The sequence below is a fragment of the Coffea arabica genome, chromosome 9c (genome assembly GCF_036785885.1).
Source record: "Coffea arabica cultivar ET-39 chromosome 9c, Coffea Arabica ET-39 HiFi, whole genome shotgun sequence".
Classification (NCBI taxonomy): domain Eukaryota; kingdom Viridiplantae; phylum Streptophyta; class Magnoliopsida; order Gentianales; family Rubiaceae; genus Coffea; species Coffea arabica.
The window spans coordinates 39,928,495-40,209,698 of NC_092326.1; the positions used below are offsets into that span (position 1 = coordinate 39,928,495).

Below are 281,204 nucleotides of genomic sequence, written 5' to 3' on the forward strand. Positions count from 1 at the left end.
CCTGACCATGGTCACCCAACATTTGCTATTCAAGACCTAAACATTCTCCAGCCACAGGAACGCCATGAACTATCTTATTGGGCTCTTAACGGAAATTAGCACAACAAACCTGATAGCAGATGAAATGATAATAGCACAATCCAAAATCTTAAAACTTCTTATTAAGATTTTATCTCGAAACAACTCTTCTCCCTAAGAAAACGAGCTGCAAATATAGCAAGAACCTAGTCGAAAAGCAAAATTTATTGGGACACAGATCAATTACCAGGATATAATAATTAAGTTAACTAAAAAAAAAAAGAAAAGAAAAAGCAAACTTGCATAAGATTGTCTAAAGGTATAAAGCAAGAGTATTTATTTGTTAACAATCAGGAAAAACAAGAATATAAATGACATTAGGGACGTTCAATATCCTTTATAGAAATAGTAAGCCACGAGTCAACATTCGAGACAACAGTGAGTTCTCAGGGCCAGGTTCAATTCCATCACCGGAGTTTTATTCCTCTTCATTGCCCAACTCAACAGATGAACTGTCTCCACAAACTCACTCCTCTTCTTCCGCCTCCTCCAGCCATTTCACAAATGGCTCCAATGCCTTGACAAAGGTTTGCCTGCATTCAAGAGCAAAAATTAGCTCCAACAACTTTGACCTGAAAAATCAAATGATCAAAAGTAGCGATCTCACAAATTTTCCCTAGTCTACCCCAGCATTCGGTAGTGAAAATGCAGAAGTTACTAGTTAGATCATGCATCCAAAGTGTTCATAGATAAGTAAACGGACAATTTCTAAGAAACACTAAACTATACATTTCACAACTCATGTTATTATTGATTTTCCAAAAAACAATGAAAAAATCAAAGCTCATTCAGAAAAGATAGGAACCAGTTAGTAACAAGGATGTCAGATAAATTGTTTAATCCCAGAAGATGAATAATAAACTGGATAGGCTGTAAGAGCTGATACTTTCCCTTTGGGACACCGCTACCACCACACTACACCCGCCAAAAGAATAATAACAATATGCTAAAACAACAAACCTGTTCAGATTGCTTGTTAAATATTTATGCTCAATAACTTCTAAAGCTCATCACAGTTTCAGGCACATTTTGCAGTACATCAAATATGTCGAATAGTGCCTCTGTCAAACTATAGCATGTTTACAAATAAATATATTTGTACCACCTGTGGAAAGCACGAGGTAACTACACCCTATGAGCAGTAAGCTGGGAAGATAAAACAAATTAAGGCAAATAGGTGAGAGGTCAAAGGCAGACGGTAACTGATTTCCATACTAATAATGAAGCGGAAATTACAGTTCTGAAGAGGTTTCCATCTAGAATGTGCATCTCTAGGGGAGAAAAGAAAAAGAAGATAATCAAAGTGTAAAATGACAAATATTAAGCTCTTTGATGGACTAAAGGTGACATTCCCCTGGAGGATTCTAGAAAATAGAAAAATAACAGGAGAAATTTACATGATATCTGCCTAAAAACAGTATCAAATGCCAATTAAATATAATACCTGCCCTTAGGATTGGTTCCCTTTCGGCACCAGTGAAGAATGGTATCTTCAGCTAGAACATCCTCGTCATAAAGGGACTTCACAATTTCAGGGAATAGTTTCATCAGTTTTGTATCCTCATAGCACTGGACTTGGATTTTGTATATAAGTTCCAGCTCCAGCTTTCCACTAGTGCAGAAGGTATTCAATAACTTTGCCCATGTTTTGACCTAAACATAGAAAAACATTCAAAAAATATATTCAGAAACTATTATGTAAACATTACAGCCAGTGCAAACAGTAGCGAAGCTTTTCCTTCTCTTTAAAACATGAAGAGCAGGGTAAATCAGGAACAGAATCACCATGCAAAACTCCATAAGTCAAAATAGTTCAAAACTCTATCTGTGATTTAGCAAGTTGTAGCTAAATACATACAATGCTTATGCAGGGTCCCCATACATAAATCAAACGTCATACCTGACGAAGAGCTGAATTTGCATTCTGCTGTTGGTTCTTGCCTGACCACTGAACAGCATCCATCAGAACATCCCACAGAATCCGAACAACCTCAATGTCAGGAAATTTAGCATCTTTTACATGTTGCTTCACTGTTTCTATGACTTCAGATATGTCTGCTTCTTCTGCTATCTGGCTTGTTAGAGCAGATTTCATTTCCTTCAGCTTCACCTCAAATATCTTCTTGTCATTGTACTCAACCAACGGCAGAAGCCCCTCTTTGCTGAAACATTCATTTAATTCAGTACAGTTGACTAAACTCTGGAAACAGACGATAATAAAGAATTACAATGTTTAGGACTTACTATCAACTAAATAAGACCTAGAGACAAATTGAGTTTCAGATCACCACCAATGAATAAAACAATAGAAATATAACTACTATTAGCAACATGTACATAGAACCAGACAATATAATGATTGAAAATTGCCCCTTAATGCATATACATGCACATTCAAGTAAAATTGATGCATACTGTTGAGAATTGAGAGACGTGTTTATTAAGTGACTGTTTTTCCAAGTAGATGAGAAAAAGGAAGGGAACTAGGCAACAGGCATTAAGAAAAGAGAATCAACATTATATCACAAAACCAAAAAAAAATGTGTGTGTGTGTGTGCGAGAGAGAGAGAGAGAGAGGGCACATTTGGGAAGGGGAAAGAGTAAAAACCAAAGCAGGCCTACGCTTTTTGCCTGCTTAAACATCATCATTCTTACATATGGGTTCTTGTATTATTTTTGGAACTTCGAAGATAAGCAATATAATCCTATTCAACTCGCCAAAGCTAACCAACAAAAAATAAAAATAAAAAAACTACCTAAGTCTTTCCTCCATTTCTTTGGAGGGAAGAAAAATATCATGTTTGATGTGGATTGCGTATTACTACTAATTTACTTTCTTTTCTTGCTTGGCTGAATTCCAAACAATCTTGCTTATAAACTTTTCAATGCCCTCATTTCATTCCTCTCAGACCAGTTAACAAATTAATTAGAAAGGAGGCCCAACTTAAAGCATAGGAAAGTTCAAAGCAAAAAGTGACAAAACTTAATATATGGAAAGAAATGAAACATGACAGAGTTCAAGAAGCACAGATGGCAGTGACAACAATAAAGATATTACTTGAAACTAAAGACCAAAATTCTCTTCAAAGAAGAAAAGAGAGAAGAAATTGACGTCAACACACACACACACACATATCATGGTCATCACAAATACATACTGCTCTCATCTTAAATAGTGATCGTAAGAAGAGTTGACGGCGTCTCTCAATTTCTCTATACTCCCCCTGTATACTGAAGGATATAATAAAAAAAAACACTAAGACAGCTTTTGCTATCTGTCAGTTACTTCTTTCAGAAACTTCTTTCTTCCCAAGAATAATGTACTGAGTAAGAACTTTTTTCTACATTAGTAAACCATACACAACCACACAAACACTAAAAAGTAAAACAAGCAGCTTAAACCTTTCTCAGAAAATCTACGGAGTAACTCTTCATTTGTTCATAGGACACAGTACAAACATGGCATTTGCTTAAGGCCAAATATTTTCTTGACGTTATCAAATTACTCGAACAGAGTATATCCAATGGTAAGAAAAGACGGTTTATCTTCATGACTTAACACAATGGCACTTGCATATCCAATAACAGCTAGGTCACATAAAAAGGATGGTAGAATCATACGATTCAAATTCCATAATACTGTAAACATGAAACCGCTCTGTAAGCAATCTCAAAATAGAACGAACAAAAAGACAAAAGCCAATCAATTCAGATCTTTTCTATCACGAATTTTTACAGGAGCACCTAAAATATTTAAATTTGATCTTACAAAAGCAAAAAGGAAAACTGAACTGCCACTGAAGGCCATTCCAAATTTAAAAAGGGAAAGAGAAAACTTACGTGAAATGCTCTGAGAAAGCTTCAGGAGTTCTCTTTGCAGGGGGGAAGAACTCAAGAAGATTTTCCTCCATCTTACCCCGCTTCAAGATTGAAATTAAATCATCAAGGCTGTTATCAATCAGATATTCCTTAAAGAAGTCTGTGATAAATGACAGAACTAGCCCTTTGCCAACAAGGTTATCCTTAAGTAGGGGTTGGAACACAGTCTCAGGTGGGAGACCTGACAACTTCTGTGAAAAAGCAAGAGCAGTGAAAATAGCAAGCTTCTTCCTTTCATTTTCCTCGAAAAGCTCCAACGATTGCAAAAATCTTCGCATAACATTTTCAAGGTTTTTTATAAGGAAAGGTTTCCTTCGCAATATCTTCTGTATGTATACTACAGATGGTAAAATGACATCACGCTTAGGCTCACACTCAATTATAGAGTAAGGATGGCGGTCCCCCTCATCAGGTTTAGTCGTTCCAGGTTGTGTACGGCCCCCTGTGAAGACGACCTGAAAATTTACAAGGAGTAAGATCAAAGAGCACAGCAGCCTCAAAGTCCTCAGACAATATAAAATGGTAAGTAATCCTCATCAGGTGCCATTGGAAGATTTGTTTTTACCAACCCTCTTTCCATTCCAGCACTACTTCCCAAAGAGAAATGGAGAAAGAAGTAACCCAAGAGAGAAAAAGAAGAGCTTGCCTATGTAAACCCCCGCAAGTACTTTAATATCCACACACTTTGAACTACCAAAGAACAAGATCTTCAGACAACCTTTTTACTGCTCAAGTTAAAAGGAACCAACCAGAAAAGCACTTAAAAAAATGGTCTTCACATACTCATACAGCACCACTATCAAAATTTAGGATGCCCCAAAATTTGTGCTAGGTGAACATATCTAGCAACTGGATGCATCCATTGGCATTAAATAGGCAATCCACAAAAAGGAAAGCCAACTACACTTGTGGAGCATATAATTGACATCTCAGAGTCTGAAAACAGTCATGTTTCCAGTGGGTAGAGTACAAAATGATAATAATACAATTAAATGATGATAGGAGCTTCATTCGTTTTTCTTCAAGCACAATGGTAAACAAGACTCATTCACAATGCTAACAACATCACCATCCAATTAAAGCACAAGAAAGTCTCAATTATCCTTAGCTGTACAATCTCATTTAAAAAAGTTCATGGCTAGCAGGAACAGTTCTTTCCACTCAAAATTCATAAATTTTATCAAACCTTACAGACATTCTTGTTTACTTCCCACTGACAATGTTTGCAGTCATAGTGAGATGGAAATTGAAATATTAAAAACTAATGGCAATACACGCATCAAGTATATAAAGAGCTTTACAAAAATCCTGAGATACTTGCCTCAAAAAAGGTGTCACCGTATCTTGAGAAGTTAAGGTCTGAGGACTCAATGCTCTTAGCAATAAGTTCCTGCATGAAGTGTAAAATTTATTATGGAACCTCTTTGACCCCTTCACCAGCCAAACATGCGTACAAACTTGTAAGAATGCACAACCAGGTAGAATATAAACAAAGAAAAACAGAAGAAAAAGGGAGAAAATGAAGTTAGTATGGATCAAAAAAATATTTACCAGATCACCAGCATTATCCAGATAAATCTGGACCACTGCATCCGCAAATGCTGCAGGGTCCAGCGGTGCCGCAATATTCCGTTTGCGGGTCTTAATCCGCGTGCCACTGTACGGCAGACCAAATTGTCAACTAATTCTAAACAGGGTAAGTGTTTAAAACAAACACAACAGGCCATAATATTCAGGATTAACACATTTTATTTGTACTACCTATGTATATAATCATATTAATTGCCAAACAAATATACAACTGCAAAAGAAAATCAGGTCAATTAAGCAACTAAGCTTCTGATTTAGTTGACAACATATAAGAGAGAACAAATCACGATAGTTCTGATTGAGTTGTCCACAGGATAAATGAAAAATAGTTGATGGGGGTAACCTCAGTCTTGACAGGCTAAAATCAACAACCTGACAGAGCAATTTTTACATGCATGAAAGAAAACTTATAGCATCACACTCTCTATGGAGCATGACCCATCACTTTGGCAATGATGCAACAACATATAGAACCCAAAAGTGCAAATAAAACAAGAAAAGACCATAAATTTCAGAACCAAAATAGCATCATCTTGATGAAACAAAACCATAGGCGTTTTGAAGTCTAAAGAAACTGCAGAAAACCAGCAAAGCAGTGTGTAACTGTTGTGTTTTAAGGATAAATTCCCAGTTGGAACATGTCTTTGGTTCTTTCATTCTTCCTTCCTTTTTTGTGTTCTTTTCGGGCTAAAGTCACATATTCTGCTGTCAATTACTAGCTCTCTTGCATTTAAAACTGCAGAACTCAGTTCTCCAAACTCTTAAAATTAATATCCACGAAACCAATAACTATCCACCAGAATATTCCAATTTGACGTCAAATCATAATAAAACATAATCAATAGCTAGTACTAGCAAATGAACATCCTATTTACAGATTTATGCATGAAAACCTAAAAATTAAAGGAAACTTACCCAAGAGTGGGTCTCTCCTTCGAGCTGCAAAATCACACCAGATCAATAAGTTCAATACTCCATCGTGATTCGTGAACAAAATTTTTAAACAATAAAATCAGCTATCTTCTAGATCTATATATATATATAACTTAACCATAAAACGTCTTCTCAGCTAAATCTACAGCAAGAAATCATAGGGGAAAAAAAACAAAGGCTAGCTTTTGTTAAATCAATTCCAATCTTTTCCTGCTTTGGAAGACGATTAGTCACCTAACACATCAGAATGAACGAATCATTCGATCTTGAAAGAACGATTAACACCGAATGTTCAATTGACATTTTTAGAAAAAACAAAAAGCAGATTTTCCATTTCAGCAATTTCTTAAAGAGTAAAATCAGATCTATCTGCAAATATCTCATCAAAGCTAACTCAAAATCAATTCATTATTACCTCATAAACCAAGATGTCGAAAAATCGAGGAATTGGAGTCTTATGAGAGACTCTTTGCTTTGTGCGATGATAGAAACGTAGAGAGAGAAAGGGAAGAAGAGAGAGAGGGAGAGGGAGCACCAATATGGTTAGTTTTAACGCGCAGGAAATTATTTATAGCCTGAGACTTTCTTACAATTACCCAAAAAGGTCGGGGTATTTTATATACTAACTTTCTCCAACTTTTAGCAAGGTTATAGAAATTTCCCTCATTAACTTTTGGTTATTACTTTGACATCCTCTCTCTCTCTCCGTTTTGTTTTTTTTTTTTTTTCCTTGAAAAAACTTTAACCTCCTTATGAGGTTGGCTATTAGGGCTGTAAATGAGTGTAATGAAACCGAACATCTTAATATTCAAATTTGTTTGATTATTTTAACAAGTTTAAAATTTTATTTAAATTTAACTTTTTTTATCTGAAATAAATCGGATTTGAACGAGTTTTTTTATCGAATTTAAAAGTTATTGAATATAAGACGCTAGTCAAACTCCACTTAATTAGTTGGCAAACCAAAATCAAACGAACTTTTATCAAATCAAACTCGAATCGGGTATCGAATAACTCGATTCATCATTCAGTCCTATGTGGTATATCTTATTTTGACCTCTTATATAATGGATAACTTAGGTGATTTAGATTTACAAATTATTTGGTTTTATATGAGACCCTAGCCAGTGGAAGTGGTTTAATGACAAGAAAAAAAAAAGGGATCAGTGATTTGTAAGCCTAATCAAGTCGCTTAAAAAGGCATGATAAACTATTCTTGTCTGGTTGCTTACAAATTTGAATCAATAATTAACAGCATGAAATAGTGTATTCAATGATTTACAACCAAAAAATAAAATTCATTGCTTTGCATGTCAGTACAATAATCATCTAATCTCGTAAGATATTACTAATAATTAAAACGGTCAATTAATCTCTTTGAGAAAAAAAGGTTACAATTCCAAGATAGAAAGGTTATACAATTGATAAAAAGATGGGTCACATGCGTTTGGATAGGAGATTATTTGAAATAACTACTATAACACTTTTTGTGATATAATATATGCGAGATAAAAAAATGATTGGAAAGATAAATAGATGTGTTAAAAATTGTGTTTGTAATACAAGCAAATAAAAAATTTTTTTTTTTCCAAATCATGGTTAACCAAACACACTTGTCTAAAATTTTAAAGTTGATTCGTGCAATTATGAATTCTATGAGGGCATTCAACATAATTAATATGTTCCTTTATCCCCCAAAAAAAAATATTTCTAGTTTCCATGGTCCAATCATTGGTCCTAAAATTACTACAATAGACACCAGGCGAGTAAGGATGAAGCTCCGTCCGTACGTGAGACTCTCACCTCCTCATGCAAGTGACTCTTGACTAGTTCTTTAACATGCAAGCCTGTTTGCTTTTATAGAAAATTGTTTTATATATATGAAATAAAAAAAGCGGTGGTTGACCAATACGTAAACGGCAATCCAAACAACACTTTTGTCATTCCATAATTCTCGAATTTTGGTGACATTTTTTTGTGGAGCTGGGATAGGATTATGGGGGGATAGTTAGTGGGGGATAGGAAAAGTGAATCTCCGACGGAAGCGGTTGCTTTGCAGAGGCACCCAGGGCCAGGAGCGGCTTACGCGTTCCGCTGCTAATGGGTTCCGCGTTTGGCATCCACAGTAGCGTCATGCATGTGAGCCACTGAAAAAGTAGTGCAATGTCGTTATCGTCCATTGCTTTTCAATCTTCAAGTCCGGATTGAGTCAGCAGTCAATTGCCTTTGTCTAAATCTCCGCCGCCCTGCCGGGGGGTAAAATTCCGGGCGAGTTCATCGCATGCACTTGTGACTAGCTTCTTAATTACTACTACTACTAGCAAGTAAATAACAAAACTAGTCACTAAATTATTAAAAAAATATTAGTTTGATAAGTAAATTTCTCTCTTGAACCAAAAATTTTTTTTTTGTAGTTTCAAGAAATATATATTTGTATAATGAAAAAAGAGAAAAAAAAATAAAGATTGCATTGTAAAAGAAAATATTTTCAAACATTTTACAAGGGGTTTAAGAATATTTACTAATTTAAAATTCAATCAGCAATCCAAAATTTTCAATTACTAATAAACATGTAAAAATTTTCTAAAATTACTTTGGGTTATAGAAATAATTTTTACCAGATATGAGCTCCATAGCTAATTCTTTTTTCTTTGACCTCAAAGAATACACTCGAAGTAGGTGCAATAGCAGAAAACAAGTGTGAGGACTTGACCAATAGTAGAAAGACAACAAGTGCGAGCAGTCTTTTCCAGTTTTGATGTACAATGAAGGCAAGCAAAGCGGGGTGCGGATCATGAATTGGCTCGTTTTGCCAAGTTGTCCGACTTTGTTGACTCTTGTGGGATTTTTGCTTGTCTGTTTCCAAGCAATTGCTCCGCCAATTAGTGATTGGAATTTCCCTTTTGCCTATCGTTAAGCAAGTGGTGTTGGTGGTGGACGGTTTCAACCATCTAGTTGACGAGACTTTCGTTTTTATCAGACAAAAAACAAACAAGAAATGGTGAAATCATCCCAGATTTTGAGGCTCAGTATTTGCCATTTGATGCACAACCGAAATGATTGACTAGTTCTGCTACCTGGCCTTGTTCATTCTTGGGAGTTGCATAAACCAGAATCAAGTATGATAATAAAGAGTGTAAAGCCTAATGCCTTCATTCTTGGGAGTCACCAAAACCAATCAATTCCTGTGATTCCGAACATAGACACGCATGTTGATAGTTAAACGAAAATGAAAGAGGAACGACAACTGTGTAAAAACCACTCTCGCTCTGGCAAGTTGGATGGTAAAATAGAAGAGATTGCGAGCAGGAAGTCATGAATTCAAAAAGTCGCTACTGTCACCCCATCGCGCCTGCAAGATATTTGAGCTTGAAATGGTTGGAAGGAGCAAGACAAGCAAAGCATTCAACATATGGATTTTGAAAGAGGTAGTAGACATCTCAGTCAGGCAATTCATCAAACACCTAGTATTATCCTAGGCGGGAAAGCAACACTAGCAGGTTCACAAAAAACTTTCTAGTCAAAAGCTACGATTTCTCTTCTCGAATGGCTTCAAAAGCAGGATCAGATGGCTGGTCAGTTATAACAGAGTCGATGATATGTGGGTTTTGTTGCTGCTGCTCTTGTTCTTGGGATTGGGAGTTGATGAGCTGCTCCATGTCCCTCATCCTAGTCCTAGCAACATTTGTCACCAAAACTGCAACAAAACAAAGCAAAAACAGGAACCCGTTTTAGCAGCAGAAATGCGGAATTTCATGGAGGGGCAGAAGTGGTGGACAAAGGAGAGACGAGAGACGGTAGCAATCAGTACCGGCGGCAGTTCCGATGGTCCAGATCCAGAGGATCTTTACTCCGGGACTCTTGTCTCTCCACATCTCTCTCTTTCTCGATTTACGGTTTAGACTTTGCTAGCTTCAATTGCAGTTTAACAAGTCGTACCTCTTTGATTGGTATTCGGCGCCCTTTTCAATCCAATTTGTTGGGCCTGCGAGGGTATCAGTCCAAACTCCAAACAAGACAAGATTGGTGAAGGAAGCAAAACAATTGTGAATATCTAAATGGGCTTAGGCCTCGTTTATGATCGGTTAAAAAAAAGGTCTTCCTTTTTCTCCATTTTAATTTCTTGGAGTATGAAAAGTTTGAATCTAATAACTCCATTAACATGGTTCGACACAAGAACAATGTTCAATTGAATAATTGAGTATTATCATGTTGGGCAAAAAACCTCAGCGGCCATTAAACTATTGTCAAGATCATATTTTGGCCATCGAACTATTTTTTGTCAATAATTGGTCACTAAACAACTTAATCAGTAGATTCGTGGCCATTTCGTCGGTAATGACTCTTAATTTCTGAAATTAGTATGACATGTGGCAAAGCACAGGGGCAAATTTGTCCTGGCAAGAAATATATGCTGAAGACCATCAATGCTGCACTTAATGAAGAGTTATTCTTCAAGATTGCCAGCCACAGCCTCACGGTTGTTGAGGTTACGCCAGGACAGACCACAAATGCCATTTTAGAGGCTGATCTTGGTATGGGCAAGTACTTGATGGCAGCCTCACCATTCATGGCGGAGCCCGTTCCTATCGACTACACGCTACCACTGCCACCGTGCATTATTCCGGCACCCAATCATCTGCAGCCACCACATTAACAGACCTTCTACCTAGAAATGCAACTCCTTTGGCTACAACATTCGTCGACTCCCTGAAAAAGCCTCAACTCACAAAGACACCACGTCAGAGTCCCCTTGACCGTTGATCACTCTCCTTTTCACAATGGGCCTAGGCTTCAACCCCTGTGCTACTTGCATCCATGGATCGCGAAAAGCTGCGTACTTCAACAACATCTCATTTATCAAGCCAGAGATCTCGCTCCTTAATGCACATTTCTTTAACATCAGCGGTGTCTTCACCGATGATTCCCTGGGGAATCCGCCAATCCGGTATAACTATATCGGCGAACAGCCCACGAACCTTAGGACAATGGAGGGTACAAGGCTTTACAGACTCGCCTTTAACTCGACAGTTCAACTGGTCTTGCACGACACGATATGGGTTTAGGAGAGCATCTCGACATTCACTGGCTTCTTCGATTTCTGACATCTAATTTAGGGCTCCCAATTGAGGCCCTATTTTTTACTCCACAAAAGACCAAACACACTAAACCAAGATTTTCCCTTCCCTCCTCTTCGATGGTTTAATGAAAACTAAAGTAAACGGTCAGTAAATTGTTGGACAAATTTGCCCCTGTATTTTGCCACGTGTCATGCTAATTTCAGAAATTAAAAGTCATTACCGACGAAATGGTCACGAGTCTACTGATTAAGTTGTTTAGTGGCTAATTATTGACAAAAAATAGTTCGATGGCCAAAACATGATCCTGACAATAGTTTAATGGCCGCTGAGGTTTTTTGCCCTATCATGTTTGACCATATTCATTTTTCCAATCACAAGCTCTCAAGTTTCACCAATTTTTTTTTCTTTTTTGATTACCATATTCTAGTTCTAAATAGGGGTTAAATCAAAATTGAAACTAATGTATGTTGCAAATATGAAATGAATTAGAGCAAGGGACTAATGTGCAAGAGTTTTTTTTTTTGTTTTTGTCGCAACTATAACATTTTTTTAGTCTAATATATTTTAAAGAGGTTGTATAAGGGTTAGTGGGTCTACAGATTCGAATAGATCAAAAAATTTTGGATTTTTTGTTTACTGTAGGCGAGTTCGAAACCCCGACTTATAGTTCAAAGAAGGATTTAATCTCTTTTTAATGATCACCGAACCAAAACACGGTGGTTTAATTTGCGTCAGTGCATCTTCCCATTGCATTTTTTTTCCCTATTTGGTTTGGTATAACTCGGATACAAATTAACACATAATTAATTGGTCTAAATGTAAGGGGGATTTTCAATCTCACGTTCTCAACCTTCATTAATTCTAACTCTAACAGCTCTCGGCGGCGAACCCGAATGGTTTAATCACTAATCGTTTGTACGCTGATAACTTGGTACATATGGCTTGTTCTCTTTTTTCCAAAGCCCAAAGGACTTTTGATAGCTTTGTCAAACGAAGCTCCCTTGTGGAGGTTGATATCCCACATCGGAGAGTAGAGGGTTTGGGGTAGTGTAGTTAAGTGCCCTGTGAGGACTCAAGAGTTGCCGGCTTTTGGATTTCTCACGGGAATTTCGTTTGACAAAGCTATCAAAAGTCCTTTGGGCTTTGGAAAAAAGACATCAGCCTCATTCACGGGGGGTAACGGGTCTCTTTAGGTTCAGCCCACCGCAGGGCAGGCTTCCTTGTGGAGGTTGATATCCCACATCGGAGAGTAGAGGGTTTGGGGTAGTGTAGTTAAGTGCCCACATCGGAGAGTAGAGGGTTTGGGGTAGTGTAGTTAAGTGCCCTGTAAGGACTCAAGAGTTGCCGGCTTTTGGCTTTCTCACATATGGCTTGTTCTCGTTCCACCAGAAATCAACTTTTCTAAACACTGATCGACCTTATTATTGGTGCAGGCAATTGTTGCTTTTCCAGTTGTAGACATATGTCAGTCAGTTCTAGGAAGCTTTCCAGTTTTAATCCATCATACCAAATACTACTCAAAATATCATTTCATGTGATCGTCCAACCGAATTCTTTAGATACAACCTGAGAAGTGCTATGAAATAATTTGTCCCAACTTCTAATTGTTTTATATACAACTTGAGAATGTACAGTGAATCTATAAAATTGATTATTTATAGCCAATCCAGACGGGGGCACTCAATTGTTAACGTGAACAATAACACTAGAATAACCTTAGGATGCGTTTAATAAGATTGAAGTACGAAAAATTAAAATCTAAAATATAAATTCATTAAATTACTGAATTATTAAGTATTAAAATCCCATCATTCGAGTATATCTGTATTAAATGATAAGTGAATAGGTTATCACTTATTTTTTAGAATAAATTTGGTCTAGAAAATTGAGTGACATCTGAGATGTTTTATTTTTTATCATCAAATACGTGTGAATAGATTAAAATCTGAACCCAACCATTAGGTTTAAATACTGAATTGGATTATGAAACAGTACCTTAGTTTTCTGGGACTAATGATGGTGTGCAGCTGCAACCATATTATGTTTTCACCAAATTCTGCTCCATAGCCTGAATATCTACGTTGTACACTTGATGCTATAGTATTTACAAACCTATCGCAAAAGCATCCCATTTACTCACTTTTTTCCTTGACGAGTTGAGAAAAAATATTCGGGTATGTCCAGCATAATGCCCTTCCTTTGTATTGTTTCAAAGGGTCTTAGATCATTAATTGGATGCTATTGATCATTGATTCACTAGAATACTGTGTATTTTGGTCAATTCCAGTTATATAAAAAATGCACAAAATTAACCATGCAAAGTTTGGAGACGGAGAAAATTTCTTCGCCTGCAAGTATGACTCAAGCCAAAGTTGCTTTTGTATAACTGGATGCACACATCAGGTAAAAAATTGAAGAACGTAATCAGGAGAACGTGATGATTGAAGAACGTAAAAACTAAAAAATGAAGAGAAAAGGGAAACTAATGAAGATGTAAAATATGTTTTAAGGGCGTTTGGATGGGAGAGAGCACAGGTAAATGTTTAATGGGAAGGCGGCAGAAAACAGTGCAAAGTCAGAAGCCTGAAGAAAACTTCAAAACTCTCGCATCATTGGTTCTCAACAACTACGCACGCCTTGCATTTCCAAGCAGTATAATATAATCATGCATGCAGGCGACCTTCTAAAATCTCTCTGCCTATAAATCTCCAATAATCTACTCGAACTGCATGTATCCAACACTTAGCTCAATCTTTCATTGTTAAAGGTCTCTGGACATTACAATCTCTCCCTGTCTCAAAAAGACAAACATACATAACCACAAAGTGACTAGCAAGCACAATGAGTTCTTCGACTTCCAAATCTGCTCTACTTTTGATGCTCTCGTGTTTGATTTTCATCGAGTTTGAGTTCAGTCTGGCTTCCCCACTACTTAAAGTCGGGTTTTACAACAAATATTGCCCTCCTGCTGAGGCAATAGTCAGAAAAGCTGTTTACGAGGCTGTGGCTAGCAATCCAAGAACGGCTGCTGGGCTCATTCGGATGCATTTTCATGATTGCTTCGTCAGGGTATCCTATACTTTCAACCCTAAATAATATCAGCATTACACTATTTATAATTTTATCGTGCAAATGCCATGTCAACGTGTTGTAACGGATGAAAATTACCCAAACCATTTATATGGAACTAATTGTCAATCTTATTTCACATTCAGCAATTGTTCAGGCTATATATATGTTAAAGTTGTTAACAATGATCTGGAAAAATTAATGAATGAAGTTACTCAACTCACTTGACTTGTTATTGTACCGTAATTCTAGCCAAGATATATTCACCAAATCTAAGTCTTTGATTGTTTTAAATCTTCAATTGTTAAGCTCTGTCATGACAATTCAGGGTTGCGATGGTTCTGTGCTGCTAGACACAGCTCCTGGGGGCCCTGCAGCTGAGAAAGATAGTATTGTCAATAACCCAAGCCTTCATGGGTTCGAGGTAATTGATGCAGCCAAAGCCGAAATCGAAGCTACATGCCCCAAAACTGTCTCGTGTGCGGACATAATAGCATTCGCTGCTCGAGACAGCGCCCTAATTGCTGGAGGGATAAGCTATCAAGTGCCTGCTGGACGTCGCGATGGCAGTGTTTCTTTGAGTGATGAAGTTATACAAAATCTTCCTGCTCCTTTCTTCAACGTCACGCAACTCGAAGAAAATTTCGAAGCAAAGGGATTGTCCCTGGATGAAATGGTTACGCTTTCCGGTGCTCACTCCATTGGTGTTGCACATTGTTCTTCCTTCTCAAACAGGCTTTACAACTTTAGTGCTACTCATCCTCAAGATCCTGCGCTGGATCCCGAATACGCAGCATTCTTGAAAACAACTTGCCCTCCTCCAAGTAACAGTGGCACCAGTAACCCAACTGCTAATCTTGATGTTTCAACCCCTTTTCGCCTGGACAACAAATATTATGTGAACTTGAAATATCATCGTGGGTTATTGACATCTGATCAAACATTATTGAGTAGTCCCTCGACTGCTAAGCAGGTTTGGTACAATGCAGTATATGGATCTGCCTGGGCTGCCAAATATGCTGCTGCAATGGTGCATATGGGTTCCATTGATGTGCTGACTGGTAAAGTGGGGGAGATCAGGAGAAATTGCCATTTCGTGAACTGAGTTACCACTTGGCTTTGCTCAAAATGGAATTGGCCCGAAGCTCGAATTTGTGTGTGTGTGTGTGTGTTTTGGCTTATTTGTTAAGTGATTTCTCAATAAATTCAACTGTGATTCATCTTCTTTTTTATTTTTTTTGGGCAATTTCATGAAAATCCTGAATTGATGTTTCTTGTAAAGAACAATTGTACCGAATTCAAGTTCGACCAAATTCACAATGAACGTGTCTTTTGTTTCAGTTTTCCTCTTTTTGGGGTTTCTTGGTTTATTTGATTGGATTAATTAGCTCACAAACTCTTACACTTGAACCAAGACATGGATGAGTACCAATTCACAGACATTTCTTGTTTCTCTCTCTTGAACAATATCTTTATATGCTATTAGGTCCAAAAGATATCTCATACAAAAAATTTTTTTTTAAAGCTATAAACATATGATAACCAGCATACATGCATTTGGTTCCAAAATCATGTCAAAAAATATATCTCAATTTACAAAGACTATATAACTGGTCAAATCTTTGAAATCCATGGCTTCTTGACTTGGATTTTAGAAATTTCTTGAAGGAACTGGCTGTATGAGATTAAAGTTAAAGATTTGGGATTCAAAACCTCTTTGTTCTATAACTGGGTCCAAAAAGGTTAAATAATAGATCAAGGGACCTGATTCACCTGAACGTCCATTTAACTAATGAAGTTCGAGGACTTGAGGATGAGGTTTTGAATACGAACCAGATGGAGTAGGTTTAGGACCAGAGGAGTAATTTATCCTGATTAATAATTATCGTTGTGATGATTAATTGAACATGACATCCAGATTGCTTGTCCTTTACCCTTGGTTTTTCCTGCTACTTCGTTTACCTTTGTCTGGCTTGGGAGATGCAGAGAGGCTGCAAGTCCGGGAGCTTTCTCTGGTTTTGTATTAGATAGACAAATGTTCCTTGATAGGACAATAAATATATCGATCACAGATACTGTTTTATATACCTAAAATAAAATGTGCCAAATTAATAAGTTTCTTATGACTGTTTTACTCATTGATTATATGATAAAGTTTCTTGAATCAATAAAGTTGATAAGCTTTTTGGAGTCCATTTTCCATTTGGCTTAGACTCGAATGTGGAATCTATTCCTTAAGACTTTCATCATTTCATCATTTAATGCAAAGTTATTGTAATTGGCTGGTATTATAATATTGAGAAAGTAGCAAAAATGGTCATTAAAGTATTAAAAATTTTCTTGTTTCATTAGCTATAAAAGATTTTTTTTTTTGTCAAAATAGTCAATAAATTAATATAAAAATGGGTAAATAATAAAAAAGTCCCTTGTTGTAAATCTAATATATAGAAAAACCCCCCGTGATTTCAAAACGTACAAAACGACACTTCATACTTCGAACTAAATTATAACGGTGACGGAATCCGTTAAAATTAACGGAAATGGCTTATTGGAACCTAAAAAAAAATTTTTATACCTAATTTTTAACAAACATACATGTTCTTCTCTTTAGCCCCCAATTCTCTCTCTCTCTCTCTCTCTCTCTCTCTCTCTCTCTCTCATGAAATAAATGATTTTGTTGAGTTGTCTTTTGCTTAGTTATATCAAGGCATTTTTGTCATTTCGTCCGTCCCCGTTAAGTTTAACGGATTCCGTCACCTTTATAATTTAGTTCAAAGTATGAGATGTCGTTTCATATATTTTAAAACTACGGGAGCTTTTTTGTATATTAAATTTATCACATAGGGGTTTTTTTTTTTTTTTTGTTTTTTACCATATAAACATACATTTTTTTGTCATTCAACTAATAAAACATACATTTTTGGTAATTCAACTGACAAAAACATACACTTGAGGTAAAAAAATGCAAATTTTAGTAGGTTAGCACTGAAGGGGAGAAGCTCGGGAATCCAGCTCATAGATGAGACATTAGTCTTAAAGCTGGCTATGAGCAAAGCTGTAATAGTACATTAATGGAAGAAGATGGGGGTGAAAGTACAAGACAGGCAGCTTCTCAAGCACATTTTTTTCTCAGAAGGCTCAGGATATTAGATTAGCAACATTGGTGGAAACATTCGTCATTTAAATTTATTGTTTCAAATGTGCTCTTTTTGTTTAGTAACTACGAATAAGAATCACATGAGTTATAAGATTAGCTGTTATGCGTTGAGCATAATACAAAATGAGGAACTATTGATTCCTCAATGCTCAAGTACACTAAATAATTGTATAGCCTGATCAAACCTTTACTCGCAGTTGCACAGCTTTTGAAATCAATAGAATTAAGTTATCGGATGCAATAAAAAAAAATAAAAAAGATTAGCTCAGTTTCGGTAAAAAAAAAAAAATGAAAAAGATTAAGATATGGTTTCGCAATTGCACTTATTTTCAAACCAATCTTCAGGCTCTTTCTTTTCTTCTAATACTATTTGTCAAACGATGACTATAGTCCTAAGAAAGCCCATTTCGTGAAATCATCCAGAAATTTCACTGGAGGCTGCAGGCCGAGGACCAAGGCCGAAAAGGGGCCCTAGACACGCACTAGCAAGCCTTTCCACTCAACTGGACATGCAGAATCTGCGATCGCTTTGGCAATTAAAACTCAATTTATAATCAAACCAGTGGTAACCATTAATCTGCAAACTTAATTTGTTGGGCTACAACCTCAGGCACATCATTCCTTTTTAAGGACCTGGAAAGCATTTGTCATCCTGAATGGAACTCCAAGCCTGGATATGTTTCTTGACTAATTATCTTTGATTAATTCCTAATTTTGGATGATTGCCAATTGGAGAGTGGACCAAGTGGTTCTCAACCAACCAAATAGTTCTCAACCATCTTGCACTTGCTCACTAAAATTTTGTAGCAGTATCGTGCAGGACGCACCAGTAAAATCTGTTGGGAATATTACAACGAACCGGCAAATATTGTGACAAGAATTGGCTTCAAATCGTGATAGAATATTACTTTCCTTTAGGCTTTATTTGTTTGATATAACGTGCAATAACCTTAGACAAATATCCTTTAGGATAAAATGAAATTTATTTATTTTAAACTCTTGCACAAAGTAAGACAAACCCTTTTGAACTAAAGAGTATTTTTTGAGAGAATTAAAAATAGTAGGAAAGTGATATGCTGCACTCTACTTGACCTCTTTATATAGAAGAGATTGTTTAAGAAACAAAAGAATTCATTAAATATTTGTATGAATAGATTTAAAGTATAGTGTACAAATTTGTACACTTTAATTCATGCATCTCATGATCCTATGATCAAAGACATGAATCTATCCTTACATTCAAGAATCTCCACATACATGAATATATATATATACATTCAAATTCATGAATGAATATACATTTATTATAATATATGTACATTTTAGAATCATTCATAATACGCTACATGAATGTACATCAAAGACATGAATGAATATACATTGATTATAATGTATGTACAATTTAGAATCATTCATAATACAATACATGTATGCACATCATACAAATTTTGAGAATTGTCCAACAAAATCAAGAGATTGACTATTGCAAGTTTGCAACCCCTTAAATCAAGAGTCAATATGAGTTGGTAAAAACGGACTATTTCTTCGTAAAATGTCATGTATACGAATCTCGTTATCAATGTGGCGACTGTATTGATGAGCGGTGTATGGTTCTGGATGCATTCCCTGATTCATGATGGTAACAAAAATTGAGTCTATTCAAATTTTTTTGTTACCAACAAAAGAAGAAAAATAAAAGAGAGTCATTACACAATTCCATTGTAAATGACTTACGTGTAAATTTAAAAAGGCCAACAACAATACTTATAGAGAAAAAGAGAATCTATGTGTAAAAGTTAAACGAGCCAGTGATATATGGAACCACATCCGCTGAGGAATGCGAAAAAAAAAAAAAAAAGAAGAAAAAGAACCATGAGAGCGAGTTAGAAGAGATGTTGAAAAAGAGTTTAAAACGGTAACAAAATGAGAAATGGTAAAAACTAGGGATGGCAACGGGGCAGAGTTGGGGCGGGGGAGCCTATTAGTTCCCCCCGTCCCCCGCCCCACCCCCGCCCCGCCCCCGCCTCCCGCTCCCCCTGCCCCGCCCTGCCTTGCCCCGCTTCCCCCGCGGGGGCACCCGCGGAGTTAATAAAATTTTATTATATAATTTTATTATAATTAAATTTTAATTAATAATCAAGTACTAAAATATCAACACATCACCAAATTATTATTCATTGTAATTTTACAATTGAAACTCATAAAAACAATCAAACAGAAGTTATTTAAATATAATCTAATATGATGAAATAAATATAACTAAAATAGTCAAGTTTCACTTTTAGTACAAATACAATCACTAATTCATTATTGTGTTTGTGCTTTTTTTTGAGAAAAAAGTGTTATTCTATTAAGTGTAATTAGAAATTTAGTATAAATGTATTAGTAAATTTAGTATAACTAATTAATAAATTCTATTAATAGATATGTATAATTATTCATATAATTGATAATATCAATTATATTACATAAACTAATATACATTATATAATACATCTAACTAATTATATCATTATCATAAGTTTATAACTAATTAACTTACATATTATATATAATTATATATATATTTTTGTTTTGCGGGTGCCGGGGCGGGGGATGGGGTGGGGGTATACTCCCCCGCCCCCCGCCCCCCGCCCCCCGCCCCCCGCCCCGTTTTTAAGTGGGGGAAAAAAATTCCCCCCGCCCTGAGAGCCCCCCGCGGGATGGGCACCCGCGGGCACCCGCCCCCGTTACCATCCCCAGTAAAAACTTGCTTTGCCCTTCTTGTATATGCCAAATACATCTAAAGCCATCTACCTCACCGAATCTTGCTTACAATCCAGTACACTTTATCTAATTGTGTGCAAGTGTTGTTCCAGCTCCATGTTTTTGAGGGTAAAAAAAACGACAACGTTTTTGAAAAGGACGATAGGTTCTCATTAGATGCAGTTAATCCCCAAAGCAGGGAGTGGGCTCTACAGGCACCAGTACCACTCCAATTTTCAATCTCTTCACAAGCACAGGAGGACCAGCAAATAAAGAACAAAAACTCTTGAATACAAGCCAGTGCGAGCTGATAATACTGACATCAACCAAAAGCAAAATTACCATATCAGTATATTACTACAATGCAGCACAACCATGCAGAAACGTCCATAATCACCATGTCGGCTGCCCAAAAAGGATTCACAAAAATGGAAGCAGTAATCCTGTAATAATATCTAAAAGGGCCTACAAAATTTGTGGATGATAAGGGAAGATTTGTGCAGCAAGAATATGTAGAGGGTCCACAATCTTTTTTCTTTAGCATAGAGTAGATGATATGGTGCAGACGGACAGAAAGATCCGTGGACTGTTAAGGGTTGATATTTCCAGCTTTCCTTTTCGTGTTAGCTACTTTTGTACACGAAGAAAGCTGATGAATTTCATGTTTTACCGACAGAATTCTAGATCCCAAGTTTCCCTAGAGATCGAGCAATTATTTGCAGTACACTGTCGAGATGTTTAGCTTGAAGGATCATACCAGCACACGAGAGGAATATGTAATTCAAAGACTCATTGGGATTCTCCAATCTATTAGCTATATAATTAAGAAATGCATGCATGAGGAGAAGCTTTGTATAGTTTAGATGAGGATAGAAAGAGAGCCCCACCCCATTTCTCTATTCTCTTGATGAATGCTCACCATTTTCGAAGAATTCACAAATGTATTGCACCTAATGGGTATTTTCTTGGAAAAAAAAAAATTAAACATTCATCACTTAATTTGAACCTAATGAAACCTGCATTACACCTACTGAAGACGAGATCTTAAAGGCTTTCTAAAAATTGATAAAAGATGACTATACCACCAAATTCAGATTATTATGAGGCAAGCAAGATTCATCTTCGTTTCATCCTCCTAAAAGCTTTAAATCTCGCAGAGACGAGGCAAAAGTATTTTGTCATGTGAAGTATCACTTTTGACCAGTTTAGAATGACTACGTGCTTCCCCCCCTACTTCTGGCTAGCAGCTCCCTCTCCGTATTCTTAATAGTAGGTATTTCAAAAATTACATTAACTTCTTTGAGATTTATTATCTTATAACATTTAAGTCTAACCAGTAATTAAAAAATGATACTAGGGGAGAGAATATAATTTGATTCCTCCATTGTCCCTCATCTACTATATTATTTAGTTAATCTAATACCAACATATATATTAAAGAAAAACGCTAGAATTTGCTACTTTATCATCAGGGATCAAGATACATATAGCTAGCATCACAAAATAGTATATTATTCTATGTATTTTATTTAATGTAAGATCCAAATTATTCTTTTTAGTTATAGATTCATTGTCAAATATGATCAATAGTAAATAATTAAAAAATCCAAAACCAAAACATTACAAAAAGCAAACTTTAATACCATAAAAATCTCAACAACTAATCTGAATATGTTGATAAGAATATTTGTGATGCTAAAGTTCTTCACACCCTGTAATTAATATTTTGGTTGCAAATTTTTTTGATGATTTATTGTTATTTATGGTTGGTAATAGGTATGCAACTAAAAAAGTAAATTGGATCTTGCATTAATTGAAAAATATAGAATAATATACTATTTTTGGATGCTGTATGTGATTTGACCCCCTAATAATAAATACCAAGTTTTAGAATTTTTCTTTAGTGCGTGAATTGGTATTAAACTAACTAAATAATGTAGTAAATGAGAGACAATAATGGAATCATGTTATTTTTCTTTTCATAATATCATTTTTAATTACTAAATTGGGCCAAAATGTTACAAGATCAAGAGAAATCATTTTGAATTTGTTTGGACAAAAATAATTTGGTTTGCAAAATTTATTCTCACAAATTCCAATTACCTTTTTATCTTTCCAATTACCTTTTTATCTCACATACATCACATCACAAAAAATGTTACAGTAAATATCTCAAATAAATCATCCAAATAAACTCTTATCCAAACAAACTCATTATAATCTTCGAAACTTGAAGGGTGGCTAGTAAAATAGTCGCTCTAAAATTACCACCCCCATTTCCTTTTTTTTTTTTTTTTTGAGAAAAATGCAATTTTGGTACCTGAACTTTAACGCACGAGCGATTTTAGTTCCCAAATTTTGGACGAAAACAAATTTAGTACCCAAACTTTTAAATTTTGAACATATTAAGTATCCTTGATAATTTTTTCTCAAATTATTATCGGAAAAAGCCACGTGACAGTCACCCCCATTTCTTTCCTTTTTTTTTTTTTAATCAACCATCAATCAACTTCTACGACCTGTTCCTATGTATGACGTGATTCATTGATTACAATCTAACGGACCATTAGCTGCGGCGTTCTCTGATTGGGTAGTCCAACTATCCCCTATTTCCAAATTATCGCCAACAAAAATGTCAGCCTCAATTGCTCGCCTACCAGAAAAATTCGGCTCACTCTTAAAGGCTGGAAACAAGAAATTGACCAGGTTAGGTAAGACCCATATAATGTCAAAACGATTCGGCTCACTCTTAAAAGGCCGGAAACAAGAAATTGACCAGGTCAGGTTGATCCATAAAATGTCAGAACGATCCTGCCAAAGTGGACGAATAGCCTGAGTGATTAGACCAGGTTAAGCCCATCATTTCCATTATTTTCTTCCTGCAAGTGACTGGCCGGTTTGAACTTTGAATAATTCCAAGCGCAACGTTTCTGGCATTATCATTGTCAAACCCGAAATACACAAGCATTTCTTATGACTATAGGTTTCGTGACAAAAATGACTTAGATTACTTATTTTGAAATTGCTACGGCCGCCGCCAAAGTTGTTAAGAGTAGGACTTTTTTTTTTTTTTTCTCCCTTTTATCCACATAATAATTTATACTATACACCTATTCCTACTTTTCGCTAAGTAAAAGGGATAGATCCAAATAGATTAATAGAGAATTTGAAAGATACTGAATCGCCATTGAACCAAACGAATGTCATAGCCAGTGAAAATCCAAAAAATCCTGAATATAAATACAAGTTAAGAGATTTGATTTCTTGATAGCCAATTACTCCGGAGGTAGTTGGTTATGAAGGAAGGAATAGGACTAGGGAGTGCACTTTAGTCGGCTCATTATTGTCAAACTGCAACTCGACGGACAAGCAAATATGGTGGTACATTGACCTTCATAAAATGGAAATGTGAAGTTAGTCCAAATAAGAGTTAGGTAACCACCGACCCGAAACTCGGTAGCCACTCTTTGAACCGAAAGTTGTTGGTTCGAATTTCACTTACAGTAAAAAAAATTCAAATGTGGTGCCAGGGCATTTTTTTAATCAAGTTAAATTTATATGCCTGCTAATTTTTTATATAGCCCTTTTAGACTTTCATTCCTATAAAATAGGATAAATTAAGATATAAAAATATTATTGTTACAGTAAAAAAAAAAAAAGATAAAGAGTTAGGTGTCAATTTTATTATCAGCGTTATAACTTTCTTTAGAGAACGTGTCAATTTTTTTGTGATTATGCCCACATCTAAGTGTGTTGCATTAATTTGTTTGCTGAGCGAACGTTTAGTTCATCTCTGCATTCTCTTCTTTGTGAATTTCTGCCGTTGTCCTCTCTTGAAAAAGCAAACAAAATATGCTGCTTTTTACCTAGTGATGTTGAGCATCAATTAGGAATTTTACCTCGTTTCATAGGAACTTTGATAGTGGGAAAATATATATAGCTCCTTCAAACAAATTCATTATTGTCAATCGCAAAAAAATTGTGATTAAATGTTAAGTGCAGTACGTGATGAAGAATAGCAAAAATAAATAAATAAATATTATTTTACTTATATCATAAAAAAAAATTTCGCTTATCTTTTAACCTGACATGTATCACATGATAGTTAGTACTTCAATATATATATATATATTTTTTGAAATAATCTCCTGTCCAAATACACTATCAATTGTTTTTTAGATATTTTTCATATTACATTTGTAGATAAACAAAAAAAAAATGTTGTAGATTTCTATTTGGATCACAGTTTTTGAAAATACTCTTTTGAATTTTATTATTAGGTAACAATTCTTTCATAAAAAGCTATCTAAATGGTTAATAGCAAAAAAAAAAAAACAAAATATGCAGTAATTATTGATTAAGCCAATCATTTAAAAGAAATTACCATGTACTACTCATATTTTCATCATAAATTAATTAAAAAATAGTTATTCTTGCCTTACGCAAACTAATATTTATGTAAAACTTATATTTCAACCAGCTCAAGCAAAATCCCTCATTAATTAGTCAAACCAACAGTAACAGTTATAATTGTCTCTTCTTATAGCAACTGTGTTTTAGTCTCTGAAAATGTGTAGAAAACGTTGATCATAAAAATTTGCAAATGCATGCGTCTCGTGTTCAGTACTGTAACACGCAGAGACAAAAGCCCCCTCCCCACTTGTGTCACGATCCATCCTCATTTTTCAACAGCCAAAATAGATCCTCGTTTTTTGTTTATTCCTATGATCTCTAATATCCCTCCAGATTGGATCAATTTCATGGTTTCTAATGTTCCTCGTTATTCACGAGGCATTGGGCACAAGAAAATGAGCCGCATAAGTCTCAACGTTCCTTCCATCATTACTCATTCCTTCCATCAACGAGGCATTGGATGAATGTCACATTATTTGAATTTGAATTTAAACACCAAATTATATATATATATGATATGCATCTAAACTCGCTAGTGTATACACTGTCAGTATATAAAAGATTTACTCGTAGATTTATGCATTCTAGCCTCTCGAGTTTAACTTCACATTAGAAACATACCCTTTTGTCACTCACTTTTTATGTTACTAATGTACCCTAATGGAGATAACAATCGCATGTATGTCATTAGAACATATAACTGCAGCCCACATCGGAAAATGATTGTATTTAGCACTCTAAAATTAGTCTCTAGCTCTCCATCCCCTTCCATGCTTTTAAAGAGAGGACGGAGTTGCTAATAACATCGCCCCACATATCCTATTGTGATTATCGAATTTTAGGTTGCAATTACAATGTCACTTTATGTTATACCCAAATTGCTTCGAACTTTTAGTTTTTTATTTCGTGATTTGTCTATGTGAACTTCCTTTCAAGATTCTCTTTATTTCATCTTGTCGTGAAAGTTCTATGCCTTAAATTGTGTGGTTTTTGTAATGTTTCATTTATATTTTCCGTACTAAAATACAATTCGACCAGCTCATATATTACTTATACACATATACAAGATAAAAGCTAAATTTGTCATTTATGAGTTTACATCGGATGCCCCCACGGGTTTAGCCACATGGTAGCAGCGTTTTCTTGGGACATTCAAGTCTCGGGTTCGAAATGCCCCCACAGGTTTAGCCACATGGTAGCAGCGTTTTCTTGGGACATTCAAGTCTCGGATTTGAAACTGCACTATGGGGACGCTTGTGCACTTACCGTGTCTTGTCAACAAAAAAAAAAAAAAGAGTTTACATCGGATAGAAGAAATTGCATGCAGAGCCCTGTGGGACTTGGTAAATTTTGTTGCCCTCTTGGTGTCTTGAACGGTTTGATGCGTGCTTCAATCGTGGAATAGTGCAAATTACCTGCATGCCAACGATTGGAATTGAAATGGGGATAAAACCAAACTCATAGAACAATATACCCATCATTTTTCTTTGGACAAAAAAGAGAGAGAGAGAGAAGGAAAAGGAGCAAGGATGAAATAAAGAACCATTTTTCTCGCCGACCTACGTAGTGATCTAATCTACCAAACGCCAATCAGAGGCTACACAATTCTGGTGCTCCCCGGCCCACTTGCTTATTAAGTGCATCGGCTGTTTTTTGCTGGTGATGTGATTTCCAAAATCCCCCCCCCCCCCCCCCCCCCGGGTTCGATTAATTTCGTGGTGTCCTCTTTTTTTTTTTTTGGAGTGAATATGGTGCCTAATTCTCCTCGTGGCGCACGAGGCATTGGCAGAAGCAAATATTTCAATAAACATTTCAGTCAATCATGATATTTTTTAACGATAGAGACGAATACGAGAAATCTTAAAATTAAGAATCTTAACACTCATTTAATTTAGTTTGTTTTTTTTTTGATAATGTAATTTAGTTTGTTTGTATCCCTTAAATCGCATATCGCTTAGAATAGACAATTAATACTTATAACCCGTCACATATAGGTGGTATTCATAAAATATGACGTACACGACCATATATTAGTTAGATGTTCTTTGAAAAAAAAAATTGAGATATCTAAATAAGAAACATACCTATACATTTGCTCTTTCACTACTCTTGTTTCTTTTGGTAATTGTATCTTTGAGGAGATAAGTGAGTTTTATTATTACGTCCTTAAAAAAGAGAATAGCCTTAATCCTTTCTCGTGTCACGCTAAACTCCCTAATTTAGGCCTTGTTTGGATTGCTGTTTTTCGTCGAAAAATTACGTTGTTTTCCGTGGTGACATTTCTCTGTTACTTTTTTCCCTCACATACATCAAATCGCTACAGTATTTTTTTCATAAAAAATCATAAAAAATATAATTCAAACACAACCTTAACCTTTTTTTCCAAGAACAAGAAACGTGTACGTCTTACACGATCCACAGGATCAAAAATAGGATGGAGGATTTAAAGGAGCTCCTCTCTAGCCAGCGGTCCAGTTGTTGGTTGGCTCACGCAATTGGACGTACGTATCTCGTCCATTTCTTGTCATTAAAAATTGGGCACCTGCTGACGCAGAATCGGGCGCCTGTTCCTGTTGGGACAAACATCCCAATTGATGTCTTCTTCAATCAACTCAGAAACAGGTTTAGATACAGATAAATTTCGCAGTTAGTCTGAAAAAATTCACATGCACATGATGCCCTTGTGAAAAAAACAAATAGTTTCCCGTTGCAGTCCGAAATTGACATCCACCCATCATGTATGTCGTTGGGAACAATACAAGGGGCATAGGATCCTCTGAAATTGAACACAATAAAAAAAAGAAATAAGGTTGTGTTTGGATTGCATTTTTTATGATTTTTCATGGAAAAATTACTGTAGCGATTTGATGTATGTGAGAAATAACGGTAATAGAGAAATGTGATTACGGAAAACAACGTAATTTTCCGACGGAAAGTTGCAATCCAAACAAGGCATAACATTTCTAATTATAAAATGAGGAGTACGAATATCAATTCCCTTCATTTCCGCTTAAGTGTTAAAACGTGTTAAACTTAGATAATTGTCTGAAATTATGACCGAAACCTAAATATGATTCTTATGAAGCATTTGATCATAACATAGAAATTAAACAATCCATATGTAATGATATTCAAAGTGGTAATTTTGTTTTTTTTTAAACTTTAATTCACGTTGTGTATTTATATACATCTTTGAAAAAGTGTTAGTGAAGATAAAATAAAATTCATAAAAATGAATATATTCCCACCATTTTCTTTTGACGAACTGAGGCGGCGGGGGAATAAGCTAGGATGAGAGAAAAAGATTCCCCATTTATAATTGTTCCCCCTTTGACAAAAAAAAAAAAAAAATTATAATTGTTCCCTCTTGACAAAAATAAATTTATAATTGTTCCAACCTATACATTTATTTATAATTGTCCCCACCTACGCCTTTAAACTATCAAAGGTCTACCTACAGCTTTTCCTACTTTCTCATCTCTATCTATGTTATCTATGTAGGAGGGGGGCAGGAACGCTTGCAAGATGCAGCTACCATGGCTAAAATTTGAAAAAATATATATATATATATATATAAGATTCAAATTATATCTTGTACATATTTTTTATCTTATGTGTAAAGTATAAAATTTTATTTTATAATTAAACGTTATTAAAAATAAATTACATCATATACATATAAAGTTACATCTTATACATTTTGTATAAAATCAGGTCGTACGATTCTCTGGTCAACCGTTCGGGCTCGGTGTACATCTCTGTACGAGTATTATTGACCAGGATAATTCAGAAACATTCCTTGAGGTTTCTAATAATTTCATCTAATACCTTTAAATTTTTTAATATTGCGCATAACTCCCTTAATCTTATCATAATAACCTTAGAATATCAATATTTTTCATGCAATAAAATAATATGACTCCTAATCTTGCGCGCATGAATGCGCATTTCACACAATTAGACATGAAACGGAAACAAAGACTATGTTCACTCATGGAATAATCAATTATGTCATAAACATATTTTTAAACATATTAAAAATTAAGTTTTGCTTAGAGGATCTAAAATTGAATAAAAGAAGATGTGGCCGAAAGGTGTTTAAGAGGGATAAGGCTGATGTTGGTACTCCAATATTTGAAAGATAAGGCGTCGTATTAATGCAGTTGGTGAGATTTTTTTGAACCTAATGGTGCCAATTTTCTTTTTATTTTCACTTAGATTGAGGTTTTAGAATTCAGGAATTGATGATGGTGATGGTAATGGAGATAGTGATATTATGATTTAGGACGCGAGAATATGCAAGGTTTAGAATAGTAGAGATGAGTATTGAAAATGAATTTGTGATGTCGTACGGTTAATTCATTCAAAAATTTTGACCATTGAATAATTTTTGTCATTAAAATAAGAACCTAAAAAGAGGTATGCATAATTTTCAAAATCTCAAAGGAGCCAAAAGTGAAATTGTCAAAAAACTCGAGGGAGGCTTCTGAAATTGCCCCTCATTTATATTCTGACGAACGGCCAGGTAGGCGCCGAGCCACCTCCAACCTCCCACCCAACAGACTTTGGCCTTTTTCTTCGCTACAAAAGCCATTCAGAAAGAGAGAAATCAGAAAATGTCTTCCACATTCACCACTCCTCGTTTTCAAACCATCCTCAAGAGGATCTCACTCTCCTCCTCTTCCTCCTCGACATTTCCAGTCCTCAGATCTCATTCCCCATTTTCTACCTCCTTCCTCAAACAAACTCTCCCCGCTGCCGCATCACCTCTCTGTCGGAGCTCGCTGTCTTCTTCTTCCTCCTCCTCGTTCTCGCGCATGTCCGCAGTTACAGCATCCACCAGCAGCTCCACAGTCATGGGTGATGCAATTGCTGATGCGGCAATGGACGTCGTCCAGAGACGCCTCATGTTCGAAGACGAGTTAATAACCTTCTTCTTATTTCTTTACGCCTGTTCCCTTTAACATTTTGCCTTTTATGTGGTCTCCGGTTTGCCTGCGAGCGCGGAAGTTGCTTCGGATGCTTTTTTTTTTTTTTTTTGGGTTCTAATATAGCTTCTCGAATTTTTTAAGATCATATATTCGTGCTGTGTGGACGTAAGTCTTACGATTTTCATATGGCTTAGTTAGGTCAGTTTTGAGATTTTTGATTTGAATCCGTGTAAAGAGGAGAGGAATGGCATCATCCGTTCATTTTGTTGTCATTGTTGTTTTGGTTGTGATTTTATTAGAGTGTTTTGAATTTTAATTAGAATCTCCAACAAGTCTTTTGAAAAAAAATTTAAATTTCTTGTCTTTCACGAATAAAAGTTAATGAACAGTCTAATCTGTGTTTGGGTTGAAAGTGGTGAATTAGGTTCGCAGAGATTTTGTCGTTTGAAATTTCTTTGTCAAGGGGAAAAAAAAGGATACACGGATCCGTGTTGATGGGACAAATCTGAATTGACATATGCTACTTTGAAGACGGGCCAAAAAAGTAAAGAAGGAAATGAAGCCCTTCTTTGATTTCTTTTCTTGACCTATAAACCAAATGGAGCTAAAACTTTACTAATTTCACTCGAGCAGTTTTTTTCCTCTAGGAGGAAGTTCTTTTCTTTACATTATTGCTGTTCTTCATGATTTATGTACAACGGAAGAAATATCAAATTTGTTTGGGTGAAATTGGTTTTATGAGCTCTTCCTGACTCGTGAATATTCCCAATCTGAAGTTTGTTAGGTGATTTGTCCCAGTATATAGAAATCAGCGGTTTGAGCTAGACACTTTTAGAGTGCGTAAGGTTATTATACCATTTTATGGGTTAATATGATGAAATATCAAGTATCCAGCATTTTATCTTTGGAAAAGAACTCTTGCAAATCTGACTGTAAAGTCTCTGCAGATTTCTGTTGTTCTTTTTTGTTTTTCTCACTCTTTGGAAATCTGAATATGGTTAAGTGGACAGAACGATACTGGGCATATTGATCATTCCTGATGGTTTTGTTTGTATTGTGTACGATAGCTGTTTACTGCTTACTTTTCCTCTACTGCAGTCGGCTGATATTTTTCCCCTAATCGTTGCTTTTATTTTGTTTGAGCTTTAAGAAGGACCTCTTGTTTTGCTTTTTAAGTATTCTCAGACAAAAGTAGCCTTTTGTCTTTCTAAAATTGCTTTTTCAAGAAATATTTTCATTGTAACGCTACTTTAAATCGTTAAAGCAAATGAGAAAAGGCATGTTGTGAGATAGAAGTTCTTATTAACATATTTGGTGCTCTGATTTGATGAAATGCCTCATCAACATGATGGCATGATGTGGACTAGTTGTGTTGAAATTTTTAATTTAAAAAATGAAAAATTTTCCCAGTTTATGTCAAAATTTTGAATGTGGATGAGTTTCATTAACTTTCAATTCCCATGCATCCCATTTCTTTCTGTCTCAGTGTTTTGACCCAATCGTATGATTCTTGATCCTGCAGATGCATTTTGGTAGATGAGAATGATCGTGTTGTTGGTCATGATACCAAATATAATTGTAAGTTGGTGCTTTTCTTCATTTTACTCTCTCTCTCTCTCTCTCCGCCCTCTCTCCCTGTATCACATTCACCTGCTAAATCTAGATATTTATGTATATTTGGATGGTTCCAATTCACTGGCTAACAATAGATTTCCGGTCTTGCCAAGTTGATTCTGTGTCATTGTTTGTAACCATGGTTTCATATGCTTCAGAAATAGTGCTATGTTCTCATCACTTTGTGGCAAGTATGGCTTACCGTCAAAGCATTAGCATTATTTTGGTTTGTTTTGAGTTCCAGCTTCTTTAACATTGATCCTAATTCCCTCTTATGTTCACTTTCTTGCTAATATCTCATCACATGGATAATTAGTAGTTACTCGAGATCTGGCAGTCCAACAAAATCTGAGATGTCATCTCAGTCATATGCATTGTACAAAATTTAATTGCACATGATGGGCTTCTGAAGTCACAGAAACTTACAAAGCCTTGTGTGGAGTAGTTTGAGTCTGTATGATTAAGATTTTGTTAGTTTCACATACTATGGTGTAGGTTAAGGATGCTTTTACGTTATCTGGACAATTAAAATATGGTAGTTTTTTGATATGCAGGCCACTTGATGGAAAAAATTGAATCTGAAAATTTGCTGCACAGAGCTTTTAGTGTATTCTTATTCAACTCAAAGTTTGAGTTACTTCTTCAGGTATGCACTGCAAATGATGTTTGCTGGTTCATGTGATGTAAGAGTCAATTGGGACTTGTTTTCCCTCTCCATTTTCAGAACATCTTTGACATTGCATTTTAAAAAATTTAGATTCCATTTAATGTCCCTGTTCTCTCCTGAATCCTGACTTTTAGAGACAATGTGCCTAGTGCCTCCTTAACAATGTCTCAATGGTTATAGTGGGTCGTTGTTATCACTCATTTCATGAGTATTCAGGGACCAGCATACATATTACATTTATCAATTGTAATTTACAAAATGACGACATATGCTGCCAAGAGGTGAAATCCTATATGCACTTGCCTCCTTACTGATTGTACCTGAGACTCTCACAGACAATAAGCAATAATTCTATTCATGTGTTCGATCCATGTGTAAGTTAAGAATCTTGCCAGATTGCAAGGCGGGCTACAAATGATTATAAAATTTCCATGGAAATAGGACTTTTTTCTCCTCATAGTGGAAGTAGGATACATACTTGCATGTGTTGTCAGTTATTTTCATGCAGAAAATAACTTCTAAGATACTCAACTTCATGCTCATATTATCTGAAAGTTTTTACGTGCTTAAAGAAAGAACAAAATTTGTTATTTGCTATGTGTAATCATGGAGTAGTTGAGCTTTGACTCGCATTTAAATGAAAAGAGAGAAGCATGCAATGAAGTTAGAGCTCAAATGTTACTTCCCAGATCCTGGGATCAGGTTTCTTACCTGTGGTCATCCATCAAGAATGCATTGTATAATGCGAAAATTCACATAATCTTAAAAATCTAAAGGTGGTGATAGCAGGTGAAACTATACAAGCTTTTGGTAACATAACACCATTTCAGGCATTTTAGTTAAAATCTTGCCAAATATTTTAATCAGTAAAGATGGGCTTCCTCAACTGGCAGCCTTGATTGGAAGTATTGAGAGATCTTGGAAATCTGATAAGGATGACGTTTATAACCAACCAAGAGCTGGCCATTGTGAAAACTCTAGTCCTCAAACAGTATCTATGCATCATTAACAATTCAGGTGCTTTAATTCTGTTCTACCATTTCTTTGGAACATCTTTTGGGGTTGCAATCCTCTCTTATAAGGGATACAGTTATATCTTAATGTGGTGTAAACAAAGGTGCTTACGTTCAGCATGTTCTAGGACTTTGATCTTGTGCAAGTATTAATCCATTTCATGACTATACCTAAGTATGCTGACTAGCATTCCAGTTCTTTGCTTGCTCCATTTGTCCATTTTCGTCTTCACTAGGCCTTGGACTAAATATCTTATTTTTGCAGCAACGATCTGCAACCAAGGTAACTTTTCCTCTAGTATGGACAAACACCTGCTGCAGCCATCCACTGTACCGTGAATCAGAACTTATTGAAGAGAATGTTCTTGGTACATCTATTGTTTATTTCTAATTGAGATGTGAATTTGGCAATTCAGCTTTTTTCTCAATCTTATGTATGTAGTAACTTCTTAGGAGTGAGGAATGCTGCACAAAGGAAGCTTTTGGATGAGCTGGGTATTCCAGCTGAAGATTTGCCAGTCGATAAGTTTACCCCTTTGGGTCGTATGCTTTACAAAGCCCCATCTGACGGGAAGTGGGGAGAGCACGAACGTAAGAATGTTTTTATAATAACGCTTAGCATGTTTGATCAGTCATTCACTCTGTGAGTACATGTAGTATGTTTTGTCTACATTCCACAGTGATTTTCTCTGTCCAAGTTCACCATTTTTATTGCATCTGAAGTGTCGCATCAAAATATCCTAATGCAGTAGATTAACTGGTGACAAGCTTGATTCAGAGGTCTATGTTCTCTTTCTTAGAACCATCTCCTTTTATTGGGGAAGTTTGGCTCGTGTAACTATTCGAGATTTTTTTACCTGATTTTCTGCTTCCTCAGATTTTGCCTCGTGTCAATCTGTTATTCAACCAGCCACTGCATCCTTTTGTTTCTTACAATTGTGTACTTTTAGTAATACATCTCCGGTAACTTGCAGTTGATTACCTTCTCTTCATTGTTCGGGATGTCAAGGTGAATCCCAACCCAGATGAAGTTGCTGATGTGAAGTACATCAATCGGGAGCAGTTGAAAGAGCTTTTGAGAAAAGCAGATGCTGGTGAGGAGGGTCTCAAGCTGTCCCCTTGGTTCAGACTGGTGGTTGACAATTTCTTGTTCAAGTGGTGGGAACATGTTGAGAAAGGGACACTCTTGGATGCAGTTGATATGAAAACCATTCACAAGCTGACTTGAGCTGTTAGCTCTGGTTCGTGACTAATAAGTTTGAAGGTGTGATAACTGTAGGAAGATGCACAAGGCTTTACATTGCTAGTTTATATCTTTTTCCTGTTTCAGGCTTTGAGTAAGTTTAATAACTGTACGAACTGTATTATATATGTTTCTTGATTTTGTATGAAACAAAAAAAATCACTGAAGTTTCTGTTGGCTTTTCGCAATTTCGAGCGGTTTTGAAAAGTTGGAACTCGTTTGATTTGTTATCCTGAAGCAACTTGGTTGCTCTACACGCAGATATGTTGAATTAGACTTTTGTGTTTTTCAACAATTGAGGTGTGGCATAAGCTTTTGTGGGGAAAACACTGGACGAATTGGGGCTTTTGAACAGATTCCCACTCGTTACTCGTTGAGTTTTGACACTTAGAAAAAGCATCTTAATCTGGCATCTATTCTATTACAGACTAGGAAAGGCCAACACCCAAATTGGGGCTTTTGATACCTTTCAAAGCGAGAGCTACTTCAGAGCATACGTGAATTCTTCATCATTTCTTTACCACCAGCACATCTTCGATAAAGCGTCCAGCTGAGAGGAAGGAAGAGCCTCCATCCTTCAACGCCTTCCTACCAGTCTCCCCAACCTCCTTGACTCTGTTTCTTACAGGGTTTCCAGAATCCATCAGAAGTCTTATTGCCTTCTCAATTGCATCCGCCATTACAAGCTTATCAGAACTCGTAATTCGGTAATCTAGTGTCAATTCCACTGCTAATTCCAATTCCTTTACCAGCTCGAATGCATTAGATTGTTGCTCAGCATATATAGGCCATGTAGCAATTGGTACACCATTCCACAAGCTTTCCAGTATGGAATTCCACCCGCAATGAGACACAAAGCCTCCAACTGCTTCATGGGCTAACACCTCCACTTGTGGTGCCCAACCACACACCAATCCTCTGTTCTGCGTCCTTTCCAGGAACCCTTCTGGGAGGATCTCCGAAAAATTGGTATACTCAGCCGGTTTTACTCTCAAGTCCTTCAGCGGAGGTGCCTGGATAGACCATAAGAATCGATGCCCGCTTCGCTCGAGTGCAGTTGCCATCTCTGCAAGCTGGGGTGGCTCAAAACCGCCCAGGCTTCCAAAGCAGAGAAACACCACAGTTGAAGAGGGCTGGTCATCAAGCCATTTCATAACCTTTTGATCAGACTGGGAATGCTCTTGAAGCTCAAGGTTGAGCAGAGGTCCAACTGTGTAAATTGCAGCTGATTCCTTGCGGGATTCCAGTGACTCAATCGCATGAGGTTCTAACTCTGCAAAGGTGTTTATGATGAAACCCCTCGTCTCTTTGAACCGTGTGCCATGATGTAGCATTGATGAATAACCACCATTTTGTTTATCAAACAGAAAAGATGGTAAAACCCTTGAGGGTACCGGGTTGGCATAGACTGGAATAGTCGAATCAGGATTGGAAATGCTAAATTCAGTCCCAAGTTGGGCATGCCGAGTTGGGAGATAAAGCAAAAGTCCAAGAAAAGCAGCGCTAGAGGGGAAGAAAACGTAGGAAGGAACGCCAAGCTCATTTGCCACATCTATCATTGGGGTGGAAAACAAATCAACGACTAGCCCGGCAAGTTTAGTGCTTGGACCTGACACAACATGGTTGCTTATAGCATCTTTGACGAGGGATTTGTGCTTCTCTATGTGAATGGACAGGAAATTCTCAGCTGACTTCAACAACTCTGGAGGTGGTGGATCGACGTGACAGAGATGAACGAATCGAATATTAGAATTGGAGGCTGCGAATTCTTCAATGTATGAATCAAGGTTCGGAGGATGTGGGCGCTTTATGACCAGAACGGTTATTGAAATTCTTTCATCTCTTTCAAGAAGCAGCTTTGCGAACTGGATGGTGGATACCATATGACCTCTTGCTGGTGCAGGGACAAAAACTAACTCTGATTTCTTCATCTCTGGAGGATTCATTAATCCTCTTTAGCTCTATGGAAATTGGAAACACTTCAGAGTCTTAGAAGCGCTTTGCATCCTGCGGCGATGATAACACGACACACTTCCACAGATTTTGGACGCAAGCAAAGCAATCATGGTCTGTAAAAACTTACCATGGCTTTCTGGCTAAGCAAATCTTATCTTCTGTACACATGGCCTGTTAGAAATCTTATCTTCTTGGTGTGATATCAACTTTTTTTGACTTTCCAAATGCGCCGTCTTCGCACTCAAGAGGGCATCATCATGACATGATTTGTCCCGGAAAATTTAGATATGCGTTTCATTGGTGGCTTTGTTTTTACTCAAATTAAAAAACCAACCAAACATGGACTCAGGGAGGAATAAATAAGTAGTTTGATGTAAAAGCATACACTGAAGTCAAACAAAAGCTACGTGTATATGTAGAAGTCCTTCTGTAATAATGACCGTTGTTGTCGAGTAGTAGGTGTGTGTGTGTGTTCTTGTCGTGGTGGTGGTTGTATACTTCCTACGGTGAATATTTGTAGATGGAAGCAATTGCATATTTTCCAGCACTTTGACATACGCAAGAAAATATTCACCGTAAGAAGTAAGTAATTAATTTAGTCGACATAAGAAATCTTGTGTTTTAGTTCGCAATGGATCTTCTGTTCCATATCCTGTGCCACTCTCTGTCCTACTTTTTATTATATTACTATTTCTCTTTCATAAATATCATATTTTAATTTTTTTTTTGTTTTCTTAAGATCTAATAACTATTAATTGAGATTAGAGATTTTAGTGTATATTATTCAGGAAGAGAAATATTCTACATATTCATTCTGTGTAAAGACAATAATTCATTGCATTATTTTCTTCCTCTTCTTGTTATCTATCTTGTCGTTTGTTGAACTATTTTATAGCAATTTTCTACTGTTATGGAAGCAATGTTTCATTGAACTCATAGTTGATTCATCCATAGTTTTCTCCATTTTTCAACCTAGTGTTAGGTTCTACTTTTGTTATTTAGTTATTTTTTTTTCCTTGCTCATTACCTTAACTTGATACTTTTTAGAAGTAGCTACAATCATATTTTCAACAATAGAAGAAAAATGTATTATTATATAGGTTCATGCCTTAGTTTAAAAAGCTTGCCAGCAATATCCTTAATTTTATGATTTACCAAATTTTATTAAATTTTGATCAATTGGCACTTAAGACATATTTATTGGAGACATTAAATCGATAAAGCAAAAAAAAAAAAAAAAAAAGAAGAAGAAGAAGAAGAAAGATTTCATTGAGTTTTATGTGCTACCATGGATAGTGTTCTTGATATGGTAAGCCATAGCATAGTAATTGATTAGCTAATTATGTGGATTGTTTTCGCAATCTAATTGACAAATTTCTTGAGTTTGAATTCATCCATACTTTGTAACCAAATAGTTCTTGTGCCGTCAAATGAAATGGCTTCTTAATGTTATATTATATTTACCTCAGAAAAATTGCTTGCTAATATTTGCTTAATCATAATCCTATTCAAGAGCCCTAATCCCTTATTTATTTATTTTTTCCTTTCCTACATGAGAAGATCTATATATATTTCAGTTCCTCTTTGCTAATGGATATGCTTTTCATTTTACTTGCCTCATTGCACAATTATTCACATATTTCTTCTCCATGGAAGATTATTGCAGCAAAAGATTATTACAGGTGCTGAGTTTTACTTAGTATTTCTTTCTAGAATTGCTGCTAAAGGAAAAAAAAAATGCTGGTAATTTCTTTGTAAGGTTATATATGAGTCATTGCCAGAAGTAGAACCAAATTATTCTTGTATATATTTGCTATGAAAAAATAAAATTACATTTACTCTTTCTAGAAAAATGTAAAAAGTAGTTCAATGAAAGGGTTTTTTCGTAGAGTGTCTAACTCCAATTTTTGTTAAGTTTTACGAATAAAAGACAGCTAATTAAACAAAAAAAAAAAAGAAGAGAAGTACTTCATAAACTCTTTAAAGTACTAAGATTGCAGATTGATTTTCACTTATTTAACATACAAAAATTCTTAAAATATGGAAACAACAAATTGTTGGTTTTTCAAAAATATTTTAGTAACACATAAGACAAATAAAGAGATCTACACTGTGTTTTAAAACTCGGACCGGATCGGACTGGTCGGTTTGACCGGTCGAATCGAGAATCGACCAAGTGTTCGGTCCGAGTCATGTTTAAAAACCGGATAAGTAAAAATTCGGTCAAAAACCGGATTTTCCGGTTCAAACAAATTTTTTTAAAAAAATAAAATTCAAACTTTTTCAATATTATGTTTTGACCCCTAGATTGTTCAAAATTATTAATATACCTCAAATATTTCATACTTTATCAATATTTTCTTAAATTTTGGTATTATATTTCAATTAAGTCCATAATTTTAATTCTAAACTTGTTAATGCTCATTAAATAATATAAATTGTTACTTGATTGTTCTAATTTCTTTATACTTTCTTGTTAAATATATTTAAAACATCAAATATATATGAATATACCTTTATTAATATTAACATGTTATTAGGTATTTTACATATAATATTTTAATTTTTGAATAATTTTTATTTATAACATCATCCGATTCAACCCCTATCGAACCCGATTGAACTCATTGACCCCTGAGTTTGACCGAGTCGATACCTGGTCCGGTTCTGAAAACATAGGATCTAGACACTATCTTGTCAATCTCTCTTGTAGATGTGTAAAAGTTTAATGTTGCTATGCTATTAAAATGTTTAGCCCAATATGTTCTAAGATTTTAAAAAGTTTAGAAAAGCTCAAGATTCAAGCAAAAGGTCATGTAGATTAATTTTTTTAGTTGCAAATGGGTTAATTAAATACAAAAATATTCAAATGCATATGTTTCAAAAGTTTACAAAATGAAGCACTCAAACATTTTTGGAAGAAATTTGTTCTCATAGTTTTGACCTTTCTGTCCTTTTACTATTTCTTATTCTTTCATATTTTAGGATTTTTAGCTATCTTTTTTGCCTTCGAGAAAAATCTAAAGACACAGAGCCTGAAACCCATCCTTAGGCGTACGTCTAACTTCAATTAGGAAACTACACAGTCCAACGTACCACTAACTCCATATCTTTTCATATTTCTCTTTGACTTTCATCTTATTTCTATCCATGCACGACTAACTTTACTACTCTCACCAGCCATCACAAATCTTCTCAATTTGTCTTCCTCTTTTGATTTGCCTTGTGTTTTCAGTAATTTTTTTTTTTTTCTAAATTTTCTATAGGCATGTGACTTAAAGAGTTCATATCGCCATAATGCTTCAGGAATATACCTTTGATTCCCAGAGCTGCTTCTTGGTTGAAGAGATGCCTCAAGATATATAGCAAGTTCGACTAATACGATCTCCTGGAGAATAGAATTTGGATTACACATTGCAGTAGCGCGAAGACTCTCAATTCTATACCTCTTGTATTTATTCTTATAGATCACCAACACCACACTGATTCTGAATCCTCTGTATCATCTTCATCATCATCTTCCAATGTTGCACCTGTATCCTCTCTGGTTAATTTAGTGCTTGAAGCAGATGATACTACTGTTTCCGCCATGTCTTGGTGGAGAAGCATTGCTTTCCTCTTGCTTCTGTTTTCCCGCCATCTTCTAAGTGTAACCGACGCATACCTTTCATCTCTTGACGACTTTTCCTCTGTTTGTTCCGAAGATGCCTTGACTTCTGACTCCTGCTTAATATCAGTACTGCTGGGAGTTTTCCTCATCACCGGTAAAATGAGAGGTCTAGAGCAACGGAGGAGAATCGCAAGCAGCAAGACATATATATGCATGGAAGTCCACACGTAAAATGTCCACTTCCATCTATGAACCAGCTCTTTAGCCCAGGGAAGCTCAGATTTCAGAAGGATTTCGGCCTCGTATAACTGTGGAAGAAAATCAGTTCCAGCTCTGGGAATCAAAGTTACTTTTATGGCCTCAGTTCTGGGAAAATCTTCCTTGTGCTTTAACATTGGGACTGTTACTTTTTGAATTTCGGCCCTGATTCCCAACAATAAGGGTAAGCCCATAAGAAATGTTTGCATCGTCCGGATTGGCCAGCTTCTGAACCGCAACATGCAAGGATGGCTTGATCTTGCCATTATGTTTCCATTCCTCGATATGACTTCTGCAGTGACCTGAGTGAATTAAGAAAGTCATTCACTCACTGCATGTTTAGTTTCAAATTTCATTCGATAATGCACCTAAGAAGTGACTAACAAACAAATATGTTTAGTTCAAGATGACAGCAATTGCATAATGTATGCCCCATACATGTCCTTGATAATGCACCCTGAACTTCTATGTATTGTAATTCAACAACACATGCACACTCGCAGGGTTTCGCAGCATAAAGAACAAATACGTACTAATCCTTGGGACAAAACAAATAGAAAGCCACAAGAAATATATTGAGTTAATCGGGAAAACTTGAAAGAGGTGGATATATGTACACGCACCTGGAACAACCCAATCTCTCTGTTGTAATCAGATTCAGGCATCAAGAATACCAAAGAAACATAAAAGGTATGCCCAACGGGCACACCCACATTCTTCTTGTAGTTAATCTGATGCGTATATCCTTGACACCAGCTATCGCAGTGAAAAGAGAAGGCTGCCACCGGATGGGCTTTGGTGTAGTCGAAATGCAATCTTTCCCCAATAAAAACAGGCTCTTCCGCCCAAAATCGCACCAACCCAACTCCCAAAATCACAGCCACGACTAATAGAAGCATCAGAATCTTGCAAACATGAACTGCACCAAGAAAGCCAAGAAACAGCTTCTTCAGCAAGACACCGCATCCGCGGAACAGCTTGGAAGGGACTCCAGCGGCCGCATGCACGGCTGATTCTGCTGTTAATTTACTTTCTTTACTTTCTTGGTAGTGGGACTGGGAGGTCTCAGAAATTAGGGATAGCAGAAAGAGGAAGGGTGAGAACAGAACAACCAAGCAGTTGTAGAATACGTCTGCCTGCAAGATTACCAGCTTTGTGAACCAGTACAGCGTAGGATTAGGGATGGGGAAACAATTCTTCACCAATACCTCCTCTTCTTCCTCTTCCATCATTATTATTGGAGAATAGCAATCCAATTCCAAGCTGTTTGGGATTGCTTACATTGATATATAAGGTTCAGTGATCAAGACGATCCCACAGTTACTCCGTTTGAACGCCAGAGGGAAATTTTATTTTATTTTTTTTTCCCCTTCCTTTTTTGAGCAAGAAGGAACACTAGACTGACTTAGCCCCCTCGGGTTGACACTTGACACCACTTGTACAACATGCAAGAGAACAGCTGATACGTGTAATGAAAGAGAAAGTCATCGGTTAGTCGGATCGGGTGTGTTTGGATTGTCATTTTTCATTGAAAAATTATTACGTTTTTCATGTACATATTTTCTAATCATTTTTTGTATCTGACATATATCAAATCGCTATAGTAATTTTTCTATAAAAAAATTCAGAAAAATGCAATCCAAACAAAGAAATCTCTGGCTTTCTTCATTGTTTGAAGAGGGATTGGGAAGCTAGGTACATTTGGGTATATGGTTATCATGCTTCAATTACAATTTAGTGTACGTTTATATATAGACGCGATTGTATTTATGCATGGTGTACACAAATAAAATTTATAAGTATAATATATAATTTTTGCATGATGTACACAAAATAAAATTTACATGAAGCGCAATGAAATTATATAAATATACGCTCTATCATGTAAAAAGTACAATTGTATCCATCCCTGATCCGTTTGAATGGATTTTGATGCGAAAGTGTTATGTATGGAGCTGTTAGTAATTAAATGAGCTGTTAGTAATTAGAGAATTTTTCAACACATTAATGCATTGAAGAAATACTACTAAAAAGTAAAAGTGACTCCAAGAAGAACTGTCACAAGTCAAAAACTAATGCACAAAAAAGTAATTAATACTCATCCCAATTCCAACACGTCCACGTAAGATTAATGTCCCATTATTGCACATTCACTTTGGATTATGACCAAATGAAAAGGATAAAGTTCCATTATTTAATCTATGAAAGGTTACAATATATTGCTAATCAAAGTTATAGTTTTCTTAAAATGAAAAGTCTTAATTTCAAAACTTATCATAGAGTTCCATATTAGCTTTTTTTTTTTTTTTTTTATAGGGGTGTCCAAAGGAAGTGGACCCCATAGACTATTCTCCTACCCTCCACAACTTGCTCGTAGCAAGATTCGAACGAACCAGGGACCTAAGCCCCATCTTCAGCAACCCTAGCTACTAGACCAAGCCCCGGAGGGCCCATATTAGCTATTTCTTATTATGTGTTTTCTGTCATTAGTGCAGTTTTTTTTTAATTAAAAAAATCATGCTAAACGATTTTCAACTAGTTTATTAATAATATTGGCTTATATTTTATTAAAAGAAAAAGAGATTCCCTATAATCCTATTGACAATCATATATTCTGTAGATTATGTATTGCTCATCCTTCTTTTTCCTTTTCTGTTTTTTTTTTTTGGGGTATATATGCATCTTCCTGCCTATTGTCTTTAGATTTTCATTAGTGCAACAAAATCCTCGAATTCAAGGTTTACATTTGTGCAACAAAACCCGAAATTTAGGAGGCTAATATTTTACATGTGGGCTGGATTCTACAGATGCCAACAAGTCCGGAACCTACATTTGTGTATCTAAACCTCCCCTCATCAGTATCCCGGGTGGCCATACAATCTCCATATCACTCGGTCATCCCTAACTAAATCCATGATAAAGAAGCACAGATGTATCTGCAACAGGGAAAAAAGCAGCTCACGACCTCTCTAATTCCTTGCCAATATCACATAAATGTGAAGTCATGAGAAACAGGCACCTTTCTTTCCTTTTTTTTTTTTTTTTTGCTTCTAGAAAAAGAACAACAAAAATGATTGTCAATGCGTAAAAATGGGGCTAAGCTAAGAGTTTTTTTAAGGCCAACCATTTGTTATAGAATTTTGTTTTCTTGACTTGAGGAAACTAATTTACAGTTCGTGATTGATTAGTAGTGTGCCTGTTACGACCTTTTCAGCACACAGGGACACCATACGTTGCCATCGCCAATCATAGAAACCCCTAGCTAGCTAGCTAGCTAGCTAGCAAGGAATCGCATTACACAGTATCAATCGGATTTTTGAAACCCTCCGAGCTGGGGTTTCTTGATTGATACTGTGTTTTTGTTTTCTTTCTGTTTTGCCCTGCAGAAAGACTTCTGGCGTACAGGGATGTGGTAGAAGTATAGGCCATTATTTTCTGTTGGAAATGGAAGTGAATGGGGAAACTTTTAATGACTGGGGAGCTCTGGTGGTTGTCGATGAATTCGAGTCCAAGCCCGGAGAGGATTATGGTGAGACAGAAAGGAATAATATTGGTGATATTTGCACTAATGGTGTAAATGGCGCTTCAGATAACAGTAGTATCAATATTAACAATAATGAAAATGGTAATAATGACGTGCATTTGGATGATCAGTCCAAGAAATCATCTTCTTCATCTTCACCAGAGGTGGAATTCAGAGGAAGTATTGCAGAAAGAAGGGCTGCGAAGTTTGGTTTTGATGCTTCAAGAATCAATGTGGCTAAGTTTGAAGTTTCCACTTCTCCATCTTCGCCTCTTGTTCGATCACCCTATCTTACTATACCATCTGGGCTCAGCCCTGCAGCATTGCTAGACTCACCAGTCATGCTCCCCAATTCTCAGGTGCATATCTCCAGCCCTCCCTTCCTTTTATCAGGGCCTGAAAGGAACAAATGAATACATTCTTCAATGTTGATCACAGATTACAGTTTATGAATTGTTATTTGGATGTGCGTTGTGGATGCTTGTGATATATGCTTGGCGTTGCGTTTATTTATTCTTCATTTGTATGTAAACAGCCATCTCCCACTACTGGAACCCTTCAATTACTTCATTCCAACCATGACAGCTCTGTGCTTAACTCAGACAGTCCTGCTGCTGATAGGGATAAGGGCAGTGCCATTCATACTTCGAACCCTTTCAAGCCTCCTGCTGATCCAACTCCTATTATATCAGGTCCCCTGAGTTCAGAAAATCAGGTATGTCTATTAAACTGCACCAATTTGATGCACTTCCGGAAGGTTTTCTGTTCCTCCATAGACTAAATTGAATTCATGGTTAGAGCTGACGAAAAAAGTATTTCTTGTATCCAGCTACCAATGACTTCAAAATCTCCACCAGAGTCTAGAATTGAAGCTTCTGTAAAGAGCTGTGCCTTAGAAAGATCAATTAAAACAAACATTTTCAAGACTATGCCTCAGAAGGCTAACCATGTGAACTCGCAAACACCAAATATAAGCGTCGTGAATAATCAATTACCTCATCTCAGGGAAGGTATCAAATCAGAAACGGGAATACAAGAATTACACCGGGAGGACCAAAAAGGGACATATCCAGGTGCTGCCGAAATGTCCAGAAATGCAGAAGATGGCTACAGTTGGAGGAAGTATGGGCAGAAACATGTTAAAGGAAGTGAATATCCAAGGAGCTACTACAAATGTAATAACTCAAATTGCCCCGTGAAGAAGAAGGTTGAGCGTTCCCACGATGGCGAGATAACAGAAATCATTTATAAGGGTGCTCATAATCATCCGAAACCTCACCCTCGCATAAGCCTAGGTCCTCCATCTCAATCGAGTGAAATGTTGGAGACAAGTGAAGGAAGTGAACCTGGTCTAAAAGCTGAAAACAGGACAGGTTGGAGATTCAATAATCAACTAATCAGGAGTAAGGATTTTAGAATTACTTCAGATTGGAGACCAAATGGCATGGAACGAACATCTTCAACTTCTGTTTTGACGGAGATTTTGGATCCTTTAGCAACCACTCAAGGAAAATCTGCCAAGGCATTTGGATCGACTGAAACTCCAGAGATTGCATTAACTGCTGCTTACCAAGATGGGGAAGATGACGATCGGGCAACCCAAGGGAGCACATCTCAGGGTGATGAAGCTGATGCAGATGAATCTGAGCCTAAAAGGAGGCAAGTTATCTTCTACTTTTGTACTCTCCAATGTCAGCCCTGTTTTACAACCTTTAACGTGTAGTAGTTGGAAACTCAGAATTCGCATGTTAGTGTACTGACATTTATTTATTGAAGCAACAAAAATAAGCACATTTTGTTGTTCAATCTTTTGTTTATATCAGGAAGAAAGAAGTCTTCTCAACAGAAGCATATCTGCCATCGAGGTCTACCCGTGAACCCAGAGTCATAGTCCAGATAGAAAGTGAAATTGATGTCCTGGATGATGGATACCGCTGGAGAAAATATGGACAAAAGGTTGTAAAAGGAAATCCAAACCCAAGGTAAGTGAAGTTTCATTAGAAGAAGTACGTAGGGACATGCAAAAGAAAATTACTGAACTCGAAGGCATTTCAGTTGTTGGACATGTTCGTTCTTTTCGTACGCTTAAATGAGCTTTTGATAACATTTTACTGCAATGTAACGAATGTGCAACTCTCCGACTTCTGTCCACATCATTTCTTTCTCTCTTTTTTTTTTTTTTTGCCAGTTTACTGGAAAATTTGAAGTTCTTGTTTCCATTTCAGACTGATAATACAAGTGGTATTGTTGCTTTTTAACTCGGTATTTACATGTAACACGAATTGCATTGCTGCAAACAGGAGCTACTATAAATGCACGAGTGCAGGATGCCCTGTAAGGAAGCATGTTGAAAGGGCCTCTGACGATATAAAATCAGTACTAACAACATATGAGGGGAAACACAACCATGAAGTCCCCACAAACAAAACTAGCGGACTCCCAAGTGCTTCTAATTCGCCCCCTGATGTCTCTGATCCTAACTCTTCCCTGATAGTGCCCAGAAATCCTAGCATCTCCAACAGGGAATTGCAAGTTCAGGATCTTCCTCTTCATTATGAAATGAAACCAGCACTAGGAAATCATGACTTTCTGAGGTCTAACTTGCTAGGTGATTTTGTGACTGATCATATGCAGATTGGAGCTTCGTCCATCTACCAAATGAAGTTCCCTCCTACTCCCCTGCAGAATCCTTTATCATATAGTACATTTCTGATGAACTCCAGCGGCAGTGATAGTCGCGTATCATGCCAGAAGTTTCCTCCAGTTGTGCCCGATTTCCCTATGTCAATACCCATCAATGTGCCAAGATCATCCCCAAACATGGCCCTGAATAATGCTTTTCATTCTTTCAACCATAACCAGACAATTCCTAATGCCACTGCAGTCCGATGCCAGCACATTACAGAGGGTGATTTGAGGTTCCTCAGGCCTAAAGAGGAGAAGGAGGATAACTTGTATGAAACCTGCCTGGCAACCCCTGATAATTCAAATGTGACATCTTCAACAGAATTTTGCCGGTCCAATGGAAATTTTCCATCTTAATCGACTTCCCCAGAGTCTTGATATATGTACATTGGTGGTGAGCCATCTGCTCTCCTTATTTAGTGTGAAATCACCTATTTGATTTCAGTTTATTGCACTAAATGATAACTTTGTACCACATGAGGACAGCATTCCCCAGATGCCAGTAATTCAATTTAAGTGAAGTGCTTCTGTAGCTAGCAGATAGGAGTTCAAGATAGATGCTAATCTTGTAGGCTCTAATCAAGGTGTCGTTGCCAGTTATGTAATTACCAGTTAGATCAATCTTTTCAGTTTTGGTTTCTAATTTTCTGCCTTCTAATCTTGTTGCAGAATTGGCCTCCCACATCTTCAAACACTCCCAATCTTTACCTCCAAAAGTGGGATGAAATGGAAGGAAAACTTAAACACACTTGCAACCAAAGATAACATATCACTTTTCTACTTTAAGCATGGTTCAAAAAGAGAAGAAGATGGACATAAATGTTCTTTTTTTTTTTTTTTTGGCCCTTTTCTACCCTTTCCTTTCTTTCTTTTTTTCCCCTTTCCAAAACTCCCAAACTAGCCACTAGGGATTCGGGGCGAGACAATGGTCAAGCACAATTGATCTAGACGATTTACACCATATTAGTAAGTTGTACATCATCAAATAAAAATTTTAAGCCTTTTTTTTTTTTTTTTTTTTTTTTGCAAATTTGTGTACAATTTGAATAAACCGACATACATGTGGATCCACGTAGATTCAGATCAAGAAATCTAGACCACACATTTTCCAATTTGTCTTGACGGGCCAAATCATGACCACAAGTTTCCAAATTTGGGTATGATGCTAAGAACTTAATTAATTTTCGTCACATTTCTAAAAATTTAGCCGACGAAGGCCGTTTGCTTGTGATTTCCTATTTGGGTCATCCCTCCGAAAAATCAATATCTTTTTTAGCTTTTTGGTATGTAACTCTTTATGGAAACAATTTCTGAATAGGCAAGCAAAGAAATTTTCCTTCAATTTTGTAATTGACTCGATTCTGTTCCCATTAATGAAAATTCTTACCATAATTTTGGGTTCCATAGAAAGATACCAAAATCTCTCTCTCTCTCTCTCTCTCGCACAAATACACACGCCTATATAAGTATCAATCATGACTAACCAAAAGCCAACATCCATACGAGGAACAAAGAAAGAAAGGAGTTAAGGTAATCAAGACTTCTCCCTTTATACATTCCTGTCTATTCATAAGAAACTAGTCATTATTCGCCCTGGTTTTCTTCTTCTTGCATAAGTTCTTAGATTCTGAGTTCCACAAATTCTTAGATTCTGTGTTGCGCTGGTACATTGGTGCCCACAACAACGTGTAGAAAAGTTTCTGCAGGTTAATATGGCCAGTCAACTGCTGTCTTCTGTTAATGCATCCTGTACTAATTATGCAAGTGGGATTTTGTTTCTCAAGATTAATTTTTGTTTCTAGACTAAAAAACTTCTTTCTTATTGTCTTTGTGCCTGTTTAATTGTGTATTTATACTATGACTAGTTCTCTTGAGTGGAAAGCAATAAAAAAAGCAACTAAAGTTTCCAATAATTTGTAGCAGTTGTTATTCATCAATCTTGCACTGATGTCTTCTTCTCTTAATCTTATGTTATAGTAGGAGGAAGGGTGTTAATGTTTTCTAAGGTTCTTAAATCGTTATAGTCTCTACACTTTCCTAATATCATGATCCTCCTCCTCTTCCTTTCTGCCTTGCCTAGACGCCATATTCCCTTTCCCAGTTTCTGGAGGCTGAAAAAATTGTAAATCCTTAAATATAACTAGTGACTCTTGAATTTTGATGCCTTGCTTTACACAGGCTCTATCAATTATAATCTCTGCAGATTTCTCTATCTTCGTTCTACTGTGGAGCCTATATATCGTCTTCTTTTAAATGTTCAATCTGAGTACTTCCAAAATCCCAATTCAGGAATCTTACCAATAAAGAGTTTCCAACTTGAGAATTCTCACTGAGAAAAGAAAGCCCAGAGCAAATTAGGAACAAATGCCAGCCTGGGTGCTTTTCTGGCACATTCAAGTATGCATAAACTATAAAGATTAACTTCTGCTAATGAATGATTCCAGGGATGGGACGAGCAAAGGCACGGATGGAGATGATAACTAACAAGAAAGCACGTCGAGTAGCGTTTGAGAAGAGGAGAAAAGGTTTGGAGAAGAAAGCTCGTGAATTATCAACTCTCTGTGGTGTTAGGATTTGCTTGATCGTTTTTGGCCCCGTAGACGATGACCAGACAATTGAACCAAGAGTGTGGCCTCAAAATCCTCAGGAGATTGATAGCCTCGTTGACTCCTTTAAGAAAGCAAATCTTGATGATTGCAGGGGCAGAACCACTGATTTTTCTTTCTTTTACCAGAACAGAAAGAGGAGTGCTGAAGAAGAACTTGCCAGATTGAGAAAAAAGAATCTTGAAACCAAGCACCCCACCTGGGACGAAAAATATGACTTTTTATCTTTGGAAGAATTGGGACAATTTGATGACCTATTGAAGGAAAAGGTTGATATTATGAAGGCTAGAGTTGATTTCATGAAGGGCACTCAAACTTATTTTGCTGGAACAAGTGGCAACCTGCAGTACTTGTACAGAAGCAGAGACAGCAGCACACGATTCGAAATCCCTCAGCCACAGCCCTTGTCTTCCTTTGATCAAAATAGGCATAGCTTAGATTCAGCCTTTCAAGATTCATACAATTATAACTCAATGGCGAATCCACAGATGATGATGTGGATGAATAATGGCGCCTCCAGCAGCATTAATGCTCCTCTGATAAGCTACGATAACTGTGATCATAGGAGCCTTGTTCAGTTTAATATGGATCCTACAGCAGCAGCAACAGCAGAACGTATTACTTCAAGTTTAGGCAATAATGCTGTTGGGAATCAATTTTGCTATTACGTTCCCAAAATGCAGCCGATGCCGCTCTACCTGCAATATTCCTTGCAACAATCCAGAGCTCCCACACAGATGTATGCTTCTCAAAGGGATGAAAATTATGGGTTCAGTGATTTTGAGCTCATGAATCCAAAATAGAGAAGATCTGCCATGATAGTTTTCAGCTGTTAGTTTTATGGTCTAGTATTAGTAGATTTTGGTTTTCGGTTGATTTATTTGAATCATCCAAAATTCAATTTTTTGTGCTTTGACTTCTTGAGATGTTATAATCTAATATACTTTTGGTTAGTGGCTGTTTTGTGCATATTTTCTGATGGTGAGAATTTTGTCATCATAGTCAACTACTGCAAGCCACTGAAAACGGCATGTCTCACCCTAGAATGTGTAACCTGTCCTTCTCCAAATTTGCTTTCACTTGAAAAAATGATTGCCTCAAAATACCTAATCAAAATGATCTTATCAATATTTCCATTTTTTTTTCTAGGGCAATTTAATGATTTGGGTTTCAATTTATTTGCGATAATTTTGACACGCAAAAGGTTGTCTAGTTAGGCATTTGCTAAGAAGCAACAAGTGTTAGTTCTATTTTTTTTTTTTTTTTTTTTTTTGGAAGTAGAAGTTAAACTGAGAATACAATGGAATTATTTAGGTGTTTTTGAACAATAAGGGGGTCGTGTCCTTTTGATAAATCAAAGGAAGGATTTACTATATTTTACCCTAAAAATAAACCATATTCTAGCACTACATCCTCAAATTCAAAGTGCCAATTCTCAAAAGTTTAAAATAGTTTTTTGAAAAGACATCAAACAGTGAGAAAATCGGAATCCAAAAATTACCACTTGTACTTGTAATAAATTTGGTTTCGACTTATGAAATTCCTTACTAGTCCTGACACATTAGTAGTTAATCGCAAACTTGCAAAATAGGCAGCTCTTTTTTTTATTTGTTAGTTTCCTTGTTTTCTAATTTCTCGGGAAAAAAGTTTTCCTTGTACATATCGGATTCGGGAACGATGCCGACTTGAAATTCGCTTAGCAAATATACATACATATATATATATATATATACACACACACACACACACAATAACACAATAACGCATACACATCCTGGCCTCCATACTAAAGAGTTGGAGAGAAAACAATAATGTCAGCCATAGAAAAAGAAGGGCAAAATACAACAGCCAAAACAGCATTAATGGGGTCTAAATCAGAAGAGATAACAGCAGCGAAGAAGAATGGTTCAAGGGAATGGGCACCCGAAGACATCGAGTTTGAGAAGAACAGACAAGAAATATTTTGGGGTATGAAAAGTTGGACAAAGTGGGTGCGCAATGAGGTGGAGTTGCAGAACTGGCAATACCAGAACAGCAAGAAGTTGGACGAAATCCACCACCATATTCTCAACTATGGAGATGGAGAAGAGATTGTTTGGCAAGATGATGTCTGGGGTTTGCAGAACTACACCCAAATCCCACCACCGCAGTGCAAGAATACGAATGCATCCATGCATGCACGAGGGAACGCGAAGGGGTCTTAAGAGATTAACGAGTCTTGTCTCTTTTGATTTCATCTACGTAGTAGTAGCAGTAGTTTTTTTACGAGTAAGCAGACTAGATTATGTTAGTATATATGCCTTCTTCTTTTAAGAATTATATGATTTTTTGTAAGGATTGTACGGTTCATAATTTACAATAATGGAGACGGAGAAGTATTTCTTGATAAATTTACTCACCCTTTGGTATTGGATGATTATATGGCGCAAAAGCACTCTATGATGTGCTCTGCTTTTGTTCTCTCTCTCTCTCTTTTTTTTTTTTTTTTTTTTTTCTCTCTCTCTTTGGGGTAAGAAAAGGGGAAACTGCTTTTGTTTTCGAGTACACGGAGGGCTGCAGGAATTGGTTCTCTTAGGTTTTGCAAGTAATAAGAACCCTAATATACTGCTTCTGCAGTGTATCACCTGTTAGGGGGCTTTTATTCTTGTTTTTGCTCACGCAATTCTTTTTTAAGTTTCAGGCCACAAATGGGCTTAAAATCTAAAAATATTTAACGCCTAAATAATTAGTGATAGACTCTAGGGGAAAAAAGCAAAGAAGTAATCTCATATTTCTGTCTACGGGCTTGGTGGGGGTGGGAGGTCAGGGTTCAAACCCTGCGTCCTACCATTTGCCATTAAATGTGGCAGGCTATTTCAAGTGGCTACCAGGCGACTGCGTCGCGCACTCGTTTGGGCCGGTAAGTGATTTAGTTCCCCCAATTTTTCTCTGGATCTCTTCAAATCCCTCTTCCCTATAATATAAAATAAAATAAATATAGGGTCTATCGTTACAGGTAAAAATATATATATATATATATATATATATTTCTGTCCACGGCCTAGTTTATCTGAGTCGGGACCTAAACATTAGGGGCTGCTGAGATTGGTTCATTCTTAGATTAGCCCGAAAAATACACAATGCCAGGACCTATATTTATCTATGTTAGATGTCCCATCTCTCTATTTGCTAGTATTTACTTTAAAGAAATAGAAAATGTTTAATATACGTTTATACAAGTTTCAACCTCTATGCTACCATTAATTAATATTCAGTCAAATTTCATTTAACTGCCTCTTTTTTTTTATAAAAAAAAAAAAAGAATTAAAGTCTAAAGTTTGTGAACAGACTTCCCCGCTGAATCTGACGTTTGTGAAGCAAAGATGGGTACTCTTGACCTGAGTAAACTGAAACACGTATAATATAGGCTAAGCTTGGGCTTTTCACAGCCCCAAGCACGAATAGCACTACAGGTCTCATTGCTTTTCGGGAGAAATTTGCTTTCTGGCACTCTCAATTGAATGGAACCAATCCAAGTCCTTCCTCGAATACAAACTTCGTAATTCCACTGTTTGATGTACCAATTCACATATTGTCAGACAATTTATAAATTAAAAAAATTTTAATGTATAACTGATTTGGTGATTTGATACCCTTTTCGTTCCTCCAGTACACATTTTCGCTTATATCTTTCTTTCTCATCTTCTCTCAACGAAAACACATTACAAATTTTTATTAAAGTACATCTTATACACACTAACAGTATATACACTTTCACGGTTAGATGCACTATGCAAAATTTGGATTTCAAATTCAAATTCGATTTTTAATATTTCACATGTTGTGGAAGCATACAGTATTACACGCACTTTCGCTTGTATCATTCATTCATCAAGATAGATATGGCCTTCAGGATGTGCACTATAAAGAAGGCGCATAACTCTATAACCGGTTTCCACTGCTGCCCATTATCATATTTGTCTGTACCATTACGGAACCTTGTAGCACTAATCAAGCAAAACTGGGAAATATAGCATGGCCAAGTAAATAATGCTCAACTCCAGAAAGAAGAGATGCAACAAGATGGCTGAGGACACAAACAATAAGAACTGTCATAAAGCTTTCCAAATAAATAGCCCAATCCATGCAGCACCCCGAAGAGAAAGCAATGGAGAATACAATCAAAGTGTTAGCTGAACCTGATTAAGCAAATGTTCTAACAAACTGACAAGAAGTTCAGTTGCCCGTCCAGTCGTACTAATGCCAATTAGTGTATAATCATCACAACAGACAAAAAATAAACGAGATACCCCGACTACCACATGCGCTTTCCATTGACATGTATGTCAAATTAAGACTTCCTAGTAATCACTACTTCCCATCACACTCAGAGAACAAAAAATTGTGGAGTTAAAATATTTCGTGGCATAAACAATTAACTACCAGTACAACAGAGATTTGACATTGCAAAAAATAAAAAGGGGTAGCAGAGTTGGATTGAATAATCTAGAAATCTATGATGGTTTTCAATATCCACAAACGGGAAACAAACAATCCAGCCACAGTACCTACTAATTTATCAAGCAATGAATTGTGAATAAAGGGCCCAAGGATTTAAGAATCATCTATAAACAATACCAAAACAAAGGTATAAACTAAGATTAGTTGGACACAAAAGCAAATAAGTTAAAAAAATACAAAAGCTGTGCTGCGATTCAGCAACCTTGACTGATTATTTCAGAAATATGAGAGGAAGGCAAAAGGAAAACAGGTAGTGAACCACATGTACAGGGCAATGCTCGGAAGGCATGTAAAAAACACCAACCAAGCTAGTTACATAAGACGAGCATGTGAAGGCATAACGAGCATGTGAAGGCATAACTTCATCCATAGCATTCAGCTACTATTAGTTGACAAAGTAAACACAAGCAATCCAACCAATCGCTACACATATTTGGTCCAGTTTGTGACTCATGGACCACACACAGTATGAACAAGATATCATTATTCTGCATGCAAAAAATTTTTGACATGTCTTCGTATGAGATCCAAGTAAAAACCAACAGTATCAACAAATTTTCATCGGCAGAAACTACAATTTTATCGGAATGAGGAACTCAACTACTCCCCCCAAAAAACAAAGTTGCTCGAAATCACAACAGAGACAGATTACTACTTCAAATTAGAAATCTCAAGAAAGGATAGATGGAGAAGCATTGACCTATGAAATTAGATACTGACGTGTCATATACATACCATGAAAAGCTTTACAAGGATCTACAACTCACAGCAAGAAAAGCATAAAATGACAAGATGCACAAATAACCGTGAGTCTGACACATGCATCCCATCTAACAGACAACCTAAAAACTAAGACAGAATGTGCCAAGTCTAGGTTCATAACCATCATAGACTGACAAGGCCCCTCCTCCTCCTCTGCCCATTCCCAAAGAACACAATCACAGAACTAACAGTGGCCAATTACATCAGTATTACTTGGGATACTAGCATCCCTGGCAACACAACTTATTCAAAGACAGAAAAATGGAGAAAGCTTCACAACCACCCAAATTCATCAACACACTACTTGAAAGTAGAAACCTTCCACATTAAGACTTTGACTTTAACCTAGAACACAACAATGTTGACACTTTGCCCAAAATTATGATCCTTAGACTTGTACGACACCACACTAAGACACAATTCTGAATGATGAATTTGGACAAAATCAATGTCCTTATATAACATAATGGGGCAAAACTAAATTAAGACCAAGCAAGTCAGCAAACACACAATAGAGGAAGCAGTAAAATAATCGTCAATAATTACATGGCACATATTGATTACCATTGATATCCATCATCATCATCATCATAACAACAACGCTACACCAACAAGAAACACCATTAAAAACAACAACTGATTGGAAAAACATCATCATCATAACACTAAAATCATTATTCATATTGATGTCATCACAAACATAACTACTGCCAGTAGTAGTAGTATTACTACCGCCATAACCAGACTCCTCGATGATCAAGCTGCTGCTGCTGCTGATGATGCGATCAAAGTTCACTTCTTGAAGCTGCCGCGGACGCCGGGTTTAGGCTTGTTAGGCTCAGCAGCAGCAGCACCAGCACCAGAATTGCTAGCGTGAAGATTATTGAGCTTAGATTCATCAAAAGGGATCTTGGGATGCCGGGCATCGTGGTGAATCTGCATAGACTTGAGATCGGGAGCTGTGGTCTTACAGTGAGGGCATTCGAGCTTGGCGTGCCCGCCCTTTTCCACGCCGGACCTGTCGGCCTGACCAGCCTTCCCTCCGCCCCTGTTGGTGGTTGCTGCATCGATCTTCGCCGCTATTTCCTTGGCCGTGTGCTTCTTTGGCTTGGCTTTCCCCGTCATGATTGATTGGCGGAAATTTGCCTGAGCCTTTGGCTTTTGGCGTGTGAGAGAAAAGGGTGCGTTTTTGGGTGGCTGGTGGAATTGGGGAGAAATAATAATGGAATCCGACGGGACGGAAGAACCCTAGATTATATATATGATACTACTACTAATAATTAATAAACTAGTGGAGTACTATTTTAAAGCAGATTAAATATCCAATCTATATCTATATGTATTATATAAGGGTATTCTTTTCGTCCCTCACTTTTAAAAATGAAGCAATATCGTCATTGACATTTAAAAACTGAAATTATTACATCCTTAAACCCAAATTTCAATCTGAATCAACCACCAATCAACCTGATTACAAATTTTGGGGGTGTAATTGATAGATTATTTGGTTAACTCAACTTGGTATTCATGTGAAATTTAATGCACCTAAAAATAAAAAATAAAAAATTATAACATAAAAAAAAATTAATCTTTTCTACATTATCATTGTATACACTGACGGTTTTATGTACCGTCATATCATTTTAATTTACATTTAAACACCAAATTTTATATTTATAATACACATCTAAATTCGCAAGCGGATATACTAACGGTGCATGAAAAAATTTATCAAAAAAAAAATTCTACTATTCCAAGACAAAGAATGGCCTTTTATGTTATAATTTTTATTTTTTTGGTTTAATAAATGTCATGTGAATATGATGAAATTGACCGAATGATCTATCAATTCTATTTTTGAAATTTTATTACTGGGTTATTGGATAATTTGATTCAGATTGAAAATTAGGTTCAGAGATGTAATAACTTTAATTTTTAAATGTTATGGATGAATTTGCTTCATTTTAAAAGTAAGGGACAAAAAAAATATTTTTTCGAAATGTGAGAGATGAAACAGGTCATTTTCCCTATAACTAACCCTATCACCAATCAAATTTAAAATTTAAAATATTCCCACTATCTACTTCATAAATTGTTTACAGTTTGTTATTTATATTTTAAATCCTTTTTACTCCTTAATTAAAGACAAATGCTCATTCGTATGCTATTTTAATACAATATTACATTTTTATAAATAAGAAATATTTGTCACCACACTAACCTTATAATCACCCCTACAAATGAGTTTTGTAAATTACAATCACGATTCAAAAAAATCACAAATGTGCAGTTAAATATAAAGTTGAGGGAGTAAAGTGCAGTTAAAAGTAAAGTTAAGGGATTTACTATATTTAACCCTAAAAAAATCTCAAGAACGTAACAGGTAGTGGGTTATAGATTTTTGTATTTATTTTAATACATAAAAAGTAGTGGGTTATAACCAACCTTATCACCAGTCAAATTTAAAATTTAAAACTTTCCCATAATCTATTTCATAAACCGTTTATAGTTTATTACTTATACTTTAAATTCTTTTTACTCCTTCATTAAAGACAAATGTTCATTCACATGCTATTTTAATACAATTTTAATTCGCAAGCATACAACATGATCAAGAAACAATAGAACCAATTAGGACTAAATTTTGACCCAAAAAAAATTAGGCGTAGATGCCACTGACACGTTTCCGTAACTTACGATGCCAATTAGGACTATTTGGTGCTCTTTTTTTTTTTTTTTGCAAGGAGTTAGAACACTGTAAAGTTTATTGAGACAAACTTTGCCTCATCGATGATTTGAGTATCAAGTTATTGAATATACTACAAATCCTATAACATCAGTCTGTCACAAAAAAATAATATTTTACTAACATATGGTATTTGCGTACGAAATTTCAGAGGTAAATCAAATGCTTTTACTTATACTCTATATAATTTGAATAGTTTTTTAACAAATATAACCATACTATGCAGGATCATCACTTTGTACAATTGGAACTAGTAAATTGTATATCAATTACAATTTAGATTTTGCTCGATACCTGCGCAGTTGGTGAGTTCCATCAGTAGCACTACATCAAACTTTTAATATTGTTTCATACTCTTATCAACGTGTATTTCAAAAAATTGTAGGTTTGAAAATGATACATGTGCTCGAAAGTTAGTTACGTGATTGAAGTCAAGCAATTTTACAACATCACAAGTATTGTTAATAGCAAATTCAAAGAGAATATGAATATCCAAATATACAATCATGCGTAGGGTAAACTTACTCTATTTAATTTAATTACTGCACAAATTTTTTAAATTTATAATCATAACATATACTTTCTTTCGTTCTTACTAGGTTAAATATTTTCGATTACTTACTTACATTCAGAGCATTAACATAGAAAACATGTTCTATGAGCTATACAAAAATTGTGGATAACTATGTGAAGGTCATTTTTCAAAAACAGCGTGTATGCATTGTAATGACGTGGTCCACACTGTTGTTAGGTAATTAATTTCATGTACCTTTAATTTCAACAAATTTTTTTGTATTGTATATAACATTTTATTTGTCAAATAGGTACAATGTTAACATATAAATCAAAGATTCCAATGGTAACATGCATCTTAATCAACAGGACAGACATGCACGATTCATATTTGATTGTAATGCTTCTTATTTCAGAGAATTACAAAGAAAAGTAGAATTTCTTGATATATGTTTATTTTTTATAATGCTATTTATAAACTATGTAAAAAAATACACTAATTTTGAATTTCGCACGTACTTAATTCTCAGGACAATGGTGATAAGTTGTTCAACCAACGAATCAATTCATGCAAAGATCGTGCATTTTCATTTGTAGTACTCATTTCACAAAATTTAACAGAATTAATTAAATCACCAATTTTGGTTTTCGTACTAAAAGTTGATTGGTGTGAAGAGTGTTCGCACCTTCATACAAGATTATCAAATCAAATGCATAATATTTGTAAATATTTTATTTTAACAATATTTAATTACATTCATTTTTATTCATATATCATTCATTTTCTAATATAAATTTCTATTTTTTTTCAAGATCTATCTTCCGAAAAAAGGTAATTTTTGAATAATATACACATTCTATCATATTTCAAACTATTGTTAGACAGATATTATATTTTAATTGTGTTGGTACAATTTTTTAACCTTTTTTAATTCACCATTTTATTTTCATTTTTTCAATAATGTCAGCACCATGCGTAGCACGGGTATTCACACTAGTAAAGTTGTATTATTAGTACTAGTTTTTTTTTTGTTATTATTAGTAATAGTTGAATGTACTTTAATTAGTATTTATGGCGACGCCAGTATTAATTCTGCCCGTGTAAATGTGTAATTATTGGTACTAATATCGTGTTAAGTTTGTTTAATAGGTGCCCAATAAGGAATAGGGTAAAGAGGTTTCAAATAGTATACTAATAGTGTTTTGGACAATTAAAGTTGCATGGGAAAAGAATTCAAATGTAATTATGCAAGGGAAATATAATCGATTCGAGTTTAGCCCGAGTATCATCACACTCTAGCTCGACTTGATTTTCAGAAAAGACGCTCGAGTTCGAGCCCGAGCGAGTAGTATTACTTAGGGGTGTTTCGAGAATCGAACCGTTCGCGAGCGACTCGAATACAAGTTCGACTCGAGCTCGAGCTAATTAAGTCGATCTCGAGCTCGAACTCGATCTCAAAAACATTAAACTCGTTGGCTCGCGTTGCGGCTCGCGAGCTCAATTATATATTTATTTTTTATTTTAATAGTAAAATTACATATATATCCCTAATATTTTATTATTTGTTAAAAAATTATTATTTTATTAATTTTAAAAAATAAATAATTATTTTTTATTTTTTAAAAATAAAATAATAATAATTATTTTTTTATTTTTTAAACTCGAGCTCGAGTTCGAGTTTCACAAAATTAACTCAAGCTCGGCTCGATTAGCCAAAACTCGACTCGAGCTCGACTCGTTTGCACCCCTAATATTACTGGCTGGAGCTTGAACTTGAGTTCGATACATTGCTCGTAGAACTCGAGCTTAACTCGCATGGGTTTGAATCAAAGCGAGACTTATCGAGATCGTGTTAGAATATTTGGGAATTTCATTTTTCTAAAGAAAAAAAGATTACAATTAGTAGTAGTACATTTCTTTAAAATTTTTGTCATGAGTAATTTTTCTTTCTCTTTTTCTTTTGCCATGTAATATGGAATTGATGGCATAATTTTTTTAGTTTTGTTTCTAAATTCTAGTATTGTTGCTTTAATATTGGATTTGAGATAACAATAAAATAAATACCTGTGTGTGTGTGTGTGACAATTCTGAGTGATCGTTTGGACTCGCGTATATCTACAATAAAAATCAATTTAACAAATTAATTGACGAGATTCTGAGTTTTTATCTTTCTACTCTCTTTCCTTTACTTTTTAAAATCCTACTCTTTCCTTGTTAAAAAAAAAAAAAAAACAGTTGAATAACTTGAATTAACATCTTTTGAACCTTGAAACTATTACTACCCTCTCCCACTTTCATATTTTGTGACATTAATAACCCATTTTCCCCATATAAAATCAAAAAACATTTGAAAGAGAGATCATAATTTCATTTCAAATTTGTCCTTTCCTTGTAGACACTTGATTGTCATAGCAAACAAACTTGAGTCCTCTACCTCATGAAAACTTGACTAATGTTAAGCCAATCTCTTATTACAATATTTACGTGTCGGTCTCGATGAGAGATATTTAAAAAAAAAAAATTAAAATGCAACTAATTTACAAAACTTTGGAAAAGTATCCAAGTAGAAGCCTCGTCGTATTGTCATTAAAACATCAGATATACAAATAAGATATACAAATACCGTGAGCAAATGAGCGTACAAGTTCACCAGTACACAAGACAAATTAGGTGTATGTATATATGCTAATCCTACAAAACAAAATAAGTTTTGCGACTCTGCAAATCACCAATGAAGAAAAACATTCCTTCCACCTATTTCTGAAATAGGCAATTTCAGTGAACTTAAAAGAGTCTGAAGCTCTTATACTTGTGCAAGACAGAGACGAAAGACACTGAAAATCTAATTCCAGATTTCTTCATAGAATTTTTATAGATGAAATCCAACAGCAATTCCTCTTATCCAAATTGCGGGAAAAAAAAAAATTACAAATGAAGTAATCAAAGCTGTCTGATGCTTTTCACAGAAAAGCACCCTGACTAAAATGTATGTGCAAAAGAATCAGCAAAAAGGAGAAACGGATAAGGAATCTCGAGGTGGTGCTAATTCTTGGAAGAAAATCATCCTCTATCCAAATAAAACCAGGACGGGAGTATCACCACTAAGCAGAAGTTATCCGGGGCTTCTGTACTAAATCTTCTTTGTAAAGCAGACGCCTTTTCCTTGAACCGTACCCTTGATACTGGCATATGAGGTTCTGAAGACAATGCCTCAGAAATGAGGCATCATACTTCTCCAGAAATAGCAAGTCAGTTGGCCTTGACTTTGTGCCAGCATAATGCTTGTACTCTTCCAAAACAGATGACAGACACCAGTTCTGCAATATCCTAAGGCAACCAACAAGACAACCTGTTCGATGCTGCAGAACAAACAAGAAATGTGAGATGCTATAACTACATTAGAAGGATCATAAAACGAATTAAAAAAAGCATCAAGAGTTCAATCACACAGAGCTGAGTGGCGCAAAAGACATGGATGAGAGACAACCAAGAGAGAGAGAGATAAAAACATATAGTTTTATGCCTCTTCTTAAGGCTAGCTTAAGCAAAGCCATTCTAAAACCACTTTGGAATCATCGCATTTCACTTTACTAACAAGGGAAATTAATGTGAAGAAACAAAATATCTAGATATCATAGTACAACTTTACTTCAGAGTACCAAAACATTACGATCTCGATGATCTAGTCCAGAAAGAAATAACATCAACGTTTAACTTCAAAATGTGTAACAACCACTGACAACACCATCAACTTTAACTCCAAAACAGGCACAGGCAGCCCATGTGCTACAACAGGAGAGAATTTCAAGAAAAACATGATTCCAAAAGGACAATGCCTGAAGAATGCTAGCACTTATTCTTTAACAATTGCAAAAGAACCAATCAAGCAAACAACAAACATGAAACCGGAAAATGGTAAAATCATTTGAAGAAATAAATCCCAAAACAATTATTTTCAGGCATCAATAGCCAAAAAGCAGAAGGCGACAGACAGTAATCTTCTTGTCCTAAATGCATTAAAAGAAAAACATACCTTTCCACGTCTGCAGTGAATCAGTACTGGGTGATTCCGTACATCTGAAATCCAAATCAATAAAGTCAGTACATTGGATACATAGCAAAGGCTAAATGAGTGTTATCAACTAAAAGTTGCAGCCAATTAAACATGGCCTCATCCTGTCAAGAATCATACCAATTAGAACTTTCAAAGCCTCTGTTATGGTACTCCTGGGAATGGCTGTTGGTTCCTGCAAGCACAAGAAATATGTAATTTAACATTTGGAGTGAAGAAACCAGAAAGTATTAAGCTGTACCCTCAGACATTACAACATAGGCTGCTGATAATTAAAAATCAATTCAGAACATATAAAACTCATTTAACAAGTTACCACGATACTCAACTATTGTTATTTAGGGGGAAAAAAGAAAGCAGCTATTAACTTTCCCGTGAATGTATTGCAGAATGAAAAGCCACTCAAAAGATCCCCAATGGTAATATTCCTCACTATATCAAGTCCAGTATCGGCTCCATCGAAGCCACTCCACATACAACACAATTCCACTAGTCATAATAACAACAGTAGTCATGGTATGCCTAATAATATGGACAATCCTAGGAGATATTCAACTTTAGAAAATTACACGTACATAGTCTTAACAATTATACAGTGTGAAGAATCCATCCTTGCCCAATATATTACCCGTAATGATTAGCATTAGCCCTTCAGATATTGAACTAGAATTAATAGCATCAGATTAATCACCAATTCATAGGCATCCTAAATAAAAGAGAACCCCAAAAAGAATCAGCACCATAACCCTTAAAGATTGCTCCTTTATGCGGCCAAAAAAAAAAGTGAATATTCTTAAAGAGTCCTTAATTAAGAACACAATCTACACATTCAGTCAAATATTCTTCAAGTGCAAGAATAAGGTTCCTCCACTTAAAATTGCAAATGGTGGTTAAGATATGACAGAATCAAACAAAAAATTATATATCTAGAAACAGAAAAAGAGGTAACAAAATAGAGCACCTTAGTGCCATCAATTCCAAATTTAAAAAGCTTGACGTTGTTGGCTTTGAGAAACTCTAAATTCTCTTCTGGATACGGCTCAGTACACAAGCACCTGCCCATAAATTTCAACAGTTAATAAGAAACCTCGAAAGCCCACAGATAAAATTTAACAATAAACCAAACCCGTCAATTAAAGTACAGGAATTAACGAAAAATTACGCAGAAAAAGAAAAGAAACGACAATTACAGTATGGACTTGAGCTGGAGGGATTGCAGAAAGGGAAAATTGGAAGGCTGAGGAAACCCAGAGCGATAAATGCTGTTATCTTCCACCGTTGCAAAGTTTGGGGGTGGAACCATGACGACGTCGTTGTCGAATTCGGATTCCTCTTCTTCCAGAATCACGCCCATCTCAATTTGTTAGGGTGGACGTAGCTCTCCTTTGCTTCTTTTTTTTTTTTTTTTTTTGGCCCACTGGGAAGAATTGATACAAAATTCAGTATCTACTGATCTTCTGATGACGAATCTAGAAGATGGGTGTTATGGATTTGAGGAATATCTTGAAAGAGTTTGGAAAGAACAACTCTAATATACTAGAAGAAGAAACCGATTCCAATGAAAGGTACGAGTTACGATGCCCGCGGAATTGCCCACCTTTTTCACTTCTTATGTCATGGGCTTTTTTAATATTTTTTTTTTTGGGCGAAAATTCTTCTTCTTCATTTTTAATGCATTTTTGGTTGTAGTCTTGTTTCTTTTACCACGTTTTGGATTTTTCCTATATTATAACTTTGGTAGAATATTGACTATTGACCAAGTGGAGAGAAAAAATGATCAATCCTTTTAAGGGTTGTTTTGCTTGAAAAATCAAGAGGCATTTTGCATCTAAATTTCGATATTATGTAATTTCAAAACTCATTTTCCGTTTGAATAGCTATTTTTAAGAGTTTTATAGAAAATATACTGTACCGACTTAATGTACGTGAAATAAAAAATGATTCGAAAATGTATTTATGAAAAATTACAATTCGAGTGTGTATGATATATATATATATATATATATATATATATTAAACTTTTAGATTTTCAAACATTTTACTTGAAGAGAAATAGAGTAGTAATCGTATACTAGGGAAAGATATTAAAAGTCAATTTTTATGGTTTTTTCACATTTCATTTACATTCAAAGTTGTTCAAAGAAAGAGCAAGAATAACACAAAAGCTCTCATTCATCAAATAAAATTCTTCTGAAGTCTCATCTCCGCCTGCACACACTAGTGTTAGTACTTGTCATGATGTCTACTAGTATAGTAAACTTTTGCAATAATAAAATGTAAAAAAAAAATAAAATAAAATTTAACTAAGAAATAAAACATCCATTTTAAACTAGACTAGAAACTTTAGAAAATTTGGAAGACGAAGAAATAAACTTTTGCAATAATAAAATGTATTTTTATTGGCTTGTAAAGAATAAAGCCACCTTTCATGCATCCAAGAGGTGGTCAAAGGTTTTTCAATAAAAAAAAAGGGAAAAAAACAAGTGGTCAAAGGGACGAAGGAGGCTGTGACTTTCCACTTCAGTCATGGCCCAACGCATGCTTGCGCCCGACGGAATCAGGTTGATGCAAGGGGTGACTCTGGGGGCGGTTATTGACTTCACTTTCCACGTTGGATTTGGTCCTACCCCTACATGGTCGAACCTTCCACCACGCACTTTTTCGAATCCACTTGCCTTTCTTTGTCAATCAATCCACGCAAAACTTCTTTTTTTTTTTTTTCCGCCTTTTACGATAAAATCTATTCTAGACCTACTTCTACTCTGTATAAGAAGAGGAGGACTTAAAAGAGCCTCGAAAGAGGTGGACGCAAAAGAGATCTAAAAGGAGGAGGACTTAAAAGAGCCTCGAGAGGGGAGGATGCAAAAGAGATTTAAGGACTCGGAACGGACTAAACCACCATCAACTCAAATGAATGTCTACACACCCGCTAGCAAAAATTTTCAAGAAAGTCTGAACTTTTTAGAATCCATCCAAAGGATTTGATCACTTGAACTACACCCAAATAAAGTTTTAAATCTCTTTTGATGGCCAACAACTCTAATTTTTTCATAGAAAAATTTTTAGTACTTTTTTTCTCTCGTGATCATATTTTTTCAAATATTTACATCAAATAATTACAATATAATTCCTCCGTCTCAATATTAGAGTCATTTTTTAGGAATTCAAATTTTTTTAAAAATTTTATGAAGATGTGGTAATCATTATATTTAGATTAGTTGACATTTATAAATTTACATATGTATTTATTGAATTCAAAATATTCTCGTATTGAGATTTTAAAAATTTATTTTTTTCAAACGTCGATATTGAAAATTATCTTTTAAATTTGAAACAATGACTTTTGTTTTGGAACATCAATAAAGTGCAAACATTACAATAACAATGGAATAGAGAGAATATTTTTTTCATAGAAAATTCAAAGGGTAGCAATCCAAACGAGATCTAATAGGATTTTGGTTCCTTCCTTTTCTTTTTCCCCTCTTCCAACCAATGGGTGCAATTAACGAGTTAAAGTAAAAAAGGATAATTTGATGGGGCTTACCTAGCCTTAACTAGTAATCTTGGGGCTATGCTTGTTGGTAATGAACAAACTTTTGAAACTCACAAAACTGGACCAATAGCTCCATTGTGCCTGCTCAGCCCAAACTAAGTTCTAGTCCGGCCCAATACGCCAGTCCAGCATTTTTGTTCACAAGAATTTGTGGATAAGATAAAGTACCATCTATTTTTTGGCACAACTAATTGGCCTCCTTAACGAGAAACTATCGGACGGCACTAAACTTTTGTAATCATCGAATTTTTGTCATTGAATTATAAAAAGTCTGATTTTGATCACTAAAATATCTAAAGTTAAAACTCGAGACCATTTCGTTAGATCTAGTCGTTAAGTATGTCAGATCTAAGTGCATGCACAATTCCCAAGGCATAAAAATGTCGAATTTACTGCCCTTTCAATCTGCTCTTTCCAATTATCCCGTTTCTCAAATCCAATGGCACCAGAATTTTCCTCTCCTTCTTATAAAAATGCTTCCGTAAAACATTTGGAAACAACGAAACGACCCTTTTATCTGCAAAAAAACATGTCTAATGATTGATACAGCTTTCGCCTTTCCTCCAGAGTCTTACAATGTAATTTCAACTTGGATAGCTTGACAACCATATCAATGGGAATATCCTTGGACTTCACCTTCTTTTGAGCAAATTTTGCGGTATTTTTATATGGGGATTTGATGGGCTGGTCGTCTATAATCAAGCAAAGGTTAAGGTTGTCGTCAACCAGAGAGCGAAGCGGTAATTCAGAATTTGACACTGAAATAGAAAATTTCGATTTTGAATTAAGCAAATCGGTAATGCTTTGGGAATTGTGCAGGCAATTAGATCTGGTATACTTAACGACTAAATCTAACGAAATGGTTTCGAGTATTAACTTTAGATATTTCAGTGGCCAAAACCGGGCTTTTAATAGTTGAGTAACCAAGACGATTGCAAAAGTTTAGTGGTTATCCAGATAATTTACTCTTTATTTCATTGTCCCTTCTAAATATTAATTAATATTTTCAGATTTAACCCTTTTTTTTGGCAAAATAAAAATCCCTTCTTAACTATCGCCCATTGACATCTTTCAATACACTTCACATTATTTTTATTATCAACTTTAGACTTCAATTCAACAACACCTTAGCTAGGAGTGTTAATCTTTTTTTTTTTTTTTTTTGGGTAGAAATTAATTTTTGTGGGGAGAGTGTCTGAATTTTTGTCGAGATAATGTGTACTTGCGAGAATGCAATAAATATGATTGTACATATTAACACAGTAAGTTGAGTTTAATTTAAGTATGACAACTATTAATCGGGGCAATGGTGGGTGGTTGGACTATAAGTATCTGCAAAAAAAAAAATTGTTTTTGAAATATTTCTTGATATATTTTTCAATCAATTTTTTTTAATCTCACCGGCACAACAACATCATTATGGCGTAGTTTTCTATAAAGAAAAATCCAAATGGAATAATCAATAATAGTACTTGATAAAAGCTCATCCAAGATTTGGGAGGGTTGAATTCATTAATTTTTATCAAAAATAAATAAATAATTAGCTGAATTTGAGAGTAAATACAAGTTTAGTTTAATCCTTCCCCAATCTCTTCTCCCATGCACTGTTTTCTACACCCTGCCGATTTCGACTCCATCATCAGTTCTCACCCTCGCACCTTCACTCATTCTCTTCCTCAGCTATACTCTCCCTGTAGAGCTGCAATAATGGCTTCCAATTCTGCAAACCGAGATTTACTAAGCCCTCACAACAACAACAACAACGCCACCACCATCAGCAGGACCAGGCTCATCTTTACTTATGGCACGCTAAAGCGTGGATTCTACAACCACAGGCTCATGGAAAGCCTGATTTCCACGGGCGACGCTTCTTTTATCGGGGAATGCACGACGAAGGAGTCTTTTCCGCTCGTCATTGGACCCTACGGGATCCCTTTTCTGATTAATCTTCTGGGTTCCGGTCACAGGATCCCGGGCGAACTGTATGCTGTGTCGGATCGTGGGCTGGCCCGGCTGGATGAGTTAGAAGGAATTGAAACGGGTCATTACGAGAGGCTGCCGGTGGATGTAGTGTCTGGCGATGGACAAGTGCTGGCGGTGGAGGGGTATTTTGGTCACCGGAGTTTTGGGGAGGAGTTGTGGAGGAAGAATGGGGAGAAGGGGTTGAGGGAGTTTGGCAAGGAGATGGCGGAAAAGTACGTAGTTAGGGCTAATAGGCCTTTGGGTTCTAATTTTGTTGATGATGTTTGGAAATTTATTTCTGCCTAGTCTAAAATCATCTTGATTGACATTATTATTTATCTGATGCTTTCTTATACTAGAACAGAATAAAGAAGGAAGTCGTCCCATTTATTTCTCATCTGGGCTGTTGAAGGCCAATCATTTCTACTTGTACTAGCATCATCTAAATTACCTTCTTATTTTTGGTTTTCTAGTTCAAAGGTTAAATTGCTTTCTCATAGATGGATGTGCTTTTCGTCTACTTTTAGCTGCATTACGCAGAAGACGCCAGCGTAGCGTTTAAACCACTGCTAATTGTTATATGGGTACTGTTTCAAGCAAATCCCTGTTTTTGGACTGGGTACTGCATTTTCCCTGTTTTGGGACTGGATTGATAGCTGATGTTGTTTGGATTACTCAGACGTATTGAACACCAGAAATCCCTTGCAATACTGTGGGCAACGTTATAACTATGCAAGCTATGTTTTTGGCTGCCAAATCTTCAATATTTTGCAGTCTTGATTCCCCAATGGGTGTTCTTTTCTTAGTTACCAACTTGAAGTATAGATAGTCAAAGCTTCAGATAAATAACATCTGAAAAGGGGATAACAGAAGAGCCATTTTGACCCTAGCGGCCTGAGAATGCTGATCATCCATCCTAACATCAGTGGAGGTAACTGTTTCTTTTCTTGAGTACTGAATAAGCAGTATAATTTCACTGAAGTAATGAGTCTACACCAAATTTAAGAGAGTCTTATTGGTACACAAACAATCCATATATGCCAAATGTACATTTGATTTCTAAAATCACAATATTAGGCATACAAATCATCTCAGTGCAGTAATTTTGAGAATGAAGAGTTCACACAAGGAACAGGTATTTTTTCAAGTTCATGGTTCTGTCTGGTAGATCATAAATGTATCTTGGCCTGTTTTTGCTTCCTCATTGGCCTTTGATATCTAATGCCAGCACCATATTCATCTTGATTTGCCTTTCATGGACCACTGACTTTAGCTTTATCAGCCTGTGCTGGCATGGCAAATGCAAAGGCAGATGGTGGGCAATTAGCAGATGGCAAGCCAGGTGATTTTGGATTACCCCAGCCCTTTGACAGAATAGAAGTTGCAGAACCATCTATTCCTATGTGAGTGACGTGTTTGACATCTGTTGGTAATCCAATTTCCATGCCCGTGCCTTCTTCTTCTATTTCATCATCCTTGTATGCTGAAGCACCAGATAGGGAGTTATGGAAATATTATCAGAAAAAACTTCCTTTTCTCAGACATCAATAATTGCCATTTAAAATGCTAGTTTGTTAATATATATATTAAGCATTAATCACATTCGGACATGATTTTGGCATTGATATCCAGATATTGCTGAAAACTTACCAAATAGTTGAGACAAATTCTTAAAATTCTTGAACAGCTTTTGGATTTTGGGAGCTGCGAGGAGGCGTGATGGGCTCTTCAAGTTATCATCTGACAAGCTCTCTTCGTCATCTTCAGATTCCTCTTCTCCCTCCTTGTCATCTTCTGGAGTTCCTTCATAATCCAAATTAAAGAAGAGAGTAAGCCTTTGTCGAATGTGATAGCTGAAAACACTTTCTAAATGTAACTTATGTGCATCAGGCATGGTGCTCCAGTGTGTGCATCATGCTTTATGATAGAGGGAGAGAGAGACTTGTTGGAGTTGAGTTTGCATTAATGTTCTTTGGTCTATCAGGAAACCGTGGTCCAACTGCAATGCTGGATTCAGAAACACAACCCATTGAGAAGGGAAGAAGAACAAGTCTTTCTATTCGATCCCTCATATCTCCAAGCTATGGAGAACTCAGAAATGCATGCACAAGCAGAATGCCAGGTGATGGGGGTGCCAAGCAGGGAAGAGAAAGGTGGATGGTTGTTGAGGAAATGAAATAGAAGAGATTAATTTGGTGGTGTGTTATACAGCTTCAGCCTTTGTCGCTAAGTTAACATGATACTACGTATAGAGAGTCAAAATATCTACTTTGAGTTGTATGAAAATGACAAGGAACGTGGATATTTCATTAACAAGAAAATGTTAGTTTGGGCAGTGATGTATGCTATAACGCTCAAAAAAACTTTTGTGACTGTTTTCTTCTGTATTTAGCTATCAATGGTGGGCTCTTGCTGTCACCTGCCTCTCTTAGAAGAGAAGCGACCAATTTTTCTTTGACACCAAATAGTGCTGGTTTGACGAATGTTTCTCCTTCATTTCAGTGTCTTTCTATTGTCTTTCAGCCTCGTCTTCTCATAGTCCACGAAATCTTAAATTTAACTCCATCTCAAACGAGTGTATTACAAGCAAAATTTTTTAGGACAAGTTAGCATTTGAAAATACACGAACTCCAATGTGGACGTTTCTTGATTTTGAAGGCGTGTAGCTGATGGAAGGTTTCATTCGACACGGAGGATAACGAACTGATGACTACAATCATTCCCAGCTAGGCAATGAACACACTTTCAATCTTAGGGGAATGGTTTTGGATGCAATCGATCATCGATTTGGTATATATTCATTTAAGGTTGTTATATTTCATGATCTGGTGTACACTTACGTAACTTTTAGTGTATGCCAAGAAACACAGCAAAGTTATGTGATTGTAGTTGTACACCAAATCATGAAAAAAAAAAAAAAGTACAATAATCGTACTGCACCTGAATCCAACAGTAACTGTCTCATACCCCAAATTTTAATTCGTAATTACGTGACTCTTGGTGGTGTATTCCAACAGGAGTACATCTAATTGACAGCTAACTCGAAGTTGTCACGCACCACAATCCACCTGATGCTTTAGATCAAAAGAGTGCTATGACACTATCTTTAAGAATTTTTTTTTTCTGCAGGTGAGGTCTGAACCCTCACCTACAGTCCATCCCTGATGGCCACTGAGCTTAATTTGGCTGTGACTATTACTTAGCTCATTTTTGCTGGCTGGTGTTATTGCCACATACCAAATTTTAATAATGTTATAATAGCAATTGTACTTTTAAGAGGCATAATATCCTTGCACCTTGCTAGTTGCCATGTCCCACAGCAACAAGTGCTATAAGTTGTGGCGTGGGTACCATTATTATGTACAGTTAAATGGTTGTGATGCCAAAAATTCGGATTGGGGGAATCAATGGCCACCTTTGTTAGGTGATGATCGCAGGATGGAAAAGGGCTGCCAATTACGTGTCTCCTCGTACCATTCTTAGCTCTTGCCATCCTCTGTCCTTCGGCTTTGGATGCAACAGTTGTGGACTCAAATTTTATTTAAAGTAAAGCTACAGAAATGGTCGCAGATAACGTAGAGCTGTTAAACGAACCGAGTTGTTCGTTAGCTCGGTTCGTTTCAGCTCGTTCGTGTTCGTGAAAGGCTCGTTCGAAATTTTAAACGAACCGAGTTCGAACGAATTTTTTTGTTCGATTAATAATCGAGCGAACACGAGCATGTTCGCGAGTTTTAACGAACGTTCGCGAGCATGCTAAACGAAACGTTTGCGAACACGAGTATGTTCGCGAGTTTTAACGAACGTTCGTGAATATAGACATAATCATCATTTGATTTATGGCTGGACTTTTATATTTGGAGGGCAAATTTCTTTGTTTTATTTGTTGTTTTTATGTTAATGTTAGTTATATAGTTAATGAATAATAGAATTTAGTCACTTAGTGTTTTAATTATTTTTTAGAATGATTAATAATTTGCACGGCATATTTAAAGCATAAAATAATTTGGATTCGAGCATTTCGAACATGTTCGCGAACGGCTCGTTTATGTTAAACTAGCCGAACACGAACTCGAACTCGAACACGAATTTTACTTGACGAACCGAATACGAACACAGGTTTGGAGTTCGAAAATTAACGAACGAACACGAACGTTGTTCGAACTGCTTAACGAACAGAGCTCAAACATGAGATACTCGGTTCGATTCGATTCGTTTACAGCTCTATGAGATAAGGTCTCACCAACCAGCGACCAGACTGATCCCATAATATGGTATTAAGCCCTTGACAATTGCCTTAAACTCTACCGCAATCAGTTGGGATCATCTGTGCTACTATTCGATGTCAAATTTGATGTCAATCTCATTTATCATGTGAGGATAGAATAGAAGAAATTTAGATAAACAGCGCATGATAAATTAAATGAACAGGACAATTGGCATAAAATATAGAAGCAGCAATGAGTTGTCACAGGAAAAGTGACATCGAGGATTCCATGTGGGTCTATTTGGGATCATTTTGGTGGAGTTTGCAGGATGGAAATATGAATTGGGTTACAAATTGAAGTCATATATTAGCATTTAGTTTCACCAGTTCAATATATTTCTTCCCATGTGTAATGTCTTTTTAAGTTTGCAGTTACTTTGAGCATCTTTAATCAACTAACATGAGTTCGATTTTGATATTATACCAAAAGAATTCAGCCTTATCTAAGGGAAAAAAAATAAGAATTCAGTCTTATTTCTTCAACTGAATAACAACTATTCATTGGACAACGGTCTAATTTTTAACTTTTTTCACCTTCAAAACTTTATACACATAGTAAAGATGTGACATTTTAGGAGAACTGATTTCATTGGAAGTCATGAAGAGCATCCGATGATTAGGATGATCTTGGCCCAAAAAAAAAAAAAAAAAAAAAAAGGTTAAGAAGTGAGACAAGATTGAGCTTCGAAAACTCGATTACTTGACCCATAAAAGTACAAATACAATGGGAAGAAAGAAGCTTTATTGTGGCCTCTCTGTATGAATTAAGTGTTTCAGAGGGTATTTTTTTTTAAAAAAAAAAAATTAGTGTAACTGTGTATGCGAAAAATTTTTACTGTAGATGATTAGATATTTTTTTAGAGGTGTTTTTGAGGATATTTTTAAATGTGTATTTTGGGATATTTTTATAATTTAAAATTTAAATGTGTATTAAGTGTTTTTCAAGATGTATTTTGAAATATTTTTAAAATTTAAAATTATACGAGGATACTAATAAAAAATTTGAAAATTTTTCACCACCCACCCACCCACCACCACCCCTCCTCCCTCATTCCTCCCTTTCCCCCCACTTGAGATTCTCGGTGACATGTTTTCTATGCCAATCCAATGCCACCAATAGTATTGTACCAAGTGTCATATTATTATTTACACTTGTGTTAAACTAAGCCAAATTAAATTATTAAAAAATTAAAGTGTAAATAATAACATGACACTTGGCACAATACTATTAGTGGCATTGAATTGGCATAGAAAACATGTCACCGAGTATCCCAAGTGCTTTCCCCCCTCACATCCCATCAATTAACCTTGCTAAAGCCCAACTCAAAAAACTCTCAATTGATACCTCTAGATTTAGACTATCTCAAATTTTCAACTTGGTCATTGGCAATTTTTAACTCAAAAAACTCAATTGGTCAAAAATGAATCTCTGCAGCTCAACTCCCACAGAACACCGAGTCCCTAAAATTTCTTTTTCACAAAGGATGACCACATATTTAAGAGCACGCTAGACAAGTCAATTCCTTGTGCTACAAATTCCGTGGAAAGACCTTTGGAGCAAAAACAAGAAAAAGAAACAGCGAACATTCATTTCCACGCAGATTGACTCAATAGGGGCATTGGAAGCAGTCCAAAAAAAGTTACATTCTAGACATCATCGATGTGACAACTTCAGTCCCACATTATTGCTATTTACCTAATTATTTGAGCGCTATATCAGCTGATTACCCTTTACCAGTTGATTATGTGACTTGCAATTTCGGGGCAATGATTAAACATTGAACACATCTATTTATTTACAAGGGTTTCAGTTAATCTTAACCAGTCCTCCCTCGTTTTCCCTGTCTATTGGAATGGTTTTGATCCACCGGTGCCAAAGCTCTGAGTTCCCTGATCAGAATGAGACGACACCTGATGATTTTGCTTTTGCATATTCCTCAAGTTTTCTCTGAGGTTGTCTGTTAGGCCTCCAAGCCCAATGGAGGTGAAGAAGTTGATTGAGAAACGCAAGTTTCTTGTATTATTATTATTATTCTTGGGGAATATTGAATCAAGCGATCCCTGTAGAGTTGGATCATTCAGCCTCTTCTTGAGCAAGGGAACACCAAGCTCCTCCGCCAACTCCTGGAATAAGATTTTGATGAACATCCCTAATGATGAAGAAGTAGTAGCAGCAGTATTCTCCCCTGTGAGGCGAATGCAGGCCAATATATGCCATGCCAGAGAATCACTGGACAGCAGATGGGCAAAAAATTTGGCAACATTGTGCAACTTGTGTGTCTTGAGGCTGTCAACAATGGAGTACTGCAGGAGAAAGCAGCTCTCAAAAGTCTCACGATATACCTCTTTGAGCAGGCAAAGTTGCTGTGCCAGCAGTGTGAAGTATCTGTTGTACGTCTTCTGGTGTGAGCAGCAGTCTAGCAGCATGTTGCAGATTACCATCTCCTGATTTTGGCGCAATGGAATGGCAAGGAGCTTGTGTCCAGCATCCTCAAAATCAATACCTGACATCATAGTGAGAAAGATGGTCTTTTTAAGGTTCTCAACATCAGTCTCAGTCTTGTCTTCAATGCTTGAATCCTCCTCAGATATACCTTGGTTGGATTTAGCTGCTCCATCATCCGCATGCTTCTCATAGTCCTCTTCTCCAAGCACAATTGCTTTGAGCATTTTATACCTCTCTTCATCGCTCATCAGAACCTGAGGATCAAGGTGAAACACGTCAAGGTACATCTCTGGATCCAAGTCATTGCAAAGAGAGATTTCATGGATGACTTGATCAGCCGATTCAGCAATATCCAGCTCAGGGCGCATGGCAGGGTAACTAGAAAACCTGGAACTTCTGATAGCAAACAAGCTCTCAATTAAGGATTCAGCACGCTTATCCGTATCCCCATCCTGAAGTATTTCTCTGAACCTCTCGAAAACAGCAGCGAGCCCTCTTGGATTGGATTCAAGGATTGTAGAACCGCACTGTCGAACCAAGATAGCAGCAACTTCTATATTATCCTCTGTAGCGTCTTGTAAAAGAACAAACAGAAACTCAACTGCCAGCAATTCATGTACAACTCCTTGGTTGACTAAATGGGCCAAGAGCTTCACAAGCGGCACTAATTGGTGCTTATCGTTTTGCTTGCAACCTATCTTGAACTGTTCCGCAATTCTTTTGATCAGAAGGTACCCAACATCAGGGTATCTTGAGTTGATCGCTGCAACCAAGGCCGCGAAAACAGGCGCGAAAGTATGGGATGCTATGGAGGTCTTGAGAATTGCAGAGCAAAACAAACCTCTACCCCATATCAAGTTTTCGGACAACAATTCTTTTGCAACATTCCTAACGTTGGATACCGTGACTTTGTTCACGAGCCTGTTGATGGTTTTCTTCAAGGCATCCCACAACGGACGCTGCAGGCTTGCCAAAATTCTTGGATCAAAGGCCATCTCCTCTTCAGTCCAACCTTCTCTACTTCGATCAACATTGGATACGATGAAATTATCCATCCTTGTTCTCTTGATGGCGGTTTCTTGAATCCTATCTTTCTTCTTGTTGAAACGAGAATGTCAAATGCAGTGCCGCTGAATGATGAACCATAACAAACATAGATAATTGTGCGAACGCGAATATGGAAACCGGAGAAAACGTGGTTGCTTCCATCGTATATATAATTGCGGGTTAGGCTTCTCCTAATCCCTACAGGATTCAGGAAGACAAGTACCCAGTATAGTATAATAATTGTGTTTTGTGCGGTTCCGTTCAGTCTTGTATATGTTTAAATTTTTTTTTTTACTCAAAATATATATGAAATATTTGTATTTTATTCTTGTGCATTATTTTTACCCCCCAATAAATACAATAATATAAATGTAATAATATCCCAAATAATGTAAAAAGTATAATAACCGAAGTCCCAACCGCATTGACCCATGAATAAGGAGGGTGCTGAAACTTAGGAGTGGGGTCTAAGTTCCTTGCTCCCCAGTTCACCTTAACGGCTTAGTCAGCAATTCAACAACATATCTTGGACAAGTCGTACACAATTTTTTTGTGTTTCCTACCATTTGATTTAAAAGATTTTCATGCTCGGAATTGGTAAATTTCGTACCATATTTGTTTCTTTTACATAGTCACCAGAATTCTAACCAGTCAGACCGTGTACTTACAGGCGAAGATGTCATTCATTCTTTAAAACTTGTTAAAATTCAATAGAAAATTCCGGGCAAGAGCATGTCTTGGCCAAGTGTTATTATGGGGATATTAGCTATTGTGTACCCTGCCACAAGAAAAAGTTTTTGCGCCCCACGTACTTTAGGAGGGAAAATTGTTCAAAATATTTCTCACAATTCTACGAGATGACTTTTTTCGTCCATCACTTTTAAAAGTATAATTTTACGTCCCTTACAAATTCACATTGACCAAATTTGATCCTTACCTAGATCTCTGACTAGTTTTTGGGCGGAATTCACCACGTGACTTGCATGTGATCATTTTTTAAGGGTAAAATTATCAAATCAAATTTTTATATAATGTGATTCATAGTCCCTCACATTTCATAAAATGAATATTTGTATCCATAACATTTTACAAAATGAATTTTTCCATCCCTCATTGATCATGTGTATGAATAGCTTTTTTTTCTATAAACCCACGTATATGTCTATTTGATTTTACCCGAACAGTACGAATAACATGTAATTTATCTCTATTGGATTTCATCTAAACATGCTAATCGTAGTTATACACATGCTATTCAACAGATATACATAGGGGTTTAAAACTAATAATTTTATTTGAAACCGATGTATATATTTATATGATTTCACCATTTGAACCTATTCAATATTTGTGACATTTCTCTTTTGGTAATAATTTGTTTATTGAATTGTATAATAAGGTCATCTAATTAATGGGTCCAAATTCGAATTCTATAATTGTACTAACAAGTTTCACTTTAAATATGAAATTTCTACTCGACAATTTTAAGACCAACAGTTGAATTACTTGCCTTATAATTGTCTTAAAATTTGAAAATGCCAATCACTTATTTCTTTTGTTTATTTTTTCTGTCCAAATTTAATTCGATATAAACACTCGATAATATTTAGGATTAAATGTCTTTTTAGTTTCAAATTTCGAGTAAAAGAAAATGAATATAAGTGAAAAACTAACAATTTTTTTAAACCCATGTACATATCTATTTGATTTCGCTTGAGCAGAACGAATAGTATGTAATCAATCTTCTTCTTTTAGGGAGGGAATTTCTTTAACATAAGCTGAATCTGCTAATAAAGTCTGCATACATTAGCTACTCGAAATATTTAATAACGAAATTCTTTTTTTCTGATAATTTCAAGGTTAGAGCAAAAACCTCCGATCCTCATTCTCTCGCAAGAGAGCAAATTAGTGAATTCGGTTGAATCAACTATCAACCCCACAAGATTCAGATAGTGTTTCCTTGGGCGGACAAGGGGAACAACATACTACAGCATCCGGTGAAGTCTAGAATGAGGATCACATCAGCTCAAAATGACCAACTGGCCCGGATTCAATTTGAAGTCCAACCAATTTAACTTCCACACTCTTCGTCTAGGACCCAGGAAGATGGAAAACCAGTCCAATTGCTGTACACAGTTATTAGGGGTGTCAAAGGATAACCAAGTTGTAGCTGTTTGGACTTTGGATCAGTGACCAGCCCTAGCTGATTTATGTATCAAATGCAAAGTCCAGCAGATTGAGAAGCCAAACTTTATCAGTGTGCATGGCCTGATCCATTTGTTAGCCAGAGCAGCTTCCTGTGCAAATCATTTAGGGGCATGTGTTAGTAAAGCAGCCAAAGTTTCAGTGCATGTTACAGCAACACTCGTCCATAACCTCCTAGCTGCAATCATTTGATGCACCCCAACCAACCAAGTTTAATCGTTTCATCTCCCAACTCCCAGGATTTTGACAGAAAAACACAAACCCAAATGTTTCAGGCTGAAATGCCCAAGGACCTAGTAAAGTTGTCCAATACAACCTTAGGTTGTATGCGTGCTCTCAGTCCTCAATGACAGAAGCTAGAAGCCTGACAGTTTTGACAGAAGAACTGCAACATAGAAGGAATGCACACAAAAATGCTCATGGAATGGTATTTATTAGCTTACGCTGCTGCATCTTTTGTGTCCATCTGTAAAAAAGAGTGATGGCTCCCCCTTTTCACTTTCCATCTGTGACACTCACATAACAAAGAATACCTAAACATATACAGTTTATTTTACGGAAGCAATACCTAAACATATACATTTTGACTTTGACATCTCAACTGAGACACTTGTGAAGTCTCTTGTCCTTGCACACGAGGTGCCCGAACAAGCCATCAGTGACTGGTTTCCAGATAATGCATCAAATTTCAGAGCAAACAATGGTGTGTCCCCGTCATGAATGGTTTTGTTACTAGCTGACATACTCAAGGATCTGATATTTTGCATTGGCTTGGAGGAGATGCACTGCACAAGGTCTTTAGGAGTCAACCATTGCGGGCGTGCAAAAACAAAACAACATACCTTCCTTGCTCTTCTTCTTCTGCAAATAGCAGCAGCTGGTCATTTGCTATATTCACAATGTGCTTACAATCGTCAACGTGCTTGTCAAATAAAACTTAATCTTGATTTCTCCTGGCACATAATTCTTGCTAATGGAAAACTGTGCTGTTCATTCTTTACTTAAATCCAAGATTGACCAGGGAGTTTCTCAATTTCCCTCTTCTGCATCAAACCCCTTAATGCAGATGCCTTGTCCCACATGTAATTGTCTGAACATGTGTTTGACAAGAGAACGTAAGGACCAGGTTCAGAGGGCTGAAGTTCAAGCAGTTTATCGTGAACCCATTTTGCCATCTCAACATTCTTGTGAAGATGGCAGGCCGATAAAAATGCATTCCAAACTGTACCAATGTGAGAGATGTCATTCTTAAAAATAAAATCCTTGATCTCATTCAGCTTACCAGCTCGACCATAAATATCCACCATAGAAGTGCAGTGTTCATCTCCAGGCTTGATACCATAAACTTCTTTCATCATTCTAAAATACTTGCAGCCTTCTTGTATCAAACCCGCATGACTACAACCAGTTAGAACTCCAACAAACGTCACTTCATTTGGTGTTATACCGTCATTTCTCATTAAGTCAAAAAGCTGAACAGCCTTTTCTCCATACCCATGGACTGCATAAGCAAATATCATAGTAGTCCAGAGCACAACATTGCGAGTTTCAGCTTGAATGAAAAATGACCACGCATCATCTAACTTTCCACACTTTGCATACATGTCAACCATTGACGAACTGAAGAAAACATCTGGTTTATGTCCAGATTTCAGAATACGGGAATGGATTTGCTGACCAACCTCCAGAAGTCCAGCATCGGCTGAAGCAGTAACAATGCTCGTTAAAGTTACCATGTTAACTGAAATTTTTTCATGAATCATGAATCTTAAACTCTGAAAAGCCTCTATCAGCATCCCATATTTAACATAACCCGCAAGCACTGTACTCCACAAAATCGATAGTGCTCTATGATCATGAGAAGAAATTGTTAGAAATTGACTTTTCATAATATCTTGATGCGAAATTTGAACAATTAGCTTAGCTTTCTCCATCTGCCCGCATTTACAATACATATCAACAAGTGAAGTCCTAGCAAATGCATCTCCGCTGATTCCGACCCTCAAAAGTTGACCATGAACTTGCCTCCCTAGTTCCACATTTTTCAGAGAAGCCAACAGTGCCAGTGATATAGAGAAAGTATATTCGTCGAAAGCATGTCCAGAGTTAACCATCTCATAAAGCAGCTCCAATGCAACTCCCTCATACCCATGCCGCAAAAATCCATCAATTACAGTGTTCCAACTGGAGACTACTTTATCGGGTAACTTCTTGAAATAATCTAGACACTTACCCACGTCTCCTTTACTTAAACTAGAGGCCATCATTATATTCCAAGAAAAGTTATCCTTATCATCCATAGTCTCAAAGAACCTTTCTGCATAACCAAAAGCTCCACATTTCACATAAAGGTCAAGAATTGCATTCGCCAAGGCAACATCTAAATTCATTCCATTAATTATTATCAACCCATGAATGGCCTTTCCCAGCCAAAACCCATTAGAAACACCAGAACAGCACCTCAAAACCGAAGACAAGGTGAACCGATTTGGAGCAACAATGCCTTCGCTAATCATCTTGCCAAAGTAATCCAACCCAGTTCTGTAATCGCCAAATCGAGAAAACCCCGATATTAAAATGGTCCAAGATCGAACATCCTTTTGAAGAATTTCATCGAACAGCTTCTGGGCATTGCGCAAGTAGTGATTTTTCACATAGAGATCCATGATTGTATTACCCACATTCAAGTACTGGGAAGTACCATTCTTCATTGCTTTAGCATGAACAAGATCAGCCCGGGGTAATTGAAGGCATTGTTGGGTAGAGTAGCTGCAACTTAGATGACATTGGTGAAGACTTAGCAGCGTTGGATTTGTAATACTAATACACTTGCTTAAGGAGCAATTGGAGGCTGCGTTGAGATTCTTTTTCAAACACACACAGCAGCCAGTGGCTGCATGATTTTTCCATCTCATTATACAAGTACTAGATTTTGCAATATTTGGTCTGCAAATGGCAAAAATCGGTAGTCGCTACTGCTCTATAAAATCTTCTAGGAATACACGAGGACGGACCCAGGAGGCCTATATCTTTTTTTTTTCCGAAACGATATTAGAACTATATTGATCATCAACTAAACTTTACATTTGGAGCAAAGGCCCCTCATTTCTTTACAAAAGTGCTCAACAGCACAGAGGATTGAACCATTCCTCATCATGAATAATGCCTAATGCATAGTCTCCAACTTTAATGCTAATATGATTATCAACTTTAGAAATTGCACAAAAAGAGCACATATGAAACAGAGCTTTTAGGCTAAGGATATCATCCACTAGAGTATACAGTTTGATATTGGAAGCTCTTCCGGAACAGATTTGCTGAATGAGTTGCTTGTTGCAGCTCTGTATGATGACTTTCCTCCAGCCTTTGACTACTAATTTACTCATAGCTAGCTTGATAGCCTCAGCTTCGTCCAATTGTGGACAATTGTAGCTTCTTTCATGCATTGCCCAAGCCGCCACCACCACATTTCCCTTTGACATAGCAGTCACCCCTATTCCCACCTCGCTACTGTTCGGTTTCCTTAGAGCTGCAATCTTCACTTGGACCACCTCTGCATCCTCCACTTCTACTCTTTGAAACTGATTTGCAGCTGTTTCTACTGTGCTCAACTGCTCTTTGTCTTTGTACACTTCACAAAACTCTATCCACTCCTCTTGAGCTTTCTGAATTGTTTTCAGAGCATGCCTTTGGTTGTTGTTGAATTCCCACTCATTCCTGCTTTTCCATACTTGCCATAAGATATTCACCGTTAGACCCAGATGTTCATCACCAGCCTGTCTAGATCTGGCTCCTGCAATTTCATTCCACCAGTCCTTGAAGCAGCCTTGTTTCTCCCTAGCCCCCTCCCATTGCACTGGAGCTATCTGCCATACTTGCTTGGCCTGTCTGCAGTTCAAGAGCGCATGGTCCACAGTTTCCACCCCCTCCCCACAGACTTTACAGATGGGATCTCCTTTTTGCGTTCTACTAAAGATTACTTCATTGACTGGGAGAGCATTGTTGATGCATTTCCACATGAAGGTCTTCAGTTTGTGCTTGATGTTTAATTTCCAAAGGCAAGACCACATCTGTTTTGATGAACTGTGTCGGCTTGTACCTGCCCCATCATAACCATTCCTTTCCTGGATTACTTTTTCTTTCATAAGAACCTTGTAGCCCGTGTTCACTGTGTAATGCCCCATTGGAGAATGTATCCAGAAATTGCTATCTTCCTTTCCTGCTAAGCTGATGGGAATGCTTAAGATCTTTTCTGCATCCCTACCATTGAACGTTCGGAGCACTACCACTTTATTCCATCTTTTATGAGTGATTAAGTCCTGAACTTTCTGCACTTTGCATTCAGGAGGTTTAGTTGTTGAGGGTCTTCCCTCTTTGTTTCCTACTATCCACTTGTCCTCCCAAATATCAGTGCTAGTACCATTTCCAATTTTCTTCCAGGTGCCTTCCTCCACCTGCTGCGTAGCTCCCAGGAGGCCTATATCAAGGCGAGGTTTTTTATGAAAGGTGAATAATCACCCCTCAATAAGAAAATGTCGGAGACCATCCTGGGCTCAATGCACGATGCGTGAGTTCAATGAAGAAGATCAACAGTCCCGCCTACAAACGAACATTATTGAAAATGCCCCCTTGGGAGTTTGGAAATGCCTTTCTGCACTTCACAATCGTTTCTTGCTTGATCTTATGATTTATTAACCTTTTGCTTGCATAGAAACAGAAACCAATAACGTTGCTTAACATTAGATCCAAAGCAGGAAGGAAACCAAGAAACCTCTAGACTAGCCGACTAAATTTAAGCCAACTAAAACTTGAAGAAACAGACATCACAAGATGTTGATAAGAGGTTCTTTTCACATTTGGATAAAATGTTGCTGCGCAATATCAAGAATGAAGAAAAATATGAACATGGTTGCGTATGCTGATATGTATACAAAAATGATTACATTTTAAAACTAGAGGCACTAGACTTTGCCGGTACTGTAATGGAAATAGATTGTCAAAGCTATTTGTGAGTTCAATGCTCCCTAAAGAGTTGAGTTAATCTACAAAATCGCGGTCATAGCGGAGGATAGAAATATGAAGACAGGGAAAAACCAAGGAACAGCAATCCACCAACTGTTGCAACTGAGCGCTGAGAGATCTTGGAAGCCAGCATGCTTCCCCCGATCACTGCCAGCGATGTACAAATTGTGTGTCCTACGGTAGCCCCTGTAGCAACCCCAAATGCATTTTTGTGCGTGGCCAGCTGCAGCAACCAAAAGAGATCTTTTCATCACCAAGCATCATGATTTAACATTACAGCTAGCTTAGATGCTGTTCCCTTCATGAAGCTTAGCGTAATTTAGAAATGGAAAAGAGCTCAAAATACCATCAGCTCAAGAAACAGGCATGCAGGGAGCTGATGAGCTTCCACAAACCAGACACAATCACAAACGCAGGAAGACCATGGCACACAATCAACATATTACAGCAAACTAAGTCACAGATGCACCTCAAGCAAGCAACAATTAGAAGCATGTGAATATGTGACAACAAACACAAACGTTATTTCAATTGCATATTATATAAGGTACTGGCCTCTGTGTGTATCTGATTGTTCGGTTTTTTTATCTAATGATGCAGAATTAATTATCTGGTCAGCTTTCACCAAAAATGATAATGAGTTAAAAATACAACATGGCAGCAAATTCAATTCCTTGATGGACAAAAACAGCATTACAATGAAGAAATCTTACAGCAATTGTTGCTATCTGACTGCGGTCTCCCCATTCAGCCAAGAAGGTCAAAATAAATGACTGCGCAAAAACAGCAGGGAAGCAGTTATTTAAAAAAATACTATGTTGTAAGAATGATGAAACCTAATTCAAAGCAAAGAACTACTCCAGAGACTGGAATCCAAATTCATTACAATTCTTCTCCATTTTTCTTTTTTGCAAGTAATCCAAGTATCCTCAGTTGCTTGATATATTAGTTTTTTTTCTCTTTAAAGAAAAACATTTTAGAAAATTTCAAAGAAAAGAGTTTTAAACAAAGCAATACTCATCTGAATCATATATTCACTTTGAACTGCTGAGATAGAATCCACTTCAGTACATCAGAAGCTAGATCAAAGACAAACCTCCAAAAATATTGGTGTACAGAATCTAGAAAAGAATCGCCGGACTGCTGTCTTGCCTTGTCCAGATTCGAGTTTCTCTTCCACCTGACATATTTTAGGTTGTCAAAAGTCATGTTGATATTTACAAGGGAACAACAGAAAATTAATGACGCAACTGGAATATCAAAGTCATGGTAGAATAATGTTTGATTTCCACTTTTCCTCTTCATTGTTATTTCCCTCAACAGTGGGAGGGGACATAGCATGTAATTCAGCTCAAAGAACTGATCTTTCATATCAAGACAACAAGGCTATTGGGTCAATTAAACACAGACTAAACACTGGACAGATAATATTGTTCACCATAGAACAAACCATTAGAAGCAGTAATAAAGCAATCTTCTGCTAACTCAGGTGATTGCTTTACTACTGAGGCATGCAGACAGCCATCGTGTTCCAGATCAAATTCCATGAATCAAAAGGGGAATCCTACTCATACTTCAATCTAGACACGCAAAAGTAGATAACTTTTTTTTTGTCACCGCAAAAGTAGGTAACTCAACAGCAAAACATTAATTCTTCTATTCAGTTCAATCTCCAAATAGATCAATTAATGCTGAAACATTGGCTTTGCTGACTTACTGTCATCTTGAATAACTAGTTTTCAAGTATGGCGGTGAGTTTACTTTGGCAGAGAATAAATAAGCAAGTGAAACAAAAGGGGGCAATTTTGAGCAAATTTACCCTGAATCTGTTGGCAAGATGAACTAAAAATCTCATGGATTTTGAGAATCCAATGAACCTAATGAAAGCAGAAGATCTTATAATTTCAACAATGTCTAACAAAACTTTAAACTGACCAAAACGGTTTAACTAATCAACAATCAGCAGGCTGATTTGAGTGTTGCATGGATCTTAAAATAAAATTTAAAAAAAGAGATGCACAGAATATTGGTCCAAAGTGAAAAAGAACGCAATCAGATATGCAGTCAATGATCAGAAAAACATACTTCCTCAAATTCCTTCTTCTGTGAAGATTTTGAATTCGACCTCCAAGCAATATAGAGTAACCGCAGCCCAAAAAATGCATAAAGAACTGAAATGCAAACATTGAAAATTCAAATTCAAAACAAGGTTACTAACTTCACATTAAAGAAGAAAAGAAGACAAGCATCCCAATAACAAAATGATCAGGTCTTGAGGTTTCTAACATTCTGATTTATCTGCTTTTATCACGAATAGACATGTAACTGCATGAAATACAGTATAAAGATTGAACAACCAAATGGCAGTTAAAAAGGAAAAGTGCCATTGCAAAGTCAAAGAAACAAGAGAACGATATCCTACCAAGTCATCGAATCATGGCCAAATTCCTTTTAACAATCATCGTGCCAGATATATCAAAAAAAGAGTTCAAGTAGAAAAACTAACATCAAAAAATGGTCCTAGAATAATGAAAAGTAATATGATAGATCCACTAGACTATTTGCATCAATATCTTGTAATTCGACCAAGCTAGAAATTAAATTTACAATAGAACTGTAGAACAGTTTAAAGCTTCATCCTTTCCATGCAATCTAATGTTTCCAATAATATTGAATGCATATGTCAAAGAAGTCGAATGAAAATTTGTCATGCAAAATGAATTATACACCCAGAAAGGGAAAATATAAAATTCCAGTTGACATAGCAACACAATCAAAAGCAGAAAACTACAAACCTGTGGCTGCACTGTTTGTATGCTTCCTTGATATCAAGTTTGGCACAATCCTACCAAGTCCAGTCGAAAGTACCTAACCATGGGCATAAAACATCCAATCTCATTATTCACTCAAAAGTAAATAAACTACTGAACATTGCACTTAACCAAGACGCCATCAAGGTGACTTTTTGCAGCACTAAATGCAGCATAATGAGAACCTAGAATGTAGGATGAAATGAACACACTGCAGAGGTAATGACCGAAAGGGTAAATAAGCAAACTTACTGTCATCACAAACAAGGCACTTAGTGCACCAGATAAAACAATGGACTTGGGATGACGCATCGCCATTAGAGCTGCTATTATGAAAGTCTCATCTCCAATCTAGTGAGAAGTTAATAAAAAATTGTAAGGGCAAAGAGAATTGCCGTTAAGGGAAAACAAGAAAGAATGAAGTTTGTTAAGTGAAATCACTAACCTCACTGACAAGAATCATGGAAAAACTTGCAAAAAATGCATCAAAAATCCCAAGACCGGATTCCAATTCAACACCAAGACCAACAGAACCAGAATTGTACCCATCCCTTGTAATACCAGTCTTGAGTTTGTCCACAAAAATCTGTCAACAAAGTTTTAAAAAACCATCAAAGCCTGTTTTTTAAGTGAAACAAAAAGAACACTGAAGATAAATATGATTTGCTGATTGAACTCCAGAGAAACCTGTAATCACAATCCCACCATTTAATATCGATAATGCATTAACGCTCTCTCCTGACACATTATATCTCCTAACACATAAAACAAGTAAATAAACAAACAAACCAAAAAAAAAACCCCAATTTCAAACTTAATCACCTTGCTCCCATTCTAGGCAATGAATCCATGGTAAATAGTCACATAGAAACCTGTACAAACACCTCTGATAACTCTCAGTTTTACAACACTAACAGCCCAGATATACCTAAAGCTGCAGTTTGTTGAATCAATGACATGGAAATACAATAGGAGTAAAGGATGGCACAGAGAAGCAAGAAAATTCCCAATCTTCTTTTTTTCCTCCATGAGTAGTGGGCAGATAAATCATTGTACGATCTGAAATGGTTAAGTTTGTTGCAAACACCAGGCAGCAGAGCTAATAACAAAGTTCCTCTCTTCCTTTCAAAACGTGCAAATCTCTAATCCTACTTGTGATCTCATGGTGTTAACAATGGCACAGTTTAGCTGCTGACACACAAAAATATAGGAAAAGGAGGGTCAAAGCTTCAGTTTTATGAACCCCTACAATAAAATTTTTCCTTTCTCCCTTCAATTTAGTTCATTCTCTTTGTGAATTTCAATTTCCATTTACCTTTTTTTTTCCTGCCCATCTGTATAACTAAATCAACTAAAGCACAAGAACTATTCAAGAAGGCAATTCTCCACGAATCATTGAAACCCAGAAGCATAGATAAAAGACCAGTACATATACTCACTTTACTTTTCCGGCCTAGATCTCGAATAGCCCGTGTTGCCTCCTCTCTTTCAGATTCCTAAATCCAGACAAGTAATAACATCATTACACAAAAAAAATACAGTACTTAAGCAAGCAATCTACTCTGCCGTCCTGTAAAAGTATGTATTTACACTTACCTGAGCAGAAATTGGAGTGAATAAAACAAAGAGCACAATGAAGAGCAATGGCAGACAAACAAATTGAATTCTTTTTCGGGTGTTTGATAACAAACCCATGACTTTTTTCATCTTTCTTGAAGAGGGTAGGATTCAGAAGCTGAGAATCTGGGATTCCAAAGTCCTGCTGTGACTAATGAGGAGGAAAAAGGACGGTCTGCTTGCTCTTTTGGGGTCCCTTTTGTCGAAGCGATAAAAGGAGTTAAATATTAATAACAATCAAGAAGGGAAATGGGATCCACGAGGAATCTTCATAAAGATCTAAACCAGCACTAATCACCAAGGCAGAAGGAAGAGGAGGAGAGGAGACCCTGGGAACTCTGGCATCCAGCAAGATCTCCCCTAAGCCTGGCTTGAATATGAGAGCTCATGTTTATTTATTAACCAGCTTTTTCTTTTTAATTCATAAATCTTGTGCTAGTTTTTGCTTCTTAACAGGATTAAAAAGTACGGGTAACAAACAAACAAAAGAATAGTTTAGTGAAAGTTTCGGAAGTAGTTGAAAATTGGAGAGGCCGGCGGCCACTCGCAAATTACAATAATGGTCCGCGTGAGGGGGTAAAAGAGGAATTGGAGACGTATAAGTGCAATTTTTGCAGAAATGGTTGAGAGTGGCGGTTGGTTTGGACGGTGAGTTTCTTAGGCGTTTCGTGTTAACATACTGTAACACTAGTGTGAATATCCGTACTACGCATGATGCTGATATTATTAAAAAAAAAAAAATGGTGAACAAATAAAGGTAAAAAAATTGAACCAACAAAATTTAAATGTAATATCTGTTTAACAATAGTTTGAAATATAATAGAATGTGTATATCATTCAAGAACTGTCTTTTTTCGAAAGATGGATCCTGAAAAAAAAATTTAAAATTTATATTAAAAAAAGGAATGATATATTTCTACAAATGAATGTAATTGAATGTTGTTAAAATGAAATACTTATAAATACTAAGCATTCGATTTGATAATCTTTCTTGAAGGTGCGAACACTCTTCACACCAATCCACTTTTAGTACGAAAGCCAAAATTAATGATTTAATTAACTATGTTGAATTTTGTGGAGTGTGTACTACAAATGAAAATCCACGATCTTTGACGATATAAAAAACTGTATATTTACCATGATCACGCAAAAGTATTGGTGATGCGAATGGCTGTCAAACTTAAAGAGAGGCAATATTTTCATTTCTTTGATCTAGAAAAAATATATATATTAAATAAAAAATAAATAGTTTTTGTATTTATTTTATTTGTAGTAAGTGATACATTGTATGAGAATTGTTAACAAAAAAATACAATAGTTATATAGAAGTAGTATCAATAAAATTTAATATAATTGTGTTGTAATCAAATGAAAATTACGCACCAATAGAATTGTTATTAGCACCCATAGTTAATGAAATAATCCCTATATAAATATATTTTGGTACATGTAGACCCCCCAAACCCCGCAAAACCAACCACCACTTATTGAAAATAAACCAATAAATGCACTAAAATGCCTTCCATCTATACCTCAAATTGCACTTTAACCCACGAATTTTGTGCGAAATTATTCCTCTAATTGCTTTTGTCCTTTTCGATTTTTTCACATGTCGCTAACTGCTTCATTCCCTCTGCTATCACTTGTATATTAAAATCAAATTTTAATATTAAATAAAAAGGAATGTATTAGTTTATAATATGTTCATAATGTAGATAAATTATTAAATTTGGAAAAGGGCGTATGTTCTTATAGGCTTCTTTTCTTTTCTTTTTTTTTTGGAAAATGAGTTTGTTCTTGTAGGTTTTTTTTTTATTTTTTGGATACAGAATTATTTTTCAAAGATTTTGGTTCGTAGTCCCTACTATGTTTAAACTATCTTTTAATATCCAATTCAATATTGTCTTTTAATTTGACAGCCTCTATAATTTTTAATTTATTCTTTTGGTTTAAGTTCAGTTAGAATTCGGAATTTTTCAAATACCAAGAAAAATCAGATTTTTTTTTAAAAATCACCGTCTTAAGTCAGGTAGAGCGCCGAAATATGAGTCAGGATTATTTCCTTTATGCAGTTAGTTTCCTGATATCTAGTATGATATATAATTATGTCCCTTGGATATTTTTTTTTTCATATAAATATCGTTAGGTCTTTGGCATCACTACTGAACATAATCCAAGCTTAGAAGGACGTGTTTTTTCTAATCCAATGGATGCAAAAATACAAAAAATACAAAAAATGAAGGTAATATTGTGATTCAAACTCTAAAAAGTAGGATACCATCTTTCAAGAAGTTTCATGCCTTATTTAGCATCTCAAAAAGATGCAACACAGAACAGTTATTTGAATGCTAATAAACTCTCTTTCTACCAATTTTGAAAGCCCACCCATTAAAAGTGGAGTGAAAATTATTGCAGTCAATGCAGAGAGAAAATGATAGAAAAAAGAAAGGCTAGAATGCAATTTTGCCAAAAGGATTTCTGACGAAATTAAAAATTAATCCAATTTTAATAATGGACGTATAGTGCATTTGTTATTAGTAATATCTGAATTATTTTTCTCTAATTATAAACCATTTTTAATTATTTTTTATTATCAAAAAATATTTTTTTATTTCATGCACGATCATTTTTGGAATAAAATTATGAAAATAACTATCGTAACACCTTTTTTATGTGATAAATGTGTAATAAAAAATAATTAAAAAAATTTCAGTAATACAAACAAATAAATTTTTATAATATTCAATTTATGTTAGAAATAGTAAAACCTTAATCATGAACCTATACAATCCGCAATTATATAAGCAAGCAATACCTTTATGTTAGAAATGTGATTGTGATTTTGTGTTTATACTTTATTCTACTATTGACTATCTTTGCTTTACAGTGTAACAATAAGCAAACAACCGTTCATAGGATTTTGTAAAAAAATTTTAGAAATAATGGATGATCAAAAAATCAATGCAATATCATTCATGACAAAAAGCAAAGCAAAAGCAAAACATACTTAAAAGGCAGAGGGGACCGACCTGAAAAATTAAGCTGGCAAGAATATACTTCCAATTCTCCACAAGAAGGTTGAGTTCTGCTGAAATCTCTGCACATAATATCTTCCACTATTGCTCATAAAAGAAACAAAATTAATACATTTACAAAATGAATAGAGAACAAAAAACAAATAAGAAACAGAGAGAGAGTAGGAGTGAGATAGTGGGATAGTAGGAATAGAGAATTTGTAAGAGTGGTTGTAGGATGAATTAAGATAGTGGGAGTGAGATAGTGGGAATATTGATGGGTGATAAGGTAGGTTATAACCCACTACATTTTATGTATTAAAATAAATACAAAAATCTAGAAAAAAGAATGAGAAATTTAGAAGTCATTGAAAGGGTTTCTGTTAAAAACCCCTTCCTGAATACATATAGATATAAACTTGTAGGAAAATTGTATGGAGTAGAGTTTTTGTGGAGAACTTGAAATGTTTTATTTCTTTTGTTTTCTTTTCTTCTTTTTTCCTCTTCTTTTTCTTCGTTGCTATCACCGCTACTCCTACCATCTCTACTTCCGGTGCTGGCGACAAGTTCACGAGCGCCATCGCCAATGCCTCCATTATTTTTCCTTTCTTTCTCTCCCCCCCTCTCTCTCTCTCTCCCTATCTCTCTTCTCTCTCATCCTTCTCCTTGCTTCCTCCCTCCTCATTTCTTGACTCCTACTTTTCCTATTCCTTCCTTCTCGTTGCTCTCCTCTCTTCCTACATTGAGTGTGTTTGGATTGTAAGTTATTTGAGATATTTTTACTGTAACACTTTTTGTAATGTGATGTATGTGAGATAAAAAGGTAATTAGAAAGATAAAAAGGTGTATTGGAAATTGTAATGGTGATGTAAGCAAATATATTTGGCCAAATAACTCACAATCCAAACACACTCATTGTTTGTGATACAAATATTGAGGTAAATAATAAGAGAAGCAAAGGACAAATGTTTATTTTTTTGTAAAACTCACACAACTTATAACATGAAATTACTCTATTTATAGAGTTTAAACTAACTCCACTAACTATCCCACTAACTCCACTAACAATTCCACTAACTCTACTAATTAGGTAGCAAAAACAAATATGATTAATTAACAACGGTAAATATTTTTAACAATCCCTCCCTTAAACTGAAAGCTTATCAAACATTCAGTTTAATATGATTTATTAATTGCACAGACTCCAAGCAGCCTCCTTTATTTCTAAAATGTGGATAACTTCAATGGCTTGGTCATTATATCAGCAATCTAATCTTCACTTTTGCAGTAGAGAAAATCAATTATTCCATCCCTTATGAGTTCCGTTAGAAAATGAAACCTCACATCTATGTGTTTGGCTCTTCCATGTAAAACTGGATTTTTAGAGAGTTTGATTGCAGAACTGTTGTCACAATAAATTGTAGTAGCTCTTTCTTGCTGAAAATGCAACTCTTCAAGAATATTCCTTAACCAAATTGTTTGACAGGCACAGGCGGTTGCAGCTACATACTCTGTTTCAGTTGTTGATAACGTAACAATTGGTTGCTTTTTGGAACATCATGAAATAGTTGTTGAACCCATCATGAACACATATCCAGACGTACTCTTTCTATCATCAGAATCGCCTACATAGTCATTGTCAGTAAAATCAAACAAATCTAATTTTTCACCATTCTTGTAAAATAATCCATACTCAATGGTTCCCTGCAAGTATCGAAGAATCCTCTTGGCAGTTAGAAGATGTGTCTCCCTTGGACTTTCCATGTATCTACTAATAAGACTTACAACATGCATAATATCAGGCTTAGTTGCTGTCAAATAAATCAAACTTTCCACAATTTGCTTGTAAAGGGTGCTATCAACCCTCTTTCCTGGTTCTTTGATGAGTTTTAAACCCACTTCAACTGGCGTACTAACAGAATTACAATTCGATATTTGAAATTTGTTCAGAATTTCTTGCACATATTTTCTTTGAGAGACAAAAATTCCATCAGCAGATTGCACCACTTCAATACCCAAAAAATAATGCATCTTTTCAAGATTAGACATATCAAATTCAACCATCATAAATTTCTTGAATTTCTCAAACATGGCATTATCATTCCCAGTAAAAATAAGATCATCAACATATAAGCAAACAATCAACAATTTATCTCCATCTCCAATCTTTATGAAAAGTGTATGCTCATATGGACATTTTTTAAATCCCTCCTTAGAAAAATAAGCATCTATATGACTATACCAAGCACGTGGGGCTTGTTTTAACCCGTATAATACTTTCTTGAATTTGTATACCTTATGTTCACTTCCAACCTTCACATAATCAGGAGGTTGATCAATAAATACCTGTTTCTGTAAATCACCATGTAAAAATGCTAATTTCATATCCAATTGGAAGATAGGCCATGAATTTTGTGCTGCCAATGCTATCACCATTCTAATCGTGTCATGCCTTGCGACTGGAGTAAAGACTTCTCCATAATTCACTCCAAACTCTTGCTTATAGCCTTTAACTACCAGACGTGCCTAGTACTTGTCAACTTCTCCATTCTCCTTTAATTTCGTCTTGTGCACCCACTTGACACCTATAGATTTTTGTCCTTCCGGAAGATTGGTTAACTTCCAAGTGTTATTTCGTTCAATAGCTGTAATTTCTTCATCCATTGCCTTCTGCCACTTCAAATTTTTGATAGCTTCTTCAAAAACTGTAGGATCACAATCGAAAAACAGTGCAAAATATGTAAGTGGGTCTTCAGATTGATCAATTCCAGTTACCTCATAATCAATCATCCCATGCAGGTCTTTTTCTAATACGTTGAGGCCGTCCTTCATCTTCTGCTACTATTTGGGAATTTGATACATTATCTAGACCATTTGGTGGAATTTGTTTTGTCAACTGTTGCCTATTTTCTTCATCAACTCCATCAAAATCAGCAGGTATTTGTTGTTTAATAATATTGCTGCTCCATGGCAAAAAATTTTCCTCATCAAAAATTACATCTCGACTGATAACAATTTTCTTGGTGATAGAATTATACAGCTTATAGGCTTTGGATTGATCACTAACACCAAGAAAAATGCATTTATCCCCCTTGTTATCTAGTTTTGTCCTTTTTTGCTTTGGAACATGAGCATAGGCAATGCATCCAAAAATTTTGAAGTGATTCACTGTTGGTTTTCGTTCGCTCCATGCTTTCTCAGGCGTCATATTTTTAACAGCAAGTGTGGGACTTCTGTTCAATATATGAACGCTCCAGTTGACAGTTTCAGGTCAAAAATTTTTTGGAACACCACTTTTTGTTAAAATGCTCCTCACTATATTCAATATTGTACGATTCTTCCTCTCTACAACACCATTCTGCTGTGGCGTATAAGCTGCTGTAAGTTGCTTCTGAATTCTATACTCCTCACAAAAATTTATAAATTCTTGTGAATTATACTTTCCACCACGATCACTGCGAAAAATTTTTATGGATTTGCCTGCTTCCTTTTCGACAAGAGTCATAAAATTTTTTAATGCTGAAAATGGTTCAGATTTTTCTTGCAAAAAATAGACCCAAGTTTTTCAACTATAATTATTAGTAAACATCATAAAATAACGTTTTCCACCATTAGATGACGGATATATAGGTCCGCATAAATCAGAGTGAATCACCTCCAAGACATTTTTTGCTCTCCAAGACATTTTTTGCTCTCCATGATTTTCCTCTAGGAAAGCTATCTCGATGTTGTTTGCCAACAACACACTCTTCACAAACTTCTGAAGGAGTTGTGATTTGAGGTAAACCAGCTACCATATTTTTCTGTTGCAAAGTTTTCAGTCCACCAAAATTCAAATGTCCATAACGAAAATGTCATAACCATGCCACATCTTTCGATTTTATCGAGAAACATGAATGAGTCAAGTTTTGCAAATAAAGTGGGAACATACGATTTGCCGTCATCTTAACTTGAGCAATTAAGCCCAACTTTGCATCTCGAATCTGACATACTCCATCTTTGATTGAAATCTCATACCCTTTTTCGAGCAACTGACCCACACTAAGCAAATTTGTCTTTAAGTCTGGAATAAAAAGAACATCAGTAATAGTGTGGGTAGAAGAATTTTCTTTAGCTTTAGCTTAGATAATTACCCTTCCTTTTCCTATAACAGAAATTGTAGAGTTGTCACCAAACTTGACAGTGCTACGAAATGACTCGTCCAATTCAGAGAATGCCTTCTTATCTCCACACATGTGATTGCTGAAACCAGTGTCTAAATACCACGTGTTTTATTGAGTTTCTTCACTCATGTGGCACACCATCAAAAGAGACACTTTTCCTTCTTTTTATGCAAAATTAGTCCTTTCTCCATTTTATCTATTCAAATTAGTTCGACGTTCGGACTGATAATGGCCATACCTATGACATTTGTAGCATTCAACATTGGACTTGTCTGCTGACTTTGGCCTTTGATTTGTTAATGGATAGCCTCCTCGTCCTCTTTTTCTTCCTTGAAATTGATTTTCTTGGTGCTGGTCTTGTTGTTGTTGGTTGCCACGATCATTATTTCCTCTGTTTCTGCCTCTACCTCTGCCTCCTCTCCATGTTGAGTGATTTTCTGCTGAAGCCTTTAGTGCTTGCTCCTCTTTCTCTTACTGGTTAATTTTTTGTTCATGAACCAACAAAGAACTCTGCAACTCATCAATTGAAATTGCATCAATATCTTTCGATTCCTCTATATAGCATACAATAAAATTAAATTTTATTGTCATCGATCGAAGAATCTTCTCAACAATGGTGACGTCCTCCAAATTTTCTCCATGGATCCTCATCTTGTTAGCGATTGTCATCGTTCTTGCGAAATAATCAGTGATCGATTCGCTTGACTTCATGCATAAAGTCTCAAATTCGGTCCGAAAAACTTGAAGCTACACCCGCTTCGCCTTTGCATTTCCTTGATACTTTTTCTTCATAGAGTCCTAAATTTGTTTGGAGGTATCTTTGCTAAGAATTGTCTCTAAAATGGCCCGATCAATAGCTTGAAAAAGATAATTTTTTGCTTTAAGATCTTTCAGTTTCAATGCTTCCAACTCCATTTTTTGCACTTCTAACAATATTTCTCCAACTGTTGGCTCTGCTGCTCCAAATTCTACAACCTGCCAATATTCCTTGGATCTCAAGAAGTTTTCCATTAGCATGCTCCAATGATCATAGTGACCGTCAAAATGAGGAATTGCTGGCTGCACAAAATTGTCAGTGGACATCGTAATTTACCAACACAATTCTTACAACTCACTTTTGTTTTCACTCGCAAGCCTGGCTCTGATACCACTGATACAAATATTGAGGCAAATAATAAGAGAAACAAAGGACAAATGTTTATTTCTTTGTAAAACTCACACAACTTATAACATGAAATTACTCAATTTATAGAGTTTAAACCAACTCCACTAACTATCCCACTAACTCCACTAACTATCCCAATAACTCCACTCACTCCACTAGCAACTCCACTTACTCTATTAATTAGGTAGCATAAACAAATATGATTAATTAACAACGGTAAATATTTCTAACAGTTTGTGCCTTCAGCTCTAGTGTCTGTTAGGTATTTGCAGTGTTTGTGGTGTATTTTAAGTTGTATTATTTGAAAAAATTAGTTTTTTTAAATGCAATCTATGCAAATTATTAAAAATTTTTTTTTAACAAACAAACACCCCCTTAGTCGTTTGTCCTAGTTGTATCTAATTAAATAACCTTTGCATGCATTTGGGACTAACCCATGCATCGAAAGTAGAGCATTCGCCTGTTGATGGAGGATCTATTACGAGGCATGATATTGCTCAATTTGGAGACTTCGTTGTATAATCTTTGAATCATTTTAATCTAAGTTACTTAATATACATTCAGTGTTTTTTGCTTCATGGTTAATTTTGTTAATGTATATAATGTTGTAAGAATTCAGAAGAAAGAGAATGAAAAAGAAAAACTAGTTAGCTTTGATTATATCTGCTGAAGAAAGGCAGAAAATTCAACTGAACGAGTTCTATAAATTAACTATATTTTGGGGGGGGGGTATTTTTGAAATACTACATTGTAGTATTGTACATAAAAAACTTATCGCTGTAGTTGTATTTCGGAGTATTTTTAAAATTTAATATTTTATTGAAGTATTTAAAAAAAACTTTTCCCCAATCCACCACTTATGCCACCAACCCTTCTCTCCCTCCCTTCCCTTCCCCTTCTCCTGCTTCCTGCCCATTAGACCCATCTCCCCCTTGATCAAGACCCTTCGCATAGGTCAGAGCCAGAGGAGGGGCCTAGGAGGGGGGGGAGGAAGAGATGGAAAAGAAGGAAGAAGGAAAAGGGGTGGGAGGCAAGAGGCGATAATGGCGGTGACAATGGAGGAAAGAAGAGAAGAGTGGTAGGTGGTGGGTGGAAAAAAATGGTAGTAGAAATTTCTTTTGTTTTGTGTTTTTATAAGTTGTACTTGAAATTGCATGGATTATGCGTTTTTGGTTGGAGAGGGACTAGCGCGATTGAGACGTATTCCTTGATATATAATAATTACATTATATTATTGTATTTAAAATAAAAGCGATACATATTAATAAAACATTTGAGATATATTCAGTATAATATTATGATGTAATTTTATATAAAAAATTTTATAAAAAAGGAATAAAATTGCACAAAATACAATTATACTAAAGTGTGTCATTACCGCGTTATCTATGAAGAATGAATGAAAAGTACATACTTCAGTCCAAAGAGAGCCGTTAATGTTCTTCCAAGAGGAAAATAAAACTAGCTGGTGGATGGAGCAGCGGGAAAATGGAGTACGCGCGCGAGTGGGTGACGAACACAAGCGGAAGCGTCGTCGGTTCCAGCATGATATAAGAAACGCGGGGCCTCCTGCCTCGTGTCGCGAGTCCGCACTCGCGAAAACAAAATATGAAACGGAAAAAATAAATAATAAAAATAGTAAAATACAAGAAGAAGAAAGGCAAAAAGCCAACAGCGCTGCTGCTGTATCATCAACAGGGGAATTTGATGGTTTGGTTGGTTCTGATTCGTCCCCTCCCCTTTTCCCCTCTTCCTCCTTCCTTTCTCTCTCACACACTCACACACTGCAATTGCTCCCAACTCACACCTCCTTCTCTTTCTCTTTCTCTTTCTCTTTCTCTGTCTCTCTGTCTCTCACTCACACTATTTTTTTTTTCTCTTTTTGTTTTTGTGGAGGGGAAATATCAGAAGGGCCTATTCTGTCTTTCTTTTTCTTTCTATTCTCTCATTCTCCCATTCTCTACCTTCCCTTCCCCCCGCTTTCTCTCTCTCTCTCTCTCTCTCCCCCCCTCCTCTCTGCATTTCCATTTTCTTATTCTTTTTCTATGCCATTTTCTAAATATCATAAATAAATAAGCTAGTCTAGTCAATTTGAGGTGGGGGGGAGAGAGCGGGAAGGCGGGGGTGGGGGGTTGGTAGGACTGGGACCCGAATCGAAATGGAAATTCCGGCAGCAGCAATTCTTCTTTTAGGAGGAATTGTTGATGCCAGCGTTAGCCGTTGGTGATGGAAATCATCGTCACAGCGATTCTTCTAAAATTATTAGTATTATTATTATTACTATTATTAATAAAATTAAAATCAGCAGCAGAAGCAGAATCAGCATGGATTTCGATTCCGGAATTCCCATTTCCCGAGCATCTGTCGTCGCCGAAGGTTCTTCCTCTCTCGACCAAGGTACCGTCCACCCCCTTTCTGCCCTTCCCTTGCTTCCTTTCCCAATTTCGAAGGAAAATCTTAGGAAAATTTCTGAGCTTTACGACCTCCATTTTTTGCGTGGCGCGATCATGCGTGAATTTGCTATTTTTCTGGGATTTGCTTCTTTCTTTCTTTTTCCTTTTAGGTTTATTGTCTCTGCATGATTTCAATTTAAGAATATATCTTATAATTTGTTAAATAAAATCTAGTACCAGGACTAAAGATTTTTTTTCAATGTGGCCCACGCGCAGCTAAAGGAAATTATTAATTATTTCTGCTTGGTGGAATTTTGTTTTGAATATCTTCGCCGGGTGCAGAAGGGATCAAAGTTTGCATGCACGTGATACAGTATTTCTATCATCATCAGAAATTCTTAAATATTTCTTTTCAAGTTCTCTCTTTTGATCCTTTTTAAATTTTCTTTCATCCATGTATTTAAAAAGTTGTGCTGGCTTCAACAAATAAAAGCAGGAAATTGAGATGGGTCAGCTGTTTTTTAACTTGTTATCTTAGTATTGAAACTGACATTATGATTTTATTGCATAGCTGTGTTTATTTTAGGTTAAATGTTTTGAGTGTCTCTTTGGCAGGTCGTTTTGATAAAATAACTAGTTATCTTTTACCTTTTTTTCTGGGGCGAATATAAACAGAATTGGATAAACTGATAGCAGTTGATGAAGAGTCTGCCTTGTGTAGCACATCATTGAGAAATATGGAAACTGAAAATGTTGACCTCTTGAGCATAGCAATTAGCAAGTTTAGAAGTGGGTTTTTTCAACCCACGTGATTGAGGTGTTGTATGAGCAGAAATAGATGACTGGGGACAATATATATACTAAAAGATTGGATCTTGCTGTAATTTGCTTTCTCGCACTCGTCTCTGTTGGGGAGCTCTTTTTTCAAGTTCAAAAACACTTAATCAAAAGGACGCCACAATCGAAATTTGTTGAAGAGGGGATGCGTTTAGGAGTTAGAATTAGTTTGCAGTTGGTTGGTGAATTATGCTTAAACTTTCAACTGACTGCTGATTTTGGCATCTTAGATGCTCTATGGCAAATTAACTTGAGGTCAAGGGAACCAATGGAAGCTGGGACTTATCCTGTACGTGAAGGTGAACCAGATTGTTCTTACTACATCAGAACAGGTCTATGCAGATATGGTGCAACATGCCGATTTAATCATCCTCCTAATAGAAAATTGGTAAAAAAACCTCGTGTTAGTTTTGGTTGTTTCAGTTCTTTAGATTGTTTGTGCCTTATTGAGCTTAGAGCACTTAGTCATAATCACAGGAATGCTTGCCACAGGATGCATGAATATTAGAATACAACTAGGATGTGATTGAAGTTAATTAATAATATGAAGAAATGAACTCTGAACCTTTAGAGGATTGTCATAACGTTGGCCATTTGTACATGAAATAGGTGGAGACGTGGAGTTGATGTTAAAACAATAGCTTCTTCACCTTCACCTCTGTGTGTGTCCACGCAAATCTATGTATCACTTACTATCACTGGAAATCACATTTTGACTATATTAACCGCAGGCTATTGCCACAGCAAGGATGAGAGGAGAATATCCAGAAAGAATGGGGCAACCAGAATGTCAGGTATGTTACTATGCTTCTGATACTCCATGTTTCCTCACTTTTGAACTTTCTTCATTGGACTGCGAAGTTCAATTCCTACAATCAGGAAAATATGCCATATGTCATAATGTCCAGAATTGTTGGGAATTAATTTTCGAGCGTATTTATATTTTGATATTGAGCTGTTCTCCTTCCTTTTTCTTTTGTTCACTTTCCTCTATGTATCTTTTGTGATTTATTTTCTGCATGCTTGGAGGTCCTTGTTCTTTAATTTTTTTTTTGGTCAATTCCTTCTTGTTTTCATATGGTTACTTTCATGGAAGGTGGGATTGGTTGTACTTTCTTGTATATTTATAGTGCATGATATGCATTGTCCTGAAGGGGCTCCCTTGGCAGATATTTCTGACAGAGATAAGCAGTCCATTGCTGGATGCAATGTTTATTATGTGATCAAAGGAGCTTTTCTTTTTCATACTCTTAGTGTGAACTTGCAGGACATAGCTCAAGTTAACTTTGTAAAAATAATCGCATGGTAATTTTGTTTAAGTTGGTGGAACATGTAAACCTTAGAAGCTAAGATTCATACTGCTGTTTTTGTTTTTTCCTTTTTGAGTACTTTGTTTGGAGAGGTACTGTTTTGAAATTGATGGAACATTTTCATAGTTCGTGTACAGATTTGTCCTGTAATTCCTTGATCATAATTGACATGATTAATCAACAGTTGTTAGTCCTGTAATTCCTTTATCACAAATGACATGATTCATCAACAGCTGTTCTTAGCCTTAGAATGACCTATTGATAATTGAACGTCTTCATTATCCTTCTGAATTATCAAGCTGTGATAGATACTGAGGCCTGGTCTTATATCGTTGTAAAATTTGATGCACCATCAACTCCCTGATAATGTTCTTGGGGACTTGCCTTCTGCACCTCGTAGAAATTTTAGATTTGGGTGAAGAACTTTCCAGTTTCCACATTGTGGGCTTGAAGAAAGTTTCATTAGCCAAAGTTCTAATACGTTTTGCTATTATTCTAAACAAGACCATTTATTCACCGCAACTTTTTCCACTTAGGTCTGATATTTTAAAAGTTTTTTATGATCTGGATTTCAAATAGAGTGCTAAAATTTAGTGGGTGAACATTGTCAACTTTATTTCTTTCTTTTCTGAATTGTAGTAGTAGTTGGTCAAGCTCATATTTCTTTTCAGCTTATACCTTCCAACCAGGAGTTTTGTGTTTCTATGCTGTTATGTGCTTGAAACTGCTCCATCCTCATTAGACATGTAGCACTTCTATAATTTCTTGGTTGGTTGTCAGGTGCCTTTTTGCTATTTAAATTTGTTTTATTGTTCAGATTATGTTTGTGGAGATATTATGCACTCATATGTGTTTATTGTTCTGGTTGTATTGGAATTAAAATGACTTGAAACAACTCAAAATCACATTACCAGCAAAATATGAAGCTTCCATGGAGTTAAGTTTCTTAGTGACAGATACTGCTAGTAATGCTCTTTCAATTGGTCAAAATAGTACGTTGCACTAGGTTGAAAATTGTTCTATATTAGATACTTGTTGCATATAAATTTAGCTCTACAGACACCCAAACTTACCTGAAAGTTGAAGACTTGCATCATACTTTTCTTAAATATATTCATCTGGATTATCTTTAAATATTAACTAGATTTATCAAACATTCCATGTTCATATTGTCATGTCTTGGTATTTGCGTATTATTTCATGTCTAGCTATTTTTTTTGGATGTTATGTTTCTTAGTTTGATGCTGAGCGAGATTTTGTCTTATTCTCCAGTATTACTTGAAGACAGGAACTTGCAAGTTTGGCGCCACGTGCAAGTTTCATCATCCTAGAGAAAAAGCTGGGATTGCTGGAAGAGTTACCTTAAACGCCTTGGGCTACCCACTTCGCCCGGTCTGCATTCTAGTGTTCTAGTTTACCACATAAAATTAGTTAGTTGAGTTGAAATACACACAAATAAAATCACAAACATTTGCATGTGCCTACATACACGCACTTACACGTGCGTGTATGTGTTTTAACTAGAATTTCTTCCAATTCACGTATATTAATGTCCTAATCTCTTGCTCTAATGTTTAACCAGAAATAAATCTCACAGCATTATCTAGGTTTGCCACGTAACAGCGGCCACTTAGGAACACTGGAAATTACACTGTCAGTTGTGATTCCATAACTCCACAATCATGCCATTTCCTTATATTTCTGTTCCCCTTTTCTTGTTTGTTTTGGTAGGGAGGGGAGAGTTATTTGGCCTAGTTAAAACATGAGAAGCTCTTCATGGTCATGACATGACAGGAGTAGTATTTTTGACAACCTTATCCTGTCAGGCTAAGTTTTTGACATGCACTTGTTGTCAAATTTAAAACTAGGACACACAGCTTCACTTTATTTGTGAATCAACTCTCTGGTTTATGATTTGTTGAAAATAAAGCTGTTTATGCAATTAAATTTATGTTCAGAGGTTTGATATAGTTTTTATATTATAATTTTAGTTTCTTTTGGCCTTGTACTGTAATTTCCAGAATGAGATTGAATGCGCTTATTATTTGAGAACTGGACATTGCAAGTTTGGAAGCACCTGTAAGTTTCACCATCCTCAGCCAGCTAATATGATGGTCTCTGTTCGTGGTTCTCCTGTTTATCCTTCTGTTCATTCGCCGACAAATCCTGGACAACTGTCATATCCCTTGTCAAGAGCTTCTTTTATTCCCAGTCCACGCTGGCAGGGTCCTTCAAGTTATGCTCCGGTTCTTGTTCCTCAGAGCATGGTTTCAGTCTCTGGATGGAATGCATACAGTGTAAGTTCTCCTGTGACGTTTTGTTAAAAACAATGTAGACTTTTTCTTGTTTTAATCAAATTTGCTGTTTGGAGAATTTCTTTTTCTTCCCATTGCTCTGACTGATTGCTTTTGCATGTTCGAACTGTGTCCCTGTTTTCAGCTCTTAAAATTCTATGACGGTCAAAATCTTTTACTGAATGCTATAGGGTACCTTATCATCCTGTGCACAGGTCTCTGCCTTCAGGAAATAACTTGTATGATTTATGTTGAGCAATGACTTTACTTCAAAAGGATCAAAATACAGAACATAAAAAATGAGGAACACTATGTAGAATGCAACATGTTTGCTATAAAACTGCAAGTTGAGAATGAACTAATGAAGGAATTCACCTTGGGTTGGGATCCATTCAATCTGCTGTTCTTTCTATCCACAGTTTCCGAGGTCTTTATTTGCGTATACTGGACCAAAAGATTCAGCAGAGTTTCTGCATTAAGCTAATCTTTTTTCCTAGCAATCAATTTTTTAAGAAGCTATAAATTAGATGCTGGACGTGGGTTGCATATGAAATAAACATGTTTCCTGGTGCTATCAGTTCAAATCTAGGCTAGCAAGTTGCCTCAGAACTATTAATCAATTGGTTGCTCATATTATAGGCATCTGGATTAATTTCATTCATGTGTTAAGAGGAGTCTGGTTAGAGTGCATGGGCTTTTATCATCTGTGGTTGGTTAAGGTTCATGGAATGTGATTATTACCATCTCTAATAGTTGCATTGCTAGAATGCTGGATTCCTGCAACTCCATAATGACTTTAATTAGGAAAGGTGTCTGTTAAAAATGCACCTGTTTAGCTGCAGCAAAACTTCTTGTTAAGTTTTTAGTCTTGTCTTTTGATGCATCCTAAAGATTACTATTTTAGCTGCTTTCTGTCGGCATACTTAGATTTAGTATAACTTACTTATGGCAACATTTAAAATGTGTAATCTGAACTTAGCTATCCAAACCTTTGAAGATGGTTTATTTTTCAGGGTCAGCTGGGTTCAGGTTCCTCGGCAGAGAGCCAGCAGCAAACAGCAGGAAATGACCAAACTCATGGAATGGTAGGCCAATCTGAAGCAGCAAATGTGGGATCACAAGGGATACATTCTTCTTATAGCTCTTCTTCTTTACCTATTGGGTATTATGCATTACAGTTACAGAGGGAGACGGTGTTTCCTGAGAGGCCTGGACAGCCTGAGTGCCAATTTTACATGAAGACTGGAGACTGTAAATTTGGTGCTGTCTGCAAGTTCCATCACCCAAGAGAGAGGATTCTTCCAGCTCCAGACTGTGTCTTGAGTCCAATTGGACTTCCATTGCGTCCTGTGAGTTAACATTTATGTATTTCAGATCTTGATTATCATAATCTGTGTGTAAGAACAGTTGAATCAGCTTCTCAACTGTTTCCAACTGGAGGATTGGCTTAGCTTTTCCTTTTTGATGCCCTCGTTTTTTAGGTTTGTATGGGACTTCGATTTATGTAACAGTCTATTGGCCACATAGTACGTTAATGTGAACACCTTAATATTCTAGATCACATTTTACGGCAGGGTGTTGATAAGGGGTGATGGACTATCAAGTTGTTTGCCAGAAACTCCACTTATCACATTCAAACAACTACTTATAGAAGGGAATTATGGAAAAGGAAAAGAAGAGATACTACAATACATATCATTATTCTCCATGAGTTGTAGCTGAACTAAGTTTGAGGAAATCTCAATACTGTCTTGCTTGAGATATGATTGGGTTCACTGACTCTACATACTCAACTTGGTAATTGTAATAAAACTTTCGGTCTTCCTTTTCCTTGTTCCCAGCACCAGGTCTCTAGTTATTTATATTATAACCTGGGAGAGCTGATGGGAACCAAAAAAAAAAAAAAAAGAAAGAAAGCTTCCTTACGAATTCACCAATTTTTGCTTCAATTCTTTTGAAAATAAGTTATTATTGGCTGCATTTACTCACATCAAACTTACTCTTGTTCTTTTCCTTTCTGGGACAAGCATAGGTACACATGCATGTTGAACGTGAAACACGTGGAGGAACTTTATGCAGTTCCTTCTGTCCTTATAATATTATGAGTCTCCATCCTTGTGTGAACTTCCATCTTGCTTTTTCCTTTGTTCATGTATTTTTCAAGGGATTCTGCACAGCCTAATAAGGTATTTTAGTTGGTGTTAAAGTGTCTTTTCCATCTTTATGAGATGGTTACTGAGGTCACGGTTCATAAATATGGCAATTGAGACGGAATTTTTCCAATTAAGGCATATAAATAAATCTGAGTATTTCCTGTTATATTGTCTTAAAGAAAGTTCATTTTATTTTTCCTGGGCGGAATTTGATATATTATATATCTTTGGCGTCTATAGATCTCTTAATAGAGTTGGCCTGCATTCTAAGATTACTAAAGATGTTTATGGCATGTGTGCTCTTGAGAAATTTGGATCTAGAAGAGATGCATAAAACAATAAATTGAAAATACTAAAGCTGAAGCAAAGGGCAAATAGTCAAAGAATGCCGAGAAAAGGGTAATAAGTCCCGTTTTTGGTATCTTTCTTATTGTTCTTCTCCTAACATATATTTTATGAATGAACTACAAGATTTATCTGTCTATTCTTCTCTGTTACATGCAGGGAGAACCTTTGTGCATTTTTTACTCTCGATATGGAATCTGCAAATTTGGCCCAAGTTGCAAGTTTGACCATCCGATGGGTGTCTTTACATATAATGTTTCATCATCTTCAACTGAGCCTCCTACTGTGCGGCGGTTATTGGGTTCATCATCTGGAACTGGTCCCTTAACATTGGCATCAGAAGGTCTTGTTGAAGCAAGCTCCACTAAGAGCAGGCTATTGCCATTGTCAGAGGCAAGAAAACCCTCTGGTGATACTAGCATTGATCCAGAGGAATGACTAGTTCCTCCAGATATGATCCAGTTAAAAGCATTTTCCATCTTTTAGAGGACAAGAGTGCTTCTCTGTAAATTTTCTCCATTGCTGGAGATGTACAGAAATCAGTTGAAGTCAAACTGTTCTTCTGAAATGAACTAGGTTGACTTATTTAAACTTCATTTTGCTGCATTGTATAAATCTGCAGATATGTATCACTTTTGGTGAAACCAATTGTGACAGTTAAGATAAAGTCCACCAATCCTCTTTCTGGTTTTTGTGAATCTTGTTAACCCCAGCCTCTTTTTAAACTTTTCTTTGTTGCAATGGCTTCATGTGGCTCCTGTAGTGGTCCCAGTTTTAGTTGCAGGATCATCTCTGTTCCATACAACCTATTTCGGATGGTTGTGCTTGGTTTGCCACCTTTGTTACATCTATTGTTCCTTTTGTCATGATCATAATCATCACTGACTATCTCTGAATTTACAGGACTGTTACTGTAAGTGTTGTATTCACCTCTTCCCGCACTACGGTATTATTGTCATGCTTCCTCTAATTTTCATGATATGATCGTTGGCAGACATCTTCATCTGTGTCGTAATATAGCGGTGCTTATTTTCATGACTTGAATGGTGCTATTTTGGATGTTTGGATTAAACAGACTTCTGTTCTCTATGGATGTTTGGTGCTGCATTGCTTTGGCATAAAAATGCATCATGGGAGGAATGCGTCTGCCACTTTCTCTTGATCAACAAGTCTATGAACTAGTGAAATCAAAGGACCTTATTCTTTCTTCAGTGAATTTTGCCTGTGAGATGGACTTGCATGATACGTATGTGTCACTTTAGTTGCTATCGGCTTGCCATCTTCAATTAGGATGTTATGGATATATGAAATTAGGTTGTGCAGAATAGTGTTTTTACAGAGATATATATGTGCAGTTCATTATTTTCTCCAAAATTGCTTTCCTTTTTTCCTTTTTTTTTAAGTACACTTGATTATTTTGTACTTTAGAAGATATGCATGCCGAAAATTGTTATGTAAAATGATTACCTTTTTAAGCCTTTGGCAAGGAATACTAAAATTTGTCTAGTGCTTCTTATCGTTTGAAAATTTTTCATAACTTCTGTTAGATAATCTCAAATGCTTCTGTTGCTATTCATATATGACCTAAAAAATATGGGCAACAATTTGGTAATCACTTGCCTGAAACAAGTTCTATCTTATAATTCTGAGTGATCAAACCTGATGCAATTGGATGTAAGTATTTTTTGCCAACCTCTTCTACCATTTTCTTGAGTACCCTTAAGAAGATATGAAAATTCACATTGATACTCTTTCCATTTCAGAGGATGGCTCGATCTACATTTTGCCTCTTGTTCTACCCAATCTATGGGCTGGTAAAGAGAGTGGATTAGTTCAATGGATAAGAGATCTTCATGGTGGTCATTCAATTCAGGACACAAGACAACTGATCAATATACTGGATCCTCCCTGTTTCCAGGTACAGTGGGTCTATCTTAAACAACTGTGGCATGCATAACTTGGACCTAAGTTTCTTCTCTTCTATGTACTAGTTCAAACGTGTGCACACTTTCAACTATTTAATCAGTAGTTTAAGCAAACATTGTGACTTCTTTTGAAACCTTAGATGGCTATTGTAAAATAGCGTTTGGAAATGTAATTATGTTTTACGTCATGTCATGACTCATATTGTTCCAATCATGTCCACAAACTAAAAACTATGCGATTTAGCACACTTATCATTTTAAGGATTTCTTCCAGAACTTGACTTCTGTATGTTGGGAAAACGGACGAAAGATTGAATGATAAATTTTTTTAATGGTTTCAACTATTTCTGACTCTCTCTCTCTCTCACGCGTGTGTGGGGATGCATTTTGGTTTTTGAGGAGTCTGAACATTGAAGTCTGTGTGCTGACAGAAGGTGTAAATGAAAATAACATATTCAATCTCAAATCACATATTCTGCCAGAATGTCTTATCACATTCAACAATTTAGGGTATATCCAACCATATTCTCTCTGATAGTGGACCTGGAAATTGAAGTTGTAAACGACTTTGAGAATACATATTGGACCATCCCCTACCGTAATGAGACAAGAGTATGACATAATACTGCCATAAACCTCAATATTGTAAGCTAGACCTTTTAATCTGAAGTATACTAAAACAATTAAAAAATATTCAGCAGCCTTTTAGTTTCACATGCTTACGCATTGTTCTGAATTTCTCTGTGAAGAGGTTCTGATTATCAACGTTTGCTGAACATAGTGCTATGTTATCTGACGTCACTTGTGTTCTTCTACCGCAGGTCTTCAGTCTTGTTCTGGATGTATTGATCAGCACCAAACACTTAGGCTTCTTAATCTTCTTTTTTTGAGAAGCTGGAACTGCTGGAGCTGTATTGAATGCCATTCCTTATTGGTTCCTGTTCTATTGGGTTTGATTTTCTGTATGATCTAGTTGATTGAAGTTGAATGTTTTTGTTTTACTTTTCGAAGTTTAAAGACAATTATATTCTGGTTATACCTTTGGTTGATGAGAAAACCTGAATGATGGATGCATTCATCCCGGCATATTGACTATACAGCACAGCTGACACTTTAATTTCTTGTTATCTTTTAACTATGAAGTTCAGTTTTGGTAAAGCTGGATCTTTTTGTAGTACAACGGTTTCTATCATTAATTGATTATAACGTCTTATGTCGTTGGACAATCATCATTCCAGTTTCTTGAGGTTAATCATTACTTTTCTTGAAGCTACGGATATCAGCAGATTTTGTCTCATCATTTTCCTCTACCTTCTACCATTGGCAATGTATTCTTGCTGAAGTCATGTCATGTCTTGAATGCTGCATGAACTTTTGAGCCAGACCTTCATTTTTCTAGTTAAATGAAATCAAGTTTTGGACAGCCCTTAAGGCTGAAAAAGCATTAGAGGCTGACAATGTAGTCACTCCTGTATCCGGATTACTGTTCACTTGGGTGGATTTACTTGAATTCCTAGTTTGGATAATCCAACCCAAGTGACCATTTTTTCCATTATTAATTGATTGAGGATATTCAACAAGCTTCTTCTAGATTTGGTTGTCCCCATTCTGTTATTGCTATAGGCTCCATTCATGGAAGACTATCACTGGGAAGTTTGTTCTCTCTGCCTCTTATGAGCACAAATTCAGTTGACTTTGTCTAATCGACAGGATGCTTAGCTTATTACCTGTAGCTGTTACCAGTCAAAGACTATTCTATTTGCTGTTTAGAACATTTGGGCAAACTCCTTAAATTCTGTCTGGTGAATTTGACATGCTAAGGATCAAGAGAGTGGTGGCAAGTGCTTCTTTCTATAAATTTGACATGTTAGGGGGATTGGGTTAGCTGTGACCCAGTGAGGGCAAGGTTCATGAAATTTCTTTCTATAAATTTCTGTATATAAGAGTATATGAATTGTCCTAGATTATTTACTCTTATGAATTATGGAAAAAGCTCAGAAACAAGTTCTGCTCCTACTTCTTTGAGAGGAAAAAAAAAATGTATTGCTGCATTTGGATAGTAGGTTATTTGGGATTAGTTTTTGAAAAAAAAAAAAAAATTCTATGACACTTTTTTAATGTAGCATGTGTGAGATAAAAATGTGGTTGAAAAATGTATTTATGATGCAAGCAAATAAAAATGTAAATAATTTGTTATCCAAACACTCATTCTTGGATTTTCTGTTTGGATTCAAGAGTTATTCAAAAATTAATTTTTTAAATATTATTAAAATTTTTAAAAAGTACTCTAAAAAATATTCTAAAAAGTAGTCTGAATTTTTTTAATGTTTAAAAAATATTCCAAAATATATTTTAAAAACTCCTAGAAAGAATATATTTTTTTTAATGTTTAAAAAATATTTCAAAATATATTTTGAAAACTCTTCTACTCTTAAATGTCCCAAAATTTTTTCTAAAATATACTATAAAAATTCTATTACAGTAAAATTTTTCAAAAATATCTCTAAAAGCAGCTAATCCAAACAGAGATGTATTTCAAAAAGTTGTTTTTGCTTACAAATGATAAAGGCACGCCCTCATTAGAGTTGATGGATTCGTGGAAAATTTTTTTTTTTTTTCGGATTTTATGGGAATATTTTACCATTACATTTCTCAAACACAAATTTATCTTATATACATCATATATCAAAAAAATTAAAACTTTTTGCAAACTTATTCAAGAACAGTGAATTAAAAAAAAAAAAAGAAATAACAAGCTTTTGTTTTGGCAGATTTTATATTAATATCAGATTTTTCTTGCCGGAGCAACTGCTGTATCTTATTCTTTACTACTATATATTACTATTACTTTTTCGGCCTTGAAGTGCAAATACGAGGCCGACCTCTGCAATAGCATTTCTCCAGTCCTAGAAAGAACGGAAGATGATCAAAAGATTTTGGTTTAGTCTTTTCTGATAAAAATAAATCTAAAAGTGACCAAATTACACTCTTGAAAGCTCTTCAATTATCGTTTCATGCTTTCTCAAATTCGGATATTAGAGGAGATTGCCAAGAGTTATTGTAAACGTATGACAGCCTCAAATAACGATTGCGCAAATTAGGAACACAAAAAGACACATCCAGTGTGAAACAGGTGACTCTACAACTTTCAATGCAGATTCTGCAATCAAAAGAACTTCCTCTCTCAGAACTCAAGCTTTGTCAGCTAACAGTCCTTCCCCTACTCTTCACATGTATATTAGGCATAAAATACAAAGAAGGTCCTTATCATCAGAACTGGACGCACACAGGGAGTGGGCACCCTATGAACACATTCTGCCTAGCAAGGACAGAGAAAACTCCACTGCTTGTTGCGTACTAGTAAGGCCACCAATCAGGTCCACCAGGCTTCTTCACAAGGATTTGATTGTATCCGGGTCTTGAGGTCTGTAAAAGAAAGTATCAACCATGTTTACAACTGTACAGTTAAGCAGCAATCAAGGATCAATTGGGTGGTTTTCATGTCCATGATGTACTCAGGGTGCAAAAGCAGTATGCACAATTATGTAAAGCAAAATGAGGATTAACTATCCTTTCACATACAACTATACAGGTGAGGGTTAAAGGTTGACCTCTTTCATTGGAGATAATGCAGAGTGGCAGCATAAGAAAGAGAATGTAAAATCGAACAAGACATCTCACAATTTCAACCACATAAAAAAAAAAAAAGAAAGATAAATAAGGTGCTTTCCAGAAGCAACAATTGATTCCATAAAACACTTACCACTTAATCAGGCTGAAGGTTGCAGTAACCTAAGGGTATTTACTAATAGAGAGCAATGAAATAGTCTCAATCACCTATACTTCTCAGAATGCCTAACGAAATTAGGTTGTTTTGGTATATCCATACTTTAGGCACTCTATCACTATGTTAAGGAGCAAAATTTTATAAACATACTGAACAAAGGCCAAGATGGATCCATATCACTTACGGGCATCAAAATCTTTAGTTTGTTGACAACCATATTATGTGAGGGAAGAATAACAACCATCAATATTAGATACTGGCCGCATTAAAATCTTGTTATCCAAGTTTAAAGGAAGTTCAGCTATGAAATTTCGACATGTGTAATCCATCTCATTTCCACTACCTGATTAGAAAACCCATCAGCCTAACACTTGCTTCAAAAACATTACCAGATTTAAACCCGCACAAATATCTACACAAGCAACACCTCCAAAAGTCCAATTACCGTAAACATCCAAAAAGAAAGGATCCCCCTCTCATGAAATATATAAGTGAATCAAATTGTGTAATTGTCAATGGAGCAGTAATGTTATTTGCTTCATGCTTAGTTACAAGATCACAGGTCCACTAAAAAGAATTGAGAAGGACAATATAGCGAAAACTACACTTCCCGGGCCTTAGATTGGAGGTAAAGGTGCACTATGTTTGCTCATTTGTTCCAAAAATCCCAAATAAACGGCTTAATCATCATCCCGACAAAAAAAAAAAAAAGTCCAAAAACTACTTTATCCTAAAAGAGCAAAAACTAAGTCACATCTAACATGATGGAATTCTTCATTCTTTTTCCTCTCTCTCTCTCTCTCTGTTTTGTTATCTTCCCTTTAGAAGGGACATTCTTTTGTTGGGGGAAGGTGTGTGTACAATTCATCATCTTCTTCTAAAATTGGCCAAGGTACAACATTAACAAAGCTAAAATCTATCCTATTATCCACAGAAATCACACCTTCCTAAACAACATCATAAGCATTCTAAACTAGGGAACAATCATTACCAGGCTGTTCATAATGGAGTACTACCAAGAAGCATTCCTTATTCGACCATCAGTGCAAATTTAACTCTCACCGCCCTTAACCTAATAATAATAATAAAAAAAAAAAAGCTTAAAAAACTCATCTTTCATTTACATTTCTTCGCAAAATCTCGAATTCCGAGTGTTTAATGCAAAACCCATCTCCGGCATCGAATCGAATCAAAGTATAACGTTATGATATTGAAAACCCGATATTGGCTACCTAAAAAGAAACAAAAATAGAATCGAAAAAGAGGAGGGCTTACAAGATCTTTGAAGATGAGATAAGCGATGATGAAGAATAGGACGAAGAGGATTTCGAACTCAGCTAACCGGACGAAAGCGAAGACTGAGTTCACGGCCCGAGTCAACAGCGACGGCGAGTCATTGTAATCCCGTCTTCCACCTCCCACTCGCTGTTTCGCCATCATCCAGCAGTCGGTCAAATCAAATGACTCCCCGTAATAATAAAAGAAGGAAAAACTCGACCAAGATTTAAGTATAAATATTTTGGGAAAATTGCTCTAGTGATTCTTAACTTTTTCTAAAAGTTCATTTCAGTCCTCAATGGTGCCTTTGCTTCTTTTTTTTTTTTTTTTGACTTTTGAAAGTCTACAATATCTTTAGCATGTATTATTTATTTCAAGCCTCATCAATGTCCGGTTAAACCAATTGCAATTTCATGATTCAAAAATTAAAGGATTAAAGTGACAAACTTAAAAAATTTTATGGACCAACACAGCACTTTATGAAATATTATTCATTTTACAGGAGCAATTTCTTTTGAACATAACAAAAAAAAAAACATGTAGTTCTTTGGGGTTCCCAATGTGTTTTTATTTCTATTTAGTTACTTTTGAGGTTGAAAATTTTGAAAGAGGTTAAAGTTCATAAATGAGGATTAGTACAATGGGCTTTCTTTGTAACACTTGTAGAAGAACAAGATGGTATGATCAATGTTAGTTGTTTTTTTATACACCAGTGCTATGATAGGTAATAAGGTAGAATCAAAGTCGGGAGAGGAATGAATTGAGGGGTTTAAGAGAAGGATGTGTAAGTGAAAGATTTCAAATTCGAACAGTTCCACTTACATAAAAAAAAAAGATAGGATCAAAGTATATGCAACATTGGTGAGAATAATGGATGAGATTATTGCTCTAATTTACAAATTTTGACTCATTTTATCATTCAGAAAATATATTGAACATGTCACATATATAAGTAATCTGATATCTAAAACATAACAAACAAATTACACTTTGAAATTAAAACGGATCAGATAAATCACAAGCAACCATTGAATATCTATGCATGCCAACACTGTTGAATCATAACAATTCAAACGGATCAGATAAATCACAAGCAGCCCAATAAATATCTGTGCACGCCAATACCATCAGATTTACTAACGTATAGATTTGAAAAAAATTCTTAAATTTAATAAAGAAACAACAAAAAACTAAACCAAACTCCTACTAAGATATTCCACGAGAGAAGAAAAAAAAACTTAGGAGAGAGGAAAACTCTAGTTAGTAAATATCAAGAGAAAGAAAACTCTATACCCTTGAGAGAATTTATTGAACATAAAATAGAAGTAGAAGCAACTAATATCATTCATTATTTTAGTTGCGAAAAAGGCAACTAAATAAGCAACTAAAATTGAGATTAGAGGGTGGATAATTGTACAATCAAATCTCACTAAGCCCTCATGCTTTAATCCCACTGTGTATTCATTTGATGTCCTTCAGCCAAGTCTCATTACCATGCCCATAAGCACAAAGTATACCTTATATATGATTGGATCCAAATAGGCCAAATTGTATGATTAAGATAGGCTTCACAGCATAAGTTTACGTATTTGCCTGGATACAAGAAAGCCATTATGCAGGGAGGGAAAAAAACTTATGCAGGTACAGATTAGCACACAACAGACAAGAGATTCACAAATGCTGCCTAGGATATTATTCTTTTTTCTGTATGCCCATCATATTAGTTTCACATTGAAAATTGTGTATGCTTTGGCAAACAAATGTGTTTGGATAGTAATTATTTATCAAAAAAAAAATGTTTGTATTACAACTGTATTTTTCAATACATTTTTTATTTTTTCAATCACATTTTTATCTTATATACATCACATTATAAAAAGTGTTACAATAATTATTTCAAACAGTATTTTAGATAATCTCCTACCCAATTTCAAACACATTGAAAATCCAACTCAAATCTTGCTTGCAACACTTTGGAGACAGTCCCGAGAGTAGAAAATTAGAAACAAGTCAAAAAGAGAAAAAAGTGAAAAAATACTCAAAATAAAGAAGAAGAAGAAGATGAGACAAGAAATCAAAACTTTTTAGGGTGACAAGTTTAACAAAAAGAACAATTCTAGGAGTACTGTACAAGCAATTTCATTCTTACTTCTTTTTTCATCTTGGTATCAAAAAGGCACAATGACAATAATAATAATAGTAATTATGAGCAATTAATTAGCCAGTTATCTTGAAATAGATGAGCACCTTTCTAGTTCATTATATGCCGTAGGGGTGGTTTCAAGAATTTGTTCAAGGAATATGAGCATTCCTTCGACTTTTGGTAAAGCAAATTTAGTACAAAGAAGCATCGAGATTCCTTTGTGCAAAAAATTCGGAAAATGTGACAGTACAATTATCTAATTTGGAGGTGCATTCGTACAAATTTATTTCGTAAAAATCTAATCTTTGCAGTTTGGTAGCTTTAAAAAAAAAAAAAAAAAAGATGGCAGCTTTGTATCCTATAATTGGTTTGTAATAATGAGATTCACACTCCTTCACACAGACTCAAATGAGCCTTTTGCCTGGTTGCCCTTGGAATCCTGCAAAGGGTATTTCCCACTACCCACAACAATCCCTTATTTCCTTCACTCTCCTTTCCCAGTTTCCCTCACTTTCATTTGATTTCCTCCAAAGATATGTATGAAATCACATTCAGATTCATGTCTGCTTCAAAACCCTCCCAATTTAACACCACCTAGACAGTTCAGAGCCACTAAACCCCACACCCCTATCCGCTCAAACCACTTCTATTTATGAGATAATAATACCAAATCAAGGCCTCAACAACAAACAACTCCAGCATCATAAACATACAACCCCCAGTCCCCAACCCCAAGTATCACTCCCCTCCACGGCTCCACCCATTCTTCAGTTCTTCACATGCTATTTCACCAGTAGCACTAGTAGTAGCTTGTGTCATTCATACACCTATACTCATCATTCCGCCCTGCCTTTTGCTTCCCGAATACTACTGTTTGTAACATAGCATAGCATACATCTCTGAAGACTTTAAGATTATACACATTTCTTGAAAGATGCCCTCTATTGTTAAAAGGGTTCTCTTGTCCATGTTCATTATCATTGTTTTCCTCTTCAATCTGCCCACATATTCACATGTGAGTTGCTTCAGCTCGACTTGCCTTTTTGTATTTTTTAAACCCCATTAGCCCTTTTCTTACTTTCATAGATCCAATCATTTTTCTTGCGCAAATGGATAGTTAAAGTCTTGATTTTCTCCAATTTTAGTTTCATTTTAACTTTGATTGATATCCCTTCATTTCCATGATTGAAAGATTGGAACTTTGGAGCTGAATTGGAAGAGATGTACACGTATATCAATTTCTTGGTAGTGTGTTCATATGGGACTGATTGCTCTTTTTTCTTGTTTCCTTTCTGTTCTTTCAACTGTGCAGGCAAATGGGTTGCCGGAGGCAGTGAAAAATGGGACTGTGGTCGGGGAGGAGATGGTTCCTATGATTGAGCCAGGAAAAGAAATGATGCTCATGCTAAACGAGAGCAGGAGGAAGCTTGGAAGCTTCCAGATTTGTGCATTGTGCACTTGCTGTGGGGCTAGAGGAGGCTACTGCCTGCCAACTCCTTGTTGCTATGCCATCAGCTGCAACATCCCAAACAGGCCCTTTGGTTTCTGCTCCTTCCTTCCCAAGACCTGTAATTGCTTTGGATGCCATATCTAGGACTAGTAGTAGAGGAGTATTATTAAGCTGCAAAATCAAAACTTCTCCGAAAATTTTTTATTTTTGGGTTTTGATACCAGTTGATAGTATTGGGAGTGAGAAAGGGGAAGAATATCTGTTCTACTTATTAATTGTTTATAATTATTTTGGGGGACAGCTACATCCAGCTAAGTTTTTGCTACTTGATGGCATATTTGTCTTTTTGCTGGATAATTACTCATAGCTCATGAGTAGAACTGTAGAACGAGAATTTTAATTTTAATTTTTATTTTAGTAGCAGACACTTGGCTGGAAGAAGCACTGTAGTCAGTTGTAGTCCTGTAGATTGGTACTTATGGTACATTGAGTGTGGGAGAGGAAAGTTTTGCCTCTCCAAGTGAAGCTAGTGGGCCAAAATGTTAGTACATATTAATGATGATGGTCCTGTCAATTTTAGAATTTTTATATTGTTTTTAGAACATATGTCTATCTTATGACACTTAATGGTTTGTCAGATTTAGATATGATTATTGTTATTTGAATCTTTGGGCATTAATTTTTTTTCTTCAGTTGCTTAATACTGGCAGTAACATATAGATTTCAACCATGTAGACTGTGTGTTCCATCTGTGTTCCTAATATATTCCCTTGTTACCTACCGTTATTTGGTCAATGCAGCCCAGAAAAGGGCAATGGTGATATGTTTGTTAAGAAAGTGGAAGTATGTCATCAGGAAAATGGCACTATCTTGTTGAACTTCTATAGATTCATGATCAAGACAATCTGCTGCTATATTTGTTAAATTTGTTGACTAGTTATTAATAAGGTTGCTGTAGCTAGAGCTACCTTAAGTGGGTGAGAGGGGCACTTTGAGGATTTTTTATTTTACTATGGAGGAGAAAATGATTTGCTAAAAATGCATGCAAAGTGTGAACAAACCTAATTCCTAACTCTTAGGTTGGTGGCAGTTGCCCGGGTCGATCAAAGGCAGCTACCATTTACTGCAGTAATAATCTTGTTTTTTGTAGTGGAAAATCACATCATCAATGGCTTACCTACCTACAAATTCCAAACAACGGACATGAGCAAAACTATGGACAGACAGATGATTCATTATGTTTACTTGCAAAACATGCTGCTAGTTACTCATCTAGGTGCATTTTCTTGACTTTTAAGGCTAGAATTATTTGGTATTTGGGTGGTGGTGTCTTGATTATCTATTTCTTGTTTATGTTTCTTCAGATTGTCTTTTAGTTAGAGATGATGTGAGATGAAGACTATGACTCTGTGTATTCTCCCTCCTGTCTTTCTCAGTTTAGCCCATTGGAATTGAATTTTCTTCTTGGAAAGGCTTGAAGTCAATGGTTTGCATTATGCATTTTGTGTCTGTAGTGAATATGTGCATGCTTTACATGTTAGATTAGATAACTGGACTGGACACATACTTTGGCTAAACAACCAAATCTGAAGTTGATGTGTTGAGCAGAGTGCATGGAGAATCTAAGCGTGTGATCTCCTGCTGGAATGATGTATATAATATCCAACACCCCATGTGCTTCCTGTTTACTTAGTAGTCCCAAAGATGATGCTTGACAACTTTCAACACTTTTGTGATCAGAAAAGGGGTACAACATTTGGTACTCTCAATCCTTCTATTGTCCAATAACATTTAAAATAGACTCAGCTTGAGCTCATTTTTTACTTAGAATATAGTTCTTAAAAGAAAAAAAAAATCCCATGTTGATTGAGTACTTCTTGTTCTAAGCTATCTCTTAAGAGTGAGTGGACGATCTTCCATTGTATCTTGGCATCAAGAATTCTTGAGAATTCTACAAATAAATCTGCAATTAGAAGATAGATAGTACAAGGATTGATAAGTTTGAGATCAAGCTCAAGTTTGGCTTGTAAAAAAGACTTGCTGGCCATGCTTAAACGTGATTGAAGCCAAGTTTCTCTCTCTTTTCATGATAATCTCTGTGTCTACTTTTCTTTGTCCCTTCATTCCTTCGGTCTTTTCAGATGGCAAGGAAACTTGTGAAGTCTTGTTGAAACTCTTCTATATTGATGGTAAAAAGATATTGGCAAGACTACCTTTTCTATTCCAAGCTAGACCAACTGATCAATGGTGCTATTACTGCAGATGGTATAAACTTGTAGACTTCTCTCTTGGGACTCCAATTTACTACCTTACGAGCTCCTTTTCTTTTTCACTTTTTGCCCCTTGATGTTAAGTTTTGAGCTAGTGTATATATATATATATATATATATATATATATATATATTGGTAGGAAAAGGGATATATAATAAATAAAGCTTAAACGTTTACAAGACGGGGCAAGAAAAGACCCCTACAATCAGCATTCAAAAGACTAATTAAGGGCACGGGGGAACTGGGGTACAAAACAAATTCTTCGCAAGATTCGGTGCCCAATTTTGCCAAAAGGTCCGCGCATCTGTTAGCTTCACGGAAGACGTGTCTAACGGTACAAGTTTGGAAGCTCTCCAAAATGGTCCTGCAATCAGAGAGAAGAGGGGAGGCAGAGTGAGACTCACAGTTATTAGCAAGCAGCATATCAACTACGATTTTTGCATCCAATTCTATATGTAAGTGCTGGATGTTAAGTGACTTTGCAAGGGATAATCCGTCCCTTAGTGCCCAAAGCTAGTATATTTTTAATCTGCACATTGACCACTAGATTCCATTGAAAAGGAAAAGTCTGAAATCCAAAGAAAGACATTACACTTCTGTTGTGATAGCCTAGTTGTGGCACAACTGTGTGTGCATCTTTCTGGTGTTTACACATACAACATGGCTTTGGTTGTCAACTTTTTCGATTCATTTTGTGCTATGTCATTTTTATATGATGATTTCAATGGTCTCTTCTTCAAGAACATTTTGCAAGTTTATTTAATATTAGCATTTATGTAATCAATCTATCACGCTATGAAACTTAAAAGAGATCATAGTTTTACTTCAACAAAAGCTCAAACTACGGTTTTTTTGACTGCGAAATTTCAAGATCAACCCCAAGAAGAAAGGAATACCAAATGGATTCAGAACATGTGACGAAGGAAAGCAATTTGTTTACATAGACATGGTGATCACATTCATGGTTTTGGCACTTAAACATACACAGGATGCATAAGTGAGGTCATAGATCAGATTAGGTTCACCCAAAAGTTTTTCCCTTTACAAAAGTGAACTCGGGATGAAGCCCTGAGATTGTGGTTGAAAATGATTGGATTTAATAATGTTCCTTTTGTTGCTGAAGCTGTGTGATCATGGTGGAAAACGATAGGATTTAATTAATGCTCCTTTTGTTATCAACAAGAAACAGAGCTGGAAGGGGAAAACCTGCCTTTCACAAATCACAAACTGATAACTTGTGGGCTTAAAAAGTCACGAGCTGCAAATTCAAGAGGAATTTAAGAAACAGTGCCGAGTTAGTTTTCCTTGTCGTCCTGGTTCCAGTGCTTGCTGCAGCCTCGGGATGGGCATGAAACATCATTTTATGCCAACTTAATGGGCAACAAAAGCGTCTAGCAGTTGATACCAACTGTACATTCAAGAATCTCTGAGCAACTTGTAGCTTTGGTTGCTGCAATAATTAGATGTAGTTATGAACCGTGAACTCACAAAGGTCAAAAGTCTCTGCCCGGAAAGCTTTTGCGTGTTGTGGATTAAGTAAGATTACATTTGCATCAATGCAATAAGAACAAAGAGAGAGAGAGAGAGAGTAATACATTTCAAGTTAATGTAGGTGAATAAATTCATGTTAACTTTACTTTGACGATATCAGAGTTCCTTTACAATTATATAACAGATTGTGTGCGAAAAGGAAAAACTGGGAAGGAAAATCAAGAAATTTAATGGTTCAATCTAAAATTATTTGCTCTTAACCATAGACTATACAATATATACTATGGCTTTTCTGGCTTTTTCTTGTTTTTTCACTTGTATAGATAGAAGGTGTCCAACTTGCATGTTTCCTGACTCTAGTCTCTGTACCTGTCTCTAGTTTCTGCAAATGTTGAAGTCTACTATCCAGTGGCAAGACTTAAAACTAAAGAGGGGAGTCCTATGGCCTGTTGTGGATAAGCTTGGTTTCAACTGGCCGAAATGACATCAATGAATACAACCTTGGAAGAACACACCCTCCCAAAGAAAAAAAAAAAAAGAAAAGAAAGAAGACTCCATTTAGATGGTGATCTCCTTTATTGGCTCTGTGTATGGATCAGTCCAACACCGATCCTCCTCAACAGCTTTCTTCCATCGCCTTCTGAATATCTTGTACTCGTTAAACGACTGTCTTCTTACCTGAAAAGGGATAAAAATATCCAGTAATCCAAAGCAGAATAACCTTTTATAGTTCAAAGTTTACTGCCCGCCAAGGTGTAAAAAGTAATTCTATACTAGTTGAGTAGAGATGCATCAGTTAACCCTCCTCCTGTTGATGCTATTTTTGCTGCATTTGTTAGTTAAATCTGTCAAAATGTGATACTTCTTTTGATCAACTTTACCTGTTGATGGCCAACGTGGGATTTACTTTGTTTGCTTTAAACTTATCCCCGTTTTCATTTATTAGTAGATGAATATGAAATTGCGTTTGCATACCGATCCAAAGAACCGACAATGCAGAAATGAGTAGATATACTGCAATGCTTCTAATGGATCAGCATGCACTATGCAGAAACTAGAAGCAATCAGTGAGAAAACTTCTCAGATAAAGTAAACGAAAAGTGTTATTTGACAATACACACACACACACACACACAGGAAAAGCGTAGACAATTTGTATGAAAAAGCTTATTTTGAACTTACTTCAACTCTGAAGTTGATTGGGTTAGACGGGCTCTCTACCTGCAATCCATAAGCAATAGACATTCAAACTGGGGCCAAAATTCAGTATATTATGACCACAAACAAGCACTAAAGATTCAAGTTGATTACATGTGTTTCCGAATCGGTCAAGTTTTTGGATTCAGATGTATTTGTCTGCACAATGATCACAAATTAGTATGTGAAACATAAAACCATGACATGTAATGAATATTAGTGATAACAAAAGATTAGTGACATCTAGACCAGAAAAACCAACAGCATATTCTTCTTTGCAACAGCACTGTCAACAAAAATTATTGTGAAAAGGCATATTCTGTTGGACAAGGATTAAGAATACATGCTACATCGTTTCTTTCTTTGAGGGTATTCATTCTTAAGATGTGGCTACACACCAAGTAGCTTCACCAACTTTCAAAACTTGATTCTCTTGCACTCTTTCTGCGACAGATAATCTGGATTGATTCCCTGCATGCCTTTTCTTCTTCCCCCCAAAGTTAACGTTGTTATCTCGTAGCCAAAACCAATATGTTGCGGTATTGCTGGGAATTGCATGTTATTGTACAAATTTATTTTTAGACACAAAAAAAGGAGGGGAGTACTCTTCATCGAGGTTCCCAGTAACATGGTAAAAAAGCTCATAAAGCCATTATATGCATATCTTATGTCTTTCTTGGTGCATTTTAGGTTTTGGTGCTAATGGTAGTCTTCATAGAGGGAGGATTATCTATGCAAAAATTTGCAATTGCCTCTGTTTGCAAATGTACTCAAACCAGAAGAGTATAACCTGCACTTGAACTCTGGAAAAACCAAGGCATATGCCACAGAGAGGTAGCACTCTAGTTTTGCCATACAATAAATTATGCACCTCTCTTTGGATAGGTTTATAGAAGAATAAGGAAGAAAAAAAAAATTGTTTGTTGATGAAATTTGATTAAGAAATTTTAATTATATCAGAGTACAGGTCTTTAATCCATCTGAGCGCATCTCTTCCGTTGGACTCCCTTCCAAGTTCTCTCATTCATTTTTTGTTCCTTTTTTCTTTTCCCATCAAATACCTACACATTGTTCTTTCCCTTCTGCTAGCGAGGGGAGAAAGTGTAGCAGATGAAAGAAGATTGAAATATGCATCAATTCCAGCATTAGTATGCTTCAGCAACAAGAATGACATAAAAGGGTACCTTTTTCTCATGCTCTCCGAGGGTTGGGAGGCCATAATGGACAATGTATTCAGCATCAACCACACCAATATTTTGAGTTCGATCTCCCTTTTGAAAGGAATGTTACAAAGGCATGAGAGCGAGAGAGAGAGAGAGATGCAAAAGAAATATCGATAGCTTGCCTGTGCACAGTAGCCAAGATGCATATCTAAGCCCCACGCATGGATCAAATCATTCTGTGAGGAATATCAGAAAGAAACTGTTAAAAATGAGGTTCTATGCAAATTAGCACAGTTCATATGCTATTCAAATCTTAAAGCTGTGATGTGAAAGGAAGAGAATCGAAATATTGGTATTGTTTTAACTCTTCTAAGGATCAGTTATTGCATCTTTTACTTATTCCCCACCTTTATCGTTTGCTCTTTGTGATATTGCAGGTTATGAACATACAAGAGAATCAGCAGTACTTAAATTACTGCTACAATATCACACCCAGAATTCCTAACAATTCGAATGATCGCATGATTTCAAGCCATGTTTAACAGAGTAATCGGGTAAAAAACAGATCCAATCTAAGTTGCAAATTTTAAGTGATCACAAATTGTTTCATATATTCTCTATGAGCACCATGCCTATGAATTTCTCTTGTGCCTTATTGCATTGGCAAAAGCAATCTCATCCTTTAAGAACAATCACAATGTGCTAATTAAAACAATTAACACGACCAATCCAAATGGCAATGACGAACCTGGATCAAATACCATACACAGCGCCAGGCTGCTCTTGAAAAAACTGGAGCCATTACTTCTATCCACCTATAAAACACATATATATTCCCTAATTCTTCAAATCAATTCCAAAATGAACCACAAGATATTAGAAGGCAAATTTCAGAGAACTTTGGTAGCACAACATGAAGATCATTTCAATGAAGTCGAACACTCGACATTTTTCAACTGCATAGCACATCTTATGCATGGCTGTGCAATGATGTAAGTTCAAGTAAATATCTACCCTGTACAAGGAGGAGCCGTACTATTTCCATCACATCCAATTCCCTTCCCACCAGGCTTGTATGTCCTCCTGTCACATAGCAGGATAATTTAAAGAAATAAGTCAGATTACATGTAGCAAAGTAAAGAAATCTAGGACATAGTAGAAATAATTTCAGTTTTGAGGGGAAACAACGTCAATAGCAGTTCTAGTTTACAGAGTAGTTCCCAAGCCAACTAATAGCGGTCTCCTGTTCAAGACATGCGACAAAAATACATTGAGGTTGAGAAACCAGAAAAAGTGGAGCTAATCAACTGTAAATCATTTTATGGATTACTCGAACACCATTTTAGGAGCAAAATGAGAAGACAGAAAGAAAGTTGAAGTCACATTTTGGAATATTCATATTTCATCCCTAAAGCTTGAGAAAATCAGATGTATTGTATGTGTATAGGATCCAGCAGATGCACGTTAGCGAAGAAACAACTTACAGTGTAGGAGAAGTTCAGCTAGAATTATTTTGTGTATATTGGGTACAACAGATCGAAGTATTGCCTCTGTGTCTAATACAAGTTAAAAACTGAAAAAGGAAGACCATTAAACACAGGAACAGAAGAAACCTGTGCACATTCGATTTTCTCCCACGTGCAGTAATTTGATGATGCACCTCTGATTGCCCAATATCAAGTGCTGGCTGTGATATCTCAAGTCCTTCATCCTTCACAATTGATAGATATCTACACAGATTAAAACTTGTTATATAACTAACACTACATTTGATGAAGTAATTGGTACATTGCAGACTGGAAAAAATGTAAAACTGTTGTGCATATGGCACCAACATGAGAGTATACAGCAGAGTTCATTTAAGCCCTATGAGCAATGATCGTGATGATTTTCTGATTGAGTAAAAACTGTTTCCCAACAAATGATGAAGTCACAACAAAATTGACAGAACAGTTCAACAAATAAACGAAGCATGAATAGAACTGAGCTGTTTCATGAGTATAGATATGTGTTTTCCTAGTTCTAATCTTCCCCTCCATTTTCGTGGTGCTTTCCTAGGTTGTCAAAGTAGGAGCTTTGACGTACCGCTCAGGGTTGAAGTTTTCTACTCCAAGGTCTTCATCCCATAGGAAAACATAATCATATTCTGCAATTATATCTGGATGTAGAAATCGTTTAGCGAACCACCTGGTTAACACCATGCACCGGAATGTTAAGGAGTTACCAGAAGATTTTGCAAGTTACGCAGCACCTACTTGAAAATATAAGCTCAAGTACATCTAGCTTCTAAAATTGAAAGCAGTTGAAGTACCAAATTTGAAGGTTATTATTGACAACATACCATTTTGTTTGATGCAAAGCAGATACATGTATCACACTTTCAGACCACTCTAAATCCTTCCATCCATCCACGACACCATCATAATGAAAAAGCATCACAACAAAATTACTCGACAGAAACTGCAAAGGGAATTCAATCATTTATGATTGTTAGAAGTTGGATAAATGGCCATAAGATAAAGCCTAGAACTTTAAGCTTTCACCTTTCTGACCATCTGATCTACTGCTTCTTTCTGTTTTAACCCAACAGCCATAGCGAACAAGCTCCTTGAAGAGTTCGATTTCTGCTTGGAAAAACATAAAGTTCATGATCTCTTGGCACACTTGTCAAAGAAAGAAAAGAAAATTTATGCTGCACTCCAGATTTAACTCAAGTTTTCTGATCGGATCCAAACCAGGAAGTGCTGGAAACTCTTTGCTTTTCTAACTTAATGAGTTACAGTTACTGGAATGATCCTTGTCGACTCGCAAAATAAAGTCATGAACAACACATCCCATTCTTGGATTGAAATGAAGGGACGAAAGTCCTCAATGTTAAGACTAAATGACGAGGTGCACTACTAGAAAAAAGAAAAGGATTAAAAGGTAAAGCAAATAAAACGGAAAAAACACTGGATGATTTTTGGTAACAATGAAAAGTGATAATGATATGGATTAAGAACTGCTACAGCTCGTCCAAAAAGGAAATGCCATATAGCTTCATGGAGTTCGTCCAGTTTTTTACTAAGTGGCACCAAAATTGTAGAGACATGTCTTCCATCAAAGCCAAAGGCAAGGGTGTAAAATGGGATGCTTAGATACCCAATTAGCATAGCAATCAAGTACTTATACAATGACAAGTTCAACAAGGTTATATTGACAGCTATATTCTCATCTGGTAATTAGACATAATAATTCTTTAACACTCCTAACAAGAGGGAAGTGCAGATTCTGGCAATATCTGAAGACTTTGGTACATGCAAAAACCAAGCACTTTAAAATGATAGCTATGGATGATTCCGAATATTGAATTATACAGCAGTTTGCATCAGGTTGAATTAGCATATAACACTAAAAACCATGAAGTGGACCCGAATCCATAATGGTTACAGCTTATTTAGTTAGCCGCTTCCAAAGATTATGTGGAACTAAGCATTGTTATCAAAAAAATTCTTCTGCTCACTTTGAAACCAAAATGTACGACTCTTCAAAATAAGCCATTTCATACTGGCCCCTTAACCAATTGATGACCATTTTTGAGATCAACTGTCCTCGTTTACTCCCATCTGGCAGTTATTAGTGTCTGTATTGACACTATTCAGGTCAGTCCACCTTTTCTTTTAGCTTCAAATGAATGAAACATCACAGACAGAAAAAGAAAGAGAAAGGAGAGTTGCATTGCATATTTGATAGCTAAATCTATTAATTCCTGGTAACGAACATACTTCAGGGTTCGTTGATCAACCATTAGATAATAATCCATTATTAAAAAAGAGGCAGTGTAGTAGGCAGTGATATTATCCAAGCAAAAATTTGAACTCTAGTTTCTAAAAGTCAAGGGTTTTGGATTAGGAAAATCAGTCTCGTTTCGTCTATGATTGTACCATACCTTTGGCAAACCCCATAATGGTCTTCTTTCCAGGTTAGAAGTCTTGGCAACAATACCTTTGGGCAATGGCTTACTTCCAGGAGGCCTACATTGGTTCTAAAGCATATGAAACAAATTACAACCTGAAATTGCAGAAATTACCACCTGAATGCTAACATTTGCTCACATTTCAAACAAAGAAAAACAAACCTCACACGTACGCAGAAGATTTTCCTCCAACTTCCAATTCAAAATTTTCTGCATAAAAGATATCTAAGTTATCTGCTTATACAAGATTTCAACTTCATCTTCCAAACATAAGTCTTTCATCCAAATGAATTATTCCTGGAAAGTTAATATACCAAATACAAAATAATAGATTGAATACAGAATACATAACGGAAACCTCTTTGTATTGGAGCGCCGTATATATACTTCCGACTAAGACTGTCAGAAACAACAAAGAAGCTGTAGGAAAGACGCTGCACAAGTATGATCTCCTATGTTTAGGTTCTCTCAGCATCAATCCCTATGTAAAGCAGGATATCAGAACCTAAATGATGTTTTCAAAATTTAAAGCGTTATAATGAAGTCTAAAGAAGTTCTTCAAAGTTTTCTTTTTCTTTCTTTTTAGTGTACCAAGACTCTAGCAAAGATTTATATATCTTGGAGGACTTGTCTCTTATAATTCAAGTAAACCAGTAGAAAAACAGAGACACACAGGATTAGAGTACGAGAAAAGCGAGTACATAAAGTGAAGCGAGCAAAAATCCCTACAGAAGGTAAGACGCATTAGAACAGAGAATTCTCAGCATGAAGAACAGGAATGAACTTAAGAGAAAACATATTTCAGTAGCATTAGGACAATTTTATAAGATCATGCATGTGCCATGTACAATCTAAAAATTCGAGGGTATAAATTAGCAGATAAATGAGTGGGTATTGTTGTATCAACTACCATGAGATTTAAGGGAAATAAGAAATAAATGCCTCAGATTGTCCTACGTATTCTGCAAAAGAAAACGTTATGTATGTATCAGGCATAAAGAGACATTCAGCACTAAATCTTCTCAGCCTGTCCTAATAGCTCCGCATTTCAACATGAGAGGCAAAGTTATCTTTCTGCATTTACCACACAATATGAGGGCATCTGTCCAATTGACAGTCAGGCAAAATCTGAGCATTTTAGGCAGGATAAAGCAGCAGGTAAAAGTCCATTAATTGCGCTTGCCAGTTCATGTATTACAGGCATAGGCAATTAAATGAAGCCTAGAAACTCAAAGTCTTGACATGCCAGTGAGATTTCAAAGGCGGTTTGTTTAAATTTGGGCATTAAGCAGCAGTACCATGGAAGGAAAATTTGTATCCTTAGTCCTAAAGCCTGCACACCAGTGATGCACACTTTTTATAGGAAGACAGCTCATATTTCATATGAACTCAAAGAAAATATGGTCTTAAATGTACCTATATATTTCAAACTTAGCTCATATCTGAATGCGAGGAATGATCTTCAAACTGTAACACTAACCCCAATACTAGAAGTGTAGTACACAAACGAAATGACAAACTTCATTAGGAAAGAGTTATGGCTAAAAAAGGATAGCCAGCAATTTTCTGCCTTTCACTGCTATTTCATAGCTTTGTCTTATGGCCCTCTATTGCAACACAACCTATTTGGGAGCCATACATTGTGTGGTAGAGCTATATGCTCTTCTAATGGCACTAAAAAACTTGTACTATATCATCACATATCTGTTTAAGGTACTGTTGAACAAAGGCACATGCACTGAACTGCGGCATGTTCCTCTTGGTTATAGATTGATCACTGAAATTGCTTATCATTGCAAATTTGAAGTCTGTCGAGGACAAGCACATCCTATAGATTTTATATTTTGTGGAAAGAATTCAAACAATACTTGAACAAAGCAAAATACGCCCAGTACTGTGGTAAAGTTGAATATATATGTTATAGTATCAGATACTGCAGAATAAGGTGTTTTTTCGTACACAGAAAAAACATAATCTTGAAACATGAGAACTTTCTGCAACTTTGCCACAACATTAAACAAGCATAGAGCAGCTGGTGAAAATTTATATGCTTCAAACTTTGTACTCAACACCAAAATATACTTCTGACAATTGAACTTATATAAGTCCACACACGCACACGTACATATGTGTGTGTGTATATTTTCTCATATAACAAGTAACAAACGTCTTTTTGTGATCACTATAATAGGCTGATGTGGTTTTCCCTAGTAACCAATGATCCTTGCAGATCAGGTCGTAATCACTCACCACCCACCAGCAAGCAGCTTATGGAGACATCAAGGTCAATTGATCATGCTTCTAGTAAGACAAACTTTAAGTTCATATAACCAATGAAAATTCTCAAGTCAGAAAATCCTTCTAATGGACTGACTACTAAGTGTCCGAAAACAGAGAAAGCTCCATTACCCCACATAACAAAGACAGAACTAAAATTCAACAGAAGTTGTCCTCTTCCTTTCTTTATTAGAATAAACATCAGCAGAAATTCAAATTTGAGAATGTATCATCCAATACGGCCATCCCTCGACAGCAAAAGAGAAGCTGTAAATCATAAAATGAGGAAAAAATTAAACATCTTTTACACCCCTCTTCAAATATTAAAATCTTTATTGCTTTTATGCAATCTATTTTTTTTTTTGAAAAAAGGCAACAACATCCTGGAAAACTAATAAACCAGGTATCTTCAGAAACAGGATATCAATTAGCAAGCAGTAATCAATGAATGCCTTTGAAGTTTAAACTACCCGTCAAAGGTTTACAAGTTTACACAACCATATGTGGAGAAAAAACAACAAATTACGTAGATGCTTGAGGGCTTCGTCTTTCCATGAACGACCAACATGTATGTAGACTATAAACTAACAGATACTTCAACTGCACCTGCACTTCTGGTCTTCCTATACAAAAAGTATTTGCAAGGGGAATAAATGATTAGATCACATCCATAATAACTAAGAAACGACATGAAAATTAAGGAAATGAATAACTGAAATGGAAATATGTATTCATCTCCATCACCTCTCAAGAACTTGTATATTACAGATACATATTTATATGTCTTCAAGGTAGAGCCAAAAGTAACAAACGCTGTTTAATTTTGTTTCAAGTGTTGATCAAAACGTTATTCCTCATGTGTGTGTGTGATGGAGTGTGCGCGTGAGTTTTGTCTGTCGAAGATGTGAGAAAGAAACCGACGTTTTCGGAGAATTTGTGGGGAAGGAAATGGTAGGGAAGTGCGTTTCCACAGCAGCTTGGCTTTGATTTTTAGAGTTTTTTGCCAAAATAACACTCTTACTAAAAAATATTTCCAATGTGATTTACTTTCAAATTTTATTACCATAATGATATTATTATTCCCATCTAATTATCCTGATTGCCATGTAGAATAACAAGAAAGGAAAGTTCTAATCCAGATTATAGTTTCTAACATTAACTAAAATTTTAATTTTTTTTATTATAGAGGCACAAGAAGATTGCATAACTTTTATAATTTTCTTATAATTATCTGAAATAAATTTTACCATTATTGACCTTACTATTATTGGTTTCCGAATTTTTTTAAATGTATCAAACCTATTGCATATATATTTTTTCAAAAAATAATTTTAAAAATACAAAAATTGCAACGAAAATTGTAATCAATTACAAAAATTTTAAGGTTATAATATTTGTTTATGTTATCCTTCCTACTCTTTGAAAAGACGAAAATAATCTTCATCTACCTTAAGATTATCGACTTGCGAAACATATTTTTTAGATGCTATTGATATAAAGATTGGCTTCTTAGATTATGTTTGACAAGGGAAAGATAACGAAAGAAAAAATGTGGGAAGCTTTATAGAGAAAATTGAAGAAAATATTAGATGAGAAAGAGAAATGGAGGACGTCTTTATCTCTATCCTGACACATATGCAGCCTAAGTGGCAAAAAAGGATCACAAAGGTAATAAGTTTTAAAATTAAGTGGCAAAAAAGGATCACAAAGGTAATAAGTTTTAAAATTAAGTTAGTTTGAGTATATATTCTAGAAGAAGAGTTATTTTGGCAATAAACTCTTGATTTTTAATAGTTCTAAGTCAATAACTCTCTCATTAATGTTGTCTAGAACATAAGAGGACCATTGGCTGGTTTGGATATTAATCTTTGAGAATAAGGCCATGGTTGGTTGGCATTGACACTCTGGTCTATTTCTCTTCCACTTTCAGTTTCCACTTTACTTGCTAATTGTAAACTCAGCCTCAAGAGATCATCATATTTACACATTTTTCTTGAACCCATTAAAATTTTCGCTTTTCTATGGGTATACTTTTTCCCTTCTATGTAGTCATGATGATACCAGCAAATTGTAGAGCTTTCATGGCAATTCACACTAATAGTTATCCTTTTTTATAGTTTCTCATACTTGGAAAGAACAGATTTTTTTTCATATTTGGCAAATTAAGGATGGTTGATGTGTAATTGTCATTTTCGCCCATGGAGTGTTAAATGGGGCAAAAGAAGTGGATGTAGCTTCATATCCTATCATGTACTCATCCGATTTTGACACTGCTTTAGCATCCCTTATTATTCTCATTTACATTTTCCTTTTAAACGTTTTTTTTTTCTTTTGTATCTTAATAGGGTCAAGAAGGAGGCAAACAATATTTGAAGCCAAAGTAGCATTTTCAGAATTCTAATTTATTGTTATTATTAATTTTTTGTGTAAAAAAGTGCTTGGAGGTTGATCCATCCAGGAAACAAAATCCAGCCAAGTCGTACCCCATCCAATTGGCAAATGGCGAAAAAAAATCAGATGGACGTCTTAAGCTTACCCAATAGAAAATTCATTTTTGCCATGAACTCGTGATGCATCATGCGCCTTTCAAGTGAAAAAAAGAATAATACGGTAAAGTAAAACGCTTCACTTGTAATTGACAGCACAGGTCACGGGTTCGAGTCATTTAACGGGTTGGGTGAAGAATTATTGTTGATCCTCTTCTTTTACTGAAAGAAAAAAGTGATAAAGAAAAATAATATGGTCAAAAATGATATGAAAGAAAATCTATATGTGTTTTAAGCGCAAAAAAAAAAAAAAAAAAATTTCAGTTGATCTGAGATATGAGAATTTGAGCTGACCCCATTTTATGTTACATAGGCTGTAGCTTGAAAGGGATGCAGGGAAAAGGAATCCCAAGACCAATCAACTCTTCTGACTTTTCCTGGTCTTTCACCTCATGAAGGAGGATTTTTGTGAGTTGGAAATTGGAATTAGAACTAGCAATTCTATGGATTTGCATGTGTAACATGCTTGTTAGCTCTTATTAAAGGGTTCAAAAGAACATAGACTCCTTTGCCAGCATCCTTGGGGTTGGCTTAAGCCAGTCTGCTCGACCATGATTACTTCTACGCGTTGAAGGGATTCCATATTTTCTCTGTTCAACTGGTGTGGTGTAGCCAGGACTTTTGTGGAATGTCATATCTGTTTTCATACAAAAGAACTCTTAAGCAAATTAACGTCGCAATTAGTGGAAAAACTCAACCAAGCCCATTTGAATTGCTATTTTTAGGAGTTTTTATATATAAAAAAAGTATACTGTAACGATTTGATGTATGTAAAATAAAAAGGTGATTGGAAATGTATGTTCGCAAAAGACGTAAATTTTTCTTTTTTGTTTGGCAGAAAATTACAAGCCAAACAACGCGGATATCATTTACATTAACTAGTATTTGACTTCTGATTCATCAACAATTGTAATATTTGTTGTTACAGGAAATCGTGGTAGACAAATATTCGTATGGTTGAAAATCATAGAGACTATTCTATTGTACCAAGTTGATGGCACTGCATTGCATGTATTTCTACGCGGGAATGAAGCAAAAGTGTTTACCAAACCATTTGAATCAATCAATACTCCTAATGCTTGTGTTAATATTTTATTGCATTTAACCTACCAATATATCTTGCCACATTAATTAGCATATTTAATACTCTCTCTGTCCCACTTTGATAGTCATGCTTCTTTTTTGACACAGTTTAAGAAAAAATAGTTAACTTTGTTGGAAAAGTAAATTTAGATTGCTATTTTCCTAAAATATCCTCACATTAAATATGATACAACCTTATGGGAACTTGAATTGATGGTAAAAAAAGAATTAACTCTCATTAAATGGGGTAGATTTATAGTAACAACTACTTACATTGAATAAGGGTATTTTAGGAAAATTAAAATATAACTACATTCTTAAATTGGAAAGTAGACTACAATTTGGGACAGATGAAAAAGGAATACGGACTATCAAAGTGGGACGGGGGTAGTAGTACGAGATAATAAAGTCAAGTGTCAGACCTAGTAGTTTCATTAACTTACCATCAATTGCTTTTTGCATTTAAGCCTCTGAAACCAACTTAAAATTACACACACAAAATTTAAGTGACATACAAAATTTTACGTGATTCAGGGCCCATTGATTTGACAAGTGAGTTTTTTAGCTATTTATCTAAAATTTTACCGTAGTATACTGTAAAAGCTTTAAAAAAAAAATTTTTGAATTGTGTAAATTTTTTAATATTTTCAAGTGTATAGCTTAAAATTTTTGAGAAGTTTTTTGAGATTACTGTAACTAAAGTTTTTAAAAAACTTGTAGCAGATGAACTTGACAAAAAACTCAAGTGCCAAATAGGGCCTCAATTATCAAAGCTGCATCAACATAGAAAGAATCCGTTCTTTATTATCTGATAGAAAAACCTTCATATAATAATGCAATTTGAACCTCAAATCAAATCGCGGTTATGACTCCAACATTTGAAGGTAAAGGTGCATGGAGATGGAGGAGCACGGTTATGACTCCAATGTTTAAAGGTAAAGGTGACGGAGAAACGCCGTTATAACTCTAACATTTAAAGATGATGATGTGTTATTTTTCATTCACACGACAAAAAGAAAAAAAAATATAAATTGTCTCCTTTGGACACATACCCACACAATATATAAAGGAAGAGCAACACTATATAATGTAAATATGCTGTGTCACTTTTAAAAATTTTTAATATATCCTTGATTATACGAGCAAATTGGTCCTAATATATTCTAGGAAAAAAAAAAACTCCCCATAATCAGCAAAGGGTTATCTCTTTGAGATCGAATTACAACTCCCTCACATTAATTCCCTCACATCCACACTTTTTTCTCCATGATTTTTTAATACATTAACTTCCTCTAAAGTAGTAACTAGATTTTTTTTTAAAACAAATACATATATATCTACCATAATATATAACTTAAGATGAAAAAAATAATCATATATTTTCTTAAAATAAGCACACACCTAGGGTGTGCCAAAAGCACCGGTACATGCAATGTCTAAAAGAACATTTATGTCAAAGACAAGCAGAAAAAACTTATGGGACGAAAGCCATAGTACTCTTGGAGCTTGAGAGGTTTGGTGCAATTAAATTGAAATAGATTCTTCTTGAGGGACCTCATTGTAAATGCGAGGCATTGGCTCCACCTGTTCACATCTGCTACTAATTAGCCGCCTAATTGGGTGCCGCTTCCCGCCACCGATTGTAACTAACTTTTGAAACAGACAGCAAGTCAACTTCCCGTGTCCTCCACCTTCTCATCTTCCTCAAATTGCACAAATTACAGTCCCAAAAATGGCAAAAGATAATTCTTTTTTCTATTTGGTCATTTAAACTAAATTCAAATTCCAATCGATCCAATTTGCCCTACAGGTTTTGATCTTGATCACATTGTCCGTCTAAAAGAGGTTGTAGACTAGTCGTTTGACTTTGTGCTACTGCAAAAAAGTAAGGCTTCTATATAAGTGTATGCAAATATTAAAACGACGTGAAAAACACGATAAATTTTATCATTTATTGAAAATTGAGCCTCACAGTTAATTTCATTCATTCGATTCTATATCAAACTACTTTCTACGGGTAATTACACTCTATAATCGTGATTGTAATTGTAGAATTCTGGATCCCCAAACAACTACAATAGTAAAATATTTTAAAAAAATTGTCTAATACTTTTTTCTCTCACTATTTGAAGGTTTATTTATAGTAATAATAAGTTTTGATTTCCACCACTTGTGACCAATTTGTTTATTATATATTACTCTCTCACCATTATGGGTTCTTGTAATTTTTTCCAAAATAAAAAAGAATGAAAGAAAGAAAGAAAAAGTGACTAGGGTCCAATGTTTTAGTATTTCCTTTTCACAGTCATTATTATATTCTTGAAGGAGTTCGTAAATCCATTTTCTATTTCTCGATATCTTTTCCAAAATGTCAAAACAATTGTTTTTAGAACAAGTTTTTAAATTTTTGGTCACTAGGATTGACAAAAAGTGAGAGTGACATTTGCAATCTAGTGACAAAACTGGTCCCTATCTGTAAACTAGAAAAAAAAAAATTGATAGGTCCTCTTATTCATCGGTCTAATTTGGATAATTTAATATACATGAAAACACCAATTCAGTCTATCATACTATTGAAAAAAGAATGACTTTATTTTTGCCATATATATATCTTCCACTCTATTGAAAAGTCAGAGCCAAAAAAAAAAAAACACTATTTCTTTTTACCATTTGATATTGTCAAATTTTCAAATAATTAAAAAAGACTTATCACCGTTTGCTCGATTCTGTAGCTTTCTCAGCCTCCCAATCCGAAATTCGTTGCCATTGCCCATTCCTTCCCGCCACCAATTTAACTAACTATCAATTGGGGGAAAAAAAAAAAGAAGACTCTGTAAAATTTACTTTCTCCTCTTGAGTTCTTTACAAAGATAATTCATTCTCTACTTTGAGCATCAATCTTTGTGGGATGCATTTCAACTATCTGATCTCTCACCCAGGATAAATGTCATCCGTGCATTTCCCTGTTGAGGAGACTGCACGCCAAATGTTTGACGAAATACCCAACCGAATTTGAAGTTCCTTATACCACTTTGGTAAGCAGTACCTATTAAACTAGGCTCTCAGGGTACGAGTTTTTTTTTCATATGATGTTAACTCTACCTGCACAACCTCAACCCCTGAATGACAAATCCCTTGTCTCACTTCACTCCCAATTCCTCCCGCCAATTCACATTGATCCAACATCACATCATAGTCTTTGCTATGGCAGTGTCCTTAAATGCAACCCCAGAAAAAACATTTCCTTCACTTCAATAAAGTGCACCTCAAATCCTCTTAAACTACGACGAGACCCGTCGTTGGATAAGCATGTAGTGAAGCAGAATAAAATCCGCTTCATTCAGAAGCTCAAAACTTTGCTACTCTCCAAGCCAAAACACTTCATGCCACTGCACATTTTGTACAAGTGTAGATCCTACTTATCTTTACCTAAGCCTCGGCCCATTCTTTCAATGGTCCGTCGGTACCCCACTATTTTTGAGGTCTTCACTATCCCAGCACCACCTATACCTATGAATGCTGCAAAGTGGCTCTCGCAGACCTGCATTCGCCTCACACCGGCTGCAGCTGCACTTGCACGTAAAGAAATTGACCTTAAGAGGGCAATGGCAGAGACATTGGTAATTAAGTTACAGAAACTCTTGATGCTTGCTTCACACAACAGGCTCCTGCTATCTAAGCTTGTTCACCTTGCCCCTGACCTTGGTTTGCCTCTGAACTTTCGTTCCTGGCTTTGCAACGAGTATCCAGATAGGTTTAAGATTGTGGATACTTCTTATGGCCGTGCCCTTGAGCTTGTCCAGTGGGACCCTGATTTGGCTAATGTTTTACCAAAGTCTGAGGCTAAGCTTGATTTGATAGTGGACAGGCCCTTAAAGTTTAAGCATCTGAAGCTTAGGAAGGGGCAAAATCTTAAGAGACGTCATCAGGATTATTTGATAAAGTTTCAGGAGTTAGCAGATGTGTGCCCTTATAAAACCAAAGTGGAGGACTTGCAGAAAGAATCGATTGAGGCAGAGAAGAGAGCTTGTGCTTTGGTGAGAGAGGTCTTGGGGATGACTGTTGAGAAGAGGACTTTGGTGGATCATCTGACACATTTCAGGAAGGAGTTTGGGTTGCCCAACAAGTTGAGAGGGATGCTGGTGAGGCATCCTGAGTTGTTTTATGTAAGTCTAAAGGGGCAGAGAGACTCTGTTTTTCTTGTGGAGGGATACAATGATAGGGGCTTGCTTCTGAATAAGGATGAAATATTAGTGATCAAAGATCAATTGATGGAACTAGTTAATGAAGGGAAAAGAGTGAGGAGAGACAAGAGGAGGAGTTGCATTGAGAATGATAAAATTGTTGATAAACATGATCATCATAATTGGGATGCTGAAGAGGATGATGACTATGATGATTATGGTGAGAGTTTGGATGATTTATTTGAATCTGATGATGGTTTTGTAACTGTAGATGGTTTGGGTGATGATGAGAGTACTCAGATGCTGGGGATGCAGGAGAAAATGGAGTTCTGGACAACTGAGGCTGTTTCCTTTTTGGAAAATGATAGTCGAGGACCATGGTAGAATGGATTTCTTTTGGAATTGGTACATTGAAACCCATTAGCGCATGTAGAGTATAGGTTAATGAATATGTTATTTACTCGCCAAAAGTTTCCCATAATAGTTTTCCAGGTGCTTTTGCACCTATCCTAGAGCTATTGTAAATTAATCTGACAATTTTATTGTAAACACTTGCTTCGTTTCCTTGTTTTCCTTCTTCTCTCCTGCCTCCAGCACGTCCTAGTCGACCCCTTTTGCAAAAATCTATCTGGCTGGATCTGCTTGAACAAATGGAACTACACTTCATAAGGCTTTAGATTATTATAGTGTACCATTGAGAATTATCCATGAGTAATAAAATAGAAACAGAATCTCCTAGTCATCACCGGAGTCCCTGGAAAATGGATGAGAATTGCGTATCTATTAGCTTTGCAGATAGAGATGGCAATGGGTAGCGTAAAACCCAATACACTTATACACGTGGGTATCCGACTTGATGATTAACCTGATTAGATGATCGATGGGTTATTCATTAGGGTTTGGTATTGATGAGAGATTATAGATCCTAATTTTATAGTCCAATAACATGTTTCTTAATTTTATAACTGATAACATATGACTCCAAGAAATAGAAGAATGTAGATTTAATCCTTCATTGAATGTTAGATTTTTCTCATGCAAGTTCTGCGGTTTTACTCAAGTTTGAAACTCAACATGGTTTGTTAATTAACATGATGTATGTATGGATTTTAGTTTGATAAAACTTAATTTTCCTTTTTTGAACTATTCAACATAGTGGGTAGAGGATATTTGATGGGCAATCCAAATTCACGAGTAAGAGGGTTTAGTAATGGGAATTAAACTCCGTAAGATTACTCGATAGGGTTTGGTAACAAGTTAGGATTTAGTAAAAAGGATTTTTTAAGGTACCTGATTCCCTGCCATCCTATTTGCGGATAGAAGGTGAAAAGAAGCCAATTTTTTAAACGATACTTGGAGTAATCCATTGTCCAATCCAACATTAAGAGCAAGTAGAGAACATCAATCCTTCAAAGCAGTATCCTAGGGGTTTTGTTAGGGATCTCAAAGCACCCGACGAATAGTAATTGACATTTGTCATAAACGAGAAAAGACGAAAATGAAAAGGTCCAACAAAAAATTGCATGACTGCTGCTGTGTGACAAAAGTTTTATAATTACAATACAGCAAAAATAAGAAAAAAAAAGAGAAGAAATCGACATAAATGATGGGTGGATTAATCGTGTGGCTGCTAAAAAAATGCCGTTTATGTTTATTATACTCTATGTATACATGTACAGATTACTATAAAATGAGTTGATTGCATTTGCTGCTGCAGCTTCCAAGTAAAAATTCCATGCCATAGATTTTAACGTAGGAGGTGGAGGATGGCATAACATCTTTTTCAGGAGAGGAAGGGATGCCAAAGTGGCGAAAGTAACCCTAAAATAACAAGATACGCCCTCCGAGGCTTGGTCTGGCGGTTGAGGTTGCTGAAGATAGAGCCTTAGGTTCCTGGTTCGAACCTTGCTGCCAGCAAGTTATGGAGGGTGGGGAATAGTCTGCGGGGTCCACTTCCTGCGGGACACTCAATAAAAAAAAAAAAAAGAAACAGCAGCATTGGATTAACATGTCATTCAAGGCTCTCAAATGGCAAATGCCATTTTGTCCCAATTAAGGATGGCTTTGAACATTAATCGCTTCATAGTCTTTGGGAGACAGAAAACCTCTTTGATTGTTGACCATTATGGACCCAAATAGATAAACAAATACGAAACCATGAAAAAATTTACAAGACATTGAATAATAGGCAAAAGAAATTTCTTCTTCTATGAATCAAAGAGGGCTGCGCTTCTGTGCACATCAAAAAACAAACGACTCCGAGTCCGAGGTTATTGACCTGCTGCGCTTCTGTACTTCTCAAAAAACAAACGACTCCGAGGTTACTGACCAAGGGACCAGCCTGTTGACTTTTTAATACCTATGCGGGTATATACATATTAAGCCGCATTTGAGGTTGCGGTGTTTTTGATAAAAAAAAAATATATTTTTAGGTGTTAAAAGTACTTTTAAAACGTTTGCCGAACACCATCCCTAATTAGTAGTGGCGCCTTTGATTAAAAAGAAAAACACTTTTAGGTGCTAATAGTGTATTTTTGAGGCATCCGGTGAATTTACATAATTGGACACATCAAAATGGCATCACATTGTGGATCTTGGAGGAGGATTGTGATCTGAGGATCATGGGGCGGTTTTGGTGAAGGAGAAGATTGAGTTCCCATCCAGAAAGGTTGCAACTCAATGGTTCCGTTTTGGAGTCATTAGCCCCGCCCTACTGGTGAGGTCTTTCTTGCAGATGCTCCAGATTCAAGGAATGCCTGCCTAGACTTGCAGAGAAGGACACCAAGGATCCAGCACTTAAAATATCTTCCAACCAGAAAAGATCAGGATGACCAGTGTTCACCTCGCCGGATGGCTCTTCTTAATCACATTGAAAACATAGCTAAATTTAGAAATAGTGGTTGTTGATCATGATGATAGACAGATCCTTCATTGGGGGATAATGCATGATAATGCAACTTAACCTTAGTTGCTTGTATATATGATTAGTATTCGTTTTCACTGGTTTTAACGTTGGGGGGACAATAGTTAAAAAAGATAACTCCATCCAAGAATGTTCTACTTATATACTAGCATGGTTTGCTATCGCGAGTCATGGTCGTGTCACGGTCGCATCGCGATCTCGATTGTTCCACATTTACCGCGGTATATCAGTTGAATATCGGGTGATACACACATTATAACATATAAAAATTTTCAAAACATCTGAAAAAATCACCAAAATTAGAAAATATCAAAAAAATGCACAATCTGAAAAAATATCCGAATCAACTCGGATATATCGATCGATACCATACATCTCGGATTCGAATCGGCTAATAGTGGCCGAGTCAGAGTGAGTCGTTGGGGATATGGTAATATTCGCGATCCAGAAATCGGTATCGTAACAATTTCCTTCATTCCGGTTAGACTCGGCCGATTTATATCGGAATCGGCCGATTTTGCTAACATGCTTACTAGTAAAGCAGAAAACCTGGGAGGTCTACAGCTACTGATTGGGGTGTGTGACTTATGGGACTGTAAAGCTAATAACTTTTAAGTAAGAACAGAATTATGCAACAAAACAGGGATATACCGCGTACCTGCATACATTGTTAAATCACCTATCTTGATAATCTAAAAACAGAGCAATTCTCCCAATACCTACTCAATTCTTTTTAAGTTTTCCAACTCTTCAATTGATCATTGTCATTAGCCACTGATGACCAGTCACTTCTTCTTCTTCTTCTTTTTTGATAAGAAAAAGGAAGATTTTATTAATGACAATTCGGGGGAAAAGGAAGATTGTTTTACAAAATCCAGGGGATGGCGTCAGAGAGAATGAGTGTTAACTCCTGATTTAGCAAAAGATGCTAATTTATGAGGCACCTTGTTCGATTCTTTGGGACACCAATTGATATTAGCAACATATGAAACTACCATAGCAATTCTAATATCATCAATAACTAGGCCAATACAACTAAAACCTTCTTCCTTGTTGAGCGGAAGGTCAATGACTATCCGTGAATTACCTTCAATTAAGAAAGATGGAATCTCGAGAAGCTCAGCAGGTAAAATAGCTTCTCTGGCTGCAATAGCCTCAATTAACTCAGCATCTAAAGTCCCCGAAAATTGTTTAGCCAAGCCCACAATAAATTCTCCTGTATTTTTTTTTGGGTGGAAATAAATTCTCCTGTATGGTTACGTATAACTACTCCCACATCAGAAGTATTCTTTAACTCTGAGACGAACCCGTTTGAAGACGTTCATGGGAGGAGCAGACCAGTACGAAGGTTTCTGGACAAGCATTTGCATCCCTAAAAGAATTCAAAAGAGCTATGGCAACATTTACTTGGGTCATCGATCACGATCCCCACCTTTGATCACTTTAGTATTCGTGAGCTCCAAATTGCATAGCTCAAGATTGTAAAGAGCTCGCATTCCTTGGTGGGTAGTGATCAAATCAATTCTTTGACCCAAAGAGAAGCACTAGGAGTCTGGTATCTAATAAATACGCTGTTAGGGTGAAAAGACAGTAACCAAATTTGAATAGATGAAGAACATTGAAATAGTATGTGGAGAAGGTTCTCCGGGGTTTGCGGAACATTTGGGACAGGTGTTGTCCACTTCCAAGTCTCGCCGTTGGAGATTTTCGGGTGTGGCAGAGAGTTGTAGCAAAGTCTCCATCAAAAATGCTTCACTTTTCCCGGAATGTTGAGGCCCCCAAGTGTTTTTCCAGACTTTGTCTTTACCCCCACTAGAGCCACTATGAAGATCACTACTGAACTAGAAAAAGCGAAACGGCCACTTTTTGAGTAGTGCCAAAACTTGCGATCCTTGCCACCAGTTCGGGATAAAGGGATGCGCTTAATATTTAATAATCTCAGCTTCTTCTTTCCAAAATAAGCTATCGACCAAGAGGGAATTCCAATTGTGGGAATCATCAATTAAGCCACTGTCCTTGGCATTCGGATGATGGACAGAAGGTGGAGAACAGACATAGAAAGTTTTCGTTTTGGTAACAATGGATCTCTCCATATACAAATCGAGTCACCCGTGCCCACACTGTTTGAGGACTTTCCTGCCTTCAAGAATGCTGCGCCAGGTAAATGAGGGTCTGCTGCCCAACTGTGCATGAAGAAAATCAGAATCTGGAAAATATTTAGCATGAAGGATCTTGTACAATAGAGAGTGGGGCATCAACAAGCAAGCGCCATGCTTGTTTCGCTAACACGGCATAACTTCAAGAGAGATTCTTGACATATTTTTTGTCCTGTTAATGACCACAAATACTACCAAGAAATACCACCTTATACAAGCACCATTGCTTCTGTTTCTTCATAGAAAAGTGGATTCGCTTGAATTTCTAGCTCTATGGAAACTAATTCCTATTGATATCACGGCGTTAGCAGCAACGTATTCCACATAAAACACTATATAGGATCCCTTTAAGTAAAATTGGTTGGTTTTTACACCAGTCATATGATTCAGTTCAGAAGCCCATGCTAGCAGTAAAAATAATTTTTGTGGATAGTTGATTCTGCATTAATCATGTGGTTAAAACAATTAAACGGCCAATTGCTTTTGGTTTCTGATCTGGTTTGTTCACTTTGCATGGTTCGAGCTGCTTAGAACTGAGCTAGTGCAATATACATATATATATATATATATATATATATATATATATATATATATATATATATATATATATACACACACATATATGTTTCACTCGCTAACGTGTGTTTAAAATGAAGGGCACACCTAAAATTACTAAGAATATTTGCAGTTATCCACTCCCCCATTGTTTTCTAACTTGGGACTTTTTCAACTGACCAAAAGGAACACGTGTGTTTGGATCGAAAAGATTTGAAGTAAAATAATTTATTTCACAAATTTCAATCACATTTTTATCTTTTCAATCACATTTTTATCTCACATAATACTACAGTAATAACTCAAATAAATCATCCCAATAAACTCTATCATGTGAGGTGAAATTTTCCAATTCTGAATTCGTCGTAGCTGTATGGAATGCATTTGAGTCTTCTTGTGTGACATACAATTGCGCACTAATGAAATGTGTAATATAGGAAATGGAAGATCAATATTGGATACATTAAAGTTAGGGTAAATTATTCATGATTTCCCTATATTTTTTGCATTATACTACATGACCCCTCTAAAGTTTGAAGATATCCATGTAACTCCCTATAATTTTACGTAGGATGGAAAATAAATGGAAAGCGTCTTTGCTTACTAGGATTGATTGAGATGCACTCCAAAAGTGCATGTGATAATATTATAATATTCACTTAACTCCCTTATGGTTTTTGCATAAACATCCACTTCAATTAATAGGAATGGCAATTGGGGCTGGGGCGGGGAGTGAGGACAATTTTTTCCCCCAATTTAGAAATGGGGCAGGGATGGGGCGAGGGTATTTAAAAAAATTAATAAATATATATGTGTATATAATATTTAACTTAATTAGTTACAAACTTATAATAATGATATTATTAGTTATATGTATTATATATTGTATATTAGTATGTATAATATAATTGATATTATAAATTATACTAATAATTATACATGTCTACTAATAGAAATTATTAATTAATTATAATAAATTTACTAATACATTTATACTAAATTCCTAATTACACTTGATACAATAACACTTTTTTCTCAAAAAAAATAATGATTTAGTGATTGTATTTGTATCAAAAGTAAAAACTTAACTACTTTAGTTTTTTTTTTGGTAAATAAAGATGCATTAAAATAAAGTCAAGTCAACAGAGTGCAAATTAAGGAACTACTTTAGTTGTATTAGTTTTGTCATGTTGGATTATATTCAAATAATTTGTATTTAATTATTTTTATATGTTTCAATTGTGAAATTATAATGAATAATAACTTTGTAATGTGTTGATATTTTACTACTTGATTATTTGTTAAATTTTGAATATAATAATTATATAACAAATTTTTATTAATCCCGTGGAGAAGCAAGGCGGGGCGGGAGGAGGCGGGGACGGGAGGTGGGGCGGGGGCGAGGGGAATTAATGGGCAGCGAGATGGGGTGTGGGGGCCTCTCCCCTGCCCTAATCCTGCCTCGTTGCCAACGGAGGTTATTTGTCATCAAATTCCACTTTACACGCAATTACAAAGGAATTATGTAGATATTTTGAAACTTTAGAAGATGATATGGAATTATGCAGAAGTATAAGGAGGTTATCTGTAATTTACCCGTAAAGTTGAGTAAAAAGGCCAAATGATGCATTGTTTTCTAAGGAATTGAAGGACAAAACTTTTTTGGGGCTTTGTCAACAATGGTGACTAAAGTCGAAATCATCCAAGTTTTTGGTTTCTACAAAAGAAGAAAAGAGAGTAAAACTTTCTAATTAAAATTCAACATCCATGTAACTGATAAGTGGGATAGAAAATTCTCTGAAACTATAGGAGAAAACTTCCTAAGAGAATAGTAACTGATAAGTGGGATAGAAAATTTATTAAACAAATGTCAAACAACTTTAGAAAAGCTCGCTTCGATCATTGATACAAGCTCGCTTTCCATTAACGATAAAAAATAAGCAGGTCCTACTGGTTGAAAAAGTGTACGTCAATCGGCTGTGCTCACTCCTGTTAGCTGCTACTTTTGTTTATTTTACGAATTCAATATCTGTAGTAGGAGGCAAAATTGAACCTGTCCTTTTATGTTGCCATGAATTTTTCTTTTTATTTTATTTTCCCTGTGTAAGCTCAAAATAGAAAAAAAAAAAAAAAAAAAACTAATAGCAACGTCAAAGGATTACTTCATCTTGCTATTAGCATACTTAGGACTTGAGTGACTTCTTGCATTAACAAAAATTAAAGAAGGGTCAGTTTAATGGGTGTCCGTTAAGATATATTTCAGGTGTTAGAATTTTAGAAAACGTATAAATGCAAGAGAATTAATTAGGAAAAATGTATAAATACAAAAAAAGTAGTTAATTATTGTATACAACATTTCAGTGACACAAGAAAATGGAAGAATTTCCAATTCTACACGATTTCTAAATTGGAGGAGTCCAAATAAACCCCAGATTGGCTAAGTCTCAGGGCTAATAGAATATGAAAATTTTTGTTCTCTTATGCTTCAGAAATATATATACATATATATATATATATAGACAACATTATGTAACAGCAACAGAACTCAGGCCGTCACACGAGAAAAGGTTTTATTTGGATTCTTTTCCCCTGCATCTTTGAAATTGGCCTTCATGGAAGAGGTGTTAACGTAAGATATCCAGAACCGCATAGTATCCTATCAGCAAAGGAAGTGATACAATTGTTCCAAATATTACCCTGAATAGCCAAACACAGTAACCTCTGTCAATTGGTAACTTGAAAAAAACAGGTAAGAAATACTTTGAATCCATCTAATTAACAGGCACGATTATAGAAGAAATGGTAAGACAATTCAGGAGTTTTGGAGAAAAGCTTACGCTGTGCTAAGTACGTTGGCATGCAATCCATATTCTTGGGCATAAACAAATGAGGTTATCGATTGTGGCAATGCAGCCTATCAAAAGCATGAAAAGAAAGCAGCATTAATACATTTGATTAATAAAAGCAACATGCAAAAAAAAAAAAAAGGAAAAAAAAGAGGATGTCTACCATATACAATGGAAGAGGTTTAATTAGGTGCATAGTACCTAAAAATCCCTGATTTTAGGGCATACTCCTTCAAACAGGCTGGTTGACTGGTTGAATTACCTAAATTAATCTTGTTCTTTAAAGCTCTCAAATTCTTTCTCCTAGGCTTTGCTTTACTTTTTTTTTTTTTTATTTTGTGCCATGAAGAAGACAAAAATTTCATGGTGTACAACTGGTGACCCAATACTCACAATATCTTCAAGGGAATCATGGAATGTAGTGCAGAAGTTTCAAAAGGTATCCACTAAAGAATAACAATAGATTAAAGATGACAGCAATTTATAATTGGACCCCAAAAGGGAAAAAGGAGGGGGTGGAGAATAAGCATCTTTCTTTCCAATTTAGCTTTCATGCATGTAAACAAAAAACTATTATTTGTCCTGTTCTATATTTATGAGATTGCGTGGCATCCAAGAGCAATTGCTCCATCCTTTCAATTAACCCTTCAGTAGAATGGACTTGACAAATCAAGAATTTGATGCTCTGAGAGCTGACGATGGTGGTGTTGGTGGAGTGGGTAATCTGGCAAGGAATATAAGTGATCGTGCCTGAAATCATACTCCATAGCTAAATCCCTGTTTGAATTGCCTATTTTTTGAAGCTTTTATAAAACTAATACCGTAACTATTTGATGTATATTATACGTACAAAAATAATATAAAAAAACATAGCAATTCAAACAAGGGCTAATATTTTACCTGCATCACTGCAATGCGCAGCACATCACCACGCAAACCCATGGCAAAAGAGCCAGCAGCGGTAAGTGCTGGTCCAACTACAAACCTTAAAACCATCCCATAAAAAGTTAAACCCACACCACAAGCTATAAATTTTTCTTGCCATGCGATGAAAAGCCCTGCATGGAGATCCATCCAGATAACAAGTTCGAGTACTTAGTTAGAGAGATTTTCTCCTGCATAATCTCAAGATTTCATTTCAAGGGTAACAAGGATTATACATAAATAGAATGTTTCTCACCCATGGTAAACATTGCCACACCACCCCCAGCTTTTGACATGATCAAAATTGATCCTTCAACTATTTCCGGCATCTTAATATGCCACCTAAAGAACAGTTCAAATTCATCAATAATATGTGAAGCGAACAAAATGTCGCATATATTGCGAAATCTTATTGTGCATATGTGCATACCTGTTAGAAACAAGAGCCCAGATGAGGCCGATAATGCAGGCATAAGAGTTAGGATTTTTGGCAAGTTTAGTCCGAACAGTGTTCAGTACGGACAGAAAAGAAGGTGAGTGGATCGCCACTGGTGCACTGGAACTTTCTTCCAAGTCTCTTCCCATCTCGATTTCAGCATGTGAATCTCCATTCATGGACCTTGCATCAACAGCTTCGGACCTTGCTTGTCTCCATTCCAACAGAATAAGCAAAGCAATGAACCACAGAAGAGATTGAATAACGGATGACTGAACAACAAGATTTTCTCCCAAGTCTCCGTACATGGCTTTCAACAATGGGGCACCAAGAACAAGAGTGTTGTTCAAACTGGCTAAAGAAAAGGTGGTGATACACCAATCGAAGCTTCCCTTTTTACTTAAATTCACCCACAAGGCCAAAACTATTCCAACGATAAATTTCGCGATTACATCTGCTATGAGGAAGCCACGATTCATGGTGTAAGGATTAACATGAGCTGTGAACTCGAAGGTAAAAAATGGGATGATAAAGTAACAATTGAATCTGTTTATGGCATCACATTGATCAAGTTTAAACATGTGCCACCACTTCACGGACCCGTAGCCTAAACCTAATGCTACGTAAAGTGGTGCCATGGCCGTCACCACCTTGTATATATCACCTCCGTCTATCATTTTTACGTGTGGTAATGTACCAGAAATTGATATATAGTTTTGAGGGTTTTAGATTTAGAAGCTGTTTGGTGAGAGAGATGGAGAACCAAAGGAAATGGCGAGGATTTTATATAGGAGAGTGGAATTGGCCACTTGAACAGTAGCGTCCTGGTGCCTTCGTAGGGTCATTTCGAGCTAGTTAAACGTCAAAAAGTTAAATTATCTTATTCGCCACTAAAGCTCATAAGTGTACAAAATTTAGAAGCTGGGTCACTCTCTTACTGATACTGCCTTACGGAAGATCGATCCTCTTCCAATTTGTTTGTTAATGGCATATCGGCTCACTGTGGCTTGAGAACAAAAGAACATCAATATCAAGTTCTGTTCCTTTGGTTGATTGATTGAATATCTCAGGGATGATATATCTATCCTTGGTGATTCTTTTTGAGTAAATAAAATGCCATGCATAACTAAGATAAAATGTCAACTCAATCATTCTTGCTTGGGAAACCGAAGTTAACCTTGGTGTAAAATTCAGGACCTGGAGAGTCAGAATCAAACTTTTCAAAGGCCTGTACTATTTGAGTTTGATTTGTAGGATCTGTAAAATTGTCGTCATAGTCAATAAATGCATAATTTGGTGCATTCTTGGAAAGAGAGGGAGCACAAATCAGGGTTCCTGTAAATCATGATCAATAGGGTGACATAGATTTTCCACAATGTTTGCAAGTGCTTAGTGCACTTATTCAATGAGCAGCCTCATAATCTGTGTACTAGACTCGTACTTTGTTCTCTTCCGTTTTCTGAAAAGTAAAAGAACCAGCCTTCTGAAATGTTGTATTCATGGAATCTTATACAGGTCGACTGCATTAAAATAATTTTGAAAGTGGTTCATTTATATCACATATAGAATCCAACTTTGAATGTTCCACAACTGCACAACGCAGGAATTTTGTTAATATTCTTCGAACATCATTCTTCCTTGCTTAATTCATCAGCATCGAATGCTCTTCCCGATATATAATTTCAAGGGATTCCATTTATATAATTTTAGAAATTAGACCAGACCAGAGGCACCTAGATCAATTATATATGAGAGTATTTAATGCATGCAGAATTTTGAAATCACATTTCCATAGATCATGACATTATCAATTGCGCCTAAAAATTAATATAAAGGCCTTCAAAAGTGAAATATCAACTCTTGGCAGTATTTTCGTGTTGTGGATTAAAGGGCTTTTTTTTTTTTTTTTTTTTTTCTGTTTCGTACTTCAGAAATAGAAATTAAACTTTCGATAGTATACATAATACTAGTTATTCGTATGTATTCATTATTGATCGATTAATCTTAGACTATATGAAGGATTCACCTAATCCCTTGAGGAAAGAAAAGAAATTTTACCAATAGTGAATATTAGCAATTGCTAGTTAGACTTTCAAGCAAAAGGAATTAGAGATATAACATATTTATAGGTCACAACCACAGCTCAATTACACTTGATCCGCTCAAACCCATCCATTAATAAGTAGTTTTGGGTATATAATGAACTTTGAATGGATTTAAATGTATGAAATTTAATTGATGGGTAATGGGCTGACTTGCGTTACCCGTTTAATAAATTTAAAAATAATCACACATTTAAACCCAATTTTTAGTAGATGTTAAGTGGATAAATTTGAATTTTTTACCAATCCAATAATAATAAAGCATTGTTATTTCTTTTTAAACAATATCCAAAGGAAAAAACAAAGAAAAAACAAGTAAGTCATAAATGGATTATGCAGTATATCCATACTCATTTGTTAAATGGGTATAAACGGATTATCCCATTTTGACACATTGATTAAATGTGTATAAAAGGATTGATTCATATATTAAATGAATATAAATGGATTGATCAAATTATACTCCGAACCTATTTATGACTCACCCAAATCTACCCGAATCACTGGATTTGATACCTCTAAATGTACTTAGAGAACTGCGCATGAAGACTGAAGAAGATGTTGACACCTAGATATATTGGTGAATTTTTCAGTGGAATATCCCGTGAATTTCATAGCGTGATCTCAAACTCTAAATACAATCCCTGGTTTACAATGTTTTAGTAGAACATGACTTGTGCTTATTCCATATCTTGAAATTCAACAAGATCCCAGCAGAAACAAACGTATGTTTTCTCTTCTGTTTGATATTTTATTAGCATTTTTTCTGCGGCCCTGTGTGGAGACTCAGACTACGACTGTATATTTCTTTTAGTGGATTAGATTACTTCATCCGTCAACATCCATTTTAAAAGTCGTGTCCTGTGAGAAATAAAATTCTGAGAAGTTGCACACCAGCCTCCACTAACCAGGTTACGGCCAAATCTTTGATGGAATGATACAACACCCTGTTTTGGTCACTAATTCGCTGACATCCACTTAGAATTTCTTAACATGCTTTTATACTGGACAAATTCCACCATTCATGAATGCATCAGGGTAAAAATATACAGAAACCAAATTCATGCTTTAAGTAGGTTACATTTCAGTCTTACCAAGCATCACTTTTCTTTCATTGCTACAATTTTTTGGACTATGTGATCATCTATGTACCCCACGATCCACAGGTTGCAAGCATTTGCGCCTTCTCGAGTGCTTTTGATGCATGCACGCGAAAGTTTTGCCATGGCAAACTGGCGTTGGTGGAATAAGAATAATATCAGATCTAGCTTGTTGAGGAACAAGAAACTCAACAAAATTTTCAAGGCTTAACCTAAATATCACTAGACTAGAGTGTTGCATGCCATTCAAACACAAGGCCAAAGTGTCAGGTTAGACTGATTTGAGCAAAAATTGGGCCTATGTCCAACTTAACAAGAAAGAATATGGAGTGAACATATTCCTTATTCGGATTTCCCTTTTCCTTTTTTTCAATTCTTGTTAGCTTCTTTCGAGCTAATAATAATACAACATGAAAAATGACAACTCGAGTGATTCTTGTCTTCTTTTGGAGAAAGATTGATTCAACATTTCAGTTGAGACAGAACGCCATTAGTGGTTTATGGATGCCCGATAAATGGAATACATGCATGATTTGTACTCAAAGGTGACCAAAGACAGTTTGATGCTTAATGCGTTGTTGAGCTGCGCATCCTCCACAATAATGAACAGAATGAACCTCTAGTGGAAGAGAAAGAAGGGCATACATTTGTTCATGCTTTCTTTGACTTATTCTCACTGTCTAAAATCTAAATACAGATACATTCATATACCACATTCACTAGTCACTGCCCGTGTATATTAAAACTTAAAAAGTTTAGTACTCAAATCAAATTTCTTTTGATGAATATCCAATCTGTGAGCTGTTGACACGGTTTGAGCACGGATTTAGTGGAAAGTGATCACAGATAGTGTAATTTAAGGGGAATAGTTCAAGGCACCAAAGAAAAGATGCTGGCATATAAACTGTGTGGTTGTTTAAATCCCTCGTGCTTTTCTCCATCCTACACCTTCTACGTCATTGCATAGACAAAGAAAAAGATGTGCCAAGGCATCTACTTAGAATTTGATCGGTGATGCATTAAGAACAGCTATTCTAGTACTTTCTTAAACAAAAAAAGCCTGTGCTATTCTAGTACTTTCTTAAACCTAAGGTTTTTTTTTTTGGGTTAAAAACAAAAAAACCCTTGTGGTATACCTAATACACAGAAAAATCCCCATTGGTTTCAAAACATATAAATCGACACTTCATATTTTGAACTAAATTGTAAACTAATAGAAATCGTTAAACTTAACGAAAATGACGGTCTCGGCTATTAAACTTACCGGATTCTGTTAAGTTTACCGTTAAAATTACCGGACTATGTTAAGTTTTCCGTTAAGTTTAACGAATTCTGTTAGTTTACAATTTAGTTCAAAACATGAGGGTCATTTTGTATGTTTTGAAAGCACGGAGGGCTTTTCTGTGTATTAAATATACCACATGGGACTTTTTTGTTTTTAATATCCTTTTTTTAGCCCTTTCTAGCTATGATACAATTATATATATATAAAGCTTTTCCCCACCATTGGAACTTGACGCATATTCAAAAAGACACTCTGGCCAATTGGTTCTGACGTACGACATTGTTAGTTATCTTTTTTTTTTTTTGGATTTAAATTTAAAACCTCATGGAAAGTTTTTGTATAAAACCCTGTAAATTGGCTTAAAGCAAATCTCATGGAAAGTATAACATTTTCTCCGGCTATAGTTTCATATATAGTATCAGTTGGCCAGAATAAGATCACAATTCAGGAAATCTAGTTATCTGCACGAACTACTCCTTCAACACTAGTGATAGTTTCTTTCGCTTTTCCAATCTAAGAGTGAGAATTACCTATTATTTGAGTTGATAATTGAAAAACTAAAACTGCCTTTTTTCTGCTTTTTCAAGTGTTGGCATGCTGCAAAATTTTGTATAATCAAGTCGTAGGAAACGGAAAAATTAAAGGAGATGTTTGTTTTTAGTTCCTTGTGTATTACCTTTTTTACATTTTCCTTTTTGTAAGAGGAGATTCCGAACATTATAAAAAAGAAAGAAAAAAAGTCTAAAAGTCAAACAAGTTAGAGACCTCACGATCACCTAATTAATGGTCCTACATCAGATACCGCAGATATAGTTTTTCTTTTTTTCATATGTTATATTTGTCAAGAGAGAGATAGAGGGGGAGAGGAGGGGGGGGATTGAACGCGAATTATTAATTCAAAATAGAAAAAAGATAACAAAAAAAAAAAAAAAGATCCCAAAGTATTTTGTTGGCTTAGGCATCAAACTATCATATGGTGATATGACCGCATTCACCATTCTTTTCAGCTCTTTGTTTTCTTTTTCTTTTTTCCTTGCTGGACGCGAATTATTTTCCATCAATGATGCCAATCAGGGCAATTGGTGAATTGACTCAAAACTATGCTTATTTCTCCATCCGTTTCTTAGGGGTAAAAAAGAAAAAAAAAAAAAAAAGGTTATGCGAGGGGGTGAATTACTAATTTTGAAGTGAATTTATGAAATAGTACCATTTCTTTGTCTTCGGTTTTTTTTTTTTTTTTTTAAATGGAGTTCCGGAAATAACGAATTTACAAGGCCCAACTCTATATCCACATAATTTAAGGCCAATAAATCATAAATCACCCATGGCCAATTGGACTCTAGGTGAATTGACTTGTCCATGCGGGCATGTCAGTTGGATTGTTGTACACAGGCTTTCTTAGGTCTGATCTAAGCTTCATTCTAAAAGCACACACTCCAGCCCAAATTAGTGCTTCTAGATTATTGAGCTCTATTGGAATCAATAAACGTGTCCCCCAAGTACAAATTTTTAAGAGTTTTAATCCTTTAAATTATTTTTCTAACGACAATCTAAGGCTAATAGTTAAAACTACTTTGCTTATAGTTCCAACCCTGTTTCATAGCTAACATGGAATATTCTTCGTTACAGTTGAATTCTCTTGAAAGCTTATATAAAATAAGTGATTCATAAAAGTTTAATTAGCTATTATGCTTGACTCTGAGCATATCTTTAGTGCAGATTTATTGAATAAAATGATCTCTTCTATCAAAAAAAAAAAAAAAAATCGTTGGCCAAACTGAATTGAGATTAATGCTTCTTCCTTCATTAGTGAGCTGAGCGGGTTGAATTTGAGGTTAATGAATCTGTTCCTCACATTAACTTTTGCATAAAATGCTAATTCTGCCCTTGTCAAGTTCAAATGTGATTTGGACTTAAGAGGGATGGTCTTATTATTTTAGCCTAAATTTAAGTGGCAAACGGCAATATCATTTGGCCTTTTTCTTTTTCCATTCGAGGCAAAATATCTTGTGAAAATACACTCTCATAAACTTTTGAAATTGAGAGCCCATGTCTGAGAAGGAACAAGAAAGTCCCAATGCTTATGTGTTAATGTTATTAGGGAGATAGATAGAAATGTTCAACTTAAAAACTCCATTTTAACGACACGGGTAAAAGACTCAGCCGTTGCTATCTTCTCTAGTTTTACACTTTCACTGACCACTTTTCTATCCTTCATCTTTGAAACCCCTAACTCTTTGTCTTTGATTTTTTCTTTTTTTATCCTCTCTTTTTAAGAAAAACGAGCTTGATCAATGAAATGATTTATCACTTGGTGGCATTATATCGTGGCCACCAATCATATCCTATAAATCTTGATCAATGAAATGATTTATCATACAGTTGTTCTAATTTTCATCATTGTGATAAGAACAAGCCCCGCGTGAATTGTCCAGCGGCAGTGCCTCTCACCAGTGAACCTTGAGGTCACAAGTTCGAGTCTCCGCTTCGTTGGATTCCTCCGCGCACTTAACGTGTTCGGACCGGGTTGGAGAGCCGGGCTCGGGTCGCAGGGGATTAGTCGGGTCTCGTAAGGATTGATCCGGACACCCCTGTGTCGATAAAAAAAAAAAAAAAGATAAGAACATAATTTGCCATGACTCCTTGTAGTGCCCGGTACTAACCAAACAAATATCAACTCAGGTTGACCTTATTGAAACTTGATCCAGCCACTTTATCGGTTTGAGTTTCAAAACATTGATTAAGACTCCAAAAAGGTGAATCATATTTCTACAACTTGTCTATCTTATACTGCATATGTTTGAGGCAGTAGTAAACCACTACTTGAGAGCTGATATCTTGCTGACGAATTCTAGAGACAATTTTCTACAAAACGGGATAGAGGAGCTCATGATGTCTAACACAGACTCCACCATCATTGACTTCTCCAGGGTAACTATTGTTTATTACACGTACCGGATTTGTGTTTTTGTCCACGAAATTTGTGGCTTAAGTGACCACCAATCATCACTTTTTTTTTTTTTTTTTTGGCTGTTACCTGCACTTCTTTAGATTATGGGACTATATTTACACCACACGCTATAATATTCACAGGTTAGAATGTACGTAATTCAAGTCCAGGTAAGTATTTACCTAGCTCCTCTAGATTGGTTTTGATGAATGTAGACCAAATCGAATCTGATTGAGGATTGAGAACTTTCAAGCTTGCAGCCTTTGTGGTTATACTTAACCCCAAAAAAAAAAAAATTCTGACAGGCCCAGTCTAAATATCAAAATTTTGGTTGCGCAGGTTTCATCACGTTAAGCTAGACTAGAGTTTTGTATGCAATATTAAACCTTTCTCTCTTCAATTTTCATTGAATTATTTCGAGCTAATGATCAATATGGAATCGATTATTTATCGAGAAAGATTGTTTCAACACTGTAATTGAGACTGAAAGCAATTTTCTTGATTAGTCATTTATGCGTGCCAGGTAAAATTGAATGCATGCACGCATGGTTGGCACTAAAAATGGTTATGAAAGACAGTATTGTTTTGGATGCGTTATGCTGAATGCGTTGCGTTGTTCACGGAAATGAACCTCTAGTGGAAGAGAAAGAAAAAAAAACGAACGAGCAAAGAAGGGCAGGCTTTCTTTGACTTATTCCCATTGTCTAAATACAGATATATATTGTTGATGAATATCCAGTTCTGTCAAATGAACTGTTGACACTGGAAAGTGATCAAAGATAGTACGTAGCAACTTGAAGGGCTCAGTTCTAGCCATCAAAGAAAAGATGCTGGCATGTATGGTTACTTAAATTCCATGTTGCTCATACGATATATTGTCCATCTACACATTTTACGTCATTCATGGACAAAGTAAAAATGTGCTAAGGCATCTACATAGAGTTTGATAGTTGATGCATTAGGATTTTAGGGTTGCAAATGAGTTGAGATTTGGCCTAATCGAGTCGAGTTTCAAGTAAATTTTACCAAGTTCGAATTCAACGAACTTTCAATGTTAAGCTCGAACTCCAGTTTGATTCAAATTCGAGTCGAGCTCGAGCATAAAAAAAATAAATATTTATTTTATTTTTTAAAAAATAATAAAATGATAATTTTTCTTACAAATAATAAAATATTAGAAATATATATATGTAATTTTACTATTATAGCCTGCGACCTAACGAATTGAGTATCTTTAAGGTCGAATTCGACTTGATTAGCTCAAATTGAATTTTGACTCGAGCTACTCACAAGAGGCTCGTGAGTGGCTAATCTCGTGTGTAGCCCTACTTAGAAACAGCTATTATAGTACTACTTCCCAAATTTACTCTTAGCTTTTTGCAGCCCTTTCTAGTTGTGATGAAAACATACAGTTTTTCCCAACCATTGGAAACTTAACACAAGTTCAACAAAGACACTCTGGCCAATTGTTTCTCACAACATGAAAAAGTGCAGCATGTTCTCAGGCTGGCCAGAATAAAATCATTACTCATCAAACCTTGTTTTCTATATCAACTACTCTGTGACGCCCCGAGGCAGAAGAAAAGGGAAAAATTTCTGGTGAATAGTGTTTTGTGGAGAATTCGGCCAGAAGCCGTGCAAATTCCTTATATTTTTCTTAAAAATTCCCTTTTCTTTGACAAATACCACTTTATAATGGCCCTACTACTCAATCACTCCATAATAAGTGCCAATGAACCTAGAAAGTAGGGTTTCACTTTTGGATTCAAGATTGGAGCAAAATTAGAGTTTTCGCGATTTTCGCCGGATGAATTTTCTGTACGGAGCAAGGATCAAATTTGGTGATTAAAAATGACTTTTAAGTGAGAAATAATATGTGATTAGAAGCAATAATACAAGGTTAGCGAATAGGAAGTAAAAACCCTAGTACGTGTGTTTTTAAGAAAAACGGCGCGAACCGGCGGATCCCGCGCACTACCGGTTGAACGCACCACTTGACCACCACTTTCTTACCATACAAGCTTATTGATATTTGAGCAAAATATCTTCTCAATTTCCAGCTATCTTGACCGAAATTAGAGGCTAGAAATAGCAAGGAAAGAAAGAGAAAAAAATGACAGGTGGTGGTGGCGACAAGTGTCGCCACCCTAGAGTTTCTTGGCCAAGAGAGTTACCATCCTTCTTAACCCAATTTTTGCACCTTTCCTCTTCATTATTTCAGCTCCTTGGCCGACCAAAGAGAGAGAGAAAGTGAGAGCAAGAAAACAATTTCCTTCTTCTTGATCTCAGCTATCCAAGTGGGAAAATCAACTTCCAAACCGATTAAAGTACTAGTTGTGGTCTTAAGAAGGTAGGGCAAACAAAAAATTTCCAAAGGAGGTGGAGTATCACTCTTCCAAACTTTGTTTTGAGGTATAAAATCTGATCATGGGTATTGTCCATTTAAATTTTGGTTTAAGATGATAGTTAGCTCCTGCTTTGGCTTGATTACAAGATATGCAAGTTGTTGTGATGATTTTTGGATGATATATGCAAGTTAGGGTTTAATAAATTTCTGCCTAAACATGTTGAATAGCTAGTATATGTTGTATATAAGGTTATGTAAGGGGCTTTGGTAGTGTTGGAAGTAAGAAATCAAGGAAGGTTGGATTGAAAACTGAAAATTCCAGATTTCTGGAAAATTCCCCCCCTTTCTGTCCGGTTTTGTTTCCTCATGTTAGAGACCGAATTGGCCTTAGGTCAAAACATAAAAGTTGTAGATAATGGTATTTTATAGCTGCCTACAAAATTTCAGCTCAATCGGAGCAACGTAACTTGTGAAAAGATGAAAATATCCTCGCTGATCTAGGTCACTTTCCAGAGTTCCGCGTGGACAGTTTAGTCCTTTTGGTTGAGTTTATTCACTATAACCCGTTTGGATTTAGCCTTTCACCAAAACATGAAAGTTTCAGTGCTCTGTCTTATCTTTGTAACGCCACCAAGAACGCCTTAAATGGACCTTGGTAGACTGAGATATGGTCATTTGAACGCGGTGCGGTTGATTAGCCGAATAGTTGAAACCAGGTTATGCGAGTTGGGAATTTGATCAGGTTACACTGAAAATAAGACTAAGTGCTCTTCATGAAAGTTGTAGGCCTTCGTCTTAGCTTCGATATGGTATAAGCTGTGTATCAATCCGATAAGCGTAGCCTCAGATATGTTATTTCCGCAAAGCGCGTCAAATCTGTCTTTTGTAATTGCATTTCCGCACTTGATATTAGCTTAATCTTTGTTCGTGTGTTGTTGTGAGCCTATGGAATGGCTAATGAACTGAAATTATGTTATGGATGATGTTGGGTTGGATTGAGTAAGGATTGAAGCCTAAATGGTTGGAAAATTAGGTAAACACAAGGGGCATGCTGCCAAATTTTCACGAGAAAGATAAACTAGCCTTCGAAGTTCTAGTTCTATATTTGGCAAATTTGACTTGGATACACTGAAAACTAGGTTGAGGTGTCTTCATGAAAGTTGTAACTCTTTGTCTAAGTTTCGAGACACTACCTAGTACATTTTGATCTGATAACCACAACTCCAGTTATGGGCAAAATCGTGTAACCGTTTTCTACCATTTTCATTTCCGCGCACGCCCGATGCATTCCTTTACTGTTTTTCCGCTTTGATCGTTTTAGTCATTATTTCCATTTGTGATCTAGGGCGTGGACTTGAGCAAGACAATAATAAATGATGGATGAAGTTCGTGAGTCGTGGTTGGTGAGTGATCCCTCGACTATTTCCAAAGTTACTTTTGAACTAATTCTTGCATTTATTACTCCATTGCATATCATTTGGGGTTCAGGTGTGTGCCATGACATAATTTGACTCCAATGAGTTTCTGGAAAGTCTTGTGCTTAGAACCAATGTCTCCAATATTGTTTACACATTCTTTGTGTAAGGTTAACAGGAAAGGGTATTGCAGAGGAAAGAAATAAGGTGGAAGGAATTCTCTGTCTATTGAATGAGAAATATTTAGGCTATATATAGCCGTACAAAACAAACAGAAAATACAATAAATAAGGAGTCTCCTGCTAACTAACTCCTAAACCGTAAGACCTATTCTAAAGCAAAGAATCCCAAATGGAATGGGATTTTATTTGACTAAATCTAACAATTCCTCCCTTAAACTAAATGCTGAAAGAATTTAGTTTATACTGCTCTCTGCACAAACTCCAAGCATAGTACGCAGCTTCAGAAAAGCATCCAACTTAAGAGGCTTTGTCATCACATCAGCTATTTGTTCCAAAGTATTGCAATGAACTAATTCTATCATACCTGTCTGTGCAAGTTCTCGAAGGAAATGGAAACGAACATCTATATGCTTGCTACGACCATGCATAACTGGGTTTCTTGAGAGCTCGATTGTAGAGCTATTGTCACAATGGATAGTATTTTTCTCTTGTTGAGTCTGATCCAGCGTTTTGAGCACTCTTTTTAACCAAATTGCTTGACAAGCACAAGCAGTAGCAGCAATAAACTCAGCTTCGGTGGTAGACAGACTCACAATAGGTTGTTTCTTAGAAGACCATGATACAGCTCCAGAACCAAAGAGAAAAACATAGCCTAATGTACTTCTTCTATCATCCAAGTCACCCGCATAATCACTATCAGTGTATGCTATAAGATCATCATTTCCTCCCTTCTTATAGAAAATTCCATACTCAGTTGTTCCTTGCAAATATCTCAACACTCTCTTTGCTAGTTGTAAATGAAGCTGAGTAGGATTCTCCATATATCTGCTCAAAAGACTTACTGCAAACATCACATCTGGACGAGTCGCAGTCAGATACATAAGATAGCCTACCAGTTGTTTGAAGTGAGTCTTGTCCACCTTAATTCCTTCTTCATCCTTGCAAAGCTTGAAACCAGGAACCATGGGAGTTTGAACAGATTTGCTTTGATTCATTTCAAAACGTTGCAACACCTCCTGAGCATACTTTCTTTGACCGATAAAAATTCCACCTGATTTCTGCAAGACTTCGAGACCCAAAAAATATTTCATTTTACCAAGATCAGTCATATCAAACTCATTCTTCATCAAGTTCTTAAACTCAGTGAACATCAACTCATCATTTCCTGTGAAAAGAAGATCGTCAACATATATACTTACAATAAGCATGCTGCCCTCCATGTTTCGTTTAACAAAAAGGGTATGCTCATAATCATATTTTTGAAAACCTTCCTTCTTGAAGTATGTTTCAATACGGTTGTACCAAGCACGCGGAGCCTGTTTAAGCCCATACAGAGCTTTCTTCAGCTTGTACACCTTTTCCTCCTTTCCCTCTTGAATGTAACCACACGGCTGCTCAACAAAAACATCTTCAACTAGTTCTCCATGTAAAAAGGCAGACTTCACATCTAATTGATGGATAGCCCACCCTTTTTGTGCTGCTAGAGCGATCACCAAACGAACAGTCTCCATACGGGCCACTGGAGCAAACACTTATGTGTAATCTATACCATATTGCTATGCATATCCTTTTACAACCAGTCTCGCCTTAAACTTGTCGACTTCTCCCTTCTCATTAAGTTTCGTTTTGTAAACCCACTTGACTCCAACTATTTTGACTCCTTTTGGTCGATCGATTAGTTCCCATGTGCCATTTTTCTCAATGGCTGCAATCTCGGCATCCATGGCATTTCTCCATTTTTCATTCTTCACTGCTTCTTCATAATTAAGTGGATCGGCAGCCGCTGTATATGAGGCAAAAAATGCTGCCTCTTCATCAGACAAACCTTCACCTGAAACATAGTCTTTCAACCAAGTTGGTTGCTTCCTACTCCTCCCTTCCACGGGATCTGGAGGAGTTTCTTGATTAGTGGTAAGAGACTCTTCTGACCGTGTGTTAGCAACATCTTCTTCTACAAGAGATTCTTCAGTCACCGCCTGTTCATCATCTTCCCATTCCAGCTCCCAAGTAACAGCTGAGTCATGTTGCTTATCCCATTCCCATTCTTCACATTCTTCAAAAACTACATCTCTGCTCACCACAATCCTTTGTGAGATAGGATCGTAGAGCCTGTATGCCTTTGATTCCTCGCTAACTCCCAGTAAAACACATTTCAAGCTTTTCTCATCCAGTTTAGTTCTTGAGCTGTCAGGCACGTGAGCATAGGAGACACAACCAAAAATTCTGAAATGTTGAACTGACGGCTTGATTCCGCTCCAAGCTTCTTCTGGTGTTTTGTCTTTTACAGCCAGCGTTGGACTACGATTTAAAATGTGCACAGCCCAATTTACTGCTTCTGGCTAGAAAGTTTTAGGCACTTTCTTTCCAGATAGCATGCTACGAACCAGATTCATGATAGTCCGATTCTTCCGTTCTGCAACGCCATTTTGTTGTGGTGAATATGCAGCTGTCAATTGTCTTTGCACTCCATGTTCCTTGCAGAAGTTGTTGAATTCTCGAGATGTAAACTCTCCACCACGATCCGTACGCAACATTTTTAGAGACATATCTGTTGCTTTCTCAACATGTATCTTGAAGCTCTTAAAGATGTTAAAAGCTTCTGATTTTTTTGTCAAAAAATACACCCATGTTTTTCGACTAAAATCATCAATAAAGGTAATCAAGTACCTTTTCTTGCTATTCGAGGCTGGCTTAATTGGTCCGCAAATGTCAGCATGAACTAGCTGCAGAATCTGAGATGCTCTCCAAGAACTTTTCATTGGAAATGAATCTCGATGTTGCTTCCCCACAAGACAATCTTTGCACAGCTCCGAGGGTGGCTTAAGTAATGGCAGACCTTCCACCATTTGTTTTTGCTGCAAAATTTGTAAGCCTCTGAAGCTTAAATGCCCAAACCTGCAATGCCACAGCTGCGCTACATCTTCTGTGACTGTGTTAAAACAAGTGGGTGCTATAGGCAAGGAGATGGCATGCAAGATGAACATTCGATTTGCAGACATATTAGCTTTCATGATCAAACCTTTGTCAGGATGATATATTTTGCATTGCCCTTGTTGGAATAAAAGGCTCAGCCCTTTCTCTTGCAATTGTCCCAGACTCAGCAGATTATTCTTCAATTCCGGAACATAAAAGACTCCTGAGATGATGCTAACAACTCCATCAATCTCCAACCTGATGTTGCCCTTCCCATTTACCACCATGCTTGAATTATTTCCCAGCTTCACTGAATCTGTGAATTTTTCATCCAAATCTGAAAAATATTCTCTTTTTCCACTCATGTGATTGCTGCATCCAGAGTCAAGAAACCACATGTCTGTTTTGTGTTGCTTCTTTCCTTCAACATAAGCCATCAGCAGCATGTGTTCTTCACTCTCCACTTGACTCTCTGCAAAATTGGCCACTCCTTTCTTGCATTCCCACTGAAAATGACCAAGCTTGTGACAAGCATAACACTCCACAGTTGCTTTGTCAAAGCTTTGTCTGTTTCTTCCACGGCCTCTGCCTCCAAAGCTCCCATGTCCTCTTCCTTGTCCTGCATATTGGTTTCCATGGGTCACCTTCAGTGCATGTTCTTCATGTATAGTGTTACTCATGCGTTGTTCGTGCACGAGCAAACTGCTTTGCAGCTCATCAATTGACAAAATACTTGTATCATTAGATTCTTCAATTGAACAGACGACATAATTAAACTTAGGTGTCATTGACCTCAGAATCTTTTCCACAACAGCAACATCTTTCAATTCTTCACCATTGGCTTTCATCTTGTTGGTGATGACAAGAACACGAGCAATGTACTCATTCACAGATTCTCCTTCCTTCATGTGAGCAATTTCATACTCCTTTCGCAATGCCTGTAGATGAGCACGCTTTACTCGCGTTGTTCCTTGATATTTCTGCTTCATAGAGTCCCAAATACTCTTTGACGTATCTTTGTTGACGATAGTCTCCAAAATGGAACGATCTAACGCCTGAAACAGGTAGTTCTTAGCTTTGAGATCCTTCAACGTCTGCTCTTCACAAATTTTCTTTTGTGCCTCAGTTAAAGTCACACCCTTTGCTGCTGCAAAAACTCCATTTTCTACCACATTCCAGTACTCCTTTGATCGAAGAAAATTTTCCATGAGCATTGCCCAATGATCGTAGTGACCATCGAACCTCGGTACTGCTGGTTGAATAAAGGCACTCTCTGTTGCCATTTTCGTTGCCTACACTCCCTTAGAAGACTGCTGCTTCTACGTACCGAGCCTCTTGCGAGGCTCTGATACCAGATGTAAGGTTAACAGGAAAGGGTATTGCAGAGGAAAGAAAGAAGGTGGAAGGAATTCTCTGTCTATTGAATGAGAAATATTTAGGCTATATATAGCCGTACAAAACAAACAGAAAATACAATAAATAAGGAGTCTCCTGCTAACTAACTCCTAAACCGTAAGACCTATTCTAAAGCAAAGAATCCCAAATGGAATGGGATTTTATTTGACTAAATCTAACACTTTGGAGCACGATGGCTCCTTACTTTTGTTTCACGGTTACCTGATCTAAACGAGCATTGGATATTTAAGTACAAGAACTTCACTGGCTCTCGTGAGCAATAAATGAACATTTGATTACTGCATCATGACATCATATCAATGCTTTATTGTGAAATATACTTGGCTGTTGATTTTACTGGTCACTCTCTGAGCTTCTAGCTCACCCCCTATTATCTACTTCTCCCCATAGGGATCGGAGTAAAGGAAGATCTTGTATTTGGATCTCTATGTGGCTGGATGGCGTACATCTTGTATAGTTTAGATTTGGTTTTGGTTTATGTACTTTTGGGCCTGTATAAATATTTGGAATTGAATCGGATGTATACCTACATTCTACGCTTAGAACTAGTTTCCGCTTCGCTTATGATATGTAATTTTGGAGAATTGGATGTATTATTCGAGTTGTACCTTGTAATTTACTTGAGAAATGTAGTACGTAAGTGAGTCCCGGCAAGAGTTGGGCTGGCGGTCCGCTAAACCCTTTGATTCGCCTTAGAGGGAGGTGGGACCGTCACAGTCAAAACTAGTACTAGTTTTCTTTTGCTTTTCAATCTCAGATATAGGATCAGCTATTATATTCTTCTTCTAATTTGGCTGATAATTGAAATACTAAAACTGTCTTTATTGTTTCTTCTTCTAAAGTGTTGGCATTCTGATAAACTTTGTAAAATCATATCATGCAAAATAAAATCTCAAGCCTGGCCTGATATTTCTCAACAAGTTAAAAGGGAAAAAGATAAAGTAGGGGAATGCGAATTACTCACTTAAAATTTTTTTAAAAAAAAATTAGTAGTTTTTTGGTGACTTAGGCTTAAAATTATCATATGACATTAATGCCAACATAACTAATCCATCCAGGCTTGTCATTTAATTTTTGAAATACGGGCTCTCTTAAGCCACGTCTATGCTTCTATTTCTCAGCACATTTTACAGCCCAAGGTGGCCTCTCCATCATTGGAATTAAAGTTGACCCTAACATCAAAATTTTGAAGTTCTAATTAATCCCATTGTTCTCTCTTGTTTCCCCCTTGATTATTTTAACTAATTATAAATTCTAATTTTGAATAATTAATTTTTGTGATATTCTCGATTGCTTTTATATTTTAATTATAGATTTTTTAATAACTAAAAAATTTAAAACCTATAATCATCCTTCCAAAGAGTAACTTTTATTGCTTTTGATTATTCTCTATAATCAGTTTCTATAATCAGATTTTATAAAATCCAAAGCAATCAACAACAAGGCCCATGCAAGACTCTAGTTTAAAATATATATATATATATATATATATATATATATATATATATACATATTTTTTGCTTCCCACTATTGTTTGTGTATACCACGAAAACTCTTTGTTCATTATCTAAAAAAAAATTATTTGGAAAATTCCAAGTCTTAATCACTGAGCATTAATTTTATTGACCAAAGTCAGTTCATTTTGCAATTAATCCCGATTCTGCCTTTGTTAGCAAGCTAAGAGACCCAACGCCCAAGTACTTTCTTTTAAATTGGAGGCCAATTATCTCTTTCTTTTCTTTTCTTTTCTTTTGAATACAAACATATTATTGTGTATAACCAATATATATTAGCAAAAATCTACACAAATGGAATGGTGAATGAGAGAAGTATAAATTATAAGAAAGAACAAATTAGAAAGTAGTACGAACAAACACCGTTTCTGGTTGTCATTAATTAGATTAAAGTCTCGGCCAATATTTATGTGTTAAAATTATTAGGGAGGGAGATACAACGTTGGTCAATGTAAAAACTCCAATATGGCATAATATCCAACCATCACCGGGAGGGCCACGATCATGCCAAAGATCACCCTGAAAATAATTTTGCAAATTAGAGAAGATTCAATAATATATATTACGGGATGGGCATAAATTAATTCATACTAAAACGTTTAATCTGCAAAAAGCATATATTCTTTCATCTTTTTGCGTGTTGTGTTATACTTACGCAGTGCTGAGGACGTCTGCGTGAAGACCATATTCTTTGGCAAAAATGAAGGAGGTGATCGATTGTGGCACCGCGGCCTGCAAATTGAACCATTGTTAGCTGATTCAAAAAGCAAGAAAATATGGCCGAGAAGTAACAAGAATTGTTGGACGTACAGTTACCTGAATTATGGCAACACGCAAAACATCTCCATGCAACCCTACTGCTATGGAACCGATTGCCATTGCAGCTGGTCCAGCAATGAACCTTAAAACCATTCCAAAAATAGTCAGGCTTGTACCACAGGCAACTATTTTCTCTTGCAAAGCCATGAACAACCCTACAACATATGAAAGCTGTCATTAATTGTTTCTGCATTTTATGCGCTATCAGTGTTAAAAGTTTCTTTTATATTAGTAGGTTTAGATGCATGTTACGTGCACAACAAAATAAATTTCAAATTTAAAGAAAAAAATATGTGGTATGTATTATATTTAATCCCAGTAGTATAATGAAATTCTTACACTGTTAGTGCATAAAAAGAATACTTTAACGTAACATCCTAACTATGTATGCACGTTAAAGTGGGTGATTAATGTGCAAAAAGGGGGAAAAAAAAATAAGAGCATGCTTGCACTTACCCATGCTGAACATGGCAGTTCCAGTTCCAGCTCTTGACATTATCAATATGGAATCTTCCATAATAGCTGGCATTTGAAAATGCCACCTAAAATTACGAACAAGGTAGAATGTTAGTTTGTTATTCATTGAAATTCTTGATCCGCGAGTTTGATGCATGAGGGGTAAAAGAAATAACTAAACACTCAATGTTCTGAATGAAAAAAGTCTTGCATGTCAAACATACCTGTTGGCTATTAATGCCCAAGTGATGCCAACGGTACAAGCATAAGAGTTTGGATTCATGGCAAGCTTTTGCCACACCCTCTTCACTAATGACCAAAAAGATGGTTTAGTCTCTGCTACAGCCCTTGAATTTGCTTCCAAATCTTTTACAGAATTGTCAGCCGCCTTTGAATCTCCCACAGTTTCATCACTGGAATAAAAGTCGGTTTGAGTCCGTCTAATCTCTAAAACCAGCAACAGAATTGTTAGCCATACAATAGCCTGTATGACTGATCCTTGGACAACAAGATCAACAGCAGACTGGCCATACATGCCTCTGGCAATAGGCACTCCCACAACAAGGGAATTTGTTAATGTAGATAAAGAGAAGCCTGTTATGGACCAACAATAACTTCCCTTGCTACTAAACTTTGCCCAAAATGCCAGAACCACCACAATGATCACCTTTGAAATTGCATCAGCAGCAACAAAGGGATAGTTCATCTTGAAAGGATCGACATGGGATGTGAATTCAAAGATGAAAAGGGGTAGGGTGAAATAAGCGACAAACCGATTTATAGCATCACATTGTTCTGGTGTAAACAATCGCCACCACTTCACAGAACCATACCCTAAAACCAATGCTACATAGAGTGGAAACATGGTTGCAACCACCTTGTAGACATCTCCCAACCCTATCATCTTTACGTTTTGGATACAAAACGTTAAAAAAGAAAAAGCCTTTGAAGAAAATTGCTAGACAGTACTGTTGAAGAGGTGTTCCGTATAGCATGTTCATTTCAAGAGAAATAGTAGCTATTTATATGCATGTGGCTGTTAGGAAATTTGTTTCATTCAATAATTGTATGTGTTCAAAGTTTTGGTGTACTAATACATCGCAATATAGTACTAAATATATGTTAAATATTTTATTCATAGACACCACTTTTATTTCGAATACAATAATATAATGTAATTATACACCAAATAATATAAAATAGTACAATAACCGGATTGAACCATATCAAACTCCAACCGCACTGGGTCCTCTCTCTAGGAGCACGGAATTTCCTATATTATATGAGTGTGAGAGTTAGGTAAGTTATTTCCTTTTATTATTTCGGTTTGGAGTTCAAGTTGTGCTCTTGTATATGAGTTTTATTCTTATTAGGCAGTTTAATTTTGTGCTGCAAGCAAATAGTTTATCACTATTTCCATTTATCTCGTATAGTAACAAGGAACTTTCTATTTTGTAGGTGTGGAAATTCAATAAGTTATTTCTTTCATTACTGGTACTTGGATTTGAGGCTCATGTTGTATTTTTATATAGAGATTTTTTTTTTCTCGACGTTGGTATTAGTTTGGTGATAGGGTCGAACACATTAAATTTTGTGTATTAATTTTATTTTCATATTGTGGCTTGTGTTTCATTAAAGTACCGTGTTCTTAAAATTTTCAATAATTGATTATTTCGCACTTGGATCCTAACAATATCAACAAAAAGGGACATTTATTTTGCATACAAACAATTATTTGCATGTTGAGTGTATATGATTCTATGCTGTGGATTCCGAAGAAGTGATGTAAGTTAAGGTTGAGTGCAAGAAAGGTCGAGAAATTGCTTTATTTCACCAGTTGTTTTCGGTCTTGTGGTCAGCAAAATGCAGAATAAGAATGAGGTCCCTTGGAATAAACCATCAACTTTTCCCAAATGGTGCTTCTGATTTTGTGTTATTATTGCTAGTTATTGTGATCCATACATTAGTTCTCTGTTGGTCCAGCTGAGTGATGAATCTATGTCACTTAGGCTTTTGTTATGCATGAGGAACTCTCACGTTTGAATTTGAATTAAGAGTTGTCCATTGCGATATTCTATGCATGGCAACTGTGTGTCTTCAAGATTTGTGAATGTGTTGGGGAGATTTATAATTTAATTGATTGTGAATATATTGAGTACACATGATATTTCTTGTTTCCACGGATCCTCTAGACCATCTTCAGCCTGGTGATTTGTAATATTTAATTGACTATAATCTATGCAATTAATTGATTGGTAATCTCAATTAGCAATACTCAGCATTTATATGTGTTATATATGGAATTTTTTTTAGGATTAATTTAATTTCTATACACTGACAATATATATACTTTCACCAATATTAGATGCATGACACATAATCCGAATTTGAATTTGAAACTCAAATTTTACAAATGTGTCGTATATCCAACCGTGATAGTGTATACACCATCAGTGCATATAAGATTTACTTTTTTTTTTTAAGTCTAAAAATTAATAAACCTTTTCTATCAATTATAAATGGGTTTTTCTAACAGATGCCCTTGGGGCACTCATTAATGCACCTAACATTCATCTAATCTATCATATAATATACACACACACACACACACACACTAACAATTATTATCCTCCCTTATATTTATATATTTTTCTTATTTAATCTTGCCTGTCCTTTCTTCTATTTATCTACTTCTCCTAATTAATCTCATATTTTCAAGAATATAACACATGAAATATATTTTAACGATAGCGTACCCATTAGGCAAACCGATTATAAATATACTGAATATATATATATATATATATATATATGATTTCTCTCATCACTGAATTCTATGAAAATATGTGTTGCTTTCAGCTTATTCCGCCAGACCATCCGTACAATGAAAATGGAATCAACATACATACAAGTGGATCGAGTTAATTTTGAGGTAATCATCAATGGAATGAAAATCGTACACTTGACCAACATAAAAAATGCTGGATAACAACCTTTAGATGTAGATGATGCTCTCATCAATATTCAAGAAATGAAGTCTAATCACACAAATCAATCCAAACTGGTAAGAACAGAAAGCCCGAGTACCAAATTTTTGCACATGAAAAAGATGAAGATTAGGCAGCAAACTGACACAAGTTCAATAACTCGATCAAGCTGGCAAGTTTATTAAATTTGTTTTTGCACTCCCCGTTCATTAATCTTCACAAAGTAGCACAATTTAGTGACTAGAATCTCTTTTGCGAGGACTCGGATCCTCTCTTTTGGTTTGGTTTGGTTGGTAAATGAAGATCCTCCATTCACAGCTGAAGTTACATTTTTGGTTTGGTTAGTACCAAAAAGAATAAATCAAGAACGTCTTGCTGTCACTTATCTTCAGCAATTCCTTGTCTATTTTGTTACGGTCGAAGATGCTGCATGCACTTAGTTACTTGAACGTAATTAATCATTTTGCACCATTCATCAATTGATAATCTTTGTTTTTCAATCAAACTCTAAGATTAATGACCTTATTTGATGGGGGTATGTTTTACATTGGACCCTTAATTATTAACTCCAGACGCAATTTCACTTTAGTCCTTAGACTTCGTCTTTGGACATTTTACCTCCTAAAATCTGAAGCCCATTTCACTTTCATCCTTAAACTTTAAGCATCATTTACCTACTATTTTGTTTGTTTTGATAATTTCTCGTCACGTATTTCAATTCATACTTTAGGGTACGTATAAAATGTACAAATTTGCAATATTAATAATTAAAGTGAACTAAATTCATACTTTACAAGGGAAAGTGTTCAAAAATAAAAAGTTTAAGAACTAAAGTAGGAATGCATGTATAGACTTTAGCCTATTTGAGAAGACAACTACTAATTTCTCACTATTTGCTGTACATAGACAGGCAGGTGGAATACATATATACATATACATATATATATATATATATATATATATATACACGTACTTTGAGTGGCTTTTGGGGGGCAAAAAACGTCCATTGTCTTACTTGAAGAGTAGTAATTAATGGTATAGGGAGAAGAAAATATCTAAGGTTTACATAATACTGCATATTTGTTCTTCACATGTAAATGGTTATCCATTTTCTATGATACATGATCATTTAGAAATTGAAAAAAAAAAAAAAAGAAAATTTTCCAACCTGCATTTCATTCACCAACGGGTGAATATCACTTTTATGTGCATTTGAGCACAAAAATCTTAACAATGACAAAACGTAGAACATTTTTCCTTGTTTATTTATCCAATTATCTACAGATGTCATTTTCTAATCTGAAACTTAGATGTAGAAGCGTAGAAAAAAGTTTCCATTAATCAGAAATTCGCCTCCACTCACCATTCAGACCATAATGTTAGCAGATTGGAACAAATTCCATTCTGAAATAATTATATGCATGCTGGCAAGTAAGTGCAAATTAACATTTAGTTCTTCAAAATCACGCCTTCCTAAAAGGCAAGAAAATCTATTCCAATCGGTTATATTCAACATCCGGAATAAGATACAGCTTTCTGCTCTTCGAAAATGAATTTCCTGGTAGTTCTATTTCAGTCAAGTACAATTTCTTTTCCCTATGATAAAATTCGGAATGCAAGTCAGTAGTAAATTGTTAGATTCTCCTCGAATAAGATACCATCAGATGCAAACTCTAAGAATGATCAATTGTCAGGGCCATTCATCGTCATCTTCATTAGATATATATGCCACTCGTCCCATGATCTGATTGCCAGTAAACCAATCGTTTCTTGATTCTCGGTAAAGTTGTTGACCATGGCAAAATAAATGTACTAGTTTCTTGAAAGCTCCCCTCCATATTTTGATTAAAAGACAGAAAAGGAACGAAGACCATTCCTCTACGGCCAGCTTTGATGCGACAGATTTATGCCTCCAGAGAGCTCTGTTGAACATGATTCCAGCTGTTACATATTAACCTTTCTTTCTTATCTATGAGAATCTCCATTCTTCCCATGAAAGAAGATTGATGTCTATGAACATCTCAAACCTTTCATTGTTTCTATGTTTTCTTGAACACGATAATAATAGTATCAAAACGTACTGCAACTAACAATACAGCAGCAATGGAGTGCTTTGCTCCCCCGGGGAATAAGATCCTTTTATTATGTTGGAGAACAAAAAAAATTCCCAGAGATATACCGGGAAACAATTCGAAAACATATAACAAATTGGTGTGATTATTAACTTTGTAATAATCATTGCGAAACAGCATTCCAGCCAAATTGCAGGAGAAGATGAGGTATTTAAAACCATAAACAAGAAGCTTCCTTGCAATCAAATTTTAGAAGTCATAGAGCAAAAATATCCTAAGATCGGCACTCTCTTGGGGAAGATTTTTTCCTAACAATTTATTCCTTTTAGTACACATATACATATGTAGTTGTTCATGTATGTATTATATTTTTAAACGTGTTTGAACTTGATGAGAAACTCTAAAGTATGCCTTTTTGAGTTTAGCAGGAGATGGAACATGACTAACAAGGTAAGTAGTTATTTCAGCTGGAACTAATCCTGGTAAACTGCCTCGGAAGTCCCAAGACTATCTCAAATAGTTGTGATCCTGAGAGAGTCTATCTGACAGAAGTATCTGAGGGTTAGATTTAAAATATATATATATAAGATTAATTAGAAAAAGTAATAAGTATTAGGAAGGGTAATAATTATCGGTGCATGTATATACATAGTAGCTCGGGTAGAATTAGAGAAAAGGCATAAACGTAAGGGAAAGCAATAATTATCCGTGTGTGTGTGTGTGTATGTAGTAGCTCAGATAGAATTTTGGCGTCTTAACCAGTGCGCGCTCAATGGGCACCCGTTAGAAAAAGCCATCTTATTAACATCCAAATGTTTTGTGTTAAGCTTTTAATATTCTTTAGATGAATCAATTTGGTCAATTGTGTAACAAAAATACAAATTCTATGCCTGTGGTTTGACCCAAAACTTTTTAATGCTATTTCGTTAAAAACATTCAACAATGTTGTCATGACAAACAGGCTGAAAACATAGAGTGGTTGTTTCTGAATAGAAACTATAGTTATTAGTATAAGAATGCACTAATATTGAGTGCAGAATATATTTGTGTGAGGTACAATATTTGAGATAGAAAATTCTTTTATTTTTTATGCGTTTTGTTTTATTGCTAATTGAAGTTTGCTAAATATAAGCTTATGTAAACTATGCTAAAGTTTTTTCGGTTGCAATTTTGGGCCAAATTGAAAAGTTTTGTAAATTATGTGGTACATTTGGATTCCATACAAACCTTCAGGTGAACCATTCGGATATTTTGTTCAAGGGCCGATTGATTTGTCAAAATAACTGTAGAAGCCAATGGATCCAATCATGTGAGAAAGGACTACGATGAGCAAATTAAAAGTTTGAGGGACAAATAGAACTTTGTGCACAAGTTGAGGAGCTTTGGAGCAATTCAGCTGAAAAATTTTCAGTCATATGAAGATTACCTGTTCTTTCTTTTCTGGGCAAGGAGAAAACAGGAGCTAAGCTATAAATTCTTTTATTTCACTTTTTCATATCTTCAGGGAATGCATGAACTTCTACATAGAACTCTTGGAAGTCAAGACCCTCTTTAAGTTTGCAGTGATTTGTAGAGAAATTCAAGAAGGAAAATTCATCAATGGACAGAACTCCTGAAGAGAAACTGAAAAACAAGGAAGTAAGCACCCTCTGTGCATTTCAAGCTGACATTTACTAAAGCATCCACCATCTGTTCTCTGGCTGCCTTTTGACCGCGACAACTCCAGGTGCATAGAGCAGCAAAACAAATCCCAATGAAATAAGAACTGATAAATACAAGAAAATTTGTAGATAAACCTGGTTTTCGAGCAGTTTGTGAAACGAATCTTTACTCTTTAATATGAACAAATTTTTGAATCTTAACCAAAATACTACTATTTTACAGACAATCAAAAGATACTCTCCAATGGCTGAGCACCATACCAGGAAGAAACGTAGACAATGTACTATCAAAGTTCACTTGTAAGAGCAGAAATCTGATACTGGTTCTTGTCATGAACAGATAGCAAAGCCCTCACATCCGTACTGACACAATTTTAGCATATTCCATTCTCCAATTTACAAATTGAATCATACAAAACATGACTTGAAAATTTTTCCAATCCCAACAGGCCAACTTTCGTAGTATACATATACTTAAAAGTAACTATGATCTGAAGCTCAGGGAAATATGTTGCGTCAGTATAACTTCCTTCCCATTCTTAAGCAGTCCTGGCTTCAGGAACAGTTGTAGCAGGTTGTCTCATCACTGCAGCCAAAATGTCTGTATAACCCACTACCCCAGCTAAAATCTCCTCATTTTCAACGTCAGTAACCCAAACATGCGTTGCTCGGTGAGACAACATCTGAGCCATTACTGCAGCTAATGAACTTGTGGTTTTACACGTCAAGGGTGCACTTCTACCTCGATACATGCTCCTAGAAGCTCCAAAGCTTGGGCTCGTTCCACTGCTAAGAAATCCAATATTTCTGCTACTAAACTTTCTTGGCCTCGTGGCGCTACCACCATTGGCTAAATTTGAATCTTCAGCAACTGGACTTGTTGATAAATTTGCTATCGACCTGGAGGTAATATTGTCTTCAACGCCCATCACAAACTGGCCTGCAGAGAGATTAGCCAGTGCCCATGCTGCAGCTAAGTAATCACATTTCCATAGTTTACATGCGGAGATCTCACCAATAATCTTATGTTGACCATCAGATGCCGGTTCAACAACAGCAACTGCACTCAGATCCTGAGGCAGCATCCGGGTAGCATCGATGGCAGGTTGGGTTGTTGCAATGTGACAGTAGTTTAGGTTGATGGCACCAAGGGAGGAAATGGGGGTAAGGGGAAGAGGGGCCAAGGCGCCAAGGCATCCAATGAGGAAACGAAGCACATCCTCTCTTGACAAACAACAAATCTTGTCCCTAATTGTGGTAGTTGAAGATGACGAAGGACGGTTGAGACTAGCAGCAGAGTTGGCATTACTAGCACCTGAAGTATCGAGGTTCTTGAGCCACTTTCCATTATAAATAACAGAAAATCGCTTGCTTACAACTCTCCACCCTCTGCTTTTAGGGACAAGGAGTCGCTTCACGCCCTGCTTCATCATCTCAAGTGCATCTATTAATCTAAAAAGACAAAAACACGTCAGAAGTATGTAAGACAGAGGAGATTCCATACTCCAACTTTCACTTCTAAAGCTTGTGCAATCTAGATGGAAAGCCAGAATTTTGATGACAGACAGCAAGGGCAAAGCAACCCCCTTCATTTGAAAACTCTTCTATTTCAAACGAACAAATGCAATCTTTGGCTTTCATATTTCTCAAAAGCACATATAAGCTTTAAGCTGCTACTCTCTTCAATGTTTCAAAATGTGCAAAACGAAATAAGATACACGCATGAAAATGAATAAGTCAAATTTTACTGACTTAGCTCAATATCAAGTGAATGTAGCTAGAGGAGCTTGCAAACACAGTATGTTTAGGATGGGGGGTTTATTTGGAGCACGCATATAAGTTCACTCTCAGTTATACGCAATAACTTTACATTCCCATGCTTTCTGGATCAACTGATTAGGGTTCAAACCAATTACCAGATCACACTTTCCAGGAACAAGTATACAGCTTGGTCACAACTAAAAAGGCACAGTATATGGACTTCCGGTCTGGTCTAATCCTCTCCAGCCAAGAACGCTTGAAAGCTGAAATGTTTTTGTGGTGTGAAAGAGTCAAAATGATATAGCTTTCCCCAAATTAAACTTGTACTCAGTAATACTTTCACCTTACTGACTCTTTAATATAATTTTAGAGGCTTCTAAACCCTCTAATATAGCACACTGCAATAGCTGATTTAGGCATGAACTTTTTAATGAACAAGGTTTGTACTTGAACCTTGCTTTTCAACAGCAGCTGACCCCAAAATCAGCATACATGTGAAGCAGATGTGAAAACAGAAGTAGGGAGGCCAACCCAGATCTAGTAAACCAATACAGTAACTTGATATTCTTAGCTCAAAAATGAGAAAGCAAATCTTTACAAGCAATACCTTATTAAGTTGACATTGAAAGAGAAACGCTAGTAAACTTACGGCCAATTGCACATTATGATTTCTTGGTCATTTTCCTAATGCAAAGAGCAAGAAAACTTTGATAGCAGGCAACAGCTAACTTCCAATTACATTGTTACAAATCAAATACTTCACCAAGTCCCCCCCCCCCCCCCCCCAAAAAAAAAAGGCAATTATATCACAATAATTTGACTCTGGGTTTCATTTAAGAACAAATACTCTGAAAGCCAACTTAGTCACTGGACAGCCATGAAAGAAGAAGGAACTATAACAGAGGTGAACTAGAAAATAAAAAATGCTAGGTAACTTAGCCAAAGTATCAGAAGCGCAACATGGAAAATATATATATGTGTGTATACATATGTATATACATATATGTGTGTAAGTATCATAACAGCTAACCTCGTAGCAGGATCAACCTCCTTCAATAAAGAATTGTTGGGAACAACAACCTCAGCAACAGGGGTCTTCATTGCCTTATCCTGATCAGCCAAGCACTCATCTTTAGCCAAGAAAGCCACAATGTCAAGGGAATTCAGGATCCCCACAAACCTCTGCTGCCTCATTTCTGCATTCTCAATCACATTCTTCTGTGATCTCTTCTTCCACACAGCTATTCCACCTTCTGTAGACTCGCCAATTGCACGAATAGCGGCCTCTACTGTTTCTGTCTCTGCAAACTCCACCAGCTCTGGCTTCCCCACCGTCAGATCCCCCACCACGTGGTACAAAAACACTGATGCCATCTCCTTTGAAAACCAATCTCGCTCCTTTATATTCAGTATCAGTGTGATTTTGGTATTTATCTTTACCTTTGTCTCTGTTATTTTTGGGATCCAAATGGCGTGTCTGAAGACTTTTTTCAATTAAATTTTATATATCGGATTATGATAAATTGATGAGAAAGTGAAAATGGATCGGAAGCTATGGGCTAATATCTTCTTTTCGAATCAGCCTGAGAATTTCTTGATTAATCGCAGCAACCACAAAGAGACAAAGAATAATGGGAAATCCCTGATGGTTTCCTCTTAGAAGCTCAAGTCCACAAAAGGGTCGTTTCAATTTCCTAAATATTCTCAAACTTTCTCGCAATATCCAGAGAATTTCTCGACTTTTTTTCTTCTGGTATTCAAACAGGGAATGGAAGAGATTACGAGTCAGCAAGGGAAGCTGAAAAAAGGGGACAATCTTTCACCTGAATTTGAAATGATTAAATCTGCTGATTGAGTTGAAGATGAGGGATTGTTGACGAGGCTATAAGAGGGTATGGAGAAATATGAGAAGGAGATGAAAACGGGTGATGGGTAGTCTAAAAATGGTGAAACTCACACAATTAACAGCGATGAAGGGAGAGTGAGAATTGGCCATAGAGAAATGGGGGCTTCAAGATTGACGCAAAGGTTAAAATTAAGGTGAGGCCCATCAAACAAATATCAGATTTTTAGCCTCTTTTTTTCACCCCTCCTGACAGCTGAGATATTCTTTGGTTCATCTAGAATCTCAAGCAGGCTGTCTGAAGTCCGTTTCTCTTGCAATTATATGCGGAAGAAGAAGAAGAAGTAGATTCTTGACCTGATTTTGTTCCGGAGAGCGAAAAGATCGACAGGGGGGGTGGCTGAAAGGGCAGAGGTGAAGGGTCAATGATGAGGGAGACTAGAATTTGATCGATTATGTTAGACTACGACGGAGAGCAATAATTGTAGTGGATGTGACGGTGTGACTCTGGTTGGAGCAATGCATTACCATATAGGGAGGGGTGCAAACGGATCGAGTGGCTCGATTCGAGTTCGACTCAAGCTCGATCAATATCGAACTCGAGTCGAGCTCGAGCTGCTCGAGCCAGAGTCGAACTCAAAATATTAAACTCGTTAGCTCGCGAGCTCGAGTATATATATATATATTTTTTTATTTTTATTTTTAATAGTAAAATTACATAAATATCCTTAATATTTTATTATTTATTAAGAAAAAATATTATTTTATTTATTTTTTAAAAAATAAAATAATTATTTTTTATTTTTTTCGAGCTCGAGCTTGAAAATTACCAGCTCGTCGAGCTCGAGCTCGAGTTCGAGTTCGATTAAATTAAGTTAAGGCTCGACTCGATAAGGCCAAAACTCGACTCGGCTCGACTCGTTTGCACCCCTATTACCATACTATGTGTATAAGCACTATTTCTGTTTTTCTTTTTCTTTTTTTTCGGATAACAACTGTTTTTTTTTGCGCAGATAAAGTTTTGAGTAAATTCGAATCCGATTACCATCACCACGAATCAGAATATATCTCAAAGATCCTAATTCGTTTATAGAGTCGCCTGCCAATACAATTCTCGTATCGACAACGAAATTCGAACATACGATTTTTTGTATAAAAAAGTGATATGCTCTTACAAACTAAATCAACTTGCATTAGCCCGCATAACAATTGTTGCTGCTATGATACAGCATGATACTACCAAACAAATATAGGATAGGACGACTGCAGAATTAAGACGGGACAAAAGGTCATATTGAACATGAAGAAACAGAAAGTAGTCACATGTTGCTATGCCTATGCACATGCCCAGTTTGTGGGCAATTTTCCTGAGATTTATGACTCCTAAATCTTGGACAATTTAGAGTGGTCATTAGGACATAAAACATACAGGGAGAGTTAACTTTATGTCTCTTAATTTACACCTTATACAAGTCATTAATGTATCAAATGTGTGAATTAAGTATAGTGCTTTTATCTCAAATAATATTTCGCTTGCATCATAAACACATTTTCTAACCAACATTTTTATATTCCCAATCACCTTTTTATCTCACATACATCACATCACAAAAAATGTTACAGTAATTATTCCAAATAATATTTCAAATAACACACTATCCAAACAAATTATTATCCCCTCTGTACATAAAAGTTCATTAGCACACCATTTAATCATTACATAAAGGGCTTTTTCCCTTTAAAAAGTGTTCTGAGCAGTTCTATACTTCTACCAAAAAAAAAAAACTGATCTATGTTTCACTGTTTCCCTTTCTTCTACTTTACTTTTTTCCAATCCTCCTTTTTATATTCCCTTTCACTTTTTTTTTCCTTGATCTACAAAACTCGAACTCGAGACCTTGCTAAGGGATATTAAATTTCTTGTCACTTGACCCAACAGTCATTGGCAATACTTCAATTGATTGGATTGTGTAGAAGTCAAGATGGCTCCTATTTTTGCAGATGGGAGGAAAGGCCTGAGACTTCTCTGCTCCCTCGCCTTGCAAATGTTAAGTGGCGTAGAAACTTTTCCTTTTCCATTTTTTTTTTTTTTTTTTGCATTTGAAACCCTTTGATTATTAGTATACTATTTGTTCAAAGATTTGGCCTTTATTATGCAGGAAAGAAAAGGGCATTTCCAGTACAAAAAGAAGAGCAAGTAGGATTGAGAGGGCCTTTTCACCAAAAAGCTGTGGGAAGAAATCCGATTTAGGTTGCCAGAATTGAGTTTATTGGAGTGGATGCAAAAATTAGAAGTTTAAGAAGATGTTAATCACGAAAATTAAAAGTTTAGGGTATAAAAGTTCAACTAGATAATAGTTTAGGGGTGCAAAATGAAATTAACCCTTCTTTTTTAAATAGCCAATCAACATGGGGGAGCCATATAATATATATATATACCTTCTAAAATAGAAATGCATCGTCCCCCGAGAAAAAGTCAGATACGGTCAACGAAAAAATAGGTAAATGATTTCTTCATGGAACACAATAATGATGGAACTTTTCTTTGGAACGGGGCAGGGCAGGGACGGTTGCCGAAGATTGGAAGAAAAAACGTACGTGTGTTTGGATAGTAAATTATTTACGTATTTTTATCTGTATATATTATAAAAATATTTTTTTAATTTTTTTTAAATTAAAAATTATTATAATTTTATTCAAAAATAATTATCTCAAATAATTTTCCGGACACAACGGCCTGATAAGACCTGTGTGGCTGGAAAATGTTTACGGACAATAATCACAATATGCTTAAATTCAAATTTGAAGAATTCTGGAGCACGTTACTACTAGTCACAAGACTCACTGCACATGTAACATGTTCTTGTAGTAGTACATTGGGGTCATTCACCCACCTCTAAGGTCCAGTATTCCCCTTGTGAAATTACCACTTTGCATCCCCATATTGACAAACTTGGTTATTTATTAGTTATTTTAGAGGGATATATAGGACATTTAGACTTCTAGATTTGGATTTTTATCATTGGCTGACACACATTTTTGTGTGAAAATAAGAGGAATTACTCGAACTATTGAAATTTTTTCATGGGAATATTGACATTAACAAACAAGGACGTCAAAAGTAAGTAACACCAAAAATAGGTATTTAAGTAAATTTGGCCAGCAAATGAAAAAAAATTCTTCATGAACGTAAGTTCCGGGTTCAGACCCTACATTTTTTCATGAAAAAAATTCTAAAAAGTATGCAATAGTAATCCTTTTAGTTCAGGTAGGTCCTCCTCCTTTCCTAACTCCTCACACAACTAGTAATTCGGTTCACCTTCTTCATTAGAATATAGGATAGAGGACGGTATAGGCGTTATCAATTGTAAAAAATAAAAATAAAAAAGAGTAAATAAAGTTGTACTGGATTAGTGTAAACCTTGGAGGTGTTTTGAGTAAATAAAACATTATTAAATCACCTGATATCTCCACATCAGATCAGATCGACATATGATTTTGTCATTTCAAAATCGGGTGGCTCATGTCTTTTTGACTCTATGAGTTATGAGCGAGGGCGAAATTTTGAGTACATCAAATATATGAGCTCCGCCCGTAGATTGATTATCTCAAAATTTGTCGTATCATTTCACTAACTTGCACTAATTTGTACAATTAAGATGTGACAAAATTTAAGTCAAAAGTTCTAATGAATCACGTCTACTCGAGTTTTTGCCATGAGGTGAGACGAATCTTCGAGTCAATGTAAAAGAAAAGGAAAGAAAATAATATAAAAGAAAAAGAAAGAAAATAAAAGAGAGAATAATCATATAGGGCTGCAAACGAATTGAGCCGCTCGCGAGCGACTCGAGTCAAGCTCGAGTCGAGCTCGAGCCGGCTCGCGAGTTTGGGTATATATATATATTATTTTTATTTAATAATAAAATTACGTATATTATATATTTTTTTATTTTTTATTTTCATAGTAAAATTACGTATATATCCTTAATATTTTATTATTTATTAAGAAAAAAATATTATTTTATTTATTTTTTTAAAAATAAAATAATTATTTTTTATTTTTTTTCGAGCTCGAGCTCGAAATTTGTCGGCTCGTCGAGCTCGAACTTGATAAAATTTAATCGAGACTCAGCTCGATTAGCTCAAATCTGGACTCGACTCGATTCGTTTGCAACCCTATAATAATATAATTCAACTGCAGAGTAGACAGAAGCCTCAAGTGATTGACATGTAATGGGAAACCTTTAACACGCGCCCAAAAAAGTTGTTGAAGGATTGGGAATTGATGATGATGTGTCCTAGGCGACAAAAAGATGAACCCTGAACGTAAATGGCATGAGTCCACACAATGTTAATACATTACACAGGTAAACTGAATTTTAACTGAATTAATAAGAACGGTCACTTTCTCGTCCTGCATTGAAATGATACGTTGATGAATCATTTGTAAAACTCTTCAATGTAGTGGTTGCGTTGTTGAGCTATAACCTCTTAAAAAATAAATATGTCCTAATTGTAGTGGTGATCGAAGTTAAATTTATTTAAATTTTTTATATTACTGAAAAAAAAAGAAGAGTACACGCGCTTGCGAAATGAACAGCAGATTCCTCCAGAGATAAAAAGTAAAGCTAAAAGGCGCAGCAGGAGCAAGCACATTAACAGAGAATTTCAAACAGATTACTACTGCTACAGTATTATTCCTCGAGAGATTAAAAGTAAAGCAAAAGAGAGCAGCAGGAACAGCACATTAACAGAGAATTTCAAGAAAAGACACCAGAATCAAAAGTTGTTTACTTTACCTTAGTTCACACCTTGCAATATGGCAACATAATACTCTAGCAGTACTAAAACTTTTGAGCTTTAATCAGTAGCTAAGGAATCCCTTTTTGCAGCAAATTCGAGGAAGCTAGAAAAGAATGTCTGTTCTTCATACCCCGCCTCCCAATTCGGTCTTAGATAGCTCACTGCATCGTTTCCAGCTTGCAGGTACTGACACTATTGTTTTGACACAAGAAAAAACACACACTCACGCAGTGAGAGTGGACCATTCTATGGTAGCTCATAAATAGCCCATCTTTAATCCATGGAAGAAAGATGGGATTTTGATATCATGGTCTGCAAGAAAAGCTTTGTTCTTTGGCCTTTGTCATTCTTGTTGCTCTTCTTCTTCGTATTTTTGTCAAGCCCTCTTGCTATTTTTGCTGTTTCTTTGAACAATGATTCTGCGAATGTGGGCGGTGAGGTGGAGATTGGTCTTGACCCTCAAGACGGTGCTGCACTTTTGTTGTTTAAGTCACAGCTCCTGGAACAATCCCAGAGTTTGTCAGGCTGGGATGGCGCTGTTGGGTGCAACTGGCATGGTGTCACCTGTTCAAACCAGACTGGCCGGGTTATTGCACTTAACCTCACTGGACTGGACTTGTTAGGCCAGGTGCACCCCTGTTTGTGCAATCTTACATTTCTTGAAACCCTTAGTTTGTCGCATAACAGCTTCAATGATTCTGTCCCATTCTGCTTTGGGGGTCTTTCAAGGCTTAAAAATCTGGATCTTAGCTATAACAGGTTTAGTGGTGTTGTTCCCAGTGCACTCATGGAACTTCACAATTTAGTTCAGCTGGACCTCAGTCATAACATGTTAATGGGTACCATCCCCTTTTGGATTGGGAACTTCTCTGTCAAGCTCGAAAAACTTAGTCTGAGTTTCAATAATTTTAATGGTGAGATACCAAAAAGCTTGTTTAACTCGGTGGCATTGAGGTATTTGGATTTGTCCCACAATTATTTGGTGGGAAGTGTTGGCGATTTTCGTCAAGCTCTTGGGCATATCAACCTTGAGGCTAATTTGCTCTCTGGCACCTTGCCATGTTTCTCTGCCTCGTCTGCATCACTCTCGGTGCTCAATTTAGCCAATAATTCAATTATGGGAGGGTTACCGACCTGCATTTCTGCTCTTAGAGGATTGACAGAGCTCAATTTGTCATTTAACGTATTAACATATGGGATCTCTCCTAGATTTGTGTTTTCAGAAAAATTAGTTGTCCTGGACTTGAGTTTCAATGAATTATCTGGGAGACTTCCAAGCAAGATAGTTGAGGCTTCAGAGAAATCTAGGCTTTTACTTCTTGATCTGTCGCACAATCACTTTTCTGGGAATATTCCGGTAACGATTACAGAATTAAAAAGCTTGCAGGCATTGTATCTTTCCAATAATCTGCTTAGTGGAGAGATACCGTCAAGAATTGGGAATTTAACCTATCTCCAAGTGATTGATTTCTCACATAACATACTGTCAGGTTCAATACCTTTGAACATTGTCGGCTGTTTTCAACTACTGGCCCTGGTACTGAACAACAACAATCTTTCTGGTGAAATCCAACCTGAGCTCGATGCATTAGATAGTTTGAAGATACTTGATATTAGCGGCAATCAGGTTTCTGGGGAGATACCGCTCACCTTGGCAGGATGTAAATCTTTGGAAGTTGTAGATTTCAGTTATAATGATCTTTCTGGGTATTTGAATGATGCAATTACTAAGTGGTCCAACCTCAGATTTCTTTCCCTTGCTCGCAACAAATTCAGTGGAGCTCTACCTAGTTGGCTTTTCACATTTGCAGCAATCCGTACAATGGACCTTTCTGGGAATAAGTTCTCTGGCTACATTGTTGATGGTAATTTTAACGTTAGTGAAAATTTCATCAGTGTTGGTGCTGGCAGAACGACCACTACAATTTCATCGGTTACATCTCCAAAGCTGGATATCAAATATTCTGTCATTGTTGCTGGTAAAACTGAACTAAGCTTCAACTACAATCTCTCAACTGCAGTTGGACTTGATCTGTCAGATAATCAACTACACGGACAAATTCCAGCGAGTCTATTTGGATTGCAAGGTCTTGAATACCTAAATTTGTCTCACAATTTTCTTGACGGTCAAGTGTCTGAAAATGTGGGAATGATGTTGAGCTTAAGGGTTCTAGATTTGTCACACAATTCTTTGGCTGGTCAGATTCCAGATAACATTTCCAATCTGGGAAATTTGACTCTCCTGAATCTTTCTTACAATTTTTTCTCTGGAATAGTACCCAAGGAGCAGACGCATTGGAGATTTTCTGGAGCATTTGCAGGAAATCCATACTTATGTGTGAGGTTCTCTGATGATGGCTGTACAAGAGGAAGCCTCCCAGAAGTTCCAGGAAAGACGTTTGAAAGAGAAATGGATGAAGGACCAATATCAGTTTGGATATTTTGCGTTAGTGCTTTGGTTAGTTTTTATTCTGGTCTTGTGGCTTTGTTCTGTTCCACTCGGACAAGAAACTACATTCTGCAAACGAAAATATAATGCTTTTGTACATGTACGCTGCAACTTGGGATGATGAATGATGATATTCCATTGTACAGGAACAATGTCTTGCCTCTTTTTAACTACTTCCCGTTAATCTTCTTAGCTCTTCTGCATTTTGAATAAATTTCTGCACCTAGTGACTAAACATATCTAACACAGATTCATCCTACAATACGAAGGCTTTAAGACTTGATCAATATAGGTTTATTGCAGTCTGCATGCTAAATTAGTTCAAGTTACAGGCGTAGTTTGAGGCAAAGTATGACTCAAAAGCTGTAATGTGTCACCTCACTTAGTTTCTGCAGTCACTCACTTTCGATCCCACAGTTGAGAATAAAACAGAAATCATTGGAGTTTTACAGCTCATGCTCCAAAACAATGTCATTTAGGCATCCCTTTCAGGTTTGTTTGGGCTTGTCAGAGTTGATTCTTTCTCGTGCCATTTGCGGCAAAGCAATCACCTAAGCCAACAAACAGGTAACCTGTAGGCTGAATAACTTCAGATCATTTGCTCTTTACTAGGAGTCCCACATTTTGCTGTGCTGGTACCTTTTCAATTCGTTAAAGGTAATTTTGTCTGATATTCGGCAATGTGGATGGTTGCTATGCCTGGACAAAGTATGGAATGTCCTTTTCAGATGGACACAGTTTGTTTTGGTGATTTTGACGGACTTCCTATGTTTATTCTTGAATCAAATCGCCAATTTCTTTCCCCGGGTAAAAAGGGGGAGGCCTGAAGGTGCTTTTCTACTGGAAGGCCAATGCCTGGCCATGGCTGATTCGAGACCCCTCACATTCTCGGGATTTATTAAGAAGGTGATTCCGTTAAGAAAGTAGAGAAGCTAAATGCCAGTAGTGAAGAAATCTCAAGCTCGTTTCTAGCAGCAGAATACAGGAATAATGATGTCACAGCCATGATTTTTCTGCTTTAGCTAACTACAATGGCAAAGTAGAAAAATTTCCAGACCGTAAATGCGTAGCCTCATCAAGAAAGAATCACCTTATTGGAGCTCTTGATCTATTTATCTTGCTAAGATGCAAACTTTTAGTGTAATATTTCGTCATTTGTTTGATTCATCCAAGCTATAAAAAGCATCTAATACCATTCTTGCTGCTCATATCTCTGCATTATTCCATCAAGTGTTGCAAAATGGAGATGTAATTTCTAAAATGCAAAATGGGGGAAAATCCCAAAAGGGGATTACTCGAGCATCTTTGTCACCTAAATTCTATCATTTGTTACATCCTCTGCCTTGATTGATTCGAAACCCGATTTTGCTTTGTGTACAGTTTCTGAAATGCCACTCTATTGTTCCATTTGAACATTTCCTGCAACTCGTGACATCCTCAAACCTCGTAGACATTAATGAGTGTGTTTGGATTGTAAGTTATTTGAAATATTTTTACTGTAGTACTTTTTGTGATGTGATGTATGTGAGATAAAAAAGTAATTGAAAAGATAAAAAGGTGCATTGGAAATTGTAATGGTGATGTCAGCAAATATATTTGACCAAATAATTGGCTGTCCAAACACACTCATTGTTTCGTTAACTTTTGATATGAGTTTACGTTACAAACATGGTTCAATGATTGGATCGCTGTTACGGTGGCGGCTCTTATCGTTCCACATCGATTTTGACATATTAGTCACGGTATCGACGAGACGCAAATTTTGAAGCCTTTAATATTCTAAAAATTGTGAATAATATTCAAAAATATGCTAAACAAAAATAATAAAAAATTAGTAAAAGGAAATCTGTAAAATGTAATAATTTACGATTTAACTCAGAATAATTCGGTTGAAACTATCCGTATCGAAAACTTCTCAGCCGAATTCTCGGTGACTCGGCCGATTTCTTGGCGACCCATGTATGTCGGACTCATCCCATCCCGATATCGAAACGGAGAGGTCCGTTCCCATGATGACTCGGCCGAGTCCTCTCAGTCTCGGCCGAGACTTTGAACTGTGGTTACAAATGGTATACATTAGACGATCAAATAACTCCAACTTACAAGGTAGAGCCCTGAGGAAGAACGAGTACAAGGTCAAAATTCTGAAAAGAATATCAAGACCACAAAAAAGTAGACCGTCACGTTCAACGTTATCCAACTTGCTAAGTTGTGGATGCCGGCTCACAAAATAAAAGCTGCACCAACATCACAAGGACAGGCACGTCTTGTTGAGGCTGAAATGTTAGCTACTTCACTCCATTCAAATTGAGTGGATTGCTATGCTTGACCGGAAAAAACCAGCGACTCAACCATTTAAATTCTCTCTCCGAAGTGAAATCCATTCGCATCCCAAATTAAAGGATGTCATGCATCTTCATGCTAAGCACTGTTTTATAAGCTAATACTTAATTGGTCCATCCAAACTCCCAGATGCAAACTACAGCAATTGCAAAACAGGTAAACTGTTAAGAATTAACTCAACATTTGCATAAATTATGAATTAACCAAGTCATAAGTAAACAAACCACAACATATGGGTTTTGGGTGCTGTGCATGCATCTCTCGGGAAGCAAGTCAGAGAGGAGTGGATTTGTAAATGTAACATTTTCTTGAGACAAAAGAACGAATACATGTTCAATACATATATATAACCAGATAAGTATGTCGGCCGTTTTGTTGACAAATTTAGTGCATCAATTCTCCCACCAGTGAGGGTGAGGGAAGGCCAAGTATTTGGAAACTTATACCTGAAAGTATTTCTACTGAATAAACAATACATCAGCTCCTAAAAACAATGATGATGAGAAACCTGGTTGTTGAGCCAAATGGTAATTTATATTGGTCCTATATTCCCTTTTATCAATTTGTGTGCCATAGTCAACATTGCACATAGTTATAATCGTACAACGTTGCCACTATTTTGATGAGAAAAATAGTAGCCCACATTTATCTTCAAATATGAATCCACATTTATAAATCTTTGCCCATTTGCAAAAGTGCTTATGATGATACATGCATCATTACCATGAATGTGCAAAGAATGCTAAGGGTAATTTGCAACTTAGCAACACATACAGGCCTTAAACTGTTGGAATTACCAAGATTCCATCAAATGTTATGTGCTAATCATCAAAAAGAGAGGGTAAACTTGGGAAACCTCCCAAACTTCACTCTTTATTTATCACTGTTGAAAAGGAAGCGCAACTCCAAAAATAGTCATTTTTTGTCGGATGGAGGGAATTCACTCACACTTTCATGCTTAGCTAGTGAAACAAAATGCAACTAACACGAATCTCTGCTCCTGCACATAATCCCCTCTTCCCCTAGTAATTTGTCTTCTCATAGTAGTTCTCCAAAGAAATTGATAAAGAAGACCAGGCTAAAGTCCTAAAATATCATATACATATACTTGGAAGACATTAAAACGTAAGTTCAGCATCCAATCAATAGTGGCTGTTACCTGCCGTACAATAGAGTTTGCTGATGAGGAGAACTCATGAGTCATTCCTTCCCAGACGACCTTTCCCTCATAGAGAAACAACAACCTAGACACCGCACATGAATTTTAGGACAAGGTCAAGTAAAAATGCTTGATTCCATGCACACAAGGCTTTGCAGCATCCTACTAAAAAACTTGCAAGAGAGCATTAAGTACCTGTCAACAGCTCTTCTGATGGTACTATGTTGATGAGTGACAACAACATAAGAGGCAATCTTCCCAGGCTTACTGACATCACTCTCACCTTTCATATGAACAGAGCGTATGAGATCTTCAACTACAGTTGATGCAATTGGATCAAGTCCAGCAGTAGGTTCATCATATAAGAGGACCTGCTCAAATGTGGAAAAACTATCACCATTGTCAATAACTTCCTATAAAGTTTGCAACAGATGCATATCGCTAAGCAGCTAGAATAATGTGTACACAACCAAGAGATTTCAAGCAACACTAAGGAAATGGAAATACTAGAAAACAGACTAGTCGTGTCTCACCCTAAGACAATTTTTGACTGGGAAGAGCACTTAAAATATTCTATCTCACACAAGTAACTCTAATACTTAGCAGAGAAAGAGTAATACTGTCACCAAGTCTTGAGAAAAGGCAAAAATCTTAACCCAGTGCAAGACTACTTCAAAGCCTAATGGAAGTATATTTCTCTATTAAAATGGTTGATGGAACGTTTCTTGAGCAGGTTATATAATCAGATCTAAAAGAGCACAGGAGAAGTAAATTTCTTAACTTGAGATCTAATATGCATAAGAAGTTTCCCCAAACTTTGTCGCCCTCCTCCCCCCCCCCCCCTCTCTCTCTCTCTCCTTCCTTTTTTACCTTTCCTGCATCTGATATTCAAGACGTGAAAAACAAGAGTAAGACTTGACATAGTTGTTGCTAATAATCTCCTGTCACTGATAATTAATTGAAAATCATCTGCAAGTTCCATGCGGAAGGTAACAACTTTGCAGAAAAGAAATTAGTCTAAAGACAAAGTTTAACTGCCATTTCAAGCAGAGTTCAGTTTGAAGTTTAATAAGACCGCAAATTTGAATGCATCTTTATTACCTGAATTCCTTCTTTCTTTTTGGTAGGCAATACGTAATATATAGTGATTGACTAAAAAGTGTTCAGACTATGGAGATACTAGCCATAACAACTCTGTCATCACAAATTAAGCACAGAATGGTTAATTTGAATATAAGTTGACACGTCTTGATGTCGCATCAGCTGTTCTAATATCAAGAGCCAAAATCAGCTAACAATCCTACAGTGATTTGTTGTCCAAAACTGCAGCCACTTATATAACATGAAATGAGGAATCAAGACCAAGCTAAATCATACTTCAGTTTAGAAACCAAAATTGGCAAGATTTAATGCACAATCATGGACTTTTTGAAGACCAGAACCTCAGAAGGCCAGTAAAAAGCAGCCAATAAGAAAGCCCTCATTACTTACCTCTGGTTCCACTACATCCTTTGTTGTATCAAAAATTATAGAACGGGCTAAGGCCACCCTTTTCTTCATCCCACCAGACAATTCAGCAGGTAGTCGATCCTCAACTCCCTGCATAAACCATTAATAAAGATCAAAAAGTTGAAGATCGTAAGAAACCTCATACAACGGTAGTGACAATTATTTTGACTATATTCCTTTCCTTTTCTGTTTGATATTCCCACATTCAAATGCAAGATTCAAGCATTATGATGCCACCAGGACTTTAAATAACTTGAACCATCAGTACCAAAGTACATTCGACAAACTTCAATCACAAGGTAAAGAACACATTTCATGGTTCATAAAGAACCAAACAAAATGTAGTCATTATCTATTCCACTTACATATGTATGTTGATATCATTTCACGATAAGCAAAACTTGATGGACCCAAGTATTTTGGGTATCATTAATGATAGTATGCAACAAAATTAAGGGAAACTATTAGACTAACATGCATAATTCTCCATGATGCATGGCCAACTAACATGTGCTTACTTCTTTATATCATAATGAATTATGACTAGGCACCTACGCTCCTCATATAAAAGTTGAAAAAAACTGCTTCATATTTGTGTCCCCCGTGAACTAAAAGACCAGACGAAAGAAATATACACGTGATCAAGGTTTACTATTTTATACACATGATCCAGGTCTACCATGTTTTGATGTTTGATATATCTATCATGAATATTTATCATTTCTACATACCTTCAGCCCAACTGCAGCCAAAGTGTCAGTTACAAGCTCTGAGATTTGATCCCCAGGCATGTTAGAGTTCTCATATCTGTTAATTGAGCATGAGCCAAACATATTATTTCAGTATTGATGAACTGAATACTATTATGTTTCTTGGCAAAAGGCAGAAAAAGATGAATCACTGCTGTTTAGGAAGTATTATGTATCTTACAAAAGGAAACCAACATTCTCACGAACGGTTAAAGAATCAAAAAGTGCCGCGCTTTGAAACACCTGTCATAAAAAAGGTCTCTTCTTTTAATTCATATCACATGACGAATTCAAGACAGCTCATAAAATATGCCATTTGAAGTTAACTTACTAAGCCAATCCGAACGCCAGCAATTTCCTCATCACTGATCAAACCACGACGTGTTCTTCCACGTATCAAAACCTCCCCCTACCCATAAAACACAGTCCATGGAGGAAACCATGGCACAAATAATGTCAGATCTGGCAGAACTCATTAATTAAATTACACACTTATCTCAGATCCAAGTTGCAGGGCCAGCAAAAAATTACATTCCAAAGATTACCTTGTCTGGAGCAAGAAGTCCAGCCATTATTTTCAGTATAGTTGACTTTCCAGTACCTGATGGTCCAATGATTCCAACAGCCTCTCCATGTCTAATCTGCACATTTTATTTAAGTCTTTATACCATCAACTTACAGAATATACAAGTCAACAAAAACTGGATCAGTACAACTTATAAAAGGCTCACTGCTCTAGAGGACACCAAAAGGATGCTTGATAACAGTCATAACCGTTTCTCCCAAATAACAAGGCTCGATGAGTTTTCAAATGACCGTAATTATTTACCATTCCACCTTAAATTCTTCTCGATTCTTCTTGTATACACTAATTGCCAATACTTACAATTACAAGAATAAAGGCAAAATGCCAATAAAACTGTTTCAAGATGCAAAACATGGCAAAAGATGGTAGGAGAATGTTAATGAGCAATGACCTCTCTTTTCCATGTGACAGTGCAGTTTCATGTAGCGTGCTTTCTAAATATGATTCTGAAGTTGAACTTTCAGAATAGTCAAATTAATCTTTTAAAATGCGTAATCTGCTGCATTGGTTGAGTTTCTAATACCCACAAGAGCCTGGGAGCTTGTCCAATGAAATCTCATGAAAATGGATGAAAAGCATTGCATGATGAAAAAACTTATAGTAGAATAGGTCTAAGTAAGATCAACAAAAAGTCAGCAGCCCTAGGAGGCAACCCACTATGATAGTCAATCATATTTCTTACAACAACTAGGTATTAGCATGTGTACCTACTTTCAAATGTCAAAATAAGAACACACATATCAGTCCAAGGTCTACTTTGACTTTTTCAGAAAAGGTTTACCCTCTAATTTTAAGTGGCAAATTAAATTTGCGACAAGCTTTCGCAAAACATTATGTTGCATTTGTCCGACCGCATATCTACCACAAAAAACAGGTAACAGTATCTTGCTTTGCATGTAGTAAGTTCGAGAAAAAGATGCCAAATCTAATCATTGTCCTTGGTAAGAATGACTCTTGAAATTAGAAAAGCCAGTTACTTATCTTGAAATTAATTGTGCATATGAGGTCAAGGAAGCAAAAGTCATACAAACGTAATGCAGGTCTTTCTTCAATAGTGTGATATTTAACGCTAACATGTTAAATTTAGGGCATGAAACTGCTGGAATTAGAGTTTATGCCATTATGTACATATAACATCTCCTCTGGGCTGCATTAAAAACTCCACCAAGGAGCGAGGAAACAAAAAATTCCATAGAAAAAGTAGAATAAAAAAAAAGAACATCAAATAGGTCCACCGTCTGGGTAATTTAGAGGAACGAAGCGTAAAAGAACAACAAAATTATGTATCACTGTAATATACTGACAATGATGGAGATGTAAAGATACAGCATAAACTACATTTGTATATGCTAATCTACCTCAACTACTATAAAAAGAAACCTAATTGGTTTTTTAGGGTTCACAACACACAGAGAGCACACAAATTAAATTATTTGAAGCAATTGCTCTTGTAATGGGCACTCATCTGAATATCTTTTAAATCAAATCTATGGGTCAAAGAATTTGATACAATCATTAGTGGAAGTAAAAAGCACATAATTAAAACATCCAAGGCATATAAAAAAGGTAGTTGACATCTCCTTAGGTGAACAAGAATAAAACAACAGCTGTTTGCTGGACAATCATGGAGAGAAAATTCACCTTGAAGCTAACACCTCTTAAAATGTGCTTCTCCCCAAATGACTTGTAGACATCTCTACACTCAATGAGCACGTCAGTTTCATCCTGCTCCCGCACCATGCTCACACTCTCAGCCTTAGATGAATCCTGTTGACCATTAACAGATGGTTAAAGTCAACACTAGGATAGAACATGGTAAATTCGATGCTGGTCACAATCTTGACAAGGCAAAAACAGCTTTACAAATTAACCAAGTTCAAGACAAAGTTATTCAATGAAAACATAGGAGAATATAAATTGCGAGAATATGTGGAGAGAACAGCAAGATAACAGTAGAACAGCCAAAAGTATGTTGAATATGCCAGAACTACATGGGCCCTGGGCCCTACAATTTAGAAAGTATACTAACAAAATATAATCTGCCACAATTGCATTCGACCATGAATAATCATGATTCAATAATTACTAATGCAAACTACCTTCAGATAGCAAATTTAATGTAACTAGCAGCTAGACAGGTGTCTAGCTGCATACTCAACAGACAAACAACTAAGTGAGGCAATTTCTACAGGAACAAAATCTACATAATTGATTCAACGGCAGAGAAAAACTCCAGGAAAACAGGAGTCTCACAATCCAATCATCAGTGGTTTGTTACAAGATGAGGAATCCACCTAGGTGAGACAACCAGAGATATCAAGAGAAACCATATAACCTTAAACAAGTAAACTATTATCTGTACTTCAGAATACCCAAAATCAAGTCTTGAAAAACACCTAGAGACACATAAGTTCAGACAATGCACTAGCCTTCTCAATAGTTATCTGTATTAAGACCACTGAACCGTCACATGAACACTAGATACATCCCAATTGATCAAATCAACAGCAATTTAAGCATGTATCCAGCTAGATACAGATGGTTAAACGGTCACCTAAATAAAAATCCCAAATTGGAAAACTTGCCAAAAAGTAGGAGTCAAGATACATCAACGAAGAGGACAAAAAAGGACTATAAAACCAAAATTACAAAATCCCAAACCTTAAAAAAGAAAAAAGAAAGAATCATGAAATTTTTGGTCTTTTACCTTTGCATTGATTGTGGTAGCTGAAAATTCATCGGCATCAGCTGGCCTGAAGTCTCTAATAGGAGCCGTACAACCACAAATGATCCTCCTCTTTCCAGAGGACCCCAAATTCAATGGCTTCACACCATGCATGACAAAAGATTTGGCAGACCCAAAAGAGTCCCTTTTGCAGCATAAATTCAATGAGAGCATATTCGAACCCACTAAAGGAGTAGCTGCCATTCTGCCCAGTTCCACTTCTGGGTATTCAAGAACGACGATTTCGAAGGAGACCAACGTTGGTTAGGGAGCTCAGAACCATGAATAAAGATTGAATTCTGCTGGAGTTATACAAATAATTGGCTTGTTATCTTGGTCGGAAGAAGGTGTGAATTTTGTCAGCAAGTTAATAGTCAAATGCTGGTTAATTGGGTTGCCTTTGTATCTTTTCTTGTTTCAGGCTTATGTTAAACGAGGTTCCTCATTTTTGTGTGACAAAAGAAACAGGAATTGAATTTGCGTCCTCTCTTTCAGAGCCTCCGCGCAACGGATGGTCGGTCATATGACATATATGCCCGGCTGCCTACCCCATATGCCCAATTAGCAGTTTTAAAATTTTTTTTTCTTTCTTTTGTTTTCTCCCTTTCCACTTTTTCTTTTTTGAATCTTTAGATAGGTTGAATTCCAAATTTTCAGCCAAAGTCTTAATTAAATTTCTTTCGCAATAAAGAAAAAAAAAAGTTTTGAATTAAGCCTTCAAAGTCCACCTACCTAACATCCTTTGGTGCACAAGATTTATATCCTCAGAGAAGGGCATTAAATTGACAATCATATATCCAAAAGGGTTTGCTATTTTGTTATTTTTCACAAAAGAAAAGGTCCTAAATTTCTTTTTAATTCATTTATGCAGTTTCTTGAAGAATGTAATTTGTTAAATCATTATTGACCTAACAATGTTGAAAAGGGCAGAACTTAATTGTATGGAATTTTGTACTTTTAACTCTGAATGTCTACTCTGGACTTCCACTTGGATTGCAACTTTTATACTAGTAAGTTTTTTACAGTTTTAGTAGAAAAAAAAAATACTATTGCATGTTTTTTTTACAGTTACTTGGCATCTTCTTCTTCTCTTTTTTTTTTTTTAAATTTATTTATAGAAGACTCACGGTTTAATTTAGTTGGATCATGGGAGAGTTGGCATCCTCTTCTCTGGCAAGGCAAACAAAACACAAGCCAGATAAAACACAGTCCTGTGACAAAGAGGCATCACTGTTCAAATTCAGGCCAAAATCTAAGATTGTGTTTGGATTGCATTTTTCATGATTTTTCATGGAAAAATTACTGTAGCAATTTGATGTATGTGAGGCAAAAAGGTAATAGGAAAATGTAATCACGAAAAACGACGTAATTTTCCGACGAAAAATCGCAATCCAAGCAAGGCTTAAGTTTTTTGCTTTTTTTCCTGTAATTTTGGGTCATATGTTATTTTCAAGTTCGACGAAAAAACACTTTTTTTGTCCTAGCAAGAGAAAAAAACTAATTTGCTTGTTAAATTCAGTTACTTACTGCAGTAATTTTACTTAAAACTCTTTTGAGTATAATGTTTTGTTTTGTTCATATTTTGGAGAAGAAAAGTTACCAAATGTCATTCCATTTTTACTTTAATCTTGTCTAAACAAGGATCAAAGAATAAAATTCGGAAATGCAGCAAAAGGTGTTTCTGAAACGACCCTCATTCATCAAAGAAAAATGGATATTTCACATTTGGTTGACCAGAACAATTTTTTTTCCCAACTCTTCTCCTTGTTCTGCAGAATTACTTTAGAGGCTAAAGAACAAGAACAGGGACAAAAGCAGATTAGGGAAGACCCAAAAGAAAGAGTCCTTGGAAGTTGTCCACACTCAAAAAAGAGTCCTTGGGAAGACCCTAGTTCGTTGGGCCTTTGCTGCAGGATTAGGGATACCGGCTCCTGGATACCAGAGTATAAACTCAATGTCCTAGGGAAAGTGAAAGGCGAACTGCTTAATTTGAGGTTGATGCTACTACTACTGTTTCTTTCTTCAACAAAAGAAAATAAGAAATCCAAGTGAATTGATTCTTTATGTGCAATGTACCAGACCATGAGAACATGCAAAGAGTGGATAATATCTTGTAACAGTAAATAAACGCATCAGAAAAGGAAGCACACCGCAGGACCAAGAAAAGAACATAAAGGTTCCACCGATAGGCCCTTGATATCTTTGCTGTCATTTTGGTGAGAACCGACTTCTTCAATGCTCTTCCAGGAAAAAAATGTACACCATCTTTGGTAAAAGGAACATATGGGAAAAAGAGGAACAGACAGATGAAGTTTGGGAAACGAAAAGTTGTTAGTCCAAAACTTCAGCTGCATCTTGATTTTCATTGGGTTCATTCATTGAAATGTCAATGCCATGGATTGACAAATCTTTGCGCAACAAATCCGCATTCTTGAATTGAATACCTGTGAAACCAGCTTCAATTGCTGCCTCGACATTCCTCATCCTGGTGCAAACATCATTCATTCATCAGTCACTGCACATTGCAAGAACCACACACACACAAACTCTTTCTCGAGCACAACCATTTACAAACAGAGATACTGCTAAATGAGCGAAAAGAAAGCAGCTAGATGTGCTGCAGGAAAGATATTGAACCAGCTAGTTTTCTTTGTTAACTCGCATGGAAATTGATGAATCAACATTCAGTCATCATTTAACACATTTAATTGGCAAACCACAAAGAAATCAGATGTATGAGATTAAGTACAACATGTATAACAATAGTTGCCCAAAGAAGTATGGAGAAAGAATGCCAACTCTTAAATGCAAAATGTTACATAACATATGACAATACAGAGAGATCCTCCTTTTCAACCTTCTGTCAGTCCAAACATCACTTTGAGATTATGAATTGCAGTTTATAAAAGCATGCCCATTTCACAATTAAGTGTTATAAGAATACTAATGTCTTGTACAAAACAAACATGTATGCCAGGTCACTGTGCTTTTCAATAAAATATGCACTATGCTTTCTTTTTTCTGCGTTTTTATTTTTCCTTTCATTTGAGTTGTGGTACATAAAGTGAAATGCTTGGCTGACACAGCTGTCACCTTCCTGCCAGCCTTTACAGGTAAAGAGGAGAGAAGAAAGAAGCGGTAAAAGTAATATTACTTTGTGTATCCAAAAGTTCCTAGCTAGCTGAATCTAAAAAACAGTGCACGTCTGTAGTGACTGATATACCAAGCTGTACAGTGCGATGCAAAAAAATACTTACTTATTGACAAAGTCCAGTGCCCTCATTAGTGTCTGTTTCTAATTTTTACGTGAACCTGATACAGACCACTTTGATAAAGAACTATACCTGTCATCAATGAAAATACAACTTGCTGGATCAACCTTAAGGCAGTTGAGAACTTCTAGATAAAATTGAGCTTCAGGCTTTCTTTTTCCTGTATTCAGGAAAAAACAGCAATCAACATCGTAAAACAAAAACAATAAGTGGAGAGAGAGTTTTTTTTTTTTTTTTTTTTTTTTTGGGGGGGGGGGGGGGGGGGGCGGGGAGTGGCTAACTTCTGAGTTCTTACCACTCTAAAGGCTAAAGAGCATATTGCAGAAGTTATATAAGAATCTTAGGTGGAAATTCTAATAGAAAAATTAGAGTCTAAGAGAATGAAGAGAATTTTCCAAAGAAACACCAAGTCTGAAGCACAATGATCCCCTTTCTGAAGAAGCAGTATCATAACACAAACTGGCTTAACTGCTACAGCCTCAGATACTTATTTAAATTCTCAAAATTTGAACTGAAGAGAATGATCTGTCCTGAATGTGAGGCAAACCACATCATCAATGCACTAGAAAAAGGGAGCAGAAAGGTGAAAATTTTCAGAGCACTAAGATACCAAATATACATGAACAGAATGTCCAGGATAAGTAGGTAGACAGTTTTAGCTTGTCCTCAATCATCTTATACCTGCAGAGAAGGAAAAAATCCAGTTGTGATTTGAAAGAATTGTGCTTTTAGCAAAATTTGCAATTAAGACATACCAAATAGGATAATTTGTGAAAGCATGCATTTCGTAGCCATCTTTCTTCAAAGCACGAAGCAACTCTTCAACACCATCTATGTAGAGATATCCTCTTTTCATACAGTTTTTTAGGCCTGCAATAAAAGTTCGAATCCTGTTCATCAAAAAAGGAAGAAAAGAACTACAGAAGGCAAATAAAAAGCATCATCCAAGGGCTTAGTATAACTCTAGAAGAAAAAATCCCTAACAATATTTTCTTTGAGGTTCAAGGTTGAGAATATCATGTAGCTTATGCTGAGGAGTAGCCAGTAATTTTCCCCTCTACTAACCAAAAGTTACTGACAGAAATTATATTCATAGCCTTTCAACAACTCTTGTTAACAAGTCTTTGAATAAGGACTTACCCTCCTTGAAATGATTTAGATCCCAAGTTCTCAATGAAAAACAACTACCCCATGGAATTTAGAAAAGAAAAAAATTGAAAGGAAAAATTCACATGAGCCTATAAACATGGAGTCATGCATATGCATGCGGATATTCCGTATGCCTGCCTCCCGTTAAATCTAATCTTATCTTATTATCCTTCATCCCTTAGGCTTGCTTGTCAAGGGAGATTTGAGACCATCGATACAAGGCTACTCATGAATGCCTGCTGATCCTTTATGTGTAAATCAGTGGTGAGGTTATAAAGCTATCATAGTTTATTTCTTACTGTTCATTTAATTAAACTGTCTAGTCTGAGGGCATCAGTCTGCTGCATGTCTGAAGTTTCCAGTGACTTAGAAATCTAGTTCTTGCTATAGTAGTACAATTCTAAAGGCTCAGGTTTTAGAAATTATCTGCAAACTTGGCTTTTGCTGCAATTTTTGTTTATTATGAATGGTGGAAGGAAGAGAAAACCATATTCACACATTACTAAAGGACTCCACCGGCTCTTCCAAAAGGAATCCGAAGCACAGTAAGAATGCTAAGCATATTCAGAAGGAGAGCTCAATAAACAAGTGAATTCAACAAACACTATGCTTGATTTCACATATCCCAGAAAGTCTTTCTTACTTACTATTCTGGTTTTTCCTGATATAACAATAGAGGGTAGAGAGTTTCTGTATATAAACATTTTCAGGAGGGTTTATCCCTTCTTTAGAAAAGTTTAAACCCTATCTTGCCCTATCAAATCCATCAGAGTACAAAAGCATATGCCACTGCTAAAAGATTCAGCTGAGAAATGAAAGCTGTAATAATTGCTATAGATACCCAGTTCTGAAGACCCAAGTAGTCACATGTTTAAAAAAAAAAACAAAATTGATCTGTTAGTATGGACTGTGTTGATAACTTTTCCTTCATTAAACATCGACATACTCATTTCCTGCTTTACTTTTGCCTCCTTGCCATACATGCTGAGTTACTAGCTTAATCTTAGACACAATACTTCCAGTGCTGCAGCATACAGAGAAAGTACATTCTACTCAAAACAAATGTGAACGCGATTTATGCACTTTTTGGAAAATAAAAATGAGAAGAAATCTCCCCAACTATATATCATTAAAAACAGAAGAATTAGATAAGTTTCCCAACTGTAGTTTATCAAGCACCAATGTCAGTTTCATTTCATTAGGGGAAAGGTAGTAACCTGGGACAATTGCAGAAGCTTTTGAAATGTTTAGAAATGTGTAAAGGTTACTGACATTATGTTTTCCCAAAGGGAGAGGTTGTATCATTCAACAATGGCAAACTTCTGAACGGTTGAGTTACAATTCCAAGCAAAGTTGACTAACACAAAGTTATCCAAAAGTGCCAATCCAGGTACCAATTACATTTCATCAAACCTAAATTTAGCCACGAAAGTTGTTAATCACCTTCCAAGTCGAAAGACCTCCCGTCTTTAAAAAATTTCCTGGCCAGCTCTGGCTGAGAGAAAAGAGGTTTAAATAGTAAAGTAAGAAGCATTAGAATTAAAAAATTCACGAAACTTCAATGTAGGGTCCAAGTAAATGCACTTACTACTGCATATATTCCCTTTCAGCACGATGAAAGGATAGCATACTCAAACTACAGATGCTTCTAGTTAAAAAATGGCTGATGGTAATAGAAAGAGTAACATGATTCACCTTTAAAGTTGTATAACAAGATAATTACTTGTTTCTCTAGGCTTATACACCCTTGCAGCCTCATAATAATAGTATCCCCTTTATCATAAAGTGTTACCTTTTCCAAAAAAATTAAATGAACACAAAAAACCCCACAATTTTAATCTAATGGATTAACGGTTTTACAAATACCACTAGGATGTGTCACTTAATTTGTAGATATGAGTGTTACTACGAAAAACACATCAACATCACATCAACATACTCCAAAGTAATTGTTTAAAAAAAAATCATCTTTTTGGTTATGTACCTCATCTATGAGACCCTTTTCAAATTCAATCCAGGGAGTTGGGTCCTTGCATTCCAATAATTCCTTCATAGACATTCTGAACACAAAATCTCAAAGAATTGGCAGCCAATAAAAAACAAAAAATTAGAACCAGAGTCACCCTTTACAAGTCTAACACGAACAACAACAAAAGAAGAATCATACGAGCATTGAAAACTTAACAGCCCACAGAACTATATCTCCCGATTACAAAATTGAATAACGGGATCCCAAAAGATCAAAACTTGGACCGTATAGCACAGCAAAGAAAAGAAAATACCGGAAGAATGCAGGGACATCCTGGTAAAATGGGTCAAGAACGATTGTATCCATTACATCAAACAACAAGATGGGCAGCTTTCTTCCACTGGTGTAAGCATTACTGATATTAGAGGTGGTGGTGGCCGCGGTGGTAATACTACTGTTGCTCAGAGCCATTTGAGCAGAAATTTTATGGGTTGGTTTTACAATCAGAGAAGAAGTAAACGAGGAAATGAAAGGCTTCCATATTGATGATGATGGTAAAGCAGCCGCCATTCCATCAGCTTCTCTTCTTGCAAGCGTTAGCTGTTACTGATAATACCAGTGGTCCCTTTTTTTTTTTTTGGCCCCTTACAAGTAGTCGTGCTTTGCCGATAATGTGCAAAGGTGTGTTTGCTTTGCTGCCTTGCTTGGCTCACAAAATATTTGTGTCCGCAGGGGAAAATTCAAAATAGTCTCACCCAAAATTGATATTGGTACCCTCCAATTTGTTATAACATCTCTTTGTTTTTTTAAACTACCTCTATAGTATAAATAGATAAAAAAAAAATGTTCATGTAATTTATTTCGATTACACTTTGAGAGAAGATAGAGTTTTTGCAACTATAATAAAAGATAAGAACATTTATACGTGTAGGAGTGTCGACAAGCAAACGTGAATATCGAATTTTATCCTATCAGTAATAATACAGAATAATTAAATTTAGATGATAAATTATGCTAATCCCTCTTAAAATTTGTCAAATCGAGGGTACCATGTGTTTAGTTTCCCCAATTTTGTGATTTTGAGATAATATTAGAAAGCATAGGATTTTCTTTTTCAAAATTTCATAATTTTTTGATAAAAAATAAATTTCATTAACGAATTAGTGAAAATCATTGAACGTGATTTGATTTATATTACTATCCTAATGACAAATAAAATACGCATGAGAGCGGATACAATAGATCTAATGAAAAATAACGAAATTTTTTTTTAAATTATCTTCTAATAAGATAAATCATTGCAACTCACTTCTGTGCATATTACAATTGACAGATCTACTAATAAGATTGACTTAAACTCCTATAATGCAATAATGGTGATGAGATATGTCAAGAGACCCAAAACCTAGAAAAGCTTTAGATTTGATAATTAGATCTATAATAAATTTGAATCTAACAGCAAAAGAAGGGGGAAAAATGAAAATTTTACTATAAATTTCTAGAAAAAAAAAAAGAAGAAAATTCTCATTAGGAGCCTGTAGGAGAATTGGAGAAGTCACACTAAAAAATTTAGAAGATACTTTATTAAAAAATAAAAGAAAATGAAATTTACAAACCATGATGGTCTCTCTCCAAAAAAAAAGGACCTTATGAAAAAAGGGGAAAGGATAGAAAGAATTTAAAAGTATACTTGTATACTTTTTGGAAGCCTGAATTAAAGATTAATCATTAATGATTAATCTTTAATTCAGGGCACGAGAGATGCTAAATTAACTGATTCAAGGTTCAATGGATGAATGCTTACTCTAACATTGCAATTGAATTTTTGCTTTATAGAGGATTAATGTGACAACTTATAAGTTATTTGAACTAAATCAAACTTTGTCCCTTTAAAGGCTTACTCCTTTAATTTGATTTCCAACAATATTAAGCCAAACTTAAAAACAATTGGAAAATCTTGAACACAGTCCTACCCATTTACTCTAGCTCGTTTATTATAACCTTACTTTAGTCAAATATTAAGTGCAAAAAAGAAAAAAAAATTGTCAGCTGTACCAAAATGCAAATTTTTAAAATTAGGGAGCTTGACTGAAAAATTAAAACTCCTGGGTGGCCACAAACGGGGAATTGTTCAAGAGCCGAATGCTTATTATCAAATTTTTTTTTTAATCGCAATTTCTACTGAGCATTGAAAAGAACCATTCGGTCCAATTGAAGAAAACAACAATCCCAGAACACTCTCAGAGTTTCTTACTCCCTTGTACAATGAGTCTCAACGATTTCGCCATGGTAATTAATTACATATGCTTTCTTGGTAATTCTGCTTTTAAAGTTTCTTTTTTTTTTTGGCTTTTGCTTTTTCTCCTTGGAAAGTGTATAAGAGACGGGCATGTTATTTTGTCCATGGGGTTGCTCCAATTCAACCAAGAACATTGATTAGAGTTTTTTTGTCCATGGGGTTACTGAAAAAGTTGTAATCTTTGCATATTATAAGCAGACTAAAATAAAGTTTGGTAGCCCTGCTGTCTTAGGAAAAATATGTAATTTTGCTGTCTGGAGTAAAAATAGGTAATTTTGCTGTCTGGAATACAAAAAGATGGATGCCCTGTTTCCTTTTTTCTTAATAACAAGTAAAGTAAAGGTATTTTTCTTTTCTTGCTGGGTGAAATAATGTATTATCGAACTTTGCAGCTTTAATTTTCATTATCAAGTTGAAGACTTTGCGACTCTTTGGAGCTTTTTGGCTAATGTAACTGAAACTCGAATATGAACACTCTTCCATGTTCAACGTTCATGGGTTCCATCTGTTGCCAAGTAAACAATTTTACAGTTACTAGTAGTTGAACTTTATGGTGACGGAGCATTGGCTAGAGCTTTATGGACTAATGAAGAATATATGAACCAATGGCTAACTTAAATACATAGAATATAGTGTTACAGCAATTAAATTTAACTGGAGAATTGTTGTGGAATTCGTTTTGTTTGCTCTGCCTTCTATCTTGATTTATTCTTGTGTTGTGTTTTTGTGAAGAAGTGCTTATGATCAGTGGATTGCACTGGCTGGTTGTTATGCATATTTTGCAAAGTGGTTAATTGGGAAATCTTACTTGTTTGAACTCCTTGATGCTGAATTTTCAAATATCTACATGCTGTTAATCTCAACCTTTTACCTTCCGAGTCTCCTCTTTTCCTCTTCTTATTATTATTTTTTTCTCCCCTTGTTTAATGACATCTTATTTTGCTGCATTTTGATCTGTTCTATTCAACAAGGGGAGTTTGTCCCTTACTGGCTTTCCCTTAATATATACAACAGCTACATATTTCTGCAGTCAAAATTTTTTCTTTGTATAAAACTTATTGTTTCGATTAAGATGGACTTTTACTTGTATTTAACCTAATTACACTTTCTTATTGGCTTGGTGCTTCTTTATTGGCATTTTTTATTGGCTTCTTCCTGATGTCATTGTTTTGTTTATATTCATGTCACATTACTGCAAGATATCATCTTATCTGGTGTCTATCTACTACTCGAATTCTTATCAATTGTATTGAGATTTAACAAGTAAACAAACAGGTTGTACTGCTGTTTAGACATAATATCTGTATCCCAAGATCTTATGCTGGTTTATCTTTTGTCTCAAACACGCAATTCAGTGCTGCATTGTATTATGCTTGCTGTTTTGTGTTGATAATTATAGTGGCATCTTTTGTAGGTTGAAGAGTTGGCTTCTTTAATCAAAGACAATCTTCATTGCAAGCATCTTGTTCTCTCTGTGGAAGCAGCCCTGGTGGATTTCCTTCAGGATGATACAAGGTAACATTCAGCTGACACCATAATGAATGGTTGCTTGTAAGTTTCTATGAGTAATAACCTTCTTTTTGTTTCTGAAAATTGTGAAACTGGAGATTGACATTGCTGAAATCTGAATCGACTCAGAAAGAGCACTCTCTTGACACAGCCTTGTACTGGTAGAGTTGCAATGTCCAGAATTATGGCTGCATGGCACAGTCACAGTCTGCACATATAATAACTAGAAATGGGAGACATCAGATGGCTAAAGGGGCAAATTTTAATCGATATAGTTGGGATTTAGATGTTTGACTTTTATATTGGTTCATACTTAAGCTCTTGAAATCATTGCTAGATATTACAAGAAAGAAACAAGTCAAAAAGATGGCTTCTTGTGTAAATCCGTGGACTTGAGAAATGTTCTTGAGTACTCATGTTTGTTGAACCATTTTATATACCAAAAAATAAGTATTGAGGCTAATAACGAGTTCAGTAAGGGCAAATATGGCACTAACTGGCCATAATTTGATCTTGTTGAAGTCTCTGTAGTAGTAGTTTCAGAACAACTTCCTCTCTGAATCTAATAGATATGAGCTTCTTTGCTGAAATGAATGTCAACATATTCCATTCCCTGAGAGTGAGAGGAAGTTGCTTAACATCGGTGACGTTATATAATGATGAGAATTCTTGTTAGCACGTTAGTGAATTCCAATCAATTCATGAAGGATCTGGAAATGTTATATAATGTAGACTAGGGATACATGCAGCATATATCATTTTTGACACTCATGGCTTTGGTAGAGTGTTGACCCTTTTTCCACTCGATGTGACATGACTTCCAGTTGGGTTAAGTATAGCAGATTTAAATGCTTGCAAATGATTTCAAGTTGTCAATTTATTTCGAAATCCTGAATTTTGTAAATTAGTAAATTTAGGAATGCTAATTTTTTTTTTTTAGTTTTTCTATAAACTGATTGTTATAGAGTGGTTGTGTGTTTGATTTGAATATGTTTCTTTACTCTTTTGATTTGCTGATCCTCAAAAAGATTTCTTATGTGCATGCACCTAAAAATGGAAGTGGAGTTGTATTTGAAGGATTTCGGTCGGGAATTCTCTGTTAAAATTTTCAGTTTTTTGGAGTTACATAATATTGAGTTAGATGTTGGTATTTACTGCATTTGGCTACGGGACCTTTTTCTTTTTCTTAATTCACCCTTATGTAAGTGATGCTCTTCTAAGTCTATATTTAGTGGTGAGATTTTTTATTTCAGAAGTGTCCTAGGACCTTAAGTACTTTCTAGCTGGTAGTCCATAGTAGGTTGCTAAATGGTCTGCTATCTCTTTTTAATGGGTGACTTTCAGTTCTTTTCACCCATTAGAGAGAGAGAGAGAGAGAGAGGTTGCTAAATGGTCTGCTATCTCTTTTTAATGGGTGACTTTCAGTTCTTTTCACCCATTATTCCTTCGTTGCAATGACCATTGATTTCCTTTCTCTTAGTTTGCCGCTTCAAATCCTGGAAAATATGGTCAAAGACATTAGAGGAGTTTATGAAAATATAATGGAGTTAATCATGTTATATGCAGTTCAGACGGGGTTTTGGAGCTAGAGCCAATGGATTCCTACAGTCGCCTTCTCTTGCATCGTCTAGCTGATATTTTCGGGTATTAAATTTTCAAACCTTTTCTGAGGTTATTTATGCCACTGTCCTCTTGTGTGATAGTGGATGCCTTAGCTATTGACTTTTTGATTTTTCTCCAGCTTATGGTATTGTTTGATTTTGAAGAGAGGTTATGGTTGTATTGTGGCAGGTTTTCTCATGAATCAGTTGGTGAAGGAGAAGCAAGACACTTAGTTTTGGAGCGATGCTCAGAGACATCAATGTATGCAATACAGTGGTGATTATCAAAAGTCCTTAAATAGCTGAAAGAAAACGTTTGCTGATTGTGGTCACTTGAAACATGAAACTTTAGCTTGATTATGGCTTATCATCTGAGTTGCATATGAAGCAATTCCTTGAAAGCATTAGCTAGCCTTCAAAATGTTTTTACCGATAATATTTCAGCTAGGTACTCTAGGTCGAGGATGATACTCAGTCTTGTTCAGAACTTGCGATGTGAATATTAACTGGGACTTCGGAAAGAAAATTTTAGTCTGCATGGGTGCAAAACTAAGTAGAGAATCTTGACACTGGAAATAGGGAAGCTGGTTTTGAGGTCATGTAATGAATTTTGCATGCATTTAGTTGGAAAAGAAAGTTTATGCTGATTTAAGGAGCACTTGTGATGGTTTGTCATAAGACCTGGACATGGATGTTTCTAAAGGCTGATCCGGCCAATAGCATCCTAAATTCTTTCCAAGTCCTTCAGAGTTTAACATTATTCTCAATGCTTTAGATTTTAAGGCTCTAATACTCTAACCAGCTAGTGCGGATTCTTGAGCACTTCTTTAACTTGTTTTCAGCCAATAATGAATCTTGAATGGTTTGGGGCTGCACAAAATGCTGGCCATTTTGCCACATATTTAAAGACTTTTATAGTATTATATTGAAGCTTATTTTGAGAGCATATCTCCAGTTTTTTATTAAATTAAAAAACAATCCAGTGTCTGCTTTTCTAAGGTTGAAGATTTAGCTGGTAGGTATGAGTTTTTTTTTTTTTTTTTTTTAGCTTCAGGTACAAGCTTCATTTCTGATAAGCCCTAGTATTTGATTTGCAGACCTTCCATCCTTGTCAGTGATCTACTGTGGCAGTATGATGAATTGCTGCCAACCCCAAAATTTCTGGAAGTATTAGAGAAGAAGAAAGCAGATCAACCAGGTATGGATTTTTTTTGCAGCTAACATTGAAATTGCATAATGGACCAAGTATTTAAGTTTACCTATTCAGCAACATGTGCATAAGTAGTAGGACTTGTATTGTTCTACATTGGTGCTATTCAGATCCTCGTAAGAAACAACGCACATAACAAAAAACACTTCATGTCTGTCAATTGCTATGAATTTTTTTCTTGAAAAACTTCTTGCTCTAGTTATTTGTAGTAGACGAAATGTTTGTTCCCAATTCCACATTTTAGTGCTAAGCACACACAACAGTGTGTTAGAAGTTCAGTTGGCTTTGATGTTGCTTGGTTTTGACACCACTGCACTGCCTTTTTTTGAATTTGTGCCTATTGCTGTATTGTGGAATTAGTTTGAACTAACCTCAATCGTCTTTGTTATGATTTTTTAGCCTGTTTATTTGCAAGATATCTGGATCTGTCATGAGGCATGAATTTGAATTCCTTGGAAATCAATGTTGTGAAGACTTTCCTGAATGCTGCCTGATTTGGGTTATGTGTAGAGTACTATTCCATTTTTCTGCAAACTCTTGGTTGCTTATTCCTAATGGTACTTTCCTGTCTTTTTTATTTCATTTTTTCTTTTTCAATGAAGAGCAAAATAATATAGTTTTAAGCTAAAAATATATCAGAGCCATATAGGTCATTTTTTAACTTTTTAATGTTTTGTAGTGATATTAAATGGTTGTGTAATAGGATTAGATTTTTTTAAAAAAATTTTACAATTTTTTAATATAGAAAAGAGGTCCTGCATTCTTGATTTGCACAGACCAACAATTGTATCTCGCTTGACTGCTACTTTGCATGGTTCATCTTCAACAAGTCCTGCATTGCAATGATCTATTTTCTTGCTTTTAGTTGACATGAATTCGTTTTCAGATGACTTCCCTGCATATATTATTTATTGGGTAGAATATGTGTGAGTTTGTAAATCTAGTCTTATTCAAGTGTAACATGCTCGTGTGTGCAGGGCTGAATGCAGAAACACCAAGGCCTGAACTTTCTCTTGAGGAGAGAGAAGCAGCTTATTTGGCAGCTCGTGAACGCATTTTTGCTGTTGATGAATGTAGAACAGGAGAGCTGGTAGAGCAAAGGCCACCAAAGAATCCTACCGTTGCCCGCCGAATGATAGCACATGCTCTTGGACAAAGAATTAAGCCACACAATCATGATACCTCCTCTAGAGAGCCTAATGCTAATGGAAAACAAGCTAAAAATATGATGGTCCAAAATGAGGAGGATGACAACTTCAATTCAGGCGTTGAAGTTTACACTGAGAAAAGTGTCATGCCTGACAAAAATCTGAGTTCAATTGGCAAGAAAAATGAATTGAGGCTCAGTGACAGTGAATCATCACATTCTGGTTTTACCATACCCAAAGATAATATTGATAGACCTAGCAAATTGAGTTCCCCTGGCACACAAAGTGATCAGGCTAATATTCGCAAGGACAACCTCAGAGAGGAGCATATTGGTGCTGCAAAGAGAATGTTTGTTAATGCTCTGGGATTTCATCCAAGAAATGGCAACTTTTCTAGAACCAGACAAACAAAATGATAGCGGATGACACTGGAGCTAGTCCTCTGACTGATAAAGTCCAGAATGGCATTATTTAGTTCGGTGTGCTTGAAAGGAAACAAGGTAATTTAGACCAACGAATGACGTGGGTCTAGTCCTCTCATCTCTAGTCATCCTTGAAGATTAATGGTGGCTTGTGGCAATTTTACAAATCCACTGGATGATTGGGGTGTGGCAACTCTAGAAATCCACTAGAAGATTGGCTTGTGGCAGCTCGAAAAGTCCACCTGAAGATTTTAGCAGCCTTGATCTACTGCGGTGGATACACTGGGATGTGGTCAGGCACGGCAGTTGGGTGTCTTCCTACGGAACCTGGGTGACAAGCGTGTTGATTTTAAGCATAAGGTTAAGCTGAGATTATTCTTATACATTACTACGCCTTCCCTCTTCAGCCTCCCTTACCGTGTATTTTCTTTGAACAGGTTACGTTTCCTGTACTTTGATCTTTAGGTCTTAGAACTGAGTTTCTATTAGTTTTGACTAATTGTCATCACATTGGCTGCGTTTAGTTGCACTGTTAGCTAGAATATTTATATCTTTGCGGTCTTATAATTGAGGTATTTAGGCAAACTTCAAATGTTTGAATGTAGCCAATAGACATTTCTGCTTAGATATCGAGAACTTTGCAGATTTAGTCCCGAAACTTGGTTGATTGACCAAGATATAGAAAACCAACTCCTCTTGCCTCCGGTTGATTGGCCAGAGGTCTAGAAGGGATTTCATTGATGAGCAAAACTCGTCTCCTTCATCAACTCTTATCAAGATCTGGCTCAGCCAAAAGAAAGAATTTTACACTATAAACCCGTAAAAGAATATCATGATGCAAGGGATCAAGCTAATAAGCTATTCCCTCAATATCATCTGCACTATATGTACGTAATATACAGATCATGCAACAACAATCTTCGCTGCAGTTTTACTCCCTTGTGTCATCCTTCTCATCGCAAGAGAATATGGCACCAAAATCAGCATTTCAATTGGAGCAGATAGTTCCAAGCATCAAATGCTTCACATGTTCTTGTGTCAGTTCAACAATTGTTTCACTCCACATAATTCTGGAATTTCTTGAAACACATTCCAGAGAATTGGCAATCCAAGCAGCAGCGGATTTTTCTCACTAAGGGCAGACATGCGAAAACTATGAGCGACTTCTCAGTGAAGGAGACGACTTCTTTTCGCTTAAAGCATGAAGTATTGACTGAGCAGCGACCAATTTGTCCCTCAGGATGACATTATAATCGTACATATTTTGAAGACTTTTTTGGAGGTCAGCAATATTAACATCACCGGAAGCATTAGATTCTGCAAACATAAAGAAAAATTACAAAAGGAGAAGATATGACACCCACCAGACAACAAAAGATACTGTAAAAGCCAAAGCAACAACCTAAGCAAGTAGAAGTGTAGAAACAATAAGAAAGAAAAGGAAACAAAATTGCAGGTTAAAAAAACAAGAACTCACCAAGAGCTGGAGGCGGCGGAATAGTTAAACCATCCAGAAGGGGAAATGCTTTGTTGACTTCTCCAAGATTTGAACCAACAGTTGAATCATGTTTTACATTTTTTACGTCTTTAAATCCTATCCGTTCCTGAACTAGGATGAGATAAGAATATAAGAATGTCTTCCAGCTTCTGATAGCCAATAAAAACTTCTTCCACAAACTCTCCGGGAAAAACACCAATTGAATATAGAGTGCACATATGGCATAAGTAATGCATAAACAATGACTACAGAAGACGGCAAATAAATTAGACAAAAGCAATTAGAGCTATCACTATACAGTAATCACAAAAATTTTCAGTCACAAACTTCACGACACATTATGAAATCTTGACTAATCTAAATTTCAAGCATATACGTCACATAAGACACTCAACTTCTTATTCTGCTCTTATAGTCCATGAAGGTACTCATTCCTGTGTTCTCTCTTTTGTCATGAGTTGGTCAAATAGATTGTAGGAGATTGGTCAAATAGATGTCTTCTTGCAGATGGGGTCTAGAAAGAGAGAGAGTACACAACAGCATTAAGACTGTAACTAATAATCCATTACAATCCACTTTATCCAAGTATTAGCAGTGGTTTTGACCATCAGAAATGTCATTACCTGTCTATGGCCATTATACTGTAATTATTATTCTATGGCCATTCCAATGTAATTAAGGATATGATCAATGTTTCCAGAAAGATACACAATGTCACACTCTTAGCATTTCTTAATGAAGTCACATACCAAGCTCCTGAAATACTGAGCCAAGCAATATTTCCAAACCAAAAGACAAAAATGACTACAATACAGTTATGGCTTTAAAGAGCAAGTTCCAACAAAAAGTTGACCATGTTAGTCTGTTAAAAAGTCCTATATGTAACAAAGCAAGAAACAGAGATAACTCACGGGCTCACTAGTGGAATATGAGGATCTCTCTTCCTGGTTTGATGTAGGCTTGGTTGAATATTTAGTAACCTGAGCATAGCTGATTTCAGGGACAGCTTGCTGTTGGGTAGATTATCAATTCACTTGGTTAGAAATTTCCAGCTGTTAAATAAGAATAAAACTATATAGGTAGCATCTACTGATGTTACTCTGCCATAATTGATTAACTACCTGATGACTAGGTAGGTTGCTGTTTCTGCTAAAACTGATCATCTCCAAATTTTTATGCTGCCTTGTTCTATGTGATGATTTGCTTTTCTGGAAAGACTCCACCGCAATGCCGCTACAGCATCCTCCATTTCCCACGTTTGTATGGCTGTCATCCAGTGAGCTGCATCCCCATGTATACATCACATATTTCCTCAGCTATTTGAGAACAAATATACAACTAGTTAAACAAACAACTTGAATCATAAGTACAGAATTTCTTGTGTCAATGTAGTATAAAACAGGTTCAACCCAAAATAAGAAAACTTGTTTCTGTTATCTCCATGCAAGAAAACTCACTTTATCCCAACGTTCTTGAGCTTTTCGACGATTTCTGATGTTTCTCATTACACTATCCTCGTGTCGAAGCTTCTTGATCCTGCATTCGAACTGTAAAATAAGATGGTTAGGAAATTCTATGACTCCTTTCTGTTTAGTATAACTGAATAGTCCAAGCATCAAAAGGAAAACTCCTTTCTGTTTAGTAGGAAATTTCAATGTGCTCCATACTGTTTTTCTACCATAAGTACCTTTTTAATTTCCATTATTAAGTTAATTTTAGTGGTCAATCGACACCCGAAATCTAGAACAAAAATTTTGGTCGTTACTAGGGAAAATTTCCAGTGATCACATAGCTCTGAAGATTTGACTGTATAGTAACATAATTGAGGAGGACATGTGAAATGGTTGATAAAGATTAGTTTTACATCAAGGTAACTAAGGATGCAAATCAAATATAAAGAAGAAAGAAAACATATCCGAATATCCTTTTAACAAGATAACGTGGTGGCTCTCTGGAACTATTAAATAATAGACTGATTCATGAATCTCTATCAACCTCTGGTGAATGTCTTCAATCCGCAGCTCAAAACCATATTTCCTTAAACAAAACTGAAACCCATCTGCAAGAATGTTGATGGGGATACTTGTAATTTCTCCTTCAGACTTTCCAATGTTTTCTTTTTCTTTCCTGAAAGGTGTGGTGTGTGTATCAAGGATTACGAAATATGTCTGGCTTTTTGCAACGTTTTTAAGCACAAAATCATGCCAGCAATGTGGGAGAAGGTCTCATTTGCAACTTGCTTTTCCAAACTGTACAGCCACTAAATCTACAAAGGTATCATGCACTTTGTTAACTCATTGGAAAACTACTGGCTGGACTTCTTCAAATTTTATTTTGTAGCAGGAATTTCATGGGAATTTTAAGTCATTATGGCAGTATGTAATACCATAAGACTTCCAGGTATAATGCCTATTTAGCAGGCTTCAAAACCTTAGAGCACGGAACAACTGCAGAATTCCATCAAGCCAATCCTGACTCCTCCAAACTCCAAAAGCCTTTAAAATATATAAAGAAAATGAAAAATTAAGAGAAAAATGATAGACCCATTTGTAAGACGTGCTTTGAATACTTTATCCATCTAGTATTGATGTGGTATTACTCGTCTAATATGATCAGACCTCAAACTTAGAGATGCTACTTTTGATGCAATGCATAACTTTAAGCACAATAAATAATAATCACAGGGTATTTTCTAAGGCTAAGGATCATTTCCCTGAGCTATGATTAAATGATTTTAAGATAAAACTTGGAGGAAAAACAAATTACTAGGATCATTCCCCTGAGCTATGCTCAAACAAAAGAACGCCACAGCATATCAAGTTCATTGGAGATTCATAAGGAAAGCAAAGTGAAATGCTGGATTAAAAAGAACATACTTGCACCAAGAAATAGAAGAAAATGCCAATGCTGAAGCAATAAAGGCCACCCAAATCCGCCAAGAAGCTAACTGCAATCCTTGGAAAAGGAATATAGCATCAAATTATTGACCGAAAAGATTTTATTCAGGTGTGAATCCAAATCACGTTGATAGACAAGCCAGTAGATGTTCCAAAATAGAGCCCAAATCTCCAAAAACGAAATTATTAGAGAAAGCTATAAGCTCCAATCAAACTGTAAGTGCTTCAGGATGCCATAAGAGCATGATGTTGTAAAACTGACAAGAATAGAGGGTGGCACTGAAAAAAGTGAACCAATGCAGAAGATTTTCATGCAATATGGCTTCCTAAGAGAGGGAACACATGCATAATAGGCAGACAACTGGAGAATATAATGAAACTTCACCAATGACACTATAGTTCATATCAGACAATGCAATGCATAATAGCTGCAGCGAGAAAAATTCAGCAAAAAATAGTAGCAAAAGGACAAAGTCAGGCAGCAAAAACAGAATATTCCAAAGAATGAGCGTGACTTAAAAATCAAGATAATCACTCACCAGGCCCCACAGTGTTCTGGCTGTCAATCTCAATAATATAGTCAGAGAGAAAATTGACATACAGGGTGGTGTTGATCAAACCATCATTGGAGTTCTCAAGAGAAGCTCGAAGTTGACTGATATCAGTAAAAGATGAGCCCGGAAGGAAATCATGAAATAAAGGTTGGATGAGCCTTAGATCATGCATATTACGGTAATGTCTAGGAAATAGATTGAATTTCAATATATTTGGCTCTGGCCCCCTAAATGTAATTGGTTTGCTCTGGTCATTGCTATTACTGTTTAATGTTCCACTGACAGAGCTTAAATGCTTCTTATCACCATGCCTTTTAGCAGTTAGTTTGAACTGGTATCCAACAGCAGTAGCAGGATCATTTGGGAGATCAACAAATTGCCATGATATATAGGCAACACCTCGGACAATCTGGCAGTTGTTACACTGAAGGGTGATGGTGGGTCCTGTACTGGTATTCAGGCAAGAAAAGTTGACAAAGCTAGAGAGTGGAGCAACTTTAGAATCAAGGCTTCCTGGATTCCCGGCAACTAATGTCCCAAGCCCACGTAAATTCGAACAGCTCATGCTAGAAATAGTTGTGATATTAAATTCCATGTCATTCACAAAAGAGGTTAAATCAGGTGCATTTATTGCTCTAACACTATGCACTTCCACACTTCTCTTAGATATGACATGGTACAGCAAACTGCAGAAGATAATAAACTAACTGTCATTATCAAAGTACAATAACCATTGGAAAAAAAAAAGCAATTATACCATCACTAACAGAAAGAATGCAGTACGTGGATATAAAATCTTGCAAAAAGAAACTCATTACTACAATGAATAAATAATATCTTTACTCACGCAGCAAACAGACCAATAAAAAGGATCCAACTTGCAATCGAGAAGGTTCCACCAAGCTCTGTTTTGCGCTTCATAACTACCTTCTGGTCATCCTAAAAAACATCACAATATTCATAAACTCATGTAAGCAGTCAGATGTAAAATGAAGTTATCTAAATAATATTGAACTTTTGCATGCCCAAATAAGAGAAGTTACATGTTTCAAATAGGAAGCCAAGATAGTCTAAAACAGATGTCCCACATTGGATGCAATAACAGATAAACTCTTTCAAAAAGATGTACTTTATGCGTTAAGCGGCGATGATGAGGTGTTAACCAAGGTGCTTGTTGAAACGGTGTATTTCACTATGAACTAGCGTTTTAATGTTATCCAACTGGATGTTTATCCCAAGCCATTAGGACATTAGCTCTGATAGTTAACGTGGTTCAAGTATACATACGTGTGTGAATGTTGAAGTATCAGACATCTAGCATCAAAATGTTATTCTAGGCACACGCTAATGGCTTCAACTTTCTATGTCCAACATATAGTTAACATAGAAGCGTATACATACGTGTAAATGTTGAAGTATCATAATCTAGCACCAAAACGTAACTCCAGGCAGCCAATAATAGATTCAATTTTGTATGTCCAGCCACTTGGTTAAGCAAATCACACAATGTCACGTTTGAATTTCACATTTATATCTTGGTTTTGATACTAACTACTCATCTACAAACCTATAATCACATATGCTTTCTCTTTTTCTTTTTAATTTTTTCCCCCAAAACTTGCAAGGAAATAATTGCACCAAAAACAAGTAATTTTATCGCATATACTTCCAAAAAAGTAATAATCCACCAAAAAAACAGCAAATTTGTCGCACATTATGCTTCAATAATTGCAATTTAGCTCTAGCTCTATCTATAGCACAAATCAGCTGAAAGTAAAATCTTACAAGCCAGTGGCGGGTGGCAAAGCAGACATCCAAGCGGCTAATCCACCAGCGGATCATGAACCACGGCGAGCGGCCGTCGCCAAGAGGGCCCACAAGGCGCAAAATCAAGCACAACAACAACCAACTCAGCAGCATCAGAAGCGTAGCCTCAAGAAACACAGCTTGTGATTGAGTGAACTTCTTAATGGAGTCAAAATTGAAGATGGTCATCGGGAAACCAATAGAGTAATCCACCCCTGACTGCATCTCCACCGGCTCCCACCCCAAGAACAGTTGGCAGCTTCTTCTACTTCCATTGAAGATATAACCAGGGTTGCAAGCACAAAAACTTGTATTATACCGGAAAGCATTACTTGGGCATTGCATTATGTTGCTATTTTCTACTAATTAGTTAACGTTTTGGTGCAAAAATCCAATCTTGGGATATGTGTTCTGCTTATTGATGCTTATTTGTTCATTAATAACTTGGGTTTGGGAAATTTTAATGGGGCTTTGAAGTTTCGGTGGAGTTATCAATGAAGTGGAGGAAGGGAAAGAAGGAAAAAGAGAGGAGGAAGAAAAGGATTTCTGGAGAAGTCCAGAAGTAAAGAATGTTTTAGAACTGGGCACAACAAAAGGCGTGATCTTTATTTTAACTTTTTGAGGGATAAGAACTACGGTTGGGGGCCTTAAGTATGATATGTGGGAATTATCAAGGATGGGAAGACAAAAATATATACTGTTGACAGGTAATCAGGCCAAGGAAAGCAAAAAGATGGAAGCAAACTGAACAGAAGCAAAAGCTAAAAGACGAATAGGAGGAGTAGCATAAGAAAATCACGTGCAGGCCAATGCTAGGCACCGTACATTTGTGAATCTTATTGGGGTATACTGTAGGAATTTGATAAGATAATAGGGATCTAAGTGCAATTCTAGCCAGTAATTTTGCTTCTTCGGCACAACCGACACCGGTTCTGTTCTAGAGTTGGTTCCATCTCTCAACTTATTCCTGTCATTTTATCTTTCCCTCTCCGCTCCCTTTCTCTTGGCTGCCCTCAAGCTCTGAACTTTGCAAAAGCTCCTGCATTTACATTGGTTAATTTGTTTGCAGAAAAGGGATACTTTGTTTAATTGTGGCCAAGCTTTATCAATATTTCTGGGCTAAAATCTAAGCTCTTCTTGGATTATATGAGGTCAGTGAGCTGCTTAAACCTTGACCCTCTTGGCATTGCTCTTTAATTAATGATTTCAGTTTTTGGTCGATCAATTGGTGGTCTTTTCATTTGCGTTTTCTTTCTATAAAGAGAATTGTGCATTCCGCTTTTCTCTTTTTCTGGAAAACAAGAATTTGAATACTTTTACAGGAGTGATTTCTTTTAGATAGAATTGAGTTTGAGGGCAAACTCCAATACTGAAAGAAAGGAACTTTTTACATTAACACTTAGGATAACGTGCTGCCCTGGAGTTCCCTCGTTTCAAATTATCACATTTACGCACCATCTTTCCTAGCACAAATTTTTTGGATTATGAAGCAGCAAGAACGTAATCAAAGATTGAATGCACTATAAATTGTAGACAGCACAAAGGTTATGCACTTATGTGTTTGTTGTGGAAATCTTTTTGAGTTAATATGTGGACTGGATAAGCTTGAATCTGCAACTCGTTTTTATTTACAGAATATTCGTACTTTTTTTGCCGTGGGCTTGCAGGTTTGCAGTGTGGTGTGCTTTTGTTGCAAAAGTTGCCAGCTGCAGTCAACTATGCCAGGAAAAGGTTTTCTGAAGGCACTGCCCATATTAGCCACATCGGCTGCTGTGATCCTTGGTGGAGCATTTACTATCTCTGCTGTTACCTCTTCACTTGTTCGATATGGTATCTCAAAGAAAAAGGTACCGAAAATTTCTAACCTTTTGTAAAGTTGTTCCTGCCGAGTGAAGTTCTTGTTCGTGTTGATTTTCATGCGGCTATAGCGTTAAATATGATCTTTGGCTTGATTGCTTCTTGTTAGGAATTAGGAATTTCAAATATGTGCATCTAAAGAAAATGCTTTCCTGTATGCAAGTAAATCTCTGTTTTTGTCCTGTTTGGGTTCAATTCGTAGGCTTTCCTTTTATTCTTTCAGGTTTATAAGAAGTAATAGCACTATGAGTTGCTAAAAGACATTAGTATTATCTTGTGATTGTCTATGTTTGACGTCTCAATGATTCATTGTAGTTTAAGTCTTCAGCCCTATACTGTGTATATGTCGTACTCTTTTACTATTCTTTTTCATTTGCAGGAAAAATATGGAAGGCCTTGTAGGGCATGCAAAGGAAGGGGTTTTTATCCCTGTAAGCTATGCAAAGCAAGTGGTACCATTCAGTGGTCACCATTGTATGATCCTTTGGTTATAAACCCATGTCTTTGCCCCACTTGCGATGGGTTAAAGTGAGTCAGAAAACTAATCATTTTCTTCTCTGTGAGAATGAAATTTTGAGAAGGTTAATTTCTGTTTATTCTTGGTTGTAGGGTGCAACATTGTCTCAACTGTTTGGGATCTGGCTTTGTATAACATATGGGGCTAAAAGGTATCAATTTTTTTGTATTGGTTTATCATAATACTAAATCCATGAAGTGTGTAGATTGTAGAACCTTTTTTTTTTTGTTTTGGTGTGTCAGGACCAACACTCAGGATCTTTTGTTTCTTATGTAGTATTCAGTTAGTCATTCATTTGCCTCTGCTGGCTATGCTGGAATACGAATAGAGTATGTTTGCAGGTTCAATTTTCAGGAATTCAACTTTAGAGACTATGAGACACTCTTGTTGTGCTTGACATAAAAGGCTCGATTGCCCATTCAAAGAGGTTTAGCAGAATGGTCTGCACTAAGATATCTAATTGGTTGCTCAAGGACATTAACATAATTGAGAGTGATTATTCAAGAATACTAGTCACAGACAACAAATTATAGTTTGACCATTGAGTCCTGTATTATAATTCAGTTTTATGGAATTATGAACGCAGCTGGTGCTTCTACATGGTTACCAATTATGGTGCTTATAAAGTGGACATATGTAGATTAATGATTAACATCCTCTTGATCTTAATTTTGCTCTTTGTAGCAAAGGCGTGATTTTCCTTCCATTCACACATGAATTAGAGCTGACAAATAATGTCCGTGTTTGTTGTTTTATGAAGTTTGCTGCAGATAAATTACTTAAATGCTGATGAACTTGGGAATAGTGGCTTTGGTTCTCATGTTATGGACGTTATTCGTGCCCATATGGAGTTCTTTTCTTATTGGCTTATCAGAAAATCCAGAGTATCAATTAAACATGCATCATAAAATGGTCATTCTCAAGTGAAACATAATGGTTATTATCATCTTCTGTTTGTTGTAAACTTAGTAGGTTACAAAGGGGACTAGGATCAGCTCGCAGCTGAGGCAGAGGCACTTGGAAGTCAATGATGAATTATAGCAGTCTTCTGATTTGTGTCACTTGTTGCTGTGTAACACTTATTTGGGTGAAACAACAATATCAAGACATTCACAAAGTGGTGAATTGTACAGTGCAAGCATTGTAGTAAAAGGGTTTTTGATGAAGCCTCATGAAGAAGTTCAAGAAAGTCTCTTGTCATCTACTTCTAGCCACATACAGCTGCTACTAGGACTTCTGATTTGCTGAATCATCGAGATGTTTAATTGACAGTACTTGAAAAAGTCCGCACCAACAAGAAAAATGAAAGAATATGGAAGAGAATTTGTTTCCATTTCGAGGTTCAACTTGTCGAGGCGTTATTTTTTCTTTTTTCCTATTAAGTTGTAGTACACGACATACTTATAAATCCAAAACCCATCTCAGTTAAGGTCTATGAATCACTTGTTACACAGAATCTGTTAGTTTCTTGCTAGAGCTGACAAATAAATCCAAAACCTAGCAGCTTGCCTAACCTCTCCACTAATTGTAATGAAGTTATCGCGCATGCATATACTAGAAGAGAAGAAAGGCAAATCATGAACAAGTCATTGCCGAGTTTGGATGCCCAGTAGGATCGAAGAAGAGTTTTCCACTTGCTACCTAATGATAGCTGGCCCTAGTTTCCTAATGAGGCTGGGGCTGTATACATTCATCTTACGTTAATCTCTGCAAGAATTTTGTACTTTGTTGATAACAAATAAATATACGTGGTTATAGACTATTTTTGTATCTTTGTCCAGATAAGTAGTCAGATAATCGTTGTTGAGCTGGTCACTTCCATTTTATAAAGATGGAGGAGGATAGTAGGATGGCTGGTTTCTATTCAAATCACAGTTGCGTAGTGGGGTGACAAAGCCAAGGTCCTTGCTAGCTGAAACCATATAGGAACCTCTTATCTAATTAAAGCCAAATCCTCAATTACATAGATCCGAAGGCCATGGCCAGTATCTCAAGAATAGCTAATAAGCTCCTTGAATCTTTTTCACCAGACGAATCTAAGTCATCCTTCATATTTTACCATCGAGGGGCACTAATAGTTGGGCAGAGTTGCAGTTATACTCACGGTTTTGTAGTAGTCATTCGCAGGAATTCTAAATTGTCTAATTTTGTGTAGATAAACATTAAAATGTGAGACAAGGAGAGGGCTAAACTGGGACGAGCCTGAATTCCTGAAGGGACAAAAGCTGCAATTTTATCAATTTGTCCTATACTATGCATTTTGCCCACTATAAGTATTGTGATTTAGCCAAAAAATAAAAAATAAAAAATTTCAAAAGATAAGCAGGAAGCTAAAAATGGCCTGTAAATATCACCCTTTGCTTGATTGGAGAGCATCATTTTGCATGGTGTTACGACAAAACTTGTACCAAAATTCTTACATCCCACCTAAGGGCAAGATCCATAAGCAGTACAAAAAGAAGGGGACAGTTGAGCTGAATGTATCAAGATCATAACCTACAAACTAGATTTCACTTCCAATGGCACGCTGCAATTCAGGAATCTGTTCTCCTGCTACTTACAAGGTCGCTGACAAAATCGTCCTTGTCATTTTCACATTGTTCAAGAAATTCTGCATAGCGATCTGGATCATAAGCAGCAGCCCTGCGCAAGTGCTCAGCAGCCTCAGCTTTGCGACCCGCACCAAATAAAGCACTGAAAAGCCATTGAGACAGTCCCGGTAAGATGGTCTATTTTTCCGGTAATACGAATTACAAAGTGTTTAAATGCCACGTGCATGGAAAAGAAAGCAGGATTATTACCTAGAGAGTACTAATAATCCATCATAGTAATGAGCTTTGGTCATTGGATCCATTGGCTCTTCAAGAGAAGCTAATCTTTCCAGGTGTGCCATGCCTTCTTCATTTCTCCCCTATTAAAAAAAAAGGTTAGTCCACGTAGATGTGATAAAAGAGGGGTTCTTTTTGCATCCAGAATTTGATCTTTGTAATGAGCATTTAAGATCATAACGTTTTAAATGCAAGCAATTTGATTTTAAAGATCAAAAAAGTACCATCCTATCAAATTTTGATTGTTCTTTGTGAAGCGACAATATTGAAAAATCTGTAAAGCTGTGTCAAGGAGTCTAAAAAGCAAATGCAATTTAAGGGCACAATGGATGAGCATGAAAATTTCAAATCACACTTTAGGTTTTATAGTTTTTATACATCATGTCCAATTCAGTGTCCCCCAAAATCCACTAAAGTTCAAATGGTAAGGTTAGTCAGACAGAAAAGTTCATTTACAAGACCATGCAATTCCTCTCATCAAGTTCTGGCCTGAAGGTACACAGAAGAGGAGTTCCTGTTTACCAATTAATTTTCAAACCAGGCATGCAGAGGTCAAATGATACCTGTCGCATAAAAGCACTACCAGCCCATGTAGATGAAAGTATTAAGAGATCAACATCCTCGACATCTGTGGGATGGCCAGCTACAAGAAGCTGAACAGAAATGAGAGAAAAAAACTAATTAAGGAAAACATGTCTCAAATGTAATTTCAAACTAACTATAGTTCAACACAGCAATTCACCATAAACATTTTCTACATTCTACTATCATAACTTAATAGATAAGATCTACATGATTTCACACATTAAGTAGGATTTTCAGTAAAGGCTAAATGGAGATGGACAATTGTAAATCACAAATATTGTACAATTAAATCCATAACGTTTGCTGATAATAGATTTTATAACATAAAATTACTATGGGAATTGAACTCAAACTGATAAAATGGGATTGAACATGAGGTAACTCAACCAAAAAAATCAAGTAATATACCTTAGCAATAGCACACTCCAAGTATTCAATAGCCTCATCCAGGAAGTTTTTTTGCAATAGTGCTTGCCCCAGGAGAAGCAATGCTCTTACATACTCAGGATCCTTCTTAAGAGCAAGTCTGTAATTAAAATTTACAGATGCAGCTATGGCACGGAAATTGAAGCCAATCATTTACTACAGAAAGAAATCATACCTTAAGAGTTGAATTGCCCTGTCCTGATTTCCATTTGCCAAGAATTTCACAGAAAGCTGTTCAAATTGCCAGAAATATTTTGCTGACAAATTACAACAGATCTTAATGCAACTTGCATGAGACAGAAGACTTAAATTAGTTCACTTACAAGGACCAGGTCCTTTGGTGATAGATTTTGAACAGAAACTCCACCATGCACTCCTGGTTGATTTGTTTCCTTAACACCAATTTTTGCTCTCTCATCACTGTCTAATTCTGGCACAGCAGCTTTATCAGGTAGACCTAACTTCTCGCGAATATCTGTATGGCGGAGGGCTAATTGCTGCAATTGCCCACAGAAAATGCATACAGTTGCAGATTGGTCGATTCTAACTTAAAAGTAAGATATAAGTAATGGAGATGGTGGTACAGAAAGACAATACGCAAAAAGGTAATATGTAGCATTGGAAATCTCTTTTTCCCAGTATTATATGGTTCATTTGAACAGGAGACATATATATATATATATATAATCACCGAAGGCAAGTATATTTAAGCAGTAAAGTTCTTATCCACACAACACCTTATGTCAAGACCTTTTCAACTAGTGAAGTCTACAAGCTGTTAATGTTCAATTTAGCATTTGTTGGAATACTATTGAAGGCGCAATTACCAGATAAACAAGGAACCAAAGAGCAAATCTTATTACTAATAGCACCTTATGAAAAACTTTTTGAAGCTATAGGGCTCTCTAGAATACAACCATTTCTGGCTGTTAAGGGGGATAGCAACAACTAACCTGAAGGGTGTTTAACAAAATATTCGTAAACCAAAACACTAAAGATCCCTGCACAATAGAAAAGTAGAAGTGGAAAATTCCATGTCATAGTGCGTACATGTATTCCAACAATGGCATTTGAATTAATTGACAACTGTAAAAGCAAAAGATACAGAAGAAGAGAGTTGAATCAGCATAACTGTTGTGTGGCAGTGGATTTCTGAACAAGTCAATATTAGCATGTTTTAATATTCTGATATTGCATTTAACACCACAGAAGAAAAAAATTATGAAGGCACCAAACCAAGAGGATTTGATGCTCAAGAATTTGTGGCAGAACTCAATTAAAACTCAGTATAGATTTAATCATATATTTCAATATATCTACCACAATAAACTTAATAAAGATGTTACATAGCCAAGTTTCACATATTACAAGAAAAATGCTTAAACAAATTATTACAAGATCGCATCACTGATACAAAACAAGGAATCCTTATGCATCTTATGGAATTAATACCTTTGTTTCAAGGATGCCTTTGGCTCCTTATCACACCATGTACCTAAAATGATCAAGCCAAACTTAGGTCCAAAGGACAACTTAAACAACTCGATGGGGCTGTAGATATCACCCTCAACTTGGACTACGTCCAACTAAACATGCTACTTGAAAATCAATTGTGTTCGGGTAAAAGACACTCATGTCATTTTGTTTACAAAAATTAATTCAAACTTAATGCATTTTTATGTGCTTGATTGTTGATAACTCAGCATAAGTTTATGTTGAAGAAGGAACAGGAACAAGCCAGAGACTTAATTTCAATGACAAATGTCACCTCTATTTTCTGTCGTTGAACTCATAAAACTTGACCAACAGCAACTAATTCTACAAACTAAAAACCAGATGGAGCTCGATAAAATGTCAATATCCACATCTCATGAAAGCAACTTAGCTTCAAAACAAAAGAAAAACTCTTGCAGCAAAAACCCTTTCTACAATTGGAGTTCACAGCATCATTGAGAACTTCAGCATTAAAATCAAGGCCTATGGATTTTCTTCTGCAAGGATCAAGAAGCAGGCATTCCGAACAGAATATCTAAACCTCTTTCAATACTTAGTATCAAAGTTAGTTTTCAATCAAAGTTAGTTTTCAAACAGAAAAAGAAGATGGCTAATCAGTCAGATTTAAGCTTGACACCCAGTAGACCCAACTAAATACATCGGCAAGGATGCGACATCATCATGGTTTATATAAGACAAGTGCACTGAGCTTGCCATGATCAAAGACTTCTGATTAATTAATCAAAATATAAGCCAGCATTCCCTCTTTTGCAGTAGATGAAGGGATTCTCTGATTGTACATGCTTTATATATTTCCATAGTCACTAAGTGCCAAAATAATAAGTTATGTTACCTGAGGGACATTAAATGTAATGAACAAGATTGGAATTGATAGAAGTTCCAAGTATGTCTTGTAATACTGCAACAGCATATCAAGAACAAGCATCACCAATTTGTCTCAACGGTCACATTAAGAATTAAACACCAGAACCAATATGAGATCTCTAAGTTGACATGTATGTCAAAGAAAAATAGCATCAACCTACTAAAATCAAACTCACCTTGGCTAATTTTTCAAAGACATCAGAAACTTTTCCAGTTGATGATTTTTGAAATGCTATCTGGAGAAATGTACAAAAAAATTAAAAATAAAAATAAACAGGTCCAAAATATAGATGCAACAGTGGAGAAGGCACCAGAGAATAGAGTAATCACAAGAACGGTGTGACTCTCACTTCCCAGTTTCAACAAGATTCATGTAACATACAGGCGCCACCAACACAAAGCATTGCACCAGCACACAGGCTTTTTGAACAATTTAGAAACAGTTTAAGGTAAAATTCATTGATCTGCAGGTTAATCTGAATGTAAAATTTAATTAAGGGGTAAGTGGCTAAGTGCATTTGTAACAGAAAACATAACCATCTTGCAAGCAACACAACTGAATGGCACAATGAAATAACTCACAAAATAATTTTAGTAATTGATCAAATCTAATGAAGTAAGACACGCATATATAATCACATATTCCGGGATTTACATAATAATGGTCGATTTTTAACATGTTCCCTAGCATTGACATTCCAATAGCTATATTACAACAAATCCAACATGAATCAAATTTTAAAATTATAAAACATTTTAAGATAGTAACAGACGAAGAAAGATATATCTCCAAGTCTTTTTCAAGCTAATTTAAGAACCAAGAGACCATCATTTATAGATTAAACTACCCCAGAGGAGATTATGTAGAATACTCAAAGAGCATGTGTACATTATGTAGTGACGTTTCCATTTAAAAAAGTAGAGAAACTTTGCCAATGAAAGAAACGAGGTAAGGGCAGGGTAGTACCTGAACGTTAGTGTAATGCAACCCAGCAATCAGTAAAGGAAAGAGAGGGCCAAAAACACCATTAGGGAATTCAGTCAGATTCTGAAACCAGAAAATCCCTCCCTGCATTTTGAAAAATGAACTTACTATTGTTAATGTTGACATAATATTCAAAGATGACAGAAGAATCCACATAAAGGAAGTGATAAGATAATTCAATTGCAGTTGGGAAGAAGAAGACAAAAGAAGCACTTTTGGACAACAGTACAAGTTATTGCAAATGAAATATCAACAGAAATTTTCAGTCGTTGAATATTCCACTTCATGGACAGTTACTTGTGACTCTGCGACATGTTCAAGCTATTTAATCATGAAAAATAAGCAACAAAAAATGCATTATAAATTTCCAATGGTGATCAAATTTATATCAAACTTTTGAGAACAGTGTCCTTTCTATCACAACTAATTATAGATCCTTTTTCAATTGTTTATCACAAAACAATTAGCTGGACTCCGCCATATGCCTATGCAATAGGGTAAAGCAGATTTTAGGGTCTAAACCAAGGGAAAAATGATAAGATATCTTCAGCATCAATTGACATTGTCCAAAATCAAAGGTATAAAATATAACATAAGAAAAATGTACACAAAATTATATTTCCAGAAATATAGCAAGAATGCACAATTTTGCAAGTCTTCTCAATTGCAGTTGCATTTTTGTTATTAAAAAATTGACAATGGAATAGTATAACAATGCTGTTGCAAAAACTTCCAGAGCAGTGACAGAAGCAAATATTTTAGTCTTATTGTGACAAGAGTTTTTCCATTCAAAATTTAAGATTACAAAATCAAATAAGCATCCAGATAATAAGTGACACTGGATGACTTACACAATCAAAACCAGGGTGATGATCCAGGGACATTCTACGGAAAGTTGTAATCCATAAAAGAAATAAGGGAACCTGCAATTAATCAAGAGGCAAAACAACCAAAAATCAGACTGAAGCTTCATGATGAGTATGCACCTTGCAAAAACCTTCAGTTTATATCCAAAAGTGCCAGAATACCAGTACTTTATTTTAGATGTAAACAACAACACTATATAATGAAGCTTGATGGGACTTATTAGCCGGGGCAAAATCAAAAGTTTCAACACAAAGGCATACATCAGATGCTAAAAGTACAAACAAAAATCTAACTATCTACAATTGCCCGAGTCCAAAAAACTTTCTTCCCAAAAGTAGATAATATAAGTAATTTCTAAAGGTGAGAACTCACTTGACCTTAACATTCTCTTTAATTTAAGGAAGATGTATTCTAGTGCAAAAAATTAGTAGACCTTCAGAAACCCCAATTTTGACATAGCAGACACTTTACTTGATAGTCAGATATGCCAAACTAAACATGCGACATGGAATTTAGTTCAAACATGATTTCATTAATCCAAAGAAACAGTAAGCACCAGTTTCTTGAGTCTGGACATGATGTGGGTGACCTATTGCTTTTTTATCTCATTTTGAATATCTTTTATACCTTTTATTTTTCTGTTCAAGGATCACCAATACGTCAAGAACACATTTCCTAAATTATTTGCTGTAAAGACTAAACACTTAACTACAAGTGTCACTTATTTCTGATTGATGCATTTAGCTCTTTTTTGCCCTTTTCTGGTGTTACATTGCCTGACAATGGTTGGAATGAACTTAATTTTTCAAAACAATAAACAGGCATATGTCATAAATAACTTTGCAGGAGTAGTAGAAAGCAATAACTACAGGAAATTGTTACTCGCTTCTGAATATGCAGAAAAAAGAAGTGCATGCTAGAAGCTCTACTTGTTCTACAATAAGCCTTTCTGATATAAGTTTGAACATGATTTACATGAAATTTATAAAAGTTCCAATGGCCATAGTCTTAATATTACACTTCAACCAGAAAGGCACTGTATGTATTAGCTCAGCTGCAAATTAATGTGTGCCTCTAAATTGAATTTCAAACAATGAATATTCTTTCTATATTCGGATTGATTTTGCAGAAGGATAAAGAAGTTTTTCTGTTTTGTGAACCAATAAATGATGCAGGTCATCTGAAAACGAAATAAAAAAAACACTAAAGATCCACCTCAGGAAAGATAATAATCATCACCTGGACGGTAAAAGATGCAAAAAACCAGAAAAATGATGGGCAGCCAACTGCTTTCCTTTCTTTCTGGAAAAGTGCAAGTTGATCCTTGAAACTCCTTCCTGAGAAAGGCGGTGGCAATGGAGGAGGCACTTTAAGAGATGCATAAGATGGTCAGGTTAAGTATCAGAACCAACAAATAGTAGTACCTTTTTAATTTATCTTCTCCTTCGTATATTCTACTTTTCCCCTTCATCTTTGAAAGACAACTTAGTTACTCCCATTCACATTTTTTGACTTACTTTTTTCCATTCCACAAGAGTCAGCAATCAAAATTAAATTTTCTAGCAATTACAGCAAGTCAAAAGGGTTCCCGCTCTCTAAAACTGACCCAGTAATTAAATGGTAGAAGTCCAAATGGACAATTAGGAAAAGAAGTAAGAAAACAAGTCAAATTCTCACATTTAGGGAAAACTTCTGCAATCTTCTTCAACTTGTGAAGTTGAAGTACTACAAAGGGAAACAATGTGAGTCTTAGCGCCAGCGTTGAGGAAGCAATCACTAGCCACCTGCAAATTGAATGATCAACATCAATTCATCAAGCTAATTTCCTACTAAAAAACTAAATTTTAGCACTAATGCATAAGTTATAACTTATATCTTACAGACAACCAGGAACAAACTGAACTTTTATGGGTAAATAAAATTATGGGAACTGAAACGGAAATTACCAAGGAAAACCGGTGAAATCGTGATAACCATCGAGAAACCAAATCAACGCACGGACTGGAAGAATTGACTCCTCTGCAACACTATCAGCACCAATTTCTCCAGTTCCGGCGGTACTTATCGCGGAGAAGAGCTCGGACTGAGTGAGGTCCGAGTCACCATCGAATTGGCCAGTTGACTCACTAGTGGAAAAGGAGCGACTCAAAAGGAAATTATAAGGGGTGAGATATCGCAGCGGTGGATTTGACGGCGCTGCCGCCGGAATCTTTTGGTGTAAGAAATGGCGGTGGTTAGGGTGGTGGTGAGGCTTAATGGAGAAGTAGAAAGAGGAGTTGGAAAGTGAACGGCGAGATCGACGGAGGAGGTTTGAGAGGGTAGAGATTTTTGGAGTTGCCATTTCTGGCAAAGGTTTTAGCTGACGGCCGCGACGGCGGAATCGGAGGAAGAAGAAGCACTACTTATTATTGGAATGAAGCGCTTGAAATACACCTGTTGAATTCTTACATATTTTGACAACAGGACTCGGAGAAATGCTAAATCCACATTCCCTCCCCCCAAAAGCCTCAAGGCCAAATATACTCTTGGTGCTAAAAAAAAAACCATGAAGATTGAAGAATGTAAGATTGTCTAATTTTTCACACTATCATATAGAACTTTCTATACATTATCCTTCACTTTTCTATTCTTAATACTTGAGTGATATTATTAATGAAATTTTTGTTTGTGGGATAGAAGGCATATGAATAAACTTTTGTATACGATAGATTGAAAATTGAGATATTGATTTACATTATTGACAAAAAACTCTCCAAAACTTCATGAAATTTGTTTAACTTGCAATGTTTTACAAGATACTCATTTGACATGAAGATGAGACGGTGTATGATTTCAACGTTTGTTATTAAAGAAAAAAAATATATTTTTGAGTTATCGTTTTTAGCACGAATTTCAATTATCTATATTTAGGCGATTCTTATCATGCTCAAAATTATTGTCTTAGGGTATTCAAGAACATTATCGAATTACCAACAAAATAACATATAATTTTCTTAATTAACTTGAGCAAATCATTGCACAAGAAGATTTGCTACAATATCTATCACTTCATCAGCAACATAAAACTTACAATAATCCACTCTTTTACCATTATGAAGTACTCCTAAACATTATTCATATTTTCCCCTCCTTCCGACGAGCATGTCCTAATTCTGCCTAGACCTTTCAGTTCTCTTCATCCACTTCTCCATCCTCAAAGGCCTTAGTTGGAAAAGTCTTCGAAAAACCAGTCGGATTCTTGAACGTAACTTTCTCAGAATTTGGATCTTCAATGTAAATATCAGAAACGGTGACCCAAATAAAGAGTTCCTTGCTTTTTACACCCGTCAGCTTTTTCATCCTACGATCCTCAACAAAGGCAGTAACCTCTGTATCATACGCTACAGTACGGCCAATGGAACGAAACTTATGCTCCTTTTTGTTCTTCTGCTTCAGCCAAACGAAACCTGTAGATTCATTATAGCCCGCCTCGATGAGCTCATCCAAGGGCAGTAGGCCCTTTGGGAGGTTCATATTCTGCAGGAGCTCACGAGATTTTTCTTTGCAGAGGGCAGGGTCTGAGTACATTTCAGCATTTTCTCTATGGTTTTCAATGAGTTGGGATGACATTTTTTTTAGGATGAGGGACTTTGGAATGGAAATGGGAAGGCAGAAGGAGATTGATTGTATGAGGTTGCTTTGGTGTAGGAAAAGGTGGTGGGAAAGGGGTTTATATAGGAAATATTTGGCATGGAAAATTTACCCAAAAAAAAAAAAATGGCAACTTTTAATATGGAAATGTGAGGTGCAATTGATATGGTGGGTCAATATGAGGTGAACCTTTCGAGCAGTCTTGGTTATATATATAATAGTATGTCTTCTTTCATGGTTTATTCCTTGAATGAATGTACAATGAGCTTCGTTTTTTGCATGTACTGGAATTCTGTAAATGCAGGAGAATACATTTGGCAAAGAAATAGTAGAAGGTTCAAAGGAAATAAATTGGGAACCGGAGAAATTCCATATATCAATGTTGGTGGTGGTGTTTATGGGGACATACATAGTTGATGAATTGCGTTTCTGAACACAAATGATAAGGAAAGTGAGGCTAATTTGGCAGAGATTTCATGGTTTCAAATTCATATCTTTGTCATAAATCATAACACATATATTCAACCCAGATTTTGCTGATTGACACCGATTGAAATGGAGATTTCAAGTACGGTTATGATTATTCAGGGCATTTGTTCATTTGATTCTGCACAACAAAACAATTCCTGTTTTTTTTTTTTTTTTCTAGAACAACGAGTGTGTTTGGATTATGCATAATTTCCACCTTATTTACACGCACTGATTTGCTTGCATGATCAACACATTTTTCAATCACCTTTTTATCTCACATGTATCGTATCAAAAAGTGTTACTATATTTTTTCACAAAATTATTCAAATAATTTACCATCCAAACACACTGGTCCAAACCTAGTAAGGATTTACATCAGATTGTCTCAACCCTCAAAGGGAATGTTTCTAATACAAGAGATTCAATCAAGATATATATATATATATATGCAGTACAAAAGAATCATACACATTTGATATGTCAACCATGAACGCTCGAATAGATGAACAATTAATTGTTTCACTTTGCTCAGCTGCTATCCACCAACAACAAACTAAATACGTGCCTGCTGCATGCCTTTCAAGTTTGAAGACAACTTAGTGACCATGCATCATGATGCAAGATATTGAAAAGGCAACCAAGTTCAAAGGGACAACATACATAGTCGTTTTGCCTCTGGCGGTGCTGAACGATGCTACTATCAGCAGTGGTTAGTGGTTGGAGTACCTACCAAGTTTCTAACTTCTTGCGCTTCATCTTCTGATACAAATTTTGGCTCTTTTATCAACGGTAGATAGATGGTTTTGCCTCTTCCAAGTGATGCAACTGGGCAGTACCATAGTGCTTACATGCTAAGGCCTTTAACATTAGCTGGCTGGTACAATGTAACAAGCAGCTTGAAGATATATAGGTCTCCTTCTCGGTTGCTTTAGATTTTACAAAACTTGATTATAAAGAATAATGGAAATCAACGTAAGCTGCTTTTTAGATGACTACAGATTTTAATTAATCAATCAAGAACAAATCCGGCCATGGACAGTTTTTTGTACCCAAAAAGTAAAAAATATTGCATGTTTGTTGGTGGGAAGAAGCTAAGTTAATGAACCTTCAAATAGTAGTACAGGCCGATACAAGGTGTGCCCAATTCTTTTGTATATCCCTTTTCAATTCTTCTCAATTATTGATCGATTTCTTTTTTGTCTCTTTCCTTGAATAGCGAATGGTGATGACCTAACACACGATCACAATCACGCAAACTGGGAAATACTACATCTTAAGCTTATGGGAGTAGTATGAACAGAAGTAAAGGCCAAAGGCGGATGCCCAAGTCAATGTTCTCCACCAGATGCCATCAACATCAAATTATGCCTAGTTTGTCAACTTTTTGTTGCAACTTCTGGTTTGTGGTAAATGTGCTGGACTTGATAGATGTGATCCATGGTGGAATCAAAAGCAAATCTAAACTTGGGTAATCATGCCAAGATTGCAGGATCCTCTCTATTTCACTCCATTTTTTTGTGCTCCAATTTCTTATATCTAAATCAGCAAAAGCCAAAAAAGAATGGAGCACTGATAAGCTCAGTTTTACGAGTAAAACAAGAAAATCAACCCCGTTTGAAATGCTATTTATAAGTACTATAATAAGAAAACTGCTCAATCAAGTTGGCAAATATTTTGTGGAAGGAAATTCTTGTAGGCACCAGTGAATGAAGATGAATGAACCATGCACTGTTTCGATCTTCAGAAATAGTACATTTCTCATCGGTAAATGGTCACCAGGTTGTCATCCAATCCAATCTACCTTCTAGTTTTCAATCTCCTAGGAAAGCATGTTCCATATATACTACTACTTTAACTTGCTCGAGAGGGAGTTCCAACTTCCAATGTGGGGTAGAGATTTGTTCCCTCTTTACATGGTGGCAAAACTGACCTACCCCATCTGGTGTAGTTTTCTTCGTTCTGTTCTTTCTTCTCATGATTCTGTAGTAATTGAAGCATCAACCATTTTCCATCATGAAGAATGAAATCAACAAATAAACATGGCACCACAAGAATATTCCCACGTAATGATTAAGGAAAAAGAAAAAGGTTCTTGTTTGGGATTCTTTTTCGTTTTTATCTGCTAGCTACTTTCATCTTTGGCTTGCAAATTTCCACTTACAACTCCGAAGAAAAATGTTATATTATATAGTCTAATAAATGAAAACTATATAATAAAATGATAGTAGAAGCGCAAATAACAAAAAAGAGAGCGTAAATAACATTTCTCTTAGTATAAAACATCAATTTTAAAATTTGGATCCACAAAATTGAAATCCAATTATGTCGTTTTGTCCCAAATGTATATAGCAAGATAATTATCTCATTACTCAATGACAATCTCGTTTTTGTTGGGGCCGAATTCCAATTAATTAAAGATTTTGTAATCACGGTACATTACTTTAACTGATTTTGGAAAATCAATTTATTTTTATGATGTTCTCAATTACTTTTGGATTCTAATTATAAATTTTTTAATGACCAAAAAAGTTAAAATTTATAATCATTTAAAAAGTAGTTTTTGCTGATCCTGATTTCTCCATAATCATTTTTTGTCATCATATTTTTGTAAAGTTTAAAAACAACCGAGAACAAGGCTAATGGTAAGAGACATCTTCAAAAATTGCTTCTGAAATTTCGTATCCATAAGGGATGCATATATTTCGAGAATTTTCATTGGTAAAAAACCATCAATTAAATTTGAAGATCAAAAAATCAAATATTAGACTTGCAAGCAGTTGATTTATACCGTGATAAAATTCCTGGTAATCCAAAGATGATACCAAGTGTACAAAAAAATTAAAAGGAAAAGAACAAAAAGAACAGAACAACTTTAAAGTTTATTGCTTTTACAATTCTACAAACTCTTCACTTCTTTTTTTGTGGTGTGTCATTTTCAATCTTAAAAATCACGAAACTCAGTAATATAAGAGTACAATAATTTTTAATAGTATCGTACATTCCATAAAATCGTGAGGAAAAAACAAATGGAGGAAATTGAATTGGTTATATCCAGAGTTGGTTGATGATGGATGACATATGGGGCTATGTTTGCAGGCTAAATGGCTGCTGTGGTGTCCTTGAAAACTTCCAAGCCACTTCTCTTCCAATCGAAGCTCCTCTGCTTCTCCCTCTTCTATTTCTTCTCCTCTCTATTCTTGGCTCTCTACACCACTCTCTCCAATACCAAATGCCTCTTCAGATCATCCCCATTTGATCCCATTCAGTATTCTCTCTTCTCTTACCCTTCTTCTTATGGAGAACACAAGTATGCCATTCCAACCCTTCGTTCTTCATGCGATTCCCCTGTTTATTTCTCAGGTACATATGCATGTCTCGATCAACTTTTGCGTGAGAGGATTCTCATTCATCTTGATTCTTGATCCGATTATGGTTGTTTATTGCATAAAGGGTTTTTGTTTCTGTATCCAGATTATGCTGCTGTTTCCCAAGAAATACAAGATTTATGTAGGAATTCAACCGCATTAGGATCCCGGACTCTGAATTATATGCAGAGGAATGCTCAGAGTTTTGGTGGCAATTTCAGCACTCAGAAAAGATTTTCCTTTTTTGATCATCCCAGGGATGGAGCTGAAATCCCTTGTGGATTCTTTCAAGGAATCCCAATTACGTTTCACGGTTAGTGTTAGTACACAGAAAAACATCCACTTGATTGAGTTTCCTCAAAAAAAAGTTGTAATTTCTAGGAAATCTTTATGGCTGCTTACAGGCACTGATACTACTATTTTTTGGGTACTTTTGTTGAATTCATTCTCAGATCGAGCGATCATGGACAGATGTGACAGAGTTGTGGTGGTGTCAGCCATATTTGGCGACCACGACAAAATTAGGCAGCCAAGGGGACTAGGGGCAAAGACACTGGATTCTGTATGTTTTTTCATGTTTGTAGATGAAGTGACCCTCGACAGGCTCGATTACCACAATCTGATTTCAAGAAAAGTCAAGGAACCTAAAGTTGGCGTGTGGAGGATTGTGAAGGTAGCAAGCGAGAAGTTATATGAAAGTGCAGCAATGAATGGAGTGATTTTCAAGTACTTGGTTCACAGGCTTTTTCCCAACTCAAAATATAGTATCTGGATCGATGCAAAGTTACAACTCGTGATTGATCCGCTGTTGTTAGTTCATTCACTTGTAATTCAGGAGGATGCTGATATGGCGATCTCAAAGCATCCATTCTTTCTTCACACAATGGAGGAAGCCATGGCAACTGCAAGGTGGAAGAAATGGTGGGATGTTGATGGATTGAAGTCACAAATGGAGACGTATTGTGAGAATGGCTTGGAACCATGGTCCCCAAACAAGCCTTATCCCTCAGGTACTCGACACTTCCTCTTGCCTGCTCATTGACAACCCCCAAACACCATCCCCCCCCCCCCCCCCCCCCCCCCCCAACACCCCAAACAAAAAAACATTTTCACAAAGGAGAAAGGAATAATGGCCCCCATTTGCAGTCCATATTGACGGTTGAGCCTGTAGTAGCTTGCAAGCAATCGTGTCTCAAACAAATTTGACAAAACGTACACAGCAAAAAAGACAGGAATGGAAGTTTGATGACAACCTTGCGGACAGAGATTAGCCATATTAATATTTGTTCCTTTAAGTTAATGAGCTGTACTCCATTGAGAAATGTATTAGGGATGCACAATAGATCAGCTGCATGCCTCTTTTGCTTTTTCAACCCCCTTAAGAGCAGGCCCTGAATCATGATTATAGTTTGGAAACGTAATATGGACGCAGACATTATTGAAGTATCCTTCGGAAGCATTTTTCTTTTGGATTGATGATGTTATAGTAATAAACTTTTGCATGTCATCTTTAAGCAAGTTAGCTTCTTGTAGGGTAATCTTTATGTGGATTCCATTCTTTTTTTAATGACGATTCTTGTCTAGAGGTCTGGCTACATGTGAATTCTTGGCTCAACTTGTCAAGTAGGTATGTTTTATGACCTTGTTTTTAGAGAAGATTCTTGGAGTTAGTAAGCCTAAATCGCCATTGTTGTTGGATGCTGAAAACAAATCAAGCACTTGCCTTGCATTTTAGCCTCGATGGCAGAGAACCAATCATCTGAACCTTTTCTTCCTTTTTGAAGGAGGGGAAGAATAATATAATTAAGGAATACAAGTGAGCTCATGTGTCAACTCGCCAGTGGATACATCCTATGACTTTGGGTTATATTATAGAGAAGATTGATGTTAGGTTGAAGTGGCTTCAGTTGTTTGGTGATGAAAACAAGCCAAACACTTGCACTGCATTCTTGGCTCGATGGTTGAGAACCAAAAATTCCCTCTCTCTTAAGGAGGGGAAGAACAATATGTCGAATGCACGTGAGTTCTTCTACCTCATCTAGCCAGTGGACATGTATTTTTCTATGACCTTCCTTACAGGGAAGATTAATGTTAGGTAGAAATGGCTTCAGTTGTTGGATGATAAAAACTCTATTATCCGAAACAAGAACAATAGGGGAAATACACGTGAGTTCTTGGGTCAACAGCCATATGGATTGTAGACTAGGGTTGCTTTTCCACTACTTTCTATTTTTTTTTAAGGACACCGATAACATTTCTATAACCTAATTTATCTTAATTTAGAAGAAGAAGAGTCAAAAGAATCTAATATATAGGTATAAAAATCTGAGTAGATCAAAGGGATGTTCTGACACCTCCTTTAAATTTTTTTCACTGGCAGATGGAATTTGAACTGATCCACTACCTAAAGAGAATTTAGTCATCTTTTACTGGCTATTAAGCCAAGGCTTAGTGGTTTGCTTTTCAACTACTTTCTGGCTGTTCAACTAGTCAGGGAAAACCATTAAAATTGTTCATTTTTTGTCTTTTGCAGATGTGCCAGACACTGCTCTAATCATAAGAAAGCATAGTATGGCTACAAACTTGTTCTCGTGCCTTGTATTCAATGAATTGGAGGCATTCAATCCAAGGGACCAATTGGCATTTGCATATGTTAGAGATCACATGAATCCGACATTGAAGATGAACATGTTTGATGTTGAAGTTTTTGAACAAGTGGCTATTGAGTATAGGCACAACCTTAAACAAGGAGGGCCCTCTGTGCCCAAGGGACCCAAGATCAACAGAGCTAGTTTTGACTTGTTTGTAAATAAAACTTGTAGCAAGTGTGAGCAATATCTCTTGAAAATGTGGGGTGAGTCCCATGATTGATTTGTTGTCGATCAGACTTTTTTTTCTTTTTTTCATTTATACAGAACAGATTGTGAATGAAAAAGTAGAAAAGAAAAGCTGGCACATCAGAAACAGGCAGCAGCGAATGTTCAGGCAGAAAGATCAGCCAATCATGTGAATTCAGCTTTATAGAAACATCATCCGAAATCTGAAGTTCCTGCTGCGGATTGGGCCGACACAGCTCAGAATTTAAGGATCTAAGACTGGGACTGTTACCAGGATCTAGGACTTTTACCAGTGAAACCGTCCGAATCTATTTCGTGCATTTGAACAAAATGTAAATGTATTTGTTCAGAATGTAAATCAACTTGAATACTGTATAAATTGAATTTATTTTTTTTTGTGAATTTTACACATATTAAAATAGTCAATGTACGGCTCGTAATCTGAGATAAATAATTTTTTCTTCACCAATTAAGGCCTGCCCAAACCATCAGTCTTAGGCTGGTGGCCATCACCAACCTTGTCTCCCACCAATTTGCTACAATTGTGATTCTTCAAAAAATTCAGACGGGTGCGTGGTGCATCCATCTGATCCGATGGTGGTTCTGTTCCCATCGGTCTTTCATAGATCTAGTTGGGTCTCCCTGTAATTAGATTAAAATAGAGTAGGAGTAGGAATAACGATTGATAAAAAAAAAATAAAAAAATTTAAGGCGTACCCAAAATTCAGAATTTAACAGCCCTGGTGCTTTTGGGCTGATTCCCAAAATGATACAGTGGCAGTAGGGTCCTCCAAAGCTGTTCCATTCTATCCATAGGAAACATCTAAATGCCTCTCTCTGGTCTACCACATTTTTTTTTTTGTACTTTTTAGAGTAGTACAAGAAAAGGCTTGGATCATTACGTGACAAATACAAAATTTTGACACAAGTGAATGCCTCCCAGGTAAGAATAGAATCGGACTAATACATTTTTGTGAATTTTCATTGTGATTTGGGTCTGCAAGAGCTTGAAGTTTTGTGACAAGTAAGAAGCTACTAATTCCATAACCATCAGTTAATTTTATAGCCTTGTGATAGATTATTGAATTGTTAAGGATTAATTAACATAGGGGCACTTTGTGAATGGATTATAGCACTATTAGCGCATGTACTGTGTGCCCAAATGATGCAAAAATAATTAAGTATGTTTGGACTAGCTAATTTTTTTAAAAAAATTGTGTTTGTATCACAATTACAATTGTTATTTACCTTTATATTTTTTCAATAACTTTTTTATCTAACATATATCACATCACAAAAGTTGTTACAGTTATTATTTCAAATAATACTACTGCAAATAATCTCCTATCCAGACACACTTATAGATTGTGCAGTAGTTATAACATGAAATTTACTTCACCGGATCATTGACTAGTAATGTAGTGGATTTTTCACCTTTTACCACAGTTTGTTTCTAATTCATGTTTGGTTATCCTTTTTTTTTAAAAAAAAAAAAATTAGATGAAAGAAAGTAAATGCAATTTCCTAAAAAGTGGAACGTTTTCTATTGTATGAAAAAAAAAATGCTACAAGAGAAATACCTAATCTTAAACATGTATATATTGCATGAATTTTTCCTCGAGAGTATAATTAAAAGTTCAACTATAGAAGATATGAGTTCAACAAAGTCAAAACATGTAAATTTGTGCATGAAAAATACCAATATATCTAGAATCACATATGGAAAGATACCAATTTGAGACATTATGCTACACTTCAAGCAACTTTAACTCCCTTCTTGTACAAGACATTTGACATTAGTCTTCCCAGAGGGCAAGGTATTTGCACCAGGGTTCCGCTGATCATGAGGCTCCAGAGTCATCCTGATCCTCAGCCAGAGCTGTTTTTAGAGTTCAATGGAAAGGTTATGTCAGCTAACGAGGAGAATGTTGCTGATGTCATTAGTCTTGCAACTGATGAAATTGCTGGCCGAAGCAAGGGAATTTCCAACATTCCTTTAACGTTGACTGTTAAAAAGAATGGTGTCCCTGATTTAACAATGGTTGATTTGCCCGGCATCACAAGAGTTCCAGTTCATGGTCAGCCTGAAGATATCTATGAGCAGATATCAGCAATAATCATGGAGTATATCAAACCGGAAGAAAGCATAATCTTGAACGTTTTATCAGCGACGGTTGATTTTACTACTTGCGAATCAATTCGTATGTCCCAACGAGTTGACAAAACCGGGGAAAGGACGCTAGCCGTAGTTACCAAAACTGACAAATCCCCTGAAGGCCTGCTTGAAAAGGTAACAGCAGACGATGTGAACATTGGGCTTGGGTATGTTTGCGTTAGGAATCGTATTGGAAACGAATCTTATGAGGAAGCACGAGCTGAAGAAGCTATGCTTTTTCAAACACATCCTTTGCTATCTATGATCAGTGAATCTATGGTTGGCATTCCTGTATTAGCTGAGAAATTGGTGCACATTCAGGCAACCATAATTTCAAAATGCTTGCCGGATATCATCAGGAAGATCAATGAAAAACTCGGTGCAAATGTGACAGAGATGAACAAGTTGCCACGGAATTTGACCTCCATTGCGGAAGCTATGACAGCTTTTATGCGCATTTTATCTTTAGCCAAAGATTCTTTGAGGAAAATTTTTCTGAGGGGGGAGTTTGACGAGTACCCTGGTGAGAAACATATGCATAGCACCGCAAGATTGGCTGAGATGCTGAGCATCTACTCTGATGAATTACAATCTAAATGTAGTGAAAATTATTCAAATCAAAAGTTCTTATCGGATGAAATCAGCATATTGGAGGAAGCAAAAGGAATTGGATTGCCGAATTTCCTTCCACGAACAGCTTTTCTTGCTTTTTTGCAGATGAAGGTCAAGCTTATATCTGCAACCCCATTTGGGTTTGTCAATAAAATCTGGAGCTATGTTGAAACAGTGCTAATCCCAGTGCTGATGAAGCATTGCGAAAACTACCCCCAGCTCCAGTCCTCGATTAGAAGGGCTACACAGAATCTGGTTGCAAAGAAGAAAGAACAATCAGTTGAGTGGGTCAGGGAGATCATAGAAATGGAGAAACTGACTGACTACACATGCAACCCCGAGTACGTGGCTACTTGGAATAATCTGATGGCAAAACATGAGCCGTTCATGGAAATAATGAACGATCATTCAAAGCCTACGATTATAGCCATCGACGGATTTGGAGATATTGAAGTGGGACATCTGCGCAATCACGCTGCAGCTCTTGTACAACAAGCTTTTGATTTGAAAATGAGGATGACTGCTTACTGGAAACTCGTGTTGAGGAGGTTGGTAGATTGCATGGCTCTGCATCTACTGTTTAGCATTCAAAATCTGGTTAACAAGGAAATGGAGGCAGAAATTATCGATGAGCTAATGGGAGCTGATGGTGGTGGGATGCAGCGGCTTTTAGAGGAATCTCCTATGATTGCCGATAAAAGGAGTAGGTTGAATCGAAGCATCATGCTGCTCAAGGATTCCAAGGAGGTGGTGGCTTCAATCATGGACGGGGTTTCTGCACTAAAATTCTGACCCGGGCTTTCTGTTTTTGCTTGTTTTTAAGATGCTAGTATCAATCATTTCTATTAGGAATTCATGTTTATGAATTCAGCTCTATTGGATCTACATTACTTGTTTTGCATGTTCCTTTTATTTCTATTAATGTCCTTTGAATTATGTGTGTTAATTTCTGTTTCTGGGGCTTATTGAACAGAGGGCTATATGGACAAATGTGAATTTATATGTGATTAATATGAATGTATCTAAATTACATAAATTTGAGACATTATTCTACACTAACAGCAATTTTGGCTTTCTTCTAGTACATGACATCAGATTAATTATCGTTCTATAATCTTTCTTGAATTATTTGAATAAATTTGTAGGAATAATGATGGGACCTGCTATTATTTTGTATATGAATTGTTAGTTATGTCATTTTGAGAATACAAAATTATATAATTTTTTGCCATAAAACAAAGTATAATAATGAAAAAGATTATTATGTGGTTTTTATGATTACCATATCCCTCCACCCTTTTACTTTAATTTTCATTGCATGTCAATATCAAATAGGGTTATGTGAATGTTATCTTCCTTTGTTAAGTCCCTATTCCTTACAATCCCTCAAAATTTTTTTTTTTTAAACCTTGATATTGTTACTATACATAATGTATCCTGAAGTCCAACTTTTCATTTTATGAGGTATTTTTTGTAAGGTCCTAAATCAAGCTTAAACCATATGTATGTATATGTGTTTTAAGATGCTTGCATGAATTGCTGTATTTTATTTAGTAGCATGCATGAATCGTCTATTTAGCTTTTTTTTTTTAGTACATCCTGAATAAATTAGCATCCTGAAAATCTAATTGAGATTTGAGAAGAGGAAGGGCCAGTCAGTTGAGTGGGCAATGCAAGATATAGAAATGGAGAAACTTTCTGACTATACTTGTAATTCTGAGTATCTGAGTACCTGGAATAGTCTGAGGGCAAGTCAGGAACAGTTTATGGCGATCATCAATAACCCATCCCGGTCTTCAAGCATGACGATTGATGGATTGGGAAGCATTGAAATTGGGCACCTGCGAAAGCATCAGCTTTTTGTGCAACAGGCTTCTGATTTGAAAATGAGAATGATTGCATACTGGAAAATTGTACTGAAGAGACTGGTAGATGGCATGGCCCTCCATATATTGTTTAGTGTTAACAATCTAGCTAACAAGGACCTGGAATCCGAAAATGTCAATGAGTTAATGGGTGCTAATCGCGGTGGCATTAAGAAGATGTTGGAGGAGTCTCCCATGGTTGCCGAAAGGCGCGAGAGATTAACTAGAAGCAACAAGCTGCTGAAGGAGTCTAAAGAGATTGTGGCTGCAATAATAGACAGGGTTACTGGTTATGCTGAGTGAATAGCTCTGTTTACATTTTTTTTTTTTGGTTATGGCCATGAATGTTGCCTTTTTATTGTAGGGACTGCAGAGGTGACTGAGGAGGAACCCGTTTTTTTTTTTTTTTTTTCTTCCTTTCTGAATTTCTGACTGGAGATCTCTCTTTTTTTTTTTTGGGGTCAATTTGTTATGTTATGTGAAGTTATGCATTGGAGATTTTGGCTGGATGTACAATTTATCAAGGACTTCAGTTTAGGTGTTATCTTTTGTGGTAGGAAAATGAAGTATTGTAAAGCAGACAGATTAAATCAGTTAACTACAATTGCTGAAGGGAAACAGATCAAGTCTTCCTCTGCTTTGCTTTGTTTGCTTCAGGGAACTCGATGGGTCTCAAAATAGTGGAATGAGACTATGAGAGTGTTGGTTACATTGGTGGGGAGTTCGCATATCTTATTTTAACAGCTTATGCAAGAAAGTATGAAAATGTCCTGTACAAGCACAACTACAACAGAGAGAGTAATCAAATAAGAAATTGGAGGAGCTAGGCTAGTCCACCACTCGAGCTCAACTTGAGTAAAACTATTTGAACTCGAGCTCATTGAGTTCTTCAAAATTGAACTCTAACTCGAGGTCGAGCTAGATCAAATCGAGTTTTCAAGTTCAATTTTTTTGTAAATTTCATAATTTTATAATAAATAATTAAAAATTATATTATAAATATGCTACTAGATAAAGCTTGATGACTATTCAAGTTTTGATTTTTTTTTACTCGAACTCAATTCTATTACCTTATCAAGTAGTTTGAACTATTTCAATGCCAAATTCGATTCAACCCTTCAACAGAGCTACACGCGATAGTTTGATTAATTTACACCTCTAGGAAAGAAATGGGTTGGGTGGTATGGAGGGAAGAAGTGTAAGTGAGATATTCCTAAATTTGAAATCTCCCACTTACAAAAAAAAAAAAAAAAACCGTGGTAAAAGCAATCATTTTTCCACTATTGATTGATGGAAATTAGATACAAGTGTTATTTGTCTAATACATTGAGGGAACATAAAAGGAATGGGTATTGAAGAGTAGCCCAGCCCACATGTTCTGATGAATTTTCTTTCTTTTTGGGTAAGAATTCATTTTCTTATTCGCATTGTTGCATTTTATAAAGTTATGTATTCGATATTATGGTTGGATTTTCTTTTCTTTCTCTGGTATGGATTAATTTTCTTCGTCACTGTCAATGACAGAGTCAATGGAAGGTTGAGGGGAGCCATGGCTCCCCACCCAAGTTTTGAAAGTTTTAATTCATAGTGTGTAAATATATGTGTAAAATAAAGTTGGCCTCCCTAATTTTTTACAATTTTAATTTGTATTATGAAAGTTTATGCATATAGCCACCTTTGAATTAATTTTTCTAAAAAAATAGTTATTTATTTTTATTGTGCTAATTATTTAACTTTCAAAAAATTAAATATATAATTTGATGATCTATAGTAAATTGATCGAATTTGATATATTATAATAGAAAGACTCAGTTCATAATTATCAATGGACTAAAACAAAAGTAATTACTTTAATGGCCTATATATAAATGTACAACTTAACCCAATTGATAAAATATTTAAAATCATTGATCTGTTCTTTTGTTGACCCATATACAAATATACAAATAATTACTTCAAGACTTGATAAAAACAAGAAAATTAGTGATCTATCCTCTTGTCAACAAATTGATTAGTTTTGTTCACACTCTTCCTATATTAACTGCAACTACAAAATGGGTGTTTTCAATTATGAAAATAATCAAGACAAAGTTTAGAAACAAGATAGAAATAATTTCTTGAATGATTGTCTAACTGTGCAGATAGAAAAGGAAGTTACTGAAAATTTAGCACTGATTCAATCATAGATGAATTTGGATTTATGAAAGAGCGTAAAGTTCAATTTACTTTTAAGAAAAGATGTTGAAATTTCAAAGTATGTTAACATAATTTTTATTTTTATTTTTAATTGAAAATAGTTATATTTGTATTGCAAGTTTTATATATGTGTGTGTGTGTGTATGCACGCGTGCGCACACAAGTAGCATATTGGAGTATCTTCTTATAATGTGCAACTTGGATGTTTTGTAATGTTATAAGATATTTAAATAAAGGTTATTTCTTGTCTTCATTTTCATTATGATTGTGCTGCATATTTATGAAATAGACATACTTTTATAATTAAAGTTAATATTTGATTAGATGACATATATTTGAATAGATGGAAATTATTTTGAACATAACATATTAAGATAATTTTGTTAAGAAAACTTTTGACCCCTCATAGAAGAAAAAATCCAAGCTCTGGTCACTGTCACAATATGAGGATTTATGCTTCTCTTTTATTCCCAATTCTACCCTATGATACCAACTCTCTCTTTTTTTTTTTGACAAACGATAATATTTTTATAGATATTAACACTTGATAATATAAGGGCTAATTACAAAAAAAAAGGTAATTACCCCCATATCTTTCCTAGCTAAAGTTGAAAGCCAAGTTGGGAATGTACCTTCCCATTCAAAACTTCTAGTTGCCTTGACTGCGAATTGGGCCAATTCATGGCTACAACTATTAGCAGTTCTGGGAACAAAAGAGAAAGTGCAACTTTCAAATCTTTTCTTCAGGACATCAATGTCATCCAGGAGTGTTTGGAGTCTACATTCCTGAACATTATCCGTATTGATGAGGCTCACAACATACTTGCAGTCAGATTGGACTTCTATGTTTGTCCATCTTGCACCTTGAGCCATTTCCAGCGCACCTCTGATTGCTCGAGTTTCCTTTGTGGCTGCTTCCCCTTTCCTCCTCTCAGTAATTCCCTTCGCTTTCACTATCACCCCGCACCAGTTTGTAATGATCCCCAATCCTGATCTGATCATTTTAGCTGAAATTGCTGCATCCGTGTTGATCATCATTGTTCCTTCCTTAGGAGGCTCCCATCGCTGCTAGACCTGTCTTTCCATTTCGGGACCTAAATTTGTTCTTGTGTCTGATTCATACGCTGCCTCATACTCGATCCATTCTTGTTGTACCTTGTCTATTATTACTTTTGCATCCACTAACTCACTCTGGAATGTTAACTTGTTTCTAGCTTTTCAGATTTGCCATAAGAGGTTCACCGTAAGCCTGATTCTATCTGCTCCTTGTGTCTCCTTTGCTGATTGCGTCACAGCTTCCTACCATCTCCACAAGTTACCTTGTAGTGCAACTAAGCCCTCCCACCTTACAGGAGCTAACTTTCATATCACTTTAGCTTTTGGGCAGAAGAAGAAAATGTGCTCAATGGTTTCCATTTCCTCCCCACAGCAGTGACATATCTTGTTACTGATTCCAAATCTCTTGTAGAGAGCTTCATTTGTGGCCATTCCATTTTGCAGACATCTCTATAAAAAATGTTTCAGTTTCATCTTAATATTTAGGCTCCACAATCTTTTTCATACTGTGTGCTTTCTAATTTCCCAGCTGGTTTCCGGATCAGATGCAAGTCTTCGATTCATTATTTCACTTTGCTCCTTTGCAACAACATATCCAGTCTTCACAGTGTAAATCCCAAACTTGCTATAATTCCAAAACAATCTGTCTTTTCTATCATATAAACTAAGGGGGATATTAGTAATATGATCCACATCAACAACATTAAACCAGTGCTTCAAAGATCATTCTTCCACTTTCCTCCCTCTATTAGCTTGTGGACAAACTCGAGCTGACATCCTATTGGTTTAACCGTTGTTACTCTTCCATCACCCAAGCCAGGTATCCATCTATCATGCCAAATCTTCATTGACCTTCCATCTCCCACTCTTTTCCATAGCCCCTGTTGAAGTAGTTCTCCCCTCTTATGCATACTTTTCTAGCACCAAGAAGCATTGTTAGGTGGTTGTTGTCCTAACTAGTCATCCTCTTTTATATACTTAGCCTTCAGGACTTTGCTTACTAACAAATTTGGATTGGTAACAATTCTCCAAATTTGTTTTGCAAGCAGAGCCATATTGGAGGGTTCCAGGTCTCTAAACCCATCCCCCCTTTCCCTTTGACCTCTAAAAGTTTACTCCACCTAACCCAATGTACTTTCTTTTTTAGATTCCCTACCACCCCACCAGTACCTTGCGATTCTAGCACTAATGGTTTTGCACAAACCTTTGGGTATTTTAAAGCAAGACATAATGTATGTATGCATAGCCATGATGACTGATTTGATCAAAACCTCTTTACCCCCTTGGCTAAGCAACTTTTGTTTCCATCCTTGAAGCTTACTACTAATGTTACTGAACAAATACCCAAAAACCTAGTTTTTAGCTCTCCCAATGGTCATCGGAAGACCTAGATATTTACCACTGTGAGCTTCCCTCATATTGTCCAACACCTCACTAATTTCCCCTCTAAGCATCATGCGAGTATTTCTAGTAAAAAACATGGTAGATTTGACAAAATTTACCACCTGTCCAGTTGCTTGACTGTAAAGCTGAATTATCTCCTTGATCTTCTGAGCTTCTTGTTTGCTAGCTTTACAACACAAGAGGGAGTCATCTGCAAAAAATAAATGAGACACCATGGGGCTGTCTTTGCAGATTTTTATACCAATTAGATACTTATTATCCACAACTTTCTTGAGTAAATTTGAGAGTCCTTCAGTACATATGATAAACAAATAAGGAGATAGAGGATCTCCTTGTCTAATCCCTCTGGAAGGTTTGACACATCCCATCTTTTGTCCATTCAAATTAAAGGAGTAAGAAACAGTGGAAATACAAGTCATGATCCATTGAACAAAAGTAGGACAAAAACCCATGTGCATCATAATTCTACCAAGAAATTTTCACTCCACTCTATCATAAGCTTTAGACATATCAAGCTTAATGGTCATGAAGCCTACTTTGCCAGATCTCTTGCTTTTCAGAAAATGTAAAAGTTCATGAGCAATGATAACATTGTCAAGAATTTGTCTGCCTAAACAAAAGCAGATTGAGATGGACTAATGCAGTGCTTAAGAACTTTTTTCAGTCTATTAGCCAACAGCTTGGAAATGGTTTTGTACAAAACATTGGATAGACTAATAGGTCTGAAATTAGTTAGCATCACAGGGTTATCAACCTTGGGGATTAGGAAAATAATGGTCTCATTAATAGACTTAAGGAGATTGCCCGTATGAAAAAAGCTAGTAATGGCATTGACAATATCATCTTTGATTATGCTCCAGTATGTTTGAAAAAAACACGGGGACATACCATCAACTCCAGGAGCTTTGTTAGGAAACATAGAGAAAATAGCTTGTTTGATCTCCAACTCATCCACAGGTTTAATCAACTGTGCATTCATAAGATTGGAATTAGTGCGCGGTATGCCTTGTAGCACTTCATCAAATTCTGTTGGGTTATTGGAGGTGAAGAGCTCCTTATAGTGTGTACACAATTCGTCCTCAATTTCCTGGTCACTCCTACACCACTCCCCATCAGTTTTCTGGAGGATGCTGATCCTGTTAGGTTTCCTTTTAGCCATGACACTTTGGTGAAAGTAAGCAGTGTTTTTGTCCCCCTTTTTGAGCCATCTACTTCTTGATTTCTGGCTCCAGTATAGCTCCTCGTCCTTATAGGCTTTGCTTAACTGAAGCTTCAAAGTTGTAATGACTCCCTTATTGCACCACTCATCCGCCGCTTTTGTTGCCTTCAGTTGCTTCTTTATCTCCTGGATTTTTGCCTTTGCATTACCTTTGGCTGTCTTGTTCCAATCGATCAATGCTAATCTGCACTCCTTAATTCTTCCCACTACTTTAAACATTCTGGATCCATGTTGTTCTCTCCCCCAAGCTGTTTTAATTACCATATCAGATGCTTTGTCTTTTGCCCATCTTTGGTCAAAGAAAAACCTTCTTTTACCTCTCCTTTGTTGCGGGTTCGTGTCCACCATAAGGAGGTAGTGATCAGATGCCTCTTTTTCAATATGCTCACAAGTCACATTTTCATATAACTGCATCCATCCAACACTCCCTAAACATCTGTCCAACCTCTCCTTTACCTCCCCCTCCCCATCCCATGTATTACTCCATGTCCAAGGGATCCCTACAAACCCTATATCCACCAACTCATTCCCAGAAATGAAGTTATTAAAGTCACTAAAGCTATCATCGAATCTTTCTCTCCCTCCCCATTTCTCTCCATTAGAGCAAATATCATTAAAATCACCCTTAACAGCCCATTTCTCACCCCATTCCCTTTTTTTTTGCTCTATTGTTTTCCATTCATGTTTCCTAACTCTATCCTCCGTACTTGCATAAATTCCTACCAGCTACCAGTCATCATTTGTTTCCTTATCTACTACCCTCACTGCAATGTACCAGCCAAAACGTTGTACATCCAGCAGTACCACATCCTCCTTCCAAAACAAAGCTAACCCCCCAGCTCTACCCTTAGGATTCACAACAAAGCTATTCTCAAAATTAACTCTTTTTTTAACTTGTTTCATATATCTTTCCTGGTTTTTTGTTTCATACAAAAACATGATATCAGGAAAGTGGAGGTGAAGTACCTCCTTCAGTTGGGGAATTGTCAAGGGGCTTCCTGCACCTCGACAATTCCACACCGCCACCTTCATTGTGTTGATGGAGGCATTGTGGGGCTGGCCTCCAATTCCCCTCCCTGTTGGGCAGTATTTCCGTCCCTTTTTTACCAGCTTGTGTTTTGAGCCTTCTTCAAAGTCCTCCTCCATGAGGTTCAGCTCTTGTTTATCATCCTGCATTTTTCTTTTTTCTCCAAACCTGCTCACTATCCTACTACCTGTTATGTCTCTTAAAGGTACTCTTTTATTCCGCAAACTCCTCCTCCATTTTCCCCCTTGTTTGCTTTCATTAACTGGTGATCGGCACCCATTCTTTCCAGTTTTAGCAGCATGAATTATCATACCCCCTTTTTCAATTTTGTCTTTCACCTCCTTCTCTGGAGAAACCTCGACCACCATGTCCACTGGACTATGATCGTCCTTCCTGTTCTTACTTGTCCCCAGGTCCACTATCACCTTACATATTTCTATATTTTCTTTTTCTCTTGACTCTTTCCCCTTTAATTGTTTTCCCCTATCCCCATCCCCTTTTTTCACTTTTTTTCCCAGCTCATTGTTTTCTCTCAGAACCTCTCTCTATTTCCTCTCAATTACTTCCTTTTTCTGGTCACTATTCTTACCCACCTTATCACTCCCTCTACTACCCATATCAACCATTCCCCCAGAACCTTTCTCCCTAGCTGCTCCAACCTTAATTCCAGATTCTTTGTTCCCCACAGATACCACCATACCCCTTTGTTTTACCTCTATTTCCGTCCCTTTGTAAACTTTCAAGGGAGATGCCATAATGTTCCCTGCTCTCATCCAAACACCATATTGACCTTACCTACCAAACTGCCCATCCTTCGTTTCCCTATTACAAGACTTGTCCCCGTGGCCTATTATCCCACAATTATAGCAAAAGTCCGGACATCGCTTATATTTAAACTCCACCCAGGTGTTCACTCCTTCCAGCTTCACCAAGGTTCCTCTCAGGAGGGGTTGTAGTACATCAACCTCTGCCATTATCTTCATATGGCTGCCTTCTTCCCCCCTGGTGGACAAATTACCTCCCTTACTGACCTAAAGAGTTTCCCTAACTCAAAACCCACTATTCTACACAACCAGTGGACTGGAAGATTCTAGATCTGTACCCATAAGTAAGCATATCTAAAGTAGTGGAGCTTTCTTTCACATCCCATCTCTCATTCTTTTATCACTAGGACCTGATTGTCCAGAATCCACGGCCCTCCCACCATCACTTTTTCACGGTCATCTTCATTTTCAAACTGGAATTGAAAGAGGTTAGGTCCTAGCTCAGTTACAGCCATGTTTTTGGGATACCCCCAAGCATGGTTGGTAAAGTTTTTAACCCCTGTAAAATGTGCCACCTTATCACCAATCACCCTTCCAACTAGGCTTCTACTACATTCTTGCATACCCTCTCTAGCATCATCCGAATAGAGATCTACACCTTCCAGCTCCGTTGTAGAGAGCTCGAATTTGTCGAAAGCGCAAGCTAACTCCTCCTCCATCTACTAGAAATCTAGCTACTTGACACCACCTTTGCACTATTTCCTTTCGCAGAACTCCAGTTGCATAAACCTGAAAAAAAAGAGTAAAAGAACACAAGGTACGGGAAAGCTTAGAAAACCAAGTACAAGCTGAAAAACCAAACAAGACCTCTACCCAACCCACTCAAATTCTTCTAACACACACACCGACATCCTCTACGGTTAGCATCCTTCTACAGTTCCCAGGATCATAACCATTTTCACACCAGAAAAATAGAGGCGTAACACACCAAAGGGTTATTATTGCTATATTTGGATGCTTGTAGTTGTACGGAAGTTGAAGAGTCACTATTCTTTACTTTGAATCTCAAATTTCTTTCTTTTTTAGGTTGCGGCTGACTTTCGAAATGTGAAAACTCCTATCGCAAGAGGGAAGCTCTTAAACTAGAGAGAGAAGCTCTCAAAATAGAGAGAGTTCAAGTATGGGATGGGAAAATTGTAGCCCTATGATAACAACTCTCATACGAGGATTTATGCTTCTCTTTTATTCCTACTTCTCCCATGTGATAACAACTCTCACAGGTGATTATACATGATTAAGGCTCCGTTTGCGGTTGCTATAAAGAAACATTTTTGTATAAGTGCTTTTAACAAAGTGTTTTAGGTTACTAAAAATTGGCCTGTTGAGATATGCCAACTTTTCCTACAGATTTTATCAGATTAAGTTTGATATCAGAATCATTCAATTAGTAGAAGAATAAGTCTTATTGTTAGGATCAAATATTTTAGCTAAGATTTGCTAGGTAGAAGATCATGTTATCAAGTAGTTTTTGTTGAGATTTTCTAGAGAATTGTTAGCTAAAATTATTTTAGTTTGTTTCTTTGTAAGCACTATAAATAGAGTGTTGATGAATGAAGAAATTAATCTCCTTTTTCAGCCCTCAATATAGTCTTGATATCTTTGTTTATGCTTCAAATAACCAACAAAGTGGTATCAAGAGCCTAAATCTTAAGGGCCTGTTTCTTTGAGAGTGAATGAACTTGGTGAGAAACCCTTTTCACTATAAAATTATACACTTAAGCCTTCAACATCAAAATGCCAGGAAATAACTTCTTGTCCAATCCTCCAAATTTTACTGGTGAAAACTAACAAATCTGGGCTGTTAAAATGAAGTCCTATTTCGATGCTAATGATCTTTGGGATGTGGTAGAGACAGATCCTATTCCTGAATTATCGGAAGATCCAACTATTGCAGAAATGAGAGCTCATAGAGATGCAGTCAAAAGGAGATCAAAAGCTATGACGTGCATTCATTCAGCAGTTTCTGATGCAGTCTTCACAAAAATTATGACTTGTGAAACTGCAAAAGAAGCTTGGGATACTCTCAAAGTGGCTTTTCAAGGCAATGATAGAACAAGACAAATGCAGGTTTTGAACTTTAGGAGAGAGTTTGAGCTCCTTAGGATGAAAGACACAGAAAACATCAAAGAGTACTCTGACAAACTCTTAGATGTTGTGAATAAAATCAGATTGATTGGAGAACAATTACCAGATAGTAGAGTTATAGAGAAAGTCTTGGTAAGCTTACCTGAAAGGTTTGAGGCCAAAATTTCCTCTCTTGAAGATTCATGGGATTTGTCTCAAATCACTTTGCCAGAACTAATCAATGCATTACAAGCACAAGAGCAGAAAAGAGCTATCCGAAAGGAGGAAGCAGTAGAAGGTGCTTTTCAGATGAAAGACAAAATTCAAAATCAACAAGGTGGCAAAGAAAAGAAATAGCAGTGGAACAAGAAGAGCAAGAAAGAAGGTGAGTCTAGCAGAGATGAAGAAAGAAGAGGAAAATTTCCTCAATGTCCACATTGCAAAAAGACTTCACATCTGCAACAATATTGCTGGTGGAGACCTGACGTCCAATGTAGGTCATGCAATCGGAAGGGACACGTCGAAAAGGTATGCAAAAATAACATAAGAGACCAACATGCTCAAATAGCTGACCAACAAGAGGAGGAGCAATTATTTGTGGGCACTTGCTTTGCAAGCAAGCTTTCCAGTGAAGTTTGGCTAATTGATAGTGGCTGTACTCATCACATGGCATATGATGAGTCCATATTCAAGGAATTGGATAAATCATATATTTCCAAAGTTGAAATTGGAAATGGAGATTGTATTGGGGTGAAAGGCAAAGGTAATGTAGTTATTGATTATGGTTCAGGTACTAAAATAATTTATGATGTTTTATATGTACCTGAAATTAATCAAAACCTGTTGAGTGTTGGACAATTGCTTGAGAAAAATTATTCTGTTGTCTTAAAAAATAGGAGCTGCGTCATTTATGATCAAAATGGAGGTGAACTTTTTTCAATAAAAATGAATGGAAAAATTTTTTCTCTAAATTGGTTGAAAGCAGGTTCAAGTGCATACCCAAGTTTAGTGGATCAATCTGAATTATGGCATAAACGATTGGGCCACTATCACTATTTTGCACTTAACTACATGCATAAGAATGGTCTTGTGCAGGACTTGCCTTTTATAGAAGATAAAGGTGGAGTTTGTGAAGTTTGTCAGTTGGATAAACAAAGCAGATTGTCATTTCCTCACAACAAATCTTGGAGAGCTTCAGAAAGGTTTCTACTTGTTCACACAGATGTATGTGGTCCAATGAGAACTTCTTCATTAAATGGCAGCAGGTATTTCATAGTTTTCATTGATGACTTCAGTAGATATTGTTGGGTCTACTTCATGAAACAAAAATCAGAGGTTGCTGCTATTTTTTTGAAGTTTAAAAATTGGATTGAAAATCAAAGTGGCAAGATGATTAAAGTAATTTGGTCAAATAATGGAACAGAATATACTTCTAATCAGTTCAACAAGTTTCGTGAAGATGCAGGAATTGAACATCAATTAACTGTCACTTACACTCCACAACAAAATGGAGTAAGTGAAAGAAAGAATAGGGCAATCATGGAGATGGCCAGGTGTTTGTTGTTTGAGAAAAAATTGCCAAAGAAGTTTTGGGCAGAAGCTGTCAATACTGCAGTGTATCTTTTAAACAGATTGTCTACAAAATTATTGAATGGTAGAACCTCGTTTGAAACTTGGTTTGGATATAAATATTCAGTACAAAACTTGAAGGTGTTCGGCTCCATTTGCTACACACATATTCTTGATGTAAAGAGAGGCAAACTTGACGAAAAGGCAGAAGTTGGGATTCTAATTGGCTATTGCAGCAGTACCAAAGGTTATAAAGTTTATCAACCTTTGACTGCAAAAGTGATAGTCAGTAGAGACATCCATTTTGATGAATATGCAACATGGGACTGGATTAATTCCAAAGTTGAACATTTCAAGGGATCAGAATCTAAAGAATTGCAGGAGGAGAATATTGATGAATCAATAGATCATATTCTAGTTAGAGGTACCAAATTACTCTCTGACATTTATAACAAATGTATCGGATACATTTGCACCAGTAGCAAGATTTGACACCATCAAGTTGATCCTAGCACTTGCAGCTCAAAAGGACTGGAGAGTTTGTCAACTTGACGTCAAGTCAGCATTTCTAAATGGCTACTTGGAGGAGGAGATCTTTGTGGAGCAACCTCAAGGATTTGCAGTGAAAGGTCAAGAAGACAAGGTGTACCTACTTCACAAGGCGCTATATGGCCTAAAACAGGCACCAAGAGCCTGGTACAGCAGGATTGATGATCATCTTCTGAAGATTGGATTTAAGAAGAGTTTGAGTGAATCAACTCTTTATGTAAAAATTGTCAATGATGATATAATTGTTATTTCACTATATGTTGATGATTTGCTTGTCACAAGAAGTAAGCCAATCTTGGTAAATCGGTTTAAGGAGCAGATGAAGCAAGTCTTTGAAATGACAGACTTGGGAGAGATGTCCTATTTTCTTGGTATGGAAGTTATTCAATCTCAACAAGAAATCTTCATAAGTCAGCACAAATATGCAAGAGATGTGTTGAAAAAGTTTAATATGGAAAGTTGTAAATCAATTAGCACTCCATTGATGGAGAACGAGAAGCTTAGTAAAGATGATGGAGCTGCCAAAGTTGATGAAGGCCTATATAGAAGTCTTGTAGGTTGTTTGATGTATCTTACAGCAACAAGGCCTGATATTATGTATGCTGTGAGTTTACTGTCTAGATTTATGCATTGTGCAAGTGAGTTGCACTTCAAAGCTGCAAAAAGAGTACTCAGGTATGTCAAAGGCACTGCTGACTTTGGAGTTTGTTTCAAAAAATCAGAAAAATTGGAGTTACATGGCTATTCAGATAGTGACTGAGCAGGTTCATATGATGATATGAGGAGCACTTCTAGGTACTTGTTCAACCTGGGTTCTGGATGTTTTTCATGGAATTCTAAGAAGCAAGATGTGGTAACTCAATCTACCGCTAAGGCAGAATATGTTGCTGCTATGACCGCTGTTAATCAAGCCTTATGGCTTAGGAAATTGTTAGTTGATCTAAATCAAGTTCAACAAGAAATTACTCAAATTTTTGTTGATAATGAAGCTGCTATAGCTATTTCCAACAATCCAGTGTTTCATGGGAAGACTAAGCACTTCAAAATTAAATATTATTTTCTTCGAGAAATTCAAAAGAATGAAGAAATTGTTCTAGTTCATTGCAAGACTGATTATCAGATTGCAGATATTTTTACGAAGGCCTTGTCCAAAACAAGGTTTGAATGCCTAAGAAGACAGTTGGGGATCTGCAGTAAAAGTGCCAAGGAGGAGTGTTGAGATATGCCAACTTTTCCTACAGATTTTATCAGATTAAGTTTGATATCAGAATCATTCGATTAGTAAAAGAATAAGTTTTATTGTTAGGATCAAATATTTTAACTAAGATTTGCTAGGTAGAAGATCATGTTATCAAGTAGTTTTTGTTGAGATTTTCTAGAGAATTGTTAGCTAAAATTATTTTAGTTTGTTTCTTTGTAAGCACTATAAATAGGGTGTTGATGAATGAAGAAATTAAACTTATTTTTCAGCCATCAATATAGTCTTGATATCTTTGTTTATACTTCAAATAACCAACATGGCCTCTTTAAATTAGGAGAAATTAGTTATCAAACACCTTTAAAATATTTTTAGTGCTTAAAAGCACATTTTTTTGAAAATGCACTGCAATCTTAAACAAGGTCTAAGAAAGTAAGAAGAACTGAAAAGCAAACAATGTGAAAAAATGAAAAGGGAGAAGACTATACGATGAAGACTTGTTGAGTGACAAGACAATGTAAAAAGAATAAGAAGATGTTCATTCTTCTCCTAACTTATCTTCGCATGAACTTCCCAAGCATACTTTTAGCATAAAATGTATGGATAATGCCACACAGGAATTTTGTAGTGCAAAAGCTATAAATGTCATATTCTGAGAATTTTTATGAGGGGCATAAAGAGTTGCTGCATTTAATTATAGACGTAAAGACCAAAAACAAAAATGTTACAGACACATGATGAAAGTATAATCCTGAAAAATTCAAAGAAACTACTACCAATATGATATGATGTACTCTCTCCGTCTCAATTAATTTGTCATATTTCGAGAATCCAACCTTTTAATAATAGTGATTTGATTGTGATATTTGTACTTCTCTTTTCAATTTCACCCTAACAAATTTAAATTTTGAATTTGAATAGTAACATATATATGATTAAAGGGATGGACTGTATCGAAAAGAGAGACTAAAAAGTGTTTTGACTTTCTCAATATAATAAACATTTTAAAATAGTACAAAATGAAAAGCATGACATTTAAATGGAACGAAAGGAGTAATAGTATACAAATCAATTCATATCCCCATGTTGCACTTTATGCTGTGATATTATTCTAAAGTGTCTAAAGGTACAGAACTTTTACCACAGCAAGCATTTTCATGGTTGCCTACCTTTGTACGATCGAACCCTTTCCTTTGTCATGGGAAATGATCGAACTCTTTCCTTTGGCATGGACGGTGTTAATTCTTCAAGCGTTTCCAGAGAAGTCAATTGATCCCACTAGTGTGTTTACACCAGGAATAATAGTACACTGATTATTGGTTCCCATGGAGCAATGGATTCCTCAAGTAATGGTGATGCACAAGTATGACATAAGCTTGAAGTAAAAGAGCAAATTAATTATCTTGAAGTCTTTTGATTATCACAATTAATTAGGGTGTGATGTAACAGGCAATTCTATCTTGCACCAGTGATTAGGCTACTGATCATCGAAGCGTTTTTAGCTGATTCTTGATGAATTTATTTTCCTCACGAGTCAAGCGTCAGTCTTACACTATGTAAAGCTAAAAATGTTGAAGCTGAATTAAGGAATTTGTGCCGTTTTACCTTTTTGGAATTGAACTGCTTTAAGGAATTTGTGCCGTTTACCTTTTGGAATTGAACTACTTTAAAAAATGTTGAAACTGAATTATTGTTTTGCTTGGTTGATCATTTAATTTTTTTTCATAGATTTCTTCTATCTCAATTCTTGAACATCTTATTTCTTTTTTTTTTTTTTTTTTTGAGTATCCAGGAAAAGTGATAGTACTGAGATCAATATCAGAAACCACCTATAAATTCATCCACTGATCCACATTTGCTATAACATACCTGAAAATATCTTGCTCATTCATCTCCTCTTCCCCTTCCAAGTTCCCAATCTTTTTACCTGCGACAATATAACAGAAACTCTCAAAACCAACAACCACAAGAAAAATTAAACATGAGGGCATTCAGCAAAGGGATCGGCAATCTCAAAGCCCTCGTTGGTCATCATCAAGAAGGACCACTTGCAATCCAAGCCCCCATCGTATCATCCTATAATGAACGCATTAGGCCATTGCTTGACTGTGTAGACAGGCTACGAAACCTTAAACTCATGCAAGAAGGAATCCAGCTTCCAACAATTGTTGTTGTTGGAGATCAATCTTCAGGAAAGTCTAGCGTTCTAGAGTCACTGGCTGGCATTAGCCTACCTAGAGGGCAAGGGATCTGCACAAGGGTTCCCTTGATTATGAGGCTGCAAAGTCATCCCAGTTCCGAGCCAGAGCTGAGCTTGGAGTTCAGTGGAAGAGTTGTTCCAACCGATGAGGACCATATTGCTGAGGCCATCAGCGTTGCAACTGATGAGATTGCAGGCAAAAGAAAGGGAATATCAAATGTTCCCTTGACTTTGACTGTTAAAAAGAATGGTGTCCCTGATCTTACCATGGTGGATTTACCTGGGATTACTAGAGTTCCAGTTCACGGGCAGCCTGAAGACATCTACGAGCAAATATCAGCAATCATTATGGAGTATATTAAACCAGAAGAAAGCATAATACTCAATGTTTTATCAGCTACTGTTGATTTTTCTACTTGTGAATCAATTCGGATGTCCCAAAAAGTTGACAAAACAGGCGAAAGAACACTAGCAGTTGTCACGAAGGCAGACATAACCCCCGAAGGCTTGCTTGAGAAGGTAACAGCTGATGATGTGAACATTGGGCTTGGATATGTCTGTGTGAGAAATCGTATTGGCCAGGAATCATACGAGGAAGCTCGAGCTGAAGAAGCTATGCTTTTCGAAATACATCCGCTGCTGTCCAAGATCAACAAGTCTATGGTTGGCATTCCTGTTTTAGCACAGAAATTGGTGCAAATTCAGGCAACTATAATTTCAAAATGCTTGCCAGAGATCGTGAGCAAGATTACTGACAAGCTAACTGCAAGTGTAGAAGAGCTGAACAAGTTGCCACAACACATAAAATCAGTTCCTGAAGCAGTCGCTGCTTTTATGTGTATCATTTCTTCAGCCAAAGAGTCACTGAGAAAAATATTTATCAGAGGCGAATTTGATGAGTATCCTGGTGAAACAGAAATGCATTCTACTGCTAGACTGGCAGAGATGCTGAGTAGTTACTCTGACGAATTGCAGTTCATTTCTATCAAAGTTGAACAAAAGCAGAAGTTCTTGGAGGAAGAGATTAGCATCTTGGAGGAAGCTAAAGGTATAAGCTTACCTAATTTCCTTCAGCGCACTGCTTTTCTCACTTCACTGCAAAAAATGGTCAATGCCATTTCTGCTACACCAGCTAAATTTGTGAAGCAGTTTTGGGAGTATTTACAAGGGGTGTTTGTTCCTGTCTTGATGAAGCACTCTGAAAACTACCCACAACTTCAGTCTTCAATCAGAAGAGCTGCCCAAAATCTTGTTTCCAAAAAAAGGGAGCAGTCAATTGATTGGGTACTGCAGATCATCGAAATGGAGAAACTCACTGATTATACTTGTAATCCTGAGTACACTGCAACCTGGCATAAGCTGATGGAAAGCCAGGACACATTCATGGACATTATCAATGATCGTTGGAAGACAACAACTCTAGAGATTAATGGAATTGGTGAGGTTGAAGTCGGGCATCTGAGAAAACATCTGGTTGTTGCAGAACAAGCTTTTGACCTGAAAATGAGGATGATTGCTTATTGGAAGATTGTTCTGAGGAGGTTGGTTGATAGCATGGCTTTGCATTTACTCTTCAGCATCCAAAAGCTGGTGAACAAAGACATGGAAACCGAAATGGTGAATGAGTTAATAGGACATCACGGGGGTGGATTGGAGCGAATGCTGGAGGAATCTCCATCTATTGCTGATAAACGTTACAGATTGAATAGAAGCATCAAGTTGCTGAGGGAGTCTAAAGAGATTGTTGCAGAGATAATGGACAATATTGCTGCTTATGCTGATTAGATTGGTCATTATACCCTTTGTTTACTTCGCCGTTTGATAAATCATAAAAGTACCATTGCTTTGTCGTTGTTGTTGTTTTTTTTTCCTTAAATTTGCTCTTTTTTTTTTTTTTTGAAGCAACAGAAACATATTCATTTGTACCAAATCTGCAAGAGCAGCTTCAGTTACTATCTTGGGAAAGTTTACAAACCAAACACTACTTTCTTCAAGAAACAAAGCCAATTTTGACATAATATGGGCAGGTACATTATTTGGTTTCTTCACATGTGTGATTTTAATGAAGCCAAAATCGTCCAACAGTGAATGTGGTTACCAATTAAGGACAGATCCACTTCTTTGCCATTAATCTTCTGAACAACATTTAAAGCATCTCCATCCACAAGAAGATGAGTAATGCCAAAATCCCTTGCAAAATGAAGAGCTCTGAAAAATGCTATACACTCTCTGTTTGTTTCAAGGGAAAACATCTTTTCAGAAAATAATTTCCTCAATTTACTTCCAGTGTCGGTTCCATTTAATCCAGGGAAAATCATTTCTATGTAAAACAACTTCAGCTTACTGAAGTTATTTTCCAGCCATCATCCCGTCTCTTTGGCCCTAGTTCACTGCCTCTATCTCGTCTTAGAAAAGCTCCAACGTAATTCACGGCCAGCATCCCCAGCAATTGCACATTGTCCCATCCACCCCTCTACTTAACCTGTATTCTTCTTCCCGTGCCCACGCACTGAAAATTCATTGAACATCAGCCCACATCCTCATGGATCATGGCCATGGGAGACTAACAAAAAGCAATTAGATCTATAGAAACAGAGAGGATTCGAGGGAGATAAGAGACAGAGATGGCAATGGGACGGGTGACCGGCAGGCACCCGCCTCGCAGGGGACTATTGGGGCGGGGACGGGGGGTAATTTTATTCTCCTGTCTAGAAACGGGGCAGGGGACGGGGATACATTCCCCTGCCCCAACCCCCGCCAAAAAAAATATACATACATATATATATATATATATATATATATATATATATATATATATATATATATATACACACACACACACAAAAGTAACAAAAGAACAAAAGAACAAACGAAGAAACGAACCTCCATACTTCTCACACCCTCTCTGCACATAACAACAAACCATGACTAGAGTTTGAGTCTTCCCCCGCAGACTTCTCATCATCATCAACAACCAGTGCATAATTTAAACTAGGCCCACTAGCTACTTTGCCAGCAGGAGTAAAATTGTCAGTGTCTACCAAATCATCAGCAACATTGAAATGCAAACTAGGCTCACCGCAACTTTGTTGATATTTCTGCTTCAATTGTTGTTGATTACTAGCACCAAATCTTCCAGAACATCCAGATGCTTGGCTCTTCAGATTTGTCCTCAAATCAGAAGAAAGTTTCGACCTTTGGGAAGAAGTTTTTGAAGCGGGCCTTCTAGCGGATTGCCACTGGGAAAGGAAAGAAGGGTTCTTTCTAAAACTTTGTGAAGACGATTTTTTGGGCACATCATTTTTGTTAGCAATGGATTTATTAGATCTAGGCCTGGAGGAATTAGGAGCTGATTTTGGGGCGGACTTGGCAAGGAGGGGTTTATTTTTGAGTTTGAAATTGAGATCCTTCTGAAGATGGGAACTCGAAGAACAAGAAGAGGAGCGAGGTCTTGAGTTTGACGTGGAGGAAAGCAGAAACTTGAGGCAACAGGGGACCGTGGGGAAATGAGGCGGGGGCAGGGCGGGCGTGGGGGGCAAGGGGCAGGGGATGGGGCGGGGGACGGGGGGGAGATATTTGACAATGGAGCGGGGGACGGGGGAAGGATCCCCCGCCCTACCTCCGCCCCATTGCCATCCTTAATAAGAGATAATACAGCTCTGAAACTTTTGCAAAGGGGTAAAGAATTTTTCAAGTTGGTTATACATGAGAGATTCACAGATCAATTAGAATTTCCATCCCTTGCTTTGACAATTGCAATCAATGTTAGATCTTGGAACAAATTTTGGTAATAAAACTACTCTTGTAACACCTGCTTTTTATGTTCTTGTTATTGTTTACCTTTGATCATGGTTGATTTGGAAAGCAATTCTAATTCTTCGCATGCCGTTGCTTTACTTTCTTCTTGACGTCAGATTGATGGTGAAAATGGCATTTGAGGTGGTGGAGGGCTTTTGCAGTGGTTGTGATGTATTGGCAGTGCAGGCTGAAGAGTACGGTAGTGGATATTGTAATGGCCATATTACTCACGAAAATTTATTTTCAAAACAGTAACCAAACACAAGAAAATGAGGGAGACAAAATATTTTCAGGAAAATGACTCAATGAAAACCTTTTGCATCCGATCAAAACAGACCCTGAGAGTTCCAAATATTCTCTCGGAAAACTTTGAGTGGAGTAATCGTGCTAGCATAAGAGAAGCTACTAAGGTATATGCAGACAGGCTTTTCTAGCTAAACTGTATAACAAGGTGATTGGATTTAATTGTCGGTAAATTGCCCATTCCATCCTATCTTTCCAACGCGTGTCATAGCTGACAGGGGATTCTCCGCCCTTCTCATAAAACCTTGTCTACTCTTCATCAGCCGCAGACCAGTCACTGATAAGTTCAATTCTGCTTGATGACATTTTCAGGTAGAACTGCTAGGAGCATTATAGCCATCATGAGGTAATACTACAACTCATTCTTCTTTTTCCTGATTCATTGCTTCTTTATGCCGTTTCCTGTCATGTTTTCCGATGGCAATGGGAGCCCTTTTATTGGTTTTGCTTCTTTTTCTTGATTTCATTTTTTAGTGTAAAAATGCGCTTTGGGTGCTTAATTGCATTCAAGTGTTCGTGGTTCTTTAGAACAATAAGAGGGCTAGTTGTTCTTCTTTGCAGTCATGCTTTCTCGTTGTTTAGGATTTCACATGAATTTGTTGAATTAGTAAATCTTTTTCCTTCTTTAGAAACCCCTTTTTGGATTCAAGTTATCTGATATGAGTATGTACCTGATCAAGATTCAAAATGAGGTTTCTAGGCTATTAGCTGAGGTTTTTTTTTTGGGGTTAGATAATTTAATTTATGTTAGTATGGTAAATACGTAGGATGGACGATCCGGGAGAGGAGTGGGAGACGGAAGGCTACTGTGGAGGAGGAGAATGTAAAAGTAAAGTCAGTTGGATTTTGAGCAGAGGACTGCAACGAGGAAAAAAAGATTCTGATCTCATCTGCACCAGAGGTTCTTCCTCCCCTTGTGGTTGTGTCTGCTCTTGGATTCGCCGTCTCCGTCCCTGCTGGGGTTGTTTTCGCTAGTTATGCCTGCACTGAGAAGCTCATGATAAATTGTTGCGACGGCCACCTCAGCTCCAGAGTTGGAGAATGAAACTGGGCTCAAGGATGATGCAGAAGAAGAAGAAGAAGAAGAATCAGAGTTTGGCAGAGAATTTCTTCACAAAGAAGAGTTGGAAAAACAAATAGCAGATACAGAAGAAGAAGAAGAAGTTGAATGGAGAATTGAATCAGTGGAGGATGGAAAGAAAGAGCAACTCTGTGACAAAATGGCCCAAAAGATGTTGAAGAGCTTGAGGAAGAAAACCTTTACAACAATGAAAGTTTTAAAGATAAGGGGTATGAAGAAGATGTAACAGGACCAGACTCAAACAAGGTACCAAACAAGGTGCCTCAAACAAGGTACAGGGAATCAGTGATAGTACTTTTCTAACCCAAAAGATGTATCAGTGAACAAGAAGAAGAACCTCAAACAAGGTATGTTTCTAGCCCAGACTTCAAACAAGAAGAAGATAAGGGGTATGAAGAAGATGTATCAATGAATCAGTGACAGTACTTCAAACAAGGTACCAAATATTAGAAGAATGCAGTATTCAGTGAATCAATGACAGTTTTCCTCATGGCCCATCAATCTACCTCAACCAATCCCTTGCTGGCTCGATTCGAATAACTACCAATGAAATTTGAGTCCAAATTCACAATATGGTCGTTGTACATCAGTGAATTAGTGATAGTACTTCAAACAAGGTAGCAAATATCAGAAGAATCCAGTACTCAGTGAATCAGTGACAGTTTTTCTCATGGCCTTTCAATCTATCTCGACCAACCCCTTGTTGGCTTGATTCGATTAGCTATCAATGAGGTTTGAGACCAAATTCACAGTGTGATCATTGGATACTAAGTTCCAAACGACGTCAAATTCATGCACAAATAACATACTTCAAATGAACAGTGGACCAATCAAACAGTCAAGTGGGACCGAGTGTGATAGAGTACACATTTGTCCAACTCAGATTAAACCAAAATCACAGTCATACGAATCATAAAACTCAGTCACAAAGTAGCTCACTTAAGCAACAAGTCATGCAAGTGGTACACTCACCGTTTCAAAGTAGAACAATGCTAAACGTTCATCCCTGGGTGGTTCTCGTATTCACCGTCAAACCCTAAAAGTAACCAAGACAAAATATCATGGTCCAACTATTCAAAACTTAGGTGAACCAAAGAAAATCCAAATAGATGTTAGGGCAAAGATTCAAATATAGTTTTGGAGTGGAATGAGAGCATTTGGACCTAAGAAACATGAGTAACCAAAGAATTCAACATTTCATGTTATCGCTAAAAATTTCCAGTAGCAAAATAGTGAAGAAAAACAAGGTAGTTCACCTTTTTAACTTATGATATTCACTCCAATTCAATACCCCATTGTAGTTCAAGGTTTTAGCACGTGAAATGAACAAGATTGAGTCCAAAAGACCACCAAACGAAAGGATTTTAAGGCTAAAACAGCAAAGCAATCTAGGCTGCCAACCTACTAGAATTTTTGAAAAGAAACAAGCACAATATGAGGTTTTCACATTTCAAAACTCATGATTTCTACTCAAATTCAACCCACAAGAATCTTATCAAGGGTTTGGAACAAGATTTGACCGAAACTCATTATAGAAAGGTTGAGAAAAAATAAGGTAAAATGCATCACAATCAACTCGGTCAACAAGGAAAATTGCAGCCCTAAAAATTAGAGGAAATGTCCAAAGAAAACCCTCAATTTTATCTAAAACTCAACACATAAGTAAGATTTAAAAGTTTACTAAGTATCATAGGCAAGTTTACCACAAAATCAGCCCACAATTAAAGGAAATAAGCTGCTTCCAAAATCATCCCGCACATTTCCCAATTTTGTCCTTAAATTTTTCCTCAAACTCAAGGTTCAGCTTCATGACAAATCCATCTCAATCAAGGTCTCAAATTATAAGTTATAAAGGACACTTATTTAAGGTCATAAATCTACTCAAAATAGACAATTATTTAGTTCAAAGTAACCATACCAAAGTTGAAAAATGTTAACCCTAAACTGAAATTCACAATTATAAGTTGAAATTTCTATAATGAAACCAAAGAAACATATAAAAGGTGAATCTAATAGATCATATCCAAGCTTGAATTAACATATCAAAGCTGGAATTTCTCAATCAAATCTGAAAATTGCAAACCACCACACAAATTATGAAATTTTCTATGAAATCTACCATAATCAAGTCATAAATCTACTCAAGTGCAAGATAAAAGAGAAAAGTTAGTTTCTAGACATAAATACCTTTAAATCCTATGAAGAAATGAAGAAATGCAATCAAAAGCTTCTTATCTCCCCAAATCTCTCCACAAAACCCCCTTCTTCCTACCTTGTTACAACTTTCTATGGAGTGGATTGAGATGATAGTATGAATTTCTCGAGGATTCAAACAAGGAATCAAGTTGGAATAAAGGTTTCTTTTCTCTCTTTTCTTGCTAAGAGGTTCGGCCAAGAGGGTGAACAAGATGATAAAAATTTGTCCAAATTTTCAAAATAAAGACCAAGACTAGTTTTGATCAAAACAAACTTGGATGGTCGACAAGTGTCGGTTTAGGGTTTAAGACTTATCATTTTTGTTTTTCCTTTGTCTCTCACCATTAATCAATATTGCTTTCCTCTAATTCACTCTTAACATTTCTAATCACATAAACCCTCTCATAAAATATCCATTTTGTCCACTAAGTTTGATACACACCTCACTAGTGGGTCCTACTTCCATAACGCACTACGAACTTAACATGCACTAACTTATATAAGAAAAATGATTAAAAATATTGACTTACTTATAACAATATTTAGAAAATTAAAGCAATAAAATAAAGTAAAAAAATGTATTCAAAAAAATAAAATATAATATAAAAATGATTTTCGCATCCTCACACATTCTCTCCATTAAAAGAAATTCGTTCTCGAAATTTTTACCTTAATTAATAAACAATTCAGAATATTTCTTTTGCATTTCTTCCTCCACTTCCTAAATTACCTCTTCTAAACCATGATTTCTCCACAGGATTTTTACCAAGGAAATTTATTTATTTCTTAGTTCCTTAACTTTTCGGTCGAGCAACTGCACATGTTTCTTCTCATAAGTTAGAGACTTATTGGTTTCAATTTCTTCTAGCTGTAAGATGTGAGTCGGGTCAGGATGTATTTCTTTAGCATCGAAACATGAAAAATATCATGAATCTTGGATAAATTCAGTGGTAGTTCGAGTCGGTATGCCACTTTTTTGATTCGTTAAAAAAATTTAAAGGGTCCCACAAATTTTGGTTGAAATTTCTTTCCTTTACCCGCTGTGATACTTCGCAACGGAGTGACCTTAAGAAACACGAGATCTTCAATTTTGAATTTTAAAATCTTACTTCAATTATCTACACAACTTTTTTGCTGACTTTGGGTTGTTTGAAGTCTCTGACATATTAATTTGATCTTTTCATGTGTATCCTCTATCGATGATACTGTCGTTGGATCTAAAACTTTCTTTTCCCTATTTCATCCCAGTAAACTAGTGATCAGCACTTTCTTCCATAGAGAGTTTCATATGGTGCTATTTGAATAGATAAATGATAGCTGTTATTATAAGCGAATTCTACCAATGTCATGTGCTGGCCCCAACTATCTCCAAAATTCATAATACATGTCCTTAGCATATCCTCGAGAGTTTGAGTAGTTCTTTCTGATTGTCCATTTGTTTGCGGGTGATATGTTGTACTGTAGTTCAGTTTGATCCCTAAAATTTCTTGCAATTTTTGTCAAAAGCAAGACATGAATTGGGGATCTCTGTTTGAAATTATATTTATTAGTACGTCCATGCAACCTCATAATCTCATCTATGTACAGTTGAGTCAATTTTTTCATAGAATATTCCATGTTCGTTGATAAGAAATAGACCGATTTGGTTAATCGATCAATGATTACCCAAACGGCATCATGGCCTCTCTGCGTCCATGGTAAACTTGAGACAAAATTCATTGTAATGCGCTCCTATTTTCATTCAGATATCTCAAGGGGTTGTAACATGTCTGAGAATTTTTGATATTCGGCTATGACTTGTTGACAAATGAGACAGGTTTGAACGTGCTGAGTAATCTCCTTTTTCATGTTATCCCACTAATATAACCCTTTTAAATTTTGATACATCTTACTACTATCCGGATGCACCGTGTATTTAGACCAGTGAGTTTCCTTTAAAATTTTATTTTTCAATGTTTTATCCTTCGGCACAACCATTCGGTTTCGATATCTTAAGATCCCCTCAGGACTCAAATTAAAATCAAGTAATTCCCCTTTTTGTACATTTTTCATCCACTTCTGCACTGCAGAATATTTCTTCTCAACTTCTTTGATTTGATCTAGTAGAGTGGATTTTACCATTATATTTATGAAAATCATCTTCTGGCGTTCAAGATGATAAGTGTAATTATAGCTTGGATATGTCTTAGAAGTCGGTGATGAGTTAAGAAAATCCTGAAGCCCAGATGTGATTGTCCATTTGTTTTGGTGAGTGTTTCAACTGCATGACTTAGATTATGTAACTTGTTACTAGATATCTTGATTTGATATTGAAAAGGTGAGTGTGTATTTTATCGCACTTGACCTAATTTGTTTAAATTCTTGTCAAGTTATTTACTTGTGAATCAATATATCTGTCTTCTATCTAATAAATACGGAAGCAAGAGACTATAGTTTCTTCTTAAATATGCCTTGTGGAGGTGATTGTAAAATGAGATAAGATAGGATGTGGAACTTTGAAACTTATGTACTTGTGAGTAATTTCTTGAAAATATGAGATAGTAGTTTAATATATGTAGAAACAAGCATAGTTATTCTGATGTAAGTACCGAGAATGACAGTTAATATCTTTGGGTAATGCTCTACTCGAGTTGAGAGTTCGCTAAAACTCATTTTCTGTGGGAGTTAGGTGCCTTTATATTGGATCCTTAAGAGTTTAGAATTATATGGTTAGAGTTTTCATTGGTGATGAGGTGCTAATTTAGGTACTTGATTTGTTTAGCAAGTTGTCATTTGAAATCAAGTGAACTAGAGATATGAAACCTTTGGAAGATATGCGCAAGGAAAGAAAGGTTCTTTAAAATGAGGTAGAGTTTCAGAAGAGATTGGTTGAATACTGGGAAGGACGATGGAAACAAGAGTATACTGAGAAATCTGAGTTCATGAGCAAGTGAGTGGAAATGAAAAAGAAATACAAAGGGATACTAGTGGAGCTGCAAATAAGAATGAAATGATGAACCCAACTATTCATATACCATCTCTAGATACTCTTAGCAACCAAGTTAAATGTGGTAAAAGAAACTCTCATGATACAAAAGGGAAATGCAAAGAGATGGGTGGAGTCGAATTGGCGATTAAGAAGGAAGAAAAGAAAGAAGAGATTGATAGCTATTATGTGTGAATGTTGTAACTAAGACGGGAATGTATAATTGGATAACTGGTGTATATATATTAGAAATGGCAAGCTTGAACACCAAGTGAGAAACTGTCCAAACAAATTGATTAGGCTGTACTTTGTCTAGTGAGAGTCAATGTTTGTCTTTGTTTGGAAATAAATCCTTATATGCGTCTGATTATGTGTGTTGTACATTGCTATTTTTGGGGTGAACGAGGATTCTCACTTGTAATTCATAAGTAAGGACCAGCTGATGGTGAAAGCTGGGATATAATTGGAATATTTGTACCTAATAGTGAGTGTTAGATAGGCTAGGATCACTCTCAAGAGACATTCCAAAACAATTACGAAGGAATATAGGAATTTTGATTGGGGTGAACGAGGATTCTCACTTATAATTCATAAGTAAGGACCAACTGATGGTGAAAGCTGGGATATGATTGGAATATTTGTACCTAATAGTGAGTGTGAGATAGGCTAGGATCACTCTCAAGAGATATTCCAAAACGATTACGAAGGAATATAGGAATTTCGAGGATGAAATTCGTTTAAAAGGGAGAAAGTATGAGAGCTTGAAATTTATTGTGTATTTTTTTGCTTTTATTTAGAATTGAAGGTGTTGTGATTTACTTGTTATTATTTAATTTATGTGTTTACTTGTTTCTTGTGATTAAATAACTTGAATGTACCCTATATTAGTATTGGATTAACCTTTATAAAAATTAATACTAGAATAAGAAATTAGTAGGAACATAACATGATAATATAGAAGTAAGGGATATCTGTTAGAATAACTCTTGACAACTCACATACATTTGACAAGTAAATAGACTTATCTTGCAATTTTGCAATTTGTCACCTAACCAACAAATCTTGACCAACCTTGACCAGGACTAGAGTTATATCTATCCAATTGAAGCTTCTGACAGCACTATTCCTCATTTTTTTTCTTGCTTTGGCCGGTTTTAGAGAGAGAAGAGGTGAGAGATCTTTTTTCTTCATTTTTCTAGCCAAGAGAGTAGGAAAAAAATTTAGGGCAAGTTGAGAAATTTCTCTTGTATTACCATCATTTCAGCCGAGAGACTAAAGAGAAAGCTACAGGATTTTTCCTTATCTTGCTCCAACGAGAGTGAGAGAGAGGGACAGAGAAGAATTAGCCAAAGTCTTCCCCTTGTTTTGCTCCACTTCAGCCGAGAGAGAGAAGAGAGTTGAGAGTAAGAAAACTCCATCCTCTTCTTCCTATCATCAGCCGAGAACCAAGGCTGATTCCGCCATAGAAATTTCACAAAAATTTTCTATTTTTCAAGCCTAAATCTTGAGTGAGAGAGTCAAAAAAGTAGAAAGGATCCAGCTGCATTGGAAGGGAGAGAAAATAGAGGAAACCTGGTGTACTTCACCCTTGAGGGACTGAAGGAGAAGGAAGTGAACTGCCTGCATTTTTTTTCCAACTCGCTTGAACCATGGAAGAATCAGGAAAATGAGTCAACTTCCAGCTTGATTTGTAGCAGAAAAATAAGGTAATATGGCTGAGAAACTTTAATCTTTCCTTATACTTTAGAGAGATGTGGATACATGTTTGATTTGAAATTAGATAGAGGTAAAAACTGGTGAAAGTAACTTGTTTGTAGCTGGAAAGTTTCCAGTTTGAACCGAACCAATGAAGGTTGTCATTTCTTCTAGCTTTTGGTTTATTTTGTTGCAAGTTGGCTAGGGAATCAGTTATTCCTTTGATAGATAAATCTTAGCAGAAATATGGCACGTATGCGAGGTTTTTGGTTGTTGAAATTTCCAGGAGGAAGCCAAGAGAGTTGACCTGTGAATTCTCAGCTCTTATTTGCAACTTTTGTTGAGTTTTACTAGGAAATACTTGATTAATACCTCACTTTACATGATAAACATGTTATTGTGTGATTTATAAATGAAAGTAAGTAAGAAAGGTGCTGTTTTGGTGAGAAAAATTAAAGAGAACTTGCTGGACATTTTCAATTTGAGCCGTAGGATGTGAGTTGTGTTTTTTAGCTTCTAGCTTCCATTTTTGTTGAGATTTTCCTAGGAGATTCATGCTCTACAGTCACCTTATGAGATACTACATGACTTATGTATAAATCAAGAAGGAAGAAAGTTGTGTATTTGGTATTTTCAAACAAGTTAAAGTTTGGAATTTCGGGTGACAGTCGCCTCTAGACAATTTTAGTAAAATGATCATAATTTAGTATAGAAAAATCGAATTTGAGTGCTGTCAATTGCATTTGAAACTAGACTCAGAGAGCTTTCTAATAGTATAAATTTGAGCTATGGTTCATTTTATATATGCACTAGAAAATCGACAAATTTGACTAAAAATTCTGCCATGCACAAGTAAAAATTGGAATGTTGTAGTAACTTGCGGCTCAATTTGGACCAATTTATGAACTGAATCTCTTTAAGACATCTCTAAAATTTATTAGTGTTTCGAGTCTAGTTTTTAATGGGGTAGGTTGCATGACTTTTTGACATTTATAACTCAAATTATGGTTTTTCAAAGGAATAATGCTTGTTGGAATTTTTTTTGTTGGAACCTGTGGAAAAAAAAGTTGAGATTTTTCCAACTTTATATCCAAAACTTTGGCTGTAAATTGACATATCTTGACTCCATATATCTTAAAACACTTCAATCTTAGTAACGATATAAGTTTTATAGTGAAAGTCTTGACTTTTGTGATTGGAATTCTTGTTTGGAGGACTACATGGCTGCTGAAAAACTTGCAGCTTTGCAAATGATGAATCTTCTAGTTTGACCTGGGCATTTTGGTGAAAATTGACTAAACGATCATGTTGAGTATCTTGTGTATGTTGTACTTATAGTTGTATGAAAGTTTTCTTTGGTGAAAATTCAATTAATGGGGCTGGACTGAGGATAAAATGACTGATAAACTATATACTAGCTAGATAATCAGTTCAATGGGGCATTAGCTATGACTTTGGTCTAAAATTGGATTGTGACAAGAAATTTTTAGTGGATTTCGAAGCTACATAATCTTATTGCAATGTTTGTGCAAATACATATCGAATTTGGTTGATGTTTGATGCATTAAATGAAATGTTGGTGAAAATATATGGCTAGAAACTTCAATTTTGAACTTGAGAATGCTGTTATGTGTTCCCAAATTTAGATTTCGCCTTGTAACCTAAAATTTATGCATATATTGTTCAAAAACATCTCTACTCCCCTGTTTTATTCAGTATATTGTGATTGTCCTGTTTTGGAGGAAAAACTTCCGGCCATGAATCATGGTTAAATTTCGACCTTACTTGTGATAAATGGATGTTGTTTTACTAAAAATTTTCTGTTAAATCGAGAACATGTAGTTACCATTTTCTTTTAACTTTAACTCCATCTTTAACACTAAGATGTTAGATGCAAACTCATATTTTTTGACTCATTAAACATTTCATGTGTTAAACAGAACATGCATGAATAAATTCACTGGTGTTTAGAGAAAATTGGAAGTCATCTTGATGACAAATTTCTATCAAAAGAACCAAGAGTAAAGGCAAGGTTTTCAACCTTATTGTTTATCTCAGTCCGTAACTTTTGATGATTACAAAACAAATGGATGTTACTAATGTTCTCTAAATAAATCTTTTCAGAAATGGAGCAAAACAGAGTCAAAGATCAAGCACAAAGGATGCTAAAGCTACTGTCGGACGCACAAGAAGACTGGATCGGACGTCCGACAATCTTTACGCAACTTTGGACGCATGAAGAACTTCACCCTCGGATGTCCGAAGATATTGAGTCATTCTTTCTATACTCACTGACCTCGATCGGACGCACATTATCAGAGCACTAGACATTCGAAAAAAATTGAAGAAGAATTCTCAGTTTCACCCTCTATCTTCGGACGCATACATTGAAGGTACCGGACGTCTGAAATAATTCAAGAAAAATTTCTTGAACTCACTGCCTACGTTCGGAGGCAAGAAAGTGGTCTATCGGACGTTCGATACTTTCAACGGCTAGTTGACTCTTCAACTGCCTTCTGTCCGTTGGAAGCAATAATTGAGAAATTTTTTGATCTCATATAAATAGAACAAAGTCAACCACTTCCAGGCAAGTTTGCACATTGAGACTACATTAGATCTAGAGTGATTCAAGTGCAAGAATACTCTTCAAAGAAGATTTGTACTCTTAGTTGTGTAATTTTTTATTAGTTTTTCAAGTGTGTTTCAATTACTTCAATAGTGCAGTTCTGTGAGAGTTATCCGAGTGATAGTAAAATTTTCTTACTTGACCAAGTGTGACTTGGGGCAAGGAGGAAGTGATCCTTCCTTTGTACACAAAAGATTGGTTGTAAGTTGATCAATTTGAAAAAGCTTGTTCTCTAAAGTGACATTCAAACTCAAGAGGAGTTTGGTATTTGGTTTGATACTCTATCTCTTTTACTTTCTGTCTTGATATATAAATTGCTCATCTCTTCTACTCATAAGCACTTGTGCTTTCTTATTCATTGTTCCATTGTGTGGTCTTTTAGAAAAAGAGAGCAAGTACTCAAAAACTGACTCATAGTTTGGCCAGTTTTTAACCTACCTAATTCGCCCCCCTATTAGGTTGTTTTCGATCCTTACAATTGGTATCAGAGTTTGATCTCCTAGAGATTAACCTCAATCAACTTTGAAGTAAAAATGACAACCAACAATGACATGTTCTTTGAAGGGCAATCCATTACTAGACCCCCAATGTTCAATGGATCAAATTATGTGAGTTGGAAGGAAATGATGATTATTTTCTTACAATCTATTGATATCGAGTTGTGGTTTATTATCAATAAAGGTCCATATGATGCCTTGATAATTGATGTAGTCACTCATAGATCAAGACCAAAAACTAGAAATGAATTGACTGATAATGATAGAAGCCACCTCACCTTGAATGCCAAGACTATGAATGTGTTATATAGTGCTCTAGATTCAAATAATTCTATTAGAGTAAAAAATTGTAGATTTGCAAAAGAGATTTGGGATAAATTTAAAAAAAATCCATGAAGGAAGTGAGAATTTGAGAGAACAAAAGAAATCGATTCTGGTCACTAAATATGAATTTTTTAAGATGGAACCTCATGAAAACGTTAATAAGATGTATTGTAGATGTAATGATCTCATTAATGATTTAGAGGTGCTGGAAAAGGAATACTCTCTAGGTGATAAAATAAAAAAATTATGAGTGCCTTATCCAAGGATTAGGAGAGTAAGGTGACTGCTATTGAAGAATCTAAATATCTAAATTCTATACCTATTAAATCTCTCATTAATTCTCTAACCTCTTATGAGCTGAAACTCAAGTCTAAGGTGCAGGAGGAAGAAGATGCAAAGGTGAGAAAGAACATTGCTCTAAAAGTCCCGCAAGATGAAGATGACTCAACTTCCTTGGATGGAAACGATATGGAAGGTGATGACAGTGACATTGCACTCATTACAAGAAGTTTTAAAAGAATTCTTAACAAAAGAAGATTCAAAAAAGAAGGACCTAGCAATCCATTCCCAAATTAGTTCAACAACTCAAGGAACAAAAGAAAGCAAGAGTTCAACAAAAAATAAACTGACAAATGCTTCGAGTGCGGCCAACCTGGACACTATGCGAGTAAGTGTCCAATGAAGAAAAAGAAAGAAAGAAAAATTGAATGAAAACCTAAGTTCAACAACTTTCAGATCACCTGGAATGAATGCAACTTAGAAGGTGAAGTCGAAGAAGAATAGGAATCTGTCCAAATGATTTTCATGGTCATTAGTGATGAAGAGATAATTACTTGTAACTCTCAAACTGATAGTGATAATGAATCTGATGATGATGTTAATTCTTTTATGGAAAGAATGCATAATTGCTTGAAAGAATCCTATGTTAGAAATAAAGAACTAAAACAAAAGATCAATTTTCTGGTTCAAAACAATGCAAATTTTTTTCGACAAAACAAAAATCTAAAAAATGAAAATGAAAACTTGAGAAGGATTGAAAATGATTTACATGCTGAATTCGACAGAAAAACAAATTTCTGTGACATGTTCAAAAGGGAACAAAACAGTTTAAAAAAAAGAATGAATGATCTTAATCAGTTGATTCAACATAAGAAAGAAAACTACTTTCAAAAGAATAATACAAACCTCATTTTGGCATTCATGGGAAAAGGTTGAATTATGGTGCAAACGAATTTACCATTTATAAGAGAAGGCAAATCAAATTTGTTAAACCTGTCCATGCTAGTAACTCACTGATTAGTGCAGTTTTTGTTGTCAAATTGGTCACATGAAAAGTAATTGTTATCTGAAAAAGAATATGAGAAATGGTATGAAATGCATGTGAATAGTTAGGCATAATGCTAACTCTCAAGGAACCAAAATGTAAAGAGTACCAAATATTATCTTATGAATTTGTATGTAGGTGAAATTGGTGAATATTATCAAAAAATCAAAATGGTTCATAGATAGTGGATGCTCAAGACATATGACAAGTGATCCATCACAATTCATCAAATTCAAGCCAAAAGTAAGTGGGAAGGTAACCTTTCGAGATGATAACAAAACCAAAACTGTTGAAATTGGTGATGTTGGTAAGAATGGTCAAACATTTATTCACAGTGTTCTTTTAGTTGACAATTTGAGTTATAACTTGTTAAGTGTTAGTCAATTGTGTGATAGAAATCTGCTTGTATTATTCAAAAAGCATGAATGTCTGATTCTTGACTCAAAGTTAAACACTATTTTCAAAGGAAAAAAAGTTAATGATATCTATGTAGTCATTCTGGAAAACGTGGATCTGTCTAATCTTAAATGTCTTAAAGTTGCTAATGAAGACCTTTGGCTGTGGCATAGAAAATTTTGTCATTTTAATATAAATTTCTTAAAAGAGAATTTCAAAAAAGTACTTGTTAGAGGTTTGCTAAAAATTAAATTTGAAAAAGACAGAATTTGTGATGCTTGTCAATTTGAAAAACAAATCAAAATTTCTTTTAAACCCAAAAATGTGTTTCTACTACAAAACCTCTGCAATTTTTACATCTTAATTTATTTGGTCCTACACAACGACAAGTTTAAGTGGCAAAAGATATTGGTTTGTTATTGTTGATGATTATTTTAAATACACTTGGGTGATATTTCTTGCACACAAAGATGATGCTTTCAAAAACTTTGTTTCATTATTTGCAAAGGTTCAAAATCTGATTGGTTTGAAAATCATCAAGATCAGAAGTGACTATGGCACAGAATTTCATTTTTGTGGCTTTCCAGAATTTTATAATAACAATGGAATTACACATGAATTTTCAATTGCAAGAGTTTCCCAACAAAATGGGGTTGTTGAAAGAAAGAATAGAACACTTTAAGAGACTACTAGAACCATGTTAAATGAGTGTAATTTGCCAAAATATTTTTGCGCTGAATCCATAAACACAGCTTGCTGCAATATGAATAGAATTCTTTTAAAACTAATTTTGAACAAAATCTCTTATGAGTTGAGGTTTGATAAAAAGCTTGTTGTTGGATACTTCAAAATCTTTGGTTGCAAATGTTTTATTTTAAACATCAAGGAATATCTTGGTAAGTTTGATAAAAAAATCTAATGAAAGAATTTTCTTGGAATATTGCGAGAATATGAGAGGTTTTAGAGTTTATAATCGAAGGTCTCTAGTTATAGAGGAAACTACACATATTACTTTTGATGAATCTAAAAGTGATATTTTCAAAAGTTGTGGTAAGGATGATAATGCAGATGTTGAAAAATGACTAAAGAAGCTCACAATCAATGACCAAGACACTACTTCACCAGAAAATGACTCAAAAAAAGATAATACTCAAGACAGTCCAGTACTAGAAGACAATGACAAAGATGTTAGTACACCTAAGATCTTTCAAGAGCTTGAAAATTTGTTCAAAATCATCCTAAGGAACTCAACATTAGTAATCTATCAGAGAAGGTCAGAATTCGTTCCTCTTCTAAACGATTGATGGATAATTTTGCATTAGTCTCTCATTTTGAACCCAAAAGTGTTGTTGATACCTTGAAAGATGAAAACTGGATTTTTGTTATGGAAGAGGAACTAAATCAATTTGAAAGAAACAAAGTCTGGACATTAGTTGAAAGACATCAAGATCATCCTATCATTAACACAAAGTGGGTCTTTAGCAATAAAATTAATGACAAAGGTGTGGCAGTAAGGAATAAGACCAGACTTGTAGTAAAGGGATATGCTCAAGAAGAAGAAATAAATTTTGATAAAACATTTGCACCTATAGCTAGGTTATAGTCAATTAGGATGTTTTTGGCATTTGCATGTTTTAAGAATTTTAAATTATTTCAAATGGACGTTAAAAGTACTTTCTTAAATGGTTTTATTGATCAAGAAATACATGTTGATCAATCTCCTGATTTTGAAAATGAAATTTATCCTAATCATGTGTTTAAACTCTGAAAAGTTTTGTAAGAATTAAAACAAGTTCCCAGAATTTGGTATGAACGCTTAAGTAATTTTGTGATTAAAAATAGTTTTAAAAGAGGTATTGTAGATACTACTCTTTTCACTAAACAAAATTCACATGATCTTTTAATTGTGCAAATATATGTGGATGATATTATATTTTGTACAACTAATGAGAACTTGTACAAGAATTTTTCCACAATTATGCAAAAAGAGTTTGAAACGAGTATGATGTGAGAGTTAAATTTCTTCCTTGAGTTTCAAGTGGTTCAAATCCGAGAAGGAACATCTATTAATCAAGCAAAATATACCAATGATCTACTCAAAAGGTTTGGAATGGAAGATTCAAAACAAGTTGGAACACCTATGTATACATTTACCAAGCTTGACAGGGAAGAAAAAGGTACAAAAGTTGATGAAAAGAAATATAGAGATATGATTGGTCGCTTGCTTTACTTAACTGCCAGTAGACCTGATATCATGTTTGCGATGTGCTTGTTTGCTCGTTTTCAGTTCTGTCCAAATGAATCTCATTTAAATGCGGTAAAAAAATTCTTAAATATCTCAAAGGAACTTTGAATTTTTGCCTATAGTATCCTAAGTGTCATGAATTTCCTTTATGTGGATTCTCGGATGCAGATTTTGGTGGTTGTAGGATAGATAGAAAAAATACAACGAGTATATGTATCTTTCTTGGAAACTGCTTAATATCTTGATTTAGTAACAAGCAAAATGCTATTTTGTTGTCTACAACTAAAGCGGAATATGTTGCCGTCGGTACTTGTTGTACTCAATTATTGTGGATGAAAAACACGTTGAATGATTTTGGATTAATGTATGATTGTGTGCCTATGTATTTTGATAACACTAGTGCCATAAATTTGACAAAAAATCCCATTCAACATTTTAGGAAACAAAGCACATAGACATAAAGCATCATTTTATTCACGATCTTGTCCATAAGGGTGAAATTTGTATTCAATATATCTGCTTAAAAGATCACATTGTTGATATTCTCACAAATGCCCTATCACTAGATCAATTTGTGTCTTTGAGAACAAAATTGGGCGTGTCAGAAAAGAATATATTCGAAAAATTCTCCGATCACTTCTTATCGGACGTCCGATGTGATAGAACGGACGTCCGACAGTATTCTTGATCATTTTTCCAGAAAGTTCTGGTTTGAACGGATGTGTCGAACGCTCTATTTCGTTCGGCCGTCCGACACTCAAAAATTACATCTTATAAGGAAGTCCTCTGTGGCATTCAATTCATTCTTACTCTTTGTCTCGGACGCAACTCTTCATATTCTCTCACATTCAAAATTTAAATTCATCTCTTTTCGGATTAAGTTCCAAGAAATTACTCTAACCGACACCATTACATTCCTATTGTGCGTTTTATTACTCATCATAACTTCTCTCAACTGCCAACTATACTATAAATTTCAATTCTTACCCGAAACCCTAACCACTCAAATTCACTCTCTGTGGATGGTTCAAGCATCTGTTGTAGTTCATACTGCACTTTTCATTTTTTGATACTCATTTGCATTACACTCCACAACAAAAAATACACTGTATTGCAATCATAGTGAGGATTAGAGGAGGATCTGTGCGTGCCGAACGCATCTTCAGGCTTAGAGATGAAGAGGATGAAGACGTTTAGGTTATCGAACCTTCCACAAAATCACCCAAAAAGAGATCTGGAACTCGTGGTAGAAAAAAGAATCAGTCTGCAAAGAAGAAGCAGATTGCTCAAACTAGAGAGCCATCTGATGAACCATTTGCTGAACAGATAGAGGAGCATCAAACTGAAGAGCATCCAATCAGTGGCAGTGAAAAAGAACTGGAACGGCTCACCAATGCAGACACATCCGTTACAAAATTACCCAGGAAAGGAAAAAAAACTGCCAAAAGGTAGAGGATGGCTTAACCTAAGGAAAGGCAAACTGCCCCTGCAGAAAAAAATGCTGGAGAACAGCAAACTACTGAACCATCTACCAGGAAGTCACCAAGAACATGGTCTGATGTCCAGAATACTGTGCCAACTGCTCAACGCAGTGGAAAGAAAAAGCGTCATGCCAATGAGCAACATGACATTCAAACTGCAGAGGAACCTACCCTCCTGCTCAGGTTCATTGATGATGATGCCAGACAAAAGTTCGAATGGATCTCGCATAAAAGTTTCATCACTCAGATGACCATTATCCATTACGAATTTCGTAAACTTGACCTTGAATCTGTTCTCAACCTTTTTGAATTCCAAAAATGGACCCATCTTCTGACCATTCCAAACACATACTATTCTGATATGCTTCATCAATTCTTTATCAACTTTAGAAAAGGAATATCACACATAGATCTTGTTTCACGTGTCAATTCTGTTAACATAGAGGTGAACCCTGACATTGTTAATACTGTTTCGAAAACCAAAATTAAAAATGGTTTAAAAGAAAAAATTGCAAACTTCTTTTCATATAAAGAATTTTCTTCTGCATATCATCATTTTCATATTGCTAAATTTGATGACCTATTTTCAAACTCATTTTAATACTCCTGTTGAGGCGAGATTGGAGAATCTAAGTCCTCAAAACTTGATCATCTTTAGTATAATACTCCTGTTGATCCCTACTGATGGTCATAGGACTGATGCAAATAAAATGGAGTTTTACCTGTTCTATTGCTTTCTTGAAAAAATCAGAATTAATTTTAGTTTTGTTATGTGCAAATTCTTGCTCAAAATCAGCACTGGTAGCCGTAGGAAACTTTTCTATGAAAAATTTCTAACTCCTACCTTTGCTCATCTTGAAATTCCCTTTACTGAAAAATCACCAAAAGAAAGTGCATCAACTGTCTTCTCCAAGCCTTATTTTGAAAGAAAAATCTGAAAATTTTTTTAGGGTCACTGGTGCTACAAGGAAACTGTTTCGGAGTTTAGGAGAAAGAATTTTCATGAAATTCCTGTTGCCCCTAGGACTCCTCGAGATCAGTCCATGTTTATCTCACCCTTTGCTATCCATCCTAGAAAGTCAGCCGCTAAGTCCTTTTCGTCCAACTCTGAAGTCATTTCTTTGATTGAAAACCTCAGACAACACATCCTACTCCTTGAAGATGGTCTGATGATGACCAAGTTATCCGAACAGCAAGCGATCTTCATTGACAAAAGGAATCTCCTTGTGCCTCCCATTCCTCAAGAAAATGAAAACGCACACCGAAAGGAGCCGAGAACTAAGCCAACTACTGAAATTACTCCAAAATATCATGCCTCCAGTTCTCAGCCACAGGACAAGGGAAAGACTCCAGCAACTGAAAAAGAAACTGATGATGATGATGAGGACACTAAAGCGAAAAAAGATTCTGCTTAGTTTCGCCTGACAAGAAGAAGGCCCGGATGCTCCAAGATCACCATTTAGGCACTTGTAGGCAAATACACCTTATGATTAAGATGGTAGTTCATAATAGACTTTGGCATCTTCTGTATTTTAAACATTTGTGTGTTATGTATTACGGATTATATTTCCCTTCCTCTGCTGGTTTGTAAGACTATTTGGTTACCTTTTGTGGTTTAAATTAATGTTATTTTTATGGATTATCCCTTTGTTCTGGATGAATGTACCTAACTCTGTTTAGTCTCTAATTTCTGATATTAACTGCTGTTGACAATTGCTGGTTGCTGCCAATATTGCTGATGTTATTTTTTGGTTTCTAGCTTTTTGTTGATAATTGTTGATTGTATTGCTGATTAATTACTGGCCTCTGGTTGATCTAATGATGACAAAAATGGGGAGAAATGGATACTGGTTTCTAATGAGGTCAAGTGTAATAAAGGGAAGTTACTCCAAGGGAGAGTATTCGCATGTAAGAGGATATCATTCTGAGGGGGAGTATTCACTCCTCGATGCATTATATAAGGGGGAGTTGTGCCTAAATTATTTTTCTCCATCCATTATTTTGTCATCATCAAAAAGGGGGAGATTGTTTATCTCAGTCCGTAATTTTTGATAATTACAAAACAAATGGATGTTACTAATGTTCTCTAAATAGACCATTTCAGAAATGAAGCAAAACAGGGTCAAAGATTAAGCACAAAAAATACTAAAGCTACTATCGGACACACAAGAAGACTGGATCGGACGTCCTGCAACCTTTGTGTAACATCGGACGCATGAAGAACTTCACCCTCGAACGTCTAAAGATATTGGGTCATTTTTTCTAAACTCACTGACCTCGATCGGACGCACATTATCAGAGCACCGGACGTCCGAAAAGAATTGAAAAAGAATTCTCAGTTTCACCCTCTACCCTCGACACATACATTAAAGGTACTGGACGTCCGAAATAATTCAAGAAAAATTTCTTAAGCTCACTGCCTACGTTCGGACGGAAGAAAATGGTTTGTCGGACGTCCGACACTACCAACGGCTAGTTGATTTTTCAACTATTTTCTATCCGTTTGAAGCATTAATTGAGAAACTTTTTGGTCCCATATAAATAGGACAAAGTCAACCACTTCCAGGCAAGTTTGCACATTGAGACTACATCAGATCTAGAGTGATTCAAGTGCAAGAATACTTTTCAAAAAAGATTTGTACTTTTAGTTGTGTAATTTTCGATTAATTTTTTAAGTGTGTTTTAATTACTTCAATAGTGTAGTTCTGTGAGGGTTATCTAAATGATAGTAAAACTTCCTTACTTGACCAAGTGTGGCTTGGGGCAAGAAGGAAGTGATCCTTTTTTTGTACACGAAAGATTGGTTGTAAGTTGATTAACTTGAAGAAACTTATTCTCTAAAGTGACATTCAAACTCAAAAGGAGTTTGATATTTGGTTTGATACTCTATCTCTTTTACTTTCTGTCTTGATATATAAATTGCTCATCTTTTCTACTCATAAGCACTTGTGCTTTCTCATTCATTGCTCCATAGTGTGATCTTTTTTAAAAGAGGGCAAGTACTCAAAAAGTGACTCATAATTTGACCAGTTTTTAACCTACCTAATGCACCCTCTCTTAGGTTGTTTTCGATCCTTATACTTATATTCCTGCATTTGGTTGCAAAACCCTATACCTTTTAATCTACACGTTTGATAACTTTAAAATTGGATCTTCTGTGTTTTTTACTTGTTCTGATCAAGATGATAAGTGTAATTATAGCTTGGATATGTTTCAAGAGTTAGTAGTGAGTTAAGAAAATCCTAAAACCGAGATGTGATTGTCCACTTATTTTGGTGAGTGTTTCAACTGCACGACTTGAACTATGTGACTTGTTACTAGATATCTTGATTTGATATCGAAAAGGCAAATGTGTACTTAATCGCACTCAATCTAACTTGCTTGAATTCTTGTTGACTTGTTTACTTGTGAACCGATATATCCGTACATGATTTGAAAGCCGGTTGGAGTTGTTATTTCACCGACTATACTTGTTTTGGGATCCCATCCCCATTGACTAGTTGGTCAAATCGAGCCAGTAAGGATTTAGTCAAGGTGACCGATAAACCATGGGTCTTATATCTTGTTATTGGCCTTGGTATATTTGAGTATTATACCACTTGTACTTGATTGGTGTGCTGGCTCGGTAAGACGGATGATCGGTGGTTGGAGATGGTGTGAAGTAGTGATCTACTAAATTTGATAGTGTATTCCAAGGTTTACGGAATGTCAATGATTACAAATTAAGCAGGCAATGTGAGGGAAATGTATTCTACGATTTGAAAGTGCTACTTGTTTCCTAGTTGCTTGTTATTGTTTTACTTAGTTACCATTTTCTTACTTGCTCTAAAATTGACACTTTGCTTGCATGATACTTGAAACCTCACTGGATTTTTACGTTATCCCTTTATTTGTTTTCCTTAGCAGGGTGTGGGGATGAAAGAGACAAGAATAGTACTAGTTGTAATAGGAAATTTTAAACTTGTATTTGGTTGACATTGTACTATGATACTAGATGTTCAACTTCTTATCTTTTGATTTGTACTTTGATTTGTGTATTTGGACGATTTGTAGCTTATAGATGCTATATTGAAAATTATGGTGTTATTGATTTGATATCCAAAAAATAGTGAGTTGAAAAGTTGTAGTCCTCATTTTAAGTAAATGCCATCCTATTTATATTCAATGATTTGATTGAACTACTTGTATTTCGATCTGTTTAGTTGTCTACCTAAGTACGGATGTTTTATGAAGTTGGATGATTTGTAACATTTCTTGGGGAGTTTCGTGCTTACTTGGGAGTTAATGTGATCTCTGAAATTAATGTTAATGAGTGAGTTTTGATGAGAATTGGACAGGTGGTTCGCTAACCTCTAGGTCACATCCTAGGGGAAGATGGGGTCGTCATAGGTGGTATCAGAATTTGGATTCTTCTGATATTTAATATACTCGAATATTACCACCACTATTTCTGTTTGGTGTTTGGACCGGGTAACAGGTATGATTGGTAGACGAAAACTTGTGTAAAGCAGGGATCTACTGTCAATATTTCTGTTTCTATAAACGTTGACAGAGCGTCAACGGGTTTGGATCAAACTAATGCGATTGAAAATTTGGCTCCTGAGAGCCAACTGTATCCTTTTATTTGAAGCACTTTGTGTTAGTTGTGGTATTTACTTATCTCCCTAATTAGTGCTTATATTTGACAGTTTAAAGTTCAAATTATGTGATTTTTGATTGCTTGAGCCTGTGATATCATATTAGGCGAAACCTCATTCCGTTATTCTTGTTTTCCTTTCAGGGGCAAAGATTTGGGTTGGTGATTTTGGGAAAGAGTTGAACTAGGTTTAAACCTTAGACATTTTGTTTAAATTCTTCTATATTAATAAACCTCATATGTATTTGTATAAGATTGAATATTTTAACTTGTATTTTAAGCTTGAATTGTATATAACTTTAGGTTGCGGTGTTTTGAAATTATGTTGTTTGTTTTAGTACCTACTGAAAATTTTGGATAAGTTAATCTTGACGAGAGTTGAGCAGACAATCCGCTAATCCTTAGCGTATGCCCTAAGTGAAGATTGAGCTATCACATCACGTATTGGATATTTTGGCTAGACTTTTTGTTTGGTACGAATTACTCCATCCGTTTCGTAGAAAATATCATATGTTTTATTTTGGATTGTCCCAAAGTATTTGCAATGTTCAGAAAGTTAAAACATTATTTAGTCTCTACTTCCAATATAGTTCCTCCCTTTAAGCATATACATATTACTATTCAAATTCATATTTTGAATTCGCGGGAGTAAAATTGAGAAAAAAAATACAAGCATCATAATTAAATCACTATTTTTAGAATATTGAATTCTCGAAATATGACAAAATAATTGAGACGGAGGGAGTAATTTATTTCTCATTGTTAAAATATTAGGATTATATAGTCCTCTTGTTTGGGTAAGAGAAACGATTCTTGTTCAAGCGAAACTAATACTAGAGGATATTTGACTATATTGTTTTTTTTTTTTTTTTTGTCTACATTGGTTCACAAAACTAATACTAGTATTACACAAGCGGTAGGACTCAAGGGAATATTAATGTTGTAAAGAAATAGAGCCATCTACATTTTCGTTGCAATTAACTGATTATTTAGCCTTGATCGTGAGCTTCGTGTCCATGCACATCATAATCGTGTTCATCGAATCTCTTTGATAGAAAAATAAATCCGCCAAATCAAGTACGCAAAAATTTTGAAGAAGTTAGCCAATTAGTCTATACACATACTTAGGTCTCGTTTAGATCACCATTTTTTGAATTTTAAGCAAAAAAATATACTATAACAATTTGATGTATGCGAAATAAAAAAGCGTCCGAAAAATGAAATCACAAAAAACGTAAAAATTTTTCTACAAAAAATCTTCAATATAAACAAGACCATTTTAAATTGCCAAAGTTTGCCCGAAGATCTGTGAATTTGCCCATGCTTGGCTAGACTAGCCATGTAGTTAATGTAATGAGACAATATTATAGTTTTCTTTCTCTGAGTTAATTCAATCAAGAAAACCACTAGATATAGGTACTATGCTATTAAGTCGTAATCACATTACTATTGAAGACATAGCTGGACTGATTCAACAAATATGTTCCAGTCTTATCTAATTTAGGGAAAATGACCAATTTCGTTTCTAAACTTTTTACTAGTGCCGGTCTAGTTTCTAACTTTTATTTCTAATCAATTTAATATGCGAACTTAATTTGCAGTTCCAATTAAGGACCTTCATGGCGGCGGTGCCACCTAAAACCAACCCGACTCCTAATTGACCAACTAAAGAAGAATATTTTGAAAACGTCACTTACGAAACTGTATAGTAAAAAGTCACAAGATTAAACTTTAAAAAGTTTTATTTGGTGATTTTTTTTACACAATTTAAAAGTTTTATCTAGTGATTTTTAGACGATTTGCTTGTTTTATTACATTCTCGTGAGTAATGTTCTCGTAATACCACTATTTAGTTAGCCAATAAGAAGTAAGATCGTTTTTAACCAGTGATGTCACCATAAGTTCAAATATCATATTGATCGGAAATAAAAGTTGGGGACTAAATTAGCACACTTAAAAAAAATTAAGGACAAAATTGGCCATTTTTCCTCTAACTTATCATAAGTGAAAGTTAAAAGACTCGTGAAGATAGAAATAAGCACAATTGTTAATGTTAAAAACCTCTTCATTCTTCAGCTAACGTAAAGAATACAATATAATTGCATTAGAAAACAATTGACCATTTTATGCATTATGTTTTTCGGTCTTCTTAGTTCTTACAGCCTAGGAATAGGATTCTTTACATTAATCTTAATTGCATTAGAATGTTTGGAAAAATTGCGCGAACACAATTCCGTGAATGATTGCATTAGATTGTTTTCCGTGAACACAATTCCGAATCACCTTTATATCTCATATATATCAAATCGTTACAATAATTTTTCTATAAAAAATTCAGAAAAATGCAATCCAAACACAAAATGACTGTCAAATAATTCACCCTAAACGGTGATAGCTACTTTGGATTGTGGGGTCCTGTAAACACAATTCCGAATCACCTTTTTATCTCACACTTATCAAATCGCTATAATAATTTTTCTACAAAAAATTCAGAAAAATGCAATTCAAACACAAAAAGACTGTCAAATAATTCCCCCTAAATGGTGATAGCTACTTTGGATTGTGAGGCGAAAGAGCGGGGGTGCAAGCTTTTTCCATGTTTGCCTACCTTTGTAAGATCGAACATTTTCCTTTGTCATGGCCAAAGAAAAGAAGTCAATTGATCCCACTAGCTTGTTTCCAATTTCCACCAGAAGGAATAATAAATTAACAATAGTACACTCATTATTGGATCCCATGACGCAAATGGTGAAGCACAAGTATGACGTAAAGTTGAAGGAAAAGAACAATTTAATGACCTCCCAAGTCTTTTGATTGTCACGATTAATTTGGGTATGATATAACAAAGTAATTCTATCTTACACTGCTAATTAGTCTGCTGATCAATCGAAGGGTTATAGCTGATTTTCGATGAACTTTTACTTTCCAGTTGGCAAAGGATGAGAGAAAAGCAAGTCAAGCATCAGCTTTCCACCCTGCAGAGCGAGTTAAGGAATCTGTGCTGATTTACCTTGGAGTTAACTACTTCAAAAGATGCTATTGTTTTGCTTGGTTGATCATTTAACTAATTTCATAGATTTCGTATTTCTATCTCAATTCTTGGAACACCGTATTTCATCCAAGAAAAGAGATGGTACTGAGATCAACATAAAAAAATCACCTATAAAGTATCCACAAATCCAAATTTCCTATCACCAAATCTGAAAATCTCTTGCTCTTTCATCTCCTTTTTCCCTTCCAAGTTCCGAATCTTTTTACCAGCGACAATATAATAGAAACACTCAAAACCAACAACCACGAGAAATTACACATGAGTGTACTAAGCAGCGGCTCCAATGTTGTTTCTGAAGAAATCACCAAAGAACTCGTTCGAGCTGTCCATGATCAAAGACCTCGTTCAAGCTGTTCAAGAAGAAACGCTAGCCCCCATCGTATCATCCTACAATGAACGCATTAGGCCATTGCTGGACTGCATAGACAGGCTACGAAACCTTAAAGTCATGCAAGAAGGAATCCAGCTTCCAACAATTGTTGTTGTTGGAGATCAATCTTCAGGAAAGTCTAGCGTTCTAGAGTCACTGGCTGGCATTAGCCTACCTAGAGGGCAAGGGATCTGCACAAGGGTTCCCTTGATTAT

At 36.0% G+C, this 281,204-nt stretch overlaps 32 protein-coding genes, 6 long non-coding RNA genes and 1 pseudogene across 57 annotated transcripts in view; 18 read left to right on the forward strand and 21 right to left on the reverse strand.

The window, feature by feature from the left end:
* Positions 1-300: 300 nt before the first annotated feature.
* Positions 301-7,068, reverse strand: LOC113708769 (uncharacterized). Its single transcript, XM_027231365.2, has 8 exons — positions 6,896-7,068; positions 6,463-6,486; positions 5,509-5,614; positions 5,279-5,347; positions 3,919-4,412; positions 1,979-2,240; positions 1,523-1,731; positions 301-611 (listed from the first exon to the last, which is right to left on the reverse strand). The coding sequence occupies exons 1-8, from the start codon at positions 6,898-6,900 to the stop codon at positions 545-547; spliced, it is 1,236 nt and encodes a 411-aa protein (XP_027087166.1). The 5' UTR covers positions 6,901-7,068; the 3' UTR covers positions 301-544.
* A 2,787-nt stretch (positions 7,069-9,855) lies between these two features.
* LOC140013999 (uncharacterized) lies at positions 9,856-10,631 on the reverse strand. Its single transcript, XR_011820849.1, has 2 exons — positions 10,292-10,631; positions 9,856-10,177 (listed from the first exon to the last, which is right to left on the reverse strand). It is a non-coding gene; the product is annotated as an uncharacterized lncRNA (long non-coding RNA).
* Positions 10,632-14,295: 3,664 nt separating this feature from the next.
* LOC113708767 (peroxidase 5-like) lies at positions 14,296-15,855 on the forward strand. The gene is made up of 2 exons (XM_027231363.2): positions 14,296-14,630; positions 14,959-15,855. The coding sequence occupies exons 1-2, from the start codon at positions 14,403-14,405 to the stop codon at positions 15,733-15,735; spliced, it is 1,005 nt and encodes a 334-aa protein (XP_027087164.1). The 5' UTR covers positions 14,296-14,402; the 3' UTR covers positions 15,736-15,855.
* A 13,614-nt stretch (positions 15,856-29,469) lies between these two features.
* LOC113708766 (isopentenyl-diphosphate Delta-isomerase I) lies at positions 29,470-34,601 on the forward strand. Its single transcript, XM_027231362.2, has 6 exons — positions 29,470-29,866; positions 31,399-31,454; positions 32,045-32,136; positions 33,436-33,538; positions 33,624-33,761; positions 34,145-34,601. The coding sequence occupies exons 1-6, from the start codon at positions 29,562-29,564 to the stop codon at positions 34,396-34,398; spliced, it is 948 nt and encodes a 315-aa protein (XP_027087163.1). The 5' UTR covers positions 29,470-29,561; the 3' UTR covers positions 34,399-34,601.
* A 142-nt stretch (positions 34,602-34,743) lies between these two features.
* Positions 34,744-39,508, reverse strand: LOC113708765 (UDP-glycosyltransferase 71K1-like). Its single transcript, XM_027231360.2, has one exon. It carries the CDS (start codon positions 36,357-36,359, stop codon positions 34,923-34,925), a length of 1,437 nt encoding a protein of 478 aa, XP_027087161.1. The 5' UTR covers positions 36,360-39,508; the 3' UTR covers positions 34,744-34,922.
* Positions 39,509-39,658: 150 nt separating this feature from the next.
* On the reverse strand, positions 39,659-41,639 carry LOC113708764 (seipin-1-like). The gene is made up of 2 exons (XM_027231359.2): positions 40,861-41,639; positions 39,659-40,539 (listed from the first exon to the last, which is right to left on the reverse strand). The coding sequence occupies exons 1-2, from the start codon at positions 41,467-41,469 to the stop codon at positions 39,838-39,840; spliced, it is 1,311 nt and encodes a 436-aa protein (XP_027087160.1). The 5' UTR covers positions 41,470-41,639; the 3' UTR covers positions 39,659-39,837.
* A 1,702-nt stretch (positions 41,640-43,341) lies between these two features.
* LOC113709061 (WRKY transcription factor SUSIBA2-like) lies at positions 43,342-46,802 on the forward strand. Its single transcript, XM_027231810.2, has 5 exons — positions 43,342-44,119; positions 44,296-44,475; positions 44,590-45,451; positions 45,610-45,742; positions 46,061-46,802. The coding sequence occupies exons 1-5, from the start codon at positions 43,682-43,684 to the stop codon at positions 46,800-46,802; spliced, it is 2,355 nt and encodes a 784-aa protein (XP_027087611.1). The 5' UTR covers positions 43,342-43,681.
* A 985-nt stretch (positions 46,803-47,787) lies between these two features.
* On the forward strand, positions 47,788-50,004 carry LOC113708763 (uncharacterized). Its single transcript, XM_027231358.2, has 2 exons — positions 47,788-47,975; positions 48,890-50,004. The coding sequence occupies exon 2, from the start codon at positions 48,892-48,894 to the stop codon at positions 49,852-49,854; it is 963 nt and encodes a 320-aa protein (XP_027087159.1). The 5' UTR covers positions 47,788-47,975; positions 48,890-48,891; the 3' UTR covers positions 49,855-50,004.
* Positions 50,005-54,842: 4,838 nt separating this feature from the next.
* Positions 54,843-55,588, reverse strand: LOC113708761 (protein METHYLENE BLUE SENSITIVITY 1-like). Its single transcript, XM_027231357.2, has one exon. The coding sequence runs from the start codon at positions 55,436-55,438 to the stop codon at positions 55,106-55,108; it is 333 nt and encodes a 110-aa protein (XP_027087158.1). The 5' UTR covers positions 55,439-55,588; the 3' UTR covers positions 54,843-55,105.
* Positions 55,589-60,403: 4,815 nt separating this feature from the next.
* On the reverse strand, positions 60,404-63,224 carry LOC113708760 (inositol diphosphatase DSP3). Its single transcript, XM_027231356.2, has 5 exons — positions 62,836-63,224; positions 62,607-62,700; positions 61,766-61,820; positions 61,607-61,650; positions 60,404-60,932 (listed from the first exon to the last, which is right to left on the reverse strand). Exons 1-5 carry the CDS (start codon positions 62,997-62,999, stop codon positions 60,675-60,677), a joined length of 615 nt encoding a protein of 204 aa, XP_027087157.1. The 5' UTR covers positions 63,000-63,224; the 3' UTR covers positions 60,404-60,674.
* A 3,475-nt stretch (positions 63,225-66,699) lies between these two features.
* Positions 66,700-67,557, forward strand: LOC140003745 (putative gamma-glutamylcyclotransferase At3g02910). Its single transcript, XM_072065069.1, has one exon. The coding sequence runs from the start codon at positions 66,798-66,800 to the stop codon at positions 67,464-67,466; it is 669 nt and encodes a 222-aa protein (XP_071921170.1). The 5' UTR covers positions 66,700-66,797; the 3' UTR covers positions 67,467-67,557.
* A 594-nt stretch (positions 67,558-68,151) lies between these two features.
* Positions 68,152-69,236, reverse strand: LOC113708759 (CRIB domain-containing protein RIC4). The gene is made up of 3 exons (XM_027231355.2): positions 69,103-69,236; positions 68,811-68,963; positions 68,152-68,643 (listed from the first exon to the last, which is right to left on the reverse strand). Exons 1-3 carry the CDS (start codon positions 69,230-69,232, stop codon positions 68,414-68,416), a joined length of 513 nt encoding a protein of 170 aa, XP_027087156.1. The 5' UTR covers positions 69,233-69,236; the 3' UTR covers positions 68,152-68,413.
* Positions 68,443-69,643, forward strand: LOC113708758 (uncharacterized). The gene is made up of 3 exons (XR_011821084.1): positions 68,443-68,563; positions 68,848-68,989; positions 69,145-69,643. It is a non-coding gene; the product is annotated as an uncharacterized lncRNA (long non-coding RNA).
* A 3,626-nt stretch (positions 69,644-73,269) lies between these two features.
* Positions 73,270-74,925, reverse strand: LOC113709060 (uncharacterized; annotated as a pseudogene).
* Positions 74,926-78,029: 3,104 nt separating this feature from the next.
* On the reverse strand, positions 78,030-86,939 carry LOC113708757 (pentatricopeptide repeat-containing protein At1g06140, mitochondrial-like). The gene is made up of 10 exons (XM_027231353.2): positions 86,551-86,939; positions 86,394-86,450; positions 85,400-85,540; positions 85,207-85,305; positions 84,940-85,012; positions 84,230-84,315; positions 83,241-83,324; positions 82,858-82,917; positions 82,186-82,367; positions 78,030-79,918 (listed from the first exon to the last, which is right to left on the reverse strand). The coding sequence occupies exons 1-10, from the start codon at positions 86,659-86,661 to the stop codon at positions 78,124-78,126; spliced, it is 2,688 nt and encodes an 895-aa protein (XP_027087154.1). The 5' UTR covers positions 86,662-86,939; the 3' UTR covers positions 78,030-78,123.
* Positions 86,940-96,615: 9,676 nt separating this feature from the next.
* Positions 96,616-104,943, forward strand: LOC113708756 (zinc finger CCCH domain-containing protein ZFN-like). 4 transcript variants are annotated; one of them, XR_003452486.2, is made up of 8 exons: positions 96,616-97,310; positions 98,374-98,531; positions 98,875-98,937; positions 100,726-100,845; positions 101,475-101,750; positions 102,761-103,096; positions 104,141-104,299; positions 104,405-104,619. XR_003452486.2 is itself a non-coding variant. In XM_027231351.2 (8 exons), the coding sequence occupies exons 1-8, from the start codon at positions 97,118-97,120 to the stop codon at positions 104,681-104,683; spliced, it is 1,332 nt and encodes a 443-aa protein (XP_027087152.2). In that variant the 5' UTR covers positions 96,621-97,117; the 3' UTR covers positions 104,684-104,943. The 4 variants fall into 4 exon arrangements, 3 of the variants coding, with proteins under 3 accessions (XP_027087153.2, XP_027087152.2, XP_027087150.2); XM_027231351.2 differs by lacking the exon at positions 104,141-104,299 and having other exon boundaries at positions 96,621-97,310; positions 102,761-102,832; positions 102,926-103,096; positions 104,405-104,943; XM_027231349.2 differs by lacking the exon at positions 104,141-104,299 and having other exon boundaries at positions 96,622-97,310; positions 104,405-104,943.
* A 4,282-nt stretch (positions 104,944-109,225) lies between these two features.
* Positions 109,226-111,417, reverse strand: LOC113708755 (uncharacterized). The gene is made up of 2 exons (XR_003452485.2): positions 111,233-111,417; positions 109,226-109,596 (listed from the first exon to the last, which is right to left on the reverse strand). It is a non-coding gene; the product is annotated as an uncharacterized lncRNA (long non-coding RNA).
* A 2,603-nt stretch (positions 111,418-114,020) lies between these two features.
* On the forward strand, positions 114,021-115,410 carry LOC113708754 (uncharacterized). The gene is made up of 2 exons (XR_011821149.1): positions 114,021-114,393; positions 114,691-115,410. It is a non-coding gene; the product is annotated as an uncharacterized lncRNA (long non-coding RNA).
* A 3,285-nt stretch (positions 115,411-118,695) lies between these two features.
* Positions 118,696-128,149, reverse strand: LOC113708752 (uncharacterized). 5 transcript variants are annotated; one of them, XM_027231345.2, is made up of 16 exons: positions 127,927-128,149; positions 127,709-127,805; positions 125,264-125,386; positions 125,068-125,115; positions 124,879-124,974; positions 123,494-123,574; positions 123,292-123,410; positions 123,036-123,137; positions 122,564-122,680; positions 121,965-122,033; positions 121,699-121,765; positions 121,133-121,186; positions 120,972-121,058; positions 119,902-119,946; positions 119,773-119,811; positions 118,696-119,268 (listed from the first exon to the last, which is right to left on the reverse strand). In XM_027231345.2, the coding sequence occupies exons 2-16, from the start codon at positions 127,748-127,750 to the stop codon at positions 119,149-119,151; spliced, it is 1,209 nt and encodes a 402-aa protein (XP_027087146.1). In that variant the 5' UTR covers positions 127,751-127,805; positions 127,927-128,149; the 3' UTR covers positions 118,696-119,148. The 5 variants fall into 5 exon arrangements, with proteins under 5 accessions (XP_027087146.1, XP_071921236.1, XP_071921237.1 ...); XM_072065135.1 differs by lacking the exon at positions 127,927-128,149 and adding an exon at positions 125,816-125,867 and having other exon boundaries at positions 127,709-127,807; XM_072065136.1 differs by lacking the exon at positions 127,927-128,149 and adding an exon at positions 127,315-127,449.
* Positions 128,150-133,462: 5,313 nt separating this feature from the next.
* LOC113708751 (protein WHAT'S THIS FACTOR 1 homolog, chloroplastic-like) lies at positions 133,463-135,574 on the forward strand. The gene has a single exon (XM_027231343.2). It carries the CDS (start codon positions 133,898-133,900, stop codon positions 135,377-135,379), a length of 1,482 nt encoding a protein of 493 aa, XP_027087144.1. The 5' UTR covers positions 133,463-133,897; the 3' UTR covers positions 135,380-135,574.
* Positions 135,575-142,929: 7,355 nt separating this feature from the next.
* LOC113708750 (auxin efflux carrier component 5-like) lies at positions 142,930-145,601 on the reverse strand. Its single transcript, XM_027231342.2, has 5 exons — positions 144,830-145,601; positions 144,656-144,741; positions 144,376-144,533; positions 143,467-143,543; positions 142,930-143,326 (listed from the first exon to the last, which is right to left on the reverse strand). The coding sequence occupies exons 1-5, from the start codon at positions 145,510-145,512 to the stop codon at positions 143,254-143,256; spliced, it is 1,077 nt and encodes a 358-aa protein (XP_027087143.1). The 5' UTR covers positions 145,513-145,601; the 3' UTR covers positions 142,930-143,253.
* Positions 145,602-162,406: 16,805 nt separating this feature from the next.
* LOC113708749 (auxin efflux carrier component 5) lies at positions 162,407-164,302 on the reverse strand. The gene is made up of 5 exons (XM_027231341.2): positions 163,559-164,302; positions 163,335-163,420; positions 162,876-163,033; positions 162,715-162,791; positions 162,407-162,578 (listed from the first exon to the last, which is right to left on the reverse strand). Exons 1-5 carry the CDS (start codon positions 164,236-164,238, stop codon positions 162,506-162,508), a joined length of 1,074 nt encoding a protein of 357 aa, XP_027087142.2. The 5' UTR covers positions 164,239-164,302; the 3' UTR covers positions 162,407-162,505.
* A 5,902-nt stretch (positions 164,303-170,204) lies between these two features.
* LOC113708748 (CBS domain-containing protein CBSX6-like) lies at positions 170,205-174,161 on the reverse strand. Its single transcript, XM_027231340.1, has 2 exons — positions 172,846-174,161; positions 170,205-171,506 (listed from the first exon to the last, which is right to left on the reverse strand). The coding sequence occupies exons 1-2, from the start codon at positions 173,187-173,189 to the stop codon at positions 170,594-170,596; spliced, it is 1,257 nt and encodes a 418-aa protein (XP_027087141.1). The 5' UTR covers positions 173,190-174,161; the 3' UTR covers positions 170,205-170,593.
* Positions 174,162-178,314: 4,153 nt separating this feature from the next.
* On the forward strand, positions 178,315-181,062 carry LOC113708747 (uncharacterized). The gene is made up of 2 exons (XM_072065252.1): positions 178,315-178,443; positions 178,551-181,062. Exon 2 carries the CDS (start codon positions 178,742-178,744, stop codon positions 180,995-180,997), a length of 2,256 nt encoding a protein of 751 aa, XP_071921353.1. The 5' UTR covers positions 178,315-178,443; positions 178,551-178,741; the 3' UTR covers positions 180,998-181,062.
* A 1,908-nt stretch (positions 181,063-182,970) lies between these two features.
* Positions 182,971-190,420, reverse strand: LOC113708746 (protein TRIGALACTOSYLDIACYLGLYCEROL 3, chloroplastic-like). Its single transcript, XM_027231337.2, has 10 exons — positions 189,964-190,420; positions 188,898-189,023; positions 187,216-187,311; positions 187,002-187,079; positions 186,852-186,913; positions 186,653-186,728; positions 185,904-186,011; positions 184,608-184,783; positions 184,413-184,497; positions 182,971-183,389 (listed from the first exon to the last, which is right to left on the reverse strand). Exons 1-10 carry the CDS (start codon positions 190,183-190,185, stop codon positions 183,351-183,353), a joined length of 1,068 nt encoding a protein of 355 aa, XP_027087138.1. The 5' UTR covers positions 190,186-190,420; the 3' UTR covers positions 182,971-183,350.
* A 1,597-nt stretch (positions 190,421-192,017) lies between these two features.
* On the reverse strand, positions 192,018-197,061 carry LOC113708745 (flavin mononucleotide hydrolase 1, chloroplatic). Of its 3 annotated transcripts, none has more exons than XM_027231335.2 (7): positions 196,685-197,061; positions 196,387-196,462; positions 195,846-195,897; positions 194,009-194,123; positions 193,864-193,934; positions 193,326-193,413; positions 192,018-192,466 (listed from the first exon to the last, which is right to left on the reverse strand). In XM_027231335.2, the coding sequence occupies exons 1-7, from the start codon at positions 196,939-196,941 to the stop codon at positions 192,313-192,315; spliced, it is 813 nt and encodes a 270-aa protein (XP_027087136.1). In that variant the 5' UTR covers positions 196,942-197,061; the 3' UTR covers positions 192,018-192,312. The 3 variants fall into 3 exon arrangements, with proteins under 3 accessions (XP_027087136.1, XP_071921175.1, XP_071921176.1); XM_072065074.1 differs by having other exon boundaries at positions 196,387-196,475; positions 196,685-196,921; XM_072065075.1 differs by lacking the exons at positions 195,846-195,897; positions 196,387-196,462 and having other exon boundaries at positions 196,685-196,846.
* A 1,440-nt stretch (positions 197,062-198,501) lies between these two features.
* Positions 198,502-205,218, forward strand: LOC113708742 (uncharacterized). 2 transcript variants are annotated; one of them, XM_027231327.2, is made up of 6 exons: positions 198,502-198,660; positions 200,085-200,185; positions 201,746-201,823; positions 201,971-202,042; positions 202,878-202,978; positions 203,968-205,218. In XM_027231327.2, exons 1-6 carry the CDS (start codon positions 198,637-198,639, stop codon positions 204,552-204,554), a joined length of 963 nt encoding a protein of 320 aa, XP_027087128.2. In that variant the 5' UTR covers positions 198,502-198,636; the 3' UTR covers positions 204,555-205,218. The 2 variants fall into 2 exon arrangements, with proteins under 2 accessions (XP_027087128.2, XP_027087129.2); XM_027231328.2 differs by having other exon boundaries at positions 198,643-198,660; positions 201,751-201,823.
* A 127-nt stretch (positions 205,219-205,345) lies between these two features.
* Positions 205,346-212,100, reverse strand: LOC113708737 (uncharacterized). Of its 2 annotated transcripts, none has more exons than XM_072065006.1 (9): positions 211,295-212,100; positions 210,357-210,448; positions 209,495-210,195; positions 208,935-209,005; positions 207,516-207,605; positions 207,180-207,374; positions 206,970-207,068; positions 206,038-206,164; positions 205,346-205,877 (listed from the first exon to the last, which is right to left on the reverse strand). In XM_072065006.1, exons 1-9 carry the CDS (start codon positions 211,658-211,660, stop codon positions 205,714-205,716), a joined length of 1,905 nt encoding a protein of 634 aa, XP_071921107.1. In that variant the 5' UTR covers positions 211,661-212,100; the 3' UTR covers positions 205,346-205,713. The 2 variants fall into 2 exon arrangements, 1 of the variants encoding a protein (XP_071921107.1); XR_011821054.1 differs by having other exon boundaries at positions 205,823-205,877; positions 206,038-206,169.
* Positions 212,101-212,111: 11 nt separating this feature from the next.
* Positions 212,112-215,124, forward strand: LOC113708738 (uncharacterized). Of its 8 annotated transcripts, XM_072065008.1 has the most exons (6): positions 212,112-212,257; positions 212,385-212,466; positions 212,983-213,162; positions 213,552-213,700; positions 213,782-213,840; positions 214,662-215,124. In XM_072065008.1, exons 3-5 carry the CDS (start codon positions 213,034-213,036, stop codon positions 213,822-213,824), a joined length of 321 nt encoding a protein of 106 aa, XP_071921109.1. In that variant the 5' UTR covers positions 212,112-212,257; positions 212,385-212,466; positions 212,983-213,033; the 3' UTR covers positions 213,825-213,840; positions 214,662-215,124. The 8 variants fall into 8 exon arrangements, with proteins under 8 accessions (XP_071921109.1, XP_027087121.1, XP_027087123.1 ...); XM_027231320.2 differs by lacking the exons at positions 212,112-212,257; positions 214,662-215,124 and adding an exon at positions 214,450-214,599 and having other exon boundaries at positions 212,272-212,466; XM_027231322.2 differs by lacking the exon at positions 212,112-212,257 and having other exon boundaries at positions 212,277-212,466; positions 214,679-215,124.
* Positions 215,125-216,026: 902 nt separating this feature from the next.
* Positions 216,027-225,576, reverse strand: LOC113708736 (ALBINO3-like protein 2, chloroplastic). Of its 2 annotated transcripts, XM_072064281.1 has the most exons (14): positions 223,706-225,576; positions 223,437-223,543; positions 222,999-223,126; positions 221,744-221,815; positions 220,875-220,976; positions 220,084-220,143; positions 219,876-219,941; positions 218,482-218,529; positions 217,852-218,025; positions 217,704-217,759; positions 217,511-217,628; positions 217,081-217,170; positions 216,491-216,600; positions 216,027-216,383 (listed from the first exon to the last, which is right to left on the reverse strand). In XM_072064281.1, the coding sequence occupies exons 1-14, from the start codon at positions 224,098-224,100 to the stop codon at positions 216,224-216,226; spliced, it is 1,686 nt and encodes a 561-aa protein (XP_071920382.1). In that variant the 5' UTR covers positions 224,101-225,576; the 3' UTR covers positions 216,027-216,223. The 2 variants fall into 2 exon arrangements, with proteins under 2 accessions (XP_071920382.1, XP_071920383.1); XM_072064282.1 differs by lacking the exon at positions 218,482-218,529 and having other exon boundaries at positions 223,706-225,575.
* LOC140014238 (uncharacterized) lies at positions 224,925-225,368 on the reverse strand. The gene has a single exon (XM_072064675.1). It carries the CDS (start codon positions 225,366-225,368, stop codon positions 224,925-224,927), a length of 444 nt encoding a protein of 147 aa, XP_071920776.1.
* A 3,319-nt stretch (positions 225,577-228,895) lies between the features above and the next one.
* On the forward strand, positions 228,896-232,464 carry LOC140014357 (alkaline ceramidase TOD1-like). Its single transcript, XM_072065115.1, has 4 exons — positions 228,896-229,220; positions 229,332-229,538; positions 229,678-230,235; positions 231,759-232,464. Exons 1-4 carry the CDS (start codon positions 228,962-228,964, stop codon positions 232,094-232,096), a joined length of 1,362 nt encoding a protein of 453 aa, XP_071921216.1. The 5' UTR covers positions 228,896-228,961; the 3' UTR covers positions 232,097-232,464.
* A 530-nt stretch (positions 232,465-232,994) lies between these two features.
* On the forward strand, positions 232,995-235,735 carry LOC140014239 (dynamin-related protein 4C-like). The gene is made up of 2 exons (XM_072064677.1): positions 232,995-233,005; positions 233,863-235,735. The coding sequence occupies exons 1-2, from the start codon at positions 232,995-232,997 to the stop codon at positions 235,619-235,621; spliced, it is 1,770 nt and encodes a 589-aa protein (XP_071920778.1). The 3' UTR covers positions 235,622-235,735.
* Positions 235,736-241,960: 6,225 nt separating this feature from the next.
* Positions 241,961-243,964, reverse strand: LOC140014240 (uncharacterized). Its single transcript, XM_072064678.1, has 2 exons — positions 243,536-243,964; positions 241,961-243,295 (listed from the first exon to the last, which is right to left on the reverse strand). The coding sequence occupies exons 1-2, from the start codon at positions 243,962-243,964 to the stop codon at positions 241,961-241,963; spliced, it is 1,764 nt and encodes a 587-aa protein (XP_071920779.1).
* Positions 243,965-246,226: 2,262 nt separating this feature from the next.
* On the forward strand, positions 246,227-246,841 carry LOC140014241 (uncharacterized). The gene has a single exon (XM_072064679.1). It carries the CDS (start codon positions 246,227-246,229, stop codon positions 246,839-246,841), a length of 615 nt encoding a protein of 204 aa, XP_071920780.1.
* Positions 246,842-251,679: 4,838 nt separating this feature from the next.
* LOC140014323 (dynamin-related protein 4C-like) lies at positions 251,680-253,850 on the forward strand. Its single transcript, XM_072065005.1, has one exon. The coding sequence runs from the start codon at positions 251,782-251,784 to the stop codon at positions 253,783-253,785; it is 2,004 nt and encodes a 667-aa protein (XP_071921106.1). The 5' UTR covers positions 251,680-251,781; the 3' UTR covers positions 253,786-253,850.
* A 1,702-nt stretch (positions 253,851-255,552) lies between these two features.
* LOC140014324 (uncharacterized) lies at positions 255,553-257,868 on the forward strand. The gene is made up of 3 exons (XR_011821052.1): positions 255,553-255,787; positions 255,915-256,447; positions 256,869-257,868. It is a non-coding gene; the product is annotated as an uncharacterized lncRNA (long non-coding RNA).
* A 120-nt stretch (positions 257,869-257,988) lies between these two features.
* Positions 257,989-259,649, reverse strand: LOC140014325 (uncharacterized). Its single transcript, XR_011821053.1, has 2 exons — positions 259,370-259,649; positions 257,989-258,218 (listed from the first exon to the last, which is right to left on the reverse strand). It is a non-coding gene; the product is annotated as an uncharacterized lncRNA (long non-coding RNA).
* Positions 259,650-280,630: 20,981 nt separating this feature from the next.
* Positions 280,631-281,204, forward strand: part of LOC140013997 (dynamin-related protein 4C-like) — a 2,660-nt gene continuing 2,086 nt past the window's right edge. Inside the window, exon 1 of the mRNA XM_072064238.1 lies at positions 280,631-281,204. This exon is cut by the window's right edge and continues 2,086 nt beyond it. Coding sequence (XP_071920339.1) covers positions 280,903-281,204 — 302 coding nt within the window. The 5' untranslated portion in view covers positions 280,631-280,902.

What these genes read in the sequence shown, in the direction of transcription:
- LOC113708766 (XM_027231362.2), top strand. Translation starts at nt 29,562, where the DNA reads ATGTCTTCCACATTCACCACTCCTCGTTTTCAAACCATCCTCAAGAGG. An exon ending in TCATGATACCAAATATAATT is followed by an intron (nt 31,455 to 32,044) that starts GTAAGTTGGTGC and finishes TTTGATATGCAG; the next exon opens with GCCACTTGATGGAAAAAATT. An exon ending in GAAGTGGGGAGAGCACGAAC is followed by an intron (nt 33,762 to 34,144) that starts GTAAGAATGTTT and finishes GGTAACTTGCAG; the next exon opens with TTGATTACCTTCTCTTCATT.
- LOC113708745 (XM_027231335.2), bottom strand. Translation starts at nt 196,941, where the DNA reads ATGGCGGCTGCTTTACCATCATCATCAATATGGAAGCCTTTCATTTCC. An exon ending in GATGTCCCTGCATTCTTCCG is followed by an intron (nt 196,463 to 196,684) that starts GTATTTTCTTTT and finishes TTTTGTGTTCAG; the next exon opens with AATGTCTATGAAGGAATTAT. An exon ending in AAAAGGGTCTCATAGATGAG is followed by an intron (nt 195,898 to 196,386) that starts GTACATAACCAA and finishes CTTTTCTCTCAG; the next exon opens with CCAGAGCTGGCCAGGAAATT.
- LOC140014323 (XM_072065005.1), top strand. Translation starts at nt 251,782, where the DNA reads ATGAGGGCATTCAGCAAAGGGATCGGCAATCTCAAAGCCCTCGTTGGT.
- LOC113708763 (XM_027231358.2), top strand. Translation starts at nt 48,892, where the DNA reads ATGGGACGAGCAAAGGCACGGATGGAGATGATAACTAACAAGAAAGCA.
- LOC113708756 (XM_027231349.2), top strand. Translation starts at nt 97,118, where the DNA reads ATGCCAGCGTTAGCCGTTGGTGATGGAAATCATCGTCACAGCGATTCT. An exon ending in TTCTTCCTCTCTCGACCAAG is followed by an intron (nt 97,311 to 98,373) that starts GTACCGTCCACC and finishes TTGGCATCTTAG; the next exon opens with ATGCTCTATGGCAAATTAAC. An exon ending in TGGGCTACCCACTTCGCCCG is followed by an intron (nt 100,846 to 101,474) that starts GTCTGCATTCTA and finishes TGTAATTTCCAG; the next exon opens with AATGAGATTGAATGCGCTTA.
- LOC140014241 (XM_072064679.1), top strand. Translation starts at nt 246,227, where the DNA reads ATGAAGTCCTATTTCGATGCTAATGATCTTTGGGATGTGGTAGAGACA.
- LOC140014238 (XM_072064675.1), bottom strand. Translation starts at nt 225,368, where the DNA reads ATGTCATCCCAACTCATTGAAAACCATAGAGAAAATGCTGAAATGTAC.
- LOC113708757 (XM_027231353.2), bottom strand. Translation starts at nt 86,661, where the DNA reads ATGAAAAAAGTCATGGGTTTGTTATCAAACACCCGAAAAAGAATTCAA. An exon ending in TCACTCCAATTTCTGCTCAG is followed by an intron (nt 86,451 to 86,550) that starts GTAAGTGTAAAT and finishes GTCTGGATTTAG; the next exon opens with GAATCTGAAAGAGAGGAGGC. An exon ending in GTGCCTTGTTTGTGATGACA is followed by an intron (nt 85,013 to 85,206) that starts GTAAGTTTGCTT and finishes GCCCATGGTTAG; the next exon opens with GTACTTTCGACTGGACTTGG.
- LOC140014357 (XM_072065115.1), top strand. Translation starts at nt 228,962, where the DNA reads ATGGCTGCTGTGGTGTCCTTGAAAACTTCCAAGCCACTTCTCTTCCAA. An exon ending in AATCCCAATTACGTTTCACG is followed by an intron (nt 229,539 to 229,677) that starts GTTAGTGTTAGT and finishes ATTCATTCTCAG; the next exon opens with ATCGAGCGATCATGGACAGA. An exon ending in AAACAAGCCTTATCCCTCAG is followed by an intron (nt 230,236 to 231,758) that starts GTACTCGACACT and finishes TGTCTTTTGCAG; the next exon opens with ATGTGCCAGACACTGCTCTA.
- LOC113708759 (XM_027231355.2), bottom strand. Translation starts at nt 69,232, where the DNA reads ATGAGGGATCGAATAGAAAGACTTGTTCTTCTTCCCTTCTCAATGGGT. An exon ending in TGCAAACTCAACTCCAACAA is followed by an intron (nt 68,964 to 69,102) that starts GTCTCTCTCTCC and finishes TGGATTATGAAG; the next exon opens with GAACTCCAGAAGATGACAAG. An exon ending in GAATTTGTCTCAACTATTTG is followed by an intron (nt 68,644 to 68,810) that starts GTAAGTTTTCAG and finishes CTGGTGCTTCAG; the next exon opens with CATACAAGGATGATGAAATA.
- LOC140014240 (XM_072064678.1), bottom strand. Translation starts at nt 243,964, where the DNA reads ATGGTGGTCGAGGTTTCTCCAGAGAAGGAGGTGAAAGACAAAATTGAA. An exon ending in CAATTCCCCAACTGAAGGAG is followed by an intron (nt 243,296 to 243,535) that starts GTACTTCACCTC and finishes GATGACTGGTAG; the next exon opens with CTGGTAGGAATTTATGCAAG.
- LOC113708738 (XM_072065008.1), top strand. Translation starts at nt 213,034, where the DNA reads ATGCCAGGAAAAGGTTTTCTGAAGGCACTGCCCATATTAGCCACATCG. An exon ending in ATGGTATCTCAAAGAAAAAG is followed by an intron (nt 213,163 to 213,551) that starts GTACCGAAAATT and finishes TTTCATTTGCAG; the next exon opens with GAAAAATATGGAAGGCCTTG. An exon ending in CCCACTTGCGATGGGTTAAA is followed by an intron (nt 213,701 to 213,781) that starts GTGAGTCAGAAA and finishes TCTTGGTTGTAG; the next exon opens with GGTGCAACATTGTCTCAACT.
- LOC113709061 (XM_027231810.2), top strand. Translation starts at nt 43,682, where the DNA reads ATGGAAGTGAATGGGGAAACTTTTAATGACTGGGGAGCTCTGGTGGTT. An exon ending in CTACTTTTGTACTCTCCAAT is followed by an intron (nt 45,452 to 45,609) that starts GTCAGCCCTGTT and finishes TCTCAACAGAAG; the next exon opens with CATATCTGCCATCGAGGTCT. An exon ending in AAAGGAAATCCAAACCCAAG is followed by an intron (nt 45,743 to 46,060) that starts GTAAGTGAAGTT and finishes TGCTGCAAACAG; the next exon opens with GAGCTACTATAAATGCACGA.
- LOC140003745 (XM_072065069.1), top strand. Translation starts at nt 66,798, where the DNA reads ATGCACTGTTTTCTACACCCTGCCGATTTCGACTCCATCATCAGTTCT.
- LOC113708748 (XM_027231340.1), bottom strand. Translation starts at nt 173,189, where the DNA reads ATGGCATCAGTGTTTTTGTACCACGTGGTGGGGGATCTGACGGTGGGG. An exon ending in GAGGTTGATCCTGCTACGAG is followed by an intron (nt 171,507 to 172,845) that starts GTTAGCTGTTAT and finishes TTGTCTTTTTAG; the next exon opens with ATTAATAGATGCACTTGAGA.
- LOC113708764 (XM_027231359.2), bottom strand. Translation starts at nt 41,469, where the DNA reads ATGATGGAAGAGGAAGAAGAGGAGGTATTGGTGAAGAATTGTTTCCCC. An exon ending in GAGAGATTGGGTTGTTCCAG is followed by an intron (nt 40,540 to 40,860) that starts GTGCGTGTACAT and finishes TAATTCACTCAG; the next exon opens with GTCACTGCAGAAGTCATATC.
- LOC113708737 (XM_072065006.1), bottom strand. Translation starts at nt 211,660, where the DNA reads ATGCAATGCCCAAGTAATGCTTTCCGGTATAATACAAGTTTTTGTGCT. An exon ending in TTGCCACCCGCCACTGGCTT is followed by an intron (nt 210,449 to 211,294) that starts GTAAGATTTTAC and finishes GATGTTTTTTAG; the next exon opens with GATGACCAGAAGGTAGTTAT. An exon ending in CATATTCCACTAGTGAGCCC is followed by an intron (nt 206,165 to 206,969) that starts GTGAGTTATCTC and finishes ATCCTAGTTCAG; the next exon opens with GAACGGATAGGATTTAAAGA.
- LOC113708769 (XM_027231365.2), bottom strand. An exon ending in GCTTTCTCAGAGCATTTCAC is followed by an intron (nt 2,241 to 3,918) that starts GTAAGTTTTCTC and finishes TGAATGTTTCAG; the next exon opens with CAAAGAGGGGCTTCTGCCGT. An exon ending in GGAACCAATCCTAAGGGCAG is followed by an intron (nt 612 to 1,522) that starts GTATTATATTTA and finishes TCTTGAATGCAG; the next exon opens with GCAAACCTTTGTCAAGGCAT.
- LOC113708767 (XM_027231363.2), top strand. Translation starts at nt 14,403, where the DNA reads ATGAGTTCTTCGACTTCCAAATCTGCTCTACTTTTGATGCTCTCGTGT. An exon ending in TTCATGATTGCTTCGTCAGG is followed by an intron (nt 14,631 to 14,958) that starts GTATCCTATACT and finishes ATGACAATTCAG; the next exon opens with GGTTGCGATGGTTCTGTGCT.
- LOC113708760 (XM_027231356.2), bottom strand. Translation starts at nt 62,999, where the DNA reads ATGGGCGTGATTCTGGAAGAAGAGGAATCCGAATTCGACAACGACGTC. An exon ending in CTCCAGCTCAAGTCCATACT is followed by an intron (nt 62,701 to 62,835) that starts GTAATTGTCGTT and finishes ATTTATGGGCAG; the next exon opens with GTGCTTGTGTACTGAGCCGT. An exon ending in TTCACTGCAGACGTGGAAAG is followed by an intron (nt 60,933 to 61,606) that starts GTATGTTTTTCT and finishes TTTGTTCTGCAG; the next exon opens with CATCGAACAGGTTGTCTTGT.
- LOC113708746 (XM_027231337.2), bottom strand. Translation starts at nt 190,185, where the DNA reads ATGGCAGCTACTCCTTTAGTGGGTTCGAATATGCTCTCATTGAATTTA. An exon ending in GAGAATGTTGGTTTCCTTTT is followed by an intron (nt 186,729 to 186,851) that starts GTAAGATACATA and finishes CTCAATTAACAG; the next exon opens with ATATGAGAACTCTAACATGC. An exon ending in CAAACTCTATTGTACGGCAG is followed by an intron (nt 183,390 to 184,412) that starts GTAACAGCCACT and finishes CAATTGCTGTAG; the next exon opens with TTTGCATCTGGGAGTTTGGA.
- LOC113708751 (XM_027231343.2), top strand. Translation starts at nt 133,898, where the DNA reads ATGATGTTAACTCTACCTGCACAACCTCAACCCCTGAATGACAAATCC.
- LOC113708749 (XM_027231341.2), bottom strand. Translation starts at nt 164,238, where the DNA reads ATGATAGGGTTGGGAGATGTCTACAAGGTGGTTGCAACCATGTTTCCA. An exon ending in TGCGTGTTGCCATAATTCAG is followed by an intron (nt 162,792 to 162,875) that starts GTAACTGTACGT and finishes TTCAATTTGCAG; the next exon opens with GCCGCGGTGCCACAATCGAT. An exon ending in GCAGACGTCCTCAGCACTGC is followed by an intron (nt 162,579 to 162,714) that starts GTAAGTATAACA and finishes AATTATTTTCAG; the next exon opens with GGTGATCTTTGGCATGATCG.
- LOC113708750 (XM_027231342.2), bottom strand. Translation starts at nt 145,512, where the DNA reads ATGATAGACGGAGGTGATATATACAAGGTGGTGACGGCCATGGCACCA. An exon ending in TGGGCTCTTGTTTCTAACAG is followed by an intron (nt 144,742 to 144,829) that starts GTATGCACATAT and finishes ACTGTTCTTTAG; the next exon opens with GTGGCATATTAAGATGCCGG. An exon ending in GCCAACGTACTTAGCACAGC is followed by an intron (nt 143,327 to 143,466) that starts GTAAGCTTTTCT and finishes TTGGCTATTCAG; the next exon opens with GGTAATATTTGGAACAATTG.
- LOC113708742 (XM_027231327.2), top strand. Translation starts at nt 198,637, where the DNA reads ATGAGTCTCAACGATTTCGCCATG. An exon ending in GTCTCAACGATTTCGCCATG is followed by an intron (nt 198,661 to 200,084) that starts GTAATTAATTAC and finishes CATCTTTTGTAG; the next exon opens with GTTGAAGAGTTGGCTTCTTT. An exon ending in GAAGAAAGCAGATCAACCAG is followed by an intron (nt 202,979 to 203,967) that starts GTATGGATTTTT and finishes TCGTGTGTGCAG; the next exon opens with GGCTGAATGCAGAAACACCA.
- LOC113708747 (XM_072065252.1), top strand. Translation starts at nt 178,742, where the DNA reads ATGGAAGAAAGATGGGATTTTGATATCATGGTCTGCAAGAAAAGCTTT.
- LOC113708765 (XM_027231360.2), bottom strand. Translation starts at nt 36,359, where the DNA reads ATGAATCCTCCAGAGATGAAGAAATCAGAGTTAGTTTTTGTCCCTGCA.
- LOC113708736 (XM_072064281.1), bottom strand. Translation starts at nt 224,100, where the DNA reads ATGGCAACTCCAAAAATCTCTACCCTCTCAAACCTCCTCCGTCGATCT. An exon ending in CACCAAAGGACCTGGTCCTT is followed by an intron (nt 217,760 to 217,851) that starts GTAAGTGAACTA and finishes CAATTTGAACAG; the next exon opens with CTTTCTGTGAAATTCTTGGC. An exon ending in GTAGTGCTTTTATGCGACAG is followed by an intron (nt 216,601 to 217,080) that starts GTATCATTTGAC and finishes TTTTTTTAATAG; the next exon opens with GGGAGAAATGAAGAAGGCAT.
- LOC113708761 (XM_027231357.2), bottom strand. Translation starts at nt 55,438, where the DNA reads ATGACGGGGAAAGCCAAGCCAAAGAAGCACACGGCCAAGGAAATAGCG.
- LOC113708752 (XM_027231345.2), bottom strand. Translation starts at nt 127,750, where the DNA reads ATGTTGGTCGTTCATGGAAAGACGAAGCCCTCAAGCATCTAC. An exon ending in CATTATGGGGTTTGCCAAAG is followed by an intron (nt 123,575 to 124,878) that starts GTATGGTACAAT and finishes TTTTCCAAGCAG; the next exon opens with AAATCGAACTCTTCAAGGAG. An exon ending in CAATCAACTTCAGAGTTGAA is followed by an intron (nt 119,269 to 119,772) that starts GTAAGTTCAAAA and finishes ATCCCTTTTCAG; the next exon opens with GTAAGAAGACAGTCGTTTAA.